The following is a 257,869-nucleotide window of genomic DNA, read 5'->3' as shown; positions in this document are numbered from 1 at the left end:
CATTTTTCCTGATTGCCATTATAATGTGTACCATGGAGGGTTAAAATATGAGATAAATGAAAAAATATGGGATTAAAAAAAAAAGCAACAAAATTTTGAATTCTAACTTTCCATTGCAAGAAGTATCCAAATAAGTCCAGTGCAATAATGTTTCAGTGAAACATCTCGTTTTAATGTGTTTATTCATATATCTTTTACTGTGTGTTTATATACTGTTATTGTTTTAGACACCTTTCAAAGCCTAATTGAGCCTTTTGTGAAGAAAGTCTGTCTGAAAAATGCTAATGATCTAAGATTTAATGAGATTATATGTGTTATACTGTATATGAGGGGTTTAACTTTTTCTTCTTTGCTATCCGTCGCCATAGTTATGACATGGAATATGGACGTTGTGATACATTCTGGATTCCTAGATAAGACATATACATTAAGTAGGTATTTTCCATCATTGATGTTGCGACCTGGAAATATTATAGAAAATTTTATGGTTTATTTTGTATTAACAGACATTTTGGTTTAATTTGTAGATATTTTATGTTCTAGTGTTTCTCTATTAACGTAAATTAAAAAGTAACCCAAGTTAAAAATGAATCTGTTTTACGGCAGTTGAAAGTTGTGTGTTGAACGTGGATTGTAACGGAATGAAAAAAAATAAAAAATCCAACTCTGGGACAGATAAAGTTGCCAAACGAAGAAACAGGAGGCATGCGTTTTTGGGGGATGACGAAGCTATGAAGCCGCCATTTGGAAGGGTTAGATTTCAAGAGGGCAGATCTTTAGTGGTGAGTCTGTCAGTCAACATGATCGAAAACAAATGTTGTGCCTTTTTAATTGGACTGCATTGAACAAATTTCTATCCAGAAATTCCTCAGTTCAAAAACGTGTCCTATGATGTTCTTCTTTGATATGTGCATATCTCCATTTGGCAGCCTCTGTTTAGAAAAACCTCCCTGAAAGCCCTGCATGCGATCTCTGGCGCAGCCTCCAGGGGGTCCTGAACCCATGGCTGAGTTGCTGGTTGATGATGTAGGTTTGTGTGCAATGGGTTTTGCAGTTCCTTTGGTGTGCAGAAGGGGAACAAAAGTACCACAGTGCCGGTTTAAAGCAGCTGTGTGACACCAAGAGGATGTAGATGCCAGAAGAAGAAAAAAAACCTCGACATGACTATGCACTCAACTTCAGTGAAAAATGCATCTGCTGTGCTTGGATGATGAAGTTGAGGCAGTTTTGTTGTTGTTCGTTTACTTATTGGAAATGATAAACATTTAGGCTTCGCGTTCAGCAGTTTGCCTCGGCAATCTCCTCAAGGTTTGGCAACATAATCAGAATAACGCTTGACAGATATATTGCTTATTTTTTTTATTCATTACAAGGGTTTGTTTTTGAGAAAGGAGTGTCAATGTTGTCTTTGTTGGTGTTTTGTTTTTTAAAAAAAAAATCAATTCATTTGCAGCATTTTTCTTCTGTCCAGATTCTTTTTTGCCTCAGCTATTGGAAAATTAGATTTGATCTTATTGTAGATACCTGAAGAAAAACAGTTTCTGTCTGTCGGGCTTTTTGATCGTAAAGACACACTCTTAAAGTCCACAGTTCATTAGGTGACCCACTGAAGAATACTTTGCCAGTAGGGACAAGGGACATTATTTTGATATATTTGTCTGAAGAAGTTAAAACTCAGTCTCTGAATAAAGGTGATGGATATTAGAAGTCAAAATGCCGTGTCATGTGAAATTGCTGTATGGCTGGTTTGACTGTACTGAGGTAAATAGACTGATGCTTCCTGAAGGTAAATCAGTCACCGTGGTCTATTCCGAACTTTATGAGCTGTGGGCACTTGTGCAGATTGTCTTGATGAGTTGAGTGATTAATGCTTGTGCTGCTGTCATCCGAGAGAGACAACGTTCAGGCGTAGGAAAGCACCGCAGCACACTCGTCTCTCTCATTTTCGGGATAGTGAGGGTAAGGGGTTAACACTCTCATCTCGGAGTGAGAATACACTCAGCTTCGCTCTCTTAGCTTTGACCACGCTCATGTTGGAGCATCTCCAGCCTTGGGTTTGGAAAAAGCAATATTGGAGAATGATAAACGGGTTCAAAAATAGTAGATTAAGGTATATTGGTTGTGTGAACGGGCTGGACAAAACTTCCTCTGCATCTTTCAAATATTGATTTGCTTAACCTGTTTTTATAGCAACTCAGCGGTCGATGATCGCTGTAGTTACCAGTCAAATGAGCTCTGCAGCTCGACATTGTAGACGGGACCCTTTGTTAACCGAGCAGGGTATGTCAGGAATTAAAATGACACGGTGCCGCTTACTGGTCGTAAATCATTTAGTTTAGGAAGGCAACATTTGGCATTCTTCGGGGCCCAACTAATTTTAATAAAGCAGGAAATGGGCATAAACGTGAGGCACATCTGTCAACTGCTGGGGCAATTAACAGGTTCTTGAGTTGTGATGCCGTTTCTCTGGCAGGGTTCCTCGCTCATCTCTGGGCTGAAATTTTCTGCTCCATTTTGAGCGAGGTTCTCTAATTAAGTCATTAAAAAGCAGAGCATTTGCACAATATGCTCTGCTGCCTTCATTACAAAACACAATCACTCGTGATTTATTCACTGACTATGAGGGAGCGTCGGATTTCATTTGTTGGCTGTAGATGTGTTTGTGCGAACATTAAGTGAGCTCACTCTTTTAAAAAAATCTCTCTTGTTTTTCCTCTCAAAAAGCACAGAGACAGACATTCATGCTTCCACAGCTTTGAATTACTAAGAGACTGGAGCATAATAGAGCTCTAAGTGTTGCATCTAAGAAGCTGGACACACTTTAGTAGCAGCATTACAGAGCAAATACACTGTAATTGCAATATTTTTGGACGGAGGCAATATAAGTTGACAAGAAAATATAGACTATGGATATAAGATATGAGTGTGAATTATTCAGAACGTGTTTACTAAAGCGAGATATAGCTACACAATAGTTGTGCTGCCCCGAAGACAGTAGACTACAATGCATGTGTTGAACTACAACACTGTATAGTCGTGTAGCATTTTAAAAACGGCAATGGTTTCCTTCCCCTTGGCTTTTCGACCATGACCATGTGTAGTTCCTGTGATGGGCAGGATTTATGAACTGTGCCTCCTTCTACTTCATGCATCAGCAGATAGAATCCCTGCTTGCTCATGATGTGGTTGGAAGCCCAAAGGACATGACTTGCTCACCCCTGCTCGGTGTGCAGTCGTACCACCACCACAACCACGCGTCTGCCTTCTGATTTCAGCAAAGCAAGGAAATGGGCCTGTAGTAATGACTGGTGCACTGACTGGCCTCGCAGGAACCTACAGTGTGAAGGGAGGCTGGAGCGTATCATCTCATGATGAGGTCATGGGGATTTGGCCTGGGGAATAGCAGGGGGATCTCACGGTTCAGGGAATTTCACTTGTATGTACAGGTTCAGGTTGTAGTGTGAGTCTAGAACAATACAAGAAAATTTACTCCGATAAGAAAAGCTTTGGCTGTTCTTTTTTTTTTTTTTTAAGAGGTGAGTTTTGCAGGTACACACCAGCTACATAGAAATATCATTTAAGACTGGTGCTTGCTTTTGTTCTTTGAAGTTGCTGTTTTCCCCGCTCACTTGTTCCAGCTGTCTAGACGAGGAGGAGAACTAAGCCTCACACTCAGTATTCCAACAGGCCAGCCTGGGTGCTTGCAAGACCCAACCTCCCGTCCTCTTAATCTCTTTGTCTCACTTTATTCATAGCAACACACCTTGTGAACATGAGCAGCCAAGCATCAGAGCGGCACTTCACAGACCCTCCTCCTTCCTGTTCTCTCAAGGTAAGAGGAGGCAACTCACTACATGCTCAGACATCTCTCCTGCAGCATTTGTCAGTCGTTGTTGTTTGTCATGTAAAACTGGATCATTGAAGGCTGATGTTCTGGAAACACATTTGATTTCCTTAATACTGTGTGTATAGAGAAGGGCACTTGTAAGTTCTGAAGCTTTAGATTTATTTACCTGTTAAATCTGACAGTGATGTGCCGCGATTATAATAATTCAAGTTTGCCATGAACAGACGCTGAATTCATTCATATTGATAAAGCACAATAATTCTCTTTTTGTTATTAAATTCCTTTGATGCTCACAAAAGTCTGCAGTTTACACAACAGAAGCTGACGGGAGGACAAAATGAGCCACTGCTATTTGTTGGGCATTTTATAGTGTGTTTCTCTATACAAAAAATATTGTTCAATAGGTATTCATGTTGACATTTATACATTTGACTGTATGATAGCCCAACTGAAATACAAAGAAAGGGTCCGATACTCAATATCTTTTGCTTGATTATAACTTGTACTGGCCCTTTCTCAGATAAGTTTACAAAATGTTTGTTTGTGTTTATACACTTGCTTAAACACAAATGTGTCCTGCGAAGTCTAATCCAGTAAGTATTAATAAAAAAAAAAAAAAAAACTAAAGGAAAATCTTGCACAAAGAACTGTGGACAATTTACACAGTATTTTTGTGTTTGAGCAAAACATATGAATAAAAAGCAGAACATATGCATGTTATGACCCACACATATATGTACTCTACAACTTTAAGGTAACTAACAACCAACCAACCATCCATCATGTTGTGACCATGCACAATATCACACACCAGCATTTTTTTCCTTTACTTTCTGTGCACGTCATAAAACAGCAAAACAGGATTATCTTTCTCTTTTATGTCATTGTAATGATACCTGTCACTTGGTGGCATTTCTTCTACTCTTGAATAGATAGCAGAAACAATATGGTTTGCCTCAATTTATTCTTGTCATTTTTGATTGAGAGCCATTTCTATCCAAGCATGAGGCAACCATTCACATATAAAGATCAAAGTAATGCAAAAAAAAGATCGGTGATTTATGGGGACATAAAAAGAATCAAAATGTGGTGATATTAGCCTGCACTCTTGGTTTTTAATGGACCTACCTCAAAGCCAGATCAGGACCCGAACAGCATTCAGAGAGGTTTTGGTTGTGCACCTGGACAAGTAGGCTCAACCTTGGCAAATCATTTATAAACCAATTTAAACATTATGGCAGCTTCAATTTGAAGCTTTCATTCTCATTAAAGCTGGTTGTTTCTTCTCATATGTGACAGACGGGAGCACCTGCTGGGTGTTTTGGGTTTGCATGAGTGTGTTCATGTGTGTATGTGTAAAGCTGTATATGCGGTCGATAGGGTAAGTGTGTTGTGCTAATGGATGTGTGTTTACATGTGTGTCAGGTAAGTCGTTCTGCCATAGAGCAGAAAGCAGCCAGGGAATGTGGGGCGATGTTTGTGTGTAGGTTGATGGGGTTAGATGTATTATTTGCTTGCACAGCACAGTTTGTGTGTTGACGTGGGCGTGTGTATGTTGAAGTGTTTAGCTGCTGTCAGATGGGCTTCCTCTTTAATCTGTGCAGACAGCTTTGTAATTGGAGCATGGCTTGGAGACGGGAGGACCTGGAGCTGATAGCACACCCTCATTCTGAAAGATGAAGAAATAATGGAGGTGGAGGATGGGTGCTTGCATTGGGGTGGTATGTGTTTTTGTGGTGGTGGTGGGGGGGCATAGGGACCTGGGTTTTAGGGGCTCATAGTCTGTCTCTGAGGCAAGCGCTCCATTGTTTGTGTCGATTCGGTCCATCCGTACGTGTTCGCTCAATCAATCTGGTCAAACCCAATTGAGCGCCCGTCTGAATAGATTCCAAAGGCATTCATGAACGCTGGCCTCGATTTTCATTTCAATGTATTTCAGCTGCATTTCAAACAGTTTCACTTCCAATTTTCCTCCACCACGGGCACCTCCATAATCTGGTCCTTTCCTCCGGTCCCAGCCTCCTCCTCCCAGAAGTACAACAACCCGCAGGAGATGAACTCACTAGACAGGTGCCATACTGCTTAGAATGACAATTTGCCTTTTGGAAATCAGCCTCTGGCTCCATTGTGTTCCCTGAAATTGAGTTAGGCCATCAGCACTCAACAGCTATGCCCTGTTCGTTCCTCCTCTCTCCCTCCCTCCCTCCCCCCTTCTCTCTCTCTGTCAGGCCCTTTAATGTTAAAGGTAGTGGAAGAGAGTGCTTGCACTGAAAATATGCTCACAATGAAGAGTGTATTTTAGAATGGGTAACCATGACATACTATGCAACCTTTGGAAGATTTCTGTCATCGAAGTTGTAATAAAAAGATCTGTTCTTGGAACATGATCTGGGCGAAAGGATTCATTTTTATCTGTGAAAATTTGTATCAGTGCAATCCTATTGCCTGCTTTCAGATGAGACCTGATAGGGATGGAAGAGAAGTAGCCATACCTTTTACAATAAAATTAACTGACAATACTATTCAAAGCACTTGAGACCCAATGCTGTTGTGCTGCTAGAGGAATATCTTGAGCTTTCCTGAAGAAACTACCTCTCGCTGCTATAATGTCCAGTAGAGCTCACTGGCAGCAGCTCTTGAGGCATTATTAATGATCAGGTCATGCAGGATGTAGAGAGCTACTTGCCGGCCAATGGAGACAAGGTCCTTGGTCAAGCCTAATTAACGACCGCATTTAAAGCAAATGAGTGATCCATCAAGAGAAACCGTTGAATGATCCATCCATCTCAGGTCTTCCTGCAGGACATTATGTCCAGTACTTTAAATTACACCGTATTGCACAGGTAGCACTGCTAACCTAGTTACTGTTGCACTGGAGCACGAGTAGTGCATTGACAGCAAAGTAAAATTAGAAAATGTGAGTCCTGCTGCCGTCAGTAATTGTAGGACAGCTTGCAACTGTAGGAGCTTGTATTGTTTGTTGGCCACTCTGAGCCATCATATAATTTCCAGTGTCTTCTAAAGCAATGGTTCTTTGCCTTACAGTGAAAGAAAAAGATACAACTTGAAGTTAATGTGACCAATATCAAAAGCTTTATATCTGTGTTTGTAAACTGGGGTCACTTTGTTTAGTTGAATTTAGCTGCAGTCAGTCATTACCGAGAAGAACAGAGATTTTATTGTGCTGTTAAATGTTTGATCACACTAATGCACACCTCATTTACAGAACATGCAGATACAAAAGGGCAAACAATGACTGGGAATATTCTTAATGGAATAGAGGCTGGGCTGTCAGCTCAGAGTCACTTAACTACATGTCCACAGATTTACATGTCATTGTTCCTCACTGATTTAATCCTAGCGTGTTATGCAGGTGGCATTAACTCACACCAGTATGGTAAGGTGTTTTATTTATTTATTTATTTTTATTAACTTGGCACTTTACGTTGAAAATCTACCTACTTCCACTAAAATGCATTCAGAAAAAAAAGCACTTGTATTCTTTGTTTACTTGAGATTAAATATTTATTCTTACATTAAGCCTGTTTTTTTTTTGTTTTTTTCCCGATATGCATGCTTTGATTTATACTGATTGGAATTCAATTTCCTTTCACTGCATTCATCAGCCACAGTCATTCCTGTTGGGATTGCACATTTGTGAAAGTCAGTTGAAGTCGTCTTTGAAGTGGTGATATTGTGCAAAACAAAACAAAAACTTTTTTAATGTTTATTAATACAAAAGTTTATTGAGAAATTGTGTTATTCAATCTTCATTTTGATAGATTCACTACGTGCATTTATTTTGATTGAGCTATCTAATTGTACATGTCACAGTAAAAACAACGACACAAAAAGACTTCGCTTACCCTTCATTGTCAAAGATACAAAACTGCAACTCTCGCTTTAGTGGCTACAGGTCTGAACAAAACTCACAATGAACTGCTGTCTTCACAAAATTACATTAGCAAATTATTATTTTTAAGAACTGATGCTTAAATCATATCTACCACAAATATTCAGACCTATAGATATGTTATCATGACACTACCAGCTGTGCAACAGCACATTTTTTTACCATCCCCCTCCATGATTCAGGATTGGCCTTTATCCACAGACTGTTTGCTCTCATGTGTCTCGCTGCAGCCATTATTTGCAGTAAAGATGTACCATAAGGAAATTTGCATCGCACCTTTTGTAGTGTTCTAGTGAATGGTGTAGTAGTAGATAATTGGGGAGCATGAATAATGCAAATTGTATGTAAATTGCTTCCAGAGCAGCCTTCTTGAAGGACAAGGGATTTTATGTTGGAGAGTTGTAAAGAAAGATTGAGGGGGAAAATCCAAAAAAAAAAAAAAGACTACAGATATCGGTATAGAAGAACAGTAGGATTTAAATCAACTTTCTGTAAGTGTGACCCAAATGAAAGCATAGCATTACCAGTGGTCTTCAGTCTTGCGCGGCTCCTGATTTGGTGTGATTCCGTTCATCTCGCTAAATGGTAATTGATATATTACGTATTTTTCTTTTTTCAAATCAACTGCCATCTTGAGTACAAGTGGAAATGAGCTATGAATTAATTACCTGTCTTATTCCAGCATTTTTTCTACGTGCAAGCATGGTTTCTTTGCCTTGTGCTGCATTTGCTTGATAGCCTATTTCACTCAGCAGGTGCACTGCTTCGGTTATTTATATCTTTTTTATTATTTTTTTTCTTGGAAAAAAACCAAACTGCATTGTTAGTTTGGACCATTACGTTCCATACCTGTGTAATCGCGATGTGCTTGGCTGTGCTGCTTCCTGTATCGGACTTGACGGTGGGAAAAGATAACTAGAATCGAGGGTACAATCTGTTCTTTCATGTCTTTACAGTAACAGCTGGATTATGTGAATGTTCTCCTTCAGCACTGCTTCACAATATAGAATCTCTGTTGATGTAAGCGCTACCTCCGCCACTCTGCTGCTGTCAAACACGTTATCATCCCAGACGGCATTATCCCATACGAGCCCCCTCGGCTGCATTTTCAAAACTGGATAATTGTATTTTTCTGGCTTGTTTACATTTCAGATTTTTCTTGCAGTATGCAGGTGGTGGAATGTAAACGCAATTACCAGAGAAATGAATGGGAATGCTCTTGACCAAAGTAATACATCAACGTCAACCAGGACTGAGGTCTGCTGGTAAAATACGACTTTCCCTCTATGTGTAGAAATAAGTTCCCAACACTGTGAAATGAAAATAAACTACTATATTTGCCAGCCACGGCCCATTTGCCAGATGGTGGATAGTGGGTAAATTGATAAAAAAAAAAAAAAAAAAAAAGGAGACATAACTCAATGTACCTCACTCCTGTAGGAAGTAGAGTAAAGAATATGCTTGATCCACAAAAAGGCAAAAACCTTACAGATGGATGTGGAACTTCAGGACTCAATGTTCTCCTCCCTCGAATAAGATTATATAGACAAATTACATTTGCAGTTTCATCTCTGGCCCCCCAGAAGAGGCTTGTGAATGTGTTTTTGCATCGAGACCTGCTCAGAAATGCTCAATTGGCCTTGCTGCAACACAGAATGAGGTTTTAAACTGTTGTAGTGGTGCAGAAAAACACTGAAGTGCACATGTACATTGCCCGGAATGAGCACAGGCAGGCTTATTGCCACTTTCTCGCTTTATTTTCCTTACTCTGCTGTGAAAAATGCTGTAAAAGACTAATAGCCAAGCTGCAGACATTTTAATATGTTGATGGTCAATGAACTTTGTCAAATAACTGAAGCTCAGCAGTAAGTAATGTTCTCTTTCTTGCTCTTTTGGCTCATGTCCTTTATGCCTCCATACTGTCTTGTCCACAGTCCATTTCCTTCCATACGACCTGTAAAAACCTTACAAGGGGCAGTAACCTCAATGGCGCTCATTTAAAGAAATTATGCTTAAGAGCAACACTATACATTTTACTGTGTACTCCTGCCTGTCTTCTTGAACCTGCCTTTATGCAATTATCTCTGTAATAAATATATATGTATTTATTGTTACTGTGGGGCCTTAATTCTGTTGAAACACTCTCGTCATGAGTACTCGCCACCTTTTGTGAAGACAAAAGTCAAGACTCCTCAGGAAAAAGTCACTGCATTGCAAAACTGATGGCGGCATCAATCTGATTACAAACATACCTATTAGGACTCATGTCCCTATGGGGACAAAATTAAAAGGCCCAGTAGAGGAAATTAACTCTTCAGAAGAAGACGCCTTGTAAGATCAGCCTAAGATTGGGTTTTATTAAGATCTGCGTAGCTGGGAGGACCCAAATTCATGACCACTTCAATAAAAGTAAAGTTTATCCTCTTCAAAAAAGGAACACAGGTTAATGCAAAGAAAAAGGCAGGATGCTGAGTCAAGATGAGAAGAGATATGCAGAACCCCACAGACCAGCAAAGACACAGGGACAGACTGAGGGCTTAGATGCACTGAGAGGTAAGGCTGGTGAGGTACACCAGACAGTAATCAAGGGTCATCGGGGGAGAAGAGAGAGTGCAGAGGATGACACAAAGATGGAATTAAAAAGGACACTGAACTCGGGCAGGGAGTGGACAACCGACATCAAGAAGCCCGAGGGAATCCAAAGGATAAAGACAGGACAAGGCAAAAAAAAAACAACAACCCTAAAACCAATAAAGTGATAACAAGCTTATAGTAAATCTCCTGTATTGTCTGAACCACAGTGAGTCACAGATGTTTGAGGCAAATGCCCTGACCTTCAAAAGGCTTGCAGTCCACACTGTTCAACACAATTAAACACTTCCAAGTATCCAGAGACTGTATGCTGTTGAGAGTGGGTGTGCCCACAGGCGTTCATTTTTATTTTAACATTTTGGCAATCGGAGACGGGGTCCACAGTGTTTCTTGCAGGGGTCCAGATAAAAAAAAAAAAGTTGAAAACCACTATGTTAGACAGTATGCACACTGACAGAGTTGAAAAGAAAGGTTCCTAATTTGCTCCTACTCATCATATTCAGCAGGGAGAGAGAGAGAGAGAGAGAGAGAGAGAGAGAGAGAGAGAGAGAGAGAGAGAGAGAGAGAGAGAGAGATTTGTGAGGCTAATGCCAGAAATGTTTGTTCATTTTGTCAAATAATTTGGTATTGTGTTATTTGATTATTACAATTGTTGGCTGTTTATTTCCTGCTGATTTATTCAAGAATTACTAAACAGAAAATGTTTTCAGGCCAGGTCCAGAAGGAATAATCAGCTTATAAAGCTAAAGCAATCTTTCACACCAACATAGTTTGTCAGCTCAGCCACATTTTTGCTATTGATTCCTCAAGCAGTTATGATGTATGCAGGGCGATTTCTTAGCAGCAGGGGTTAAGGAGAGCACATGAAAGCAAAATGTAGGTTTTCCTTTGTTGCTCATTCCTCTGTCTGTTGCACACTCTCCTTGCATCTGACACATTGTCTTCCTCACAGTATTCATGCACATCCTCTGAGTTGTGAAATAGAAAGGAATTAACAGATTTGCTTACGAATATGTCTTGAACCAGTCAGACTATACAAAACTCCTCATCTGTAATTTCATTTCTTTTTAAGTAAAGATGGAACTTATCATGGGTGTGCTTTGTTTCACTGGAGGTAAATTTGATGTGATCAGAGGATTTAGCTTAATAAAGAGCTACCAATTTTAGACTTACTAATACTAGGATTATAGTATTGTGAAGCTTCACACTATATTTGTTAGAGATGCAACAGTCGACACTGCTGGTGTTCGTTGTTTCTACAAACAGAAGCTTAATCCACGACAATTTATTCCCGAAAATGGTATGTAAATCATTTGAATGATGCTGTAATCACATGAACTTGAAACACAAGGGAACTTGAATGTAAGCTCCCTTGAGGCTGATGGAGCGGTCTGTAAGAAAATGACTAATACAGCCTTTAACCCAAACTTCTGCTCAGCTAATAAATGATAACAGAAGTAACCCATCTCACTTTTTGGAATAATTGTGCTGTTGGAAATGCAGACGCATAGAAGGCAAAACTGGGGAAAATGATGGCCGTCAAATGCAATTCAACTTTGTCATCACATGATATGATCATGATATGCAGACTGTATATCATGATATACACTGTATAATACACTGCCGTCCTCCCTCTGCCTTTCTCTTACTTTTGCAAGGGGGCATGGCACTACTTCAGACGTCTGTTAGAAATCTGATGCATTAAAGCACCCAGCTTGCCAGAGTTTGATCACGGATGTATATATGCGGTTTGATGTGCTTAGTGTACGTGCTTCACTGTGTCTTCTCCAGCTTGATGCATGCTAAGTTGCCGAGATCAGTGGTTGCGCCGCAAAACAAACATTCGCCGTGACACAGCCTCTGATACTCCGAGTCAGCCCGCTGACTTGTTCAGAAATGCATGTGTGTTCTGACAGGAGACAAATGTGTGTGGACAGCAGGAAAAACACACTTCAGGACCTCTGCATCGTGATGCCTGACATGATTTTACTCGTACAGCGTTGGAAATGTTTGTACAGTGTGTGCATGTGTCTTCCAGGAAAGAATAATGAACGACAGATATGGTTTGAGACTGATAAACAAGGAGTGGAGACGAGAGATTCAGGTTTGAGACATCCTTAATTGTCTTCCTCTGCCAACATCAAATAAGAGCACTGCATGGTGTATGAGATGGCCTCTTAAAAGAGACTTCATCCATAATTTCTAAAAGCAACTCAATGATGTGCTCTGTACCATTGCATAAGTAGAAAAAAAAAATGTATATGCAGTCTGCCAAGCAGAGAAAACATGATAATGGGGCAGAGAAAGTTAACGGTGACTCCACCACTCATGGTTGATGCAGCTGAGCGGATCATCACTGAGACCCAAACCAATAATGGCTCGAAGCAATCAATCATCTTCTCTGATCTTTTGTTCTCTGAACTAGTGCAGTGTTTTCTGTAACATTTCCAATTACTCAAACAGATATTGTATGCTTTCCTTCTTCCCCTCATGTGATGGAAATGCTTTGTTCAAAGAAATCTTTTGTTTAATCACCCCCTGTGGTGAAGCCAATTAAGAATTTAAACTCAATTAAATCTTGAGTGTGATTTTTTTTTTTATTTTTTTTTTTAAAACTGGAAGTCAGTTAATGATGTGGCCCAGACAGCAGGCCCCATGGTGAGTACTGTCATTCATATGGAGGATTGTTTACGCGTGTAATTACTCTCTATGGCTTTTCCCACCATGTATAAGATACAGTGAGAGAAAAGCTTAAAACATTTTGCAGGGTGGGTGAACTTGTTACATTTTTAGACTGTTTGCACCATCATTAAATGTATTCTGGACAGAGCATTGCCTACAAAGTCTTTTATGTAGATGTTATTTTATAGCCTATATGAGCCTACATGTTTATCATGGTAACTTTGATGTATAGAAGCATCCACATGTCAACCTGCAGTATCTTTGCCTGACTGGTCTGCCAGGAGCACTGTGACCCAGCTGCTGTTTAATGGCAGTTTGAAGTGATATCCTTTGCCACCAATCAGCTGTTTCACCAGCTCTGTCAATAATGAATGAGACAAAGCAATACTACCACATGGCTGCTGCTACAGATGAGTTTTCCTTGCCAATGAAAAGAGAAACTGTTACTCTGGTTGTGCAAGCCTAATGGACTTCTGGCAACTTGTCTGTTGAGTCGCTGCCAGCACGAGTCTAAGCATGATAATGTCAGCAAACACAAATGCTCGAATGAGCATATATATATATATATATATATATATATCTGTCTAAACTCGCAAAGCTCATCAAATCAAAGCTGTGGAGAAAGAAAAAAGCAAGAATGGATTCAGATAGGGTTGCAACACCTGGGAAGAGGTAAATCACAGAACAAATCACATGATAAAGTCCATGAATGAAAGTCCCGGGTAGCCAGCTGAAAAATAAAATACCTATCACCACAACAGCAACAATTCCGCTGAAGGCTGAGCTGATTTGCGCATCCATCTTAAAGGTGTTGAAAACAGACGGAATCATAAACAACATGGTAGTTTTAAGATCCGGGGAATCATGCCGTTAATGCACTAAATAGATTGTGTGTGTTATTGTCTGTGTCAGATGCGAATATCATTGTGCCCTGTTGGTAGATCAGCTTCCACATATTTGTGCATGTAATATCGAGTTTATTTCTTTATTCATTCATAATAATAATAATAATAATAATAATGCATGACTTTTATATAGTGCTTTTTTTCTAAGCGCTTTACATTGTATTCATTCACTCCATACTCGACGGTGGTAAACTACGTATGTAGCCACAGCTGCCCAGGGGTAGACTGACGGAAGCGGGGCCGCCAATCTGCACCATCGGCCCCTCCGACCAGCACCAACCACTCACTCTCACACTGCATTCATTCGGTCTCTGCCAATACAAGTGAATATGTGTTGCTACGCAATAAATATTCATTACGTCATGTGTATCATTGATGTTAACGTTTCCTTCAATCAAGTACCGTTGTTGTCCATGTGTCTTTAGCGTTCTTCTTGGGAGCAAGCGTTTGCCTCATAGGTGTTTTAGGACACCAATAACAGCTGAGTCGAACAGCTGCAAAGTGTTCCCATCCCAGGGTTGTTGAGTTGAATATTACTGCATGTAGACGGTCTCTCTCCGAGGCAGATTCTTTCATTGAAATAAATCATTTCAATATAATTATTCAACATGATTTGGTTCGAGTCTAATTTCGTTAAAAAAAACACCACAAAACTATGGCATGGTTTTACTTGATACTAAATGCTGTTCTGGCTGTTCAACAGATGAATTATTGTGAGCTTCACAGTGTCTGCAAAAAGATTTGTTTCACATGCCAAATTATATGTGTTTGGTTGTTTCAGTAACATTTGAAAGAGGATTGAAATATTTAATCTCGGTTCAACGTGGAATCGTGAGAAAGTCATTGTTGAGGCGGGATAAATTTGTTTAAATACGTTTATAAGCTTGATAAAAAAACAACATGCGTTTATACCCCTAAGACATATAAAAATAAAGGAATAAAGAACAACACATGGCAAGGTTTTGCTGGTGAAAATACTTTTATTCCAGTGTTGATGGCATTGGTATTTTATTAAATTGTTCAAACAGGCAATGAAGCTCCAACAGTTTGTGATTGCCAATAACAATTTCATTCCTGGCCTTGGAAGCAAGCATGTTCATTTTATATGTCTGTGGAAGAATTTAAGAGTGTTCTGGGAATATCATTAGAAAGGAAGCACAAACAATCAACAGGTCTGACGTCCTTGTTGGGATGTGAGTTTTGTTCAGTAAAACATAATGGTTCTCGGTGCGAAAGCCTGCAATGAATGAATGAATCAATTTTTTTTATTATGAACATGTAGAAACAGAAGAAAGAAAGATTTTTCAAATCATCTCTGGATAATAAACTGACATCAACTTCACAATTGGAAACAGGCACTTCATGAAACATCTCAAGCTAAAAATACAGCTAATATGTTCAGAAATACACTGAAACTCAGTGAGCTAAAGTAAATGATTGCTAACATGTCAATAAGTCGTACTCTGTGCCACGGGGAGCAAAAGAGGCCTTTACCCTCCCAATTGTTTTATTTTAGCCTCTCTGCTTGAGTGTCGTATTCACTTAAACCTTCCATAAACAGTTTCTGGTCATTCTGTCGGTTTATCATAAACCAACATATTGACCAACTCTTGCTAACAGACAAGTAACTTTATTTCGCTGTTGTCTTAGAACCATGAAAAGTAATGTTTATTTTGTGAATATGACCATAGAAGCTAAAATAAACGGTCATACACGCATTGAAAGAGTTTATACGGCTGTCTGCTTTTTCTATATAGTTTTTGCATCTTCATATTTGTAAATTATATTCTTGGTAACAATTTCACTATATTATACGATTCAATTAATTAAATACTACTACTGGTAGTACACTGTGTTTTCTCCATCAAAAGCTGAATGAGCCAGTTTACAGAGGGTTTGTGATCTAAAGATGATTTTCATCATGGACAAACTGTGAACTTATTCATAAACAATTACTTAATTAATAAATTAAGTAATTGTTAATTTTTTACATTGTGGGTTTTCTAGAGGAAACATGAGAGCTACCTGCTTGCATTTTCAGAGTAGCCTCCCCCAACTCACTAAATGTTTAGAACACACTTGTGTGATGTGTGAACGCATGCATGCAGTGTGTCAATGTGCTAAAGGGCTCCAAGGGTTACTTGGCATTGTGTGAGTGTGAAGACATGTGTCAGTAAAAATTTGAATAGCAGATAAATTCCTAATGTTAATATTACAACAAGAGGAAAAAACAACAAAAAAGTGTGTCAACCTCCCTCCGATATCTCTTGTAAACATTCAGTAAAACACCATTTTTAATACATTTTCTTTTTCCATCAACTCTGCAATCACTGGGTGTTTTGCCTACAGCTCTGTTTTCATTTTTCAGAATAAAAAAGTCAGTGTGATGCATAAGATAACATTGTCATCGCTCCCAGAGCCAGTATATTTGACAGTTTATTAGGAAAAACACCCAAAGTGCTTAGATATGGAGGATATGCTAATGCTCAATCCAAATATGCTGGTGACTTGCCAGTGCCTGCCACTTCAGGTTTTCGTGAAGCAACTGAGCCTGTGAGCCCGTGAGTAAATATTTTTTGATGTGGGAGTCAGCCATGTTGTCCCAGGTTTGTGAAGCTCCAAAAGGATAAACCTTTCGGTCGGAACATAATACTGTAAAAACACTTAGGCTCATTTTAACTCGACCTGACAAACACCTCATGCCTGACCGCTCTCCTGGTGATTACACAATGCTAAAATGAGGTGAAACACAGTGTGAGGGCGAGGCTCTGCATGCAAGATTCACGCTCTGTTGATTTGTCAGAAAGTGGAGTTTGTCTGGAGTTTAAAAAGTCAGGGAGACACACACTCAAATACACACAACACTGGGATATTCAGAGAAAAGTCTTGGTCCCAATGGAGTCCACTGTGGATTCCCTTCTGCCACTATGTCCCACTCCTTCTTTGCCGTTTTATCTCCCTTCCTCTACTTCCCAAACTCAGTCCCTTGCCACCTAGCCTCTACCTCATTTCCTATCTTCTTTTTTCCTCCTTCTGTTTATTTTAGTCCACTATTCTCAGCTAGAAAACTCTTTTTTCTTCTTTTCTCTTTCTTTGCCCTTCCACTATGTTGTCTTTGTGTCTTTTGTACTTTCTTTCCTGTCATGCATCCCAGAATGATGCTGATTATCAGATGGCCAAATTTTTCATTAATTTACCATCTATAGTTGGATAACTATATTTTCTAAGTGGGTCAGTGATTTTTATTTTTATTTTTATCATTATTGGGATGAAACACCTTGATATAGCAAGTTTTTGTTCTTTTCTTTGTAAAGCACTGTGAATTCACTTGTGTTTGAATGGTGCTCTATAAATAAATTTGCCTTGCCTTGCCTTCTTCTGAAACAGCCCCATCCTTATATCATTTCTACACCTAATTGCACATATTTGATGCTAATTGGTGGATGGATGGATGGATTGATGGATGGGTGGATGGGTGGATGGGTGGATGGTGCGTCTGTGGAGTTAAAAACATGTCCCTGTCCGTTTTCTCTTTAATAATCAGAGGAGTGATTTAGATGTCAATTTCCCCTATTGCCTGTATCCAATCATTCGCGTTCCAAAGTGACTTTGGGCAAGAAACAGAACCCTAAGTGTCCCAGAAGAGGGAGAGTAGCTTGCGTGGCAGCTCTGTCACAAACTAACACTGCATGACTGGTAACCTATTTGAAGTTAAGAGATAAAACTAATTGGCATCCTCTACTGTTGGGGCTTTGTCATCCTGTCTCAAATTATTTGAGTAATTAATTCGGTTACCTCTGTCTTATTTGTAAATACAGAGTCCCCTTCTTTGGAGAGTCACATGGATCTTTATAAGGAACTCTGGAGAAGTGCTCTTACAAACTATAATAAGCAACAAACACAATTTCAGCTCATCACAGCAGTGGAGGAAAATCCTTGTGTGCACCAAGAAGAGCGTGCAGGCACTGTAAGTTAATCCCTAAGTGTATAAAATATAACCCCAATTCCAAAAATGTTGGAGTAATCTGAATGTGATTAAAAGAGGGCCATGTGTGTGAAAAACTCATTATTTACAATAGAGCTGAAATAACTAATTAGATTTTGAAAGACCTGTTAATATTTCATGAAAAATATTAGCTCATTTTTAACAAACCCCTTGAATGTAAAACCCAGAAACCCCATGGGCACACTTAAACACAGAGTAAATGCTGAATGGACTTCACTTTCATAGTCTCAAAGTGCTTTACCCTTTCTGTCACCCGTTCACACACAATCACACATCAAAGGTGCCAGCTTTCATACTCTACCTCCATTGGAAGATATTTGGAGATCAATGTGTTGCCTGGGGCTGCACAGTGGTGCAGCGGTTAGTGCTCTCTCCTCATAGTGAGAAAGTCATGGCTTCAAATGCTGGCTGGGCCTTTCTCTGGGAAGTTTGCATGTTCTCCTTGTGCATGCATGGATTTCCTCCAGGTACTTTGGTTTCATCCCACAGTTGAAAAACTCGCATGTGAGGTTAATTGGTGACACTAACTTGTCCTAAATTATGGAGGTGTGTGTGTGGTTGTCTTAGTTTCTGTGTTAACTGGGATCGGCTTCAATATTCTGAATAGAAGGTGAATACATAGGTATCTTGTCCAAAGACAATTTGACATGTGAAAAAGGTGACGTAGGGGATTGAACCACCAACCTTTGCATTGGAAAATGACCTGACATTCTACCAACTGAATCTCAATTAGCCAATGTCTGCTATTTAAACAGAGCCCGTCCCTGAAAAATGAAAACTGCATCACTTTAAAACTGGTAAATATACCTGTGTTGTGCATCATGCTGCTTTGTGTTTGGCATTAAATTGCCTCTGATATTTTTGTTACCTGAGGCTCAGGTGCAGAAAAAGGCCAGGAGACACAACAAAGGAGTTTATTTTAAAACAAAACTAAGCCGGAACTCGATTCCATCCTCCAGGTTTTTTCTACGAGTCATGTTGTGCAGGAGGTGGTGAGACTCACAGAGTCAAGCAGAGCTGAGCTGGGACGGGAGGTCCACGGAGCAAAGCGGATGCGGAGCAGAACTACTGTAGTCGGGCCAGGAGGTCCGTGGAGTGGAGTGGGTGCCGGTGAGTGAGTTGCCAAGGCGATGACGGGAAACGAGGAGCGGTGTTACCAGCTGGCTGGCAGTGAAGGCAGAGGCTGAGCAGGTGAAGACAGCGCTGAAGCTGAGTGTGCTCCTTCCTTGTTGAGGTTTGACAATCCTGCTCGAGTAAAGTCAGGAGCCCAGTTAAATAGTGAAGCTCCTTCATTAGGGAAACCATCTCACCCAGTGTCACAGCTGATCGGAATCCTGGAGATTAAAGTCAGCCAGTTCCACGCTCCTGTCAACCACTGCCTGGCGCACTGACCTAACGAATATAGCAGGAGAGGAGCAGCGCAACAACGAAGCCATGGCACCCTTTGAGGACACTGAAGCACAGGGTGTCATAGTAGTGACAGGAGGGCAGTGAGTGGGGCCGCCATCTTGCTGTAGTCCCGTATGAAACGATAGTAAATCTTCACAAACCCGAGAAACCGCTGGAGTTGTTTCTGGTTCTCAAGCTGCGGTCAGTCCTGTTCAGCAGAGAGCTTGTCAGGATCCCTCCTCATCTCACCCTGAGAAATAATGTAGCCCAGAAACAACAAGATGGACTTGTGGAACTCACATTTCTCAGTCACATGCAGGATGTGTTCTTCAAGATTGAGGGAGTAGATCAGGATGTCATCGCGGTAGATGAAGACAAACCGGTTGACCATGTCTCTCAGAACATCATTCATCAACCCTTGGAACACTGCAGGGGCATTTTTGAGTCAGAAGAGCACAACTAAGTTATCAAAGTGTCCCAGGAGGGTATTGAAGGCTGTTGTCCACTCGTCTGGCTTGCAAATCCGCACCAGGTGGTACGTGTTCTGGAGATCCAGTTTGTTGAAGACAGTGGCCCCGTGGAGCGGCGTGAAGGGGGAACTGAGCAGAGACAGAGGGTTCCAATTCTTTTCAGTAATGTCTTTGAGACCTTGATAGTCTATACAAGGGCAGAGGGAGCCATGCTTCTTACCCATGAAAAAGAAGGCGGCCCCAACTGGAGACGAGGATGGATGGATGATTCCCGCAGCCAGGGATTCCCGAATGGAGGTCTCCCGCTCTGGACGCGACAGGTTATTCAACCGGCTGTGAGGTAGCGTGGCTCCAGGAAGTAGGTCAATAGAACAATGTTGATGCAGAGCTAATGAGAGCGCCTTGTCCTTGCTAAAAACCAGAGCCAAATCATGGTAGACTGCCAGGACTGCAAAGAAGTCAAAACGTTCATGTCGGATAGGTCTCAAGGGAACCACTGGTGTCAAAGTGGAGCACAGGTAGTGACTCAGGCAGTGGGAACTCCAAGCGCTGATTACCTCTGTAACCCAGTGAACCCAGGGTTTATTACACCGCAGCCAAGGATATTCCAACACCAATGGGGAAGCCAAATCTACAATGATGTGGAAGATGATGGATTCCTGTTGACTGATCAAAGTTACAGGGGTGGTCTTGTTGCTGACCTGGATGAGGTGGAGGCCGTTGAGGGACCTGACCTCCAACAGGGTGGACAACGGAACTAATGGCACCTCCAACTGATCGGCGAGGTGGCAGTCCATGAAATTCTCCCCCGCTCTGGATTCCACCATTGCAGAAATGGTTAAGGTCTGGGTCTGGAAACAGAGAGTCCGGTCAACCACCGCCTATCACGCCCACCTATGGAATACGGCAGGAGCGAAGAAGAGCAACAATGAAGCAACGATGAGAACGCCGAGGCAAAGGGTGTGACACTTAGTGGTTTTCTTTCAAGCCATGATGGCAGAGAAATACACACATGTACACCAACAGTGAAAACAGTCATAGTTGGGTTGACCCTGGACTGCTTTTGTCCACTCCTGGATATTTATGTATGACTTCAGCTTGGCTTTAACAGTGTAGATGCTTTGTACATTAGTATAATACTTGTGTTTTTGATCTTTGAATGGAAATGGTCATTGCCCGAAGCTATTTAATGGTAGGGTGTCTAATAAATCAAGGAAAATACATTACTGCTATTAACATGGCATTTATTAAGCAAGATGCCCAATCATTGCAAATTTCAAGCTTCTTTCAAAAAACAAATCTCATGCAATCAGCCGTCACAGTTAAATCCACCACAAAAGCATCTTCACATGTGAGATACAACTATATAAGGTCAGGGAGCTTCAAATGTTTCATGCTGGAAAGCATGAAAGAGTGGAAAGTTCACAAATTGCTTGTGAGAAAATGTCATTTTGCAATATCCGGGGATGCTCATGTGTGCAAACAGTTTGTATGTTTGTATGTGTGTGTAGGTGAATACGACATTTCAATTAGAAACTACTCCAGATTTAAGTTTTCCGTGGAAATGCTTCACACCTTCTTTCCTGCCTAATGGAGCAGCCTTGTGCCACAGTGGTGTAAATCCCTCCCTGAGAAGGAAGAGTCTGCACAGCTCTGTCTGTGAGCCTCTCCCCTTGTGAGCGCCTGTGAGTCCTGATATTTATTCTCCACTAAGATCATTAGAGAAGAACCGGAGGCTACCATATGGACACAACTGCTGCTCAGCTCAGTCCATTATTTAAAGAAACATCCTGGTGGAGAAGACCAATAGTGTTTTGTCATTTTCTGGCACAAGCACATATGTAGAATCCATGGCAGTAACTTAATGGTCCCCATATAATATCTAGGCAGTTGTGGTAAACAATAAAACTCAAATACTTTATTTTCCTCTGCAGCAGATTTGTAGTTTAATGGTGGAAACAATATGAATTCATCTCAATGCGGGGGAAGTCAGAAGGCAGTGCAGTCATGTTAATTAAAACAGTCATGAATAGACAGATGTAACTGTCTGCAAATTTGCCCTGAAACTACTCTGACATGAAATCACTCAGTTTGTATTATAGTCATTAACTCATACATGCGCATGGCAAGCTGATGGTTTAGTTTAATTTTTTTGGCTTTAATTTTGCTTAAACAGCTCCTTTTAGCAGCTGTTTTTACAACTCAGATTTAAACATTCATGCAGACGTATGATGTCTTGACGTTTCAACATTAGAGTAACAGCATGATGATCAGTGTTTCTTTAAGAAAGCTACCACCATCATGAAGCGCTAAACAGCAGCTTGGCTGCTCTTTTGTTTCCGTTTGACTCCAGAAGACCAGCGAAAGATCAACATGAAAAAGAAGCAAATTCATATTGCCCCAGGCATGCTTTTTCATGCTAAAATATGCATGGGAAGCTGTGATTATTATGCCTGCCTCTTTCTATGGAAACTAATGGAGCAAGATTATTTGGCTTTACATGAAGTGCAACAGAGGATGGAAAATATCAGAGCAGTTCTGTGTCTGTGATTGTAGAAGAAAGGCTCTTCATCAGCTTCAGCACACAGATAAGAAGGGTGCCATTTGCTGGGAGGGATATACATAGTTTGCATATCCCTAATTCTGCTTGAATATTTTTTCTATGGAGGATAATTCTTTATCTTCCCTGCATAGTGATCAATGCTGCTATGATCATAACATATCAAATAAAGATGTTTCAAAATCAAAGTTGTCACCTCTCATATTCAGAGTCAAACTATTCTGATCACATGATTCACATTGGTGGCTGTCAATGGAAATATTTGTTGATGGGTGCTGGTTTCTTGGCTTTTGCTTACATTCTGTTGTGTATTAATTGAATTTATGCATGTATGATATCCTAAAGTTGTAGCGGAGTGAAAGCTTTGGGATTCAATAATGTTCTTTCATTGAGTTGAAAACCTCTCTGGTTTTATTAAAAAATTCACCCTCAATATATGTGCAGTCCTTTGTCTTAAAACTGAGATGATTGCATTTGTAGCATCATTTTGTTTTAATTGAATTATCTATCCATCACACAATTGAACACATTTTAAGTCAAATAATGTGTCCTGTCAGCGAGTGTATGTAAAAAAAGAGATGAGAGACATTTTAGAAGTGGGAAGTCACCACAGGGTTTACTGGAGAAGAGAGAAATGTGACGCAAGAGAAGTGGAAAAACAGGGCAGGAGTGAAACCATTTGCACAAACTAATTATAAATTCTGAAGTGAATAGATGAATAGAAGCTACATCTTCTATTCCCAAATCCACTGGGGGGTCCTGCAGCTGGACACCAGGACTTTGGGGACTGAAATACTGTATAGCCGCTCTTTTCCTGGCCACCGATTGCACAAATTGCTCCCCGTGCTGGTTTATCTGCACATGCTGTCTTTTCAGATAAATCCCAGCCAAGGAGGCCGAGACTGCGTGCTGTGTTTGGAGGCTTGATTATGCCGAGTGGCAGACTGAGAGAGGCGCTTGGAGACGCTTCAGCGGGCTGATCGCTGCTGGGACACTACAGGTTGTGTGTTTGCTGTCCAATAGCCGAGTTTCAGAACTGGTTCATTGTCGACTGGCGACTCTTTAAACGCTCCCGTGGGTTGACTGAGCTCTCTGTGGGGAGCCAAAGAAGATAAGGATGGAAATGGGTGAAAGCAGCACCGGTGGAAACAGAAGATGGAAGAGGAATGTGAAAAGTACATAGAGGACAGATTTTAGGAAGGGATGGAAATATTTACACACTACGATGAATGAAGTATTTTAGTGTAATTCACAGTATAAAACTAGAGGCAGACCCTTTTCTTGATTGATTTGACTTCCTGTGTTTGTGTGCAGCCTTGTTCTTTTTAATGACTAATATAAGCCATTGCTGGATGTTGATTTCCATAAATCAGCTTCTTATCAGATTGTTGCAGTCGTCTTTTTCTGGCCTTCCATCTCATCGGAGTCACTTGGGTGTTGGTTGAAGACTCTTCTGAAGCCCCCAAACAGTAGCAGGCATCGTCTATGTGGTTCTCTGCACTGGAGCTCTCAGTATGTAGAGGGTGCACACTACAGTGATTGCAAATAATGATGAGCTGGTAAAGAGAAGTCGAGGGAGAGATGAGGTGGTGATTGCTGCTACTCTGTGCGAGTCGATAATGGAGAATATATGTCATCTGCCATTACGTGTCTTACAGTGTACCCATAACCCATATGCTAATTAATGCTGATTTATGCCTCATTATGTTGATTTATAACAGGGCTACTGGAGTGCTGTTGACTGACTGCAGGAGAAAAGAGTTGGCTTCATTAAAAGACATAGTGGTAGCATCACTCCCTTCTGTGGTTTCTGCAATAGCTCGTGGAGGGTTTGTTTCACCGTGAAAAATAAAAAGGGGGAAAGGACTTTTTTGTATGATGAAGATAAATCTCTATCATAAAAATCTGATACTGCAACATTAAAGGACTGAAGCCATAGTTTTGAGAGATTCAGCCCATTAACTGCAAATCATGTATATTTTACATTACTGATGGCTATTTTCCAAACCATAACTTTGATTTCCTACTTTTCAGCCATTGGTTCCCATCATTTCAACATAACATATAAATCAGAGATAGGTAATCCATCACAATGAATATGCAGTCACCCACTTTTAGTCACAGCCTGATTTAAAGTAATATGTTTAATTCATTTCATGGACTTTAAAATATGACAGTGGTAATATATGTGTTGCTCCTCTCATATTCAGGATTCCAACGTCACTTTAAAAAAAAAAAAAAAAGTGTTCATCAGCTGAGATTTCAAGTATACCTCAGTATAGTGGCCCTCAATATAGTAAGTTGGTTTGAGGGTGGTTTGGTGGTTTTGCATTCCAAAAATCATTTTATTTTCTGTTGGCAACACTTCCTAATGCCCCGAATACTCTGGTTTGTACGTCGTTTCTGTTTCAACACACCTGATTATCGCCAAGCTGTGCAGAAAGTCTGATAATAAGCCACTCATCACTGTCAGGTGTACTGAAACAGGGCAGCGTCTCAAGCATGAAGGGCAGTGGCAGTGCAAAACCACGATTGCATAATGACGAGTGTGATTCAGTTTTAGTGATGGCGGCTAAGCAAGCCGAATAGCAGCGACAACCTCCCTGGGGAAAAGCCACATGGAAAATGTTTGAAATGACCCTGTTGAGGTATTTTCAAGGACGCTGGAGCTCAACAACTGTTGAGCTTTTCAAATGCCAACGACACAATGCTGCGATTACCGATTACTGATCTAACAAGCTGCATTATTTCAGCAGTCTCATGCATGCATTACATGTGAAGCTGCGATGGATTTATGGATTTCATAAAGTTGGGCTTGACAGTAAGTTTGACTGCACACGGTTGCGCTCCACTGAATTAGAGGAGGCAATAACAGTCTTTATTTGGAAATTACAAAAAAACACAATCCTCTACAGCATCTACATACACAACTAGGGTCTTCAGGAAATACACAACTCAGGTTCTTGTAGCAGGATGTGATGGAGAATTTGGGGGATCAGCAATCCCCGATGTTTTGGTGAAACTGGAACTTTAAATCTCACTTTAAAAAGCTGTAAAAGTTATGGCAACTGAGAATTTTTTCACACTGTCAGACCATAATCTTTGTGTTGTCTGTGTCGTACTACAGTGGCAACCCTGCCACGACATCCTCACTGTGCACAGCGTAGATTTTAAACTACGGTCAAATCTACAACCACAGTTGTCTCTCTTTCATCTGGGATGGCAAATAAAAAATATTGTATACGGCATCTTCCTGAGGCAAGACACAAGAAATGGTAAGGAAACTAAGAACAGAAAACGCAAAAGCCATTGCGACAAGCTAAGAAGTGGCGTAAACTTAGGTGATAATTAGTTGTCTCTTCATCAGATGGAGCAAAACCTTTCAAATCACATTTAACCACCTGCTTCAGTGTTAATATATACACTTTACTTGGAAGAGCTTTTAGGATGGAAGAGACACTCTAAACAAAATTTATAAAGAGGGGTGGGTAGACTAATAGGAAACATTCCATTTGCAATTGTTGGGATATGATGTCAAAAAGGGTCATTTTAACTCTCATTTTAAGGGTTTACTTCATAATGCTTTATTTTGCCTTATAGTCAAACACTCCAAAAGTTTAAAATGTTGAATTCCTCAGGAAGTCTTTCTTCAACAATGAAATTCAATTCAGCCATGAAAATAGACTTACTGGGTGTGGTTTTATCGTTCATAAAAATGATTTTCACTTTTACTATGTTAGAGTTAACAGCACTATTTCACTTACAAACATGCATTTGAGGTGTTCTGTCCAGTCTGTTGGTACATTTCATCCCTATGACAGGAAGACAAATATTATGCCTCCTGCCATGAAATAATTAAACAGAAGAGGGGCTGCGTCCACCAGGGAGGATTTATGGAGATCCTCCTTTTCCCACCTCGCAAATTGTTATTCTGTAATCACACCACTGAATGTTAATGCTTAAATACATATATAGATTATGGATAAACATTTCAAGGCTGTACATTATGAAAAGGTTCATATTCGAGAGGTTGTTTGAGTTACATTATAGGTTTTTTTTTTGAGGGTACAATCTTTGAGGCTTGCTATTGCAACAACAACACATCATTAGTAGGGTAAAACTAACCTGTCTCACGGCGGTCTAACCCCAGCTCACGTTCCCTATTATTGGGTGAATAATCCAACGCTTGGTGAAGTCTACTTCACAATAATAGGAAGAGCCAACCTTCAAGGATCAAAAACAAACGTCATTATAAACGAAAATACATTTATTTTTGAGGGTACACCTCCCTTGGTGTGTGAACATGTGTGTGCGAATGGGTGAATGTGACGAATGATGGAAAGTGCTTTGGGGCTGTTCAAGCAGTTGAAAAGTGCTACCTAAGTGAAATCCATTCACCATTTAATACTGGCTGATATTGTGCTCCCGCTACGATCTCAGTTAGCGGTGCTGAATGTGCTGTTGTCGCTGTTTTGGTTTGTAATACAAGCAGGCCCGAGAACACGGGTCTTTGATCATGATAGCTCTTACAGCCGTTTCACATTGTGTCCTGTGCTCTATTTTCTGGGTGTGTTGGATGCGAAAATGGCCATTTTGGTCAGAGTGGACAGTACAATAGTATTTCTGAATACGGTGGAGAAAAGCTTACTTTTAGTTCTTTGAGTGGATATTATCAGGGTTGTTTTTGTCCAAACAACAAAACCATCACTGCATTAAATAAACTTGTGAAACATTGTCTGATAGTCAACTTTCTTTTCCAGTGACATTTGGAGTATCATCAATTATTTATGGACTCAGTGTGCTTTGCTTTGATCACACTTTGTATCTGTCAGTGGGAGAAATGTCTTCAGTTTTGGAGAGGGGCTGCAGGCAGCCGAACGGCGTTGGGATGTTGTACGCTGTTAGTGCCATGAGAACAGATCTGGCAGGTTAATGCTTAGGCTATTATTGCCATTGCCAAAAATCAAAAATCATTGCTTTAACATCCGTGGCATTTGATCTGCTATTTCAAGGTGAATCTTGAATAGGAACCTTTAGCCTTCATCTTGAAACTGGTTTGGTCAAGACACTTGACTTGAGATCCACTTTTTGCCTTTTCAGATTCTCTCACCATCTTTCTGCTTCACACAGCGCTCTGAGTTGTCACTGATCTCCATGACAACAGAAGAATGGGGGTGTCGTTGGATTCTAAACTAACAGCCATCGGGTTCAGCCTGGTTGAAAGTTGAAATGGGACATCTTTCAATGTGCTGTGTTGTGTAGGCTGGTTTATTCTTCCCATGATGTCCTTGCCGCTACATTTTAGTGAAGGTCAGATTATTTCTTTGAACATCCTTGATTGTAAAAGAAAGAAAAAGGAAAATAAAAAGAAAAGATGTTCTTAAAAAGCGATATCACATCAGTTTTCCAAGGTTATTTTTTAAATCACTCGTGACGATTTATCAGTAGGCTGGATATTCTAATCTAATATAGACTTTGCTGATTTTAAGGTTTTTTTCTCCTTGTTGAATTCTTATCTAGTGTTGTATTGAAAGATATTTTGAAGTATTTTTTTTGTATATGTGAATCTAGACTAGTTTGACTGGTTGAGTGATTGTAATATGGTTAATGGGAGCATCAGCGCTTTTGAAATGTGCACATAATCACCAGTTCAAGAAAAAGCTCTAAAAGCAGTTTTTATGCATTAAAACAATGTTTTTTGCATATCAGCTACCAACTTGGTAAGACATTATTATGTTTTAGTTAAACTGCTACAAATAACAAAAAAACAACCACACATTTCTTCTTTGTGCTATTCACATACCCAGACAGCGACATCATTAACCATCAAACCAAACCGTTGTGTGCTCCGTGCCTCTCCTGCAGGTCAGTCACAGAGTCTCTGATTGGATATTTGTTTATTATAGACTGCGCAAAGTCCCAGCTAACAGCCCCTTGTCTCCTCCCATCTCAGCTTCATTCATTATAGATCACCTGCCCCCACCTGCGCAGCTTCATTACTCCCTCATTTACAGCTCCTCTGGTCTGCTGACTCGTCTTTTATTTTTGCCTATGGCTAACAGCCCTCCTGGTGTTGCTGTCTCAAACCCCTCCAGCGTCTCCCCGGTCTTTGTCTGCAACCCCCTTCAACCTATCCTTCACTCTCTACTATCCTGCAATTCCATTTTCACCTTTAGGTGATTTAACCCTTTGCACAGGCAGTCATTTTCACTTACTGCAAATGGCTGAGTAGAGTCCGCTGACTGCCTTTTAGTGCTAGTGTCATTCATTTGTGGGTCAGTAAGCCATGGGAACTATATTGTGGTTACCCTGACATCCATCCATCTTTTACACCTGCTTCTTTCAGGTTAGTGTTGTGGGAAGCTGGAGCCTAGCCCGGTTGGCGTTGGGTGAAAAGCTGACCAATGCAGAGAGAAAAACTGGTACTCACACACACTTGTTCACATGGTGGACCAAGTTATTGTCAAAAGATTACAATAGAAGTATAAAACTGACAACTATTCCCAGATTAAAGATATAACAGTGTGGAAAACAGATTACCAGAATTTGTTTGTAGGGTTTTTAATTTTTTTATTTTTATGGATATCTGTGTGTATGTTGATTGTTTGCTAGTTACTAAGGTGTTAATCCCCCTCTGTTCCTTTAAAAATTGTAAATGTGTTGTGAAATACAGTATATTATTATTGTTTTTGTTTGTTTTTAATTTGTCATAGGAAAATGATGAGTAACATGCTTAAAGGATGGGAAAAGTAAAAAATAAAAAAGAGAGACACAATTCACAAACAAGCAATTCTTGAGATTGTTGGAAGAAGTGGAAAAAAAAGAAGAAAATCCCTTCAAGAATAACCATGCTTGATACTTAATCTGGAAATATTCTCATAGTGAGATAAGGATATACCCTGTGACTACCATTCGCCCTGATGTGGCACATAAATATCCTGTTTGCAAAGTTTAAACTTTATTGCATAAGTAAGCATGCACTGATCACACCGATTACTGTGACCTGTACGTCTCCTTTTTACTTCCTATACACAACTTGCACTGTGTTAGTAAAAACTTTTTTTTCCTTTACTTTCTTTTCTTTATTTTTTTTTATATCAGTAGATTACCAGTATTATCAACTGCAGTATTGTGACCTTCTGTTTGTTGGGCTGCACAGGCGAGCCATGTCACGAGTTCATCCCTTTTCCTTCTTTCAGCCTGTTTCGATAGATGGTGATCACTGCAGACCCAGAACCAGTCAGATCATCTTTTGCCATTTTTCCCTGCAACAATTGGTGGAGAAATAGTTTTCTCACCACATCTTCTAGCAGACGCCATCATAAAGAGGCATTCAATGTTATTCTCCTAACCTGTCAGTGGCCCTACCTCTAATCTGTGCATCTATTAGCACAAGTTCTCAGAAAACTTTTGTCTGCCTTGCAAATGCTTAATGAGGTTCACCTTAGGAGTGTCACACAATAATATAAATAATAAATTCAGTAGCCCTCAAAAGTGGTATGAGTTTCATCTCAGCTGGCATTTGCTAAGGTCACTTTATTCACTAAAATCCTATCTATTTTCGTTCCTTCTTTCTTCCTTTATGCTTTAGTTGGTTTAATTACTTTTCGCATCGACCTTGTTTGGCACTCAACAGATAAGACTTGCTGGGGAAAAAAATCAAGTGCAAACACACCTAAATCACCATCGTAAACAAGTGCTTTTTCTATGCGAGGTTGGCGGCATGTGGACATGTTTTGCAGAAGAGAAGAGTGTTTGAGAACTCTTTAAATGCCTGAGTTTGTTGATGAAAAGTGAACGGAAGAATGAGGAATGCACTCAGCGTCAAGTCTTTTCATGCTGCCTCTAAGATGTACTCACAGTTATATTCACACACAATAAAACCGCTTCAGCCCGCATCACTTTTCATTTGGTCTTTTACTCAGACTGGATGTATATCTATTTCAGTTTTCTCTAAATTAAAGCAGCTGGCGGAAGTCTGAATCCTGCCTTCTAAAGATTAGCGTCAGTTACTGTTGGTGATTGTTATGTAAGTTTTAATAAATGTTTTTTTCTCCATGACAATTAAGGTTACGAGCATTCCTCAAGCTAATTGGGAGCACAATAATTTCTAGCGTGGCTGCACAAAATGCTATTCTTGTGTTCGGTGTTTTGCTGTACAAACCTAAACCGATTGGGGATTAGTGTAATTGTGATTTGTAACCGCACAAGTAGCAAGACTCTAAGTATGCCATTGTCGGTGCAGAACGTTTGTCCAGACTTGAATTATCTCAACAACTATTGAATTAACTGCTGAGATACGTTTTGTGCAGTCGACTATGAGCCCTCAGACGATGCATCCCACCGAATGTAATAATCTCATAATCTTCCTTCTGAAAATACCGGATGGTTTTTACCTGTTCATACAACCTAATAACATCAATAATGTTGTCCACACACTCACAGTTTGAAAGTTATATCTCCTGGTTACTGTCAGAATGCTCATTACTTTAGTAACTAATGTGAGGCAATGACACCTTTGCTTGAATCCTTCGTGTTGAAAAGTTACAATTTGCTTCTGTGAGTTTTGCATGTTCTACCTGGGCCTGAAGAAAGTTCACTGGTAGATGGCATACTCCCACAATTCAAAGAAATCTTGCATGTGTGACTCTCTCTCTCTCTCTCTCTCTCTCTCTCTCTCTCTGATGAACTAGAAAACTCGAAGGCACCAACTGTCAGCAGAGATGGGCTTCGGCTCCACACACAGGACCCTAAATTGGGTAAACTTCAACGAATGGATATATTTTATAAAAACTGACCGCGCTGTTTCAGTTCATCATGTCACATTATAAATATTGTGGCTGAACACTGTGTGAACCTGAGTATGAGACTCTCATAACACGACGGAATATGTAGTTTCTTTGCAGCTAGGTAAGGGGAAAACATACATACTGTACGTAGTATTATGTAATAGGCCTGTGGCAGCTTAAAATTCTCTGGTGAGAAAACTGTCACATTCACTGCAACCCTACTGATTGCCATCTTGTCAAGGTAAATCAAAGGCAACGTCAAAGTAAAAAAAGATGAATTCACAAATACAGCATTATTCCCAAATGTTTCCATACCAGGGTGGATAAATTTGTTTTGAGCTTAGCTCCCTCTTTCATATGTATTTGAGCTATTCCCAAATACAATAATGTATTTCCCTTTACAGAAATCATATTATGATCTTGTATCTAAACTATTCAGAATCAGAATCAGAAGCACTTGTCACCGGGGCTGTTTATCAGGTCTTTAGTGTTTGAAAAACATTTGATTTTCTTGGAGCACTTGCTTGATAAAATTCTGCTGCAGAGCAACTTTTATCATATCAGCATTACAATTCATCTGTCAAAGGTCATTTGACAAGCAGACAGTTTTAATGTCAGGTGTGTCGAACATGATTATTGAAATATTGTAAATGCTGAAGATCAACAGCATCCAATAGTGGCTGACATTTATGCAAATGATCTAAATCGTGTGGTGATGATATGCACTATACGTTGCGGTAACACCAAAGCCTTCGTGATTTTACATTGAGAAACATATTTCTGAAACTGCTTCACAATTTTCAAACGTAGCTTGTTGCTTGATTGATGAAACTATACCCTAATACCCTCATGCCCTCTTGGATGCCGTCGTCTTACCAATGACATGTTACCAAATAACATGACTGGTCACAAAAGTTTCCTAATAAGCTTTTCTATCCTATTGTTTCCACTCAATGAACAACTTAAAATATATTCATCATGACATTATGAATCTATTTTTTTTTCTTTTTTTAAATTTGTATTTGTTTGCTTCCCTCTAAATTGAAATTGGGTCACCTTTGGTGTCGCCAGAATGACTTTGTTCATATGCTAATGTTAGCATTTTGCTGAAGGCTTAATTTCCGCTTTATAGCCACTCAGAGGTAATATGATGTTGACTGAAAGCAAGAAAATGGGCAGCGCATGAACAGTGTATTAAGTCTTTGAATCATTGCCACACAGTCACTGATGCAAATGAAGTGACTGTTTCAGAAACTATAACTCTGCCGGTCATGCTGCTCTCTAGGTCAGAGTTCAAAGACACTTTTGTGTCTCATTTTGACTTCGGAGAAAACAGACCGTATGAGAGGGGGGAACCAAAGTGAGGACAAGGCTCGAACAGCACATTTACCCTGGGAGTCTGTATGTCTGCTGACCTCTTCCTTTATTTTCTCTCTCTCACTGACAGAAAACAAGCAGACGGTCTAAAAAGAAAGAGATTGTCTTGTGTTGATTAAAAAGTAGCGGCATGGTGTAGCTTTGCTGCGGACTGCATTGACGACTTCCCTCGAGATGCTCTTCCACATACATACAGTATATCCCGAGCTCCGTTTTCAAGCGATGGCACACGGCTTTCTTGTTGTCATTAAAGCTGATTTGGGCTCCGTGATTGTTACAACTTTCATGTGCACACAAAAGCACAGACCCATGGAGGAGACGATGGGAGAAAACTTCATTCCCCAATCCTCTCAGGGACAAACACATTTCTCTGCTCCGCGTAATTATTCCATCGGGATTGAGGGGTGGCTGGACAGTGTTTTAGGGAGCCAGTTCTCCATGGATTAATTTCTCTCATGCTTTGCCTAATTAAAGTATTAAAAAATGTAATAAACTCCTGCCATGGGATGCTTCAAAGCCAGGCATTGCTCATAGCTCCAGTCACCACATCAAATATGCATTTAATCTAAGCGTAATGCAGTAGCTACAAAAGATAAACACATTTACCCACAGCTATTAAGCTCAAGGATCGATATAAGCTGTTTCTTTGTTTACTCTCTTGTTTGTAGTTTGATTGCCTCCAGGTCATTCCTGGAAGTAGGGAAGCAGAAAAAGCAGAGAGGTAAAGATTAAGAGAGAGAAACAGAACAGGAAAGCACTGTCTTGGCGGTCTTCATCATCATCATCAAGCACAAAAGGTCTTGCATGTGAAGTTATCTGATGAGCACAAGCTCAGGGTTTGTGGCCCTGGAGTCCTTTTGGTGTTGTGCGCACTGGAGAGTCTGATGGGCTGCAGCTACTCTATAAAGCTCAGGATGGTCTCGAGCACTCGGCCGTCATTTGTGTAAGTGCAGCTCTTGTGCGCCGCTTTGAACAGGAAAACAACGTTGGCTGTCCCCAAAGTGTGGCAATTAAGCCGGCAGTGAATTGGCTGTAAACATCAAATGATTTGTTCTAAGTGATGAGCTGTGTCTTTAAGTCTTTTCCCGACAGCGATCATTAAAGTTGTATCACGTTTTTTCATTAAAGCCAGAATCAACTGATGCCGTTTCTCAATACCGTTTTGCTGGGTGAGTCTGCTGTATAGCTGTACTATGTACAGTTTGGCAGGAATACTTTCAGCATGTCTGTGTGTTAGCTGAAAGCAAATAAATCAGCTTGAAACAGGGACTGTAATTGATTGCAAAACTAACTGTATGGAAATCCCACTTTGCTGTACAAAACAAGTCTTCAAAACTGTTGCCTCCCTTTAAATATGACTGTAAAATGTGCACCTTTATTTAATTAACTTTGTTTGTAGTTTTCTAGTTTGGTTGTGTTACTTCTCTTTCTTTGTTAAGTTTGCATTTACTTGGTTGATGTGAAGCTCTTTGAAACTTTATTTTAAATTAAGCATGTCAGCATTATTATGGGAAATATACTATATGTTAATTATTTAGTAGTCACAGTTTGTTACACTTATATTATTTTTTAAGATTATGTCACAGACATTCATACACGTTGTTAGTATCTACATTTGTTCAAACTTTTCCTTCAGAGTCAAGTAACTAAATAACTTTTTCATCCTTTCAAACATCACCAGGATTGTCACTTCCGTTGCTCCATCAAACCTCTGGATAAACAGCAGACCAAACAAAATGCAGCAGCATCAGAGGTGTAATTATTGCCAGATGATAAAATAGAACATTTTCAAAACTCCCTTATTTGTTAATATACTTTATGATGCTGCTGAATTTCTATCGCTCAAGGGGCTAAATAGACATTAAGAGGACAGCACTTATGCTTATAGAACAAATGTTGTTTTGACCGGGACTAATATCTGTGCTGTGGCAGGCTTTAGTGTTGCAGTACTCTGCTAGAGTAAAGCCAGCCAAAAGACCTGGGGGCATCCAAACCTGCTGACAGCTTCACGCAAGTTCAAGCTACACTTTGTCAGCATAGTATTTACATAATGGCATACATCAGACAAGGTCAGCATAGAATACGTTCTAAAAAAAACAACACTGCAGGATGATTTTCTTTATCACATTTCACTCTCTCATTTTATGTTTGTGAAAGTACGTACGCTTTCAAAGTGTCTTTGGTGAAAGCTTCGGTTTCCCGATGAAGCCCACAGCAGCACGTTGGAGGTTTGAACCAAATTTGGATCTGAAATTAATACTGAAAGAAAGATTAGAAATGCTACCTAAACTATTGTCATCTGTGGACATACTCACTGCACTTAAACAATGTAGTTCTAGTTGATTCTCAAGCATGGTACTGGAATCAAATATTCCAACAATATTTGAACATGTTTCTGGAGATTATTTGGGAAACTAATGTTAACTACACATACCTGTGTGTGTTTATTTATCTATTACGTTTACTTCATCACTGGTTTTAAAGAAGAGTGACAGCATTGTTTTTTTTACTTAAAACTATAATTGATTTGTGAGGTGAAAAATGTACACTGTAAAACAGGGGAAAGTTTTTATGTGGCTTGTTTATACAGTCATGAAGTTACACTACTGCAATGATACATTTTTTATTCGTAAGTCCTCAAGAGGACTACCACTTATATTTACAGTATCTGCAATGCACAATAAATAAAACAACAAACTAATTATGAGTCAGACTGTACTGCAGAGACAACAGATACAAAGGGTAGGGAATGTTTGCTTTTGCTCATGAGAACATCTTTAGGTGTCCTCAGTGGCTTGTGAAAAATGACACAGGTACAAATTGCAAAATATGTCTTGGTTTGGCAACTTCTTACAGTTTTCACACATTGAGACGTCTCCTTTGAAACAACAATGACAGATGAAATTGCATCACTCTTCTGCTTCAAATTAGACATATAAACATAACTGCTGTTCTTTAGTTTGCAGTTCATGCATCCAGTGCAGCTAAAGCATTGACAATGAAAATAACAAAACTTTAATAGCATAAAAAAAAAAATTAAACATTGTGACTCATTGTTTGACCACACACACACACACACACACACACACACACACACACACACACACACACACACACACACACACACACACACACACACACACACACACACCAATTACAGTACATTGTAAAAGTGGTACAGTAGTACCAAGTTCTATATCAACCCTCGGTAAAATCCAGCCTGGAGCAAACTTCTTTGCAAGGTGTGAAAAATGACAAATAAGATATCAACAGAAAAACTTTTAATGAAACTAACTAAATTCTTTAAAAAGTTCATATAAGAGTTTTTTTTTTTTAAAGGTTGGCTAATTAAATAAGGACTTTGTCTGGCTTCTATGCACTAAACCAAATGGAAAATGTTGAGTTATTATACTATCATTATACTGGCTATGCACACTTGAATATAACTTGGCTGAGGGGTTTGACATCCCTAGCATATAGGATTCCCCACAGTTTGGCAAAAACCTGCATGCCTTTAATTCCTGTGAGGAATGTGAGCAATTTAGAGAATTATTTCATTTTTAAATTATATACAATTTTGGTCATTTTTCAGACTTTTCAACAGATTTTGTATAAATTACACCTGAATTCACTTTTCTTGACAGTACAATTAGAAATGCATCTTTATATATCCTTCTTTACCCTCCAAAGCCTGAAATTTTCTGAAGTATATCACATACGCCACAAGGTTTATTCTGGTTCAGCACCCTGGACAGCTCCACAAAGCTGAGGGGATGTGCTGCATTTCTTTTTTGCTCTGCCATCAATGACCTTATTCAGGCTCCCAAGTGCACTGCTGGCATATGGTGAAAATGCGTTCTGCTTATAGACTAGATGTATTTGTGTAAAATCAACAACAAAAGATAATAATGCAAGTAATGCAAGCACAGCTCGAACTACAATGAAAATTATACTACTCTGCTGAACAAAGACTTAATCTTCCAGCACACTGAATGGCGTCTCGTGGGGGGTCGTTATTCTCTATGTGTAACAAAGCTTTGACCCCTTCAAGCTACCACTGGATTCTATATTTACGTATTCTTGCAGGAACTTTCAAAATGACTGTCTAACTACGCTTCTTTACAAGTAGATACTAGCTCCTGAACTTCCTTTTCATATAATACTTTTAGGATGAGTGGGCTTGGTTCTATGTTCAGGTCAAAATCGCAGGTAAAAAAAATAAAAAGGTTTTCTGCTTAAACCTGCCAACTAAATCCTTGTCAATTTGCGGGTTAATCTAATTTGATAGCCCATAAGCTCGCCCATTGCAAGTAAATCTCAGGTTGGGGTTGCTGCTTCGTTGCCAAACAAGGCAATTCGGTCCCTGAGGTCATTAATTACAGAGCTCAGACAAAGGCAGAAAAGGACTGAGGGGCCTCTGGCTGGTATGGAGGTGCCAAATCACGTCTTTAACCAAACCCTCTACCTCCCTGCCTGTCATAAATTACTTCAAGGGCCCAATAGCTGTGCGATTGTTGTGTTCAGCATCAGATCTCATTTATCTCACTGAGCAAACAATAACACATCAACGGGTCATCAGTCAGCAAGTCCCTATAAATTATATTGGGAGGGTTTGAATCGGCTTTATACAGTGGTTGATGCGGGAGCTTCTCATCTTTATGACAACCTCAGCGCTGGAGCGCACCCCATGATTCCCACCCCCCCTAAACACACACACACACACACACACACACACACACACACACACACACACACACACACACACACACACACACACACACACACACACACACACACACACACACCGTGCTCCCCCCTCCCTCCCCTGCTATTTGAACAGAGAGCCTACGGAGGACTCTTTTGTTCAGTAGCGCTCAGCTGCTGGAGAGGTGAGCACCACTCTGCTGGCGCTCCTCCACTCATCGCTGCCGCTGCCTGGATCGGATCGTCTCCGACGCACGCACAGACCGGCATCAAGCTGTTAAAGACGGCACACTCCTCCCGTTTTTTTTTTTTTTTTTTTTAAGCCACACTTCCTCCCCAATCTGCTTCTGACACCCCTAAACTTGCCCCGGTTTCAGGGCTTTTTTTTTCTTCTTCTTTTTTTTCTTCTCCTTCACGCGGCGGTGGATGGTTGAGCTTCCCTGCGCGCGGCGCTTCCACCTGCACCGTGTTAGAGCGACGCTCCGCTGAAGCTGCTGCATCGCTCTACATTCCTGTGGACTCGACCTGACTTTATCCCAAAGGTGAGACCGATTTGTTTGGCAGCTTTTTTTATTTTTTTTTTTAATGTGACCCCCACACGCGCTATTATCGACGGAGGTTGTTTTTTTTTTTTTTATATAGATTTTGTTCACTCCGACTTGAGATGAGCTTCTCAATGCAATTTCAAGAGCGAGATCTGTGGTTTTGAATTTCGGGTGCACTGCAAAGTAAAAGTGTATACTGAGGTTGACCAGGTCAGTGTCAATATGTTTCTGCTGTATTGGAAATGTATACACATTTTATAAAAGTACTCATCTTACCTCACAAGATCAGCTAACTCCACGGTGTCCTTCTTTAGTGTATTTTCTCTGTGTTTGCATGATCTCATGATATTCCAATTGTAGAGCATCTGTTAACAAGTAATACATTCAGCAAAACATCATTCCTTCTTTTCTCCTCTTCTTCTCGAGCTGCTTATGTCAAACCCCTTTCAAAAGATATCCACCAGTGCTGGGTTACACCCGGATTTAAATCTCTGACCATGAGCCCACCTCGTGTGGCGTAAACCCTCTTTTCTTTCTGTTGTAGGACTTCAGGTGAGATAAATGGGGACAGGTGGAGTTTCTGGACTGGGTGAAAGTCGATAAGCGGCTCAAGCAAGGCTGTCAGGGCTGTCAGTGAAGGAAGCAAAGGGAGGGAAAGCAGAGACATTATCTTGGATGGCACTTACAGTCCACCAAATTGGTCTCTCCGTTATTCCTGCTGTAGGAAATGTTTCTTTCTCTCTGTAAGACCTCTCAGCTACAAGCTGATCAAAGTGAAGGAGGTCTGCGCTCTGCCTCAGCTCAGTCATGTACAACTGGCCTTGTTGTTGTATGTTTGGGTATTGTTGTATTGTTGGGAACAAAAGAGAAATCAATGTCGGGCTTTGCTTTTTTTCTGCTTGTCTTAATTTTACAAGTGTGTGTTGTGTGTCAAATAGAGCTTGGCATTGAGTGCAGGAGAGAACTTGCTCATGAGCCCCAGGGAAATTAAGGAGAGATTCAACCAAGCAGTTTCTGAAATGGTTACCAGTTTTTCTCTCTTTCTCTTACTCTCTTTCTCTTACTCTCGTTCCGTCCCTCACCTCTGCTCACCTTGTATCTTGATGTTTACACAGACCGTAACTATGGCAGCCTACCTGTGGTGGCTTTTCTTTTGCAGATTCCAATCTGCAATTCTTTTCCATATTTCAGCCTCCCTGTCCTCTCATCATGCCACACAGATGTGATTCTGTGTTCAGGTTTTGCTTTTCCAGGCTGTGACTGCCTCCTGATAAGTTGTTTGGGTCTCTGTGTCCTGGCAGGTATGAGTTCATCTCATAACCGTCTGTATATGTTGCGCTGTCAGTGCGTATTTTGGAGATGACTCCTGCTGACAGTCTCCGAGCGGTTTGAGTAAAAAGCAGATGGGTGTCAGCAGCTCCTGTTGCACTGATGTGAGCCATCTTCACATTTAACTGCTCTTGAAGTCCCTCTGCACCCTTTAGCCTCTCCCTGCCTCCTGTGCTCTCATGCATATTACAGAGCGTCTCTTTGTTTATCTTTCTGTCGCTTGCTCTCCCTCGTCATGTTGCTCTGTGTGGACTCTCGCTCATTAGTCTCGCATTGGATGACGGGCTCTGCTGCTAACACCATTGTTCTCAGAAGAGGTGTTCTTTTCTGTGGCTTTGCCAGTTCACTGCTCCCATTTTCACATTTTCTGTGTGATGAGGCATTACAACCGCCGAACAATATTCCTTCAGAGGGCGATTCAACATTTCTCAGTGGCTCCACTCCAACTGTGGTCAAGGCCAAAAGCAGCTCACATATGTTGTCATCACACCTCAGAGCACTGAAGGAATGAATTAAAAGCAGAGAAAGAAAGAAGGCGATGGTAGACTGGGAGAATTTTACAGCATTATCTGCTCTTTGCACGAGGTAACGTTGTCACATATTTAGATAATCTGTCTTTTCTGGCTGGCTGAACTCAGCTTAGCGCAGACACTTGTAGTGGAAGACATGAATGGGCGAGAATTCAATTTTGCACTTGAGTAGTGTCCAAGCAAATGAATGGGAGACAGACTTTTTTTCAGAGAGATTTCGCAAATGTAAGACGTTAATATTCTTACGATGAACCTTCTGGTTTTTTTTTTAAACAGACAAAGCCAACCTGGCACGGGATGAAAGAGAGGAGAGCAGCCAAGCAGATGCACAGTACGAGCAGATAGGATCTGGAGCCTTGCATTTGACTGGTGGGGGCCTCCAGTGAGAAATCTTAGAGTTGGAAGAGTGTGGCACTATGAGTCAGCTGGGATCTGACTGTTGCTAATGGCTGACTTTAATCCCTGTAATGCAATAGTGGAAAAAGGTATTAATTATTAATGGTTTTTCCTCTGTGTGTTTTTGTTAAAATTTCCAAGCTGTGGGCTCAATACATACTTTCCGAATTTATGTAGCTGTGGATTCTGGCAATGGTGGATTGGGTAGGAGGAACCCTGGAAGGATACTACAGACAGAGAATAATTTAAAGATTAATTCAAACCTGATCTAATTAAGAAATTAATTCACTCACATCATCCTACACAGGTGTACATTGCTGCTTGTGTCAATAATCATAACTATATGCACTTTTCTATTATGAATTCCAAGTGTATATACTGTATATATATTTAGCAGCTGAGGCCCAGGCTCAGATGTTCATACATCATATTTTAGGGTTGGATTCACTTGGCACTTTCATACCTGCAGTCATGGGGTCATTTCATCAACCTAATGAAGGCTCTACCTTTTGCAAGCTGGAGGATGTCAATCTGTTTGATTGGCAGCTCAGTGACCTTTCGCTTCTCTGCCCCTGATACCCCCGAGCAGATGGAGCCCGGCCTAAGTGGGCCGCTGCTAGCTTTGCCTTGCCTAATAATATAATAGTCTGGCACCAGCCTTGTTGAACTAGCCACTGCACGTAGAGCCAAGCAAATGAGCAGCGCAGCTGGGCCATCATGGCCAGTGGCAGAGCAGACAAAGCCCAGGAGGCACAGAGGCAGAAAAAAAAAGGTAGTTTACCACAATCCCTCCAGACGCAGCTTGTGAATATTCATCACCCCCCACACACCCACCCCCTTCCCCAAACACAGTTCTACACCCCTCTCCCACAAAATGTATTATTCAAAGGAAGCATTTTCCCTATTAAATACTATAAATAAATAATGACATCTGGTAACAGTTTTTGTCTGGTGAATTAATGACAGGAGCAGAGTCGAGTATCTTCCCGTGATTGGAGGAAGGGGGGTTGGGGGTGGGGGGTGGTTGGGGCGGGGGGTAGATTTTCGGTTCAGCCACCTTCTCTTGGATTTTTCTTTGTCTTGCTGATTGGGTAGGATAGCTCCTTTGTTAAAGTCACTTGGCACGTCAGTATATCTGAATTGGATCGTGTCTCTATCAGTCGCCTTTATAAACACCCTGGAGGAGAAGCAAATACTACATGGTTGTTTATTTTACCATTATGTGTACTTTTTCTTGTCTGAGCTAATCCTGAGAAAATAAAAAGCTCCCTGCAGGCTCCTTATGTGGATTCAGCACTGGACATCTCCTAAAGCATTTTCCTGTTTGGTCGACCAGCATGTTTTCCCTCTCCTGGTTAGAAAATCATCAGTCTTCACACACACACACACACACACACACACACACACACACACACACACACACACACACACACACACACACACACACACACACACACACACACACACACACACACACACACACACACACACACACACACACACACACACACACACACACACACACACACACACACATAGAGGGTAACTGAGACATGGCTCACTAAGGGATATCAACTATGTACTGCTGGCATCATTGTCGTAAAGTCAGACTGTGATGAGATGATAAACATGGAGAGGGCTACAGATGGCCAATGTTTACCACTCTTGTGTGCTGCAGCATTCGATTTTAATTTCGAGGGCAGTGGATTTCAAAGTGTGGGGCGGGAATCCCTCGAGGAAGAGGTTGAAGAAAAAGTAGGGAAGATATATCTTTCCAATGATTTGTTTTATTTTTATTAATGGAATCATAGTGAAAAACTAAAAGTGGAGGGTAAAACCTTTAATTATTCACACACACACAATTTGAATTGAATTCATCTCAAGGCTTATAGAAACTAACTACCGTGATGAAATAAGATTTTGGCCAAAGTCACGAGTGTCACAGCTGCACCAGTTGCATAAATACCAGAGTTTTCAAATATAAAACGTCTCACCTGCACAAAAAGAGATTTCTATTCCTTGCCAGTGGACCCTGAAAATTCACTAATTATATATTATTAGGTGAAAACATTTAGAAAGTTCTGCATTCATTCACAAATTTTTACACTTCATGATGTTAGGCAAAGTATGTTCAGTGTGAGAATTAGGTGGACTGGGGGGAAATGTGATTGAAATCGCATGAGCTCCATGGGCTCGTTATACCACACTTTGAAAACAGCGGTTATAAGAGTATAGAGGAATCTTCTGAATCTGATAGTTTATATCTTGAGAGGAAGAACGTGGCAAAGCAAGAGAAGAAAAGGAATGGGTAATGGACTTCATTTATACAGTCCATTTAAACTGCTTCAGCAGTTTCAAAGCGCTGCACGCACGCACAGACGCACACACACAGGGGCAGGGTCCCCCAGTAAAAATAGGAAATAACAGAAGTTGCCATCAGATTTGCCATCAGATCAATCCATGGACTTTTCTAACTTGTTTCCTTTGCTGGGGTATACTGCGCTCTTTGCGTGTCCTAAAAGGTAGTTAAAAAGTAAAATTTTTGTCAGTTTTTCTAGTTGTACCTGTAACCTATGATGCACATTTGTTTGGAGAAGCTTTCTCAAACATCTGAAACATGTTGTGAAGCAGTTTGAAAAGAGCTGTCTGCTGCAGTCGAGAAAACAATGATACAGTCTTTCTCTGGCAGAGGAGAAAGGACAGATATACTCCACTGCAGGGTTCACAGTGATGACACCATGCAACACCCTCCACTGCAGATCTTCAACCTTCTTGGTCAAAGGTGGTTTATAAAGTGCTCTCCATACAGGTTTAACATTTTCTGGAATACCCAAAAAAGATTTCCAAGGACCGTCTGCACGGCCATGTAGTTTTTCTTTGTTTACAATCTTCACCAGCCACCTGTACATAACTTAATTCACATACCTTGCATCATATTCAGTGTATTATACAGGGTTTGTTAAACTCTAACAAAACACCAGTGCATTCTTTAAAATCAGTGTCCAGCACAGTACTCTTGGATTAAAAACAGTTCAGTTAAGGTCAGTTTAGTCCTCAAGGTCTTCAGCAGCTGGTCCACGGTCCTGATGGATCTGATCATCAGACGAGAAGCCAGATTTGGCTCAGATCAAAACCACAAAGGTCCAAGACCTGACCCACCGTGGCCACCCTGCAGAGACAAAATGGTCCAAGACCAAGGCTGCAACTGCAGGCTCCACATCAAAGCATTCCCCAAACTTCACAGGCTCCTTCAAGAGTCAAAACAGTGATTCAGAGTCAGTGTGTCTACGTCTGGTGAACTTCTCCCACACTATAAACAGTCCACAGTAGAACCTCAGGAGCTGCTGTAACCTGCAGCTGCTCACACTGGTCAGTGTGGGCTCGGCCAGACCCAAGACATGTGTGGCAATAACCACTTAACTTTATTATTGTCCAAATAAATAAACAAGTACACTCTCAATGTTACTGTACGAGGCCTGCATCTTACTAATGAAACTAGAGCTGAAATTAAAGCAGCCAAAGTTTGCCACAAGTAAAGGAGAACTGGAGAGCTCCAAAACATCTTGAATTGGTGTAATATTATCAGATATCAGCAGGTTATAGTCAATCCAGAGCAGAGTTACGAGTCTCCAGTTCTTAAACTGCGGCGGATCCATTTCTCTTGGGCAGCAGAGCGATCACTGCTCTTCGGCAGCTCAGAGGTAACTGTCCTTTGTTGAGACTGCCACTTACAACTAGGAGCAGATCATTGCTGGTTATGCCCCAGAAGATTTTGTCAAACTCACCAACAAGACCGTCAATACCTGGAGCCTTACCACTGTTGAGACTCTGCAGTGCAGTGTGAAGCTCCGCTGTGATTGGAGCCTCCAGCTCCATATGACTGTCAGCAGGAACATCGGGCAGACCCTCGTACAATTATACAGCCCTCTCCGGGCTATGCTGGTGCTCAAAGCGAAGAGCTGCTGGGAAAAGGTGACAGCATAGCTCTGGATGTCTGCAGACTCCCGCAGCAGCTGCGATGTGTGTGAGATCTCAGGGAGTGAAACAATTGCCTCTGTCCGTTCCTGCACTCGAGACCATAGATGAAGTGAGAGGGAGCGTCCATTTTTGCTTCATTCTGAAAACAGGACCGAACGAGAACACCTTGAGCAGTGAAACCCAACAGATCAGGAAGTCCTGCAGAGTCCTGCAGCTCCACTATTTCCCTCGCCAGCGCGTTCATAGGTCTGCACTTGTCTCTTGTTACATTGAGAGTGTATTGGAGGCACAGGTATTTCATTTTTGCCTTCTCTATGTCCCACCACTGATGTAAAGAACTGCAGTCAGATTTAGTCTCTGAGTAGCTCATCCACAACATTAAAATCATTCATAGAAACACTGTCAAAAAGTAGAGATGTATCAAAATACCAGAAAGGGCATTTACATTTCTTTAACAAAAACACAACCAGATGCCGACTGGATGTATGGAGCAGCTTTGCATCACATTCGTCTGATGTTTCAGACAGTTCAAACAATCCAATCTGGCTAAGGATGAAAAGTTATTATTGGTGTGCACCCAGGTATGCTGACACTGAGTAGGATGAAACTGTCCCACACATACTCTGTGAGTATAACCAGTTTCTGATTCAAGGCTGGATGTGGTTCATGGTGGATCTGCAGTGAAGTTAAAATCCCCTCCTAAAAACAGGTAACTATCATGACTACAGTTTTTTTGCAACACAGTTTGAAATATTTAAATTAATTAATTAAAAAAAATAAATCTCTGGACCTCTTGTTGGAGCATAAATATTAATAAAAGTCCTCTTTTCATTTTTAGTCTGGGTCTGGATTTCTAGCAGTTGACCCTGAACTATTTCCTCAGTTAAAGAGCCAACATCCAAGCATCACCCGGTGTGACCGAACCCTCCACCTGCCTCCATGTTCACCAGGCTAACCAGGGTTAACCAGGCTAGCCCGGCTTACCGGCTGCTGCTGCCTCACGGACTAAACTCAATCCTTCACAAAAACACAATCAAACAAACGGAAAACACACTAAACAGCTCTCACACAGGGGACACAGCAAGAAAACTAAACATAAAAGAGGTAGATGTCTCTCAGTCACCAAACTTCTCTCCTCCAGCCACCTCTGCTTGCTCACAACAACAACAACAACAACAACAAAAACAACAACAGGAGATGTTATAGGGATTGATTTCTACCTGACTTCTTTCACCTTTGTCTGCTTGTCTCCCTGGATTCCACACAGTGGGGCTATTTATGAAGCAGAGGCACCAGTGGGATACTTATAATTCTCTCCTAAGTGAACAGAGATTTAGGTCTGGGGCTGCCGAAGCCAGTCGGAAGGTTTTAGGAGAGAGAATGTGAAGGGAGGATAATGAATTTAATTCTGAAGCTTTGCACACTGGGTTTGGCTGCCTCAAGCACACTTATTTTACATGGTGGCTTTGCTTGGGTGTGTGCTTTTGTGTTGGGCCTGAAAATGTGTCATTTTATTCTGTTTGTTGATATTGGTTAATAATTGCATTCAAACAAACCAAGACGCAATGTGACTTCCTATCCTTTGTATTATTCAGACAAATGCTGAATGGCGATTCTTGAAAGACCATTATGCGTGGAAGGCTCCAGCACATCATTTCTGTAAAATATTGCTGCTTCAAAAGGTTTGTTGTTGGCATAGTTTTGCCATTATAAGGAGAAAAAAAAATCTGTTCTGCTTTTTGTTCCATATCACAACCAGAAAAAAACAGGTTTCTCTAATCCCTCCGTCTGTGTCTTTGTAGGCGCAATGCTGTGTAGCATATTTTTCTTAAAGGTTTATTTATTGTTGTGGTAATATTCCCTTTCAATGTTGTCACATCACAGCACGCACGCACGCACGCACGCACGCACGCACGCACGCACGCACGAACGCACGCACATACAAAGTAGAACAGAATTATAATTCAGGCTCTTTTTCTTAATAATGTCCTTAACAGGTTGCTGCCTCATTTTATGGGTAGATAGCATCCCCCTTTTTAAACAAAGATTGTAAAGCTCATTTAGTCTGGTATTTTTTGTCATCATAGAAAACGATCCAACGATTTACCAGCTGTTTTCATACTGTGTGTGTCTTTGTGATGAATTGATGAAATACTTGTATTTTTCTGCGTTTTGGGACTCAGTTATGAGAATTCTTCCTTAATGTAACAGTAATGTCTTTAGAGCAGTGTTTTTTGAGGTGTGGAGCGGGCAATGCCACGAAGGTGTCTGAGAACTTATCACAAAAAGACAATGGGAGTAATGGGGCTGCTTTTTTTTACATGCTTGGATATTGATAAAAATGTGGAAGACAAAACAAATGACTATTTTATACAAGCACATATTAGTATTGAAATTATTGAGTTTATTAGAAGCAAATTAAAATGATAAAATCCGCTTTAGAGCAGAACCATGAGCATAACAGTTACAACAGTTGCAGACCACATATAAGGACCCCCCCCCCCCCCCCCTTTTTATTTCAGCCAGTGGTTCTTAACAGTTGTTAATAATAATGCAATGTGAAAAACGTCCAGTCCAGTATTCCACAACAATTCCTACTTGAATGTTTTATCAAAGCATGTGTAGTATGACAGTGCGGTTCAAGCTCAGTGAGACAGGCTCATCCCATCAACTAACATTCCACTGATTAGTTGTGGAGATGTATCAATGTGAATCAAACTGTGGATCAACAAACACTGTCATGGCTCCCTGGTAGTCAGCTAAACCCAACAAATATTTGTACGCACTCATTGTTCTGTGTGCTGTTCTGGTTAAAAGAGTCATCAATGGAGATTCACAGAGGTCAGTGACAGAAATACGGTCAGCATCGCCAGCAGCTGGCCCACCGGGGGCTCTTTTACCAGGCGGATTGAGGTAGTACTGTGTCTGAGCCCAGCCTTAAGGTGACACTTGGATTTGTAGTTCATGTCAGTTTATCCGCAGATATGAGCAAATCTGCTCTTTCGGGCAGTTGGCTCTGTGCCAATGTGTGGTTGTACGTGATCACTTCTGTGTGTATGTGAGTGAAGGAGGTCATCATGATTGACGGAAGTGCCAAGTAGAATGAGCCAGAAAGGTTAGAAATAGGGGAAAAAATACCAAAGTGAGAATCACCTTCATGTGAATTGTGCACAAGCTCTTGACATTCCCTGCGAGACATCTATCTTTCCAGCTAATTTACTCCCTAATAATTTTTCCAGGTTGTCTTTTTACTTTAAACAGCGGTGAATTTATTACACCTCAGCTGATCTTTGATTCCTGGACGATATTTCACTTGATCTCCTGTGTGTGTCTCCTCAGGGTTCTGAATGAGAGAAAAAAAAAAAAAAACTAGAGACACCATTAAATTGATTTTAAAATGGAATTTATAAGGCTCCTAGTAGGTCAGATGTCCCTGCCAGTGGAGGTGGTTGTCGCTCTGCAGCTGGTAATAAGATTGCCAGTGCTCCACCAAAGTAGTTTTTACGTTGAGCTATGAAACATGCTGCTTCATAGCACCACATGAAAGCATGGGAGCTTTGAGCTCCCATGCTTTAGACTCTGTGGTAGAATAGCTTTGCAGGTCTGCATTTGTGTGTGCGTCTGTGCGGTTGTGCATGGGTGCGTTGTTAGAGAGCAGTTGGGGAGTGGAGTGAGGGTGTTGGGGTCGGGGGCCGGTGCCATGCTCGGGCCCAAAACTTTTTGTCAAGGACTGTCCCTAAAAATGAGCTTGCTGGCAATCAGGAACAATTTTTAGGGATAGAGGACATTTATTTTTCAAATCTTTCATGTATTGTTCACAAGAAACAGCATTCTTAAAGTATAATTTCCATTAAAATTACTCAAACATTTTCTCACCACCAAGCAAATAAAGAAATAAAAAGCACAATTGTTTGCTTTCCAAATGAAGAAAATCATGCAGTTTGGCCGGTCAGCCAGTCGCCGCCCCATACTGAATGTGGAGGTCGGGTTTTCAGCTGCAGGTCTTTATTTGCAGCTTTGCAATAAATTGCAGCAGACAAAATTCCCCTCAGTGGGTAAAGCATTGTTTCAGTTTTGCTCTGGCAAATTCAAAATGAACTGCTTTGGTGGATAGCTGCTCTGTTTTGTAATTAACTGTCACACTACAAAATTAATAGACAAGAAAATATGGCATGGAAAATGCAGAAAATGAAGAGACTTTGTCACAGTAGCTTGATCATTAGTCAGGCAAGAGTGATATTAATCAACTGTCTGTGTGTGTGTGTGTGTGTGTGTGTGTGTGTGTGTGTGTGTGTGTGTGTGTGTGCGTGCGTGCGTGCGTGCGTGCGTGCGTGCGTGTGAATCTACAAGAAAACATCTGGTTTCAACCCGATGGGAGCTTTCTGTGTCCCTGTCTCTTCCTTTTAACAACAAGCCACAATCAGATGTGTCCCCTTGTGTCCTTTACTTGTCCCTGTTCTCTTGGATTCCCTCCCTCAGTTGTAATTAAGAAGGTTTGCTGTCTGTCTCTCTGTCTGTCCTAATAATTACCATTGGTGCAGAGGTGCTGGAGCTCTCTGGTTTGCTCCAGTACTGCTTTGATGAATTCAGCAACTGCTCCCAGAGCTGCGACTGGAGCATCTCTTGTGTCTGTGAATGCCTATGACTTGGTTAGTGTGTGTGATAGAGAGGTTGGAGTGAGAGCACTGCTGCTGTATCCCCAAGTGTCCAGCTCTGTGCAAAGATTGATTGGAGGCGGCTGCCTGTTACAGACCCCTCCCTGCACTGGACCGCTGCCCGAGCTGTCTGACCACAGTCTGTCACATTGTGAGGGTTACCACAGCTGCACTGAAGGCTGTGGGCAATTATGCATGTACATTCATTAAAAAATCATCATTGTTTTACTCAAATCTTTTCTTATCTGTGTTGACTTGCTCCAGCCGTTGCATTAGAGTCCCATCGGCTTAGCGAAAAGAGCAGCTGAAAAAACAGAGCTGTTTTTTTTTTTGTTTTTTTTGAAAGCATGATTGTTAGAAAATGCTTAATTTCACTGATGTCCTAATGTATGCTGGGACCTGTGCTTTTATACTGTATGACCACCCACTCACTTGCTGATTTTTCCTTTCTCGTGGTCACATATGCAAACCACTCTTCCAAGTTGCCAACAGAGAAAAACACAAGGATTTTCTTAAGCTCAGAGGACTGCATTCACCTCCAGCGTATGAGGCCTGGCTCTAATTGGGCCTTTTCTTGGCATGACCTTCATTGTCTTGACAGAGGGGATCAGAGCGAGACGTTCAAAAGCTGAGGTTATCTCCTCCTCTCCTCTCCATGTCAAACCACCAGGCTCAACGTTAGAGAGGAGGCATGTTCGTGCAGCCATTAGCTGGCTCCCAAAGCCTTTCCAAAAGGGTCAAAGCTGTCTGAGGCTGTGGAGTGGGATGTTTCAGCACTCACTTCAGTGGACAATCGGTGTGCGCCTGTGTGAGTGTGCGCGTGTGCGCGTGCGTGCGGTCTGTGTGTGTTCTGTTCTGTGTTTGTCTCAGCTGTGTCAGGACCGGATGAGAACCCGAGAATTGCGAGTCTGTTGGAATAGCGAGTCGGCTCCACAGTGCGTGATGTGATTTACCACTGAGCCATTAGCAGTCAAGCTGTGTGTGTGCTTCAGGTGTTCTCAGAGGGAATGGGAAAAGAAGTACTCCCTGCTGCACTGCACACTGATTTCAGAAGGTCCCTTGTGATTTATTAGGAAAACATTTTGTTTGGACCACCCACCATCACTTCACTGCCGTGGAACCTATATATACAGACTCTGTGCATAATCACACACTAAGACTGGAATTTAAAGCAGCGAAGCTCTGACTGGATTTTAAATAGTTAAATAAACAGTAAATTTTATTAAGTGTGTGCAACTGTATGCATGTGAGTATTCTGCTTTGCCTTGACAGAGATGAATTTGCTCAGAATTTTGTGAGGATTGACCAGGATGAACAAGACTAAAATGAACAGATTTCAGGGACATCTAAGGTTGAGCAGGTTACAGATAAAGCTAGAGAGGCCAGGTTGAGATGGTTCAGACATGTGCTGAAGAGAGATAGGACCTTATCTAAGGTTTGCACATATAAAAATGGATGTAAACTTGATATTGCACACACTCGTGTGGGAGCTGATTTAAGAATGGGATGCAATGACAGAGGCATAGAATAACACACAATAGTGATGTGGTTTAATGAATACTGTGCATGCCTCACCAAATTGGGCAAAGTACTGGTGACTGTTGATAATAAATGAATGTACAATGCCCAATGTGCTGTCTGAAAGTGTTAACATTGTTGAAAATTGAGTCTGTTTAAAAAGAAGTGCAAATCGGCTCATCCCTCGGTGGAGAGACCGCTGTTAATATGCTAAGATGCATTTCCGCAACTGACTCAACATGACTTTTGTTTGTGGAGTTTATACTAAGATATTTTCTGTGCTGCGTTGTATTGCCCATATAGATAGTTTTAGGCAGACAAACCTTTCGTACTATGGGAGACACCACAGAGACCCAGTTGTAGAGGTGAACGTTCTCCGTTGTTATTATGATGTGAGCATGGCAGTAAAAAGCTTGGAATGCGTGTGTCCGTCTTGTAAATACATTGAGTGTGCTAAAACTCTATAAATGTGACGTTGTGGCCTACAAATGACCATATTATGTTTTCCCATATGTTTGATGGCTCCTCCGCCAACTTGTTCAAATCCATGGTATCACATTTCATTGTTTGCATGTTGGGGATCAGCACTCCATCCAGTTACTCTATGGCGCAAACAAAAGCAAACAAAGTTTCCAGCAGATCATTCTCATGTAAACAGGGTCTCAAGCAGGCAAATCCCTTATTTTGATATTCCTGCTTGTATATGATGTCACTAATGGTGTTAGTCATACTTAATCATAGGCACACGGGCAAATAAAAGTGCATTCTGTTTGGGTGAGTATACAATTCAGGTCACTTTATGCTGGCTCTATGTAAACAAGAGTCATATATTGGACAGACAGTGTTGATGAAGGGCAAGATGAAAAAGAAAACCTCTGAGAAAATTTCGAGGTTTCGTGAAGGCGGACGTAGAGGTTATTGTACCGATAGAGGAAGTAGGAAATAGGGTTAGATGAAAGCAGCCGAGTTTCTCGAGGGAAACAACCTTAAGGTGGGAATGAAGCTGGGAAGTTACTAGTTTGCAATTTGCAAGCAGCATGCCCATCTGCATGAGGCAAATTTTATTCTCACTACTTTTGTGCAGTTGTTACTCTCATTTCAGCTGTTAAAATATCTCACAATAGTTACTACTATGATGTTTTTAAAATTGCTATCAGCGAGTCTATTTCAGTAAAGTGGCATGAGGGAATGCCACTATGTCACAAAAATGAGCAAAGATAGATTACTGTTCAGTTATTATCTGTGGACAATGCCTGTACAATTCCCATGTTTCTAAAAAAAACGATGGCCTTGTTGAATGATGTCACAACTGCTTTGGGGATGGTTTAAAAATCTCTCACTTTCCTAGTGAGAGCTTTTCCACCTCACAGTCTCTTATGAATGCAGCAGAAGTGCGACAAAACATTAACTTGACACTCTTCTTCACTCTTCTTTCTTCTCCTCCTTTGCGTCTCTGTGAATTGTGGCAATAATTCCATTTTGGCACATTTAAGAGGCCAACACCCGTAATCACACGTCTTGATTGGGGGTGTTTATTCTTCATCAGGCTTCACCAGCAGGCCACCATCCTCTGCAGCCTATCACTGGATACTACAGCAATCACAATGATTGTCATTTCTCATGTATCACGACAAGCAGCCCTAATTGGCTGCTGTATGTCAGTTATCTACAATGCTGCCGCTGTTGAAGAAGCTGCTCAGGATTAATAGCACTTTTTCTTAATGCAGACAGAAATTACTGCCGTAAATGAATTCTCAAGATTGTGATTTGGCTGGAAGTGCTTTTGATGAATGCTGCTTTATATTTCGGCCTTGCTCAAGCTTCCTGTGCATGTTACGTGTCCCCTGACCTGGCTTGTTTTATGTCCTGGCTGAGCTGTGTTTATACTGCCCACCTGCGTGCCATCCAGCTGCAGCGTGTCCAAGCAGCTATCGCCTCTCCCCAAAGCCGCGAGCACAGGCAGCTCATCTTGTCACAGCCGCTGAGCCGACTGCCAGCTCTGCCGGCCTCCTGTGGCATCTGCTCTTTACGTTGGCCACCAGATAAATGAGGTGTTTGCTTTTCTTTGGCAGAGCGGTACTTTTTGGAAGGTCAGCGAGGGTGGCTTCACTTGGGAGAGTGAGCTCTGTTGATGCGTTCTCTCGACTCGGCTCTTTAAAGGACAGCTTGTTTTGAACGCGTTAGCCCATTAACCACAAATCACATATGCTTTAGGTTAATGCCAACCATTTTCTAGAGCTGGCTGTAAGTATTCAGATAAATGTCCTTCCTTTCCCTTTTTCCACACCATGTTTTTCAGTACAGTACATGATGGAAAAACCAGCTTATAAAGACAAGACAGCATCCATGGTGAATTTGACAAAACTTATAGCCGACATGAATTTGCTGTATAGTTTTAAGTTCATCATACAATTTGAAACTATTGTAAAATTAGAGAATGGATAAATAACTGCAAATGTTTTCAGATTGTTTTTCCTTTGTTTTCTTTCTCATTTTCTATACTTTTAAGCCATCTGTTCTTACATTTTGATGCAAGGGCTTCCCTTAAGCTTTCATTCAGACAGGATTTATTTCTAAAAGGGAGAGAGGGTAATTTTAATATCGCCTGCCTTTAATGCCTTTAATGCCTTCAATATTGCCGGGTCAGTGAATACCTTCAGGAGTTCTACATCCCATAAGCTCATTAATTGTGTTGTTTGTAATACTAAGTACAGGTTTAACAATTTTATTGACAAAGTCTGTCACAAACCTCATTGTAAAGTTTAAAATGCTGTCTGGAGTGATGCATTAAACACACTGAGAACCACGCATTCCTTATCTCCTCTCATGAGAGTTTACACTAAGTGTTAAGTGTTTTTGAGTTTCTGGTTAGATTTCAAACGGACTAATAAGGAAAACAAGGAGCTCACAGAAAGAAATCTAGTTCATTACTGAAAATGTGAGGTTGACTAAAGGTTGAGCAGATCGTGCGTTAATGATTAGCTGGTGGTTGTCAAACTCTGAATCCCCCAGGGAGAAAGAGTCAGGTTTACACTTGATTCTTGTCATATGAAAGTTTGCATCTGCACAAGGAAGCGTATTCCTTACTTATGCACTCAATAATGAAGGAATTAAAGAACTGACGTACATACAAATACGGACCTCTCAAACTTAATTCCATCAGGGTGTTATTTTATTACCAGATGTAACATTAGAATGAATCCTCAAATTATTGTTGGAAGAATATATTTAATCATTCGACTGTCCTTAACTCGAGAAGACTTTTTAAAACATGACGTTTGGCAGTTCCCAGCGGTATGAACACATCATCATTATAACTGCAAACATTAAAATTGCAATATACTGTATAAGTAGGTTTGCGTTGCCATTTCCTGATGCATACGATGCTCTACATGTGTGGCCATTCCTATACCATATTTAATTAAATTCTGGAATGAATGTTCCATCCTAAGATCGAGTCAAGTCAAAAGCAATTAGCAACAAAAAAACTGAAATTAGGTTAAACACAGTTTACTTTTATTTTAATGATGTTTCGGAAAATGTGGGATATCAAAGTGTAGAAATGATGTTAGGTTTCAAAGCCAATGAAATGCAAATCTGATGTGAATCTTCAACATATGGTCCAACTAATGATGGTCTGAAACAGTCTGACGTTTATCAGTTAGTATTATATTACAACTGGAATTGAAATAGTGAGCAAGGTTTTTATATCTTGAATTTATAAAGTCACGCTGTAGAATTATTGTACTTATTTTTTGCAGATGGAGTACAGTGTTACTGGTCCAAATACCTATGAGCTTGAGACAAATACAACTTCACATCAATCCACAATTTTGACATCGTAAATGAAAATAACATTTCTTCCCTTTTGTTGTTGTTTTAACTCATTATGTCAGCGCAACCTGGAATGTTGTGACATGCACTCGAGGTATCTGGCTGCATTAAACAACAACAATGGTAGGAGAAATCTTTATAGGTGCTGGGTTGACTTTGATAAAGCATGACTACATTTTCTTTTTTTTTTTGAAAGAATGCATACATGATATTGTTGTGAAGCTCATTTGAGGTATCATCCCAGGGAAACAGATGTTTCATATTGTTTCAACTCTGTGTGCTACATCAACCAGCTCGTATAGCTCGTCTATCTTTCCATATTTTCCCTCACCCCTTGGAAGCCTTCAATTAAATCTTCTGGCTGATGTGAACAACGCTCACACCCTACCCCCACCACTCACCCCAACCCCACCTCCCACTCTGCTCTGTGTGGAAGTGCCTTTTGAATTAGTGCCAGGTGTTTGTTTTTCCTCTCTCTGTAAACATTGCTTGATGAGTTAAATTAGCTTGGTTGTTGCTTCTTTCTTCAGAGAGGAAGCACACTGCAGGAACAATAGTGCATCTGAAGGAGGTGAGATGAAATCCAAAGAAAGCAGCAACACACTGCTTGAAGCTTCAGATTCGGTCTTGGACTTTCTGGCCTTTCGTTCAGCTTTGATCATCTTCTTATTAGTTTTGATTCAGGGCTCTTTGTAGCTTTCTGAGGTTTTTTTTTCTTTTTTTTCTGGGTTATTCTGTCAGGATGTAGCCTTGCTTTAGAGTCAGCTTTCGATGTGACTCATTATGTTGTAGAGCCTATGCTTTCATGTTCATTGTCATACATTATACAATATACATATAAATAATAAACAATGGAAGGAGTTCATTATGTGAACATGGGAATCCACTGTTCCTCTTTCTTTAAGTAGCTTTCATATTTCAGTGGAGTCATTAAACGTTGTAAAATAACACTATCAAATATTTGTAGGCAATAGCAATTCTTTTGGCAATATTTGAAAGATAATTAGTACAATGGAGTAATATTTTGGACAAGGAATGTCTTAATATTCCTTGACCTGTTCAGCCTCACTTGTCATATCCAACCCTATCCCAACGACCACCACTTGTATTATCGTCGCTGGATACTCTGCACCACACCAAGCTTTCATAACCCTTTTTCCACTTTAAGTACTTCAGACAAGTAGTATTTTCGTTGCCCCTCAGCATGACACATCCCTCCCTCTTGACTTGTGCTGTTTTCGGGTGACAGCAGGACTTCTTCCTGAACCCGTCAGACTGGATCGAGAGAAAAAAATAAAGTGTTTTGGAAGCAAGACTCCTTTAAATATCTAGACAATCATTTTCATATGAATATTTTAGTTAAAAGATATAGCCTGACAAGTTTCATTTCACCGAGTTAGTGAGAAATCTTATTGAAGGAGAAGGGCTCCTAAAGAGTCCGCTAAGGCCAATAGTCCATTTCTCGATGATATTAAAATCTGCAATCATATCCAAAAGCATGGTGGCGCAGTGGTTCGCGATCTCGCAGCACAGCACACCCTTTATGTGTGGAGTTTGTATGTTCTCCTCGTGTGTGCGTGGGTTTCCTCCGGGTGTTACGGTTTCCTCTCAGAGTTCCAGAAAAAGATGCACCGAGGGTCCCTGAAGAAGGCCCTCTGGCCCCATCAGCTCCTCCCAAGCACTGCTCTGTGTGGCTGAAAGAAAATAATTAAATAAAATACTCTCTTTGAGTCAATCATCAAATTACACTCTTCGTAAGATCTTCATAAGTTCAGAAAGAAATACTTAGTAAGTGCTTCTGAATATAAGAAAAAAATAACATGATTCCACTTAGCAAAGTATAAAGCTGTAGCTGATACCCTATAGCTTTGCACAACAACTATGTGCAAGGTAACTATTATTGAGCTTCGGTATTAGATTGGGCTGGTTTACCTTTGTGTGTCATCTCCTTTTCCCTTTTTTCCCTTTTCCCTAATTGTCTCACAGCCACACTTTAGCAATTCAAGGTCAGAAAAAATAAGTCAATGATGGCTTGTGGAATTACAGCCAAACAAAGGCTCATATTGTAATCTCAGCATAATGCACATTTATACAGCTTTAATTCCACTGTTACAACACAGTGTTGCTGTGATTTAATGCTATTTTCTACAGAAATGCTTATTATACTTGCATGAAAACAGGGTTTCCCATTTGGACATGACTCTTGTTGTACTGATGGGATTAGTGTGGTGGGAATGAACATAATACTGGCTTTATCAACAGGTAAACAACAGGGAAGCAGGTGAAATTAACATAAAAAAAAAAGCTCTCTACATGCATACGCCTGTACCAAATGAAAATAGATCTCTCCTCAAATTAGTTAAATAAGGGTCTCAAGAAATTGACCATATTTGAAGGAGTCATATGAGAGAAGTGTCTGTTGGGACTTCTTAACCAATTCTGCAAAAAAGGTAAAAAGAAAAGTCTTATTCCCAAAAATGTCAAACTATTCTTCTATGTGTCATTCTCAAAAACGTTTTATTCCCTGTTAGAGTCTACCTTTATAAAAACTGTATGATCTTTATTCTGGTATTTTTTACATTTTGCAATGTTGCTACAATCAAGGGTATGAGTCCAAAGAGAGACAGGAAGTGGGCTGCACTGATAAGCAAAGATACACAAATATTACCTTGATATTTAACCAATGACTGCCAGCACAGGTTGTTTTTCTCTGAGTTAATTACCATTCATGCCTGTAATTTGCCTCAGTTGTTGTACTGGGACCGATTATTTGATGCATGACTCCACCTCAGATTTGCTGATCCTTCTGGTAAAAGTCCCACTACAGAGGTAATGCAGGAGGGCGGCTGAGAGCCTGTGGCTGTGTGTGGACGTGATGAGATGTGTAATTATCCAAAGCAGCCTGACAAGCCGCTGCAGGTGCATTCGAGATGAGGAGAAATGAGCCAGGAGAGAGGTCAGAGGACAGGAGCGGAGACTGCTGTCCATACAATTCAAAACCGGTCCAGTTTTGTGCCATCATGCATCATTGTTTTCTGTTCAGTGCTAAATTTAGATTTGTAGATTTTACCCATTTGTGGAATTCAAGTTGTCTGCCACACGGACTGCAGCAGTATTGATAAGAAACAACAAGCACATAATACGTCTACAGCCCCTTTTTGTGCGCCGCCAGGCGTCCAGCTGGAGGAGGCGGAAGGTTAACATCACCGATCAGGGTAATTAATTGGTCCAAATTGGTCATTAAGTCTTGATTTGGTACCAAAAGCTGACACCTGCAGGGTCACAAAGCGATTGAGAGGGGTAAGAGTGAGACACGGATAGTACAACGACTGGGGGAAAGTACCGACTGTGTTGTTTTAAAAAGTACACAAACTAACCGTGAATCAAATTCAATTATGTTCATGGAATAAGTTGTGTTTCTGCAAATAAACAATATTGATTTACTCTGAGGCTCATTCTGTGTGGTGTGAGGTTTTGCCAGTTTGTGCGTGCGTGCGCGTGTGCATGTGGCATATGGGCCACCAAGGTACATTCTGAGAGGCCCCTGGAGTGAGACCTTCACTAGGTCGACTTCTGCTACGACACTCATCAGTGATCCCACTGAGATGGAGGACCTGGGCAGGAAATTGGAAGTTGAGTGAGGAAAAATAGATATTGGAGAAAGTGAGGGAGTGGAAGAGCGAGAAAGAGAGAAATGTGGGCGCGAGAAAATGATTGAGGTGAAAAAAAGAACTGCAAAAAGCATAGAACCAGAAACAAGACTTAATCAGGAGAGTCTGTCAATCCACACATAAACTTCCAGAACTGTGCCGGTGATGATAATTTTAAGAATTTGAATAAGCACATGGAAAAAGTGTCTCTTATTTCTTGATTTGAATGTTGATTTCTCTCCTACAGTTTGAGGAAAGACATTTGTTAAGCCTTTGGTATCCGTATATCAGTAATTTTTTTATTTTTATTTTTATTTATTTATTTTTGCCCTTGTCCTGTTCGGCAGCTTGGGCCAACAATATGATGTGATTGAGAGCCTTCGGAGTCAGAACAGTTTTTGGTCTTGCAACAGGGAGAGACCTGGAGTCTCCTCCTGTTGCCTTCTCCGTCAGAAGTTGGCATGGCTGCCGTACACGACCGGGGGGGAACGCACAAAGAGAGAGAGAAGAGAGAGAAGAAAGTCGAGGGGGGAGGGGGGAGGGGGGAAGGGGATAACATACAATGTCCTTGTTGTGCTACATATATTATTTGCAATAATCACACTCATCCAAATACTTTCCAACTGTTATTAGATTGAACCAGCCTGAGCAGCTCTATCTAGACAGTAAGATGATTTTCTAGATTAACCAGCCTGAGCAGCTCTATCTAAACAGTAAGATGATTTCCTAGATTAAACCAGCCTGAGCAGCTCTATCTAGACAGTAACGTGAAGCAGGAACATGAAATAACAAAGAGGCAACAACAAAAGAGGAACATGATTTTTAAAGTTTGAGCAAATGATGACAGACAACAAGCAACTTCAGAAGCACCTTTCGTGAGGAGTGAAAGTGTGTGTGTGTGTGTGTGTGTGCGTGTATGTGTGTGTGAGTGCGTGTGGCTTGTCCACTGGGTGTGGCCGGAACTGTTGTGGGGGGACCCGTGGTGACACCCCGGGGTCCGAGGCCACCGCGCCCGGACCCCGCCACCCCGGCAGACAGAAGCCCCCCAGGCCCGGGGAGACCCCAGCGAACCACCCCAGAGAGCCCCGCCCCCGCCCAAAAAGCACCCGACGGAGAATGCAGAGAGGAATCCCCCCCAGGCAAGAGGGGCCCACAAGAGAAGGACAAAGGACACAGGGCCCCAGGCCCCGACCCAAGCCGCCAAACCGAGAAAAGGCCGGAGCAGGGCCCCCGGGCCGAGCGGGCCGAGAGCCCCCCCAACCCCGGCGGCGAGTCCCACCGCACCCCCGGGAACAGGCCCACCCACCGCCCCCCCCAACCCGGCAAGGCAGAGACGGCCCCAGCCGCCGCGCCCCGGACCAGCCCCGCCCCCAGACCCAGGAAAGCGACGCAGGCCCCGGTCGGAGAACAGTCAACTCTACACCCCCAGGAGCCTCATATTCCACCCGCCCCATAACCCCTCCCCCCGGGTCTTGATTGGGAAACCCAACCCATGACCCACCCCGCACACACACACACACACACACACACACGGAACGGGGGGGGGGAGTGATGACTCTCGCACCCTCAGGCCGCCGGCCGGGCCCCCTCCCGGCCACCGCGGTATCCCAACCTCCACCAATCCAACAGCAAGTGGAGAAGGAGCACCGCACCCCAGCCCCCCCACAAGCGCCACGCCCGAGGGAGCGCGCCCCCCGCACTCCAGCCGCACTCACCCCGGGCCGGGGCGGGACCCCAGCGGGAGGTGCTGGGGGGAGCCACGTCTCCCGCCCTTCCCCTGCCCTATGTGTGTGTTGGATGTATGTAAGGGTGTGTTTTTGTGTCTTGAAAAGGTGGATGCGATGTGTGTGTCTATGGTGCGGTTTAAAATTGGGGGGTAGCGGGGCCCAGGCGTTCTACCGCTGACAAGCGGCAGAACCCCGAAAGCGGCTTACCCCCTCAAGACCCTGCATGACTAAGTGTGGTTAAAATTGTGGGTGGTGCAAAGTCGGGGGAGGACCCAGACCGCAATTAAGTAGCCTGGACCCCCCACCTAGGCACCGCCCCACTGTTCCCTATTGTGGGGTAATATAAGGTGAGGTAAGGCAGGGAGGGTTCTGAGGGAGGGGGTCCCCCCGTCGCTAGGACCTTGGCCCAGCTGGACCCCCCGCGCTGCCCCACCCCACCCCCCGAGCGGCCGGCCTAGGACCCGGGGGGCCACACCCCCCCAAACAAGGCGCCGCAAGGGGACCCGGGCAGGGAGCCCCCACCCCACCCAACGGCCAGACAGCAGAGTCCGAGACCCGCAGGGCCCAGTGCGAGCCCAGCCGGAGGCCAGTGGCCAGGGCACCCCCCCTCATTCGCCCACTCCACACAGCCCCACACCCCAACCCACACACCCCAACCCACACACCCACACACACGCACACGCACACGCACACGCACACGCACACGCACACCCCTATCAGGCCCTGGAGGTCACTCTCAGTTAACCGTCCATCCAGAACCCGGAGCCCCCCCCGTCCCCCGCTCCCCCCAATCCGGGAATGAGGCAGACCCGGAGCGCGGCAGCAGGGGCCAACCCGCCCCACCGGGGGAGGGGGCCAGAGGGAGGACCCACCCCCAGCGCCGCAGCGGGCACCCCCACCGGGAAGGGGGAGGCCCCGCACCCCCAGGGCCCGGACAACCCGCCCTCAACCCCCCCCCAGTCGACAGCCCAGCCGGGGCCCGACGCCCAGCCCCCCCATCCCACCCCAGCGGGCCCGACCCCGGCCCAGAGCAGAGCCCCCCCCACACCCCCGCCCAGGACTCCCCAGGCCAGGCTGTAGCCCCCCAGCATAGACGCCAGGACACCCCCGAGCCCACAGAGCCACCAACCACCAAAGCCGCGACGCCCCAGCCACGGACGGTCCCCAGAGCCCTGGGGTGGAGCCACTACCCCCCCCCACAGGGCTACATGGTGTATTTAATTATTGGGGACCATGTGGACTCAAATTGTGTCAAATGATTTTTCCTACAAGCAGACATTCTCTCCAATGTGATGTGGTCTAGAAGTAAGTTTTTAAATAACTTTATATTCAAATTACTTTTGGATTTCCAGTTCATGAGGATCGCCTTTTTTGCGACGCTTAGGGAAACCAGGAGCATGCAGGACTCATTTTTTTCTCTTTTAATTTCTGTGAGATCTCCTAACAAGCAAAGTGAAGGTGAGACTGGAATAGGGTAGCCCAGGCATAGCGATAAGTCTTCACAAATCTTTTGCCAGAAGGTTTGGACTGGCGTACACAGCCAAAGTGCGTGTAGATAGGTATCTGGGAGATCACCTGTGCAGTTTGAACATATGTTAGTGGGAGTGAGCCCCATCTTGAACATCCTTTGTCCCGTGTAATGAACTCTGTGAAGGATCTTGTATTGTATGAGCTGTATATTGGGGTTTTTGCTCATTTTGAATGTATTTGTACAGATTTCTGACCAAAACGTTGGGTCTCTGTTGATGTTGAGATCTTCTTCCCATTTGAACGTGGGAAGGGATATTGAGATATTTGAACCTGACAGGATTGAGATAATTTTAGAAAGAGGTTTAGGTGCTGAGATCTTCAGGAGGTTTGTCACTGTCTGAGGTAAGTTCAAGTTAATCTGTTCTAGTTTGAACTTAGTTTGTATTATTGACTTAAGCTGAAGATATTCCAGATAGTTGTTTTGACTGATACCATATGTTTCTATTAGCTCATTAAATGGAATAAAAGAGTTATTGGAGATAAGTTGTTCTAAGTGTCTTATTCCTTTATTTTGCCATCTTGGGAAGTTTATTGGTTTTTTTCTTTGCAGGATGTCGGGATTGTTCCAGATGGGTGTGAGTTTGCAGGGAATGAGTGTAGATCCATTTATTTTAAGAAATTCCCACCAAGCTGTCAGCGACATGTTTATATTGATGCTTTTGAAGCAGCTGTGCTTTTTGATGACAGGACTGAAGAAGGGAAGATCTCTGACTTGGAGATCTTCACAGAATGTTTTTTCAACGTCTAGCCAGCCTTCATCTAGGGGTTTCTGATTGATCCATTTTACAACATAAAGTAGTTTATTGGCCAGATAATAATTATAAAAATTTGGGAGTTCTAAACCACCTTGGTCCTTGGTGTTCTGGAGTGTTTTTAAACTTATACGTGATGGTTTATTATTCCATAAGAATTTTGAGACATGAGAATCAAGAGTGTTAAACCAGGTTTTTGGTGGTTTTGCTGGGATCATTGAGAAGATGTAGTTAATTTTAGGCAAGATCATCATTTTGATTGTTGCTACTCTCCCCATAAGTGAAATTGGGAGTGTCCTCCATCGGGTGAGGTCCTCCTCTATTGATTTAATAAGGGGGGTGTAGTTTAAGTGTACCAAGTCTGAGAGTTTGGCTGAGACGTTAATGCCGAGATATTTGATGTTCCCTGGTTTTAGTGGGGTGTTCGGTGTCTGCTGAAATGTAGAGTTGATAGGCAAGACTACTGATTTGTTCCAATTTATAGAATATTCTGAGATTGAGGAGAAACTGTCTATCAACCCTATTGTTTCTGGAAGAGAGGTCTGTGCGTTTTGCAGGAAAATTAGCACATCATCCGCATAGAGACATATTTTATGTGTTATATTTGCTGTTCGTATTCCTTTTATGTTATTATTCTGTCTGATGGCTGCTGCTAGTGGTTCGATGAAAATTGCAAAGAGAGATGGTGAGAGTGGACACCCCTGTCGGTCAGTAATATCAGTAATTTTGAACATTGTCATGCAAGTTGTTGTTTTCAGTTTGTATTATATGTGAAAAATATCATTGATCACTTGTTGCTATATTATTGGCTGGAGTAATTATGAGCAGTGATTTGGAGAAACAAGAGACCAAGGATACCGTGGGGGAAAGTCCAGATCAGGAGCCATCTATTACAATGGCATGGAAGTTGTTTAGATTTCTACCTTATCCAGGCAGTAAGAAAATACATTATTCACAAAAGGTCAAACAGCAATTTTTGTATACTGCAGAAAAAAAGAATAGGTGGAAAAATCTCTTACTTTAATAAAGGAGTGAGATGAATTGCTCGTTTAAATAACCCAATAAGTCGGGCATCACCCAGAGAAATAGGTTCTCCATCTAGGGCTGCTGTATACAAGTGGGTTTTTGTGTAACAGATGGTCCAAGCAAGGTTGGCCCGATAAAGAGGGGGAAAAAAAGTTGCGTTAACTTTACTTCCTGGGCTCCTAAATCATTCCCATACATCCACATTTTTTCTGTTCTCCCTTTAGCCAGCTCAGCCTCTCTTTCTTGGTCTTTTTCTTCCTCTGCGCTCACAGTGCTCCTTGAGCTCCTTCACCTGCTCTCATTGTCTTCAAATGAGCCTCCTGTGATGCCTTGTACAGCTCTTGTTTCCTCTTGTGTTTCAGCGCTGAGTAATTACTGCACAGGCTGGAGGGGGTGATGTTGGCACTCCAGCAGTCTTCCTCTCTGAAATTCAAATGAGTCTTTGCATCCTCGTTTGTCATCAGTTCAGCTCTGCGAGTGTGTGAGTGCATGTGTGTGTATACGTATGCGCATGGGGTGTCTAATCTGTTATTTAGAGTATCACACAGGAAAGGCATTAACATCAGCTGGGTGAAAAATTAGAAATGGGCTGATTAGAACTCTGCGAAGAGAAATTAAAGGGCACTTCCCTGCCATCCTCTTTGTTGAGGCACTGAGATTTACCTGCAGTGTGATTGAAGGTGGCGGCTCTGAGCTGCCACCGTCATTAATAATCAACAGCCTTCAGGAAGATTCATGCTGCCATGTGGTGGTTGGTTCCAAACACTTAGCCATTACACATGACACTGAGGGCTTGATATATGACGGACTAATAGCTCTGCACTCCAGCATCCAAGCTGTGGAACAACAATAAGGGCCATTAAGCTTTTATCGGAAAGATTGGATGGACAAGTTATATTCTAACGAAAGTGACAGCTTATCACAAAGCTGATTAAAAATGTGAGACTATAATGAGCAATCAGTACGGTAAGGCTTTGTTTCTGTTTGTTTGCTTCACATTGTTATAAATTACAACCCAAGCAGCTGTGCACTTCTTCCCTGGGACCTGTGTGTGTGTGTGTGTGTGTGTGTGTGTGTGTGTGTGTGTGTGTGTGTGTGTGTGTGTGTGTGTGTGTGTGTGTGTGTGTGTGTGTGTGTGTGTGTGTGTGTGTGTGCATGCATTGGTGCTTGCGAATAGTACCAGGAAAACACATGGACGCCATTGATTTATCAACAAGAATCATTATTTCTTCCAACACCTCTCTGACTTTGCAGTTCTCATTCAGTCAGCTCACTTTAAAACTTTTAAAGTCCCACTTCTCTTCTCCGCCCTCTCATATACAGCGGGAATATAATAAATGTGATCAAATTTACTGGCTGCTAATACTGTTCTCCACTGTAAAGCAGGTTAATTTACTTCCAATAAAGAAGCAGTAGAAACTAAATCACTTTATTACTTTAGATTCAGGCTGGCACATCTTTAATTTTTTTTTTCTGCCTTTTTTATTCAAGGTGGATTCAGCAGAGATGAATAAGCACTTTATCGCTGGCTCTAATTTTCCGTGGTCAAGTGTTAGGCTGCAGGTACTAATCAGTTTCATTACATTAACTCAGGTGATAGGGCCACTTGGGAGATTGGAAAACGAATTGTTGGAGCACAGCATGCTACTTTGGTCTGAACTCTTCAGGTGTTTCAGAAGAAATAAAAAAGATGCACGGTGTCATTTTTATTTTAACAATGAAATGTTTTAGTAACACAAGGAACCTTCATAAACATTTACAAGGTTAAGAGGCAGTAAAATGGGACAACAAATACATAGTGAATCAGAATAAAACAAAAGTTTTTTAAGAAAGGTGACCAAAAACAGAACCTTTTATGTGGAGGGAACTAAAAAGTCCTGGTTAAACTATAAATACACCTCGTGAGTCAAAGAGACCAAGGTCTTCTTTATCAACTTAAACACAGTTCGGGGTGCTAATGTCTTCCCCAACTAACACTGGGCAAAAGGCATCAAGAGCACACCCAGGAAAGTCACCAGTTTTTAACACACATCACTCACACGCAGGCACACACACAGACACACACCAGCACACACACACACACAAATAAGTGGGGATTGAAAGTCACCAGTCACCTTAACAAGCACGTTACTGAGAGTACCTGGCGAGAACCCAGAACATGAGAACAGAAATAATCAAAGCCTTAACAAAGCGAAACTTAGTCTTTCACTAAAGGAAGCCAAAACCCACGAGACCTCACCAGCTATGACACAATGAAGGTGAAAAGGACACATTGTAAGCAACTTCTTATTGTGTACATGAAATATATATGCCATTTGATATCGGAGGACATTTACGCTTTTCATGAGAGCAGGTTGAAAAAGGAGCATCCGGGATTCGAGGCCTGTCAATTACTGATAGGAACATGATAGAAGTAAACTGATCAAAGACCTGCCTGATGTAGTCTGGCCTCTTTGTTCCTGTCCCAAGGGATGCGGGAAGGGAAAGGGAAGGGAGGGGGTTGGCGGGGATCAGTGCTGTGCTGCCTCTGGTTCACACTGGGAAAGCTTCTCTGCTGAACAGAAAGCAAACAGAAATTGAATGCACATGAGAAAAAAAACTTGTGCGCACATAATCAGACGCGCCGACTCGCTCGTCCGGACACAGTGAACATTCGTCACGGCGGAGCTGTGCACACAGATTCAGGCAGTGTAAAACTGGTATCATGCCTCTTTTTCTGCATCACAGTCTCAGAGGACCCGTTTACACCTGGCATTAACATGCGTTTCAGGTGATCAGGTTCCATGTGGCGAACCCTGATCCAGACCGTTTACACAGGTCAATGTCATGCATTTTGGTCTAACCATTTGATTTCGGATTGTATTACTACCTCTATGTAAACTACGCTAAAATGCTGAAGGGCACGGCATGTAGTTATTACCTCAGTCTGTCCTCAGACAAAGGCTGGGATGGCATCCTCTGCCAAAGCCGTTATAAGGCGCCGTGCATTTGCAGACCTACAGGCACGGACGTTGATGTCGTTTTTAAAGTTCTTTGGAAAGTTGGAAAGACTGTAAACCCAGACCAGCACGATCTCTTAAAGGAAAAACACGGTGCAGACTGAGAACTTTTCCATAATATATATGATGTATTTTCCTGTGAAGCCACCGTCCCGGAGCGCATTTGCAACGCTTGACTGTTCACACTACAAACACTAAGTGGTCAGATATGTCCTGGACCATCTCGGGAAGTGGTTTCAGTAAAAGCACTTTTGTATGTTTACACTTGTCTTTATGACGCGCCACATAAGATCTGATCACCCGAAACGCATACCAGGTGTAAATGGGTCAAATATAGGCAAGTACTGTAGTAGAAGTTGTAAAAACATGGCTCATGTGCTGGCCTTGGCGAGGTTGGCAGGTGTAATGCTGGAGTAATTCTCCAAAGAAGAAAGTTTCCAGCTCAAAAGATGTTAAAAAGAGGAGGAAGCCTCCACTGATCCCCAAAGGTAATGAAGAACTAAAGTGCTGACAGGGTGTAATTTAAAGCCTGTAAAGTTTATTAGCAGGGGGTAAAGAGCATGGCATATTTAATATTGATCCCTCTCGCAGCAGGCGGACTGCCTCATAATATCAGTGCAAAAACAGCCCAAAACTAACAATCAAGTGCACCTTAAATAAAAGTACACCCCTCCGTGAAATGTCAGTTCGGGTTGGCTGCATCATCTTGATTTATGGAGCGTGGGGCGCAGCGTTAGAGGCGCCCTGCACGCTCAGTGGCTCGCCCTCTCACATCCACACACATGCTCTCAAATGAGTTGACAGTCCTGGACACTGTGGGCTGATGGTAGCCCCAGCAGTTAGCCCCGTGTTTACTGACAGACAGGACCAAGGCCAAAGCGGGCAGCAGATAAATAAGTAAGTAAACCTTGGCCCGAGGCAGGTCTCATCAATTTTGATTTTCCCAAATGAGTGTGTCTGAGAATCGATATACCTTGGGGAACCTGGTCCATCTCCATTTCAGACCTGGGACTCGGTTGCACTGAGGCCACGCTGTGGTGCTTAGCAATAAACCTACAAATAACCAGTCTGCACCATGAAACCCTTGCCAGCCTCTCCTGCTCTCAATCACTCTTTCCCTTCCTCAGTCTCTCCTGTTATCTTCTTTTTTTTTACCGAAGTCTTAAAACTCTCCGTGCCACTCTTCTCTACATCTCACCGGGCTGCAGAGTCTTGCTCATTCTGTGCCCTGTTGTTTCACTCCTTTGAAAAAAACTACAAAGGACAAAGGAACTAGACACATATAACAACTTACTAATTTTAAAATTACAACGTACGGTATGTTCTCTTCCTCCTGGGCATTTTTTTTTTTTTACTTTCCTTGGCGAACTAAGCATTTTATTCTTTCTGTTTCATTCTGTTTCTTCATTCTCTGTCTTTTCTCAGAGCCCCCCTATTCCTGATGTCATCATGGCTGTTTCTAATCTCTACTCACATTTAGCTGACTTGTACTTTACATTTTGCCCCAGTCTCTCATCATTTGTTAGAATCTTCACGTTTTCACTCAGCTCCTTCGGCACACCTTGTCGAAGTTGATCTATTTTCAACGCCTAATCAGTAACCTCACTGTCACTTTTCAAAGGAAATTAGTTGTCTGTCAAACTCAGAACTTCTTACATCAGTCTCCTTATTTTGACATGCGCTCCCTATAAAGACTGAGAAAACCTCTACTCTACTTTTCTACAACTAGAAGAATTCAAGTACATTTTAATGTTCATGGTCATACAGGTTTATTCATAATAAATGAAAAACACATTTGGTTGTTGGAGTTATGAGAGCAGAAATGTAGAAATGTGACATACGTCTTAATTTTGCTGCAGGCTTAATTTGGTAGGTAATCAATTGAATTTAGGAACATGAAGTTGTACAAAGCTGTATTTTATAAAGAACCAAGGAAAGTTTCAACTGGAACAACGGCTGGTGTGCCATTATAACAAATGACTCTGTTCACTCAGCAGTTACAGAAAGTCCTCATTAAATTTTCAGAAGTGGTGGGTGTATTCCTAAACACACTTTCACAGCTCGCTATCGTCACTTTATTGTCTCTTTTTGAACATAGTTTTTAATTGTTTCCACTCCGTTGCCTGTTTAACAGTTTGGATCGAACACAGACGCTACTTTTATTATTCTTTTTGTGTTACATTCACTGTTTTCAGAGACTCCTCTCTGTTTTGCTGTTTGAACCCTCACTTCCATGACGTTAACCGATCTGGTTCCAGCTGGTACAATCAGTTTCCCTTTCCTTGAGGTTGAATTTTGCTGACTTTGATTAAACCCTGACTCGTCAGCTTGCGCATCGGATCACATCTGAGAAAAATGCATTTTGTTGGAGGAAGTGGTGGTTATTTGACCCCTCTGTGGTCTATATTTATTTTTGTTCTCTGGGACGATGTGTCTCTAAGTTGATCTTAGAGAAAGATTTCCATCTTTTGAATTTTGAATGAATGAGGCTGCATCTTGTTATCCGCTATTCCCCCTTTTTTGTTACACATCCATGGCAGAGTCGGGAGCTGTCAGCCAGGCAGAAGCTGTCAGCCTGAAGGTCACAGTCAGGTCTGTTGAGTCCTCGCTGGCTCAGAGGCTTCCTCTCAGGTGGCTGTAGTAGTGGATGAGAGTTACTACACACAGACACACAAACGTCATCCCGCCCCTGCAAACATGACAAAAGCGTCCCATCTGTCTGTCTGCTTCTTGGTGACTTGACGGTTTGTTGTGTGTGCTTGTGTGTCCTCCGAGGTGTCTCAGACGGATGTCTGTGTCTGGCAGCCTTGAATGCCGTGATTGCGATGAGATGCAGACTGATTTAACTGCCCGTCAAATACCCCTGCCACTGGGGTTTCTGTGCGTGTGCGTGTGCGTGTGCATGTGCGTGTGCGTGTGCGTGTGCGTGTGTGCGTGTGTTTTGAGGGCATATAGGCTGCAGTTGCATATGTTTCCAAGTTTGTGGACTAATTTTGATGGGACTTAATGAGCAAAATTAAAGTAGTGTGAGTGGTAGAGGGTTTGAAAAGCTGAGCTTTTGCAGATAAGAAAACACACACGCACACATATACACATGCACACTCACACACACCCAGGCGTAGACACACGGGGTATTTCTTTCTGCATTTCTCTCTAATTTTCTTCACACTATCCAACTATCACATTTTTCGACCCTCCGTTCTCTCCCTTGCTCCTCATCTCCCAGGCAGCTCCTCAACTTCCTTGGGAAAATACAAAAGAAGATTAGATGAGTTCCCCAAACGACAGGCAGCTCTCATTCCTGTGTTAATTAGTCTGGTCTCTGAGTGTGGCTGAATGGCACGACAGGGGAGGTGGAGGAGTGGAGAGAGCCGAAGGAACATATTGGAGAGGAGTGGAGAGGAAGTTTCTCTACTATCATACTTTCAGCAGCACATTCCTTTATCATAATGTTCAAAAATTGCACATTGTTTGGAAGCAGTTTTTCTTTTCATAGGAGTTCACATTTCTGCGTCCGTCTGTCCTCATCAGCAAAATAGAAAGTACAAGAAAAACATCTACTTTCTAACCAAGGTCGATTCACCTCAGGCATCAACAGCTGCCTGCCTTTACGCATGCTGTTATTTTAGGTTCAAGAGTGTCTGTTAGGTGTATTGACTGTTTATAGGTCCTGCATGATATTCAGCACAAAAGACTGAGAAGTATAAGAAAAGAGGATTCCAGTTTGCATTTATAGGTTTTCTGTGATAAGAATTTTCAATACAGTCAAAAAAAAGTATCAATTAAACAAACTATGAATATCATATCAGATTATCTCATGACATAAATGTCTGACAACAAGATATTTTTCTACTGTAACATAAATATATATTTTTCTTATGAAATGATAAAGTTTATATTCAGTGCTTTAATGTTATTTCCACACATCTCGTTTGATGTTTAACACAAATACTACTCCAGAAATAACAATACTCCATATGTTTTAATACCATTTTCTTTTTAAATGAAAATGTGATCATGATACAGATAAGGATACACTACTGCTGAAAACAATTGTGCATTGTCATTTATCCCATAGGCAAGAAACACCAATGGGTGTCAAAAAGCCTGCATGGCGGTTAATTCTCCGTCCATGGGCCAGAAGCCCAACTTTTTCCCAAAACAAGTCAATATCGCCTCTGATTTGACATTTCATAATCTAAATCTGTGATGAGAATCAGTTTAGAAATATTCTCAAGAAAAGCTTACAAAACAATGGTTCTTTCTATTGAATGAATCAATGAATGTCCATTCACTACCGCAATCAGTTGAGAATTGAAAAGACGGAGAACCAGGCTATAATTTAGACATATTATGGGGACCCAATCACCCTAGAATAGTTTTTTTTAATCATTGTTTAGAATTATCTTCCACTCACACATCTCTTTCATGTCATTCAGATCACCTTTTGCTCACCGAGCGCTTTTTCTTTCAGCTTAACAGGCCTTTTGCTGTGCGGTTTAAAGGCAGAAAGCTTGAGCCAGCTCATAATTGTACACGTATGGCATAATTTAACTGATCCATAGACTGCAGTTGTATTTATTCTGATGGTGATCTGCTGCAGGGATAATAGCACGGCTTACTGACCACCTCACAGGCCTTTGGCCCATCAGGATTTAGTGCCTCTGCACCGCTGACTTTGATTAACTGAGGCGTCTTTACAACCTGCAGTCACCTGCCAGGATTTACCGTTTCCCAATTGTCCCTGGATCCTGCAGACAAAAACCAAGAGCAAGGGGAATGTATAGAAAAAAAAATACATTGACATACATGCTGGAGAGCTGCAACAGAGTGAAGAAACAATGTAGAAAGGAGAGAATAAGAGAGTGGAAGAGGTGCAGAAAGGAAACACTTGGCCACTTTCCCAGTGAAATATGTCCTGCTCCCAGACCTGCTGTAATAAACTGATAACATCATTTCACCACAACTGTGTACAGCTGTATACAAAATGTGTTTGTGTTTGCTGCTGGGTGTAAGTCTGTGTTGGAAGGATGCGACGGTAGCTGGTGATTTGAAACCCGGACATGTCGATTCAACATAAGGAATCCAACCGCTTTAGAGTTGCTTTAAGTGGAAAGAGTTGATTTAGTGCCTTTATGCTCAGTTGTGGATTGTGCAGACTATTTGTGCTTACTGTTTGTGAAGGATATAGATTGCAAAACCACCAATGCAGAGACAGTACTGAGTGAATTTCAAATCAGCATGCTCTCATAAGCTCCTCAAGTTGTGCGGTCATCCTCAGGACCTCAGTTTGTTTATGTGCATGACTATCAGAGTGAGAAAAACACTACAGACTACAGAAATGCTTGTGGTTTCTCACAGTTTCAACATGTTGAAGAGACTGACACCATTCTGACACCATATTACTGTGCAAATGTTTGCAATACAAGATTTTGCACTAATAAGTTCTTATTTTCTGCCCAAATGTTACTTTACTGTGTCTGTGATTTTGTTGTGATTTGCCACACAATACATGGACTACACAGTCTGGACTAACCTCTACTTACGTCTGGTTTGCATCATGACATTGATTTATCGAAACAATTGTTATGCTTGGTCAGGTTTAGTTTGTTCCAACAGTTAACGAGCTGAACTGTCAAAGATAAGCGAACTTGCACACAAAACACACTAACACTGGTACATTGTTCACCAGTGTTTTAATAAGTCACTGCATTCAAAAGTTGTCCTTTTATTTTGAAGTTGCTCGACACTACTTGACACAACTCATTAAATTTGCAGATACAAACATAATTTCAAACATTATAGATTATTATGTTGCACTTTTTTATTGTGAGAAACTGTAGGTCTGAGTGAAAATTCCACACATGAAAAACAGTCTCCAGAAGAAATTCTGACAATACGTGAGAATCACAGGATAAAGGTCTTACCATAATGGATCGCCCGTATAAAATATGATGCAGTATTCTGACACATTTATTAGTTCTAAACAAAAAACGAGACATTCCCTGGCTCCACCTTCTCGGTTTTTATTTTGCTTCATATCCATATAAGATATGTGTGTTCTAAGACAGTCCTTTGTCTGTGTGAGTCTCTGAGGTTTCCCAAATCTGCCTTTCTCCACACTCGTGTACAAGATGTTGAAACTATTTCTTTCCTGTATGCCTGCCTCAAGGCACATTTATATTCTAGGCGAAGACAAGCAGGCGGCCAAGGGGACCTTGATGTGCCCAGAACAAGTTTAACATTTGCCACCATATAAAGTGGCTTTGCAGCCCAGCAAATGAGAAGCCTTAGACATTTGAAAATTGCCTTGCCACCCTTCCTGCACGTAAAAAGCTTTGTGTCACCTCATTTTTCAAAAAAAATCTCACTTTGCCACCCCCCCTCCCCTCCTTCATTTTACCCCCTTCTCGTTTCCCTTACACACTACCTTCATTTGCCTCTCCTCTCCTCTCCTCTTCTCTCCTCTCCACTCTTCTTGTTCACCACTGACCTTTTATTCACATGTAGGATGAGCTCGCCTTTTTTCTGGCTGCAGAGAGCGAGGTAATATGTTTTAGAGAAAGTAATGGGAGATATTCTGCTTCAAGCTGACTCCTTAACAGGAGCTCCGGCTGTGTTGGCTTGTGTGTGGGTGCTATGTATGAATAAGGCAGACCTGGGTGGCTTTCAGCTGTAAGTAATAGCTTTCTATATAGTTCTGGGCAGCCCTGAAGCTTATTCCCACTCGGCACCGTCAGGGTGCTCAGCAATGTCACCCCTGCTTTGTATGGTGGGGTCTGGTCAGCAGTGTTTTACCACAGAGCCTTTCTCTCTCCGCTTTGCCTCGTGGAGCATCGTGTTTATTGAAAACGGAAGAATCATAGCAGACAAGCATCTAAATGCAAACTCCCGGTCCAACAAAAGCACTTAATAAAAGCAGATAATGTGCTGTGTGTGGGCTTGTGGATGTGTGTGCATGCAGGTTGAGCGGGGAAACACTTCACTGTAATTGACAGTACTTTTCAGCGCCGTGGCGATAATGCTGGAACGAGCACAGCCTCATCCTTGCTTTTATTCCCTCTTCCTTCCCCTCCTTTCATCCCTCTGTCCCTCTTGGCCCAACTCCTGATTAACGGCACCTTTTCTCATGCGAGTGAGAGGGGCTCCTCATTCATGTACAACAGAGCTTATTAATACTCATCTGTGTTTGTGAAGCACCTTTCAAAACAGCAAATACAATGTACTATACTGGGGGAAGAAAACATTGTACTTGCAGCTTAACAAAGAAAAGGGAATAGGAAAGAATTAAAAGGTCAATGACAAATTGAAGACAAAATAATACTTAATACAGAAGAAATGATGAAACATAAAGAGCATTCAAGTGTGTCCTGAGTTGAGATGTATGCACAGATGTATGCACTAATGAGTTTATGTCTCGTGCTGGTCTGCTCATGTGCATCTCAGTGTGTGTGCTCAACATTCAAGTAAGCATCTGGTCACGTCATTCACACTTCATTCACACTCTGAGCGTGCAGGTGTATGTGTGCTCCCATAGGTGATTTGTACATTGCATATTCAATGTGAATAATATCACTGGCTTCATTATGATGCAGCGCGGCTCTTTTACCTCATAACCCATGTCTTGTCTGGACTCTGGCCAATAAGGAAAACATTATTGCCTCAGTGTGTGCGTGTGTCTTTGTGCGTGTGTGAGCCCACACAGTGAGCTTTGAATCTGATGGTAGCTTCTATCATTTCCTATTTTTACTGGAGGACCCGTCCATATTCCCTTATGTTGGTCCACCAGATTCCATTCTCTTCCAAGAATACACATCCAGAAATGCATCGCTGTTAAGATTCCACCCTCCACCATCCATTCATCTCCTAAAGCTTGGCAATTGAGTGGAGCTGAAATAGGCTTTGGGTCATCTGTGTGCCTTTTTTTCTTCTTGTATGTCCTTTCACAATTTCTTTCTTTCTTTCTTTCTTTCTCCTACTTCCACTCACTTTTTTTTCTTTCAATGTGTCTGTACTTGTCCTCTATCTTCCAACTCCAGCCCTGCGTCCTTCATTTATTCAACATGTATGTTAAATGGAGTGGTTAGCAGTGAGTCATCTTGAATTGTCACCAGCACAACTTGTTCTGTCGCAGCGCACAGAACGTTCCTTTCTTCTTCTTCTTTTCCTGGACAACCACGGTGTCCCGCTGTTCAACCTCATACAGGTTTTATAAGCTGGAATATAGCCACCCACTCAGCCATTGTTTTCATTTAGGTGGTTCTTAGTCTGTAGCTACCAAGCAACAAAAGAAAGCGCCCGAGGATGATGCATGCTATGAGGCAGGTGCAAAACATAGAACCGATGCTTTTTGTGCAGAAAATGTGAAGCACTAAAGGCATTTATGTATGACACAGTGTGACACGCTGCTTGCTAAAACCTTGGTAATATCCTCCTGGAAGGAAAACAGCTCTTTGTCACTCGAAGGGTAGACTAATTTTTCACTCCAAGGGACTTATACACTGGACAAACTCCCCCCCGATGCAACCAGCACTATTGTGCCTGTGAAAGTGTGTGCATGTGTGCTGCAGAACAACAAAGGCAGTGTGCAGTGATGGAGTGACAGACAGGCAGCCTGAGTGATTAATGAGGGTTCTTAATAATGCACTGTGGTGAGGACGGAGTGACGGGACAATCTGAGGAAGGGAAAGAAATGAAACGAGGACAAACTCAGAGGCACAAAAGAGATTTTCTTTGAGCCATGGGTACAGATGGTGGCACCCACAGATTGGCAGCTAATTTTATCTCAATACAGATCGACAGAATAAGGTGTAAGGTGAGATTAAGATAGAACGGCAGATGGTTTGGTGAGTCATCCTACATGAAAGGCTAAGATTGCCCTTATAACGTTCCTCAGCTGGAGTTGAAAACAAAATGTGACAGCTTGCCTCTGTATTTTTCTTTCCAAGAGCGCCTGTCTTTTTGTCTGCCTGTCTATCTGTGACTATCGAGCTGCCTGTCACATCTACAGTATCTGTGACAGGCCACAGAGGGAACAGGGCAACTCCTCTGACATATTGAGATCTGCCTGGATATTTCCAACTGATAATACAGACACACAGCAGGAGGGCTCATTCTGGCTTCCACTCACATTATTCTGGTACATTTTGCTTTTAAAGTCCATGTTTAAAAAATGTTCCATGATTGATTATTGCACCCCGATTTCTGCTCATCTTCTACCCTCATTTGGGGTTTATGTATGCCCCTAATTGGAGAGTGTCAAGTCTTGCAACCCAAAAAAGCTTTGTGATGGTACAAATACTTTAAAGAATTTCTGAAAAAGCTGAACAACCGGCATACTCGACTGGAATGTTTCCAGCAGAGGAAGAATTTAAAAAAAAAAAGAAGAAAACTCCAATTGGCCAAAATATGATGAACACTTGTCTGATATTTTCATCCGCAATTTTTTCCCCATATATCAACAAAGGAATTGTAATGCACTATGTATTTTGACACCTTTCTATCATAACTAGCAATTAGTTGAACAACAAAAGCTTTTCTGTTAGATTGAACTCAAAGGGCTGACCTTCACTATCCACATAAATTAATGAAGATTGTCCGTACGTGACTCCATGCGGGGTCAACGTCCCCCCTTTCTTTGCTGTTTGAAATAAATCAACCTTAAAGACAGAATATTTGTTGATTGATGTTTCACAACGGTTTTGTGGTTAGTGATCCTGTCTTGTTACAGGTGAAAGGAGTTTAGTGAATGCTCATTTGAAATTGTTGGGATTTATTTAGCTTATTTTTGTATGTAAAAGTGCAATCATGTGGCTTTGTTTGAATTATCACCTTATAAATAAATTATCAGTGATAGTCACTTCACCAGTATGTTGTTCTAATGGTATTGTCATCCTGCTGGTGTAAGAAAGCACCTTGGAATTTTTGACATTTATTCTGGAGCACATCGATGTTACACTGGGAACAATTCCCTCTAATTTGGTGTTTTGGCATGGAATGATAGACACTGAACATGTCATGTTGGAAAAGCTGTGTTTTTTTAATTAAAGAAGGTTTTTCTCTTTGTTTTGTTGGTTGGCTGGTCGGTTGATTAATTCAATCAATAGGCTCCTTCAGAAAACTCTCAGATGTATATTTATTCAAAATCAGTTTCGAAATATAGTTTGATTTGTAATATTCATTATGCTGTGGCATATTTTTGCTACCAAATCCACACAGTTCACTGAATATAATTAAGACTGAATTCATACTCTACATTTTCGCTCTGTCAGAGTATAATAGCAGGACTGACCCATGCAAATGAATGTTTTAATAATACCCAGCATGTTTGATACTTCTGTAGTGAGCACGCACGACACTTACACACAGATGATTTGTTCAGAAATTTCATAACTGCATCAGTTCAATTGAAACGAAATGCTGCCTCATAATAGGTTTATACAGAGGTCATCATTACAGAGGTCAAACATCCGAAAACAAACAATCCTGCTGCTCCTGTGAGTGTTAACATACACACCTTACAAATTACACATGATGGGATAAAGAGTAAAAGAAGGTTAGACTTGTATCAGACAGTGAACCTCTGCGCCACTGTACCGGTGTAAGAGCGCTTGAAAGATAGATTGAGAGAATAAAAGGGAGAACTACAATAGCATAGTCATGGTAAACATAACTCTGACCCTGAGAAGGTACTGTCGCTGGTATCGATAAAAGCCGTGACTCAGATTGTAAACTCAGTGAAAGTGGAATAAAATGCTGTTTCAACTGTACAAGTAAACTTAATCTCAGTATTTGAAATACATTAAAATTGCTTGAAGCTTTCAAAACTGTGGACTAAACTGACAATACAAGCATAGTATGGAGCTTGTTTAGAAAAGTATTCAACATGCAAACATACACAGTGTTGTTCATAAATGCATTCACAGGGATCCTGATATTCACAATTAATCTGGCTTATTTGGTGTTTTTGTCTTTTCTCTGGCCACTCCAACTTCTAGAATTTCAACCTTTTCAATTATTAAAATGAATTGCTTTAACTAAATTGAACTGTGTTTATTTTCCTTGATCATACTATGCCAAGCACTCCATCAAAATGTCTTCATCTAAAAGCTTTTATTGGAACATGTGCTTTCAAAACTAGTACTTGAACGCAATGCCAGCAAGTTGAACAATGGTTTCAGGCCAATATCCCATCAGGTCTTAACTGTTTCATTTAGGAATTCAGAGATGACTGCACATTTTAGTATTGATCATAAAATGGATTGTGTTGTTATTTAACAAAAGTCCTAATTAACACCTAAGGTACCCTGAGCCTTCAAAATGAGTCTGATGCATAATGCATTATATCACATGAACCGTAAAACAGGTTTTACTCACTGGCACTGTTACTCTGCTCATGGTTGTGGCCTTAATCATTTTTATCTGTCACAAAACCTCTGCTTCCACAGTGAGCACCTTTAAACAGCTTCCATTCAGCTGTAGACCAGCACAAGCATGTGGTATGAGGTCAGTGTTGGCTGCACCTTTGAGATCGAGCAAGAGAGGCTGGCACTGTTGTTACTGACACCAGCTATCTGTGTCCAGCATCTCCTCTCCCTCTAAATCCTCATCCTTTCTCCTCCTCTTTTACTCCACCTCTCCCCCCAGCTTCTCGCCTGCCCTTGGGGCCTGTCTCCCAGGAGACACTATATCCATTATTTACACTCGGGGTCCACGGCGGAGGCCTGCTTACTTCATTAGGACTCAGTCCCCCTGGCTTTTGTGGGGCAAATATATTACGCATAGGTCACATGCCCCCAGATTAATGCTGGGACTTTCATGTGCGCGCACGTAGATGCAAGCAAATTACTTCGGGCTCATTTCAATTTTCATCATATGTTTGCTTGCTGGCTGCTCTGTGAAGATAAAACTTTGAGGTTGTGGTGACATTTCTGCTAACTCCCTGATGTACACTGAAATAGTCCCTTCAGATTATAGTTTTCATACCAGTCCCTTGCAGAATCAAAGATAGAAAAATATGTCAGTGTGAATCTTGAGTAAAAACATTCCGGTGCAGCCTCCGGTTCAGTCATATTCTGAGGCATTGGCTCTCAAAAAAATTTTTTGGAGCCCAAATTGCCTCTAAGAAAGGGTGTGATCCTCCTCTCTGATCCCTGATTTGTCAAAACATTGCAGTGACCCCAAACGATGATGGACATGCCCAGACGTTCAAAAACAGGAACGTTCAAAATAAAAACACTTATCAGTTTCCCATGTCTGCTGTCGCTAGAAAGCATCTTTTTATCCTTTATTTGACGTGAATAAATGTCAAAGAAAGATCCTGACAGCGACCTGTGATCTGTGGTGCCCCAAGGGGTCCCAAGCCCAAGGTTGGGAAGCGCTGTTCTACAGTTCAGTCAAGCATCCTATGAGAGAGGCAATCCACCACAGTCTTCCTTCAATTCCTTTAATGACCCTGTAAAGAAGTAAACTTATGGAGACTGTAGCTGAATCAATTATTTTTGCATTTAATTAAGGTCCACAGTTGTCTGTGAAGTGTAGAAATAATCACACATTTTTACAATGTACTTTAAAATGATTAAACACAATCCTCACATCAAGTCAGGTTTATTTATTAAGTTGCACCAAAAAGCACTTAATCATGGTTACACTTTGAACGGGTTTCAGAGGACTTCATCCCACCCACATTATGAAACAACAAATTAAAGTGAAGAATGAACTACCACACTTTTTTTTTTCCTGAAGCCCTCACTGAGCAACAGGGAGAAAAAAAAAAAAACATGAAAAGGAATTACTACCAGTGACTCATCCAAGCGTGCAGTGTGTATTAGAACTTCTCAAGGGCAATGTGTTGATTTCTGTTCCTTTGTGTGTTCACACGCCCTTCCTCTCTCTCCATCTCTGTCTCCAGGTGCAGCAGGATGCGGGGCGTACTCCCTGCGTGTGGACTGCCGCCCCTGCTGGCCCTCCTTCTGCTTCAGACTGTGGGCTGCGGTGAGTCCTCATTAAACTATGGGCTGTCCCTAACACCTGGCCTGCAGAGCCGACAGTACAGAATGTACAGATTATTACATGCATGGACAACAACTTTCTTAAAGTTATTATTTCTGCTGTAACCTGTGATGCACAAGGTTCTGACAGGATATATTCCGATATTTGTACTTAATTACATTTACTAGTTATTCATATTAGATAAGTAGTTGAGTTACACTATTATTAAGTATTTACTTGAAAAGTAAACATGTTTGATTTGTCTGTAAATAATGTGCACAGGCTGTGTCGTTGTAGTTGCTCTATGATAAACTGGCGGTCAGCCTTGTGTGGGTCAGTCTAACGATTGATTCATTTTACTATGTTAAGCTGTGGCAGCGTAATGTATAATCTCACAGTTCTTCAAATAATTGAGATAAACTAACAAATTGCAGACAGCATTAAGCAGGTTGTATACAGGTAAGTTCATGTCTGTTTAAGACTGCTATCACAGGTAATGTGTAATGTAGGCGAACATTAATGTTTGTTTTTTACAGTGGGACAGCTTTGTTGTCAGGACGACTTGTTAGTTCAAGATCTATTTTGCTCTAATTCTCCAGTCAACAGAGGTTTTATGAAACTATTACCACTGAGACAACAGCTGCTGTTAATGCAAACAATTGGTTAGTTTGACAAAGAGACAGACAGCAGCTCAAAAGTCTTTATTTTGATTAATGTACTGTAAAATGTAATATGTTCATTGAAACTCCAGTAATACTAATTTTCATAATCAGTTACAAGTGTGTTCACTCACTAACAGAATTGTATTTGAAATCTGCATATCCCCAAAATACAGATTTCTCAATACACAGAAAAAGACTGGGAACACAAAGAACTTATTTCTGTATTTTCTTTTTAAATATTACTCCAAACACCTCATGTGATAAAGTCAACAATAACGGTGAATAAGAAATTTTCCATGGAATTCAATCGAAGTGGGAAAGCTGTCTCACTGCAAGCCTTTGAGAACTAAATTGTATGGGTATAACATACCACATTTTGGAGGGAGTTGTCCTTACATCATACGATCTGCATGGAGAACAAAAAAGATATTCAGCACAAATGAGACGGTAATTCTTGCATTTGAGCAGAGCTGTCACGTGAATGCTGAGAAACTAACAATTAACCAAATTCAATCGTGTTATTATGATAATTTTGAGAAGTAAATCAGCAAATTAGAGTTCTTTATATCTTTGAGTAAATACTAATTCAATGCCAATACATTTTCACATTCAAGAATCAACTGAACTATAATAATGTTTCTAGTTAGTTAGTTAGTTGGTTAGTTAGTTCGTTAGTTTTGCTTTGTTTTGTGTGTTTTTGAATCATCCTGTCATTAGTTTATCGTTTGTCTAGCTCACGAACACAAAGCTTGTTTGAATGCGATAATGGGTTCATTTGTCTCACTGGCACTGTGAACGAAAAGGCCGATTTCTTGAAATAACAAGATAATTCATCACACTTAGTAATGAAGGTTAAGTATTTTAGCAGGACCACTGAAGTGCATCCCCCTGTGATGTTTCCCCCATGCTAGGTTCTACAAAACAAGCAGTCAGATCAGATTGTCATGTCTAACAGAAAGTGTGTTCTGGCCAAATTAGACGTCGAATCAAGTAGTCCCTCAGACATTCAGATTTCTATCTATCTATCTATCTATCTATCTATCTATCTATCTATCTATCTATCTATCTATCTATCTATCTATCTATCTATCTATCTATCTATCTATCTATCTATCTATCTATCTATCTATCTATCTATCTATCTATCTATCTATCTATCTATCCGTCCGTCCGTCCGTCCGTCCGTCCGTCCGTCCGTCCATTTATTTATTTATTTAAACCTGTTGCTGCACTTCTTAGTATCAATGAGTGCTGGCATTGCTGTGAGAGTTACAGGTGGAAATGACCTTTTGTTTTTCTCCCGATAACAGGTTGATTACTTTCTTATCTTGTGATGAAGAGGCTTGCTTTCCAGAGATAATCACAATAACATCAGTTAAAGCCCAAACAGTCTCGGCTTCTGTACAAAGGTAGAGTTTAAGACAGGTATGCTTCATGGGTTTCATCATAATTAGCTGAACCGAAAGCTGCAGGTCTCTAATAGGCGCATGGATGTTTGAGTCATCATTTCTTATCTGAGTGAAACAATCTTCAAATAATTGGTTTGTTTGAGTTTGTATTGCCAATCACATACCGTGTCAGGTGGATCTTTACTGAATAGAAGTCGGAAAATCAGCATTCTGAATGAAAGCAGTTTGGACCTTGGTGCCAGCAACGGTGACAGAACATTTTAAATGAGTGAGAAGACTGACGAGAGTTAAGCGTCTATAATTGTGAGGTGAAGATACAAAACGTTCAGTTAATTAAAGATGGTCAGATTTGTTAGGAAACTGGTTAAATCTATTCAGTTGTGCATGAAAAACTCATATAGTTTATCTTTATATGAACCCAAGTCTTTCATGAAATTTTCAACTTATCATCATCATCGCTGTTCCGAAAATAACATTTATTGCTTATAACCCTATGAAGTCCAGAGCTGCAAGACATTGGATAATAGTTTTTCTCACTCTTTTTGAGTTGTTTACGTCGTGCAGTGCAGATTTTTATTCCATGACGATGCTAAATGTCTTAATTGGTTAACAGAGTTAACCTCCTTAAATCAGAATCTACAACCCCTCCTCCAGAGAATAGGACTGTCTGAGATTTAAGGAATTTGTTTACTAAAATTGCCCCCGAACGATAAAGACTATCAGGGCATTAAAAAGTTTAACTACTGAAATTAATAATCACCACAGTACTTTAAACTTTCTGCAAATGATCCTGCAATGTTGACATCATTTGTCCAACTCTCCATTTTCCCTCATTTCCCCCTGCAACAGTGTTTATGTCATAAACATGCGGCATACCTTTACTGTTGAGCTGCTCGCAAACTTGATCCTCTCATTTAATCTGCTTTTAATTATCCTACCAGTTCTTCCAAGAAGGTGCCAAAAAGGACGATAAAGATAAATAAGCAAAACAAATATGAAAACTCTAAAGCTCATATTCATCCTGTCAGTCATTTCTAAGAAATTGAGGTAATTTTGACATTTTGTTAAATCCACCGAGATATTTATTTCTGCTATATGTATTTGCAGAGCTCATTAAAAAAGGGGCTTTGATCCATCTGAAAGGCTGCAGTTTACGATCTTAATCCGTTCATTATGTGTCAGCAAGTCATCCAAACTTTAGAAGAGAGACTTGGCATTTTGCATTCTGTCTAGCAGACTTTTTAAACGCTTGATTTCCAGTGAGAGTAAGACAGACTGAGTGTCATGTAGTGTGGTACACAAAAACAATTGGTGTCTTCAGTAACGTGCCGTGAGCACCGGGACATTGCATGAGAAGACCACCAACTAACTCCCACAATGCATTGCAGCGCTCAGCTCCGTGACGCTACAATATGTTTTGGCTCGCAAGGAAATATCGGTGTTTGGGCAATGAAAAACACAAAATGCTGACCCTTTCAAACCTATAGGTACTGTAAGCTATCAGGCTCAGTCCCTGATAATTAAAACAAATAATCAACATGATTTTCATTCATTTCAATTCAGCCTTCAGAAGGCACTGTCTACCCTGATTGCGCGTCACTGGGTGTCATACAGTTTCATCCACAAAGACTTTTGTGAAAGTCTGAGTCATTTGTCGTTCTCTACGTCAGATCCAGTTGCTCAACTGCCTCCCTTTCTGTCTGTTTGATCATTTATCTTTGAGTTTCAGGGAGCTCTGCCTGAAAAGAGCGTGTGATACTTACATCCATGTTGCTCAGTCTTTCTTTGTCCTCCCTGTACACTTGTGCAGTGAATATGTGTGTATGTACATGTGCTCAGGACAGACTGCACACCCCCTCACTGCTCTCAGTGGCCTCCCTGACCGTCTGCTCCTCCCTGTGTTGCTTTGTTTCTGCCTTCTGTGGAAGTAAAATAAATCTGTGAAGCAGGCATTGGGTCATGGTGTGACTCAGGGCTCAGATTCACAGTCAGAGAGACGATAAAAATGTAGCCAACTCTTCTGTCTTCCTCTGTGTGTGTAAGTTTGCATGAAAAGCCTCAGGTTACATCTGCCGGGTAGTTGCAGCCAACACTGAGCATCTCCGAGGAGCCTGATAACTCTCTCCTGTGTGACTTTCAGAGCTTGTATGCCGTACAAGTTCTGCTTTGGAGAAGATCAGATTTGTGGGGCATTGATAAGTCTTGTTTCTGCTTTCCGTACTTTTCAAACTTCTTGCATACTGCACTATTTTTTTCCATCAAGTCACTAGGAATACTTATTGGTTGGTACAGGTACTAGCCGACTGGGAGTGCAGTGTGTGTGTGTGTGTGTGTGTGTGTGTGTGTGTGTGTGTGTGTGTGTGTGTGTGTGTGTGTGTGTGTGTGTGCGTGTGCTAATAATAGCTTGATATTTCCTGCACTTCTGTCCAACTATTTCTGTGCACATGTTTATGAATTTGGAAAATTATGGCTTCATGCCACAGTGTATCATTATGCTACAGAGTGTGCAGGAATTAGTCACAGCGGCAGCCTCAGGGGAGATCTTGTGGAGTTCAACATGGCCTTGCTAAATGAATGGAGCAATCTCCAGTGAAAGGGTTAATTCTTGAAATCGAGGTAAAAGGAGGAAAAGAAGGGGTGCTGTCTTGATCAGAGAGGCCCTGAGAGGTGATGATAGTTTGCTGAGATTATACCTTGGAAGAGGAGTTTTAACTCTCATTTGAGAACAGTTTGATCCTGGGCTTTCTGTGTAGTTTGCTTTTTTTCATGTCTGTATATAAGAGCCCTGGCATTCCTCGCTGGTCCATTGATATATGTCGTAAAACACTGCAATTTCAGTTATCTTATATAGTTATTACTTACTGCACTGCACCGATTGGATTTCATAAACTTAGATACAACAGTAAATTTTACTGCACAAGGTCATTCTCCAGTGACAACTGCTACAACATACTCCAGAATGATGGAATACCAACGTTACTCTTTATGTCAACTAAAAATGCCACTGGTGTTTTCAGGAAAAAATACAGTTTTTGATGCAGCTCTGGTTTCTCATCATATTGGTTGTTTGTTGTTGACACAAGAGTAGGGAAACAAAACATTATTAATAGGGAAAGAAAAGGTACATGTAGATGCAGATAGTGTCACTCAAGAGGGCAATCCAGGCGCTGACAACAAATTTCTTTCACTGGCCAAGCAGGGGGCCAAAAGTAAAAAAGTCTCTTCTGGAGCCAAGGAGGGGGCTGTTTGTGACAAATCTCCCTTGAGGGAAACAAAGCCTTTACTTGGGATCAAGCAGACGGCAAAGCCCGGAGTTAGCCAAGACGACAGCCATATTTACTTGGGGTGATCATCCATTGCAAAAATCCCTGCGGCGATGGCTTAGTTCTCCTGGCCACTGTGGTGTGGTCTGCTTTGGGTTGATTGGGCATTAGCAAGTGGAAACAAGTTGGCTGAGAGCAAGATGATTGAAATCTTTCAAGTTGGGAATTAGTAAGCTTACAACCGTCATGGTCAGTTTGGTTTGATGTTGTATTTGGAAGAAGCACCAACGTTGCACATGGGTATCAGTAGGGAAGGTCAAATTAAAAACCAAAAAGGCTTCTCACCGAATCAGCAAAATATCGCCAAAAATCCTGTGGCGAACAAGTAATAGTGTCATAGACTACAAACTCAAGATCAACAGAGCGAACTGACACCTGACAAGGTTGGGGATAGTACATACTGTATACTAATTGAAGGGGAGACTATGAGTCGCACCTGACAGCAATCAATTGTGAGAACACAAACCACCACCAACATGCCAAATGCATCTCAAAAATCTGTAAAATAAGTACTCCCACTGGTATCAATAAAGCAACATTCACCTTAATATACATTTTTTACGTTTTATTGGAAAAAGTTCGAGGTTTCTGTTACCTCATGAGGGGGGAAAAATGTACCTTGAATAGAACTTTGGAGGAGTGTCGTCATCCATCCAAACAATCGCAAGATGCATTTTTCAAGTTAATGTTGCATAGAGCTGAAGCATATCCAGCCAACACAGGGTGAAAGGCAGAGTATTCCCTGGACAGTTCTCCAGTCTATCACAAACCAGAAACAAATAGACGGCCAAATATTAGCAACCGCAGCAAATTTTAAGCAATCGCTTTGCTGTGTAATTATGTAACGTCTGCTGGAAACGTCAGCAGTAACTACTGCCCCACTGTGTTGTCTTTCTATATGACTATTTTTCCACCCGGAAGGTGGATGAATCGAATTTCAGTGGACATATGTTTCTCTTTGTGATGACAGAAAAGTGGTTTGAAAGTCTGCATTATAAACATTTTTGAAACAGTTATTTGTAGTCAGAACAAGAATGATTTTTCAAGCCATACGGTTTGTAGACAGTTTTTAGTTTCATAACTAACTCAGTGTTTTTTCAGTGTCTTGCTCAAAGACATCTTAACACATTTAAACGAGACAGGAAGATTTGTTCAGTCCGCATTTAGTCAGGGAATTTATTGGCAGACATTATTTTAAAGCCAGTAGCCCATAAGCACAAAGTATATCAAACAAAGCAAAGGTCAATTGATTTACATTATCTTAGACTTTGTTTAAATGTCAGAAGGTATTTCATTGATTTAACGTAACGCGGTCTGATTTTCACTGACACTACTGATGCATTTAGTTTGAGGAGCAGACAACTCAGAGTGCTCCACACTGGGAAAGACTCTAAAATGTGTGATGGCGCTAGTATGTTTTAATATCCAAAACAGCTAAATCTGTTTCCGAGGAGGATCTTTATTTTGTTTTATTTTTTTAAAGAGAATACACTTCAAAATCATGATTCAGCAGCTGTCTGCTGGTCATTTTTGATTGGTAATAACTGAATGATGCACTTCTCTATAACCATGAGTCCACATATAATTTTAATTTGTTGAAGAAAGGTGTTTTATTTTTTTATATTATTTTCTATGAGTGCCTCTCTAATAGTTTCATTAAGTTTTGATTTAAAAAAAAAATAACAATGCTTTTTAAGGATTTATTCAGTAAGGGGCCAAATTTTATTTAAGAATGGATAAAGAATGGGTAGGAAAACATAAGCGGTGGCATGAAGAAAAAACGTCAAAAGCAACAATTGAGAGAGACAAACATTCAAACACAATAATCAAAAAAAGCATCATGTTGCTGAGAGGAAGACTCCGAGAGGAAAAGGAAACAGGTGGGAGTTGGAAGGATGTTTTGGCGAGAAGATGTCATGCGAAAGAATATCAGCATAGAGACATTATTTCCAAACTCTGTGTGACGTCCTCCTGGCAGACCTGCTGTGCTTAGACAGGCAACATGAATAGGAGCGCATGCACACACACACACACACACACACACACACACACACACACACACACACACACACACACACACACACACACACACACACACACACACACACACAAGTTTGAGGGTCTGTGACTGGCTTTGTGTCAATGCACTATATGTCAGCGTAGGGGAAAGGCAGGGTATAGACACACACCACTGATCAAAGAGGAACACAAGGAAGAAATCCGTCCTCCCCCAACCCCACAAATGTGTACTCCCTCATTGAATTTACATTATACACTATATAGCTTTAGATCTCCCCCTTTGAAGAGGCCACCCCTAAAGCATATAGTTTAATGTGTGTGTTTTTTGCTGTGATCAGAAGCTCTTTTCCCTTCTTTCTGCTATTGTGGTGCCTCTGTTGCCATGGATATCATTTTTGGGGTTGGCCAGAGCAGCATTAGACCTTTATTCTCTGTCTTCTTAAATGGTAACATGTCAACGGTAAAGAGATTCCTCCCTTACATGCTATTCTATTCTATGTCCCTTGTTTTCAGCATCACTATTTGTCCATCATTCAAAGTCTGGTTGAAAGGCTGCATTTCTACACATCCAGCAAGAGAAAAAAACAAAGCTTAGCCTCATTTCCACGGCAGAGAATGTTCCGGTATGGTAGGGTACAGTACGGTTCAGGTTTTTGGTTGTTCCCACCGCTAAAATTGTGGATGGTACCGAAAGAACCGTACCAAAGGGTGACGATTTGTCGTCACCCTTCCGATGGGGTACTGAGCACTTCAGAACAGTTCCTTATTTTGAGAAGCAAAACGCAGCCATCTGCTGATTGGTCAGTGATTTATGTCACTCTCGGCAAGCAGCAATATTTGAATAGCTCATTGGGTGTATAAACCCTCCCACTGTTGTTTACATACTCCGCTCTGTGCTCACCGGCTGTTTTGTAAACTGGGTTTATTGAAATGTCGGCACTACACAGCACCCCAGTGTGCTGACAAAGTGCAGACACTCCTCTCCGTAACAGGAGAATGAGCTGTTCAGAATGAGAACGTTTTCCAAGCTGTGCAGAGAATGGAGGCTCACGTTCCAGCTCGCTAATGACTGTATCTGTCATATTTTAATCATGTTTAGCATGTGGCCTCTCTACTCTGTAAGCCCCGAAGAACATTAGCCTGGAGCACGGTTACGTGATGCACCTGAACGCATCAATCAGGGCTACAGCTCCTGCCAATAAAACCTGCGGTTAAAACCGGACCAACATCACGGTTCGGACGCAATCTTTCTCTTTTATTACTGAAACAGCTCAGCAAAAAAATTTTCTGAAAACATTTGAAGTGAGAAATAAGCTGTGGTGAGGGGGAGTGGCCTGTGAGTTCGACAGCTACTTCTTGGAGTATGAATTTTCCTGCCGTCAAGTATTTTTTTCAGCAGCTGGCTGACGTCACAGCCGGACTTTTCTTCTTGTTCTTATGAGAGAATGCAGGATCCTTTACTCGGATGCCTGAGCTACAACGCAACAAATGTGTTCGTTATGGCTGGTCCCACAATGTTTGTGTAGCATGACGATGCGACTGTTCACAATCCTGCCTACATTTAAAATATACTCTATGCGGTGGGACCACGCAATGGAGTTGGGTATGCCTTGCAGTACGGTGCTGTGTCGTATCGTACCGGCACATTCTGTGCCGTGCAAACGACTCTATGGTCGATGTTTTTGTTCCGGAATGATAGTACGCTCTCACTACATATACCATGTATTAGCCATGCTAATTTTATGACATGCCTTTTTTATTTGTATTCGATCCAAACATTATTTTTTTTTTTTTATACCCCTTATCCAATTTAAGATTCTAAGGGGCCAGAGAAGATTCAAGTCAACTCTCATTAAACCAGGGTAAATACTGGACAGGCTACCAGTCCGACATGCAGGACAAACACACACAGTCAGAAACCCACATTCATATCAACGAGAAACCTCGAGTAACTAATTATCCTCCTTTTTGGACTGGAAATTGGAAACTGGATTACTGCTGTACTACGTTAATGGCAGTTTAATTTTGATGAAGGTGTCAACAAATAACAAAACTACAAAGACGACAAGCAAATGTCAGATGAGCGAATTTAGTTTTTGTGTTAGAATTGTATTACATTTTTTGCAGTTTTGTTGATGTTTTCAAGATTCTGTCTACGTCCGATGGGCAACTGGGATAAAGGTGATGTCTTTCTTTTGCAGTCAGTCACCTTAATGTCTCTGTGGTGGTCTGATTATGTTAGGTGGTACAGGAGGGAACCGCATTACCTGCTGCAGGTCCCTCCTGTTCCCAATGTAGAAATGTGCAACAGCATGTCAAGGAACCGCTCTATGACTAACCAATAGAAATTCATCAGCAGGGGACAGGAGAAGTGAGCTTGCTTCACCCTAAAAATTGGACCTTCTGCTTTTAGTCCAGATGAGATAAAAAAATAAAATAAAATAAATAAATGTATGTGAAGTATGCCTCTACCTCCTGGGAGAGGGACGCTTTTCCTAAAAAATTCCCAATTTATACAAAATAAACTATAAATACAGCCCTTGGTGTTACCTTTTCCAACATATTGCTCCAAATAACCATGGTGTGCTTTGGCTAAGTATGCAGTTCATCTGAAAATGTCAAAGGAAGTGCTTCATGTGAAAGCAATACAGTTTCCCAAAGTTATTTCAATTATTAGGTTTGACTACCCAAATGCATAAAAGGAGACTTTTCCAGAAACTGTTTAAAGTCTTTGCTTGTGATCTGTCCCGATGTGTTCAACCAACAACAATCACACGCACTGTCAGAGCCTCAGCCTGCTGCGGTCCAGTTGTTTGTGTTGTATCAGCTGTCATTCCTTAACACAGTGATCAACTAATAGCAGCAAGCCTCTGTCAGACAGCTCATCTGTCATGATTTATGACCTACGTGCTCGTCTGCACAAACACACTCTTACACAAACGCATAATCAGCTGACACGCAAGCAGCAGGAGTGAAGTGGCAACGACCGGAGAGGATGCACATGATCGGCGCTGGTCGATCTTGACTGGCAGCCTGATGGATTTGATGTAGGCAAATTGAACAGAAAGCAACCTTTGTCTTTAGAAACCAGTCCTCTCATGAACAAATAAAGAGAGACAAAATACGAAAGAGAGGGAGAAAACAAGGAAGGATGTTTGCAATTGTGTTCCTATTACAGTGAAAATGCCATTACCGCCCACCCTGTGTCTGTGTGGAGCTCTGTGCCAGCCACATAAAGGCTCTCCGACTGTGTTTAATAATTTGCAAGCACCTCTAAAGGGAAGACAGATGGGCCAACGGTGATGATCATGTAGATGCCACTGCGAAACCACAGCTCGAAAATATGAAAATCTGAACTCTCTCTACTAGCTGCGGGAAGTGGGGATTCCAGGGGGAGTGAAGGATGTGTCCTCCTGCCCTGTGCCCTTTTTCAGCACTCAGGATGAAGAAAGACACAAGACGAGGTCAATCAAAGATCACCTGTTAACATTTAACGAAGTCCACCGCACCTCATTGGCCTTCACAATTCCATGCCGTTGAGTGTTTTCCTTAAGCGCTTTTTGGCTTTGTCTGTGCTTTCATTGCAGGATCTCATCTCCTCTTTATCACCTCACAGCCAGGTGAGCTGTGTTTACAGAAAAAAACATGTGACAAAGAGAAATATGAAACAAGCTCGATAACCAAACAAAAGAAAGCCTCCTGGGGTGGGGCGGGGGTGTGGGAGAAGTTGTAGCCTGTGACTTCAAATCTAAATGCAGATTTGAGGTGGTGCTGTTGGGGCTGTTGCTAGTTTGCATCTATTACAATGGAGGGAGAAAGCAATGTTATTCCATTATCATTTTTTGATCTATTTGATAATCATTTTCACATGTTCCTATACTGGTTGTAATTTAGGCTTTTCCACAAGAGAATTTAAAATAGATTTTATTTGATATATTTGGGCAAATCATAGCCCCAGCTGGAAGACAAAGATAAACATTTGTCCCAATAAAGTGGACAGACAGAGCGAGAGGAGGGGAGGAAGAATGTGAATGAGATTGTGATTGGAAAGCTTGGTTGGCTTCATTTAAAGCGCTGTCTTGCTATTGGCAGTATAAGTAGCGTAAATGTTACCCAAATGGTGCTTATCCAGGTGGAACCTGGCAAGAAACTGGCAAGCAGATTAAACATTATTGATGCCTCTTTGCTGAAGAATAAATTTGCCTGCTTTTGTTCCTAGGAAGCTCTCGGCAAGGTAGCTCAGAAATTGCAGTTTGATTGTCTCATGGGACGGTGTTTTACTCTACTTGTCTGTGTGTGTGTGTGCGTGCGTGCGTGCGTGCGTGCGTGCGTGCGTGCGTGCGTGCGTGCGTGCGTGCGTGCGTGCGTGCGTGTGGTGAAGACGGAGGTGCACTGCTGAATGTGTGGTAAACAAAGATGAGTGCCACACTCAAGGGGGATAAAGCAAAGCAAGTGACTGCAGGTATTGGAATCTAATAGCCTCTTGTGAAAGTTGTGCTTTTTGATTCTGTGTGTGTGCGTGTGTGTGTGTGTGTGTGTGTGTGTGTGTGTGTGTGTGTGTGTGTGTGTGTGTGTGTGTGTGTGCACAGATCTGTCACTGTGTCTGCCCAAACACACCTCCTTCTGAATCACAACAGCACATCTCTACTTTTTCCATCCCATCCTCTTGATTCCTTTTCCACATCACATCACTCCAATTTCCAAAGTTAAACATCCCTCCTGCTTGTTTCCTCTTTCAGTTTTTCCTCATGCATTTTACTTTGTTCAACTCTTTCCGGGCTCACCAACCTACTCCATTTGTGCTGTTTCATCTTTTACATATCAAGAATTGTCTCCTCTATCAGCAGGAGAGAAAAGCACATTGCTGCTGCCTAAAGATAAAAAAAAGTATTGCAAATATCACACCACCTGCCATCTCATGACAGAACTCATTGTTGTACTTGTGTCATTGACTGTGAACGACACTGAGAGAGGAAGGTTTGTGGTCAGCAATATTTTTGGACTCTATTTTTGGAAATTGTTGTTTTGAACCACAGTTCAAACTCTTTTGTGATCGTGGAGAATGTGTGTCATTTACATATGCTGTGGAAGAAATCCCTCCATTTTCAATACACTCCTTCATCCAGAATCCAGAATGGGGTTGTAAAAAGTTTTAGGTTGTGGAAAGAAGCTGGAGTGTCGGGAGGAAACACTGAAAATCCCAGTCAGACATCAGTGTCAAATGATGGACAATCTCACAGTGAGGTGAAAGTACTAACCACTGCACCATATCACTGGATTTTTATTTATCTTTTTTGACACTACCATATCTGACAAAATTCTTGAAAACATATCTTGAAAACACGCAGGTTAGGGACCGACTAAGAGCCCACTCTAAATAGGGGTGGCTTCAATATCGAAGAGGTTCACCCACTCTAAATTTGGAAACGTATACCTATCGCCTGACAGAGGAAACCCAAGAGTCCATTCTTCAGAGACACACTACACCTTTTGTTTTCATCTTGGCTCACAAGAATTCATTCTGCCGCGGGATAATGAGCCAAAACCTCAAAGCTTAGAGGAAATACTCAACGACCAAAGAGTGCAGGCACGCATGGACTTTCAACCACCGCCAGCCTTCCTAAACCCCCATGAACATATGAGGACACCTTGAACGCATCCGTCACATCACAGGAAGTTTGTTGGCATCTATTTGGCTCATGGTGGAAAAACATGGTTCCAGGGATTTTATGCAAATAGCCACGCAGCTCAAATTACTGCTGTCATGGAAGTATAAGGGAAAGCTAAATAAATGTTACTTAGCTCGCCAGCTCTTGATTAAGTTAATAATTAATGAAAAAAAAAAGTTGTAGTATTTCCAATGCCTATGTAACACACACACACACACACACACACACACACACACACACACACACACACACACACACACACACACTCACACACACACACACACACACACACACACACACACACACACACACACACACACACACACACACACACACACACACACACACACACACACACACACACACACACACACACACACACACACACACACACACACAATAATAATAAAGCCCATTTCAGAGCATGAATCTGACCTGATGGGGACATGTGGAGCTGCATAGATCAGTCGACGAGGGGTTTTGACAAGTTGCGCTTGTCTGAGACAGCATCACTGGGAGAAGCAAAGGAGTTGCGTGTTTATGCATCTGGGGGAGGGTAAAAATGGGACCGTAGAAAAGAAGCTCGGCTATGAGGGAAGAGGCACTCAGCCTCTTAGCCTGAACAACTGCAGTAGCGTTAACAGTTACAGGAATGAGCAATGACAGTCATTCAAGCACCTTTGTTGTGCATTCAAAGCTGCATTAACCATCCAACAAGAAAAGAAAAAAGATTTTTGTGTGGCGGTGTGTCAGTGGAGGACGCTTTATGAAACGGCAATGAGAAAGGACATGTTTGCACTGGTAAAGACACACACACACACACACACACACACACACACACACTGAAAAAATGCCAATCACAGATGTGACAACTGACTTGAATCTTTGAGCTCCACTGAATGAAAATGCAAAAATCAAATCCTGCAAACATAAACAAAAACCAAGTATATCTTATTAGATCAGGACATGATAAAGGGAAAATAAGATTTTCGGGTGAAAAATAGGAAGGTGCGGCACGGAAGTGAGTTGAAAAGCTTATCTGAAGACTGGCAGGTGGTTGTAATGCGGGGGAAGAGAAGGAAAAAAGAGAATGGCAGGAGACGGAGGAAAAAAATGACAGAGTACAGAGACGGACGGAGAGGGTGAGCGACTCACGCAGTGACTGCGCCTGTGATCGCTGGAAAAACATTGTTCCACCAATCTGCCATTTAATTACAGACAGGACATGCCACCCCTGTAGTGTGTAGCGCTTTAACATGCATTCAATCAAATTGGAGATGAGCAGAACAAACAGAGTGTGTGGTGAAAAACAACGCTAATGAATGAAATCAATAGGGTCATTGTCGCCAGTGTTTTTCTGCCACAGCGTTTGTTCCACCCACCTACACAGTGCTTCTCCAGTTTCTTTCATTTTTGCTTTCCAGTTGTCTTTATTCTCTTGCTCTGAAGAGAAATGATGGGGACTTTGCCTCACCTTGTTCACGCATCTCTTGCAAAAACCTTCGTTTGTGCTTCATTAAACTGTTAGATTTCACAAAACTTGAAATGTTGACCTCGTAGAGACACAAGAGCAAAACTCTGGGATTTCAAAGTCGAATCAGTTGGTCGCATTTGTCCTCTTTTCCAGCAATTTGTTCAATAGCTGTTGAGATATTTTAACTTGGACCATGGCGGCGGACTAAAGACAGACCGTCATGCCTCCGGCGGCGTGGCTAAACCCAGACTGGCTGATTGAAAATGCACGCACCGATGCTGAGCTTTGGGGCAAATTAGATTAGACATGGTGACATGTTGCTGCCGGTGTTCTTAGAAGTGAGAAGAAAGGGATGAGTGAGTGATAAGGCGGAGAGAAAAAAGTGGGTTCAGGGTTTACGGGTGAACCTCATTTCCTCACTAGTGCACAGTGGATAAGCAGGAGCAGATCGAGCTCAGAGATGATCGGCTGCATTTCTGTTTTGTAAGGTGCTTTGCTATGCAGTGTAAATGAGCCACCTCTGTCTTCTCAGCCAAGGTGACAGAGATTTAGGGTGAAACGATAATGATTTGACTCAGGCAGTATAAAATTTGTTTTCTGCTTGATGGGAGCAGGGATAACAGTGAAATATGCCATAGACGAGAATGTTGCAGGATTTTGCAATACAAAAAGACTGTTGCCATTTGTTTTTCAAATAATAATAATCATGCCTTTTAATCATCCCCTTTCTGTCTGTCATATATTGTTTTGACAAAAGTCATATTTGTATCGCTGTGACAGTGCGACTGTGCCTTTTATCTGCACAGAGGTGCCATGGTATTGATCCTATAATGCACATCCAGGTTTGATGTATGGCTTATGAAAGGACTTTTGATATCCTCGCTCTGCAGTCGGGCCCTGCCTCCCACTGTTCAGGTCATACAATAATGGTTTTTTTGGATCGATGACCAATAATTAGAGAGACAAAATGAGCTTCTGTTTTTTTTTTTTTTTTTTAAATCTCCTTTTCTACTCCACAAGTAGGATGATATGATTTGGAGCCACACAACCTGGAAGGAAAGGACATGTTTTCTTCCACAAGGACCAATTAAATAAAACCTTTTTGCTGTATTGAGAAATAACACTCGGTTGATTCATTTGAAAGACAGCAATAACTGATCCCCCCTCTCTCCTCAGGGTTAACCAATGCTGACACAGTGGTGAACATGCGGAAGGTGACCCATCAGACCATCACTGAGGAGCTCTCGAAAACCGTTTTGCTCCCTTGCCTGTTCACCCTCCGTCCGGGCACCGGTTTATCCCATGAACCTCCGAGGATCAAGTGGACCAAGGTCTGGGGTCAGAGGGGCTCTGATGGCCTGCAGAAGGAGCAGTCGGTCCTTGTGGCCAAAGACAATGTGGTCAAGGTACAGTAAACTAAAAATGGCGATTGTCACTGAGTGGTGTGTTTCAGATTGTTTAAGAAATGTGAGTCAGTCTGTGATGTTTTGTCGTGACTTTCACCTTACTCCCTTCACCTCTGCTTTGTCAGGTGAAGAAGGCCTTCCAGGGCCGTGTAATGCTGCCTGGGTACAATAAGAACCGCTATAATGCCACTCTCGCTCTGACCGGTCTGCGCTCCAGCGACTCTGGCCTGTACCGCTGCGAGGTCGTAGTTGGCATCAATGACGAGCAGGACACAGTTCCTCTGGAGGTGACAGGTGAGTGAAATGCAGACTTTTCTTTTAAGTTAATGGTTATGATTGATTTTAACTGAAACATTTCTTAATGATGACATGTCATTGTATGGTGTTACCATAAAAGATATTTGAAAGTTAAACCAGATCAATGAGACGCCACTGACACATTTTGGAGGGTTTTAGTTGGTAATGGTGTGCATGCAAAGCACATTCACCAGCTTTCATCTGTGTTGAGTCTCAGCTCATTTACTTTACTTTCCATTTCAAATATGTAATCGACTATAATTTAACAATGAATTGAATTTTTTTTTTTATGTGATGCAGAGTAAGGTTGGATAAAACAAGGTTCAGTAGTACTGTGTTCTTACGTTATGATCTGTGTTTTGCTAAGCAGTAGACTTTTTTTCGATTTCTGTGAGCAGATGTTTTTCTTCTGCGTGTTAATCAATAAATGACTTACAGTGACTTGATCAATGAGATCAACTTGCTGTGCAAATATACATATGTGACAGCAGCGGTTGGTTCATTGATTATTTATCAATTATGTCTAAAAGATTGATACAGCATCAGCGACGGTTGAAAAAAAAACATGAAACAATGTAGACAACAGGTTCACACGGGAGCGGTCACACAGAGTCGATCTTATGAAGCTACAATCCAGTAAAGTCTTACTCATCAGGCGGAGATGTGCATCTGAAATTGTAACTTTAAACTGTTTACACTAAAATGTCAAAATGTTCCCTATCAACTGTATATTTGTAGATTCTCTACTATTGATTTCAAGATCCCACACTGACACTATATACTGCACAGAAGTGCAATCAAAATGCATAACTAAAACACCTAAACTAAAACACACCAGTTTAATATTTCCTGGAGAAACACAGTTCCATGGCTTGTGAAAATCACAAGTTTCAGTTAAAAGTTGAATTTACATTGCAGACAGGCTATTTAAGGTGACGACTTGAGGAGACCATTGAGTAAAAGTATTTAGCTTTAGATTTCAGTCTCATGCCTGTAGGCTGCAGCATGTAAAACACGAACACCAAACTCTTTCACCAGTGAAGAATACTGCTTTAAGTCTTCCTACTCTACAAAGAGAAATGGCACAAGAGGGGACTGCATAAAAAAGTGATTCGTTTTGTGATTCACGCCTTGAAAGATTGACTGATGTAAATGCCTTATTGTCTTATGTCATAGCCGAGGTATTATGAATTTTAACCTTCACAAATGATAGTGTGGACAAAGCACTGCTGCACTCATTGCGTGTGCCGCTCTCCCATTGCTCTCAAGGTCTGTCACTATGAACAATAATGACCCTGCTTTCCGTGTCAGGCTCATACAGTCATTATAGTCAGGGTTGTTTACTGTCTGTGTATAATGTACAATGATGGGGGAAAGGTGAGGAAACTCAAACACATTAAGCATCATTGACCTGGGCCATGCCGGTGCCGAAAGCTTTAATGAAACCAATAAGGTAGCAACCCAGCTGTACACAGTATTGTCAAATAGTGTTACTCTGAGAACTTCATGCAGCTCCCAGTGGCTTAACTAAATGGGCAAACCTTTTGCTACACCATCTGTATCTAGGACACCAGTATTTGTGAAATGGCCAGACTACCTGGATAAAGCTGCCTGTAACAGAACCATAATCACTGGGTCAGAGTATTTTAGCTGCAAAGCCATCATCAGACTCTTTCCAGGTCACTCACTATTTTTAATAATAAGCTATTATCATAATGACCAAAGGGAATAGCACAATGCATTAGCAACTGTACATTATGTAGCCGCTTGCCACCTTTCCAGGAGAGATTTCACATAACAAAGAGCAGCTGTCAAAGCGCACTAGCTTTATCATTTTAGCAAGAAGAGAATTGTATGTAGAGAAGCTGAAATAGCCTCGCTTACATGCCTGAATATGGCTCACATGTGAATATTGGCAGGCAAGCCATGGCAATGGGGTGCACATAACCGTGCATGGAACTATATATCATGTGTAATTTGAGTGCTTCGCCAGGATTACTCGCTCTTTCCAATGAATGGTGCACCTCGTCGTTCTTCTCAAAAGCACTTTACATTTAGTAAGTACGACCCCTGTCTCAATGCTTGGGAAACCTTGTGTCCTCCCCCTCTTGGCCAATCGATTAACGCACCATGAAAACCGCTCCGTCAAAGAGAAACCAATTACGTAGCCGGCGAGGACTTGCCATCTCCAGGGCTTAGGCTTAATTGGCAGTCACGCTACATGGCAGACCAGAGTCGTCCTCATACTAATTCTACTGAGTGCTCAATGTGTTAATTAGCACATATTGATACTGCTTAGCTGTATCAATATCATATTAATACAAACTGCTCTTCTGGTGGAGGCATTTGTGTGTTTCTAAGCCTTGATGAAATGTCCCTCTTCTCCTGCCACCTCATGCTTGACACTGCTTCTTGTCATCCTTGCTCCCCTTTTTGTCGCCCATCTTCTTCCCTCCTCTTGGCACATATTGACATATTGTTTGTTACCACTTAGAACACAACGCTATTGATTGCATTTGTCAGCCATTGTCTGTGGTGAAATACGGCAGAACACCATTAACTGTTGTGAGTCCAGTGACAAGAACAACACTGGGAATCATGAAGAAAGGTGAATAATGCAGCCTCTGGAAAAAGACAGTTTTCCAGCATGTTTCAACACCATAGTAAAGTGAAGCTGGATCGCTAACAGACACTGATGCAAATTCATAGCTATGTAAACAACTTCCCGTACCACCCCAGTGAAGGTCCAGAACTTTAGAGCAAATATGTATTTATTAACTTACCTATCTCGAAATGTATCTGGAGAGCAATATCTAACACACAGCTCCAAAGGTTTGCCCCCCAGCAGAGAAACATCTTCTTCTCTCCCAAGCAGATCTATTCGGGGCCAAACCAGAAAATAAACCAGCTTCTTTGTCCAGTTAAAACTGTATTTTAAAAGGTCTTTAAAGGCACTATATTGAGTGATCTAATTTTATATTGTGGCCTCTTTAGGCTAACTTTGAAGACCATTGAAATATATGAAATGAATCATGATCTGTAGATGTGGATAAAGATACAATTACATTCAACCAAAGTCATGGTTGGAATTGTTGCTTGTAGGGATGTGATCACATCATGTACATTTGTTAGATTTTGTACTCTGTTTGAAAAGCAGTAAATTCTATTGTCATTCCTACACATCATGTGAGATGATTATTATCACGACCAATCATTTTTGTTGTTAGACCAATCAGCCTTGACATCATGAACATTGAAAGGTGAAGTGAATAACAGTGATTATCTCTTCATAATATTTTTGATGCTAATGGAACCTGATAGTTGGTGTCAAATATTAGGCATCAAGTGAATATTTTGTCTTCAAAGTATCAGAAGCAGGACTTGTGTAAGAATTTAGATTTGTCTCCTGTTGTCTCATCCATAGATAAACTTCTGGACCTCAAACTGCTGCAATAAAAAAAGGTCAATCAGATAGAAAAGTATCAGAATATGCCGTACAATTCAGTTTTTTGTTTATGGGACTGTAACAGAGGTACCCACACAACATTAAGGGGAGTTCTGAAGAAAAGCTGTCGCCGGGCGAAAGTTTCATTTTTATAGTCCAGCATAACCAGCGTAACCACAATGTAATCGGTAGCTTAAGTATTTAAATTGAAAAACAAACTGCCCATTAACAATAAAGCTGATATTTGCATTTTCTCCTTTGACTGCATGTGTTATATGGATGCTAGAAGCTGAATTAAGTTGATTTAAACCAGGGGTGAGAAAGTGATGATGCTACTGACCAACCACACTCTTACTTAGGGTGATTAGCTGTGCTTTAAACATGAATGATCTTTTTCATCAAGTTACAACATCTAATATCAATTAGTTACAGTTACAACAAAAGTATCATCATGTCTTGTTTAGTGATGTTTCTTATTTTAACAAGACTGCAATCACAGCAGTGAAAACTCTGGTGATAATAATCATTGTATTGATTAATAAAGTCACATCATTAGACAGTGTCGTGACTTCATACTGACAGACCAAGTGTTTTGATACAGTATTGTACCAGGTAAATATACCACAACTCAAAATCAGTACCACTTCTCACCAGTGCTACATCTTACATGGTTGCATATGATGTCTTCCTTGTCTTTTCCCCTGAGCCCATGTGGAAATGTGTGAATAAAAATAGAAATGAGGCATTGGCCATTCAATCCTCCTGTGGAATGGGATTGGGTTTCCCACTCTGAGGGAGAACCCATTTATCTCTCCAGTGCATGTAATAGCCGGAGAACTTTGTTTGGACAAAATCCCATGGTCTCAAAGAAGAAAAGATCTTACCAGCATAATTAAGAGAAGGAGAGAAAATAAACAAAAACATAGGATTTCTGCTCCACATTCATTGAGAAAAAAAAAGAATCAGACCATGTTGACAGGACAGCGTGATGGACTGCTGTGACGGAGGAAACTGTGTGGGTGTGCGTGTGCGTGTGCATGTGTGCGACTGAGTGAGCTACACACAAGCTTGCTTCCAAGTCTTGAGTGCTAAAGCACCAATTGCCTCACTGGCCTCCTTCTCAGAGGTATCTCTGTCAATCTGCCAGACAAAGCCAGTGAAGATAAAGGACCCGTATTAGTAGCCAGACGCCCACTGGCTTTCATGTCGCCGGATGTTCCTTAGGGGGCACAGCACTGTCTGAATGGCAGGCAGAGGTGGGAGGTGACAGCACATTGGACGGACACCTCTGAAGTGGCTCCATTCCCATTTAAGTGGAATATATGCTCCTTTCAAAGCTCAGGGAATAGGGTCCCATCTGGTGTCAGTTTCTACCTCCCTATTTTAAACCCTCACTTTTTCCTCCTACAGCCTACTTCTACCCACCTCTCACCTGCGTTTCCTGTCACTGCGGCTCACTGCGCGCATCTGCTTGAATGCGCTGTCTCTGTATTTCTTTGTCTGCCTTCTTTGTCATTCCATCATGAGAGCACGGGCAGCCAGAGTGCAGCGGCGTGACATTGTGTGTATGTACCTGCTGTTAAAGCGCGAAAATAAACATCGCCGCTGTTTGTCGTACACAGTATCCAAGGGCAACATCTCCCATGTCTCATGATAAGCTCACATTACAAGCTGATGCAAATGAGCCCCCCCCCAAACACACACACACACACACACACACACACACACACACACACACACACACACACACACACACACACACACACACACACAGGCTGCTGAAAAGTGGCTGCTGTAGTGTCCGGGTCCTGCACAGATGGAACAATGTCGGTACATGATGAGGGTGTCTGGCGGGTTTTGTGTTCATACATCTGCAAGCATGTATACGTTCATGTTTTAGCAGTTTAAAGTTGTAGTTCATAAACGCTTTTGCAATTTAGAGGTAGCAGGTCACAAAGTGATGTGATTCATTCTGTTTCCTGTCCCTCTGCTCCAGGCGTGGTGTTTCACTACCGGGCCCCACACGACCGCTACGCCCTCTCCTTCGCTGATGCAAAACGGGTTTGCGTGGAGAATTCTGCAGCCATTGCTAATCCTGGTCAGCTACAGGCTACCTTCGCTGACGGTTTTGATAACTGTGACGCTGGCTGGTTATCCGACCAGACTGTACGGTAAGACTTTTCATCGGGCTTGTATTCAAAAGCTCATGTTTGTGATTTGTTGAAAAAATTCAAGGATCACCGATCATAGATCATCGATGGAAAGACTTCCCTGCTATTTTGAGTGTAAATTAAAACCGTAGTGAAAATATTTGACATTTATGCTTTGATTTGTCAAAAGGCCAGCGGCATAAACAAAACCTACAATTACCTGACACATACAACTTAATGTTAGATGAAAAAAGATTCAGTTTTCTTCAACTCAAAGAGGCACATTTTCATCATCCAGGTCATTTATAATCTCTTTCAGACAATCATTGTAGAACGATAACTTTCATAATTTAAAAAAACCATGAAGATGATTTTTTTTTCTATTCACTCACCATAAAAGTGTCTAACTTTCTTGACTTGGAGTGAAGAGGAAATGTGGTAAAATACATTGTGTGAAGGTCTAGTTCACAAAATTGGGTAAGTATAAGGTGACATGTGATCTATATTAAGAAAAACCTGTCAACCATGTCATTTTCAAAGTAAAAGGAACATGAATGCTAGAATGATGTGATAAGTGAGGTTCATCCCCAGGAAATGTTGTGCTGTTACAACTGGAGTCTGAATCAACCGTTGTGGCAAATATGACAAGATGCCCTCAAGACTTTACTGAGATAAAACATTCACAAATGAGGTTGTAAAATGTTAGATCATGGTGACCTTGACATTTGAACTTGTCCCACCAAACTCAAATGTGAGTAAAATTAATCTTTTTTCAAGGCTTGTTGTATTTGTTGTATTTCAAAAGATATGTTGAATACACAAAACAAGTAAAGCAAAACAAGAATTGAACGTGCCCAGTATAGAAGCATAACGGCAAAAATAAAATAAAAAGGTGAACAATGTATGAAGTATTACGACGTGATTGTTAACTTGATCTTTTTGGGAGCTTTTAGTAACATAAAACTGTGCAACATAATTGGAACTAATTGCTTGTTTGCACACTGCGAAAGCAGTTAACTACATCTGCCCCCTGTGAGCTGTCTATCAGACGGCTGCACGAACTTCAGCTTGCCACTTTCCATTAAGTCCCTCTTAACATTACAAGTCAGCGCTCGTCCCTCAACAGTGTTTTCCATATCTACATTTTAATTTCAAATTGCTGCCGCTTCAGCCAGTCAGCAGACTCGCTGTTGTCCTTCCGACAGTCTTTCACAACCTTCCTGCAGCAAGGTTTCCTTTTCCCACCTTTATTCTTCTTTCCATAATGCGCGCCTGTTGTTTTCACCGGGGAGCCATCTAATTGGTAAAGAAACAGGATGCTCTCACTGCACATCAGCCGGTGGGAAAGTGCCCAATTAATACCGGGGAAGAAAAAAAAATTCAGACATCAGCCGTCGTTTTATCAACCACCAAGCAGAAAGCATCTGAGGCCTGAGACTCTCCAAGACTTGGTTCTGTTGTTATACACTCTGATGAAAAACTGTGCTGTAGGTTTACGGTAGCATGCAGGTGCCCTTTGTGTGTGTGTGTGTGTGTGTGTGTGTGTGTGTGTGTGTGTGTGTGTGTGTGTGTGTGTGTGTGTGTGTGTGTGTGTGTGTGTGTGTGTGTGTGTGTGTGTGTGTGTGTGTGTGTGTGTGTGTGTGTGTGTTTGGAAGTACCTCCTGAGTCCCTGTATGCCCAGCATAATCTTTTAATCAGCCTTTTTGCCTGTGCCCCAGTGCTACTAGAATCAATGTTCTTGTGGAATAATTGCTCAGTTGGAGCCTAAATATAGATTGCTGTTTTCTCAGGCCCACCGGCACACCGAGCCACTGAAAGGATTCCTGATTCTTTTAACCTCACCTTGACACTCTGCCTCTTCTCCTTTCTTTTGCGTCTTTCATAAATGTGAGCGTTACCAGCGTCTTCAAATTGCCGCGGCATTAAACACATTTTGAACCGATTCAAAGTAAAACAGCCGGGTAATTATGCTGTGAAACTTACACTGAGGGACGAATAATTAAAAGAAGAGAGATGCTGTATCTATTGAATTGCTTTCCCCATTTCCCTGCGGCTTTGGGGAAATGTTGCCACATTCCTCACTCTGACAGTCCAGCTGCTTTTAGGGGAGTCTCCATGTGTTTATTTTTTTCTAATGCTCTGGTAAATATACACTTCCTTTATGCAATATTAAGCTTGACTCAGTGACCCAAAAAAAAAGCCCCCTATATTATTAGGATAAATGTTTTTGTTTTATTTTACAAAATGTTGATTGAATTTCAACATATCGTGAATAAAATAATCATGACTATGTTCATGGAGAGCACCTGCTCATGGTACCGATCAATTTGTCTCCATCCACCATTTGCTGCTTTACATGTGGTAGACAATTCCCCTCACTGTCCACTTTTAAAACTAATCTTAAGACCCATTTTTATTACTCGGCTTTTACCCATGTTTGAGACTCAAATCATTCTTCTTGTTTGTTTTACTGTATTTTACTGTTTTACTAGCGTAATTTTTAAAAACGGAAACGGGACACACACACAAATCAAACACGAAAACTTCACGCTGAAAAGCTGCTACGCCCTGAATCAAACCAAGGATAAGGAAAGGAGAGCAACCACTACACAAAAGTGTTTCCCTTTGATTAAGGTTACTCTTTATATTTTAGGTTAATATATATTGGAAGATATTTTTCAACCTATCACATTTGTTTTGGGCAATGACACAAATGTAGCTCGGGAGTGCTAAATCCGTCTCTGGCTTCTTTTCTTATCTCTCGGCCAAGTTATATTAATCTCCTTCACTGTCTTCATCTGCACCTCTCAATTTTCTCCACAGGTATCCCATCCAGTCGCCTCGGCCCGGTTGCTATGGCGATCGTGAGGACTCACCTGGAGTTCGGAACTATGGCAGTAGATCCCCCGATGAGCTGTTTGATGTCTACTGCTTTGCTAAGCATCTTGAAGGTAGGAGTCCAGAGTGTCAACCATCAATTAGGGTTTTTTTTTTTTTTTTATGTGTGGCTCCACTGAGTTGAAGACGTTACCAAGACTGATCATTCTGCTAGCGCAGAGCCAAAGGAGAGTTTGAGTTCTAAGTGAGCAGGAGAGTCTGTTCTGAGCCTTGCGCTCACATTTATAACTTCCCTCGGGATGAGCTCAGTGGGTAGTGTTGACATTTTCATTTGTAGTGCCACAAGTCGAGATGGCAAAGACTCCCAACAAGTGAATAAAATGTTTTTGTGTCCAAAATATCTCATGTTTACTATGATAGTACTCCTTAATAAATGCCGAGTGTACACAAAAGCAAGTACACTCTGAAATAAACACTTGCTGTATTTCTGCCCTATATAAATGTGGTTGTAACAGTTGTATTCAGTAACATCCATGTATTCATATTTATAGTCTGCTTTGACATGAGCGCTAAATATTTGCATGATTCTAAGCTTTATATGTATAGTGGTAAGCTGCTTTATTCACATTGTTAACTGCAATATTGCAGTTTCTTATACAATGCCACTAATGTGACTTTGACTTGTTTTTATCTCTGGCTTTCGCGTATCAGGTTTATAATTTTTCTAGAGCTTCCTCCTAAAACAAAGTAGCTAGACTCATCGCAAGACAGATGGAAACACAGTTGGTATTTTAACTATCAAAATCAAGGGCTGTTGGCGACAAAGTGAAAACCTGCTTTTGTTTACTTACTGCATAAGACCTGAAGACCACATTGTCAAAAAAAATAAATTACAACAATAAATCTCCCACCTCTCTAATAATGAACTGCAGTTATATTGTTTAAAATGTGTAGCAACCATAACAAAAAAGTTATTAATAAGTAAAATACAAAAGTCTAATTCAAATATGGCCCTTTGGGGTTTGACTTTACATAATCTTTATTGCAAACACATTAAAAACATATAATCCAAATAACACAAGAACATACAAGTACAAAGAGAAAGTAGAAAAATAAAAATAATGAAAGAAACAACATACTAAACTATGCATATTAACATTTATACAGATTATTGCACCAATGCCGTCTCAGTTTATAGGTAAACGTGTAGCAGCTTTTCAGTTGGCTGACTTTGGCTTCTACAATATGGTTCTCAGACTTCTCCAGTCGATACATAAAGCTGGACAGCTTTATTTTGGTAGTTTACCTTTTTTTTTTTAACTTGCATCAGCTATGTCAGTGTTGTTAAATGATGAATACCTGAAAGTGTTGGCAATTCAAAAAAAGAAAAACTTAACTCTACTTAAAGTTCCAGTAATTACTCATAAGATATTTAATATCAGCAATATACATGACCTTTTAACATAGTTACATATTAATAGAGATATAATTAAATCATCGGATGACTGAAAACCCTTTTCACTTCTTGGATTTCCTTTATAAATGATCGCTAGATGTCTGAAAACGGTGAAAGCTGTAGATCAGGTTTCGAATCAAGTCCACAGCCACTCATGCATGATCAACTCTGTTCTCTGCTGTATACGCTGCATTCTGTTGATAAGGCAGTTAAGCTCTGATCACTCCAATGTGATCTCTCATATGATGCCATGGCTGTCAATGTGGTTCTTAAAGCCTTTAAGAAACGTTGTCTTCACCAGCATGCGCCTGCAGACTCTGTGGAGGGTGGTCATCATTTTGTCTTTCTTTCTCACCCATTGTTTGTGCTTAGTGTTACTCCAGCCTCGCTTACTAAAATCAACCATTATAATTGACATGAGCACATCATATGTAACTAAAATGCTGGGCAGAGATCAATCCATCCATCCAATATAATAATATTTATTCATTGGGGTCCTTCAATGCTCTCAAAGTCACTTTACATTGAAAAAGCTCACAGATATATAAAAAATTTTTAAATATAGAGAGAAAATAGGTCAAACCTTGGACAGGTTGCAAGTCCATCTCGGGGCAAACACAGATGGATTGACAACCACAGTCACTCCTACAGACAATTTAACCTCAAATGCTGTTTTGGACTGTAATTGCATCCCGATGGCAACACAGGGAGACCATAGAAACTCCACACAGAGAGCTCACCGAATGGACTCAAACTAGGGATATCCTGGCTGTGAGGCAAGATTACTAATCACTACTCTGCCCTGAATGAAGCTATTGCCTGATAATCATAATCATCCATCCACCTAACCATCGCCTCTCGTCCCGCAGGGACCAAGAGCCAATCCAAGCTGATGTCAAGTAAATGTGGGCTGACAGAGAAACACACATGCACAAATAATCACTCTTAATTGGAATTTATAGTGACTAATTAGACTAATGTGCACGTTGTTTGGACTGGGTGAGGCAGCTAGTGTACCCAGAGAAAACCCAGAAAGGAGACAATACAGGGATGCCGCAAGCCTGCAATTGATTTGATGTCTTTTTGTCTCTGAGGTTCGGTTAGAGTTGGCAAAACTTAATTTGAAAAATAAGTAAAGGTTTTTTTTTTTATTATTATTATTTCTTTTAGAACCAGAAACTAAACCATTATCAGCTTAACTTTATCACTCCTAAGGTCATCAGCCTCTGCAGATTTGTGGATAACTGTTAATATATGTGACTTACATCATTTCATTGTAACCTTTAAAAATGCTCATTGAGGTGGAACCAGTTTGAAGAACGTAAGGAGTTAAAATTACACATATTTGTGTTCAAACATACAAAGTAATACTAAAACGACTTACTACGACGATACTTAAAAAAAATATCGATTTCATTACTAGAATAAAAAACATAATTAACCCCTTATTTCACTGTTTGTTCCCAATTGTGTGGAGCCAGACTAACATTTCAGTTTAACCGTTTCAAAAACTGCAGCAAACGTCACTTTAGTTAATTGTTTTTCCCATCTTTACCTATACTTCAGCGCTGGTTTGATTTCACAAAAACCATTTACTCATCACCTAAATATTCAATAAAACAGGAACACCATTCCTTACTCTTGGCATGCCGTAAATCTCTGGGACCCTCACATCAAACCCACTCCTCTGTTCTCTGCTTCCCGTCTGCACTGTCCATCCTTTCTGCTCATATATTTTTCATCACACCCTGAACTGCCAGTAGATCATCTGATCATCTAATTTTATTTGTGCGGCACAGACACAGCGGTGAGCAGTGTGCTCTGTCTTGTTTGCCAAAGTCCTATTTTTGCATCCCTATTTTATCATCATCAACAGCACCTCTCTTCAGCCTCATCTTTTTTTTTTCTTCCATCCCTGTCGTCTGCTCTGAATTTTCTCTTAGATCCCTTTTTGCTACCGCTTTGAAATACAAAGATTTGCCTTTATATAGTCTGTACTTTGAATTACTGATAAGTGCTGTCTTATGCATAACAAGTAAAGCTTTTCTTTCTTCCTTTCACTTGAAATCTCCACCTTATGTTTCATTTCCAAAGTTGGCAAAGCAGCAAAAGAAAATGGCTAGAACTCACTTACTTTAAAGTGTCTATAAAAGAAATGGTGACAGTCATGCGGCTGGTGCATGTATGCACGCACGCACACACACACACACACACACACACACACACACACACACACACACACACACACACACACACACACACACACACACACACACACACACACACACACACACACACACACACACACACACACACACACACACACACACACACACACACACACACACACGAAACACACACGAAATTATATAATATCTAAAAATGTGTGGATATACAACTTGAAAACAACCCTTTCTTACACACCTACACTCAAATAATGTACCTGAACAAAGATCCTGTTTTGAGAGCTGAATTCCTTCTACTTATTCTGCATTGTAGCACACTGTGAACTCACTTTTTTTCTAAATGGCTCTATAGAAATAAACTTCCCTTGCCTAAGTGATAAAACTCCTTATGTCTCTTCTTTCTCCGACCTCCAGGAGAAGTTTTCCACTCCACAGTTCCAGAGAAGCTGAGCCTTGCCACCGCCTCAACCCACTGTCACTCCATAGGTGCCCAGCTCGCCACTGTTGGGCAGCTGTATCTGGCTTGGCAGGCAGGCCTCGACCAGTGCGATCCTGGTTGGTTGGCTGATGGCAGCGTTCGCTATCCCATCAATGTACCACGAAAGAACTGCGGTGGGGATGAGCCCGGCGTCCGGACTGTCTACAACAATCCCAACCGCACCGGATTCCCGGACACCACGGCCCTGTTCGATGCTTTCTGCTTCCGAGGTACCGAGTGCTGAGTGACGACGAAGTTGATGTGTCGTGGTAATTGCCACGGCAGCGACAGCTGGGTCCAGGGACTTGCTTACATTCAGATTTTTAATTAGCATGAAATGTTTGTTTCACACATGAAGGGATTGCGAAGAGATTGTCTGACATTTACTTCCACCCCTGGTGAATTTCAGGGCTTGTAATATTTCATGTAGTGACGCCTGACAGAAGAGAGATTTGGTCGGAAAAAAACAATAGAGAATGAATATGTGAAGACCAACTGGGGGTTTGCAGTAACTCTCTGACCTCCTTTCTCCTTAGAGTCAGCTTCATCCCCACACTGAATTGATTTAACATCACACTCGGCTCACCTATCCTGTGTGTGATTCAGATCATATTTTTGTTTTTGCGTTTCACAGCAGCAAACTGCAGATTAGTATTCAGAAATCACATTGACACAGATTGGAAAAAAAAAAAGAAGTTCATCTTTCACAATGTCAGTGCATGAAAATAGCACTGAAGCAAAACATCTGCATAACCCAATCATTTCAAGTAAACAAGAACAGCATGAGAGCAGAGGAGCCGAGGATCTGTCAAAACAAACAGCTGATAGATGAACCTCTTCATTGCACTTGTAATGTTGTATGCACATTTACATTAATATTTAATGTAACTTTCTTGCCGACAGCTGGAAGTAACTATAAATTATATTTTGGTTTGTTTTATAACAAATCTGTTTCATGTTAACATCATTGTTGATATAATATTATCGCATGACTGAAACGTATGTTCATAAACTTAAAATGATTGGATTTCATAGTAGAATTATCAGATCGACTTGATGAACTTGTCAGTCTATGACAGTGCATATCTGAATTTAATCTTATGTTGAAAGCAATAACAGGCTCACTGCAAGACAAGAGGCAAACTTAGACATGGTTTGGTTCTGTGTCGTATAGCAGCAGAGAAATCAGCTCAACTGCAATGTGTGCTTTGTTTCAGGAAATCAGCCAACAGGGATCCAGGCTGCAGAGGCACAGGCGTTATACCAGACCGCTAACCCAGCAGCAGAAGCCATGTCCTTGGTAACTGAGGCTCAGAAAAATGGCAGTTTCTCGAAGACTTCTTCCTGGACTGGTCTGGTTGACTTGGACAAAGTGAGCTCCATTGCTGATATCAACAACTCTTCTGAGATCTCTGAGGAGCACGTAGTCATCCACTTAAGGCCTGAGGGGGCATGGGACGAGACAGAGGTCGAACCTAGAACCAGCCAACCCAGCCAGGACGAATCTGACAGTCCAAGGAGCATGAGCATGTTGGGCCTTTCTGACCTCGAAGGCCTGGAGAACCATGGAGGTTCTGCCCACGAGGAAGAAGACAGTAGCTACTATGGCTCTGACGCCCCAACATCGTCCTTCACGGTACCTTCCACTCCACAACCACAAACGAGCAATAGCATTCTGGCTGACTTTGTCAGTACTCTCATGAAGCCCTTTAAGTATTGGACTGGTGGAGAAGAGGGTGACCAGATGGAGAAAGTGCCCGACGAAAAAGCAGGAGAGAACCAGACTCATGGCGAGGCCATCAGCAGAGAGACAAGTGCACTGAAGCCTGGCGAAAACAAGAATGGCATGGACAATGCTATCATGGAGCACAGAAGTGGTGTTCATTCCTTCAGAAGTCCCAGCAGTGGACTGCAGAGTGAAGAGAAGGGTCTGTCTGAACAGGAAAAAGAGGTGATGCCATTGATTCGGTTGGTGCCTGCAATCCAAAATCCAGGGCGAGGTGACACGAGCATTCAGCCTGGGGAGCAAGCCACGAGCACTTCAGCTGACAGCACCCAGTCCACTGATAACGGTATGAGCTTGGCTTTGACTGCTTGCATTTATGATTGAACTTTAACCTTTACCACAAATTACTGCCTGTGATATTGCAATACAAATCTGAATCGTTTGAAATAGAAATTCATTTGAAATGGAGGCGTGATCCATTTAAATGTCGATAGTAAACATAGGATTTGTTAGTGTCATGAGTTTTAAGCTGCCTCTGCCTCTCTATCCCACTTTGTCTTTTCCCCCGAGCATGCTGTAATGTATTCCTCCGCAGGGCAATTTGAAGTATTGCTGTAAATTTAATTAAACCGTAATTGCAAACAAACAAACGGGGCATAGCACATACAGTGATGCAGGCTGTTGGAGTGGAGACTGCTCTGCCTCCACTCTTATATTTATTGACAGAGTGCTTTGTTTACTGTACAGGCTGTCAAAAAGAGTAACAGCTAAGCTTGAATTTTTCTAATCTATTTCGGGGCGGTGAGAGATTTGTTATTGTATGCACTGTTTTTTTTTGGGGGGGGGGGGGGGTTATGGTTTCAAACAAACCAGGCTTGCATTCTAAATCAAGGCTTATTTGTAGGAGTCAAAGATGCATTATGTAAGTACAAGTATGGTTCGTAATGAACAATGAATTAAATAAATGACAAAAGCAAAACTTGACATGAATGGAATTTTAGAAAGACTGTACGTGTACATCTATGTGTGTGTGTGTGTGTGTGTGTGTGTGTGTGTGTGTGTGTGTGTGTGTGTGTGTGTGTGTGTGTGTGTGTGTGTGTGTGTGTGTGTGTGTGGGTGTGTGTGGGTGTGTGTGTGTGTGTGTGTGTGTGTTAAGAACTGACAGGTAATATCCTCAGAAGGGATGAATTCACCTGAGGAATAATGCAAAACAACAAATCTGAGGACACAAAAGGTCAACAAGTCTCTGTTTCCATCTCACATGCTTTTAAAGCAACCTGGCAACAATGTCAGTCCAAGTTGTAACTGCAGAGGAAATTTTAGTCTACTGATCAGAGGATCACGTGGTATATGACAGCAAAAATACTAGACTAAGAACTAGTGAAGCAAAGCAAATCTGTAGAGAAATATGTGCAAATGTAGACTGAATGGAAGAGGAATCATACCACAGGTAGGAATTAAGTTTTTCTAGTAATGGTCGCCACAAAAGACACAACCGTGGCATCGGCTGAAAGGGGGAGAATACAAAGTGAGACATACAATCTCAGCCAGAAAGCCCAGATGAATGATCTAATAAAGGTGTTGGGATTTTATCACCTGGCAGCGGTTGGCTTTATTAATATAAATACGCAGTGCTGTGCTACCTGAAGTCCCACAGCAACCCCATCGCAAAGTATTAATGAAAATCCATGCTTTAGCCTGCATGCATTATTCACAGCCTTATCCAATTAACGTGGAGGTTGGGCTGCACCGCCATTCACGCTAACCTTCATCTAAGTCTCTGCCAATTAGGCGTCGAGTCTGTGAAGGTAGGCGGTAATGATCACTAGAGTGAGGGTGAGCAACACACGGGGGGCATGGGAAGAGTGAAGAAGATGGAAGAAAGGGGGAGATGGAGAAAGGAGGAAGATGTGAAGTCTATCTTTTTCTTTTTTCTTTCATGTTGGCTTGATGGAAAGCTGCCCAACTGATGTCTCTGCTTAAACTGGCATCAATGAGCTCTGTTATTGCACACCGCAGGGTATCCCTTGGATCTTACCAGTCCATCAATCGCCCAACGATTGATGGTGCAGTGTCTCTTTGATTGAGGGTGATGCACGACTTTGTGTTGCTCGCTTATCCAAGAAAGATTAGTATTTGAATATTGAATCAAATTAATATGAAAATCTGGGCAAAGGTCTGTGGATGCAGGGAAATTTCAGTTATTTAACTTGCTCATCAAAATAATTGGAAATGTTTTTGAATCAAGCATTTGCCCAAGCTCCTATTGGAGACCACTGCCTGCAACATGTTGGAAATTTGAATAACTAAGTCTTGGCTGTCTGTAGAAGAAATTGATGTCTGCTCCAGCCCATTGTGATCAACCCTGAATTTACATGATGCAATACAGTGGCATCTGTGGACTGGCACTCAGCATAGATGCTGCTGACATGATTCACATGGCCATGCAATAACTCGTCGTCAGTCCTGTTTTATTAAATGCCATATCTGTAAATGGAATGAGTGTCTTCCTCTTTCTCTCTTTGTCAGCCTCCAACTCACAATTTAATATCATGTCTGTCTGACCCGACCGGATCCTCACTGCCCGTTTACTCTGTTAAAGTCGAGTCAACGCAGAAGAACTGCTCACAGTGGAGGCACACAATTACCATGTGAATGGGGTTTATTATAAGTTTGTTTTGCAGCGTCTCCACTATGACGTGTTTTTTAAATTTCTTATTCTCACTGAGCCCTCCACCAGCAGATTTACAGCAGCAGCTATGAACTTTAACCATGCTGTAAATAGCACCATGAAATCACCCAAACCTATGCCTAATTGTCTCATTTTATTTATTACATGGGTCATTACATAGATGATCAAACCAGATTAATGTGTTTAATTATTCTCACTTCCATCAGTGTGTGTAGTAAAAGTATGTAATTAGCTATTTGGATTATTAATAGGATAATTATGCCAAGCTTCATGGTTCTTATGGAAATGAACCTCAAACACACGCACACATTTAGGCACGAGGTAAAAGCAAATCGTCTGAATGATTTACATACCCCTGAATATTTGCTTATGAACATATTTGTGGACAATATGTTCTCCCTCTTGTGGTGCTGTTCCATTGCACTTTCTGGGCATGGTAACTGAACAGAAGACAGCCAAATAGAGCTGACCGATATTAAAGAGAGCAACACCAGCGAGTCCTCTCAGTAACACTGCTGTTCTACCGCCCTAAAAAAACACACAGGCACACGCCAGTAGTGAGTCACACATTCAGACAAAATGAATTATTGATGGTGTAGACCGACTCTGGTTTAAGCTGTAAGCTGATAAGGTACAGTGGACCACTTTCTAAATAAAGTGATCTAGACTGAGTATGTTGTGGAGACACCCACAGTCATTTTCTTATCGCGAGTGCTCCTGCTTCTTTACACATGGCTTCCCTCACCACAGGCAGGCTTATTCCAACAGGAAGTTGTTTTGGGGAAGCGAATCCACAGGGAACACGAAAACAGGGAAGAAGATTCAAAAATTGCATCTGAATTTGTCCTGCCATCATTGTAGTGTGCATTTATTTTTTCTTCAGCAGGGGACCCCCCCCCCCCCCCCCCCCCCAAAAAAAACCCCCTCATTTCATTTTCTTCAATTTTAGTTACCACACTGATGAAGAAAGAAATTCAAAACATCCAGCTTACAGTAAATAACAATTAAGGGTTGCTTAGGAAAACATCATTAAATAAATCCTTGGTGCATTGTAATGTCTTCATACAATATTTGCACACAAAACTCAAGTCTTTGCTCAAGTTACTAAATACAGTGAAGGTCTACAGGTCTGTCGTTGTACACATGAACACAATATACTGTCCTTGTTTGAAAACTTTCTACATAAACATCACTGACTGGAATGTTTTAAGACAGTTGGAGGTTACATCTTATTTAACTTAAATCTTGTGAATTTGCTTTTGGCTAAAATATATCAATTCCACAATACATTAAATAGATTTTGAATAGGTCCGTGGATTTATCTCCGAGGTGTAATGTTTTCTGACTCAGGAGTCAATGGGTTAGCCAGAGGTGTTAATACTAAGAACAGAGCTTGCATTGACTTCCTGTCTCATTTCTTTTCTGGAAGAAAGGGCTGAGGGTAATTTACAACACTCTGAGGCAGGAGGTCAAGCTTCCTGCTGTAGTCCTTCCTGAGCTCATGATTAACCAACTACATACAATGTATGATGTGGTATTTTTCATAGCAATGTTAGTTAGCAAGTAAAGTTAATATACATATGTGGTGTGACATTAATTGAATAAGTTTGGAACTGTGATATTTATGGTATTGTTACAGTTACAAAGTCATTCTTGCTAATCGAGGACCACCTAAAACAGTATATATTGAGAGTGTCATTTGTTTACATTTCCGGGGAGGTGTTTGTCACGTCTATGTAAAGCATCCTACCATAAATCCACAGAGAAAAGCAAAACTTTGGGCGTGGTAATAGAGCCATTCTCTTAAGTTTTCACAATCACACAAATTATGTGAATTTTCACAAATACAAAAAAAGAAATAAGAAAATATAAATCAATCAATATCAATCAAACCATTGAGTGTTTGGTCATGATTATAACACTGCACAAAAGCTTTAATTTGTTGTTTTGTTGTTTCCCCAAAATTGTTTGCAGTGTTGATAGAGAGAACACAGACATGGAGCCTCATAGTCCATACAATTAGCACACATTCACTCAAAATTCTTTTAAAATTTTATTTTATTTTAGCGAATTATAGATCCAGAAAATGTAATTCTCCAGACAATGAAGTTGTTATAATCAGACAGTACTATGTTTTTGTGTCCTGCAGAGTTCCCGTCCCATCAATTCCCATCTGCACCAGAACCTGTTGAGAGAGCACCACCCAGTGAACATCTCAACATATCCAGCCCTGAGGGTCCCAGACAAGGCTCTGCTCTTTCTACCGCCCCCAACACCCACTTCTCCTGGGCCATCAAGTCCATGCGTGGCCCCAAACTCAGCACCTCTGGAAATCTGCCTTATGTGAGTCATGCCACCTGGGAACCAATGGAGGCGAAAGCAGGGCCCCTTGAGGTGATGACTCTGCCCACCTCGTTGAGAGAAGATATTCCAGAAAACTATTCGGGTGAAGGCAAGGACCAAGACATAGAAGGTGCTAATCCTCCATCTTCTAGAGGTGCAGCAAGTGAGGAGAAAGAGACAGAGGGAAGTGCAGAGGGAAACAACTTCCCCACTGAATTTGGATTGAAAGCCACTAAGGAGGCCAGTACTGGTGTGAAACCGAGTCATGAAACTGAATCTTTACTCAGACAGAGTGATTTTGTGACTGTGGCTGAGCGCACTACTCTCTCCCAGTGGCAGCTGGTCGAACAGCCCACCACACCACCTCAGGGCTCCCAGGAGCCAAAGACAGCAGAGGAGGCAAGGGGAGAGATCCTCTATGTCCTCCAGCCCGCCAACAGTCTGTCTTCTCCCTCCTCACGCAAAGGCAAAGGTGGGACAAATTCAGCGTTCCCAGTGTTTCCTGGAAAGCACAGCAAAGAAATGAGCGAGAGTGACATTATGAATTCTACACCGAAAGCTTTGATGGATGTACTGACCACCGCTGAGGTCATCACAATGGCCAAAGCCACATATAGAACCGACTCTGCCACGACAGCAACTACAACAGATGGTACATCTGACAGCTTTTTAACAGAGGAACCTTCTATTTCCATTTCCTGGGTTCACGAAGACATCCAGAAAACTACAAGCTCACCTGACCTAACAGATCCTGTGGCACCAGATGCAGGGTCTCAAACAGTTATTGGGGTCACTCATCTGACCACTGTTTCATCACACCCCAAGGTTGGTGCTACAGAAATGGAATCCCGATCTGCAGTTTCGGAGTCTTTTGTTGTGGGAGATCTTTGGACACCTTTCAAGGGCTTCAAGACGGATGAACACAAGAGCTCGGGAACGACAGAAAACAAAGAAGGAAGCAACCCGTTTGGTTTACTCGTTCCCAACTGGTCTCTGGGCTTCATCCCATCAGGTAAGTTAGCGACAATTCATTCATTCAAACCTCTGTAATATGTATAGTTTTTGTTTTGTTTTGTTTTTTTGTGGGGGAGCTATGGGTAAAGTAATCACTTTGCTCAAACGAGGTTCCTGTCGTCAGTGTACACAAAAATCTTACGTGACGGAGATGCCATGCAGAAGAGCACATACAGATATAATATAAAACAGCTGCTAAAATACATCAAGAAAGTCTCAGCATTTAAGTATATCTGGGTATGTGATCGGTTCTTCATGTGTTCAGCAACAAAGCAATAACACTGCACCTATGTGGAAGACACATTTTTATTGTTATTATTATTGTTGTTGTTGTTGTTGTTGTTGTTGTTGTTGTTGTTATTTATTGATTTTTACTTAAACAAAGATGAAAAATGCTCTTCTCTTAATTTTGAGCCTTTGGCTTCTTCAAATCACCCAAAGGAGTTATTCAGTGAAACAATAAAAACACAGAATAGTACAAATGCACAAACTACAAACATTCAAATTATTGACTTTTACTTAATTTTACCACAGAATAATTACCTTACTATTTGTAAGTAGTTTAAAATAAGGTTGTCTGTGTGGTCATCAAGTCATGCATGTGGATTAGCAAAATCTAGGAATAAATTCAGTAATGGCAATGTGTTCTAATGACCTTTATTTGAGTCGGTAGTGTGTGAACCATGTCAAATCTAAAACATATGCTCCTCTATTCCCTTACTGTGTCACTTTCTGTTTCATTCTACATCACCTTGCTGCCTCCTTATCCGACATACATCATGCATTCTTAATCCAGCCTTGCAATTTCCTTTTGCATCTCTTTCCTCTTCATCCCTCCAACCGCTGCTGGTGGAATGGGGCTCCAGACAGTCAGGCAGCAGTGGGGTGAGACCAGCTTGGTCTTAGAGAAGTAATTAGCCGGTCAGAGTGATTGCAATTTGATGAACTGGGGGAAAGGCAGAGATGCCGTTTTTCAACAAATCAATGTCGACACAAACTACAAGATGGGACTCGTAATTGACTGTGGACTGCTTTCCTTCTCATTTTCTAGTTTGTCCATGCTCACCAAGCTCTTTTACCAGTGTTCAACTCAACTTTCACCTTGCACTCCGTCGCCCAAACATGTTTTTTAGCATTAAAAGCTGTGTCTGAGCTGTTTTTCTCAGCATGCTTGCATGAATTCTTTTTATTTATTTTTTTATTTTTTATTTTTTAAAGCTAATGGACTCGTTACTATGACAGAAAAAGGTTTTTTTTTTTTAAATACATCAGACATTATAGTCTTGAGGCAACTCATTTCTTCCTCATCTAGATTTGTGCTATTAAATTGAAGTTGGTTTGGTAAATATTTTATGCATGTCTCAAAGGACTGTGGTGTTTATCATGAGTTTCTGCTCAACTAATGCCACATTGATGTCTCTAGCTCTGTGCTTCTGGTATTTCCAGGAACTTTCATTAGTGCCATTTTTGTTCACTTTTGATCTTTTACAATGGTGTTTCTATCATATTGTGAGCTCTGTCATGAACGTGCACATGAGTTTTACTTTTGAAGTGATCGTTTTCACGTCACTCGGATCAACACCTGATTTTCACTTGATGCATTTGCGTTTGTTAAAATAGTCCATATGCTACTTAGCTCTGTTTGAGATGATCAGTCTTTATTCAAGTTTGTTAGGATTAATTGCAAGGTTACCTCTGATGTAGATAAGATTATCAGAAGTGATGCAGAAGTCACTATTGAAGGAGTGATGACCAAGAGAAGAAAGAAAGCATACTTCATTAATTGAAATTTCTATTGTTTGCTACACATTCTAGTGCCATTGGGCTGCCACAGTATGGCACCTGGGGTACTGATCAGAGGTCTTGCTCATGGAGTTATAGTGGTGTCAGCAGTGGGATTCAAACATGCAAACCTCCAGTCTCAGGTTCACTTTTCTAACCTTGAGGACACAACTGCCCTGAATCTGTGACAAAACAGCTGAGATAAAGTGTCATCGTGTAGTGCTCATTGCAAGGTGAGAACATGTTTATTTAGTGGCTGTAAATGCATATTTTGTACTGTGGACACATGCAACCAGCACGCCGAATCGTCAGTGATTCTAAGTGCATTATTAGGTTTGTAATTATAAACAGCAACTAGGCTTCTACCAAAAGTAGTTGACATAGTAGTAGCAGTAGTAGTAGTAGGAGTGGTAGTAGTAATAGTAGTAGTATTAGTAGGAGTAGTAGTAGTAATTGTAGTAGTGGTAGAATATTCTTATACTGATGCGTAAAGACCACAGTGGCTATAAATTAAGTTGCATCATTTGTTAAGTTAAAGTCAAAAGCCTCTTGTGTTTGTCCCGTCATATATTGTTTTTTGACACATACATACATTGTTGTCAATGTTCTCTTGGGAAGATTCATTCAAATCAGATTCAAGCCAACTTCAGTCCAGTAATGTCCCCGATAGTTTTGAGTGAAGGACTCGCCTTTCCCTCTGTAATAACAGCAGGTAAAGATGAGGTAAATTCTTGGATGAATTTGTGGTTTCAATTGCCAGCCACCCAATAATAGGGGCTTGATGCTAGTTTGGCTGGTTTGCTTACAGTGGAGTGCTGCATTCAGCATATTTAATTTTTCTGAATGCTCTCTGTGGAGCATGGCCACGAGGACTCATTACAATTGGTGAACGTGTAAATACTGCAGATTCATTCCATTCAAAGAGGAAAAGTTTTGGTTCATGTATCTGGACAACTGACTCGTCCTCCTGCGGTTGGATTTTAGTCACAGCTTGATGCTGCTGTTTATAAAGTGAATTAACATATAATCATCCGTACCAGGGGTATTTTTACCTTTGTCAGGGTGATATTTGAGTGGGTCTGAGTGGCCTTGCTCCTGTTGAGTGATTAGAAGCATGAGACATCCTCTCTCGGTGTGACCTTTTGGAGTTGTCAGTTTTTAGTACAGAGGAAATTACAGCAGTGGTTGTCTGACCATTACTGCGGGTAGGTAGAGATGGAGAGGAGGGAAAGGGCAGGATGACAGAAGCTCCTGGAAGGAAGAATGGGGGGTGTTGTGAGAGAGGTGAGTGTGTCCTCCACAATGCTGTGGGTAAGAGTACATAAACCGCTTTAATCAATGATCAGAGACTATACTAAGACAGTGCTGTGGGCCTCGAGAGAGTACAGTTCTCCAGCAAAGCACTTTTTCTCGTATCCCATTTTTTATGTATAAATTTCTTTATTTTCACATTTCTATACTTTTTTTCCAATTAAATTTGTGGGGCTATTGGACTTCACTGAGCCTATTTTTTCCTAATTGACAACATATAGGTGGGATAAGCTGCTGATGTTGTACCACATCCAGCTGTTCCATTTTTTTCCCTCACTTCGGCCTACAGCCAAATATCCAAAGATTAGCCGACGTACACAGATACACACACACAAAAAGTAACTATATGTGTGAAGCAGCAGCTTCAACCCCCCGTATCCCCCACCAGTCCCACACAACCACACACACATACACTGAGTACAATTTAATCCTTCTCTGTTAAAGCCTGGCAAAACATACACATCCTTTGTTTAATAACTCATATCTTCATTTCCATATTGTAAAATCCCAAAGACAGTATTTGAACAAGTTTGTAAAGCTACGAGCAAGAAGAAGTTTCGAACTTTTAAAATTGATTTCTTTTTCAGTGCGTCTCAACAAGCATGCACATTTCCCGAAAGCCTCAGAGCGATGGTATCTCCCTTTTTGGGGTGATGAAGCAAGGCAGGTGCATACAGTATTATTGGCTGTCTGTCCAGGATTTGAATTACCAATGCCAATGTGATCCTCTGGCAAACAGGCCCAGCATGCCTCTGAGTTATAGCTGTCTTGACTAGAGCCTTGTCCGAAGCTCAAGATGGATCAGACCTCTGGCAACATCAATAACACGACAGCAAGCCCATAACCAAATGAGAGTGTTAAATTTGGAGGAGAAGAGCCAGTATGCTGAAATGTGCGCACGCGCGTGTGTGTGTGTGTGTGTGTGTGTGTGTGTGTGTGTGTGTGTGTGTGTGTGTGTGTGTGTGTGTGTGTGTGTGTGTGTGTGTGTGTGTGTGTGTGTGTGTGTGTGTGTGTGTGTGTGTGTGTGTGTGTGTGTGTGTGTGTGTGTGTGTACATGGGGGAAGACAGAGATAAATGGAGACAGGGACAGGCTGGGGTGCCATATTATCAGTGTTGGTTTGTGGATGGATGTTCTGTTTGTCTGCTGGCGATCAGAGTCCTTGGACAGGCCGTCGAGAACAGCGAGAGGGCATAATCTCAACGCTGCATATAGAAGTCTATTGATTTTCCTGCCTCATGCTCCATATGTCTCCAGTCTTTTTCTCTCACCATTCTCACTTTCTCTTCTCTGTCTTCGCTGTTCTTGCTATTTTCCCCCATTCTCTCTCACACTCCCCATCTCCCTGACTTTATGTGTTTTATTACTCCTCTGGTCATTGTTATGACTCCCCCTGGCATAATGTTTTGATAGCCTCTTGAACTCAAATGTGATACAACACAAGGCAGTCAATTGCAGTCTAACCATATCGGTCCCCTGCACGATCCTCGGTCTCTGCAGGGTCCTCATCAGTACCTCTTTTTTACAAAATTCACCACTCTGAAAATTCACACTTTGCCTAATCTGTCATCCTCCTATTTGCCTCTTGTCTCACAGTTTCTCTTATTCTTTCTTTTCATGGTGTAATTCCACCATTTTTCCATATCAAACACCCCTGCTGAATCTAATCCAGTGCTATTGGCTTCTGCTTATTAAATGAATGGGATTTGTTGAAGAACAGCCTTGAGGGACATCATGTTCCATCATAGTGTGGGATGAAACGGCGTTACGCAGCTCTCTGTGCTGACTGAGCACAGGCTCTTTGTATGGGGATAACCAGGGGAATGAGCTCAACCAAAGTGTTTAAAATGAGTTTAAACAGACTTCTCATGAATCTCACTGAGCCATTTGTGTGCATTTGTGGTGACTTGTAATCATAATGCATGCCAGTTTAAAAAGCACTGAATAGTACATTAGCAGTGTATTGTTTTTGTACTTGTCTTTTTTTTTTTCTGAGGATAAAATAAAGTCACCCTTCACAGCCAGACAAAGATCAGTACCAAAAAAAAAAATTGAACACAGTACTACAAAAACAGGACAAACTTCTTAATTCATCTTTCACATAGAAAAAATTCCACAAACAATAAATTGTGGCATCTTTTGAAACAAGTAGTATTGATATGTCTGACATGACAAGAGATGCTTTTACAGTTATGATTGTAGTCACACATTCCACAATTTGTCATACATGATGCCAACAGACTTGGCGCTCCCTCTGCATCTGAGTATTTGGATAATAAGACTAATAATAGGACTTTTTATTTGTAGATAGAAAACGAAAATCAGATTGTTGGCTCTTTCAGGGTTTCTCCTGCACAGAGCAGAAGTCAGCATTGCACAGCCAAGGTGCAAGTATTATTCAAAGAGAGGTGTTGACAAGCTTTAAACTGAAACTCTTGTAGGTTTCCAAAGCTAAGCAATAACTTTTGTTAGTGGCTGACAAGCAGCAAGGCTAGAAGCTAAGCTAACTGAGCTTTAAGGAGATCCCAAACAGCCGTTACTTTGCCGTTCTGTTATTACTTTTGACGTATGTCCAAATAAAGCAGATGTTGGTAGCTTGTTGTTATCTTGAGTGATTTATATCAAATCCGTAACATGTGATTGGATTGCAGAAAGAGTTGGCTTGTCTTAACAAATACCAAGCTGTTAGGCGACGTCGAGCTGGAGGACTGTTCACTCCCACCTACATAGACAAATTAATTACATCTTGAGCACATACTGTGTATGTGTAAACAAGGTTTGTTCCAGCTGAAATCCACACAGTCACCTCTTTCTTATATAATAAATATGGCTCTGTTAGCTGCTGACACAATTTAATGACCACTGTACTACTAACACATTAACACTAAACACTGAAACAGAGTGCAAAGAGAGATTTGTCATATTAAGACAATCAATACACTTCACATAAAGGCCGGATTTCAACATCAGAGACTTCTTCTTATTTAATCTGTGATAAAAAGTCAAATATATAGACACACATTTGTCCCATAATATTGTAATAATAGGGAGATTGGAGATGGGAAATTGATTTGAATATCAGTCACAGAAGAAAAAATCATAAAAACCATCAAAGCATAAGCAGCCAGAAGAAAGTCAGGATGTACATTTCACGTCATATCTGATGCATGTTGAAGTTATTCTCTCCGCAGATTTCAACATTCATATAGAGTTGGCTTCCACATATGTGAAGAAGCAGCTCATGATGTTCAAGTCTCAGCGGTTTGAGTCAAGTGCCGTGCCTGGAGAGGTCTTTTAATATTACAGCAAGTAATAAAACGGGCAAATATTTGCTGTTTTGCAAAGTGGTTTTGGTTTTAAACTGTTATAGTAAAACATGCAGCGACTAAATAATTCAGTGAGAAATTTCTCAGCAGGCAAAATATCAGTTATCAGTATTGAGTAACATTTGGGGTGATGGAAAGTGTTGATTTATACATGCAACAGCCAATGAAACAAATAGTGATGTTTGTAAAGCTAACACACCATCAAGATTTTGGGTTTAATATTCCGCAATGAAACTAAAAAAGCCCAGAGAAGCTGTCTTGAACAGGCATTTTTTATGGCATCATAAAAATGCTTTATTATCTTTGCTGCCACAACAAAACCTGGTGATTATTCAGCCTCTAGGAGCCTCATCACCAGTAGCTATATTTTATCTTTTAGATTGTATGACCCAGAGCTCCCATTATGGCAGATGAATGGCTGAATCTCCTGACTGTTCCTGCGAGCAGACACACAGCAGAATTGATAAACACATTTTCTTGTTGTTTTATGAATATTTACTCTTTTCACAGCTCTCTAAAGATCATCTGTGAGGCAGACCAAAGTGTTATGTTAACTTCAGTAGGAACGAACGCTAGGCTTGAGTTTCCTGTTCCCCCGGGGCCAACATATGCTTTTTAATCATGTATTTGTTTTGTTATGACACAGTTTCATGCTCACATATGCATAAAGCGCTGTTGTGAGAAAATTGGGGGTCTTTTTCTCTCATTCAGCCTTCCATAATTTAGATTTTTTGGGACTGGAGGTTTACGAGAATCAGTGCTATTCCCACACCAGCCAAATATGGGGAACATTTGCTCTTTGTGGCTATTTGGAAACCGCACAATCAAGCCATCCGTTTCAATGAGGGATGGAACTAGTAAAAGTCAAACATTTAGCCGCACAGCAGCTGAAACCATCAACTGCTTGTTGGAGCATTCAGGCATCTTCGTCTCCTGTTTTATTGTAGTCATTTTCATTTAGCCGTCTCCACACCAGATAAGAGAAGACCTCTGCTGAGCCATGTGTCCTCCCATTAAAAACACAGACAGTGATTCACACAGAAAGGTTGTTTTGCTTTTTTTATTTCCTCCCCAATGAATCACTATCAGCAAGTGTTTATTGTCAGGTACAGCCTTACTGCCCCTGAGGGTGCATAGAGTTTCATAAAACAAAGAACAACATCACTTCTGTAGGCCACCAATTGGGATAGGTAGGGAGGGACGGATGGAGGCAGAGAGCCTGACAGGGTGCTGTCAGAAAGAATATAATCCCCTGTGTGGAGTCATTGTATGGTTGTGCAGAGCGGAAAAGGCTAACCTGGCTGGTATGTGTGGTACCGGTTACAAAAGGAGCATTCAGGAACCATTAGATGAAACGACAGGAATCAGTTACCATTTGCTGAAAGGATATTTCAGTTTTCTATCTGTATCTAACAGACTTGTCCCCTTTGGAGGTCAGAGGAAAGAAACAAACTAGTGGCAGTGACCTTTTTTGACTGCACTTTCTCACTGTTTTTATTACCTTGGAATGAAAAGGTTTTGGATCCTTTTTTTTTTTTTTATGATGTGAAACTGGTCGCCGGACACAGAGAAAATAAGGTGTCCATTATTCCTGCAGCACATCCAAATTTGAATGACTGCATCCTTGAGACGTTGCTTTCACATTTTCATTCTCCATTTGCAGTTGGATACATGCATATCCTTCAGCAATTCAGCCAGTCACACATGCAGGCACATGCTGTCAAAAATGGAGCCGAGTGTCATCAAGGTTAGTGGTGAAATGTATGATTTTAAATTGAGGTATTTTTTAGTTACAGAGGAGTGGCAGCAGAGAGGATGAGTGCATCCAGCTGGGATTTTCAAGCTGCCAGATTGCCAGACTTACTTCACTCCCTCTCACTCTCCCCAGCACCGAAGTCAGAGCGCAGCGGTAGCAGAGGGTGCTGGGCTCCCAGCGTCAGTCATAACACATCATGCAGTAGCCAGCCCACAGCGGGTGGAAGAGATTAGGGGGGGGGGGTCTCCTCATGTAGAGCACGTCAGACCCTCCCACAGCTCTGTCCCAGCAGGATAGGATTCATAGATGGGATAAAATGACATGTCTTCAAGGCACGAAGGTTTCTTAATGAGTGCACTTGGTGAATACGAAGATGGGAATTGTACAAATTGGTGAACCTAAAGCAGCAGGGGTGTGTTTGCAGATTGTATTTGTGGATTTGAGCAATTTCTGGAAGCAAGCTCTTTTTAGAGTTTCTGTTGACAGGAGCACATGAGGTCGTGTAAAGTAATCCTTTTTGTGAGATTTAAACATGCAAACAGCTTGCTGTTCTGCAGCCTGAACGACAGCTCACTTCATAGTAACCGCAGAGGAAAACAAGTGAAGGTGCGTGCGTGCATTTGTTCTTGTTTTACTTATGTTGTGAAAACTACAGCTGCATTGTCAAAGTGCAAGTTTTGCTCAGGACAAAAAAATAAATAAATCATTCCTCTAATATCAGCGATTCAACCTAGGGTGAAGTAAGTTTGTTTAAATAAAAAACTACAGTCTAGTTTGGAAAAAAGTGCATTGGCTCTTGTTGCTTTGTTGTTTCCAGCTTTTTGAAAACAAGAGTAATCCCAAATGTGTTTAAGTCTAACGCATTGATAAAATGACATTAGAAACATCATATTTCTGCTGATTTATATGACTGCATGCAAATTATAAGGGAGTTGACTAGTTATTTCCTATTTTCAAATGAATCCAATGTGGAAGTAGGACGTTCCGAGCTGGTAACAGCAAATCAACATGAAGGAGTTCAACCACCAAGTGGCTCGGTCAAAGACACAACCCCTGATAACCTTGTCACCAGAGTGGAGACCATCATCCACTGGCACTACAGCAATATTAAGCCAATTTATTACATCACAGTGATAAAATGTTTCAAGGTCGTCACAGTGTGCATGAAAAGAACTGTAAAACATGTTCAAAACCAACTCAAACTCATCAATTTTTGCCATTTGCGATATCCAACTCAAGCCCTATAAATAGGTGAACCCAACTAAATTCCCCCTGCACTAGGACTTGATGACAGCGTGAAGGGAAAGCTCTCTTTTAACAAGAAGAGACCCCATACAGACCCAGACTGCACCTGCAGAGAGGTACAGTGAGTGAGTGGGCAGAGCGGAAAGAATCAGAGACTCGTTACTGCCAAGAATATAAAGGATATGAATTCGTTGAGAGCGAACAAACACAAAAGAACAGAGGAAATTAAGAAATCACTTCAAAGTGTTTTTGAACATTTGAAAGAACAAAAAAACTAAAAGATGTGTTTTATTTGCTTACAAACAACATGAAAAGTACAGTTTGAGTTTACCTGTCGATTTGAACCTGCAGTCGAAGCAGTTTTGATGTTGTCAGAAGGTCTGTTCCAAGCTGAGAACCGTATCGGCTAAAACCTTCTGCAGCGGTTTGTTTTGTTTGACAGTAGGTATTTACCAACAGATTTCTCTTGAGTGATCTGAGAGGACTTAGCAGGTATTTACCGCTGAAACCACTAAGAAGTAGTTTGGTCCTGCCCCTTTTAATGATTCATGGGCAGGCAGCAGGGCTTTGAAGTCAATTTCGCGTCTAAATAGAAGCTAAAGGAAGGACTTAAGTAGCTCATTATTATTATTGTCATTGTTTTTGGTGTTTGGAAAAATGGCCGGTTTATGTTGTAGAAGTTAAAGTTGTTTGAAAGGTTTTTTTTAATAAATACTTTGATCTGAGTTGTAAACCTAAGTCTCCTACAAACATTTAAATCCCATTTCTGCATTCTTATATTTGAAGGTCATTCTGAAAAAGAATTCTGATTATGACTAGGATGGGTGAATGCAGGGAAGTAATTTCCCCAAGGGGATAAATAAAGGGTCTTTCTTTCTTTCTTTCTTTCTTTCTTTCTTTCTTTGCAGGTTCTCTCTGTGTGTTGTCTTTAGATATACCAGGTTTTCCTCTTGTCTAGCCACAGTGGAATAAAACAAACTATTGTCTGGTTTAGGGCTCTTCTACAACAGAGTACTAGGTCATCTTTTCAAGGTCAGTGAAGTTGTGTTCAAACTGATTGTCGTTTTGATAATCATGCAAGCAGTCTGGTAGAAGTTGAATATAAATTAAAGTGCTGGAGGATTAATCATCGTCTCCTCAGCTAGTAATGTCCTTTGTCGCATCCCTTTTGAGTTGATGTGGCAATTACAGTGAGGCGCACCTCACTATTTTCATCAGGAGAAGAGTGCTAATAAGCGTCTTCATGCAGGAATAAAGGATATAGGTTTGCTCGGTGTGGGCTTCAGACTGTGGACACAAGAATACACAGCAATTCAAATGTGTTGGCTCAGGGCAATGTATTTTTTTATGCATTCGATTTGGAGCATTGACAGATACACTGAAAGTTTTGTGATTGTCAGTCATTTATAAGTACTGCCGGGTTCGTGGATATGTGATTCTGTGATTAAATCATCATTTTACATTTTCATCGCTTCCAACTAATGTGATGATTGGTATTATTTGTCCGATGTATTATCAAAGTAACCAGAGTGAGTCTGTGTGAATGCTGGCACTTTAGCAAACTGTGTTAATACTTATCACACATAAGCACATGTGCCTTATGTTACACAAGTCAGCCCTGCTTCCTGCAAAATGCCTTTAAGGATTTAGTTACATGAAGAGAAAGACATTTGTTGTGTCGACAAGCAATGGTGGACGCATAACTGCAGCTAACACTATGGTCTGTTCTACAGTAACCACATTACAGTTTCTTATTAGATCAGAAGCTATGGTATTTCTTTGTATTGATCTTTTCCATAAAATGGTGTGATGTTGCAGCTTCTCATGTGTCAGAATAAGGCGATATTGTAAAAACGACAAAATGTACATCACACCGAAATATGTCATAAAAAAACACAAATATGAAGATGAGAAATATGATATGTAAATGTCTTAAATAAAAAAGTACAATAAGTACAATTGTTGAACTATATTTTAAATATGAACCGCAATGATGCATGATTGAAATTGTACAATAGTATTCCTGCAATATTAAGTCACATTGCACACTTGAAAAGATAAATTATAGATCATTTTTAGGGACACGAAGCTATTGACAGAGGTGAAATAAGTCCAAGGACCAGTCTTTGGATATCGCAGCTTCTTTCTGTAGAAGTTTGATGGCCCCAGGCAAGATTGACTTCCTGTGACACTATGCAGTGCATCTTGGTGGAACGAGACTTGAACTGAACGTACTCCTGTGCTGCCCTGGCACATCGTGGGGTACATTGGACAAAAAGACATGTGACTTGGACTGCATCATTCTCTCTGATGCCGCGACCAGCTGATACAGCTCCAAACACTGTCATTTCTCAGCTTATCGGTGTCTCCTACATTCAGCATGCTTCCACAAAAAAAACAACAGCAACACACAGCAATGCAGTGATTTTCTGTAGTTTTCAAGAATTCAATAATAAGTTAATAACTTCTTCTCATGATTGACATTGACTTGGTTTTCTCGGCTGGATTGAACTTGATTCAGCGCCCGCTGCATTGGATGTGGGAGTAAAAAACAGTCCTTGTAAATTAAAACCAGTCAGACACAGTCTGAATACAAAACTGCTACAGAGGAATTTTGTCTATTTTGTGAGTATGGATGGATGGGATGCATGTTGAGTTTTGCCTAATCTCAGCCTAATTTTGTTACACTCCTTGACCCACGTTTTCTTTTGAAATGTACTTAGCATTGAGGTGGTGTGGGTGGAGATGGATTCTGCACAAGTGAACTCAGAGAGGAGGATGGGGGCCATCCTGAGCAGTGTCTCTCCCACCCCCTTCATGATATCCCGGTCAACAGCAAGTGCACCTAGTCAAGCCCTTCCTTGTTCCCTATGTATAAACTGTTTGCCTGGACATATTTACTTATTTAATATTGTACTATTACTCTTTTTATATTTTTTATGTTCTTATCTATTGATATTATATTACATTCAGTGTGGAGCAATGCTGTAAAAAAGAATTTTTTTTGTAAACAATAATGCATTGTTTATTCTGTTCTATACTAAACAAATTGCATTTGTAACTTCTTGTTATTGGCCCCCCAACAAAGTAAATCAGTTTCTCACATTGAGTCAAATCATGAGGAAGGACAAGGCACAGAAAAAAAAAAAAAAAAAAGAAGTAAAAGCTAAAAATAGTGTTAGAAGAAATATGCAAATATAAGCCAACAGCAATTCTTGTGATGGAACAGTCGAGGCTGTGACTCCTAAACTGGGATAATTGCCTCAAACAGATTCCTTGAACAATGTCCTAACAGGATTACATTAGTGCTGAAATACTTGCGGGTTTCCAAATTGTCTAGAGCATTTTCCTTCTGGATAAATCAACCAACATTCACCAGGTACAAATGCCAACATTTGGCTCATATTGAAGTCTTTGCCACTTATGTCCAGTCCGAGGAAACAAAAGCACCGGAGGGATGCTGGGATTTCAAGGTCAGACAACATACCAATCCACACAACAACACAACATACCAACTCAGCCTCTGTGTTTGATGTCACACTTTATCTACCATGTGAAATCAGCTTAACTTAATATACTTAAAATCCTTCAAAATCTAAAACTGCACATTTATCTATGCGCAATGCACACATAATTTATCAGCCTACGGCCGTGTACACAGGCACATTCACTGAGTTGTAGCATAATTTGATGTGTAACAATATGAGTTCTTGAAGTCACAGCATGAATAATTCATAGTGTGTGCCTCCCTGACAGTTAGTGTGTCAGCCTTTTCCCAGGGTGCATCTGTAATATTGAAGGATAATTAAAAAGGGTGGGTTGAGGTGTGGTTGATTCAAAATTCTTTTTTCATAAAGTCCCTCCCCCCAAAAAAAGAAGAACAAAAAAAAAGAGCAAATGCATAGTGAAGAGAGGTGTGTGAAAAAAACCAAAGTGGATTGAATGTGTTTGCGATGATAAGCCAGGATGAATTATTTTCCAAACTACTCTGACAGCCCAAGATAATGTAATTTATTTAGGACGAACGGAGACTCTACAAGTGGCGCTCTTGTAACAATGGACCCTCAATTTGGTCGTCAGTCACGCGGTGCAAGCCTGCAAAATTGGGTTATATTGAATTGCTGGCATGTTGCTCCACCCTGGTCCTCCGCTGGCTGATGTAGTGTGACGTTCGGTCCACAAGGTGCACATCGGCTGCTTTCTGCTGTCTCAGGCTGCTGGGGCTGTAGCTAATCCGTAGTGTCATGCTTTTTCATTGCTTGTGTGCAGACATGCTTCTCTGTGGGTATGTGTTTGTTTGCGTGTCCGGGAAAAAAAGAAAACATCCAATGCTGTTAAGAGGAGGTGAAGTTAAAATTGAAGTTATAATTTATACTTGGGAGCAGCAGGCATTGCAATTGAATTGAAAACTTTGTTGTAAATTTATTTTGTGCTTTTTCTCATTATTCCTTCTTGGACCGATTAGTTTGGACACACATGTATGCAGTCTTGTCTCCTGCATGTCTCATCTAAGTTTGCTATTTTGTCACTTGTACTGTTCACCTACATTATGAACTGATGAGTGAACCTGACTCCTGCACTGTTTAAATAAGTAATAGCAGTTTAATATACCTGCATGGTGGTCTCAGTCATCTGGGTAATCCAGCTATGTGAGTTTCCGCATTCACAGTAATATTTAATGGATTACTGACAGGGATTACGTGTGAAGTGGTGAAAAGTTCAGTGTTTGACATTCGGACTACCGTCGACACCCAGGGTTGTTTCTCACCCCTTTCACCCCCGAACATGCACTCTCTCAACAAGACAAACGCAGGTGTGTCTCTGTTGTTAGAGAAGGAGCACCGCATGTGGTCAGACAGACAGAAATAGCCAGTCCCTCCCCTGCAGCGCTCATCAATCCTAGTTCTTCAGAGGCCACTCGGCTCAGGAACAGTACAATAATCACATCAGCACATCTGCTCCTTGGGTATCCTTCTGTGTAACATAGCAACACATCCTGAAAAGGTGCAAAGAGTGTCAGCTTTTGAAGAGGTCAAGCTGGGTTTGAGTTCATAGAAACATCACAATCGTTTGTCAGAGACCTTCTGTTTTGGTGTGGTTTCTTATCAGGTGCTCTGACCACATGAGGAGCATAATAGTCATACTGCTTGTAACTATGGGGTCTTTGTATCACCACTGATGAAATACACAAAGGGTACTTTTTTCAGAATTGGATTTTGAGCTCTTATGTACAAAAGCTGACAACTGAATGCATAGCTATAAGACCCATGTTCGCAAATTAATCAATCATGATATTAAATACTAAATATATTGTTGCTGAGGTGGCATGGCCAAAAATAGTTATGTAATACTCAATTTGCAGAATGACCCCTTTCCCCCTGGCTATCACCTTCATGTCTTCTGAATTAATCAGGATTTCACTCCAAAAAATGACATTGTTCAGTCAGACTCAGGCTTGAGCAACATTTTATTAGACTCAGCTCTTTTTTCCGTTGAAGATCTATTTGTTTCAGTGGAGGACTCTGTTAAAGCTCAAAGAGGACGGCTGAAAAAAAATATTGCAGCTGCTCATTTTCTCCTGCCATGTGGTCACCCCTCAGATTTATATGGTGCACCTTTAAACTGACTAAAAGGAGAGCAGGAAGCTTGATTCAGGGAGGTGAGGTGTGCTGACCCTCCCCGTTTTGTGCATGACCTTGTAGACTGCGGGGCTGAAATTTTTATGTAATACTCCACCCTTCAAACTCCTGCACACATTAAATTGTCTGACCACTGGGCACTGACATCATCAGCAGACAAGAGCTTCTCGACCAACGAGTAAACTTAACCTCTGTCCAGTTCCATCTCTTCCTCTGTCCTTTCTCACCTTCTTACCCTCCCTTTTCCGCCCTCACGTAACTCACCTCTGTAAATCAATCACTTTGAAGTAATCTGAGACTGCACTGGGGTCTGCATCTCTGTGCTGGAGAGAAGGGTTATCTATATTTCAGCAGAAATAGGTTTCATATTTCCCTGGTGTGTATTCAGCTTGTCAGGGCAGTAATTGTAGCTCATCTGCAGTGAGTGACTTGCCTGTCTGGGCGACACTGATATGTGGGTAATATCCTGACCCTGTGCGTCTGCCACCCTCTGTCCATTTTGTCAAGGGAGAGGAGGAAATTTGAAGTCATGCAGGTCATGAAGATTATCCAGTGCAGCTAATTACCAGCTCAGCTCAGCCCAGTTAAAGATAAAGTTCAGTTTCGCTGTAAATGTTCTTAGTAGATCAATTAGAGGCCAATTTCAGTTTCCAAACTACTTAGTCATTAGTTTGATAGTTTTGGGCATTCTTATGTTTATTGGTAACACTGCATTCATTACTGTGATTAAAGTTAAGGGAGGTTCAAGAGATGAGTTGAAAATCTGCATAATTTAGGTTTTAGCTGGAGCAATGGAGCCTAGTTGAGTTTCTCACTTCAGTCATCTTCTTAGTGTCAAACAAACAAACAAACAAACAAAAAACAAACAAAAAACAAACAAGAAAACAACTCAGGACTCTTTTTTAAAAAAGAAACTTAAAGGCACTACAATAGTTTCACCCACAGTCTGTTTGGATTATCCAAAGCTTTACCCACAACTGACTGGCTCACTGGCCGTGTTCAACGCATTTTGAGACGTCACTGAAGGTAAAGCACTGATGAGAGAACATTTAAGCAGATATACCAAGAGTGTGACTAATAAATCATGCAAAAAATATATATATATATATATTTTGCAAGTGCGAGATTTGTAGTGGCAACAAACTTGCAGGAAAATATTTGAATACATTTGTGCCAACTCATTTCTACTCTGTGGATTCAATATTATCGAACGTGATCCTTTTCTCCTCCTTCGCATCTGTCAGAAAAGAATTGCACATTTTTGGTACAGTTTATATTTTGAGCTAGGGATAGAAAACAACAGCTTGTGTGTAGCACATACATCCTAAAGCTCCATCATGACGGGGTGTAGGAATTTCAGTGTTGCGACACACAAACGATGACAAGGGAGATCATGAGATCAGGAACTCTTCTGCATCTGGAGGAGCCGGTTCAGGTCATTCAGGTCATTGGATGAGGATGCCCGTGTCAGGACCATTCCCCGAGGTCAGCCAAAGCGATGCTGGCGATCTCTTGGTTGCCCTGATAACAGCTCTGGTCTAACTCATGATAAGCAGTTAGAGTTGCACACTTGAGCTCCCTGGGCTTCTCTTCTCTCCATATAGCCACCACAGCCCTGTACGGCCGAAGTGGGTAATGAGAAAGACGATGCAATAGATAGGGGGAATGCTCCACTAGGATAGCTGTTGCTGAAATGTATTTATGCATGAAAGCTTGTCCACACTGAGTACCCCCAAATATAGAGAATACCCCTGAGAGGAATTGACAGTCTCCTGGGAATTTTAACGCCATGCACATCACATCGTGATGCGCCAGCTGGTGTGCAATGCATGACTGTATCTCAATCTTCTAAAAGAATAACTCCAAAAAAGTCTAACATTCAAATCGTGATCATGTTCCGTATAAAAGTAATAAAGCAACATTTCATGAGGATAAAAGGAACAAAAATAAACCCTCCTGTGGCTTCACTACATAAAACAGTAAAACCCACAACCAGCTATTGCAATGGATGGTTGATATGGTTAGATAGTTTTTTCTATTAATGGCCACCCAATGTTTTTATTATTATTATTTTTTAAACCACTGTTTGATCTAGAACATGCATATAGTGACTTCAACATAGATTGAAGGAGTGTCGAACAATGCCATCTGCACACTTTTGAATTACGTGTACTCTGGTGTAGTTTGATCACAGTCTGATGAAAGATAAGCAAAAGAAAAAACAAAGTCTTCAGAATTGTTATATATTTGCAGTTTCTCATAAATAATGTGGATTTTGAAGGAATTCCTTAAGTGAGATGTGCATTTTATAAGCTGTCGTTTAGTTCTTAGTCAATTAAAATCACATCACTATGATCCACATATTGTTTGTCAAGTTTCTGTGGTTCTAGATAATCAGCATGTAGCTTGACAAGTTCCGTGCTAAAGCAACAAATGCAATCAAATTGAATTCATCACTGCTCCGTCATTTATTACTATGAACTGCTAATGATGCTGTTTATCAAAATGTGTGCATTTTATGGTTGATGTGCACATATTGACAGAGCCACTGTGACTAATACCATAATGTATAAAAAAAAAAACACATGTTCACGCATCATCACGTAAGTGACGCAATGAATTTTTCTCACCACCAACGCATCGAGCCGTCACCATCGCGACAAAAAACATCTGTATTTAAGCTCATACTTGGCAGTTTAGTGCTGCCATTCATACAACTCGAACTGTTCTATGTGGTTCAGTACCTTTTAGTGATGTACTCCAGCATTAAATTTTAACGGGGCAGCTCTTGCTGGGCTCCGGTGATGGCTTATCGCGCTCATAGAGGGGGAACACTTGAACAGGCTGAGGCATGATCTCTGTCTCAGCAAAGCTATTACAAGGTTCAGTGAGTCTAAGCACTGCCACACGGCGGGTGATAAGCAGGTGTATATACAGTAAATGTAAGTGCGTATGTGTGCAATTTTGCTGCGCGTGGGGGTGTGCCACCCGTTTATTCATGCAGAGTTCAGTGTTTCTGTCAGCACAACCTTTTCTGCAGGCATTCATCGGGGTGAGTTTGCTAACCACTCAGCTTCAGACTTCATGGGAAGCAAGACATTTCCCCTAACACAACCCCTCCTTTAATGGTCCAGTCTAAATCCTGGGTGCATGTGGGAGCTGACATGGAGGAGTAGCTTCCCAAATATGCCACAACGCTGAGATAATCTCACTCCTGAGGGGCTTAAAAAAGCATAAGATGACCCCACGGAGCAGTGAAATGTCACACAGCAGAATGTACAACTTCTTATAAAACTCTGCACAGGATGGAGGATATGTTGCAATATGTACTAAGACTCTGGGAAGAAGATTACACATTATACCTTGAATGACATATGAATTTGTACCTCACTGCAGACCTAAACCCTGAAAGCTGAAATCCTGCAGGGCTTAAACTGTCTCTTTTTGGTTATAACTTCTCAGGTGTACCATACAAATCTGTGAGGACTTTTTTTTTTCTTCTTCTTCTTGCTCCTTGGTGGGTTTTTTTTTTCTTCTTATCTAAGCCTTCTCTTTCTCTCTACTATGTGAAAGACAGAAAGAGAAAGATGCACAGTTGGGATGGAGGAAGAGACCTATTTTGAGACCCGTGTGTAATTAATCATGAGCAAGCAGCCAGCATTAAGAGAGGAAGAAATGTATGATAGCACCCTCCGTGACTTTCTGTCCCTCCTCAGCTGATATTTCTCTTTTACTTGCTCTCATTCGGTCCATCTTTCTCTCTTATACTTGAGCTGCTTTATGCAAAAGTTGAATTTGTATCCTCCCCTCTCCTCTTTTTGTGAGACCAGAACTCTCTTTCCTTTCCATCGTTCACTCTTTCTCATGCTTTTTAAAATCAGTTTTCCCCATCATTACTCATTTGTACCTCATGTGCATGCACAGATATCCACAATTATACCAGAATTAGGAGCAAGGCACAGTGCCAGTCACGTTGGACATTGTGAGCACTCTCCATGCATGTCTATCCTCTCATGCGGAACATTTATTTGGAATGAGATTTTGCTGTCGTCACTCAATCCATACCTATGATCAACACCACAGAGTCCGGAGGCTAGTGTTTGCGGACAGATGGTGAAGAACATGGTCTCATTTGTGTGTAATAAGTCGTTACTAATTGTCTGCAGATTGGATCAATGTCCTTTTCCGCGACTGCTCAGCTTTTTGTTTATCATTGATGGTCGAGCTGTGGAAAAGCCCCTTCTATCTTTTTGATGAGGTGGTTTTGGTGGAGCGAGTCAACCTTCATCAGGATATTTTCTTTTGCAGACGAAATTTGGAGCAGTTGGAACACTCTGATTTTATGTCATTTTATTTCATGTTACCTGTGTGGGCTGGTCGACATGAATAAAGACGCACGCCCAAGCATTGCTTTAGTTTTTCCTATCAGCTGTTGACTTAAATCCTGAAGAGCTTATGGATTACCTTTGAAGATGTGTCACTACCGATTCTCACCATAGCAAAGAGGCACCATGAGCAGCCTTAAAACATAAGACAGAGCTACTTGCCCTCTGTGGTGTGATTGACTGGGGTAATGGTCATGAGAAGATCACCTTTCGGCTCCTGAAGCCATCCTCGCTGAGACTAGTCAATGACCCGCTACCCAGCTGTCAGATATGCTGCATGCGTCACTGCCTTTTCCACTGCAGAAGATACATGCCTGCCTGGGTTATGATTCATGCGGGAGAGATATTTAATACCAAAACTGCATGCAGAGATACTCCGATGTCACATTTATCTTTGTGTGACTGAGGCAGATTACCACATTGTAGGACCATAGGTCCCATCAAAAATAAAACAACTTCATTGCAGAAAGGTTTAAAAAATAAATGTGATTGAATGTATAGCTAAAAATGTTTTCAGGGATATTTTTTCTCAGGCAGTTTGATCTTTACTCTAGTGTTTGGGATGTGGCAAGGCTGCTTTTTGGAAGGGATTGGTTTAGACTATCAATTTCAGTGACACTATATGGTGATAAAAAAAAATTTCCTTAAAGATAATGCTTCATTTTTTTTTTTTTTAAACTTGTCCATTCGTGCCTTTTAACATTGAGCAACAACATTGTAAACGCAATGAATGAAGTAGTTCAACATGTTTCCTGATTTTTTTGCTTAAAGAGAGAAGAACATATTTCTTGAGAAGCAAAGCATGAGAACAGTTTCTATGAGAAACCATCAGAGAAGCACATTCTTATCTTAACCACTAAAGTCTATACATACCCTACAAACTTTTTCTCTCTCTCTCTCTCTCTCTCTCTCTCTCTCTCTCTCAGAGCTGCAAGAACAAAATTTTATTATTTTCTCTCAGTCCCAGTTTTGGGAGTTCTTGCAACTTGTTTTTGACACATCATCTGTTTGTCTTGTGTGGTACCCAACAACTATTGTGTGATTGATCAGACATTTGAAGCCGGCATGGTCAATGCAGAAAAGTGAACATACCACCGGCATAGACTTGTTTTCTCCATCCCCTCCCCTCCAGTTTTGCGCTTGCGTTTCTTGTGAATTATGAAATGCCCTGCCCAGAACAAGCTGCCATCTTAAGAGAACAAACACATTTCTCTGTGTTTGTTGACTGTGTGTTAACCTTTAAACCCATTTGGCTCAGCAAAATCCATTTACATTCCATAGGTAATGTTTCATCACTTTACATGTGACATATGTGTGCACCTGCTAATCCTAAGGTTGTCAGTTCAATCCCCATTTCATCTATCTGTGTGTGTAAAAGCTTTTAGGCAAAGCAATAAACACCAAGTTGCTCCCATTGGAGAAGGAGCAACATGCACAGTGGATGTGTTGCCAATTGTCAACAAACCTGGCTTCAAACCTGGACTTTTCTTCTGCACGTTTCATATTTTGCATCATGTCAATTTTGGGCGATTTTCCCAACCAATATTTCTCATAGTCCCACACCATTTTGAACACATCTTTGAAAGTTGTACACAGAGAATTAAAAAGCCTCTCCACTCATATTTTTGCCAGAAGGCCTTCAAAAGGAAACAACTTCAGTATAAAAAGAATAGAGAGCCTCATCAGTGATGGGCCAGTATTTAATTTATTCAGTGAAATGACCAGTTGGCACTTGATTATAATGACAACCTTCAGACCTTCAAAAACGGGCAAACTTTTAACCACCAACTGTTTAGTGAATCCTCCTAAAATAAGACAAAGAGCTCTCACAAGTTGACTGCTCATGTTAGGAAATAGAGGTTTACATTTTTCATGATGACCGGGAAACTTACTTCTGTACCCCAGAGGGGCAAGAAAACATAACTAGACCGTAACAGCAAACAATAAATAATAAACACAGTGTATTTTGGTTTCGAGACAGTCCCAATGCACCTCAGCTTTTATAGAAAACTGGAGCGAGATCAAGTTATGGATGGATAGAGGAATGGATAGATAGATGGACAGACAGATTGATGATATTAAAATAAATACAGTTTTAATTAATGATGAACAAACATGACCATTGTTGGCACACGACATTGGGTTATTTTTCCTCTGTGTCCTTAATGACTGTTTTAGTATCATTATAGCAATCGCCTTGTGGAATATTGTCCTGTAATGTTATTAATAGAGACACTCTTTACATTCTGATGTAATTGTGTACACCACAAAACTAATTATTGTAGTACTCAGACAAGAACCGTATAGTTTTATGTACGTTGCTGATGAAAGAGTCGCTCACAATCACGTCAATCCGAGACAAGATAAGGTTCCTTTCATTATGTTCACTTATGTCTGTCAAGTCAAATCAACCACTTTAAAATGTCAGCGTCTTCAAAGCAACTGAAGTGTGAATGTGGATGATTGGATGTGGCTGGCTCTCTGGCGAAACAATGTGTGTATGTTTTACACTTTTTTTTCCTTCTTTTTGTTTTTACAAATATAGTGTGAAACATTGACTGTTGGGGCTCTCACTATCAAAGTAAAATTATCAAGTGTGTCACATGCACTCTGGTATTATATACATGCTTTTGTATTTTTTGTAAGTTTAACTTCACATTGACCTCAATCCAGTCATGATCGATATCTGCTTTATTTAACTTGCAAGGTGCACTGTCAGGACCTCTTCCAAGAAACATTTAGTGAAACTCAAGTTTACCTTCAACAGGGCTGATGGGCAATTTAGAGTTACTAAATAATTGTTTATAAAGATAATATGCTGGAGTAAACAGAAAAATCCCATGCATGCACAGAGAGCACATGCAAACTCCCCAAATCCAACCTGGGTGTTACTTCGAGGCATGTACTGCCCCGTATCTTTTCCACATGTGTTAAAGACAACTCAGCAGCTGCAGAGTTTATCAGCCGCATCCGCACATCATTAACCTTAAAATGTGTGTGTTTTCAAAACACGTTCACTGTTGTTGTTTTTTTTCTTCCTGGCTGCTATATTAAGAAATGAGCCCGTCTCTAATGATTCCTCTCATTCAGTGAATCACTTTTATGCATTTTCAAAGGCAACTTTCCCATCATCACCCCTGCCCGGCGTATTAACAGCGTCCTCGCTGCAGCAGTGGGCGCAGTTTCACAGGAAATTGAACACACACCCACGTTATTTTAAACTAGCATGCAATGAGTCAGGGTCAGACGAACAGCCAGAATACACACACATACACACACACACACACACACACACACAGACACATGCTTCTAGGCATACGCATAAACATAAAGGCTCTGACTCAACACACACACACACACACACACACACACACACACACACGCGCGCGCACACAAATGCTTCCAGGCATACGCATAAACATAAAGGCTCTGACTCACACACACACACACACACACACACACACACACACACACACACACACACACACACACACACGTGTGACAGTATTTCCACGCTTCAGGGGGAGCTGCACTCTGTGTGCTGCACAGCATCTCTCTGCTCATACATCATTAAGTGAGTCTGCGTGTTATTATGGAAAAGATGCAGTGTGTTAGATGGCCTGACAGATTCTGTCAGGGCCTGCAATTCTATCATGATTGGATAATAAAAAGACACTTAATCTAGCCAGTTCCCCAGACCTTAATCTAGCCAGTCCATTTTTTGCACACAGGATAAGAAAAGCCTGACAGTCACTCTGTGCTCTAACCGTCCTTGTCAAATCTTCTCCCTCCCAGCCTCGTCCAATCTTAAAATATAAGAGCAATAATTACGATTTAATCTCCTCAGTCTCCCACATTTATTCGCCAAAACATCTCCCACGAAGAGGCGCAGAGTTATTGCCCTGCAGCGCATACTGTGTTTATTGCCATCTCCATGAGGCAGTAATGTGACACAGAAAAAAAAGGTTCTTGGTGCAGGTGCATGATTGGCTAATTGATGAGGACCTTGGCTCATCAGTAGGACCCTCGACTCGGCATATTGTCCTTCGCCTGGCATGCCCCTGTTTACCATCAATCATGATAAATAGGGACAAGACAGATGCAACAACAGCCGATCCGTCACCTTGTAGAAAGTCATAGAGACAAGGATAGATCTACACACTCTTCCACCCTCTCTGACAGGGAAGCGGCTTGAGGATGATCTCTGTGAGGGATAATAACAGGGACAGAATGCTGGCTCATCACCTGTCATAGTTCGTCAACTCTCAAAGCACTGGTTTGATGTTATGTTTCTAGAAGGTAAATGATAAATTCAGTTAACTGCCTCTCCCTCTCTGTCACCCACTGTCCTTTTACAGTGGAAAATAATCCATGCCAGACCAACCCTTGTCTTCATGGTGGGAGCTGCCTGCAGGAAGGTGATGGCTACAGTTGCTACTGTCCTCAGGGCTTCTCTGGAGAGAGCTGCGAGATCGGTGAGTCACTGCCACGTCATGTCTGTGTGAGGAGGTCTGCAGAGGTCAGCTGCTGCAGACATTGCTGTGTCACTCTGCATGAGAGAAAGACAGAGACAGGCATATGCCAAACTGACATATAGCAGATTGTATTCTGATGTGCAGCTTAAAAATGGAAGTTTCCCTCTCTGGACTTTGTTCCCTTATGTTTTTGATGGACTCTGGAGCCAATCTCAGTGCACTGCCTGCTTTTGCTGTCAGGTCCAGTAGTTTTGGATGAAACTTCCTGTTTAAAAGTCAACAGGGAATATCCGTATGCTGCAAGTCAGCCCTTTGTGCCAGAGGCTGTTGAAGGTGCACTACAAATGCTCAACTATGTGTGCAATTACTTCTTTGCGCGTGTGTGTGTGCATGTGTGTGTGTGTATGTCCGCCCTTCTGCCCTGGGAGCAGCATGCGGCTCACCTTTCAACTCAGCTGTGTGATGGGAGAATGTGGTTGTCAGAAAATGGCGGCACAGTGATTTAGGTGTACGAGGCAACGTGTGTGTGACAGATACACACAGGGACACACGGGCCACAGAGGAGTCGGGAACTCAGTGAGGGGTAGAGTGGCTGATTAAAGTGCAACGGCAGAAGCGCATGCTGGAAAATAAAAGAAAGAAGAAGCAGATGTTGGTGGGAATAAAAGTAACTTCTGTTAAAGAAGAGTGAAGGATTTCAACAACAAAGGTTGGAATGAGCTTGAATACAATAACAGTGATACGAAAGTTCTGCCTGAACCTGAAAATGATTGAACAAATACTTTTGGACTGAATCACAATAAATATTTGATTACGCATGAGCTGCAATGTCGGACAATGACTGAAATGAGGGAATAGTTCAGCTGTAAATATCCTCTGGTCACCTTTTATTTATTCAGAATCTAACTACATGTAGTTGAGGGACGCTGTCCACTCACTGTTAATCAAACTGCTTCTACTCAGCACCAGTTGAATGTAGACGTCTGATTTAAATCCTTTGGTCAACATCATCTTACAATGTTGACTTAAAAAAATGTAGTCTTCTTTTAGCCTTATTTGTTGAAGTTTATTATACACAGCCAATCAACCTGTGGTCAGTCAGGATTCTACCATTAAATGTACATTTCCCTCAACCTGTATTAGTTTTTTCTTGACCTTTGTGTTCTTTTCATGCTCACAAATGCAAATGGACTGAATTGTGGCTTAAAAGGTCATTATTAATGGAAAAGGGTCACAGATCAGGTGTCAAAGGTCTAAGTGGGCGTATTGTCCTCGGTCCTGATATGCAGCATTTAGGCTTACTTAAAATGGAGATCAATTACCAATCTTCTGTTGGATCAATGATTATGACAAATACATCAATTACATGTATTACTTACATTGCACTGTTAGCCACCCATGCACAGAGAACAATATGCTATGAACACTAACAATGCAAGTACACGGACATTGAGATGGGCAGATGAGGGAGTTGGACTGTTATTATGGTGACCGTCAACTATAAAACTACCAAGTTACCAGAAGAATAAGGACTGGGAGTTATGCCACTCTGGAGGCTGCCATTTTTGTTGATTGTCCATCTACTCACACATTTGCAGGCTATTTAGCACCGTCATGGTGCGGATGCCCAGCAGCAGCAGCTGTCTACAAGGGCCTGTCCCAAATGTCCCAAATGTCCCAAATGTTGTTTTCCCCAGTTTACACAGAGACGGAGTCAGGGCATGTTCAAAAAGTTCCACCTTAGGAGTCGTTTTCAAGGAGTTGTGTTTTCAGTGGCTTCGAGTATTGTTGTCGTGTAAACGGCATCCTGAACGCATTAAATGAAAGTTTTGCATATTCATTTGAAATCGTCGCTGTGTAAACGGTCCTTTAGTAGTGTTTAATTGCCGTCCTAAGTGTTACTAAAGTGCTGTCATGTTGATTAGATGTTAAATAGCTGCATATCAGATGTTTTTAGTGTTAATTAGAGCGAAAGGCGAAGAGGTTAATTGTTTGGAACAACAAATGCTTGACCGCAATTTTAGCAGGATCGCACTTTGCTACCATTAACCGTCTTCCACATCTGTCGCTTGTATTTTCTTCATCATTTATAGCCAGCTTATAAAAGACTTTCTGTTTTCTTCCCATTCAAAATTGTTTCAGAAACAGCTACGTGACCTATTAAAGCCTCAGAGAGATATGGGTAGGGAGCAATTTGACCGGAGGGGATAGACTCACCTCGGCTTTACACAACCCCTTCTGGTTAATTATTTTTACCGCAAGAGGGGTGGCCAGGAGGCTTCAATGGATGCTGGCCTGTTAATCTTGATATTGCTCCAGATAAAGACAAGATTTTGAGATTACTTCTATAATAATAATAATAATAAAAATAATAATAATAATAATAATAATAATAATAATAATAATAATAATAATAATAATAATAATAATAATAATAATTAGAGTATTTCTTAATGACTAAAGACGGTTTGAGTTTTCTTCTTCTTTTTTAATCTTAAGTCTGTGATTCTCACACTGTACCAAACATATACCACCAGTCGTACACGAGAAAACTGCAGTGGTATGTGGGGCCAAGTCATAGATACATTTTTTCAATAGAATTGATTTGAAAATATATAAAATGATCAAATAGTACAAAACTTAAAAAAATATAAAACATATGAAATGTGCCTTTAAAATAAGTATATAAGTCCATAGTTGATAGAGTAACCCTCCTCTACTGTATGTTCAGGTCAGACATAATGGTGGAGAGATTGATATTTTCTGAGGTGGTACACAATGAAAAGTTTGAGAACCACTGTAAAGAACATGTGAACAATGGAACAGTGATATCTAATGTTCATATATTTACATACTTCCAGTAAAAACACTTGAAACTAAACACATTCCAAACTTGATTGACTATTTAGATCCTTTGAGTATGCCTTGTGCAATCCAGTGGTTTCAGATGAAAAATGCCTCTGGTGCTGCTGTTGGTGTAGACGAGCCACTAGAATAGAAACTGAATTAGTGAATATTTGCTGGATGTGTCATCCAATATTTGGCACTGTTTCAAAGGAAGAAAGTATGAGGAAGTTTGAAAACACACCAATAACATATTATTTGACAATTATTTGACACAGATCGAGAGATGAAGAAGTAGCCCATAGCCCATTGACACAAGATGAAAAATAAAAACTGAGGAAAGGTATTTTTCATTTCACTGAGTCTTTAAAAAGACTATCTCCCCTTATCTGCATTCCTCAAGCCACCTAAACGCATCCACAGCTGTCAGTGAGGACACCTGTGCAGTAATGTGCCGCACTAACACTAAAACTTTAAACTATAGGCGGTAGTATCCCATTGATCATCGGGACCGGTGGGTAAATTCTGGATCCTGCAGCGGAGGAAGTGATTAATGAGGCACTCCACAGCCTGTCAGTTTGACGGCCATGTGTTGAGATATAATAATGAATTATAAGTCTCCTACCCTGTTCGTGGACTGAACATTTGTTTTTAGATATGGAGGAATAAGTATAGCCCAAAACAAAGAAGAAAAAGAATCATTCTCATGGGATTTTTACTTTACTGATTATGGCCAGATTAAAAAAAAGCCTAATATTCCTTTCTTAATGTCCTATTCCATCTTGCAGTCTGGACAAATAAAAGCAACCATGCACATCCATAAATTTAACAGATAATAGTGTGATTGTGTGATTTGTCTCCTACACAGATGCATGTGGCTCAATTTGAAACTTAATCATGCATTTAGTACATAGATATATGTTAAGATATCACTTAAATTTACAACACAGCTTCAGGTAACTTCACTTCGACTGGCTGATGAAGTAAAATCACATTTGCAGCCTTGTAACAGCCACTGTTCTGCAAGAAAATAGACTTAGTACCAGCCCACACAGAGAAACTGTTATGTTATCATTATTCTATTGCACAACCTTGTAACAAAAAAGCAAAAGAAAACATAAAACGCACGCCAGATTTTTTTTTTACAGGCTTTTAGCATTTTATTTCTAATGTTTCCCTATAAAGTTATAAAATACCCCTCTAAAATTGCTAATTTGAATAGAGATGCACCTTGAAAGTTAAACTCAGGAGATATAAAGTGCATGCAATATTTACGAATACCACATATCTGCCAAATCAGCAACATAAAAGGTATTGAAATAAGCTAAATATGTTTAGCAGAAACGACTGACATGTTTCTCCAGGTTCCCTTGAAGAAACATGAACTTCAATCTAACACACAGGCATCTTCAGGGAACTCTCAACATGACACAATAGGAAATGCACAAGTAGAAATGAAAATGGTGCCTATAACAAAGGTTAAACTGAAGCAGCTTAACTGACCTAAAGGACGGCGGTTAGCACTGTTGGCTCACGCCAACAAAATCCCCTGTTTGAATTAAATTGGCTTTTTCCCCACCTGCTTGCATGAGTTTTATCAGATTCGGACATGCTTGTTGGGTAAATGTGTGACTCTAAATGATGTGCTCGAGTGATAATGTTTCTCTTCGTGTTGAGGCAACCTGTCAGGGGTGGACAGGTTGCCTGGAAATCGGCTCCAGCCCCTATAACTCCAGTCGAGATAATGTTGGTACAGTAGATGGATGGAGGCTTCAGTTTGAAGGTCTTGGCAATGCACACAAACTGGCTCACTGTTGCAAAGTCATGGCTGACAGAGAGCGCATCATCATTTATGTCATTAAAGCTGACTTACCTCTGGGTAAATATTTTGAGGATACCATCAAAGGCATGAACTTCATTAGAAACATTGTTCACCTGGTAATATTAAGAGGAAAGTGAACAGTGACATGTCTTCAATATATACAAAAGCATGAGCACAGTTCTGTTTAGCTTTCTGTAGCTGGTGTGATAAATTGACAATTAAACATAAGCAGAGAAGTGTAACAGGCAGCATCCCTCATTATGTTTCTAGTTGTGAAATGTCAGTTAAGACATGGTTTGGGTGTATTAATGATCTCTTTTTTTTCCCACTTCATCATTAACTGCAAGGCACAAACTCCATGAAGTGGATGTGAGTGCTATAAATGTTTTCAATTAACAGCACAGTCCCTATAATAAGCCACAGCCATATGTAGTGGCTGGGACAGCTGTTCTGGAGCTGTTGGTGGGGCTTTTTCCATGTGATACGATACTTCTCTTCCTGTGTCATTGAAAGGTGTGATAAGCATATCATCAGGTTTAAAATAAGTCTCTTTATATTCATCACTGACTAACTATAGGTGTGAAAATAAGGCCTGTACACATGCACCAGCTCCACAATAATTAATATTAATGAAACAGAATCACGGCACTAATGTAGATTCATCTAACACATGCTTACATGTGCATATTTGCATCCTGGGTGGTGGTTTTTGACCTACTGAACTGACATTCGTGTAGTTCTGTGCAATCTTTCTTGAATTTGTGTGTGATATGTCAAGTCAAAATATCCACAATGGAAAAAGATTATACAGACATTCATCACAGAAAAGAAAAACAGTGCCAGCTTCGACTTTCAAACAAAATAACCTCAGAGATTGACAGTTCATTCATGACCCCAAAATCATGGTTGACAAAACAATATCAAATCAGCATTGTTTGTTTTGCACATTCAGGTTGTATCATACATTCCTCATCAGCAGATTAAGTTCCTTCAGTCGCTCCTGAGTACATTGAGTCAGCACTGATGAGACATCAGAGGGGCTCAAACTCTAGGGAAATTTGAACCTTGTCTCTTTTAGTGACACTGAAAAATAGAGAACAATTTTCTGATGAAGATACAACTGAGTTCAGACAGCTCCGGGACAGACTTGTAGAGTTTTGAAGATAGTACACAACATTTTTAGTTATTTAGACTGAAGACATCAGCAGATTGATAAGGTCTGATGGGTTCAATTAGAGTAGTGTCTCTATTTTTCCATTTAAATTGAGTCTATGCCTTTGTGTATTCTAAAAATGAAATTTAATCATTTTTGTCTGCAGCAGCTATTTCTGTTCAGTTCAAATGTGGTTTGTTGTTGGGGAAACGCATTAACCTATCTCTGTCTATCTGTGAACAGAGGTCAACAAATCACAGCATGTCTAAATGGAGCAGGAGTTAGGGAAATTATTTCTGGCTGACTGCTGTTTGCTCTTTAGAAAGACCTCAATCGGACAATCAAGTAGTCTGTCAGGAGAAAGATGGAGAGTGGGCAGGTAAATAATTTCAGGCTGTGATTCATTTATATTCATGGAGATTAGCAACAACAACACTGTTAAATTCATTCAAATGAGAATATTTCTCTGAAGTCAGAATTCAAATTAATTGCTGGGAGATGACCTGTCGTATTTTTTATTTTAAACTCAAAACATGCTGTGGGGGTCAAGACTGTAAATGATCCTGTTGAAAGGAGGAAATTACTCTGGTCACACGATTCTCTCTTCCTGTCTTTTGACCCCTGTTCGGCTTCCCCTATATCCATCTTTTTCATTGCCTTTTACAGACTCCCTCCCCATTTTCTCGGTCATTTGCATGATGAATAAGATGAGATAAAAACACCTGTGCTGCTTCAGAGAGTTCAATGTTCTGGTCAAAGTGCCACAGTCATATTTGACGTTTTCACTCCTAATTTCCTACACGTTCAACCAGACCCGTTCATTTCTTATTTCCCTCTCCAGCAACAGCTCAAGAAAATCAGAACCACACTGAAGTGTGAAGCATGTATACACACTTACACTATCCAACTAGAACGGGCACTCGGTAGAGCGCATACCTTCGCCAACGCCACATTTCTTTGCGGAACCGAGTTAGCATTGCTAGCATGTTAGCCGTGAGCTCATATCGATGCAAACTAGCCTGTCAGCTAGCAACATCTCTGGATACTGGATCATTTCTGGATACTTGGCGAACCTTGATATTAGCTGCGAGCTCCAGAGCGGAGTTAGCGGTGTGCTAACAGGCGGCTAATGGCTCACAACAGAGGAAATATCTTACCTCTCCAGGAGCTGCTTTGTTTGAAAATCTATTCAATTGGACCTTGGACGATGAGAAATCCTCCCTGAAAATTTCATGCAATTTGGGTCAATTGTTTTTGCGAAACATTGGTAAAATATATACATACAAACCAATAAATAGATAAATAAATAAACGCATCCAAAAACATAGTAGGGTAGTAGTAAAGTAGAGTCAAATTCACATGTGGTTGGTTGATTTGATAAAAGTAAAGTAAATCAGCAGCATGCTGCTTTATATCTGGAAACATTTCATGCCATCCAGTTTTCTTTTTTGTTGGTTTTTTTTGTACAGTCAGCATACTTTTTTTGCCCTTCTCCTCATGTACTGGCCTCACTTCCAATCATGGTGATTGGATCTGTGTTATCTCTTCCACTTCCAGTCTCTCTCGCTCTCTCTCTCTCTCTCTCTCTCTCTCTCTCTCTCTCTCTCTCTCTCCCTCTCTCTCTCTCTCTCACACACACACACACACACTCTTTATCACTCTGTACCTTTTCTATGAAATGTCATTTTTTTCTCTTCCTTCATTTAGTTCTCTGACCGCATCATCATATCGAAGACCCCCATTGCCCTCTTTCATCACCCGTCCTCTCATTTTCTATCCTGAATACCTCCTCTCCGTCTCCTTCTCCTTTCTATATAATTTACTCTGTCTTCTTTGTCCTCGCTTTATAATTTTTTTCTCTCCTCCTCCTTTTGAGTTCATTGTTTCTGGACCTCTCTCACGTCACCTCTCTGAGCACATTGATCACTGACAAGACCCGCAGTACAGTGTAGTATTGAAATAGCTCTGCAATGCAGAGATTGTGGCGCAAACAGGCCTGAGGAACACCCCCCCCCCCCCCCCCCCCCCCCCAATAACAAATTTAATTTCCTGCTGCACTTTCTCACTCTGCCACAACCCCTAACCTCCTGTCTTTCTGTCTCTTTCTCTCTCCCTGCTCAGTATTTTCCTGTCAAAGGCCAATACAATTATTCATACAGAAATGTCTCTGTACCCATGCATAAAATGAAACTTATTCAAGCTCACACGCTCACTCACCTGCATACTTGAATTGCCAAGTATGCTCACAAAAACCGTATGTGAAATAGAGATTTTTAAAACATTTTTTCACCACCACCACCCCCCCCCCCTCTCTCTCTCTCTCTCTCTCTCTCTCTCTCTCTCTCTCTCTCTCTCTCTCTCTCTCCGACCTCTTTCAAACACCTGTTTGTAACCTGTCTTATATAAAACCAACATGTTCCCAAGATTAGATGAACTGCTGACGTATTTCTCATGTTTGAAGAGGCCGTGAAAATCGCCCCTGCTGGGTGTCTGTGCTAACTAATTCATCCTCTGGGACCAACTCCATCAAATCGGCTCATGTGATTGAAGCTGAAAGATTCATGAGGTTGGGTTATTATTATCAGTGGTCCATGCACACCACACCTGAGTGCCCACAGATCTAAGAAATGGGGGGGAGAGAAGAGAAGAGAAAGTAAACCTGGTTGTGGCTGCTTTTTAACAGGATGTTGACATGTTTCTCAGCTGATCCTCACAAAGCCCATGATATTGCATAAACTCAGGATGAAATTGCAAGATATGGAATACAACAGAGCAAAGAGGAATAATAATAATAACTGGGAATGTAAGAAAAGTATCAAATTGAGAAAGAAACATAAAAGTGCAGATCGATAGATTTGCAGAAGTTGCGAGGGTACCTAGAGTAAGACAGATGGAAACGAGCCGGTGCTGCCATGCTGCTCCCCTCAGGACGTCCCATTCATTCCTTCATTAATGATGAGATGGATTTATGTGTTTGGCTCAAAATCTTCCAACTTTTAGAGGTTAGGTCTATGTGTTTTCACCGCTATTTCTTGGCATCTCGTCGTCTAACTTTTCCATTCTGTTACATCCAACTTTCCTGCATTTGAAGATAAGCATTTGGAGAGCAATTCAGAAAACAAACATATTTCACAAAATGAGTGATCTCATTGTGATTTTATACAAATTGCACACCAAAAAAATGAAATTACCATCGCAGATCATTGAAGACCTTCTGTGGTTCTACACTAAAGCAGTTTTATGGTGAATTAGGTTTATTCAGAGTAGCTTTAGCAAAGTGACAATGGTATAACAACAAATGACTCAGCACAATGACTCGGATGAGCGCTGCACATGGCTGAATATGACAGTGAGGGTGCAAATGGCAGAGCACGTGTCCTCTGTGTGATTGATGGCCAGCACTTTGTCTCAGTTTGTCGGCAGCTGAGCAGCTCTTAGAGGGTTATGATTGGCTGGCTCCGGCTGTACCCCCATGCCTCATTAATTCCTCCACACCACTGGATTCCTCAATCAGCATTATGATTGGCTGCACCCCCACCCCTACCACTGTGAATACTTGTACCCTGACACCACCAAGAGTGCCAAAAAAAAAAACCCTCTAGTGCTGATTGGGGCTGCAGAGGCTGCAAGCTGACTCAGAAAGGAAATAATAGCATCAAATACATGGACATAGAAAGTCACTGGTGTAGTTGTATACCTATGTAATTTACCTTTTTTTCACACAAGCTAAGAGATGAGTAGATTGCATCATTTCACACTCAATCCTCTTCAATCCCCTCAGGACAACGAGGAACAAAGGATGTTGTGGCTGCGGAGTTGCGTGAAAAACAGCTCCAGGACTCATGGTGTTGTTTGCACATGCGTCTCATTGATATAAACACACCTGCCGATTAATAAGCTCCAAACTGACTGGCAGAATTCAGCTCTCAATTTTTATTAAATCTTCATACTCTCTCCTGCTCAGATATACACACAGATCTAACACATATTGGGTTGTCTTGTCTTTGCTGTTCTCTTTTTGTAATTTAATCACCAACTGGTGTGTCGATAGCAGTGAATACGCATGCATGCACAGGGTTGATTAACTCAGTGCGTAAGTGCTTACGTTTCTGTTTATGTGTGTCTGTTGTGCTGAATGGATGAGGGCAATGGCTGTATACACTCAGTGACAGCTGTAAGAGGAAGTGAATATCATGTAAAAGCTGGTCACATACAGAATGGGACAAATTGATTTTCCATGAAAACCAGCGTTTGATTTTTAAACAGGTCACAACCTGGCTCAAATGGTTGCAACAAAGAAAAAGAAAGAGAAAACCATTTCGTATTAAACATTCAAATAAGATTTTCAACAAATTAAACTAAATAAAAATTAATTTAGCAGCAAATTGATTGTATGCATGCAACACAATTCCTCACCTCATCACACTTGTACTGTAACACTGAAAGTAATGTTGTATTTAGTTCATCCAATATTATGAATCTCAAGCTCTGCCAGCAGCCTGTAAAGAATAGTGATGCTAGTGAGTATACTGTTCCACTACTATTTTTTGAAATAAACACAGCTTAAGTCCAGCTTACCAAACTCTTCAAAAAAAGTCATGACGATATATTTAAAGTGGCTGACAAACTGACTGTAAACTATGACCTAAACCTTAGAAACCAACTGCTCCTGCTGCTGTAAACTCCTCATTTCATCTTTTTGAATTCAGGACTGAGATCTCCGTTGACATATGAATATACAAAGACATGCCGTACTGTACAAACTGTGATGACCTAACTCGACAGAGGAAATAATTTTTTTATTTTTTTATTTTTTTAAATCCTTATCTCCATGGCAGCTGCCCAGAGATGCGGAAGAAAATATCCAAAGACAAAAATAAGGCGGAGGCAGATGGACCAGGGAGGCATGGAAGAGAAAAAGACAGAACAGAGATGATTGAAAGGATAAAATCTTTGTCTAGGTCTGTGTGTGATTGACTGTCAGATCTAAACTCGCTGCAAAATAGTAAAAGATTCTTCCTTAAGGTTTGCCAGTGGGCGCTTACTTGATTCACAAGTCATTTCTTTACCGAAATAGATTCAAGGACTGAACATCAGAGCTCGATCCACTCAGAAACATATCCTTATATAATTTCACTGTCAGCGATTAATTGATTCAGACAAGGACCAAGGAAAAAATAAGATAATTTCACTCTACTATTTCCACTTTAAGTATGTCAGAAATAACGACAGGAGGCAGAGAATAGCCTGTCATTCATCCCTCTGGGGAACTGCTCTACTTTAAGTTATTGTATTTTTTAAGTGTGCAAGCCCACACAAGGACTAAGACAGAAGGAAGCACAGGACGGCTGGAAAAAAAAACTAAACCGGATAAATGCAAGGATCCTTCTTTTTCTTCAGCCAAGAAAAACATGAAGAAAACAGAAAAGGAAAAGGAGGGAGGCAGATAGAGGGGATAAAAAAACTGAAGAAGTGAGGAGAAGGAGAAAAGTGTTCACATAAGCTGTCCGTTTTAAGGTGGAGACGCACAGCTCCTTTTAAGCTGAGGTGAGGTGTGTTAATGATCACACCATGGGTGTCACAGAGAGATAAAGTTGTCAGAGAACAGACTTAACACCACCCGGCCCAGAGGGACCCTGTCACAGCTAACACCAGGGGCCCTAAAGGGACACCTGTAAACCCTTCTAACTCAAAGGAAATTAGCCCGGTAAAGACCCACGGGGTGAAAGAGGATAAACTTGCCATTTCGAGATCTCCAGAGGGAGTGAGAGAAAATAGAAGGTGAAGAGACTCGGAAGTGACTAATGAAAAAGTGTGGCACTGGATAGCAATGACGAAAGGGAAGCAGAGAGAGAGAGAGAGAGAGAGAGAGAGAGAGAGAGAGAGAGAGAGAGAGAGAGAGAGAGAGAGAGAGAGAGAGAGAGAGAGAACGAAAAAATAAAGAAATGAAAAGAAGACTGGTCTGTGAGTCTGTGAGTCTGTTGTGAATTTCCTGTCTTACTCAAAGTCCTGCACATCCGTTTGCACTCTGTGGGGAAACAGAAATAGTGTGTGGCTGTATGATACTAGTGGCACTGTGGTAGCTTGCTTGGCTTCTCCTGTTTCCAGGCTTCTTTTTCCTGGAAACACCCCCATCGTCCTCACAAAATATAAACAGACGAGGGAGCCAGTGGATGTGCACGCACACACACACACACACACACACACATAAAATGGCATCGGCGTGCATAGTCAAGCTGTCAGAAGAGAAGGCTCGCAGAGCGATGTGAGATGTTGTGACACTTTTCCTCATTACTTTTTTCCCAGGCTGTTATGGATGTTGCAACGGTGCTGTCAACCAAAGCAAAGACCTGTCTGAAGCTCACTGTGGGCACATGCATCCGCACACACACAAGCCACTGACACATCCACGATCCCACATCTACAGTGGAATCTGAGAATTAGGATGAATCTTCTGCTGTTTTTGTATTCCATGTTGCAGTATGACTTTTTTTTTGGGGGGGGGGGGTCTACAAAGCAGGCTTTATACTCACTTTGTTCGCTTCCTCTTGACGCACAAGAAGATCTTGTAAATGCTGACGATTTGGGTTGTTGCCTCCACGCAGCTCCCAGTACCTCTCTGCGGCTGTGAGAGGTAATTGCGTCTGGGGTAGTGCTGCGTAACATAACCTTGTTCAGCCTAACATCTTGGGGATGAAACATTTTCAAAATTTTTACCAGATATGCTGGGATAAAGTGATGTTCTCCTAACTGATGGTCCTCTGATAGGTTGCTTGGTGTTGCTCTGAGCACTGAGTGCAGCGCGGGGCCTTGGGCTGCAGTAGAAATGCTGTGTTGTGTCTGTTTCCTCTTCTCTCTGCCGATCCCGATCAATCTGTAATCCGCCTGCACCCAAACACAGCTGAAGGGTCAGGATTCAGCGTGCCCCTCACTCCAACACACAGATGAGTGCGAGCACACAATTCGCTGATTCACAGACGTGTGTGTGTTTGTGTGTGTGTACACATAGATGTCATTACAATTCAACATAAATCTATGTATGTACAATCTATCAGCTACTCCCCAAAAAATGTGATCTGAATATTACAATGATTAGCACAAGTTTTGCCTACCCCCACAAACCTCGATTTACATGCAAAAACACATGCAACCTGAGTTTTTTTTTATACATGATCACATGCAATGTCTTTCAATCGTATCATATGTATTAGTTTGGCAAACACAAAACTTGAAACTTAAACAATTCACAATTTAAATGTTTGGGTGTCAGTTGTGGGAAGCAGCAGTTATAAAAAGAAAAAGGATAAAAAAAAAAAAATCCCAATGACTTTCAGTTTTTAAAAGCTTCTTACAAAGTATTCACATAAAATCTATGACATAATTTGGTTTTTTTTAAAAACCCACTTTAAACAGAAAAAAACAAACAAACATCTGACCTAATCAGATCCAAACTTCTCAAACATTTGGGGTAATTATTCAGTCAAACAGGCAAAAGAACATTTTGTCAGCATTACAAGGGTGAGTCTATTATCTTTTTGTCTGTTGGTTTTTTATTCATTTCAAAGGAGGATCCAGACCACCCAGGTCATGATTTCAGTCTATATTCACATAGAGGGGCTGCAACACAGGTTACTTCAGTGACAGATTTGAATAGTTGGTTTGTTAATCTCAAGATGATTAACCCATAAGTAATTCTGGAGATAACTATAACATTTCTTGATGTTATGGCTCCCCGCCACAGTCACAGTATCACATTTTAGTCACTTCTTCACCTTCACATGAGGGAACAGCATCACTGGGTATGATGGTTTGGCTGAAATCGCTCCAAACATGACAAAGTTGAACAGAAAGGTAGAAAAAAACAGAACAGAGTGAGAAGAAATACACGCAAAGTTAATAACCTGGTAATAACCTATGAATACAGTATATGCTGAATGAAGAGAGGAGAGATGCCTGGTGCATTTAATGAGGGTTATCCCACCAGGCTACCGTAAATTTATAGCTAAGAAAGTGGTTGAGGATGATCAGATTGAGCCTTATCAAAGTGCCCGTTTTAAGATGTTTGCCTTCGGAACGGAAAGTAGGAGCTGGTTCCCCTCTAACAAAGTGACTTACAAGAAAGAGAAAAGCAGTCTTACTTGAAAGAGTTCGAAGTGGGAGGCAAGAGAACAAATTGCTCTCCAGAGCTGCAGTTTGGCTCTCAAACCTACACCGACACACATACTGTACATCGGCATTAGGATTGCAGCTGGGGATATGCAGCCTGTGAAAACATACAAATATCTGTGACACACACCATTATACCATCTTTTTTTTTTATGCTTCACACACACAGAGAAGCATGAACAATCTTCACACATTGTAACCTGTGTACATTTAGAAAAACATACAAAAGTGTTGTTCATGCCGTAGTAATGGGCTGTAATGCCGCCGCGCTCACGCTGCGCTCGGCAGCCTTATGGCTATTGACACAACACAACATGGTCCATTGAGTGGGCATGCTGTTTGGACGAGCAGCAGTTCAATAGAAAGGTATCCATCTTTGTAGAAGGGCATGGAAATGTCAATGCCCCTCAGCAAGCTAAAGGAAGTCAATCAGCTTGGGTCTTGCACTATGAAAGATGACAAACGCAAGGAGCCTTTCAGCAAGAAAAAAAAAAAAAATCCTTTGTGTGGCAAACATTTCCATTTCAAAGCTCACAGATGTCAGGTCAGTTTATTTTTACATACTGTCATCTGTGACTGGGAGGCAATTAGATGGATGTAAATATAGCGACTTGATCTGTCACTGGTATTGATTGATAACGACGCGCACTGACAACCGATATATATTTACAATGTGTGTGGTTTTGAGATGGTGGGATTTGTTGAGTATCCGTGTGCAGTTGCCAGGATGTAGCTCCTCCTCTGTGGTTTTAATATTAGCCCTTCTTGGCTCTCTTACCTCCCTGTCAGCTGTGAAGTCTTAAGGTGGCATTTACTGGTTCAAAGGTTTTCTGTGTAATTGATCAGACCGCTGTTTGATCTGTGCGGCTGGCATTTACTCCACACAGAAAAATGTGCTTCCCCCAGCTCCGGTAGGACAAGCAGGCTTTCTGATGTTCATACCTGCCACTGCCAGGAGTTTGTTGTAGATCAATTTATATAGCACATAATGAGACTTCTTTCATTCACCTTCGACCCCTGGCTACATACACTATCTTAATGAACAGACACAGATATGACGCATATTAACACACCACACTGGTAAATGTAAAGTTGCGCACAATATTGTGTTTTATTCTTATCCTAGATTCACTCAATCTTTGATTTTCATTCCTCATTAATGCCTTCCTCTCTCTTATTTTAATGGAACATCCTTTTCATGGTTGATCACGTCTGCCTGTGACACTTTGCAGGAAGAGGGTTGTCACTCCATCAGTATTGCAAATGGTAAACAGCTCTAAAGAAAATAAATCCACATCTTACAACACTCTCAATCAGCCATCATGTAGACAAGGAAATCTTGACCCTCTCGATGGAGGTTTGTTGTAGATTTAGACATTGAGAGCCCCTTTACTCCCCCCCAACAGCTCCCATGCTACACAGACAACGCCTATACAGAAGAGCAGTGGCCATTTTCCAGTGAAAATCCTAAGACTTGCTCTGAGGAATCCTCAGCAGATTTCAGCAGAACATCACTGGTGTGTCTGGCTGTGTTCCCACTCTAAGAGAAATATTAGGGACCCTCAAATAAAATCATAAAACTTTGACTGGTATCCACCTGTCCTGAACGAATGGTTTAAATGCTGAAGGAAAATCTCTTTATGCTACTGTGTGTACATGTGGCAAATGAAGGAATTTATGTTTTCTGTATTATTTCTGTAAGCCTCTTCAACAAATATATAGAATTAATTAATGCAAATATAACTTATAAGAAATGTTCAAGTTGCTACTTTCAGACTTAATGTAATTAAAGTCAAATTGCCATGGTCACACTTCTTACTTTTACCCATAAGAATTTGCACAGAAGCAGAAGCTTGAAATCTAATGAACCATGCTTGCATTTTGTCAATTGTGACTATTTTGAGCGTTTAGTAAATCTACAGAGCTCTGACAACTCACTTTTACTCAAAGTCCTGATTTACGACTCAAGACGAATATAGATAGATAGATAGATAGATAGATAGATAGATAGATAGATAGATAGATAGATAGATAGATAGATAGATAGATAGATAGATAGATAGATAGATAGATAGATAGATAGATAGATAGATATTAAACCTACGAAATCTTCTGAAAAATCAGCCAATCGTAGTGTAGATTTTGCTCATTGTGAACCCACAACATGTTCGCTGCCGCCTCATTAAAAGTGGAATTTAAGAAAGATTGTATAATGTGTAGTTATAACGATAGTACTTTCTTAGAGTTTTAAGAGTTTGCCTGTTTAAAAAATGATTTATTGTAAAACAATTGATAGGACACTCCCTATTCTATAACAGTGGGCTATGTTTTATGGCATAGTTACTAGACCCAAAAAATAATATGCCATGTTTTAATGCTAGCCAGTCCGTGGCTGAAATATAGATTTCTCTCTCCAAGCTTTTATTACCCACAGAGTAGACTCACTCTCTGCTGGACGTTTCCTGGTTAAACCCACAACGATTCATAGCCATGAAACTGCTGATTGCGGCTGAAGTCTCATTTATACAGTGGAGAAAGAGCCATTTACTTTTTATTTGGCCTCAGCATTCACAAACCCAGCAGCCGGGGCAAGAATTGAAAGCATAAATCTCACTGTTGGAAAGTAGAAAAAGAGCCTCCAGAGGTGGCAAAAAATACCCCCCCAAAAAACAGACGGATGAGCATGTCAGGGAGGATGGGCGGGTGACTGAGTTGGTCTTGAGCTGGATGGAGCTCTGGTCAAGTAAACAGGTAATAGGAATTTAATCTAATCTAGTGAACTGACAAATAATCCCAAAAGGAAAATGGGAAAGGCTGCCCCAAGGCCGTCTCCCACCTGATTCCTGTTAACTCCCTGTCTGTTGCCGTCTCCGTGTCTATTTATCTGTCCCTTTTCAATTATTCATACTGTAGTTTCGACACTTGCCTGCAGTAAGCCTCCAGATATTGTCAGGTCCTCTTCTGTGTCTGTGTAAAGTCTGCGTCTTATCTGCTTTGTCTCTTCCTGTTTTATTTTGATACTCACCTGTCTTGTCTCCATCGCTGCACGCTTGTTTTTCCTGTCTGTTTTCCCCCTGTGTGTATGATTTTCCCTAATGTGCCCCACCCTAGTGGATATAAAACATCTTCCTTCATGTGTCTGTTTCCAGATTGACTTTGTTCATCTGTGTCAAGACATTCCACAATTCTCCTCATGATATCTTTGCGTTTTCAAGAGTTTGGGACTTTTGCTTCCCTTTTTGAACTTGCCTTTGGATTACCCCTTCTGGACACCTTCACTGAGTATAAGAAAAATGTTCATTTTCCCAAAAAACTTTTTGACCTTTACTCTTCATGTTAGTGTCTGCGTTTGGGTTCTGCCAGTGACTCGTGACTGCTCCCTCACCTTCCTCCCCCATATTCCTCACTTTTCATCCATTCCCCTGCTCTCCTCTGGTACAGATGCTAAACTATGTATATAAACCTTCTATAACAACCGCCATAGTACCACATACACCTTTTACTGCTTCCCTCCATTCATCAGGTCGTCTCGAAGAAAAGCTGGTAGGGTTGCTAGCATATTAGCTGCACCCAGAACTTACCACCGCGGCTGGCACCTGTTTATCCCTCCTTCCATTCCTCTGCCTGCAGATAAGTCGAGCACCGCTCCCATCAACTCTCCAGACACAGGACCAGAGCCCAGGCCTGATTTGGTTTTACTGGGGAGTGAGCCAGCGAGGGTATAGACGCACATACAAATGCTCAAATTCTATGCCTCACACACATGCACACTGCCACCTGTTTCAGTTGGATGGTCCTCTCATTAAATCAGCTGGGCAGAGTGTTCTTTGAGTGGACGGGCCTGCTGCACTCTGGTCCTCATCACGCTGTTCGAGGAGACAGAGGCAGACGCGTTTGAAGAATAATGTTTTTTCATGGCCATATGGTGTAGAGTGGTAATTACATTGTTTTATGAGAACAGTTAGATATTAAACTACCCCCCCCCCCCCAAAAGCCCTCAAAAAATGGGTCTGTTGCATTGCACTTCTAAACAGGTTTGCATCCCCATTTCTGCCAGTGAACATCAAAACTAAACCACTATCAGTGTGCTTACATCAATGGCTGCACTTTTGAATGCAGAATTAACAGTCAGTATTGTGAAGGTTTATATGAATGAGCAACAATTAAAGTAAAATAAAAATGCATGGGGAACCACTGCTGTGGTCTATGTAACTCCTCCTGCTGAAATATTTGCCTGCAAGAACAATTTTAATACAATTTTAATATGAAATGTCAAATGTGCCTTAATATAAAACCCTGCAACCAATGGACATGTCATGGTTATGGTTTTGTACTTTTTCCCAATTCATTCTACTTTGGCGTAACCAAGACCAGAGACTTGCCGAGATCGGACAATCCAAAAGCTAAAAAGTTCAAACTTATTTATTTGAATCAGGGGTCATACCTGAGGCAAAAGACAAAATTAAAAACTAAAAGGCCAAGTAAAAATCACAAAACCTACAATATGAGTGAGTGAGTGAGTGAGTGAGTGAGTGAGTGAGTGAGTGAGTGAGTGAGTGAGTGAGTGAGTGAGTGAGTGAGTGGACGCACTTTGTGCATTGTTCCTATTGGTCAATGAGCTATAAACCCGTCCCATGTAGTCCTGGACCACCGTGAACAGAATCCAAATCTAAGTCCGGGACTATCCCGAACAAAGGACTGGATCGTTCTGGACCTGGTCTGGGTCCAATGAATCCTATCCACTGACATCACATCTGTGACAGTTTTCTTGTCCAAGACAAAGAAATCCGTCCTGATCTGCTCTGTTTGCGGCATATTTAAGAGGCTGAATGAGAGAACAGGAAGTGAAGGCTGGGACCATGTGCACAGTGTCTGGGTACAAAATAAAATAGCAAGTGAGATCAAAGCAGGTAGTTGACACAGAACCCTTGGAACAACAAACATTTTCTACGATACATTCTCATACATTTTTTTGAGAAATGTTCACACACACATTACACACACACATTAATGGGACATTTTGGTACTGGGGAAAACATGCTCTGAAACTGCAAGCGTGAGTGAAGGCCAGTCTGAAATCACTGCGTCGAGTGCAGAGGTGCTAATTCACTGCTTCATCTTGAGAAGGTCACACTTGCATAAAGAAAATTTAATTAAAAAAAAATTGGAATCTGTTTTTCAAGATCATTAATTTGGTCATGGGAAAATGAAATAGGCTTCTGGTCGTGGATGATCAGATCGGTGTACATCTTGTCTTATTGATCATTAGGTTTTACAAATTTATGTAAATTTGACTGAAGGAAGAAGTTGAGACCTGTTGGTTGAAGATTTTAGTCGCTCTGTTGTCCACACTAATTGCTGGTGTTTAAAGTTTATTGATGTCGGTGCTGCTGAAGTACAAGAGATAGACTGACACATTGCTTTAACCCCTTTAAAACACGATTTGTCGAGAGCTGATGCCGATTCATTTGTTTGTTTTTTTCTCTCTCACAACTGTATCTACGACAAACTCATCGATTGATTCACAGTGAGTGTAGAAGGGAAGCCATATGTCTAATGTCCCAATGCCACAAGCAGCCTTCATCACTTATTTCACTTGACTGGAGCTCCTCAGTGATTCATTTTTGATCACGCCATCCTGATTAGTAGGAAAACTTTAAATTGTGTGTTTTGTTTTACTGAATCTTGCAATTCAAATGTTCAATTATCCGTAAGCTTTGTTCAACTTTAGACACTTTTCTCTGACTTGAAGTTTGGGTGGACAAAAACACGTTTGTTTGTTTGTTTTTTAATTATCATTTATACACAACGTAATTTCAACACTGTTTACTTAGCCGTGATCTCCCTTCACAGCAAAGTGGTTTGCAGTCAGGCGCTGCAGCACAATCATCCTGTGAGCCGTCACAACTGGCCAACAACCCTGCACGGTGATGTTTTTACTCAGAGGCGGTGGGAACCGGCCAAATCCCGCTTGCGGCATGAAAGTTTACTGACTTTGAATTGTGTTGAGGGAGTGCATAGTGTTTGTGTGCACTGCATTTCTTAGTGTTTGTGGTCTGTGCCCACTTCTTCAAACAGAGGTAATACTGGTCTATATTGTGGCAGTGGTGGCCCTGATGTTAGAGAAACGGACTTCGATTCTGAAGTGTGCAGTTTGGAATCCCTCTGCCGACAGGTTTCCACTGCGGGTCTCTGAGCAAAGCACTCGATCCCTGGTGCAGTGCAGAGCATCACCGCAGCCCACAGCTCCTAGTAAAATACATTATGACTAGAGAGGGTTAAATGCTGAGAAGTCATTTTCCCAAAAGGGACCAATAAACTGTACTGTATTTGTCATTATAATGATGTACGACATTGCACGTATTATAATACACATCAGTACTTGCTTTTACAGGGCTTGAAAGATTGAAAAAAAAACTGATCCAGGGCTCAGACATTTTTTTTTTTTTTATTAAAAACTTGGGTGGTTTTGATTGCAATCATTCATGACTTAGTTTAGAAGTAGTTTAGTATTGTGCAAGGTTTAATGCTGGCCTTCACTGATATAGATATAGATTGTTGGGACTTTTTTATAAGTATGCTGTGGTCAAATAACATGTACATGTCAATCCTATTGGTTAGAATTACATAGAAATGCCAGAGTGATGAAAAAAGAAACCTCACACAAGCACAGGGAGAACATGTAAACTATACGGGGGGGGGGGGGGGGGGGGGGGGGGGGGTATTGAACGTTTGCTTTTTTTTCCTTGTCTTTACAATTTGCAGCCACTTGTTCTGATGGTCTGACCCAAACTCACAGCTCACAGTGTGGGAAGTGTTTGCTCCCTCGCTATCTCTGCTTTGCAGTTTTATTCTTTTATTGTATTTTACTTTTCCTCCCGATGAGTCAACACAAACACACAAAGACAGTTTTACACGGATATCCAGCGTTACACTAAACCAAGCATCTCATTCCCACTCCTCCGTCAGGGTCTCTACCTCCTGCATCAAATTCAGCTTTTGATATCAGCCAGCACAAAGCAGGGCACTACAGCGATGAAGCTGTCATGCTGTTTATACAAACAGACTCTTCCGCCACGAACGCTGTCTGCCTGCAAAGCCCCTATAATCCAATACTGAAAGTTGCCAACTCCCAGACCTGTATCATTTCTCATCTGTATTTCTCCACCCACTCTTGTTTCAAAACCTCCTGTTTGTAACTCTTCCCTCCCTTGACTTTTTCTTGCAAGCAGATCCTCATCCCCGCATCCTCCCTGACACATTTCAGACTTACTCCTACCTCCATCTTCTCCCTTCACCTCCCTTTCACCTCGCGTGACCTCTTGTCAGAGCACCAGGGACTCTCGCATTGTTGCGATGGCAGAAGATTGTGGAACACCAGCTGCAGTTTTAATGATTTTTTTCCCCCAGGCCCTGATCATCCAGAAAAATACAGTTACCATTTTTTTTTTTTTTTCAACAGAATGAGAACTCTCACCCCTCAAACGCCTCTGCAAAATATGTATGCGGATTTGCATTTGTTCACAAGCATTTAAGATTGCTTTTGATACTATCCCAGAGAATTGGATCGGTGTATATGTTTTTGTTTTGTGGCTGCTAGCAAGACAACTGGTGCCTTTGTGTGGGAGCACGTGTTGTTGAGGATGGAAGCTCATCCTTAAGTGAATATTGTTTGCCTCTAATCTTCATGTCTCTCTCACTCGCTCTATCTCTTTTTCTTCCTATCTCACACCACACATTTCCTGCGGCTAAAGTTTGACAGCAGAACTGCAGCACGTCCTGCAAACACATTGCAATTAGCATCATTCGCTTCAGTGCATCCCAAACCACTCACTGATGAAGTTCAATCAATTCGCGTTAATTATAACTTTCTCAGGAACACCTCTAATCTCTTCACAAGTTTGATCTCTCAGGGGCTTTTTGTATAACAAGCTGTGGCAGGTACTTTTAAGAAGTAGCCTTTCGGAAAGTGGTGTTTGTGTATGGCTGAAGGCAACTGTGTGTGTGTGTTTCTATCTATCCAGACTCACCCCCTCCATCTCTTCTCTCTCACCAGACATTGACGACTGCCAGTCCAATCCATGCCAGAATGGAGGAACCTGCATTGATGAGATCAATTCCTTTGTGTGCCTTTGTCTGCCCAGCTATGGTGGAGCTACTTGCGAAAAAGGTACCAGTGTGGAAGGTTGTGCTGCTGAATTCGATTCACTCGAGTAAAAGGGGTGTATGTTGGGTGTTCCCAGAGAATGGGGGACCAAGAGGAGGTTAAGGAGGCGGCTGACTAAATGTGAGAAAATAACTGAAGCCAGAAACTAAAGGAGTAAGGATGGAGAAGGTGGGGGTGAGATAACAAAAATATGAGATGAAGAAGGTAAAGAAGTGAAGTGACAGGTGGAGAGGTGGAGAGAAAATGAAGAGCATGGAAGAGGCAGCGGACAAGTACGAGGATCTGGCGCCGGAGAATAAGTATATGCCCGAAGAACAGGGTGTGGAGAATGGTGGATAAAAACATCCACATTTCGAAAGACAGAGTTAATGAGGATGTGTAGATGGAGACAGAGGGGCACAGAAAACCAGGGGGTGAGGATGTGGATGTAGACAAAGAGCTGGAAAAGGAGGAGGAGGGGAGAGAGGGAAGCCCTCTGGAATAATATATCGACTTTAGACAGAACACCTGCGTCCAGCTGGTTTTGTCTCTCATTATGGGAATTCCCATGTGGAAAGGGGGCTGTGAAGGAGGGTGTTCACGAACTGTGCATGTTACATACAAACATGGTCAATGTGTCACAACAAAACAATACTGAGGCTTGCTCACAGCTGCTGGTACACTTCGAATGCATTGTTACCCCCAATTCATATCCAGAGTTGCCTAGATTTCATCATAGAATAGAATAGAATAGAATAGAATAGAATAGAACTAATCAATTAATCCTAATAGGAAATTCTTGGATGAATTGTCTTGTCTAAAAATCTGCATGAAATAATCAAAGATTCATTAAGAAAAACAAAAGAGGATAATACGCAACATTCAAAATGAAGAGTATTGGTTTCATATAGTGGCATATCAAACACTCATTCCCTATGCCTCTGTCATGTCACTTGATTTAGAGATTATTTTTACTGAATGCCTATGTTGTCTGGTGTAAAGGTGGTGAAGAGCATTTTTCATGTGTTTTCTATGTTTCATTGTAATGAGGGATGAATTTCACACAGCAGCTTGGTTTGAAGGAAGAGCCAGTGGACTGAAGCTTGTTTTATTTACTTTCACATCAATCACATAATGCTAGACTGGAACTTACCTCAGGGCATTTTGATTTGTTGCTGTCTCCCGGTTTTTAACGTGCATGTGTTTGTCTCACTCTCGGATGTATGTTGTTTTGGTTAAAAGCATCTGCTGGATGTACATGTAGATGATGTCTTACATCTAAAACAGAGATCACTACATTCAGTCAAATATATCATCCTATTAAAGCATTGGTTTTCATCACTTGGGGCCATAACCAGTATGCCAGAGGGTTCAATTTGGGCTGCAGCATAATATTGTTAAGTGTAAAATTTACTCAGAAAGACTTTGATTGAAACATTTCCATTGTGAGTCAGAAAGACGAGATGGAGGAGGCGAGATACTTCCAGCAGTTTTCACCAAACAATGCATCACCCGTCACGCCCCTTAACACCGCCCCTTTACTCCCCTTTACGTCACACAACACCGCCCCCTTGATTCCATTCTGATGTGAAACAATCACCACAGGCCCACACCACATCATCAAAGTGACTACTGTGTTTCCAATGTCTTTACTGAGGATCATCCTGTTTTAATTTGAGTAGCCAACATCAGATTACTTAGAGAAGAGTTGAGACATCGAGCAGCCACATTGTCAGGGGTTGTATTAACATGCACGTTGAAGACCGAAAAAATATCACAAATAGAGGACATGATTCATGACTTGCATATATTTGGCATAATATTGAAAATGACATTTTGTTTTGTTAAATGTAACTGATTTAATGATAATTACAGAACTAAAGCAAAGAAAAAATGTTCAAGGTTACCATGTTGTGGGTTTACTGGTGTCTGGTGGTGAGGTTGAAGATTGCATGAAGCTAAAGAATCTCTTTCATCCTCTGCTACGAGATATCTAATGGAAATCTCTCTAGAACTGGACTTCTGGGCTGTTGTTGACAGGAGAGGAATCAAAGTGATTTTTTTTCTTTCTTTTCTTTTTACTTCAGGTCATTACGTATTCATGAAAACATTATGGCTATCAAATTCACAGAGACTGTCATAAACCCTCTAATGTGATCTTCAAAGAAAATAAAGCCCTGTTACACTGAATGGTTAAAATATACACAAAGAGACAATCAGTTTGCATAAGCTTTCTATAATAACCCAGATGCTTTCTTAAAAAAACAAGAAAAATCATTTATAGGATGTGATAAAAAAATGAGGCCAAATAAATTGTCTTTGGCTAATGGCAGAGGAAAATCCAATATTAGACAAGGCAGAGCAACTTTGATTTGTATAGCACATTTTCCTCCAACAACGTCACTCAAAGTCCTTTATGTCAATAAACATGAAAATGATCACAAATGCAGGATATGGAGAACGAGAATAATGGCAATGACAATGAGAGGATATAACACAAAAGTCACATTAATACAGGCTAAAATGTATAGCAAGAAAGCAAATTGGAGATACACTGCAGCTTACAATGTAAATTATTTTGATCACCTTCAGATGACAGACTTCACAGTTTGATGCATGTCAGTAATTCAGTAATATTTATATATGCTCCATGGTAAACTGCCAAAGAAATAAAGATGTGATGCACTGATAACGGGCCTATCTCTAAGTCTCGGTATTGTTTAAAGTCCACAGTCTCCGAAAAGTCTTGTGAAGACAGTAAGATTTGAATAAAAGTGTGAGTTTAGTTTCTAACTTGCAATGGTTGAATAATGCAAACCGCTGCACACCTTTTAAAAGAAGAGAGCACAAAGAATACCACCATTAATATTTTAAAGACTGCAGAGATTTTAGAAGGTAGTACAAGTTTCAGAGGTGGAAGAGGGTTACACATCTGGACTGATGCTAAATTAAATATAACCCAGCAAAGTTCTGCTGGTCCAACTTGACTCCTGACCCCTGAGCTCTCAAGGGTTATGGCTTTAAATGTCTGTCTTTTTTTCTTTCTTTCTTTTTTTTAAATAAATGGATCTGGCTGCCAGTGTCTCCCTCTGGTTTTTCCAGCTCGGTCTGGTCCGATCTGGGACTCTGAGGGCAGAGCGATCGATACAGAGCGGAGAGGCTGGGGTGGATGACACATACTGAGCAGGAAGTATTAAATGCTGCAGAAACTATAGCAGAACTTTTGACAGAAAAAAAAATCTCATGTTGCCAAGAGTAAAAAAAATTATTTTCAAATCAGCTCTAACCTTGAGGTTGTTTACTGGACTTCAGAAGTTTGACACATAAAATGGCACAAAATCACTTTACCAACAGCCACAATTCTTCTCCAATTAGCTTTTTTGAACAGCTTCATTGTTTCATGTTCAGTTTCATGTTCAGCCTAAAATCTATTCTAAACATCAAATGTGGACCTAAGATTTTTAAACCGCATTAAACTTAGTGATACAGTTTTTTTCATCTGACTGAGATAAAAGATCATTGTATTCAAATCCCCTTCCTGACATGTTAATGATCGTGGTCGCTTTTGGTGAATTTGCGATGATATTTAACAGTTTAAGAAGAAAAGTCAAGTTTTTACAAACACTTTTTGTACACAAGGTCATTTGCCACAGTAATGAATTGCATTATTATGTAAGATCATGTGATCTCAGAGCTTGACCCATATTTGGTCTAAAAGTTGGGTCAGGCTGGCCTTTGCTGGCTCAGTTTTGACGACTCTCCTCTGTGTCTGAATGGTTAAAAGTCCAGTGACTCCATTGAGGTTCAGTATTAAATTGCTCGGGTGCCCCTTTAATCATACCGTCCTCCAGATTCTCATTACCTCTTAGCTGCCCAGCTTTATCTTCCACTAGAGCAAATGTTACTTTTGTAACTGCCGTTTACCGTTTCCCTGTGGTCATGATTATTGCCTTAATATTTATGGCCCTCCTCTGGTGCAGATCATGAGTATAACTAACAAAAGAGAAGAGCTGAACATATGTGAGTGATAGTTTAAAGCTATCATAAAAATGCACAGCTTTTTAAAATCAGGGCTCGTTATTTAAAAATGACACGTAGAAACACTTAACACAGCTTTTAGAGTGTCATAAATCAGGACTAAACTAGTCTTTGATATTATATGTTTGCCGTATAAAGAAAGTATAAAGTTGGGTTATTTTTCCTCTCTCCTTTTCCATTTTTTCTACCCAAAACAAACACACACACATATATCACCCGAGCGAGACTCCCATTTGACATGCGCTGCAGCCGTATGTACATTTCCTCTCCCGCTGCGCCGCCGCCTTCAAGGCTGATTGGGAGCAGCAGGGCCGATTGTGTAAATCTAAAGTCTGTGTTTTCCTTTCGCTTTTATCTTTTGCCACTGTGCGCTGGCAGCAACGTAGGAATCGGCTGTGAAAAGTACAATTCGCAACAGGCATCGCTCTGCCATTTCAGTGTGATCTCACTTTGATATCTTGAGGGAGGTCTGATCTGCGACAGGAGCGACAGTAATGAACTCATTTGTTCCACCGAGGCTTCCATCCATTTAAATGTCATCCAATTGGTCCCTGTCTCACTGCAAGGATTCAGTTTTTCTTCTTTTTTGCACGGTGTATTGTGTATTGAGTTTGAGTGTGTGTGTGTGTGTGTGTGTGTGTGTGTGTGTGTGTGTGTGTGTGTGTGTGTGTGTGTGTGTGTGTGTGTGTGTGTGTTTGGGGCGAGGGGGGGGGGGGGGGGGGGGGGTGTTCAGGTCTATGAGTTGTGAGCTTGCAGGGTAGATCCAGTTCACTGCAGGCTCCCTTCGGCCAGTTACCATGGTGATCCCATCAGAGAGTCAATAATAGTGAGTTGACAGTGCTGAAGTCCTCCACCGAATGTACTGGGAGTGAAAGAAAATGGTTTGGTACTAACAATTTTATTTACAGTTCACGTCTCAGTATTCTTCTTTTCTTTCCCTTTTTTCCATTCTCTCTGTGGAGCTAAAGAGTCTGGAGATTTTCTCATAAAGGACTTGCAGTACTTGTTATCTGATTGTTTAACAATTAATACTTGTGCGGCGTTTATGTCATGAAAGGATCTTTGCTGAGAAGAATAGGCCGTTGTAATCAGAGTGACAAAGACACCAAAGACAGTTATTTCACTCTTGCCTCTCCACTGAAAACCAGTGTCAATGAATGTGTGTGTGTGTGTGTGTGTGTGTGTGTGTGTGTGTGTGGGGGGGGTAATCAGAGGACGCAGAAAGCAAATCTTCCTCAGCCTGACAGAAGTGAAACATGACGGAAAAAGCATTCCGCACTCATCAGCTCCTTTCCTGCAGTCTTCTTTTTATCCGTCGTTCACTCTGCGATTCTTCCCACTCCGTCCTTCGAGGGAGAAAGAAGACATAATGTGTGTAGCTGAGAGCGCGGATTTGGTGCTTTGCCATTCCACTACTTTCAAGACCTCTGTTTCATGTTGCCATCTCTTTTTATCCTCTTCTCTCCCCCCCCCCCCCCCCCCCCCTCTACCTTTCTGCTGTCATTCCCTGCACTTCTTGCATGTTCTTTGTACGTCTCATCTCTTGTGCTCCATGGGAGGCTTTGCTACTCTTTGCAAGTGTGTGTGCGTGTGTGTGTGGCTGCACGATTCCTCGTGTGTGTTTGTGTGTACAGGCATGAAAGCCTGCGTGTAAATGAAAAGTGCCCACACAGAGGATTAGCATATTCCTGCCCTAAAAGGCATCAGAACACAATAAGTAATATGAGTGCATGTATGCGTGCTTATTTATGTGAGATTACAGGATGATCTTCTGCGTGCTGTGAAGTTGCAGACAGCTAAAAGATCTTCACTCATCTGCTATCAAACACACACACACACACACACACACACACACACACACACACACACACACGTTTCTACTTTTGAAGCATCTTATTGACGTAATACATTCTTCATTGTAGTTTAAACTTTCTCAAACAGGTGAGTCTTAACATATACAGACATATACTGACATGTTTCCCTTTCTTCTATTTTCTGGTTGTGGCACATTGTTTGAGAAACACTGACAAACAAGCATCTCACCGCACCGAGCATCGAAAATGTATTTTCTTTCTGTTTATAAACATCAGCTGAGTTGACAGCGAGACGTTGTGACTCACAGCAGTGAAATTATTGTGTTGTGAAGTAACGTGTAGATTCAGTGAAATCGCAATCTGTTTGACTGGAAGTCCTTTCTCTGCTAATTGTTTCCTACCAGAACACATTATTCTATAAATTGAAAAAACATCTGCTTTTCTCGTGCCGAGTCATGAATATACTGTATATATTTCAATGCAGCCCTGTTAGAACCCGAAATGTAACAACGACATGAATTGTTATAAGATACGATGTAATAAAACAGGAAATGTAATAACTGGTTGATAATATGACAAAAGTGCTGAGCCCGAATTGTAATTTTAAAAAAATTATAATTTGTAATATAACCCAAAATGTAACCAGTGGTCAGTAATGTAAGAAGACCCTGAGTACAAAACATAAAAACCTTTAAGATTACATTATGGGGCAGGCAAAATATAATTTTATTACATCATAAAGGGAGTCAATGATTTATGGTTTGAACTTAAATTCGAACAGCTTTAATGTTTTATTATACGTATCTCTATATTCAGGTTTTTTTTTTTAAATTGCTGTTACTCATGTCATTTATAGTCTTTTGTTCTCTATAATCTTTAATCTATTTCTCCAATCATCAGTACAAAATAATGTGTAAGCAAACATATTAAGATCACGTTTAAATTATTGTTAAATCGTTTTACAATATTGACCAGTTATTGCATTTTGGGTTTTATTCACTTTTTTTTAAAAGACATTTCTGACTTAGCACTTTTGTTACATTAGTGACAAATGATCATATTTCAGTTTTTATTATATTATATTCGATAACATTTTGGGTCGTTGTTATATATCGGGCTCTAACAAGCCTTAATCTTAACATGATTCTTAATGTAGCCTTAAAATTCAAGCAACCTGTTAGACATTGCAGGGTCTAACTGTTTTTGTCTACTCAAAGTATTCTGACTCCCACAAGTTGCTCTCAGGTTTTATCCTCCAAAGTGATACTCAGAAGTATATCCAACACTAAGTTGTCTTTTGACAGGAAAACAAAAACTACACAGCATCACGGGAAAGCAAAGTAGAGCACAAAACCTCCTCCTCCAAAGAAGGATGCCGGGTGAATCTGGGGCAAACAGATACGGAGACTTTTGCATACGCAAAGTGCCAGCAGCAACGCCAGTGCAACTAACTGGAGGCAGAATGCAGACGACGTAGTGTCACCTACACAGTGAGACTAATGAGGAGCAGAGCAGCCAGAGTTGACTAACAGCGGCGGGAAGTGCTTCAGACGCACTCCTTAGTCACTCTGGAACTATACACCGTTTTATCACTTTCACACTATAACTCATTTCCTGTCATGGCTGACCTTTTCATCTGCATTAACATGTGCACGCCCCGTTTCTTACGCTGAAAGGTAATTTACTTGAAATAATAAAGTTATGCTGTGTGCACTAAACTGCTCGCCCAGAAAAAAAAAAAAAAAAAAAAAAAAAACTGGAGCAAAATGGTCTCCTGTTGATTTAAAACGAATTCCTAAATTTACATATTTAAGAGTCTGAATAAGAGGAACCCTCTTACAATGATTACATTAGTATCGTCCATTTATGGAACTGTGACTGCTGTCAGTCAAACCCAGGCGCAAATCCAACAAACCCGCGACAACAAGGTCCTGGTTCGTTTCCAAACAAACTCTAGTGCAGTTCAACTAAAGGTTGATGGAAGTGTGAACAAAACATCGACCTAAGATGTCTAAACAGATCAAACACAAGTCGTGACTGACTTCAGAAGAGCCGTGTGCAGGAAGCAGATCATAATTGATGTGCTCAACTTCCTGCTGCTGTTTTGACTCCTTTATTATATCTTTCAAAGCAGCAGCAAAATATCACCGCAATAATCCAGTTAGCCAAGTATAGAGCATTTCTGTCAAAGTTATGTCACAGAATAAATCTTTTGGTCCTCTATTAAAAATGCCAGTGTGACTGTAAACTTTACTGTATTAAATTACAAAATATTCACCTTTTCTTCAACGGTAGTGTGGTTCTGGGAATCGTGCCTTATAGTTGATGCAGGTCAGTCATAATCACAAGTGCAAGTGCAAATTATGAACAGAAAACAATTCTCACGGAAGTCACTCTGCAAATCTATATAATTACAGCTACACAATTCAACTACTTTGTGTCTCATATATACCAAATTTACCCAAAACAGACACAAACTGCAACAATCATGATCACTCCTTTAACATATTGAAATACCAGTAGATTTATATGTGCCACAATGAAAGATTTAAAAAAAAAAAAGAAAGATTTCAGATTTTAAATGTGATTTAAAAGACATTATGATACAGAGGGAAACGTGACAAATTGACTCCTGCTTTTATAAAGCTTGTTATAATGTGATGGTCATTCACTTTCTTTGCCTAGGTGATTTTACATAACCGCTTTTCAATTTTAATTTGTCCTTGTTAAATTTTGTAATTACTTTGACTTGACATTTAGTTCCAAAAGTAGTAGTTCTGCCACTGAACATTTAATATTCTTCATCTTCATAAATGTCATGGAAGAAGTCATGCTGGTCTTACTGGTCTGTTTCTTCTGTCTTCTGTCTGATAACCTTTCCGCCTGAGTTTAGTCGTACACACTCAATAAATAGTCACTCATTTCTTCACTCCCTTGGACAACTAATTGTCCTAATAAATGATAGAATTGTATTCTTCACTTGGTGCATTACGCTATCATTAATGGCATTAAATGAATTGAATAATGACTGTTTGTGCATATTTTGTTTTCATTGTGGAGTCGCAAGTTGTCAACCCTGATTTGACCTCTTGTTTCATCCACCTCTCTTTTGAAATGTGTTCTTATATCTTTATCTTTCTTTTCTTGTGTAACAGTGTGGGGTGGAGCCGGACCTTTTCACTGCAATGTGTCATTCACCAAGTCATTAGTTTTAGTATTAGTTCAATTCAACTCCATGACTCAGATCAGAGGGGAAAAGAGCAATCAGTGTGAGGTGAGCGTTGGTCAGGTGTGCCTTTCAATTAGATCATCCGTTGCTCATGCTCACAAAGTACACTTTTTAGTTCTCATGGCATTTGAGTTTTTGATAACTTTCTGGATGTAAGTTCATTTTACCATTTAAAGTACGATTTATAATGTACATTGAAGGACTTTGATACATCGCCCCATGTGGTTTTTATTATTTTTGAATTGTCTCTGCTGCGGTCTTTCCTTACCCTTGAGTAGAAAACTCCCTGCAATGTTACTGACATCAAAGTCGACTTAGAGAGGTGGAGACTTGGAGAGGATTGCTGAGTGGAAAAAGTTGTCAGAAACCTGTTGTGGGCACCGAAGGGAATCATTTGGAGCTGAACTGAAAGTGAATAAAAATCTGGGGGTGAGGACTTAGAATGAAGGAAGCTTACTAAACCCCTGGAGCCTCTTCCTCATCTCTGCTGGAGGCCAACAGTGTGCGGCTACATTACTGCTCCCAGAAATAAACCACAATCTCCAAGAAAACTCTCAGCAACTGAAATAGAATATGTTGAGTATGCTGTGAAAAGTGGGTGTAATGTATATCAACGAAATCCTCTTTGTACAAATAGTGCAGAAAACAACATTTCAAAATGGATAGGAGGCTTTTTTTTTTTTTTTTAACTACTTCTTGTTGGCAAGGCCCTGGGGTAGATGAAATTCACCCATAAAGTTTAACATCCCCATTTAAGGCCCTGTTTACATGACAACGATTCAAGTGAATACACATGGTTTTTATGTTTTTGTCTCAGAAAAGCTTTGTTTTTAGATGGCAGCATTGTGAATAAGATGTCCGTTTACACGGAAATGGCAGAAACGCTGATCACATGAAAACAAGGTTTTTCGAGCGGCTGCGCTCCGGCCGACGCCTTCGCCTTGAGGCGAAAACAGAGGGACTCGTGAGGAGCGTCTTCCCTCGAGCTGTCAGGACTGGGAACAAACAGAGACAATAGACACATGGTTGTTGGTACTGCAGTATTGCACATCCTACAGACTGCTTATTCTCTGTGTGGACGCACATCCTCACTTTCGCACACCCGCTGCCGATGCATTCCATTGTAGTGTGGATTTTTGCCTGGTTGTGGTTCTTTTGTGTTTTACATCCTTTGCCAATGTGGTTTTTCGCATTTCACTGTGACAAATGCAAAAATGTATCTAATCTAATCTAATGTAATCTAATCTAATTTAGTCTAGTCTAGTCTAATCTAATCTATAAAGAAAACAACCTCATGTAGTGTTCATGTGGTGAATTGTGTACTAGTTCCATCCCCAGTGTCATCTATGGACGTGGACTTTTGGTCATTACCCAAAAGTGAGATCATGGATACAAGTAGCTGAAATTAGATTTCTCTGCAGGGGGTTGGACAATCTCCATGACAGGGTGAGGAGCTTGTTCATCTAGGGGACACTCAAAGTAGAGCAACTGCTCCTCCGCATTAAGATGAGGCAATCAAGATTGTTTGGGCATCTGATCAGGATGCTCCCTAGTTGCCTCCTATTGGAAAGGTACCAGATATTGACAACTGAAAGGATACCCAGAACTTGGACCCGGACCGGCTGGAGAGATTATATCTCTCTGTTGGTCTGGGAGCAGCTTGGACATCCCCACCTGGAACAAAAAGGAAGAAGCTGGAGGAAGTTGAAAGTGGCATGAAAATGTGGGCTTCTTTGCTCTTCATGCTGCTATAATGAGCCGATGTGAATTAAGCAGGAAAGAAGGCGGAGGAGGGTATGCATTAGGCGGAAAAAAACAAATATGCAGTGCAGTAGGCATAAGGTTGTTTTTTTTATGCTACAGTGTATTGATCCAGAATTGAAGCTGTCTTTATGTTCTTTATAAATTGATACGTTACCAACTGACACCGATGTGGAATGTGGTGTCAGAACCAAACAAATACCAGGGAAACAAGTGTTGGCAACGGAGTAATGGTAATAATCTGTTTGTTTGGTTACCTCCACTCATCAGACAGGTATTTCTGTCTTTGAGAATGATAGAAATCCATCCTGTATACATATTTACCCATCTTGGTTCCCAGGGGTCTGGAGCAAATCCCAAGTGACTGTTGATGGAGGCAGGGCGCTCTCTGAACTAGATTGCCAGTCCATCTCAGTGTCAACACAGAGACAGACACTCATGCATGATCACATTCACACCAAGGGGCAATTTTAGAGTCGCCATTTACACTGATACATATTGTTTTGGACTGTGGGAGGAGACTGGAGTATCTTAAGAAAACCCATTCATGCACAGCCAAACATACAAACTCCACACAAAACAGCTACAAAGCCAGACTTGAACCAGAGATCAGATATGGTATTATTTACAACTGTAGCCATCACCACTTGTCCATGTGTCAAAGTGTCCTTGGGTCCGACACTGAACCCTGAATTGCTCCCAGTGGTGTGCATCCACTTTGTACTTGACAATTGATGTGTGACTGTGTGAATGTGACTGATCACAAACTGTGCTGAGACTGCTGAAGCAGTAAAAATGTGCCATTTAAGTGAAGTCAATTTACCTGACTGAGCAAAAAGCAAGTTTAATTGATCTCATTATGAAAGTACTATGCTGTGTCCAGTATGTAACATCTGTTATCAGTGTAGTGGGTGACTTCAGATGCAGAATCCATATTTCTGTATGTTCACTTCCCAAGTTTTTCAGCTGAGTGATTACTTGCCCAGCCTTAAGGCATTCTATCTGACTCTCATTGTGGGTGTATGTGGTCCTTGTGTTCCCTACTTTTTATTAACTGAACCCTCACCCTGAAATGTATATTTTTCTTATTTCCCCAGGTGTGTATAGCTTGTGTGTGACTATTTGTTATTTTCCAGTTTGTCTTGGTCCCCAGTGCATTCTTGATGTCTCTTGTGTGAGTTTTCTGCTCTGGGTCTGGGCGTTCTCCTTCTGCGAGGAGGTCTCTTTTGCTCAACGCATTGCTGGTCTTGATTTGTTGGGTTTTGTAGATTGCTTTTTTTTTAGGCACCATTGCTCTGATTAAAGACACCCTCTTTACCTGAAAGTCTCTGTAGTGTAATGCGTTTAGGCTCGTTTCCACTGAAACAGTGAACCACTCTTATGATACACCTGAAAGTTTCCTCTCATTTGGGTTTGGGCCAAGCTTTGAGCATCACAGTCCCCTGCGCCCTTATCGTGTCATTGTGTTTTGGCAAGAGGTGACCGTTCTTGAAATCCCATTGTTCATTTACATATGTCATGCCAAGTTTATGCCGTCATACTGCACACTGAGCAACTTGACTATGCCTGTGTTTCTCAAGCTCTGGTTTGCTTTTTGGTTTTTGCTTCCCCAAGGCATTGTTCTCTCTGGGTGGTGTTGTGACTCAGCATTAGATCTCAGAGTTGAGATGGAAGGCATCCGACTTGACAAAGCTTGTTGTAATGCTTCTCTGGTCTGTCTCTGACTATGTCGACTCAACTGACAACCTCAGCAAAAAAAAATGCAGCTCAAAATTAGATTTGGTCTTTATAGCCTATTAAATCTAATGAAGATGCATGTGCTCTAAAAACATGTTGAAAGGGACATGTGCCAAGGCTGAGAAGAGAGGGAGCCCAAGGCCATCTGCTGGAGTCACTCACAGACCGAAACTCAGGTTCAGGCGCAGTTAACAGAAGAATACGCACAAAGAAATCTATTTCCCTCATTCTCTAGTTGGGAAGAGGCATTTTGAATAAAGAAACAGCAAATCACTTTCTTTCACCCAAATTGCTTTTGTGTTCAAAACGTGTAAATTCTTTTCGTCAAACAGTAAAGCCATGGAAGTAAAGAGTGCCTAATTGGACAATGTTCCTGCAGCAACTTCCTCTCCCTCATTTCAGCAGAAGAAAGTTCATTCAGATGAGAACAAAACCCCATGAAGAAAGGATGAGGAAAACAGGTAGAAGCCGAGAAAAGTGTTATAAAAGATCAAAGGTGAAAAAAGATGGAAGAGGAGGGAGGAGTTTCTATTTCTCCACCTTGTGATAAAGAGTTATTGTGATGGAGATGTGTAAAACAGGACTTGAGAAAGGTTTTCTGTTCTTCTGCTCTGCCGATTACCGAGGAGATTGGTCTCACACGGCAAAGGTTTGAAGGCCAACCCATACTGTTGCACTTTCTTGTCCTTTATTTGTTGTCTTCTTACAATTCATTGCTGGCACAAAAAACTTTTCCAACAACGGTTTCAGAAACTTGCTTTGTTTGTAGAAGAAGACAACCGCTTCCTGCACACGAGTCTTTTCCAGTGACAGAGCAACAACAAAAACATCTGCTTCATTGGCTAATAGTCTGAATTAGAATATTTGTGGATTTAGGGGTAACCAAATTTAAGAACATGTATTTTGATTCAACCAGATGTTTGATCCTTCTCCCATTTTTATCTTTTCTTTAGTCTGCAAAGGTTTTTTCCAGCTTGCATGCAAACGTCAGAAAGCTTCATGCTACGTCTCTGCGTTGTATCTAAAAACAACAAAGCTGCAGCTTTTTTAGGCCTGATTTTGCTAAGCTTTGTGTTTTCTCAGATGTTGTTGTCATGAAATGGGGTAAAATAATAATTCAGAGTTTGATTCCTCTTGATGATCCCCATAAGCCGAGACATTCTGAGCAAATATTTTGCGTCGAGATGCCTCCTTTCTACACGCAACAGACATGAATCAACATTAGACGTGGAGCAGAATTTCATTGAAGTTGTCTTTCAGGCCACCTGAGTAATATGTGTCAAAAATGTATCCTACTTTAGGTTTAGCAATCTTCCTTGGCTCGTCGCAAGAAAAAATAAAAAAATCCTAAAAGACTATTTATCTGTCTGTGCAGCTGAGTGGTCTAATTTTACCAGTTAACATGGATGTAACTGTGGATGTAACATGTACTGTGTTGTTTACATTTGGGGAGCCATTTGCATGAAGTATGAAGGGTTTGTGGGTTTTGTGACCCAACAAGTTAAACTCAGAGTTAAAGACCTGGTTGTTGTCTTTGAATACATGTAAACAAAACAAGAGTTTCTGTGCTCAGCCACCTTGCTTTCTCTTCATCACCCAACTATTGCTTCATCAGAGCATCAGTGAGTGCTTGAACATTGCTTTTGAGGATATTACCATGTGCAAAAAATACAGACTATCTTTTGATTACCAGCAAAGACAATGAGGTCACCAAAGTTTTGTTTAGAGAAGTGAGACTGCCTGCAACAAGCGCATTTATTTAGACTGCGGAGAAAACACACACACACAGGAAGAACATGCAAACTTCACAAAGACAGGACTGCTGGCCAATGAGAGAGATAAAGGGAAAAAGTAAGAGGTTGAGCTCTGCCCTAACATTGGTCTAATGTTTTTATTAGTGCAAACATTGAAATCAGATGATAACTATGGAAACATTAGAAAATACTATTTTCCAAGATTTGGAGAGAATTTTCAATTTAACACACACCCACCCACACACACACACACACACACACACATACACACACACACACACACACACACACCATGCCAAAATTACCAAAGCAGACACCCTTGCCAAAAGGTCTGACAAGGTCCAAAACAATGCACTTCAGCAAACATGTGTCAGCATGATAGATGACACAGCTGGCAGCAGCTGAGTGTGAGGGCAGTTTTTACTACAGCATGGATATGTCAGCGTCAGCCTTAGTTCTTTCCCTCGCTGGTCTCAGTCAGTTAATTCGTTGTCGTTGGTTCATAGAAGACATTACACTGTTCACCTGCCACGCTCCCATTTCAGCCTTTTTTGCCATTCAGTGTTTTGAAATTATTCCTCTTGTTAGTGAAGTGTGATACGGGGCTTTAAGAGGTGAGGTTAAGGGAGGTGAGATGGAATCTGCTCAGGGTCTCCACTATGAGTCCTTTACTGAGTGAATATGGATCGCTTTATCTGTAGTGGCCAAGTCGGACGGGAGCATACGATATAAAAAGAGAATGTGTAACACAAAAGATTTAATTCAATACCAATTGACTTTGTGGTCAGAGAAAGGTACTACAAATCAGGTTGTTTGAATTTATGTCTAAGAAATAGACTATTCCCCATATTCCTATTATCCAACATTCAGTTTTCAAAGCTAATAAATTTCCACAAATTTGTGTGATGTGTCATCCTTAACATCTCAGCCTTTAATCTTAGTGTACCTGCTTAAAGCATTTATCTATAGTTCACATTACTATGACAAGTGGAAGAAGCACCCTGCCAACATGTGTGTAACAGGCCATGCAGATAGCTCAGTGGTTTTCTTCTGTGCTGAAAAAAAATAATATTCACAAAAAATAAAAAAAAGAATGCAAATATAGTACTGTAGTTTTGTGGCAGCTTGCCAATGAACTGTGCCTACCGAACCCCCCCCCCCCCCCCCCCCCCTCCCCTTCTTGTATTGTTTACAATGTGTTGATAAAAGTTTCATCTTAATAAGTGCTCTCTATTCACTGTTTAAAAGTACAATAATGTCCCATCACTGAGGCCGCACCGTATTTAAATGAAGTTAACACTGGCTGAAACTCAAGAACCATGAAGAGTAACACCAAAGAAATTTACCACCAGCCGCCACTGAAATATTTATATTTTAACACAAGAATCAACTCTGGAACAGCTTATATTTGGCATCAGGAGTACAGAATTGTTTTGTCTCAGTCAGCACATAAATACCACCCTGCAGTCTCTGAGTCTGGAGGTCAATATGCTCACTATTCACTGCACCTCGGGCCCCCGTTACACTAATCACAGCGCCTTCAATCACATCGTCTCTGGATGCAGGTGAAACCAAGGTCTCCTTCTCAGAGTGCTACAGCTTCAGTCGCTTTAACCTCCCGTTTGCTGATGTGGATGATCGATCTTACAAGTACTGGACCGACGTAGTGAGCTGCTCCCTCTGGACCTGATGAAGGCATGTGTTTCTCATTGCCAGCCAACTCACTGACAAAGATGCAAACGGTGGCTACACAGATAAAAAGTTATTGTCTGAGCTGTCGACTCCTCATGCTGATTGCACACAGCGCTCACTCGTGTGTGTCACCTGTGTGAAATCTGATGTAGTTGCTATGAAGTCCGGTGATGGCCTGATTTTTCACTTCATCATCCTCCATCAAAATCAATCTGTAAAGACATGTCCACCGGATAATTATGTTTGAATGAGTGCAGTGGCAGAATGGCATCAGTCATTCATGTTTCGCTCTTTTGTACTATTACATCCATTACTGCTAATTGTGAAAATCGCACTATTAGAACGTTCCATTAATCAGCTCTGCACCCGTAATAACAAGTATCAATTCCCCTGTTGTTTGTTCGTACTTGTGACATTCCCACCTCTCTCTCTCTCTCTCTCTCTCTCTCTCTCTCTCTCTCTCTCTCTCTCTCTCTCTCTCTCTCTCTCTCTCTCTCTCTCTCTCTCCGTGTCATATGTCCTCTTGCAAATGGCACACTGAGCTTTCAGCCTTCAAACAGTCATTCGGGGAGGTAAAATGGCAGCACGCACACACACATACGCACCAAAAGCACACACAAATGCAAACACATGTCTTTTTCATCACTCAGAAGATCTACAAGAGCCCAGCTGCAGAAATATCACTTGGTGATGTGGATGAATGACCCAATCAGTCAGCTGGAAGTGTGTGCCCTTTTATTTCCTAACGGCCATTAACTAAAGTCAGTGGGAGTTTTAAGCACTGAGGTTTACCCCCAACTACGTCTTTTACGCGCTCTCTCTCTCTCTCTCTCTCTCTCTCTCTCTCTCTCTCTCTCTCTCTCTCTCTCTCTCTCTCTCTCTCTCTCTCTCTCTCTCTCTCTGCCTGACAGAGGGAGAACAAGAAAAAGAAGACAAGTTGAATAATGTCTAAATGTTTGAAGAGGTTGATGTGATGTCGGGCTTTGAGCTTCACTGTCAGCGAGTGGGAGAAGAAATCAGCAGAGACTAGGTTGAAGATCTGAGGGGAAGAAAACATGCCTGTTTATTTTTGATCTCTCTTTTTTCTTTCTCTCTCCTCAGTTCTGTCCTGGTCTCTTTAACTTTATTTCTTGGGCTCTCCTTGCTGTCCTCCCACTCTGTAGCTCACTTAGTTCACTTTTTTCTTCTCCGTGAGACACCACACGTGTGTGTGAGGCCTGTGTATAATAAACCACGTCTGTATTTGTGTGTAGTTGATGGCTACTGTTTTGAATCCATTGGTTAAGGCTTTAATGGGGCCAGCGCTGGCCTTCTACACACAGTCTCTGGGCTTACTGCCAGTCTGCACTCCATGAAAGAGGGCGTGTGGCTCAATGAGAGGAGTGAATGTTTAATTTATAGTGTGTGTTTGTGTGTAGTTGCATGTGTGTATCTGTGTGTGTCCCTTTCACTCTTTCTGTGACACCTATCCTGACTGCCCTGTCCCTGCCACGGTAGATAACAACCCTTTCTCTACCCCTGTGAGCCAAACTGGACTCTCTGCTGATGCGAATACAATGTACCAGCAGTCATTTGTGCAAACACATCGAGCAGGGAGCTGTCGGGTCCAATGTTTAAGTGAAAGAGTAAGTTAACAGTGAGAAGAGAAAAAATGACAAAGACTGATTCTGGACCAGACATATCATGAAGTGGGTTATTGTCCCTGTTGGGGGTCATTTGTCCAAACAATTTCCGTGTTAGATTAATGTTTTTATTTACTTTGTTACTCCATGTGGAAAGCACGCATTCCATTTGTATTATTCAGCACCATGAGAGCTGCATTTTCCTGTGACCAATACCTCAAAGCAGGATGCAAATTTAAAGTGAATCATTTTATAGTCTTGTCATTTTCGCAAGATATTAGGATAACAAAAAGTAATTATGAATAGAGTGTAAACCTTACATTTATTTGATCAAATGACACACATTTTAGAACAAAACGTATTTGTAAATGTAAAAATAAATAAATAAATAAATAAATAAATGATTAAGAAAATAAAAATAAATTTTACATATATATATATTTAAAATGTACACTTTGACACAGTGAAATCTGTGTCAAAGTGCAACATCCACTGACGTGTTTTTGCACCAAAAACCAAACAGGGAAATGTCATGGTATCATCAACACGACTCAGCTGTCTGACAGTTTGCTCTTCATTGTCACCTTTCATTCTCCATAGGATGTATCACCCTCTATAGGTATGTACCTCTCTGCCAGTGGTGCCCTGTTTCCCACCTGAGCTGTTGAGGAAATGATGTGACAGGAGGTCGAGATTAGTCTGAGAAATGTGACACCCCAACATTTGGCACACACTCTCCAGTAACCCTTTTTGAAAGTGGGGAGGTCCTAAAGGCCTCCTTCTTTAGCTTGACAGCCTCCCAGACCTCTGGTGTCTGCCAGCATGTCCTAATGTTGCCACCATGACAGGAACCAATGAGCTTCTGGCCACAGCTGCACATAGCGACAAAGTGCTGTTGCATTTGTATGATTGATGAACATTGAGCTTCACTGGGTTGTGCTGTAGCAAAGCATAAGTTTAAATTATTAGCTGGACCGCCCTGTGTTGTTCGCCCATGGATACTACATCAACAGAATGGCCTTTTTCAAATTAATGACGGGCCAGCCATTGTTCATGCTTGTCTGCTGTTTATCACTTCTTTGTTTTTTGTTGCTGTTTTGCATTTACTAGAACCAATGTATGAAAGCAAACTTCCAAAATAGTCAATATTGTGTTAGATGTATATATTGGCTCTTTCACACCATACAGTATTTATTTTCAGGATTTTAAGTTTCTTTTTTCACCGCTATGCAGAGTGAGGGGAAATCTCTTCTTATATGTGAATCACGTGTGCACAAAAAGTCCAAACGTGACGTTAAATCCAGGCTCTCCTCACTTTGAAATAACAGGGCAGAGCAGAGAGCCACTGAGCTGCCCAGAGGAGGCTGAAACTGTTAAAATGGCTAATTGGGTTTTCTGTCATTAGCACATTTCGAGGTCATCAGCTGAAATCCCCAGACCACCACAAGAAATCTGAGCAGGCAGAGTAATGAAGCAATAGCTTGCGTTTACATCGTTCACACCATCAGTGTGAGAGCAACTTACTGCAGCGCTTGTGGACATCACTTCACCAAATAAAGAGAGCAGCGATATAGCCATCCCTGAATAACTGACACAAAGTTCAGTCGGGTAAAACTAACATTGAAGCCCCATGTTTTAAAAACAAATTAATTATCTTAGGCAGATTCTACATCAGAGATTGTATTATTTAGTTGTTGTTGTTGTTGTTGGGTTTTGCTTTAAATAGTCTCTTGGGGTGCAAATTGCTGGCAGGGGACGGTGGGTGGGGGTTTACTTATCCTCTCTTCTGCTTTATTTTCTACTGGGGGTGGGGGGTTGAAATGCATTGCCCCTGCATAGTGATTATAGCTACCACACGCTAAAGAACTGATAGTGAAACTCAGCTAAGCTAACTAAACTAATCATACTTTATTGATCCCCTTTGGGAAATTCATCTTTTGTTTTCCACATTAACCCATCCTATTTATGATGAGGAGGTGCAGCCACATTGTGGTGCTGCAGGGAGGTAATTGGGGGGGTCAAGGGTCTTGCTCAGGGAACCACAGTGGAAACACGTCAACTGTGGGATTCAAACCTGCTTCTCTAACCTTTAGGCCACTAAAGCTGATTAACAATAAAACTCGGCTGCAGCACATAAATATTAACTAAACTTCAATAAATGTTAAGTGGCTGTACTAATGCTGATAATCCAATAATATATATCTATATTTATGATCATGAAATCGATTCATGTCATACGCAACATTACTCATGTATTTCAGAAAAAAAAAAAATATATGAGTTGGTTTTTGTCTTGACACATAGATTTGTCTTCCCTCAGTCGATCGTCCTTGAATCCATCACAGAAGTTAATCTGCTGTGAGTTATCTGTTTGTCATTCTGCTCTGTTAATAAGCTTTAAACCCATGTTTGATGAGCTAGAATGAGATTTAAATATTATTTCAAATTTTTGGCAAGTGTGCAAAAGTGCCAGAACTCAGTTCCTGCCCAGAAGCTGCATAAATACATTATAACATGCAGACATATTTGTTGATTAATCAGATGTATATTTGACATTTCAGTTGGACTGATATAACTCATAACAGTGATAATAGACTGCTTTTATGGGAGTTTGTTTCCTGCAGACATGTTTATACGAGGCCGAGTAAATGCACGTCAAACAGGCCGGTGCGTGCATGATGAATTCCAAGCGGTGCCGAGACACACTCCAACATTAACAAGTGATAAAAGTGAACAGACATTTGTAGTCATAAATTTTCCAGACACATGCAAAACACTCTTTATTTCTTTCCCTCCTCCTGCTTGTCTGGGTCCAACATGCATTCATCAGCGTGTGAAGTTTGGCATGACAGAGTGATATGTTTATTGTATGAGACATGACAAAAAAATCATCCACTGAGCGCAAATGTACTGTATCGTGCTATTGCCTACTGGATGCTGGAAACGCTATTGGGTTTTGCAGGCAAAACACTTTTCCTTCACTGCTCATCATCACAGCTCTTGATCAGTAAGTGAGTTTGTCACTTTTGCACAGAGTGGAGCCGTTCAATGACTACGTGAGCAGACACTGAACTGACACAATGAAGTTTGAGACATTAGAGGGAAAACTCAGATCTGAACTTAATAAATAGGCGAGTGTTGCCAAACCTCAAAATATGGTTTCCCTTGAGGAGAAAATGTCCATATGACCCACTAAATCACATTCAGTGAAATTATGTCATCGCTTATTCACAGGAGTGCACCTTAAATGGCCTTGAACAACAGGCCACTGAAAGGTAGCTTAGCTGTATGAAAAGCACAGACTCTAAAGGTCCGTATTTCATAACGCTGAATGAAAAAGCTTTCATAGTGGACTTGTTTCCTCCCCTTTGCTGTCCTCTCTTCTCCCCCTCCTTTCCATGACCAAGACTGCAACTCTCTGCATACTAAGCAGGGCCCCATACGGCCCAATTTGCACTGCCCAATTTACTGGTGTCGCTTCAGATTTGTTGGGGGAGAAGCTGAGGCCATTTCCCTGATCTCCACACTTTGGGAAGGGAGGGGGGGAAGGGTGCAAGAGAGGGTGAAGATGAGGGGAAACTGGGGGTGTCTTAGCTGACAGGTCAAGCCTGAACCGCATCAATTGCACATACATTTACACGCATGCACACCCTCGCCTATGCCCAAATAGAAATTCCAAAGAATGGAGCGCGAAGCTACACACCCATCACATTTGCGTGGCACAACGCAGAGTCACACGGCTATCCCCCAGAGAGATGAGGAGGGAATAGATGAGAAAGATGAAGGGAGAGAAGGAGGGAGGGAGGGTAAGAGGGACTGGTGGAAGGATAGTCACTGTGCTGACAGGACTGTGACAGGGCTTAATTACCAAGCGAGCACTGCACACTAGAAGCAATTTCTAAGGATTGTTGTCATTTGAATAGATTAAAACGCCCTTTCACTAAGCCGTCTCACCGCCGGCTTGCCTCTGCTGTGGATTAAAAGTCCAAGTCAAATCAAAGACGGAAAGAAAGAAGACGCAGAGGCAGAGATGAAGGGATGGAGCCAGTGTGCAGTGCCACAGAGGGCAGCAAACAAAAAGGATGAATCGGAGGGACGCAGGGGGAAGGTATTATGTAGATGTTGTTTGCTAAGACAGGAGGAACTTGCTTTGTGTGGATATAAAAAGAAGTACTAAAAGAATAATTGTCTCTCTCTTTTTAATCCGAAACCCCTTTCCTCGGCAGCACAGTGTGGGCACTCAACAATTAAAAAACCCACACTTGTCTCCCCACATTCATTTTAAGTTGACTAATAGCCGCCTTTTTCAATTATCTTCCCCTCTCTCTTTCCCAATCCTCAACGTCCACCTGCAGACACGGAAGGCTGCGAGCACACGTGGAGGAAGTTTCACGGCCACTGCTACAGATACTTCAGCCGCAGACACACCTGGGAGGACGCCGAGAAAGACTGCAGGGAGCACAGCGGCCACCTGGCCAGCATCCACAGTGCAGCTGAGCAAAACTTCATCAGAGGTGAGGAGGAAAGAGAGCGCGGCGAAAGACTTGCATGCACTAAAGTGAAGTCTATTCAGAGGTGGCAACTCCTGTGGCGTGCCCGCTTCAGCACACCTGAATGTACTGAGTGGCTCGTTATCAAGTTTTCTGCCGAGCTTCATGGTGACGTATTCATGAAGGTCAGGCCACGTTTACACATACCTGGGTTTTTACAAAAACGGATATTTCAAACTCTACGTTAACAAAAAAAAAAAAGAAATCTTCCCTCCTGGAGTGCCTACCTCGCGTCCCAATGCTACACAGAGCAATTTGATTGTTAACTAACTGAAACTAGGATTTAGGTTGCTGACCTACTATTATTATCAAGACATAAAATAACCCAAACCCAATTCAGAAAACAAAATAGACACATGAAAATTGCTTTTTGTGTGTGTGTTCCTGTTTTTTTTGGGGGGGGGGGTTATATGCATGCACAAATATTAAAACGTATTCAATATTTCGTTGAGAAAAACACTGTAACCTCATACCTGCAGGCAACACTATTGTAGAGCTGCAAACATGAGTTATTAAAACTGGAAGAAGAAAAAATGTCTGTGCTACAAAAACAACATAAATCACAGTGACTGCTATGTCGCACTGCATGCAGCCATTCTGAAATCTGAACTACACCAAGTTATCCCAAATTCAGTTTTTGTATTCCAACCTGTCGTTGGGGAGGCCAGCATGATCCAGAGACGCTTATGACTTATCAAATGTTGGCCCTCAATCTGTGGAGCGCTGTTGAAGATACAGCGTGAGAAAAACTCTAAACTGTGTCAAACCAAACCTGTTGCTACTTCCAGTAGCGATGAAATACCTTGTGACACTCGCAATCACCAGATATATGTAAACAAGACATGTCTCGATTTAAATAATGGCAGTGATTTAGTGGTAGTAATCCCTGTACTGACTGCCTCCACCTCCTACACATAGCCTTTAATGGCTGGTGATTGATATCCAGCCCTCTATTTTATTATCGCCTCACTCAATGATGGCACCTTTTGCCTCATGTGTATTCTATAATTCAGTGATATATGTCGGCGTGGTTCAGCAGTGAACGGCCCTTGAAGAGGTTTATTGCGCTCCCCGCTGAAAAACACCCCCAGGAGTCGAGTCTGCTCAGCTAAATAAATGGATATCCCCATTTGCAGCAATGAAGTGGTGCTCCTGTTTCCTGATGTAAGTGTCTGTGGCGGCACCTTTAATACACGATCATATTCTTGTTTCCAATGTGATTTGTCTTGAAACTGGTGAGCAGTGTTTGGAGTAACTCCATTTGTGTCCAGTCAAGGAAATGCCAAGTGGCAGCAGGCAAGCACTGAAAAAGGTGGCCGCATTAAGATCGATGTTGCATCCAATTTAAAAACTATTTAAGTTAAAAAGACGTTTTCTGCAAAAGTAATGAAACTGTCACAAAGCTTTGAAATGACTTGACTGCAGTGGTGAGACTTTGTTATTTTATGAAAATTATTAGCATTTTTCTATTTCCTTTTCTGAAGTGGGTACGTGCCAGGGAAGTGAATTACCAACACGGATATATATTTATACTCAGATATCTTGCACTGATATGAATGATCCTTTTATTTTTCCTGATTTCTGTACTGCGTAGTAAAGCTAAACCATCTGGTCTGTTATGTTGTTGTTTTTTTTCTTTCTTTCTTTTTTTCTGAATAATTTGCAAATTTGAATATTTGGAAGAGAAACTAAGAGAGACACATTATGCTTTAAGGCTTCTTGGGTCGTATGTGTTCATCAAGGATTCAAACATTCGGCTACAGAAATTGCTTTTTAGCAAAACAAAGATGATAACCATTCAGCATTTCTTTGGTGCCTCATAAACCTTCATCTCCTCAGTCTTAGCTTTTTGCCCTTTGGCTGCGCTCCACAGCCATTTGTATTGTAAGAAGGCCAGATCACCAGCAGCAAGCTCCTGTAATCCCGAATCCACCTTCTGTCTCGGGCAGATGCCAGGACAGTGCCATCCATCTCGCTCTCATCTTTCTTCTACATGCTCACGGTTCGCAAAAAGTGTGTTTAATTGCCTCGAAAATAGACGTCTCCACCCCTGCAATAAGAGGATCACAGCCATTAGGAAGATTAATGGGCCTGGTAATGATGTTAATCACACACACCACGATTGAAATTCCATTACATACGCCATGTGCAGGCACATGCACGCGCCTCATCGAAGACACACAAAGACACCCCCTCATACACAAATGAGATTAACCCAGAACACTACCAGGGAGATTCCTTTCACAGAAACAAAAATCTCATCTCCAGCGCATTACGGACAGAATCGGCACATCTCCATTCCTGCCCATGTTTCAACTGAGTCCGGCTCACTGCATGTCTGTCAGGCTTCATCTGTGAATCCTGCTGCAAGATTGAATAAGCGCCACAGAGCAGTATGTAATATTAAAGAAGCCTAATTTATTTATTATGTCGTCAGGCTTTCGTCTGTATAACTGTGTTGACACTGACTATGTGTACTTCTTACTCAGGCCTGAGCCATGACAACACCTGGGTTGGACTGAACGATCGTACAGTTGAAGACGATTTTCAGTGGACAGACAAGATGGATCTGGTGAGGAATTAAATGTCATGTCTTGATCCCCATCGGCTTTAACATTCCTCTATGACTGATCTTGCATTCCTACCATTGACTTGGATTTTTATGATTTTTGATTAGTATGATTTTTACAGCTGTTAAATTGTTCAAACAAACTGTGTAATGTATGAACACCATACCCATTATCACATAATAATGACAACTTTCAATATCTTGAAATCATTTATAATTAATGTGTGTTTAGAACTGATTATGTTACAAATATGTGACCTGCTGGAAGAATTTGTCTGTGATTTGTCTGTGATAGTCACTCTGCAGAGGTCTTGGAGACTTCAGTGATCAGTAGATGGGTGCAAATCAGCAACTGGCAGAGACGCGTTAGGAACATAACAGTTAAACCTTAGTCCTTTATTTTAATTAACTTTTTTTCTTTCTTTTTTTTTTTTTACTGTTTTGAAACATATTCATCATTCTGGCTCATATCTATGCAGCCTCTCTTTTCATTCTGTCTATAAGATGCAGCTATGAGTTTCATCACATGATTGAGAAACCTCACATTCAGTCCTGTGCTGATCAGGACAATAGGTATTATTGCACTCCCATTGTTTTATATAGCTTGTGCTGTAGGACTTGGAACAGCATATAAAGTGATTGGGCACTACCTTGGGGTCACAGTCCTGCATGGTTTTGACATGCCAATGCTTCAGCCATGGATTGGAATGCCTGGCTTTTTGTCAGGTTGTTTGCAGGACTTCAAGTTGAAACAGTCATTAAAATCCAGTATGTTTGAGCAGGAAGACCATAAAACATATTCCGGTGTGTGTCCCACCAGGACAAAGAGCACCCAGCACTGATATAAAGTGATCTACAATGAGTGGAGCATACATTTTTCTTTTTTTGTGAACACACGCAATTAACTCTCTTTGTCACATTTGAATTTAACATCAAATATTGTAACACAATGAGAATAAAATGAGTAGAAATGCAGAAAGTCATTCAAAGAAACATCCAACAGGAGGCTTTTGTCATTATTTCTCCATAAAAGTTGTTATCGTCACTACATCACTTTATTTCTTTGTGTGTGATGCTGCAGCAATATGAGAACTGGCGTGAAAACCAGCCAGACAACTTCTTTGCTGGAGGAGAAGACTGTGTGGTGATGATCGCGCATGAGAACGGCAAGTGGAACGATGTGCCCTGCAACTACAACCTGCCCTACGTCTGCAAGAAGGGAACAGGTGAGAACGAGAGTTTGGAGAGCAGAGGAGAAGAAAGTCCTTTTAGAAACTGTTGCACTTTCAACGGGTGATTAGGAAGACTGACAGGCGGGTAGGAGTGCATGAAGAATGTGAGAAAAAGATGAACAAATGAGCGGGGCTGAAGGACGCAAGAGGAAAGGGCAGAGGAGTCACGGCCGTGGTGGCTCGTCCTTTCTCAGCTCTCCAGTATTGTCTCTCAATTAGAATCACAGGACTAAAAGGTGTTGCGGTTCATTTCTGTCAAAGTGCGCTAGGTGGAGGACGTCCTGCCTTCAGGTGAAGCTCAACATCCGGTTGTCAAACTTTACATTACGTTTGTCTCCATAAGGTTGAGCAGATTAATGCTGAACCTCTTCAATCGGTCTGCATATGTCAGATTGTTACTGCTCACTTTCTTCAATCCCTCATCACCTTCCAGCTCCATTTAAAACAAGTTTTCTCACCCTTACTGCTCATATCACAGTTTGCCAAGCTTTCTGTTTCAGAGAGACAAAGCATGTCCAGAGGCAGGATATTCTTTATATTCTTTCTGCTTAATGTCCAGAAAACTTAAGTTTGGGTGAAAGTGAAGAAGGCCTATTAGAGTTCAATGTTTGGAGAACATTCACATCCAGGTGTGGATGTGAATGCAATGGGGCAGCATGGCTCGGTTGGTAGGGCAGTCGTGGAAAGACACTAGACAACTGGAAAGATCTGCATTAATTAAACTAACCTCTTTAAACAAAGTAAAAAATAAATAAAAAAAAGAAGCATACTTCCTACTTTTTAATTGTGAATGCAGAGCTTTACACGATTTCATACAAAATCCTCAATTTGGAGGTTCAATTGTAGTTTTCAAGGGTTCTCACTTAATAATTCAAAAAATTTTAAACTATATTTTTCTTGGTTAATTAAAACTAAAGAAAGTGACACGTTTACTCAACATTTTAATTCAATGGAATTTAAATAACAGAGCTCTAAGCTCTAAGTGTACTCAGGAGTATAAAAAGTGAAGCATCGTGTATATTTGATTAGATAATAATAGCATACTATTTGCTTTGGACTTTTTACATTTTGAAATAGATTTTTTTTCCTCTACTATGGGCAGTATTATTACACCAGAGGATTTCGCCAGTTATATATTTACTCATTCACTACAAAATGTTCATGTGTCATTTACTCTAGGTAATAATTGTCTTTCTCTATAATATTCTCTAATAATACATATATAATACCTTCTCTAATGTGGGTGTGCTGTGAGTAGAGGAGCCAAAGGAGTTCTGGAAATAGAGTCCATTTATCTACCAATCAAGGTCAAGGTTTATAGAAATTAGCTGGTGGTTTGCTCAGCAGGTAGAGCGGGGCAGCATTTGGCTTCATCGTTCAGTTCTTGTTTCATTTTTGTCATATTTTTGTATTTAAGGGTCACTGTGCCTGTGGGCCAGACATTCAACTCCAAGTTGGCCCCATGTATGTGTATTTCATGTGCTTTGAGAGAATGGTAAATTAACGTTACAAGCGTATAATTTACAGGGTAGCCCAACATGTTTTTGTGTGCAGGTATAAGTTTCACATGTATGTATTCCTCTAAAGCTTTCTGGTGATTATTTTTAATAATGTGTTCCTAGACTAGAGGCGAATGTTTAAGGCAGATTGGAGTAGTGTCAAATGATAATGTAAACTCTACATTCATTGAGCCGTTTTCTCACAAATAAGAGTCCTGAAATTCAAACTGACAAATATTTTGTAATTTCTCGAAAATCATTTGACTTTTTTCAAGTTTACTGAAAACAACTTTCGGGGCTTTGTGCAACAGTCATGTCACCAGATTGACATCTGCTCTGTTCTTGTATGAAAGGAAATCTATTTCCCTCTCAAGCAAGGTGTTGCACCATCTCTGATGCACACTGTCACCAGTCGCCGGCATGCAGCCCACCTCTGACCTTAATCAGTCACTTATAATCACCGGCATCTTTTCATCTTCTCCCCACTCCCCTGTCAGTCTCCCTTCCTCTCAAAGTAACCCCATGTACTGTCTCGTTTTATCAGAGGAGTTTGTCAGCTCCATGCTGAGAATCCCCCACCTGATTCCTAATTGCCACAGCTCATGTGATCTGTTTGTCTGTTCATCAAATGAACCTATCAGACACCTTGAACAGCCAGCCGGGGGCCAGTCACTGTGCTGTGTCGTGCGGACGCCGGTGATTTTTTTATTTCTTCCTTTCACTAACAAAGCGGTGAGACAGCCAGCTGATGAGATCCATTACACATATTATTTGTTCAGACATGGCTCCAATCATCAATCACGTGCAAACTGTCCTTCACACCTGCTGATTTCACTCTGTCTTGGAATCATTTGCATATTTTATTTTATTTTTTTCTAAATTGAAAATCTTTATCCTCAACTCTCTAGCTGCTCCATTTTAGCATAAAGGTGTGAAAACTGTGGATTGGAGGAAACAGCTTTTGCCTGTTAATGTGAACTGATGCAGCTGTAGGATTAATTCAACTTGTTTCTCTCGCTCAGTGGCAACATTTGACTGTAGGCTCGGCATCATATGTGGAAGATTTAGAGAGGAAAAAAAAACAAGTAGCAGAGATCAAGTTTCACATTTACATTTGAAGTACGCAGACAAGAATGTCATCTGCTTTCGAGCTCTTCAAGCATAGATGAGAGGGAATTTACCTAAATCAGGACGTTTAAGTGGTAGAAAATTATTCCACTATTTTGACGGGTTATTATGTACAGCGGCAGGAAATCAAATTTTTCATGACACACTTAGCAGACAGCCAGAATGCTTTGGGAAATGATTTGCAGTTGTCTCTGCCCTTCATCCTTTCATGTGTTCATTTGTGTGCAGTGTAATGACTGCACGTCACACATGAATCTGACATTTAGGAAATGTATTTCGAAACGCTCTGTATGGATTACCATTTGGCGTGCGCGCGTGTGTGTTAGTGTGTGTGTGTGTGTGTGTGCCTGTGTGTGTGTGTGTGAAGTCAACTCACCCCTCAGATGTCGACATTTTTCTATACATATGTGTAAAGGAGACATTTATTATATGTCACGCTGAGCAAGTTACTGAGCAATGAGTGACGACGTCACAAGTTAAATTTTCAAATCATAATGTTAACTGTGAAGTGTTATGGAAGCTGGAATAGAGGCAGGGTTCAGATTCCATGCAAGCACAAAAAATAGAGATGAACTCACATTAACATTTATAGATATTTTAAAATGACCAAATAACCTCAAATGCATGTGACTGTGGGAAGAAACAGGGGGACCAAAAGTTGCTCTTCAGGTTTCTCCGAAATGCTCAAGATATTAACAGTTTGTGGAAGAAATAAAGTAGTGCACCAATACCAATTTATTTTTTGACATTTTTTGAATATCATTCTGCTCTCATGCAGACATGTTGAAAGATAACGTCAACATTGTTATACCCTTGCCCAAGCAACATCCAAACTGAAACTAACACAACTGCACATTTACACTTACCAGCCTTTGGCGCGCCACACTATCCAGCGGACAGTGTGCGCAGGGACACTGCAGTGGACCGTGACCTGCCAACAGACCTCCAAGGAGTTGCTCTTTTCTCTGAACAACACTGTTCAGCAGCTCGAATGCTGCAGGAAATGTTAGTGAAAGTTCAACATTCTGGAAATAAAGCAAGTTATTCCTTTTTGGGGCGGATTAAATGACTCCTATGCACTGTTGGGGAATATTTATAACATTAACAGTAATTTAGCATCACTGATTACTTCCTACAAATGTGATCAAAATGTTTGTTGCACACAACAAGCATGAATTAAAACAAATAATTGATATTTAGCTACTCAACTTTTAAATTAGTGTTTAAATATTGCATCATAGAACTATTGGTTCAGTGTCATTGTAAGTGACATTGTTGAGCTGTTAGGTTGGACGACGGATTTACTGCAAGTTACCAGCTCTTGAAAAAACTCCTTGTAAAAGTAGGAGTAAAGAAAAAACTCTGCTGGAGCAAACTATGAAGAAGCTACCAGCAGCTGATACGAATGATAAAAGCAAGCTAATGTTTATTTGATGCTGCCAATGCAGCACAAGTGCTGTGGGTTTAACAATGTTTATTTTTACAGTCAGACACTTTTCATGTTACGTCACTTCCAGGATTCATAAATGTGATGGATGTTCAGCAAACAGGAGTTTAGTGATGGAAAGACAGATGTTTTTCAGCAATTTCAGCCAAGTGCCACTCATAGTGTGCTGGCCAAATAGAGATTTAGAGTATACATATACATATAAATATTAGGGATGACCCGATCACACTTTTTTACCCCCGATACCGATCCGATTTTTCAGAATTGAGTATCGGCCGATACCGATACTTTCTCGATCCGATACTTACATTGCTATTGCAAATATACTCAATAATTGGACTGGTTTTGTTGTCAACCTTAAAATACCTCCAGACTGCTGACATGTTATCCGCTCAATGGCTTTAGGCTACTAACGTCAGTTTACGGCAGGTCGCAAACGGGGCTCACTGTACGGCAGCTGACGTGAAAAAGTTCTTTTTTTTTTTCTTTCTTTTTTTTAGATCGGCGGGGTGATCGGCTGGATTTTCCGATCCCGATCACTCACAAATCACCAATATCGGCCCCGATCCGATATCTGGGACATCCCTAATAAATATACATATACATATACATATACATATACAAACAAGTATACATTTTAAATAGTAGTATGTTACTTAACCACTGCGTTGACACTATTCCAATTCGTTGATTAAATATGGAAGGTTATTTTTCTTTATATCGAGCTTATTAGTATTAAATACTAACATCGTGTTGCAAATGTTGCTTCTCACAGCCAGAAACGTATTAAAAAATTTAAAAAAAATCAAGCTGTGAATGCTAGCGTGTAAATCTGAGGGCTCCACTTCAAGAAATGAGATTCCTCTACAATGATTATACCTCATCCTCATTTTTAATACCTAGATTGGAAAAACATGATACACTGCTAGTAGCTGTCGATTCAACTGGATAAAAGTTTACACTTGTGCTCTGATATTCAGGGTGTATATTGCATAATTTTCTTCTAATTTAGAAAATCTCAAACTTTTCTCTCACATAGTAGATTTTAAATTGTATTCTTTATTGTTGTGCACATTCGTCTGCACAGTTCTATGTTTGTGGCAAAGTTTCATCTCCCCGCATTTACAAATCGTGCTTGCAAACAAGGGATTTCTTTAAGTATAAATTGGCAGTGAACTTGATTTCCTCAAAAGCATTTCTCGCATTTTCTAAAAAACGTTCCCAGACTCCAAAGCACAACAATTAACAACATTTTTTTTCTTTTTGTTATTGAATTTGTACAAAGGCTTAAATGTAAGAAGAAGAAGATGAAGAAAAAAAACCGATTTGTGATGTTAAACTTCTTGGTGAACAACAGCCCCGGAGCAGTTCTCCTCTGCTTCCAGTCTTCATGCTTTGGTAAACTACCCTCCCTCTGGCTCCAGCTCAGTACGATTACACAGACAATGTCTTCTTCTTCTAACTCTTGGCAAGACTGCAGCAACAAGTAATTCTCAAAATGATCATGAAAACACATTTCATTGACAGAGCACTTCTCCAGTGCGCCAGTTCACGGGCGCTAATGTGCATTTTGGCTGCTTGCAAGAGGCATCAGTCACGCTGCTGTCGACGCCTGAGCTTCAACTGCATCTTTTTACTGATTGATAAGCTTTTTTGTTTACTTTACTTCAAATAAAGTGGGAGCAAATTGTACAGATGAAATTTTTTATGTCGTTTTTTTTTCTTTCTGAAATGCTTTTATTTTTAGTAAAGAACAACAAAAAATTTACAGATTCGTCAACCAGATTTTATTTGTGAAGCGCCATAAAAGCAAGTAATACAAAAATGACTGACAAGATAATAAAACAAAGCAGGTAGAAGAGGAAAAAAAAGGGAAATACATAACAGGGATGAAAGAAAAAGATAAGGTTTCACAATCAAAAAATAAAAGGTCAAATAGATGCTAAAGCCTGATAACATAGACCGTATAGTTGTGAGCGTAAAATACGATAATTACATGTGCCTTTGTGCCTGCTCCCTCCAGCTGCGGCGCGCGCGTTAAGAATGGAAAAAAACTTGAAATAATGTAATTGACTGTTGTTTCTGCATTTTTGCGCCCACTGCAAAATCATATTTTATCAAGTAGTGAGGTATTCAATGCTCTTCTATTAGGCGGTGCCCTTCTATTGGGTAGTTGGCTTTCTATACGGTAGTTTAAGTATAACTACAAGTCATCACCATAAGTCAAGTCAAAACAGCTTGATAACTTACTTACCGCTTGGCTGTTTGCAGTGTAAGTCATGAATCCTACTTCCTCTGTTAGCTGTGAGGATTTAAGCCTAATTAAAAAAAAAAAAAAAAAGCAACACTTTCCCCCAAGTGACTGCTCTGGTGTTATTTGTTTTTCTTGTTAATTTTCCATGTTTGATAATTCTTTGGCTTGATACCTACAAGTCTTCATTCACAAGTTTTGCTGTTTGCGGCTCGAATGTGTGAAGTTCACTGCTAATCAGTGTTTTGCTTTTCTTTGATTCTGAAAAGAGACTGCTGGTGAATTAGTTTAAATCACCATGCAGGGGATTTAAATCATCCCACTCTGTGGTAAAAAAAGAAATTGTACAGTGGGGGGGGGGGGGGGGGGGCAAGAGTAGAAGGTCGGCTTGTCCCTGGATTTCCCCGCCAACAAATCACAACTGAGTGATAATGACAGCAAGCGCCAACATTTGGTAACTACTCCAGCATTGTGTAAGTTACCAAAAGCTCGTGGATGAATTCAGTCGCTAGTTGTTGTATTTTTTTATTCCCTCAAATGAGCTGATTTAACTTTAACCATCTACTCCATAAACAGAATAACGGATTAATTGGAAATGACACTCCTGTGTTGTGTCTCTGCTGTCTCCCTGATTAGGTCTTTGTTTGTAGTCTGCACTCATTAAGTCCAGCTGACCGTGATTAAGACAAAGATGCACGACAATGTAGGTGTATATAGTGAGTTTTAAAAGAATACGATTCGGAACTACTGATGACAAGAAATAACAAAACACCTGAAATAAACTAAACGGCACAGAGAGCATCAGACTATTTAGAATAATGTTTTTCAAGGTACCTTACGCTCCACAGGTGCTGTGTTCCATTCAATCTGACAGCTCAGGATTCTCAGGCAATAGTACCCTCAGGTCTCGTCTTGGGGGCCTTTCTGTGATGAGTCTGTACGTTTCCGTCCCCAGTTTGAAGTCATGGTTGAAATATTGACCTGTCCAGGGTGTGACATGCCTGAACCCTATACTCAGTTATGATCAAATAAATCCCCCCGGTCATCCCAAGTCGAATAAAGCATTGAAGAAGATGGATGGACGTCACGGTCAGACATCTTTCATGTCGCTATCAGGAGCACTGAGTCACGCTGTGATTCCAAACATCCTCCATTTGAAGGCGATAGTAGCAGAGTTCCTCTTTACTGAATACTAATGCTAATTATAACAGTCGGAGAGAGACAGCAGCTCTGCGGCTCTACAACTGTTTTCCCAGATGACAAAAAGTAACATCTAACAGGCTCAGTGACATTGCAGTAATGGAAACAACATTGCAAGTTAGTTAATTGGTTCACTTACTCAGGTCACAGCCCAAAGTAGTTACGTGGCAGCTCATGACGGCATTGCGTTAATTTTTAAGACCGTATTCACAATACTGAATTATTAAGAGAGACATTTTAGTAATAAGTTCATACAGTGAGGAGAAGCAGAGACACGTTGTTTATCTTTAATACAATTGTGTGTTTAAATATGCTGATCTATAATAGTTAGTTTAGATCATGTTGTGTGTCCTCACAATAAAGTGTACCGTAAAATAAAGCCGTTGTCTCTAGTTGTTCTCCTCAATTGTAGCAGGAAAAAAAAGTCTTGCTCACCAGTGTTGGAGTTTGTTATTAAATAAACAATATTGAGTTCGTATCTACAGTTTTCTTGTGAGACCACAAGCGTTTTGCAGAGAAATAGCACACAAGCATACAAACGTGCATACACAAAAAAAAAATAACACCCATGTCCATGATTAATTCTAACATAGTAGCGAGTAAGTGTTTGGAGTCAACTTCCATTAAGAAGTGACTTTCTCCAAGCTGCAGTTACTGGATACACACGCCTGTGTGATTTAGCAAGCTTAACTCTGGATTTCATATCAGTAAAATTTCAGTCTGCGCCAAGAATTAAAAAAAATAAATAAACACACAACAGAGTGCAGAATGAGTGTATTCATTACGTAGTTTCTTTACAGCGTTCTCGTGATGTGGTCCACCATGAATCCACGCTTTGTATTTTAACAATTCAAGTCTCAGCTTAAATAATTGAGAATTGCCTTTGGTGTATTTTGTAAAGTACATTTTATGGGCTTTTTCCACAAAATCAAATTCCCCTTTTTCTCTCAGACCTCCTCTGGGCTTTTTTTTTCCACAAAGACCTTTCCTGGCTTAAAAAGTCTCCCATAAAATCATGACTATTTGCTTTCTCTGAGTGTTGTGACATTTTCTTTTATTCCCCTGTTGGTACATTCGGACTCAGTCCGCCCCTCTGTGTGAAGTCGTTCGGTCGCATGGCTAGGTGAGGGCTAATGGAAAACTACCTTTTAGCCCCCCATTTGTGTCGAGTCAGTGATCATCTCAAGTGAGCAGCGAAGTACTTATTGCCACTTCCTTCCACAACACATTAAACTGTAAATGTAGCATTAAACCTTTCATCAGAGTAAAAGACATTGCTTTCCTCGATTAAGAATTTATGAGGTATTAGGACAAGGACAAGGGAATAAAGGAAGATTGTAAACATTTTCTGATTGCTGATTAAGTGCGCTTGTGACCTGGCTGCTTTTAGCTCTGAAGTGTAGAAATGACATTCAAGGATACAATCAGTATTGGAGGAGCTCGAGCGACTCGCACCACTGACACACACACACACACACCAATAGTGAATATTAGCTTCGATCATTCCTCTGGACCAAACAGACATGAAAGGAAGTGTGATCATTTTTTCATTGATGCCGTCATTTATTTTAAACAGTTTTTACTAAAAGTCGGAAACTGAAGTCCATACTGGAGAAGTGCTGTGAAACACATATAGAACATACGCAAGGGGAAGTGGTCACTCTCAATTGTTGCCTTATTGACCAGGGGTGGGATTAAAATACTTTTTTAGGTCGTTTTCTGCATATGCGCACGCACTTCTATAAGTATTTTGTCCTCTTTTGACCATGTTGAGAGGATTTATTTTCACTTAGCTGTAGAACTGTGAGTGAGAGCATTGGCCTCTTTTTCAAGGATAAATTTCAACTTTCAGTATCTGGCAGTTCTTAGATATTGCTCTGTGTTATATTATAGGTTTGTTTGTTTTATTTGCTTTGTTCCAAATGAATCAGCATTTTATTTTTTCTTTGCTTTCAGGTAGTTTTTGAATATGAGCAGTGTGGCCGAGAGGTAGAGGCAGCGCACCTGATTCACATCAGGTGCTTAATCACCTCTTTGCCCATAAAGGAGGAGTCGCCCGGACACGAGAGTGACGGGCAGAGTAGAGACACAGACCCACTGGAGCAGTGCCTGAAAGAGGCTGTGTGAATGAGTTGTGGTTTAATTATTAAAAGAATGGCGAACAGAAAGCCTGTCTCCGTGTGAGAACCCGACGGTGGCAAGCTCAACTGCCACGGTCTTAAAATCTGGACGCCAAGTCCTGTCAGAGGCGACACAATTGGAATATCAAGGACAAACATAAACACCGGTGTAATTATTTATAACTGATAAATTGCTACACAGTCAATCAACCAATTAATATGCAAAAGGAGTTTTGTGTGTTAAAAATTTATCTGGGATTATTGCAATGTTTTTGTTTTGTTTTTAATCAACCCAGAACTCACTTAACACTTAAATAAAGCTGGAGAAAAAAAAAATTGACACAAGCTTTTTTGAACAAGCTTCAATGAAACAAACATAAACGTGTACAGTGGTTCAACTATTTTCACAAATACTGTCCGAACATTTGTATTACATGAAAGTTTTCATTTGTCCAGTGTGAACGCACCCTCAGTTTGGAAAGGGTGTCGAGTTGTGTCTCATTTCAGAATAAGATACAAATGAAACAGAAGTTATAGCTTACATTTGGTATTTACTTGTCATTTGCAAGATTGTTTAATTACGTTTAAAAAAAAAAAAAGTTATACAGATTAACGTTCACAAACTATAAAATCAAACCAACTGCAGGGTATTTTCAGGTACTTTCAGGTACTCCCCCCCCCCCCCCCCCCCCCCCCATCCCTCCACTAACCAAAACACACACAAACACTGACTTTTTCCAGGAACCCATAGACTCACTACTGCAAGACATATTTGCACTATTGAGTGATTACCATTACCTCTTGCTGCTGCTGTTTCATAACTGTATTGATCTGTACATACTCTGTCCCTTCATTTTTGTATCTTTTAGTTTTTCAGATGAGTTTTTATCTTTGGTCTTTGAGTTAATCGTAGGTTTGGGGACCAGCAAAGTAAGCTCATCATTGTATCATTAATTAAATCATTGGTAGTAGCTGTATGCCAACCTTTTGGCATTAATACTAAATGATACAAAAACAAATTAAAGAAGATCTCAAACACATGAAACAGCTTTACGCTGTCATGAATAAAAAGTTTGAACAGCTGCGCTCAAACTTCAGGCTTCCAGCGTGAGCCCGTTCATGTATATTTTTAACTCCTTATTTTAGTCTGATCCATCAATGCGTCAGCGTGTAAGTCAAGCAGAAAAGTCCAGGACTGAATTTCTTCCCTCAGTTCAGTCCTGCAGAAGAAATTGGCACCCATGACAGGAGAATTAAACATTGGTGAAGTTGTTTGAGTGCTTCCCTGAGGCTTGTCCATCCTGTCAGTCTCTGACCGGACTGTCAGTCCTCCCTCCATCTCAGCTTGTGTAAACATTTTTTTTTTTCCTTCATATTCTGCCTTTCCTCTTTATGTGTCTGAAACAGTGTTTCTTTGACAGGCGCCCACTCGCTCGCAGACTTGGACAGATACGCTGTCCTGCAGACATTCGGTCCACATTTTTGAAGTCGGTACTGTTAGTGGGTTGTATTTAAAGATGTTTTAGCCAAGTTGCAGTTACGCAATGTGTATGTGTGTCACCTAAAAGGGGATTCACACTGAATTTAAAAGCCATTCGGGACCCTGAAGGCTTTGAAGCATGTTGATTCTGCAAATTTAAATAAAAATGTGTGGATCATCTTTGTGAAAAGATATATATTCACACAGCAGGAAATGTAAATAAACACAACAACCTGATTAAATTTCTGTATTTATCTGCCTCCCCCAGTGCTTTGCGGAGCCCCTCCCTCAGTGGATAATGCCTTCCTAATTGGCCGTAAGCGTTCCCACTATGACATCCACTCAGTGGTGCGCTACCAGTGCGCAGACGGCTTCCTGCAGCGCCACGTGCCCACCGCCAAGTGCCGCGCCAACGGCAAATGGGACCGACCTAAAATCATCTGCATAAAATGTGAGTTTTACCCGGGAGGAATTTCACACAGCCAGGTGGCAGAGAGCGAGACTTCCAGTCGAATTTCCATTTGTTAAGTCACTTTAACACATCCAAACTCTCTTATTTTTAGCACGCACACTGCCATAGGTTCAGAAACACTACGCCTCCTACATTATCTGCCCCGGAGGGCTGCCGTCACCATGTGCATTCAGCCTTTTTCTGTCCCTGCTCTCATTATTAATAATTGCAAGCAAAAAGATTACTGTGGCTGCAGACCGACTAAAATCCCCTGGGCTTGCTTAAAAGTGGTGGGGTATCCTTTGAAGTGTTTTTGGCTCCAGGTGCTTTGGGGTTGTTGGGGGTTGGTTTTTTTTGACTTTTCAAAAACAGGTTGACAACATCCACAACACAATGGTACCAAAAAGTGTGTTTTCTATAAGGTCTATAATGACTTTTTTTTAATAGCCCTTTTGCATATGCTAAACACCTGCATGAAACTTTGTCTAACCAGCTTCAGCAGATTCTTCAGATGGAAGAAAATGATTACTTTGCCGTGTCATTGCACTGTACAGCATTTAATCTCGGCGTCTTTTATTGCACCGCTTTAAAACCCCGTATCTTAAATTTATGAATACACTCCACTTCTCCCCGATGTGATGTTGAAGCTCTCGGTCTGACTTTGACTAAATATATGAAATAGATGCCATGATTTTTCACCACGATTTCTCGCTTCTTCAGAGGGTAGAAAAGGTTGATAGATAAATATAAATATTCAACAAACTGAGCCTTGTATGTCACGTCTCTGCACTCAGTGTGACAGTAATGATGAAATACTGAAATGACGCTGCTTCTGTTCATGGTGATAAAGATTCCTTTGCTTAAGACTCTTTATCTTTGGACAGAGTTGTCTTTATGGCCCAGAGTTATAATATTGTTATCATTCGTTGCAGACAACATTTGTTTCTTGGCAGACCCAGAACGGGACGGAGCAATCTAATTTGGCAACACACCCCAGGAACAAGCTTATACCGAGGCTGCGAGTGGGCGGCCTGCGCACTACTGTGCCCTTGCTAAACGCATTCGGTCTACTGAGTGTGAGATAAAAACATATTCCCTCGGCGTGGTGGGAAAAGTTAAATCGTTCGCAGAGGGAACATGCGGGCTTGACCTTCCCGTGTTTTGATCTCCCTCATCTCTTACCTTACTTCACCTGCCCCCCCCCCCCCCCCCCCCCCCACCACCACCACCACCACCGGATGTATCTCTGAGACAGCTTCTGATGCTCGCTGCTGATTTATCTCCATCTGACATCAGTTTTCCACTCCTGCCTTTTATCATGTTTCATCTCTTACATCCTTCTTTAAGAAATAGTCAGCCCTTTCTTGTATTTTATTATCTCTCCCTCTCTTTTTTTCCTGCTCTCACAGCCCGGAGAGCCCATCGTTACCGGCGCCACCACCACAAGGGCAGGAGGGAGCGCAGGAAGCACAAGAGGCACGGCCACAGGGAGGGTGGCCACCACGCCGGAGAGCAGGGCCAGGGCCACAACCATGCCCACTTCTGAACCAAAACAACAACATGATAATAATAACCATGACCCTTTCCCTTTCCTCTCCTGCTGTCAACTGCAAATTGCCTGTCTCCCTGTCGTCCCCCATTTCCCCCCAAATCACCATTAGAGCCCAGAAGTCTCTGGCCGAACCTCTCTGCACTTCACTGTCCTGCCCCAAGCTCCACCCCCTGGCTACCTGAGTCAGCCTGCATCATACTCAACTCTGAGGCCCGGCAACATTCTGCCGGGCGTCACCGGGACAAAAACGAATCCCTTTGTACTCTTTTTACTTTCCTGTCATCCTGGTCCTTACTCGTCTATCCCCGTCATCACCCTCCTGCTCGTCCCGATTGCTCTCCATTCCAGCTCAACGGTGACCTGAAACCCTGGGCTACCCCGACCTGTTTTTGAAGAACAAATACCTTGGCGATCCACACCTAACATTTCTTAGATGAGAAGGCGGTTTAGTATGAACTGTATATAGGGATGACATCACAGGAAAATATCAAAATCAGACCAGTCGAAGAAGACGTGGTGTTGTTGATTTGAGCCTTTTGTCATTTTTTTACAAACCCTCAGTGTTTTTTTTTTTGACTCTGCTGCTTTTGGTTTGCTCTTTGTAAGACATTGTACTTGACTTAAAGCGACGGATTTAATTGATTTTTCTTTGAATCAGAGGCCGTTGTAATTCAATTTTTTGATGGTTAGCTTTGTATCCTTGTCGGTGTAAGACAGTTACTTTAGATCAGATGCTAAACCCCACCCCCCCCAGAGGAAAATGGAGAGCACGTCCCATCTTGATGCAGTTTCATCCCATCACATCACACTTCACTGGCTTTTCAGATGTGTCGAACTCTTTCAAACAGCTCCTGCTGTGTCAGACATCCACACCTGTCACCGTCAGGGGTTAATCTCAACTTCTGATGTCAGTTTGTCTCAACTCAGCTCAGCAGCTCCATGATTGTTTTGTCTTTCGTCATAACGTCCGTCACTCTGAGGGTATGTGCTGTGAATTAACGAAGGCAAAAGCAGCAGGTTGAAGCTCCTCTCACGCTCCTGTTCACCCTTCATTAGGGGGTTTCTACCTTGTTTTTAATATTATTTCTCATGTCAGATCGCATCGCTACAGTGGAGGAGAGCTTAGTGGATCCATCAGTATAATGACACTCTCATCCCTTGAAAAGGAGCAGAGGGGATTTATTTTTATATGGTCAGACAAATATTCTTTAGTGAAGGTCAGGGTGAAAACTGTGATTTTCACACCAGAGCTTGTGACTCACAACCTCTCACCAGTTCATTTTCACTATGACGTCAAGCTTTCTTTGACTGTATGTCTTTCCTATGCTTAACCAGGAGGCCTGCTGCATCAAGGACACTCAGGCTGCACCAACAAATTACCCATTCTAGCAGTCATTGATACATGATGTCATGCTTTCACTGCAACACTGACATATTTCACACTTCATCCCCTGGATGCGGCTGCATTTTTTTGGGTCCACTTTATTTGTTATTTGTTTTCCAAAAAGATGCATCATGGTGCATTTTAAATGCAGGGGAATCTAGTGACCTTTAATAATATCAATAACATGATCGGACTAATGATCTCAAATTAGCTCTGAACTAATTGGGAAATGATTTTAATCAACACAATTAAAACTGATATATTAGGCGTTTTCACTTATTTAGCTGCGAATAACAAAAAGCAAAGAAAATGTGATTTTAGAGAGTTTAGGTTCTTTATTTTATATTTTCTTATTCTGATCATACTTTATTCATGCCCTTGGGGAAATACATTTTTCTCCACATTGACCAATCCTCACATTACACATTACGGCACTCCAGGCAGCTGATAAGGGTCAAGGGTCTTGCTCAGGGACCCACAGTAGTGACACCTCAGCTATGGGATTCAAATCTGTGAACTCCTGACGTCCGCTTCTCTATCCTCTATAGGCCACTACTGCCCATAGACCAATGGATGTGGCAGCCATTTAAGGCACTCTATCCATCCTATGGGTGCAGTTTAGGGTTTGGTGTCTTGCTCAATGAGACTTAAACATGTGGACAGAGAGTGATGGGGAATAGAACCTGCAACCTTCCAACTGAGACACGACCAAGCCACAGCCGCCTTCTTTCTTTCTTTTTTTCTTTCTTCTAAAACGGCCAGCAATAATAGCACATTTATCCATCCGAAAACATTTGGAGCTATGTGTCGTCTCTGGGTTGTTTTTTGTGGACGGCGCAGATGTTTTGTTAACCCCTCTTATGACTAGACTGACAGGATGTGTTTGATTTGATGGCAGTAAAATCACCAAAAATATGCGGAGTGGGTGCTCCTTCAACTTTTTCTAGAACACTTCATCGCTGAATGCGTGACAGGTGTTTATTATTATTACCGTGTGTTTTTAACAATGCTGAAAAGCTCATGTTGCAAATGTGTGACACTATGTGAATAGTGTCTGTGATTGAACAGTAGTGTTAAGAAAGTCCTTGCAGGCTCAAAATTCTACTTCTCTGATTTGTTGTCATTTTTGGATTTCCTAGAAATCACGAGCAGTGTAGGAGTTATAGATGTGATAGTATAGAAATGAGCATGCCAATAGGAATATGGAGGTTTCGCTGACATTTGAGGTAAAAAGTGGCTAAAATTAGCTTTTTCGTTGAGAAGACCAACTTAAAATGGACAATAATGTATATAGGTATTATAAGTTGGTCATCATAGTTTTATCCATTGTCACTTTATTCATTTTAATTGTCTCTATTGAGGTTAAATGGCTGAGACTTGCACGTTTATATAGCCCTATATGTGGAGGTTGGGGCAGACAAGAGGTCACATTACGTGACAAGTAGAGTAATGCCGACGGCTTTGAAACCATGAAACCACAAATCAAGTTTAGAGATGAATATGGGGCAGAGCAGTTCCTTACCGATCTCGGAGTGAGTGTGTGCATGCGTGCGAGGACGCTGATGGTGGCTGAGGTCCCTGCGGATCATGCTAGAAAGATGCCGCAGAGATTAAGGTTTGCCATTTCTGGGGCAGCCAGAGTTTTGAGCTGTTCACACCTGAGCTCGCTGCTGCCACGTGTCCTGTTTTGAAGAAGGGATTGAGAAAGATAGAGCAAGCGCTTTGCTCTTCCTCTTTCCCTTTACTGCTGGGTTAAATTGATGTTTTTTAAAGCCAGCAGCTGAGGTTGTAGCTTCTGGGATTAAGTCCAAAACACTGAGTTCAGCACTTTTATCCTTTATGGGTTTTTTTTCATCGTTTTATGCTTCTTTTTTTTTTCTTTTTTTTTCGTCTGCACCTCTCCGCTTTAGTACCTTTCATCTGCTTTCGTCACTTGACGTCCTTTTCCTCTTACAAGAGCAAGGAAGCGGATAACGGCAACACCTTAATTCAGTTTAAGCAGCTCTTTATTGAGGAGGAGTGCACTCAGGGTTTTTCAGCAGCCCCCTCTTGTATCTTGTAAAGACGCACACAAAGACAGGATCAAGTTCTATCAAGTCACCCGAGGTTAAAAAAAGATCCACCTCATGCACATTAATGCCACACCTTTGTTTGTCTCTTCTCACCTTGGCAAAGACAACACCCCCTTGTACAGGGAAGAATAGTGAACCTACACCTCTCTATCAGTTTAATTAATCTACCGCATGACTAATTAACAAGCGGCATTATCAGTGGGACACAGCTGCCATGACGCGGGAAGGGTAATGTTGACAGACAGCCGGTGGGAGGTATTGAGTGACGGACAGGAGGTCCTGAGAAGTGTTGTAGCCATCAAACCCTCGGCACTACGATGTCAGGACAACACAAGCTTGTTTTGGTTTTTTTGGGGGGTTTTTTCTGTCTTTACTAGAAAAGGGATCAACCTCAGACAGCTGGAGGAAAGGCCAGACAGAGGTCCCCTTTCGCAGTATTTCAAATCGAAACTGATCTACAAACAGTGTAATTAAAGCCACATAAAAGTTCAGCTGTGACGTGACAGGACTGCAGAAAGAATGATGATTAACTAAATTGCAAAACACTTTTCTTTTTTTTTCTTTTTTTTTTTAAAATCTGACTGCTGGTGAAGCTATGTAACAATGAATCTGCCTTTTCCACGAGTTAGAAAACAATTGAATTTTCCTCTTTATTTATCATGTTATTTTTTTTAGGCCCTCCACAAAAAACACGCTCGAGTGGCTCTTCTGTCCTTAATGAGCAGACATCGATTAGATGGTGTCGAGAAGCCAAAAGTAAAACCGACTGCGCATAAATTGATCAGTTTTTTTGGTGGGTTTTTTGCAGCGGTCACCCTCTGGGTCATGCATGTTCATGTGTGTTTTGTCCCTGTGTGAAAACCATTTGCTTTTAGCTCATCCACTGGGACTCCGCTGGTCCCGGGAAGGTCTCAGCTTTCCTCACTGAGCAACAACAAGAAATCTCTCTCCAAAAGACTTTTCCAAACGTACATTCTCTTCATATTTCTGCCTCCATAAATTTTCAAACACTGCCTCTTTCGCTCGCGACTTCTCACTTCCACCATTTTAATCTCCTCTGCTCACCCTCCCCGCTCTCGTTTCCTCACCCTCTTTTCTTTGGGTTTGCCATTCGGAGTCCCGAGGGCAGGCAAACAGACAGCGACAAAGCCCTCTAATTGTGAGTCTTAATTATGAAGATGAGCAAGTTAACAGAGGTTTTATTTTTTCCAGCTGTCTCTCGGCTCGGCACCGAGCTCTACGCCTGAGGGGAGAGCAGCGGGTGAGCCATTGAACGTCTTCACAGCCAGCAGGCCTCTTCTCAGGCTGAGCCACCTATCGTAATTGTTACTCAGCCATTACCCTCAGTCGCAGCTCGCAGCTGAAGACTTTTGAGTTCAGCCGAGATGAGATAACGGCACAATCCAAAGGACTGCGAACGCGTCTCTGTGTGCTTAACCTGTGACTAAGTGTTTTCTGTTTGAACCAAGTGGAAAAAAAGGTGTCATTTTTCTGTTTTCTATTTTTCCAGCAGGCTTTGTGAGGGATTGAGCTTTGTAGAATTTGTAAATTACCAGGTACAATTTGAATTTCACACAATAAATGCACTTGGAATTACAAATGGTGAAGTAGCCAAAGGAAAGTTTAAAAAAAAAAAGTGTGGATGTGAGTCCAAGCAAGATGTTATCTCGCTGTTATCAATTAAGGGCAACCAGCAAGAGTTTCTGATGATGCCTTGAGCTGAATAAATAAATTTGTTACTAGGAACCGTAGCTTCAAGTCCGTCCTCAGTCAGGTCCGTTTTGATCGTCTGATATTTAGTTCACACCTAAAGCTTAAGCAGGTTCTGTATTTTCCCGTGTCAGTATCTTTTACAATTCTATGGTGACTTATTGCAACACCACGAAACCCAAAACAATATCACAAGGCTATTTAGCTCCCTAACTTAGCGTTTTGATCCCCGCTGCACCATATAATGATTTACTAGATGGTGTTGATCATTTTAATTCATTCAGCAAATTTAAACATCAAAATGTGCATGTTTTTACACTTCTAAAACCCAGCCTGTTTGAGCACTTTTCCTTTTAAGTGTTATGCAACTTCACATTAGATGATGCCATCCATGACTGATGACATCCATCCTGAATTGCTGAAATCCATGTGGGAAAACGAAAAAAAATCTAATCCAGCCCTGAGGGCAGTCGAACACAGAAGTCACACTTTGGTCTCCAAGGGATAAACAGAGTTCCTAATCAGCTCCTAATCACTTAAGTGCAGAGTGTCATGAGCGTTAGAGCCCCTTGCTCACACACTTAAAAATATCTGAAACTCGAAGGGCCCGTCAAGCCTGGATAATACTGTCAGTATGCTATGATAGGGCCGTTGAATGATACAGATGGACAGTTGCTGAATTTAGAAGTATTTCGCCCAAGGTCTGCTCCGAACTGATCACCTGAGGATGTACTAACTGATGTCTGAGAAGTGGACAGCAAAGTTGAAAGATGCATTTGTTTTCCTTGTTGTAATCTGAACAAATGCACTATTGCTGGTTCCGCCTATGAGAGTGTCATTGTTCACGTGTGGCTCTTTCTGCAGAAAACTGTACTCCAGACCTGAAGCATGATAACGCAGCACTCATCAGTGAGTTTGATAGAGGTGGCTGAGTCTGTTGTCCTTCCTCACTCGCACACAGACAGACTATTGATTTGATGATTAGGCTGTCTGTTTTGGTTCTTATTTAGTCTGTCAATGGCATTGACCCCACAATCGCATCGAGCGACGACTGAACGTTTTCTAAATGACGGGAAAACAGTCTGTCAAAGCTCAGGCCTCTTCTGTGTGTCCATGTGAACAAAAGGGTGGGCCGCTAAAGACTCCTCCATTGTCTCAGGCATTTGCATCCTAAACTCACCTCATTTTCAACTCTCATCTCCATCTCCTCGGGCTTTTTATAGCGTGTTCCTTTCCTCCATGGTCTTCACTCCTCCGCCTCTAACATATGTGCACCACCATCACTGTGTCTGAGTGAGACTGAGACTCTGACACTAAGTTGAGACAATTAATTATTGTCAGGAAACAGCTGTATTCTGTTGGGATGGATGGATTAATGGAGACATGTCACTGTGGGAGAAAGAGAAAAGCAAGAGACACGTGCAGAACATGAACCATTTTCAAGTTTTATCGATGGGTATTTTATTAAAAAAAAAAAATTGTTTTGGGTTTTTATTTTTGCTATCCATTAAAACTCTGGGTGTGCTTGTTGCTTAGCTTTTTTGGGGCCACATTCACACAGCAGATAGACACACACACACACTGCTTTTTTTAAGCTGCTGCATCACAGGAAATAAAATATAACATGTTGGTCAACGCGCGCTCTGCAGGAGATCCAGAAGCAATAAGCTGCTTTGACCATACAAACGAGCGTCACTTCTTTCGGCTACGTCTCCCGCACGCCACTTCAGTTTGTGGCTCAGCCGTGCGTTCCTGTCAACTGCGAACAAAAACACAAGAACTGCAGCCGAGCCCATCATTGGCTGTGTGGATGTGGTCCACAAGTATTTATCCATATTTATTGATGTATGTTCTTATGAATTCTTGTCCTGTCATTGTATCATATTCTTTACAAGACAAATGATGATTAAAGGAAACCCTTGTTTGGATCTGTTATCTGTGTGGTTTCACTGATTATTTGTTGGTAAATTATTCAGCTAGTTTTAGATGAGAACAGCTCGGGCCAGTGAATTGGTCCTGGGTGCATAAGGAGCAGCAAAAAGTGATAACGAAAATAACAGAACAACCAAAATCAATTTATTACTGGCTTTCTTTTTTTATAGAACAATGGACAGACGACAAGACAACAGTAGTTCATATTCATTCATACATTTGATGCAAATTAGTTGGTCTGTACACTTTCTTTTTTTTTTCTTTTTTTTTTTTTTTTTACCAGAAATGAAAATGTTGTACTGATGCTGTTACCTTCATGTCAGTCTCTTAAAAAAGTCTACAAGTTTTTATAGCCAGTGTACAGAGCAGAGATGCAACATCAGTACCCAGGTAGCTTATCTTGGCATAAATACAGCTGATATTTCAACAGCTTGTGTTTAGTGAGCGGTTGAGGAGGTTTTCATCTGATTACTGTGTTGACGCTAATACGAGCTCATTATCTGCTGACTGTAGCTTCATTAGACGGGAGAAAAGCCTCCGTCTTTCTGTTGCAACTTTTTGAAAATCTGTGTTTTCTTCAATTATCAGACTATTCCAATAATAAAATGTCATTGCTTTGTCTCATGGTGTTTGACTTCTCTTATTCTGAGTGCAGCAATGCCAAGAGTCACACGCATATTGAGAGGCGGGGCTGTCATTTGACTGTGCAGCTTCTGTAGAGCCGATTAGAAATGACACTTCAGCAGGTATGAAGAAAAACATCTCAACATTCAAACAGCAAATCTTTCTTCTCCACCCATACCAAACTATCTGACGACTACTCTACTGTGATTTTACTTTTTTCCATAAACTGTGTCCTAACCTTCTGATTAGCGCACAAAAATGAAACATCACTGAAACTATGAAATCACTTTTTAAAAGCCGATTGTTTTGTTGCTGAGGTGAAATGCAGCATTTTATCATTTGCAATACGTTTTTATGTAAAAGGCCCCGATAAGGAGATGAAAAACCATATGTAGAGTGAGGAACACGCGGCCACAAGCTTTCCTCAACTCATGCAAGTGATGATTGAAGCGGCGAAGCGATGTGTCCGTCCTCTAACTCACTTACAGAAAACACCATTCCTCTGAGACTACTGCTGTCATGTGAGAAATGATTGACAAAAATACTTTGCTTCAACAAAATCACTGCACATTTTTATCGAGATTTGTATATAAATATTCCCAATATCCATATTTAGCTGCACTTTTGAAAAACAAGACAATACTTTTCTATGCTTGATCTACTGTATATACGAAGCAAATATGTGCCTAAATATGTGGAGAACACATTTAATGTATTTGCAGATGTTTGAGATCTTAGAGCAAATAGGTAAACTTGTCAGTGTAGATGGGTCCACGTATATGAAAGAAGAGTATTCATAAACGTGCAACAACTGCATACAGTTCTCGGTTCGTCCAACACTGTGATCAAAGGTCACAGCCCGAGGCAAGTGAAAGTCCAACCTCCAGAAAATATTAGGAGGGGACAAATGCTGCAACCTCGCCAAAGGACCAATATCCCTAAAAAATAATGGAATAAAACGTTGATTTCATTTGTTTGTCATTATTGAAAATTATTGAGTGTGTATTTTATGGTTTCGGCAGTTTGAATGTACTCTTTCTGGCTGCCCATATTTATTTATTGTGGCGGGGGAGGGTTTCAGTACATGGAAGATTAAAACTTTGGCCTGAATTCCCCCCCCCCCCCCCCCCCCCCCCCCCCCCACCACCCCACCCCACCACACCCAGAAAACTAAACAACCTGCACCTTTCTGACCTTCATGCGCTTCGTAGATCCATTTGTAAATCTCTTTGGAGGAGGCAAAATATCTTATCCCCTGCCAAGAAATGAGTAAAACTAATACAATTTTGCTTCCTCTTTTGCTCTATTCTGACTCCAAGCGCTGGCTAAAGCAAAAGAGTGTGATGCCAAGGGCAAATCCCTCAGCAGCACAAGTGAAAACGCGTAGGAGGAAGAGAGGGAGAGGAGAGAGAGGACAGACGAGTGAAAGGGATCAGTGGTAAGAGAAAAAGAGGTGTGTGTGTGTGTGTGTGTGTGTGTGTGTGTGTGTGTGTGTGTGTGTGTGTGTGTGTGTGTGTGTGTGTGTGTGTGTGTGTGTGTGTGTGTGTGTGTGTGTGTGTGTGTGTTGGGAAGGGGTTGTTGGCTGAAAATGGGTTGTGAATGCATTTACTGTTGTGTGTTCGAACCTCGAAGACCTTCATTTCACCTCGACTTCCGTTGACGAGTCCGCTCTCATCAATGGATGGTTTTCATGGCCTCACAGCACAGTTTTCTGTAAAAAATATAACCCCCTCTCTCGCTCTCTCTCGCTCTCTCTCGCTCTCTCTGCCACATTCTCTTGTTCCTCTCAGCCCCTTTGATATGTGACTCACTCATTTCATTATTATTCCAAAACACCGGAAGAAGCCGTACTGCCGGGTTCTGTTTTCTGTCGACAATCAATCACACTGAATATAGCATCTCCTCACATCTTTTTCTTCTGTTCTGTTCTGGCTGACTGATGTTCTTCGCTCAGCTCGGCGAGTTCCAAGGACAGTGCTCATTAAGGCAGCTTACCGAAGAGTTCTTAAATTTACTGCTGAAGATGACCTCCAGCTCTCCTCTGTCCCCGTGCAGCAGCCAGAGATTGGTTATGGCCACTCGAAGCAGCACTCCAAACAATCACTGACTTACATCCTAAGCCCGGAAACGTGCATCCACGCACTTTAAGTGGAGCCGGCAAAAACATATCAGAGCATCTTTCTTGCAGAACTTTCTCATACGAGTATGAAAAGACTTAAAGAATGTGCTATTTATACCCATGTTTTTTGTGCAGTTTCTTGAAATGCAACTTGGACCGAGACGAGCAGATAAATTAGAGGCATGAAATCTCTGCTCGTCATAACCTTGTTCTCCAGTCGATATCGGGCTCATCTGCCAGGCATGGCGAATCAATGGGGATCTCTGGCATTATCCTGCATCATTGCTTGATAACACTGCCAAAGTTCAAGAAGATTATGTAAAGCAACAAAGGCTTTAGCATCATCTCAGACGTGACAGTCTCTTACTCAGCCTCCACCCTTCTACCTCGAGACTCAGTCTGTTTTTATCTCACACATAAACACAAAAGGCTGGAGGCGAAAACTTGCAGACAGGCGCATGCACGCCGAGCTGCTTATCCAAATCAAAAAAAAAAAGAAAAAGAAGATGAATGCGAATCTTAACCCCGTTTATCCTCCTCATCTTTATTGCAGCCAGGTTGTTCAATAGCATCACCCATGAATCTACATTTGCACCCACCTTAATGACAGCGAGCTGCAGATGGTGGCATGTCAGCTCACTAACAGCTTCTTTACTGTTGTGTGTGTGCGTGTGTGTGTGTGTGTGTGTGTGTGTGTGTGTGTGTGGTGGGGGGGGGGGGGGGGGGGTTATGAGTCAAGAAGCTCAGGAGCAAAGCCAGCAAAAGCAGGAGCCTGAGCCAGGTCTTTCAAACACTGTCGGCCGTGCATTCTGCTCTGCCAGCTGTGTGTACACTGTGCTGAGTTTTGTTATATGAGCCCATCTGATGATCTGCAAATCAGACTTTATTCGGCTACTTTTAGCACTCGTCTTTACAATTGCCGACATTACCTACACAAAGCATTTTAATCCACAGCTATCACTCAGATGGCATATTCAGGCTAAACAAGTCAAATAATATTGGCTCTTTTTCGGTTTGGCGTTTATGCCGTCGTTGCGGTCTCACTCTCCATCACATAAAATCTCATAAAATACATTCACACTTGTGGTTGTAATGTGACAACATGTGGAAATGTTCAAGGGGTATGGTCTGAATACTTTTGCAAGCCACTGTAAAATTGAATGAAGTAACATTCCTGCAATGACTTTCTAGAGCATATATTACTAAAGTTGATTCTCAAGTACAGTTACATTATTGCTGTAATTATTTAAAATTGATTTAGCGTATAAGGTCTGAGTCTGTGGGCGTGGAATGGCTGTAGCGGTCTATCAATGGCATGGGAAAATGAGCGCAAGAAAATTCAATAGATTATTGAGGAGAGTAAAACTATAGAACATAAAAGTAAAGGTACAAATTTGTTCTAACGCCATATTGACATATGAGTCTTAGTACTAAACACAAAATGAAAAAAAGAGAAGAGAAAACTTTCAGCTGAAGGAGTGTTTGAAACATGGAGTCATCTTCTGCATGCCAGCCTTGAGTTAGAGAAGCTGAAACTTGTCCCAGTGGACATTATGTAAAGGGCAGAGTAAACCCAGGACAAGACAGCAGTTCATCAAAGGGCAAACACAGAGAGACATGATTAACTTAATGCTGCAGATTAACCGAACACCATGTCTTTCTATTGTTATATGTGATACTGGAGTATCGGGGGGGGGGGGGGGGGCAAGGATGCAAAAATAGCACATGCAAACTACACAAATATAATTTGGCCCAAAATCAAAGTTGCTTTAAATCTGTTAAAGTGATATTGCAGTTTTAAAGATCAAGAACAGTTTCAAATATGGATCTATCGTATAAATATTGGTCAGCCTGCATTCTTTTTGCACTAAGGGTTTATAAATGTAGACATAAGACTGTTTGCTTGTAGTTTTTAATTTTCCCCGATTCAGGAAACACAACACTCGTCACTGGACCATGGAGGTGCATCTTACCTGCAGTTCATCTCTGTTCTGCAGCCACCCGCTTAAAACTGTGCGCTGGTCTCAGTATTGGCTGCACTGGTGAATTGAAAGTTAGTTCCTGCTTATCCTTTATGCTCTTGCCCAATACCAATATCCACAATCTTATAGTCAACACATCTGACGTCTGCTCTGGGTGAATTCCAGCAGTTTAACTGTCAAATAATGAAAAACACAGTCAATACGTTTTGAGCGCTCCATGCACACGTTTAAGTTCAGATTTCAGACATTTCTGAATAAATGAATCTTTCATTAATTGATCTTACATTCCACAGTGCAATGCTGCTCACTGCATAGATATCAGCCCATTCCTTATTTACTTCATTTCCTGAATTTCAGTCCTTTACAGGGTGAGATTTGTGATGAGATGAGAGCACAGGGGAGAAAACAGAATGCTAATAGAGAGATTTTTATTCTGTTAAAAAAATGTAATGATGTTCCGTACAAAATCACAATGTAAGATCTTAGTAAATGTTACAGATGCACTAGTTGCAGAGATTTCTTTTTTTTTTGGGGGGGGGGGGGGTCTCAACATATTTCCTTTTGATGTTTCCTTCTGAACTCCAGACGAGCCTTGCAGACAGACCTCTTTTCTGTTTCTGTCTTCTTCTCTCTGATTAAGACCAAATGTGTGGCACCATCTTCCAGTCGTATTCCTGCAGAGATATTGCCTTCCGTGTTTCTTGTCACTTCAAAACAACTGATTCCCACTCACCTGACTTGTTATTGAGCAAATTATAGGGTTACACCGACTGCTCAGCTTTCACAGAATGTGCACATATGAGGGGAAGATAATGAGTTGCTTCTGCTGTGGACGACTTCACGCTGCAAACTGTACTCCGAACTTCAAGGTGATGTTGAAATGGCACCCCTAATGATCTTATAAAATATGAAATCAGAACCACTGTGTGGCTGCCGAGGTGTTAGCATATTCACCCGGCAGGCAAAGCAAAGAAATGTCTCAACAGTGTTTTTTAAGGTCAAAAGTTTGAGATTTTTATACCAGCTTCCTCTGGGAAGTCATTTCAAGTTCCACCAAAGATGAAAGTGCAAACAGTCCATGAAGTGAATGGTAAGCGTTGTTTGAGACCGAGGTGAGATAAGGTTTAGTAGTTTCTGAAGCTCTGGATCCATTCACTATCTTTTCCCACGAGCAGAACCACAATAGCTCGCTGACCAGCCGATTTCTGAATCCGGGTGCTGGGCCCGAGACCCCAGTCTCCCTGAGTTTCCCACTACTCTGCATTCCTGACATTTGTTCTGTCTCTTTTCCATTTTCCTCTTATCTCTCTGCCTTCAATTCATTCCCTCAAGCCTCTTTCTCTCACCTATCTCTCGTTCACACTTCTTTTTCCCTCTGTTGCTTTTAACTCTGTCCTCCCTCTGACTTTGTGATTCTGCTGAGGCTGTCTCCTTTCCTTCATCTCCTCCTAACAGGCACTTAGACACACATCATGCAACCATCCATTCATGCATGTGCGCGTGCGCTCGCACACACACACACACACACACACGCGCGCGCATTCCCATTCAAACTGTTTCATTAACCTCCTGCTATTCTCTTTCGACCCAATCCAGGATAGTTGAGAGAGCCCAGCGAGTATAAGCAGTGTGACTCCCACTCAGGATGTGTGAGCATGACAGCTCGCTGCCAGGAAGGACAGCCAATGGGAAGTTGTGTTTGTGGTGAAATTAAACAACACTTTCTTTGGATGCATCCACAGATGACAGTGCAAACTCCGCTATTCATTAGCCACTGTGCACTTCATTAGATTCTTACCACTTTCAATTAACTCGACACTGCCGCCTGTTTAATATGCCCTCACTGTGGGCGGGGGGGGAGTAGGGGGGGGCTTGCACAATTTGGCCAATTACCCATCTCCACAAACCAAATGCTTTCGATGCGTATTATGTATCACCGGCAGCGTGTTCCATCCAAATTACACACAGAATGCATAAGGCATTAAGGAAGCTCGTTTAGGCAGGGTAATTTCTGAAGCCATTTCCTAAAGGCGAAGCTGTAAGGATCTGGGTCTGTTTGTGTGTTCAATCATAACAATGTTGAGATTTGATGCAAGATAAAAACTTAATTCCTGGTGGGACAATCTCCAGGCGTTGCATCACTCTCATCGTGGCCTGTACACGGTCAACAAATAAATCATATCCTCAGATATTTGTAAACATGAATATCAGACAGATATTCTGCCTCCTGAGGAAGACATTGTTGAAGCATTGATAGACTTTCATAAGGTTGGTGCACTGTCTCACAGACTTCCCATTCTCGTCTTGATTTGCTGTGTCTTGTCTGTCTTCATTAGAAAAAAGAAAATAATAATTTTTGTTGTGTTTCATCTGTCAATCATGTCTACTAAAGGTATTGCGATTGTTCATGCACGCCCAACTATTTTATCCTCTGTCCTTTTCAATATTTTAACATATTTTTATCACCAATGGCGTAATTCAAAAAAATTAAAAAAAACAATGGTTCCTCTGAAACTGAATTTTGAGAAGAAGTGAAACCGAAGCTGGGAGGAGATCTTCAGTCCAATAATTGTATTCATGCCACCAATGACAGGATATGACATGTCTAGTTCTCATGAGGGGATTCAGGGTATCAAGGAAAATAGAGCTTTGCACCCATATAGTAATCATTATGCTGGACACTTGCACTAAATCTATCCAAGCATAAGGTTTGTAAGCATGCCACACATTTGTAATATGAGCTTCTCAGTACCATCGAAAACATGAAAATACTTCTATTCATTCAAATCAATCCAACCATTGAAGCCATAAGAAAGTTTAAGTTGTTTTTGAACACAATTCGGCAACATGAGCACTTTGATATAACAGTTTGTCTTTAAAAACCAAAATCACCTCTGAAATTTAGGTATTTAAAAAACACTATTGAAGCTATGATTTTTTTTTTTCAGTATACTGTAAATGCCATAAATTTCGATTTGTTTTCAAAGAGAAACAGTTGACATGTATGTCTAGTGGGGTTACTTTAGAGCCTAAATAAATAAATAAATAACATTTTTAAAGGTTGCTTATGAAAGTTACTCATGCAATACTTTGGCTCCCCTAGTGAGGCATGTCTTTATAACGTATACACAGCTGTATGTTTGTAGTCTTGATGGTAAAATAATAAATGGATTTCACTTGTATAGCACTTTACACCTTTCATCACATTCACCCATTGACACACACATTCATACGCCAATAAAGGCAGCTGAAATACAAAGGTACTCAGTCCATTCATAGGCAGCATGATATGGATCAGTTAGTGTGAGGAATACTCTCAATAGTCTGAATTTTAGCGGAAGAAGCCACAACAAATCAGGTGAGACAAACTACTCAGACGGCTTATATTAAGATAAGCTTTTATTTACTTAGGGCCCAAATGCCTCATAGGCATCATGGACTTATGGACATGTACTTACAGTCAGACAATTTCCTCCTGATGCCAAGCTGTGCTACACTGTGGGTGTTAGTGGGTTGTTCTTTTTTCTTTTTTTTTCTCTTTAAGAAACAGAGTTACAATGAAACACATTAAACATTTATTTTTAAAATCAAGCTTTGTTAATTCCTTGGGGAAATTATTATTTTTTTTCTGTATTGACAACATTGAATACCATTTCTATGGGTGGACACATTATGGTGTTGTGGAGAGCTGATGGGGGTCGGGGGCCACCGCTGCTCAAACAAGAAAGCTTTTCAGGAAAGCTTATGCATCACATGTGCTGTGGATCAAGGCTAATGTTGATGTTGCATGCAGAGATAATGTGGTGCAGTGGTTCTGCAGTTCTGAGTTTTGGGGCTTTTCTATGTGGAGTTTGCATGTTCTTCCTGAGTTTTCTCCTGGTTCTCCTGCTTCCCTCCACAGTCCAAAAACTGTATTACCACATATATTAAAGTTTGTTTGTTTGCTTGTTTGTTAGTTTTTTAAGTTGAGAAAATTTGGACACGGATGTGAGTCTTGTATAACAAAACATGTGTACCATCACATGGATTACTGAGACTCGTCACAGGCTGGAGGTCGTGTGTTTTCTGTAGGGTTGTCATGCATTTCTCGTTGTGGCTATAAAGTAGGCCACTAGATGGGGCTGACAAAGAAGGAGGGGAGGGCCGGTGGAACAGATTATTGGCATGATTACTGATTCAGGCGGATTCAATCAGCCTATAAAACTCTTTATGCATTTAGTTTAATTGTATAGTGGTTTAAACCCATCAGATGTGTTTTCACAAGGTGAGGGCCCATGTTGAGACTCTGGGCTTTGAGTCAGACTGACACCGCCTGAATAAAGAAGATAAAGCAAATCTGTGATTAGTCCTGCTTTCACAGTTTGTTTGGTTCAGGAGAGACTGTTGCGTGACAAACACATGCTCATTTGTGATGAGTGCCTCCTCCAAACGACATTCCATGCCACTCTATCTCATCTATATCATGGCTTCAAGGGCAGTGTCTTTTCTTTTTCTTTTTTTTAAGTTACCAGTATTCATTACCATCATTGAGTGAAAATATTTTAGCTTTATTTATCAGAATCAGAATCGCTTTATTAATCCCTGACTGAAAGTCTTTTAATTTCAATTTAAATGGTTTAGTTGAAAGACGTGGGACGAGTCCTGCCATAAAAATACCAATACTTGCATTCATAGATGCAAGTTACAACTCATAAGAGAATAAATGATGTATTTACAACTTGGGCCATTCATTGAGGAAGTTTCAGAGGTACACGTGTACATGTGTGCTTTCTCTTGGTAATATGGCTTCCTTCCACTGACCAGAAACTTACCGTATGTATGAGCTACTTGATGGGTTTAAAAACAGCTGTAAGTCTGAATGGCGTTTTCTCTCTGTGTTTGCCCGTCCAACGTGAAACATCATTCGTCCTGAAGAGCCCCACATGTTCGGAAAAAGACATGACATCACAGAGATAACATCACTTCTTCAGTGGTGTTCTTCCTTTTTTTCTCATTCTACAATAAGGTAGACTCAGAAAGGAGAACATCATTTTATCAGTGGGTCTTTTATAGCAGTAGTTGCCACCACTGTATAAAATAAACAGTATATGTGGTTATGTCAAGTTTTGTCCACTGTTTATTAGTGACTTTGCTGTGTTCTTGGTCTTGGTGTCGAAATGTGACTCAAATTGATAAAATGCAATATGAAAGCCATCAGTTTTCGGTCTGATTTGGGACCACATGTGACAGTGGCCTCAATTTAGTTGGAGAAAAAAAAAAAAAGAGCCTGATTTACACTGCTCAGATATAAGTCACATACAAAGTTTAACCCTTTTTTTTTGCTTGTTGTGTGAACGAACGTCGCCTAGGTGGAATGAAGCCGTTACACAAGATGGATGGATAGTCCTAACATGAACATATCCATTTAGGTGCACATGATGCCTAATTAGGTTGTGCTGGGGAGAGACGCGTCTATTACTGCAGACATTTTGACGTGTCACGTCAGGGAGAGCACATGTTGAATTATTAATCGATCAGTTCCACTATATGGACCGTTAAGTCATGACAGTCATCTGTCAGGCACAAATGTTGTCTAGAATAGAATAGAATAGAATAGAATAGAATAGAATAGACCTTCATTATGTATGAAATCACTGCTTTTAATACTGTTCTCCTCTATATTTACACTCCTACATTTTATTATTGTTTCTTATCTACAACTGTCATTGCAGATACAACATGGCTGCGCTGGCAATGATGCAGGATCACCACAAAGGCCTCTTTTGAACTGGATATACAGACATGTTGGGCATGACAGCACACCAAGAATAACTATAGCTTTGCTGCAGGGCCATGTTATGTAGTGTGTCGCTCACTGGACTAGTGTTGATAACTGTTGGCTCCAGTGTGGAGAACTGACAAGTGTCAAAATGATTTGTGAAAAGACCCATAGGAATCGGACAGGTGCAATTTGCCTGAGGTGAGGGAACATCACCAGGAGAATCAGGGAGACGTCAAATAGTCTAATCAGGCTTAAATGTGAGGCGGACAGACAGCAAGCACGGGGCATTGGAAGGGATTTTTAACTCTGTATTTCTTACTGATAATTAGAGTGTTATTTTCTTGTGTGTCTTTTTTTTTTTTTTTTGTCATCTGACTGCTTTTATCTATGCCCTGTTCAGAGACCCTGAACTCTGTCATAGGCTGATAAATGAGAGCTATTGCTTTGTATTAATTGTATGGCACTTCTCATTGTCACAGGGTCACCTAATTTAATTTCATGCCAGTGCGAGGAGAGATAATATGGCCTGATGAAACGAGTTGGAAGAGTTCAATTGCTTTTTTTTTTTTTTTTTGTGGCACCACCATAACTCTGTTCTTTCCATCTTTATATCAAATGCTTTGGAACACTGCTAGGTAAAGATGATTACTGTTTGGAGAAATGAGACGTCACAAAGTACTTGTGACTGTACTTATTATTATTATTATTATAATTATTATTATTATTTTCATGCATCTGTTTTTAGAGGGTTTTTTGGGGCGGACTTCTGTACCTTCTCCTCCTATTCTCATATTCTCTCAAAGTGTTGAGGACATCTGATGATAGGTGTTCATGAAAGCCTTTTACTTAAGTATCAGACATTATATTTGTATACTTCAAATCGTATTACTTGTTCCACTTACAGGTTTAGATTGTACTCTCAAATTTAATCAAGATGCTAAAAGAGCAACAAAACCAGAAGCTAAAAATGAAGGGACAGGAAGAAAAGAGCAACAAACTACACAACAGGAGACAAGTAACAACACATCATCAAAGTCACAGGAGCGGACTTTGCACGTTCCTCAATGCTGCTCAAGTGTGTAGTTGACAAATGTTCAACCAGAGCTGAGAGGATTTCAGACTCCGAGGGACAAGACGACACACAAACGGTCTTTTCACCTCTGGAATATTGGTGTGCTCAAACCTGTGAACGGTTAGATTGGAAAAGTATTGAGGCAGCAAGTAATGATGCTTCACAAGTAAATGGGAACATAAGTGATGCTACATGCTACACGTGATTAAAGTGTGACATGAAACTCGTTAACGGCGAGCTGGAAGGTGTGTGTGGCAGCACACAACAAGTTCGGTCTCTCGGTCTCTGCCCTGTGCGTAATGTAGGCGGAGGTGGTTCACAGTAACACATAGCCTTTGCATGTTGTTTTGCATATAGAATATAAATTAGGCTTGATAGCATTTAATAAGTACTCTGCATTGGCAAATAATGGGCTCATATTTGTACCCGTCCTTCAAAAACATAGCAAACTTGAGCATCCCTATTAACCATGCTTGAGTTTACTTCTGGTTTGTCCATGGAGATACTAGAGAGGGGGTGAGCAATGGACATTTTCTCAAGCAGCAGGATATTTTCTGATCAGCAAACTGCATGGATTTCCTCTTAAGCAGCTAATAAAATACTGTCTTTGTATTATTCTGGAGCCAGCAGTCAAGCCAAATACCATATTTTGTAATCCACGAAGGAGTGATTTTTCTACAATATATAATAGTCTCCCTGTTCTTTTCATTGTTCAATTAAGATAAATATTCCATATAAAGCTAAATAAATTTTAGTAAGTCTAAATGAATAAAGATCATTCTGAAATGCTGCGTAAAGGAGTTATGAACATGGACAGCAGTTAAGTATTTTACTGTTCTGTTATTTAAAATTTATACTCAGACGATCTTAAAAAACAAATTTGTACTTTCTACTCGATGAGATGTATTTAATAGTTGTACATAATCAAACGATGGACACTATTTGAGTACCAACTTTAAAATGATACAATACAATTTGAAGGAAGCAATAAAAATATTATTCATTTAATACAGTACTGAACATGACATTATGTACATGCACTTACATGATTGGTCATATCTTCATTGACATATAACATGGAGATCTTTAATAAATAAAATCTATCACTACTTTGGAAAATATATGATATGAGTTATACTACTCTTGAAACTATATGTTCTTTTTTGCAGTTCATACAGCCACCACGTCGTTTTTTTTATGCATAACCAGCTGTAACAAGTCGACATGATGATGTCTTCAGGTACAATGGCTCCAAATGCAGAAGACGTATGTCCTTCTGTCCCCTGAGAACAAGGACTCTGGTTTTTCCCTACAGTCCAAAAACATGGATTTGAGATGAATTTGTGACTCTTAACTTGCCCACAGGTGCGAACGTGAGTGTGTGAGATGTCTCTCTGTGTTTTCTCTGTGATGGATTGACCACCTCCGCAGGATGAACCCGGGCTTCGCCCATAGAGACGAGCTCCGGCATCCCACATGCCTATAATGGAAACGGTGTAAAGATTGATTGGTGGATGAACTTATGAGAAGGAGTTGACCGTGATAACGAAAACTTGTGCGAAACACGTGCAAAGCACGTCACTGTTAAAATGTGAGACAAGAAAACATGAAATTCTAGAACATCTTTATGTCTCAAATGTGATGTAACGGTAACATACTGAAAAAAGCAAGTTACGATAAAATACAAAATGGAACACCAGGGCAGCACAACTCCTCTCAGCTGTAAAATAGTTTTATGAATAATAGTATAATAATACTTCTCAATACTTACTTCACGGCTACAACAATAGATTTAATGTTATGGATATATGTACTGTATGTTGTTTCAGAAGAAGTACTTTCTTACTTTGATCCAAGAAAATAAGTTAAATTCTTACACTAAATCTTCTACTTAAGTAGAGAATGACTGTACATTTGGCATTTTGTTCCATCAGCCCTGTTTTTACTTGATAAGAACAACCTTTGATAAGAACAACATGCTGTTTTGTTCGAGCTGAGTTGGTAAGTTGCCGCTCACAATACGTTCATTATTCTCTAAAACAAAGACATTCTGTGTACAGTCCTAATTCCTACATAAGATGAACACTCTTTAAATGATGTGAAAAGTGAATTTGAAAAAAGGTTTTTTATCAAAATCCCAAGCAGAATGCAGAATATGTAATCCCCCAATTAAATCATGAATGTTATCATGCATCAAGTGGGACTTTGCTTTTTATTTAGTGGCTGTGACTCCAGTTTAGCACCATGACAAAGATTAATGGGGCTGGTGAAATTGCTCATCAACGTCACTTTTTCTTTTCTTCTTTAAAAATGAAATAAACAACACAACACTGCGAATATGCATCAAACAGCCTTCTTTTATTTCTTTTTACAGCTCAGGTTTTTGTTTCTTCTTCTTTTTTTCGCTCACAGCATTTATTTAATGGTGTTGGACTTGCCATGAACTTCTTTTAATTGTGCACTGCCAGTTGCTATGACGATGACATGGTTTGTTCTGCGCTGATGGCTCAACGCCAACATGCTCCCACTCAGAGCCGCATTCACCGCTCAGCACTTTCTCCCACCAACAAACAAGCCAACGAGATTCATTTTGAATTCCAAAGGAGAATAATGACTTAGCAGTTGTGACACCTGCTCACATTAAACCAACTACTACCAATAAAATGACATTGCATACAGAGCTTTACAACTCCATGTTTTGATTTAATTTAATAAAAAAAAAAAAAGGAAATGCCGCAACTGATTGAACTTTAGATTGGAGTGTCATTTTATGAGCGCGTGCACACGTGCACACACACACACACACACACACACACACACACACACACATACACACACACACACAAATCTTGCCAGGAAATTAGGTTGATTTAAGGTACATTGAAAGTGACCTTAAAATGACAGACTAGTGAGGATATACACTATATTCGCTTGCTTGCCTTCACATACGTGAACTCGAGAGACGTCCCATTCTTAAAACATAGGAATTAAAATGAAATAAAAATAGAAATCCAAAAGTCTCATGCTCAGTGTGTGAGAGTTGGCAGCCCTTAATGATATGACGCAGTCAACATGAAACATAAGCCCTTAATCATTTTTTTCAGGTGTTCAGGTAACAGAGACTCCGATCCATCCACGGTGTATACAGCTTTATCCAGTTTGTGGCTATATTGGACTGGAGTTGATTCCAGCTGGTTGATTGCAGTATATTGGATTGGTAGCAGGTACAGAGACTTACTATAGCTTTTACTGTCAAAGTTTCTAACTTGTATTTGACAGCAATTGTTATAAATTGGCTATAAGTCTGCCATTGACGATGACATTTTCTTTTGAACATCCAAAATCCAACTGAAATTGAGCACATGGTATGAGGAAAGCAGAGCAGGTGTGAGTGTAAGTTTCACTCTAACTGTGTGAGAGGCATCAATTTTCGATTTACAAATGACATTAAATTGATTTTTTTTTTTTGTTGGTCTTCTTATGAAGTAGATGTTAATTGTTATGAAGCAGAGATGAAGTAAAGAACAATTAAGCAGAAGGTGCATCTATTCCCAAAGAAACTCTGAATATGAGTAACAATTAAGAGCAGAAGAATGTGTAACTAGGAAGACGTGAAGCTCTGATATTCGACGGGGAAAGTGCTTTCTTCTCCAAAAAGTGTTTCATTACCACATAGAAACAAAAAAAAATAGTTTGACAATTTAAAAAGGATAAAGATAATAGTCATCTGGAAATGTATCATGAGAAAACGTATTTGCAACACATTCATGCGTGATGTGGCAGAGATTAGTCAAACAGATTTTGTTTTTTACATAGTCAACCACTCCAGACAGATCATGGCTATCAAATCAAGACATGATGCTGGTGTCAAATTACAACCTTATTGATTAGTAAAAGCATCAGTGACGTTACCTGGAACAATCTCATCCCTCAAGAACAAAGGGGTTCTTCAAAAAGACAAAGACAGAAGGAACTTGTTTCAGAAGGATATTAAGTTGATGCAAAAAAAGTGTGACAGTACAACTCATAAAATAGGCATAATAGTTTCCCCTCCATTAAGAGACGATAAAATGGCACCAAAACATGCATGATTCCAATCAACATTCTGAAGACGTTTATTTATCTTATTTAAAAAAAATTGTAGATTCATTCATTCAGTGGTTTCAAACATATTCTGTATAAATGTCACTTTAATGACAATGACGGCGCAAGAAGTGGTCCTGATAGCTGAAAAGTGCAGTGATTGACTTAAACAGCCAATATTGTAGCTTTGTTTTTGTGCTTGTTCAGCCCCAGCAACTACTCTGAGCCAAACACGGCATGCCTGCTCAGGTTTAAGCTAAGACGCTACCACAAAATAAAGCTCTATCTATTTAAAGTGCCATTATTTCAGTGCTAGTGCAATATTTACTACTTGGCCTGTTCGGCTCTGATGATGAGATTGCCAGTTATTCGATAACGAAGAAAATGACTCACATTGTGCCAGAGGGTTGCTAAGTATGGCACCCGGATACTGACAATTATACTTGGTGCAATCAAAACTTAAAGGACATGTTGGATTCTTTCCATACAGCCAGGCAGATCATCACATCTCACTCGGTAATGACTGTTTTCACCCTGGCAGGGAATCCTGGCTCGGGGCTCAGGAGTCACAGCAGGGGCCAAATATGATTCACACACACATGTAAACAAGAATATTCATGGCAGACTTTCTGATCTGATATGTGCCTGAGTGACGATCAGGCTGCTGTTTAACCATACACTTTTCCAGCGACAGATGTGCTAACATACTCACTCCTTAAGATGATTGACTGACTGGAGACGAAAGGAAAAATCAGCTTAATAAAGATGTCGCCCTTAATTTTACACAGCCTGGCTTCTTCTCTCGGGCAAATCTGCAAATGAGTACATCTTGTCTGAGTGTTTTACTTTAAAAGCGATGAATGGAGTCTGGCTGCTAGGCGACAGTTGCAGTCAAATCTAAAATTGCATCCGCCTCCTGCTCTCAGTAATTCCAGTTTAAATCACCCTGGTGGCATTCATGAGGGTGCTGCTGCTGCTGCTGCTGCTGCTCTTCCTGCTTTTCAAACTATCTGCAGGGCCTTTTGCCATCATAGTACCAGCTGCTCTTTCATCCTTGTTCTTGCGGAAGCAGTAGACCCCATAAAGGCGAAATTTTTTATCAGGAAAGCCCAGGTGTCGAACTCCTGGCTGGGACCCTCCACATCGAGAGCGGGGGTTGACTATTGGGTAGCGGATGCTGCCGTCCTCCAGCCAGCCGGCCTCACAGCGGTCCAGCAGCTGAAACTTCCATGCTGCGTACAGCTGACCCACTTTGGCCACCACTGAGCCGTCTCGAATGCAGGCCTTCATTGCCTCTGCGTAGTTCACCTTCTTGAAGCGTTTCAGAAAGTATACTTTGCCTGCGGGGAAATACAGAGAGGAGAGGGCAGAGACGTTAGGTGTAAGAATGTGAAAAGGTGAAAGAAAAATACAGTGGCTGAATTGCTCAAGAGGGCAAAAGGGAATGAGAGATGAAGCCCCAGAGACCAGGTCTACCCCAAGGGTAGACTCTGTTTTCTGGCTTCTGTGTCTGATTGTCTTTAAAATAGCTAAACAGCGGCTCAACATCGAAAGGCAATACTGTGTCAGCTGGCATAACCATCACTCAAAATATTTATATATATATATATATATATATATATATATATATATATATATATATATATATATATATATATATAAAATTGTAACACATCAACTTTTGCCTTTATTTACTTCCAGAGAGATTTTTCGACAGGCGACGGTGAAAAGAATGCCATCCTGATTGGCGAAAGTGTTTGAATGAAGCTCGCTTCTCTTAAACATAGAACAATGTGACTACAAGTAAAGACCTGCTGGTTCTTCTCAACAACTGATTATGAAAATCATGTCAGCAACCTCAGCTTTGCTCCTGCCTCAACTATTGATTTTTTTTTTGCTTGTTTATGTGACTGGTGGCTATTAGAGAGGCAGAATATTGTCTCATATTTCCCCGGGGATCTTTCAGTAAATACCTTCCAGCTGGACGGAGACACAGTACCGGTCATGACCACTGCTGGAACCTCCTGGCCACAACAGACTGTCCACAATAATTAACACACAAGGGAAGCCGTGAGCAGCCCTTTAACATTTCTATCATACTACCTTTTTCTCGCTGTTGAAAGGCACTGGTTTTTCTCCAAGTTCAGTGTATCCTAAAGCAGCTTGTGATTTAAATGAGGGACTGCTTTTATCTAAGGAACAGAAGTTTATTTAATGCATGACATAATTCCAACTCAATTTTTTTAATTTCCGAAGAAGCAGACATGCTTAAAGCTGTGTTTTTGTCGAACTTTGAAAGAACAGCATTAAAACTAACTATGACGTTACAAATCCAAATCATTGCGTTATAGAAGTGCTTACATTATAATAGAATGCCTAATTTAAATAATTTGAAAATGAAACATAAATACAGCAAATTGTAAGACTCACAATACGGTGAGATCATGTATTTCGGTGGTTCCCTATCCCTTTGTTGGGGTGGCAGAGATCACAGGAGGGCAAGCTGAGGTGCTCTACGATCAACTGTGGACTGGCTTCAGCAGAGCGACCGAGATCTTGCTCATGATAGGTGTTGAGTGTCTTTCAACAAGTTTGTTCACATTACCAACTTGTAAGTTTGAGAACTGCATCATAGCCAGAAGCCAATTGTGCCATTTCTTTGCAGGGATGTCCACGAGGCCTTCATGCCACTCAAGTTTGAGCCTATTTAACTCTTGTCAAATCTTCTTTGCAGGAAGGATGATGGTTGCCAGCAATCTTAGAGGCTCACAACCTCTTTTGTTTACTGAAGTGACTTGACCTTCCTTTTTTTTTTAGGAATGCTTATTTCATAGCATGGACAATACCAAAATTCAGAGAGGGGGTCCACAGCCGTTCTTAGAGTTAATCTGGAGGTCTCCAACAAAAAAGATTGCAATTTATTGGCCACAGTACTCCGCTGTTTATCTTCGACTCCAACAGTTTGGCTATATGTCACCGATTGGCTGCCGTGATATTGATCCATCCATCAATTTTCTACCACCTTATCCAATGCATGCATGTTTTTAGACTGTATTACGAAACCAGACTACATGAAGAAAACCCACTTTTTCATTCATTCATTCATTCATTCATTCATTCATTCATTCATTCATTCAATGATATAAGTCATATTTTGTTATTTTCTCCAAATAGCAATGAGTTCCCATGATGATCATTTGATAAGAAACTTCGATTGTATCTTTCTACAATGAGTGTGTGATAAAATCAAGCCTTGTATTATATCCTTTTCTGGTCGAGCTTGTAATGTCACATTTCTAGTGCCTTAGGACTGCCCGTGACTTCCGTGATGTAAAAACTAAACCAGCCTCCAACTTTCCCAAGTTTGTTTGGGCTTTTGAACCTGAAGGTGGCGTGTACAGACTCTCCGAGGGAATGTGATGTAAATCAAAGAGCAGAGAGATGAAAGGCAATGTTGAGCGCCCAGAGGACACTGTGGCCCGAGCAGGGCTGAATCAACATTGCCTGATTTAAATCCAATGGCCTTAGGCCTGTGAGATCACAGGCAGAGATCAGAGACACAGACTTCATTTCCCCTTGGTCCAACACTCATGATACATCCTCTTTCTATACAGTAACACAACCATTCAGCCCTGCCAGTGTTTTGTTCTCTAATCATGAACCACAGATGCTGAATACTAGCGTGGATGATTGTAATCATGTTGATGGACTACAAAGCGCTCCTGATCATCTGATACACACATGCAGGTGCACATATCTAAACCTGCCAGCTTCAATATTGCTTGATTTCTCACCGTTGAGCTTGGAAGTGAAGCAGAAGGCATCATAGTGTTCATCCTCCTTGTGCCGGTAGCCATAGTTACGCACACCAGCAGGATTGTCCTTACGGCCACACTGGTCTCTGGGATGAGAGATAGGGTACTGGACTGAGCCGTCCTCTAGCCATCCTGCATTACACCAGTCTAGCCCCTCCAGCCAGGCCTGGGGAAGAAGATAATGCAGGTTAGTGGGCCATAGTGAAGGAATAAAGACGTTATTTAGAAGAGAAATAAGTCCGTTTGTCTTCTCTGACATAACTTCAAAAATCTTGACGTTAATGTGTTACATCTCATGCAATAGAAGGAAATATATATGTTTAATTTCATAACTCATTTAAGAATGTAAAAGAAAGCATAACCTTTAAATTGAAATTGAAGACCTCTTGTTTCTGATTCGTTCAGTAACATACATAACCTAACATTGTCACCTAAAACCCGTGCAGAGATATCAGTGATGCAGGAGTGAATTATAGCTCCCTTATTGCAAGCACAGTAGCATTAGCATCAAAGCCATATTGTGATGGGAAATGTGTAAAAACATTAATGCTGAAGGCGTTCCCTGAGAGAGACAGGCTATTGCTGATATTAACACTATTAGAAACACTGCGGCAGAGGGGACACCAGATCCGAACTAAAATTAATTTTACATCTATGCTACAAATAATCTAGATCAGATTATTTGATCATCTTCACTTCCAAAGAGTTGAATTATGACCGTGTACATTCACCACTAGACTATGTGAGGATGATAGATTTTATGAAAATAACCAATTGCATGGTTCTGACGCAAGTCTAATAAATCAACATGTATCCATTTGATATTTTATCACCTTAAAATGCAGTAATTACAAATGATTTCTCCCTCAGTTGTGATGATAATGACCTACCTTCTCCAATAAGCTGTGTCATCAGTATTTTATCCATTTTAGGAATCTGACTCAGAGACCATAGACAATGGGGAAGTGGTCTTTAACCCATCAATGTCCCCTGTCTGTGGCACATAGACCCAAGATAATAATACCAGACTCTCTATTTAATATAACAGAGTACACATTTCTAAACAAAATCTGAATGTAAATTCACCTTGTGCAGTTGAGAATGGGAGGCCAGGATGGCATCCTGGTGTTTGCAGGCATCTTCCCCTTGGTGGTAGTTGAGTTTATAGCGGCCCTCCCGGGGGTAGTAAGGAAAGACCACACCTGCAGGAGACCAAAACACATTTTTGAGTTGGAGATTTTAAATCTTACCTCCCCCAATCTTTAAGTGCAGCATATTATCTTTGCTTTGTCAAAGTTCCCGCCCAAGTCTGTCTCAGATTTCCCCACCTTCCAAATCAAGGTTCACAAATCCTGTATCGTCCTCCATGTCATTGGTCACTTCACACTCATATCGTCCGTAGTCCTCCAATGTGACATTTTGGATGATTACTGAGGCATCCCCTGGTCCTGCCTGCTCCAAAAATACACGTCCTCGGTATGATCCAAACACACGTTGCTGCCTGGAGGGGTTTGATAAACAAGTTTATCCTTCATCAGTTAGTCTTCATTCAGAATGTTTCAAATTTAAAGGGCAATTCTACACAGCACCCTGTATGTAAGTGTGAAGGACAAATCAAATTCACACACCACACACACACACACACACACACACACACACACACACACACACACACACACACACACACACACACACACACACAGACTGATTGATTGATTAAAGGACGAAAAAGCAGATTTTACCTCCCAAGAGCCACAAAGACATCCTCAAACTGCAGAGCATCTGTGACTTTGGTCCATTTAATACGAATGCGAGCAGGATCGGTGTTCTCTGGTTCATGATGGAATCTGCAGGGCAGAGTGATGGCGCCACCACGGTGTGTCACCACTTTACCAGGAGCTGTCTGTACGATCACTGCTCCAGTGTCATCCTCTGAGGGAATAAAGAGAAGAGACTGTGGCTTTTCAACTTTCTGCTGTTATTCAGTACTTGATAGAGCGGACTCTCTCAATCGGGAGTTTGCAAGTTCGATCCCCCATCTCCACGTGTCAAAGTGTCCTTGCGCAAGACACTAGACACTGAACCCGAACTGCTTCATTAGATATTAATCCGTTTGTGTGTTTAAAGTAAAATCCATTTACCTTTTCCATTTTATCACGAGCAAAGAATTTTCTACGACTAAATCATGCAGTTAAGTGGTTGCACTTGGCAGTATTTGTATCACAAACTTTAATATTTCTTTCTCTTTGTAAACATGTAGACATTGAGAGCTCTGTGAAATTGAATTCCAACAAATCAACTAATGTTGAGTTGTTTACTTCTATTCAACATGTCATGTGGCACCCTTTTTTTTTCCCCCATCAGCACATCAAGTGTTTTAATATACTCACCTCTCCTCAGACATCATTGTTGAATTAACTGATGAAAAACGCCAACCTCTGCAGAGATGAATTCTCGAAAATGCCCAAAAGAAGGATGTGAAAACATCTTCACCCAAATGTATAACATCAAGGCCCACTTCCCTTTTTTGGGCTGAATTTTGCTCACTCACTGTTTCCATTGTATGCCTCAAAAACCACCGAGTGTGTTGTAAACATATAAAACATTTAATAAGCAGCCACAAGAGGTTTTCTGCAATGTTGTGACCAGATAGAGGCACCTGCAATTATCCATGCCAGGCAGCAATTAGCCCTGTCACTGCTTGCTGCTCTCTGCAAAGTTGTTTATCACTATCAGCCATAAAAGCATCAAGTGGGGTTTATTCCAAACTTCAAACACATTATTTTCCAACACAGAGCATGGCACTGTACTATAATGGTATTCAGACAAAAAACATCATTGAATTTTTTTTTTTCATTAAGGTGAGAAACATGCCTGACAACAACACCTAATTTAACAAATAGTAGTTGCAAAAGGCAAATTCATATGCAAAGCTGGACCAGGAACTCGGTAGAGCACAGATTTATGATCCAGATGAGCAATGCTTTGAAGCTGTTTAACAACTCAGTAACCTACCCGGGCTTTTACAATATGTCTGCGTAGATCCACATAAATTTCTGCAGATTTTGCTGCACGTGACGGAGAAAACTCATGTAGAACTGCAAACTTTACCACAGAGCAGGCATTATAAACAATATTAAAAAATATCAATATTACAAGGATATCGGTCAAAGTCCTCCCCGTGATGAGCGTATTGAGCTTAAGTGTGGAGGACCTGGGATCACATCCAGTATAAAAACCTCTATTCTGCAGTGTGATAAGGCCATACTTTGCAGATGATGTTGACCAACAGGTCTCATTCAGTGAATTCCATAATCCCAGTTGATATGATTACCTCAGTTCTCACATGAGTTGTCATTGTTGATAAATGTTGATTTTCAACAGGGTTCAGAAAATGTGGTCAAGATAGTTTGATCTAACAAGATGACTTCACGACTCAAATCTCAAAAATGTTTTTTAAAAAGATCACAAATTGCTTAAAATATAGCTCTGAAGTTGTCTTCACTTTTTGTCGAATTCTATAGTGAAGCCCATGAAAATGGAATATTTGTTATGGTGATAATGCTTATTACATACCAATAAGGGTACCCTGAAGATGCTATTAAGATTATTCACCCTTGTTGCAAACTGCCTTTTATTCGGGAAAACATAAATAAATATTTGCATATTACAGCTCAGATCAATGAAATTCAAGACCTTTAATATGTGAACACGTGGAATTGTTAAGATGCGAGAGAGTAAAAACAATCCTTACCGAGGACGTGCACCACTTTTCTATTCCCTTTCTCCGAGTTGGCAGCCAGCAAAGACATTGAGAGGGCAGAGGTCAGGATGAACACCACAAAGGTGTTGTGAGGCCAAAGCTGTTTAAAGAACTGCAAGAAAAGAAAAAATCACAAGGGGAAGCATATTCGGGTTCACTTGTTGGAGAGGCATTAACACATTCTAAAGTAATGTTCCAGAGGCAGAAAGACCTGGACCTGGCTTGGTTTCTATCACAAGAACTACCTTTTGGAAATTAAAGAAAAAAAAAAAAAGTGTTTTGAAAGACTAACCGTTCATAAAAGAAACTCAAAGGACTGTGGGCAACGTCATGCTAAAACTCCTGTAGAGAACTCATATCTTCGGGTATAGGAAACCTGGATAGGAGTCTCACTTAATAGGTTATTGTGGTTTACTCAAGGAAATGTTTGGGAATCATGCTTCAAAACAACTGAGCAGCCCAGTCTGCTACACTTTGACGTTTATGCAAACAAAACAGGGATAGCCCTCACAAGACAGTCCAGACTTCAAGCTGGTTTGGTACTTTCTTTGGTTGTTGTGTCTGTCAAGAAGAATTAGATATGTTTTTGGGGAAACAGAATTGTTGGGACCAATTTGTCAGCAAAATCTTATTTGACGTCGTGAACAGCAACAATATCATCACACTTCCAAAAGAGACCATGGTGTTTCATTTTCATTTTAGATGTAATATGAAATGTGTAAATAACATGTCTTCTGGCCAGCAGAAAGAAAAGTTTACTTTAATTGAGTGTTCCAGCTACTTTTCCTGGCAAAATGTTTGTATGTCTGAATGTGTAATGAATGCACAGAGCCCTGTAGGAGTGTTTTGACCCGGCATGTGACACCACTTGTATTACATGCAGAGTAAATTCATGATTGGGTAAAGAAGAAAGGTCTGTCCAAATCATAACTGAGCTTCGTAGTTTGTTTGTTTTTTCCACTTAAATGCAAATATAATCACATCTTCATCCTAACAAAAGGACAGAGTCATCTGGGTATACTGCTTCTGGATTCCCTGTTAGAGGGTTGCACTGTCACCTGTGAATAATCACTTCCCATGAAACAGAGCTGCGGTACATAAAGCCTGAACATGAATCTAGGCCTCATTGAAGCAGAGTCACTAAAGCAGCTATTTTACATGCACATTGCACACTATAAACAGCCCTGCTGCATCATTTGTCTCAAGGTTAGACCAATAATCATCCCTGCAGTTCCCATGCAGCACAGAGAGCTGCAAAGCTGAGACACGCAAAGCAAGAAGTGATTCAAACTTACCATGGCAATCACAGCAGGACTAGTGCCTGGTTGAAGCAGATGTGCCGCTGTGAAGCGTTTGACTTCTCAGCCCAGGCTCGATGCTGTTCTGCGGCAGCAGCACTCACCTCTCTCTCCCCCTCTCTCTCTGTCTCCAGACCCATCGCCGTTCTCTCGCACTGCAGGGGAACCACTGGTGTTTGTGGGACCCGCAGTCCTCCGATGACGCAGCACATATTAGATTGTGCAGTGTGTGGAAAAGTTAATGTCTTTCTCTGCATCAATGAAACCCATTAGAGTATCACTTACGACACATACATACTGATGCGTAGTTTGTTCTACGCAAATCTATGGAACTTGTTTAACATCAGTCTAAAAACGAAGCTGTTATTAAAAAGCTGGCAGAGCAATTAACTTTATTACATAATACTAGAGGGGGATGAGTACATTTTGAATGGAATACGATGCATCTGTTTTGAAGCAGTCATTATTATCTGCATGTTATGTTTGTTCTGTTTGGACATAAATAATAATCAGACATGGAGGAGAATATTTAGGGGGTCCTTTGCCTTCTTGGGTTTGTAAGTAAAGACTAAACCCGGGCAGAGATTGTTTGACAATCCCTATTTAGAGATAGTCTCTAATAACAGGACAGTCACAATATATCATATTTTCAATGTTTCTAGGAATGGCCACAAAACTCCTGTGTGGACAAAAAGATTGTTGTGCAGTCCATTGGTTGAATATTTAGTGGAGAGTTATGGTCTCTCCAACGCTTTTCAATTATTTTTGCTTTTTACCTACTCAGAAGTGGAGCAGAAACTCTTTACAACAGCAAACAGTGATGATCCAAAAGTCACTCTTCAGCACCATAGTGGCATGTGGTGCACATGCGAGTGTTTTTTGTGAGCCTGACAGTAGAGAGAGAGAGAGAGAGAGACCCTCCAGATTATTGCAGTCAACATTGAGAAGGCAGGACACTCAGCAAGACCGACCTGCACTTTGTGTGGCATTTAAACGAAAAATGAAACCACTCTGTTGGATACGGGATTCCATGCCGTGCAGCCGAGATCCAGGTTGATTATCAGTGTCCTGCAGAGCACTGAACATGACCTGTCAGCTGCTGTGCTGCTCCCTGAGTTTCTTCCATCTTGTGTGGTATCGCTGCAGGAGCAGTGACCAGTGTGGAAGACATGTGCCGAGACACTCCCTGCAGTATTTCCTATGAGGCAAAAAAACAAACAAAAAAAAAACCGGACAAACAAGGAAGTGATGCTTTGTGGGACTGAGAAATCCAGGATCGGCACGGCAGTATTAGAACTGACAGCTTGCTCTCGGAGCTGAGCCAGCAGCTGGCTCCTTCCAATTAATTGGCAATTTCGTGTGCTATTTAACATTATCTTCAATGTGTGTTGGTTACACTCTGTAACAAAATAATCCCTGCCTTGCATCTGCAGGATTTAGACAAGGCTTCTACATGAGTTTCTGACGTTTTTGGCCCTCAGAGGTGGAAAAAAAAGAGATCATCCCACAAATCTATTGCAAGTTGAGAAATTGACTTGAGGCAACTGTTTTTCCAAAACCTGAGGATTTCTGTGAGATTACCGGTTACCTGGGAGGGAGGTAATTTTCTCTAATAAAATGCAAAGACAATGAACAAAGGATAACCATGAGCCCCAAATGCCTCCGCAGTGATTCAGCAAGGAGGATTTAAACGTAAAACCACAAAGTGAGTGATTTTATTAGAGGGAGTTACCTTTTTAGTGCAACTGGGCAAGAGGGGGGGTGGGGGGGGGGGGGGGGGGGGGGGGGGGGGGTCACAGCAAGTTGGTCCAAGATCAATGAGGTCAGGATTTTATTCTCATTGTGTAGGCTGTAGAGCTGGGCCACTCCAAACACAAAATTCTCCCTGGGCAATGAACAGTGAATGTCCACTGTTAATTAATCAAAGGCAGAAAAAGAATTTTGCTGTACATTCAATGTAAATATAAGAAATAAGGAACTCTTTGTATTACGCTATACGGAATTCTGGCACGTTTGATTTGAGTGACTTCGGCCTGGGTTTCTTAAATTTTTTGGCAAGAGGACGTGCTCCTCAACGTTCCTTCATGCCTCAATTCATCTTCACATCCGCTCATCATCTGTCTGCATCAAGTTAAGCACTGCCCGTCCCCTCATTGTGTTCAGTTTTATCAGTGTGACCCTTCACCCTCTTGCCATCGTAGGTCAAAAAAATAATACAATAACCATCACCCCTGCAAACACTTTCCTGCATCCATTCTCCAAAGCTCTCTGGAGACTGTGCTGTATAGTATTGCAAAGTTTGGCCCAGTATTGATCTAAGCACTCTTCATCCTTTTATGTGTCAATCTTCAAGTGAGAAATATGAATTTGTTATTTTCCAATCCCCATTGGCAAGAAGAATAAGCCCATCACCATCTCTGGCTCAAGGATTGTGTGTATAGGATGTACAGCCTTCACCCTACCTGTGGCTGCTATATGGCCCTGGAATGTTTCAAGGTATTTATCCTTTCCGGAGAGGTTTTTACAAGCACTGAATTGGAATTCATTATGTCGCTGTTGGTCTTTGTTGCCTTCTCTTCATCCATCCCCTCAAGGCTTCCACTCTGAACGTGTGAAATCTGGAGATGTAAATGCTGTTTGATAAGGACGATTGTGTACAAGGTCCCACCCATCAATTGCTGAAAAACTAGTTCTCAAACTTCATTTAACTGTTAAAGATGGGAGGCTCTTTCTGTGTCTTATTTGATGGGTTATGGCCTCTTTCTGTTTTTTCTTTGGTTTTGTATTTGTAATATTGTCTAATACTTCCTGAGAATATGATCCAGCACCATCAATGACCCTCCAATTCTTCTCATCTGTGTCAGACTCAATCCTGGTTTGCTCAGTTTTCATCTGCCTCGTATTCCTTGTTTCAGGAGGCCACTTTAGCTCCCAGGTCCAACAAGACTTTAGCCTATGCTGGACATGTCTGGTCCCATCTTTACCATAGGATCATACATAAGAGAGGGTTAAGAGCCACCTCTTCTATCTCAGCAGGCTCAGATGACTTAATATCAGCAGTGAGCAGTACTGCTTGTACATGTTCCATCACACTGTGGTCGCGCTCTATTATACGCTGCAGTCTGTTAGGGTGGCAGGAACAACAAGCGCCTGGAGAAGCTCGTCAAAAAGGTTGGTTCACTGGTTGGAAACAGGCTGGACAGGGGTCAGGTTAAAAGCTATTACGGACAATGCTTACCATTCCTCTGCACAGTACTCTGGTTGGACAAAGGAGCAGCTGCAGTGAGAAGCTCATCACAATGAGCTGTAGGTCTGAGAGGTTCCAGAGATCCTTTGTCCCCCTGCCATCACACAATATGATAACCGGTAACCTTATTTTGTGTACTATCTAGCTACCTGTGTGCAGTTAACCAACAAGCAATTTAAAACCAAAGATTAAACAATGTTAACTTTCAGGACTATTTCCTTCTGCCCTCTATAATAGTATTCATATATCATTATTTCTATTAATAGCCATTTCATGTTCCATATGGCCTACATTGACTGATTAAAGTTGAATTTATGAGTTCATGGTATTTGCTTCCACCACCTCAGTGGAAATTCTTTCATCCCTGTCTGGTTTGGTTGTATTTTTCACAGCAGCAGCTCCCAGCTCTCCTGGGCCGTCCGCGCAAGGCTGAGCAGACATCCACAGCCCCGTTCCTCTGTGATTCCTATCATGGGATTACAGAGCTGTTTGGAGCGGCCACATTTGATTTAAAGCTCCTGTCACACATACAGGATACATCGGCAGGATGCACACTGCAGTGTGAAAAAGCTGCTATGGGAAGGTGAATTACATGAATATGTCTGTCTCCCTATCTGTTGGACAAGCAAAGACGAGAGATAATTACTTATGTCTGGGTGACTATTATTGATGAAGTAATGTACAGGGAAATGTATATGGCTGTTTTCAAAGCTCTTATCTAACCATGTAAATAAGCACCTTTAATCCCTGTTGGGTATACACTCTGTCCTTTTTGAATGACTAAACTGCAAGAAAGCTATCTTACTATTCCAAATGTTTTCTAGATAGATTGCCACTTGTAATGTAGTTGACAAACACTGAGACACCTGCGGCTCTGATAGCAGAGCTTCTATGGCATTGATGTTTTATATTTTGTCTTGGTTTTTTTTTCATTATTTCTTTATCTCTTTTCATTTCTGATTCCCTGTTTCAATGTGACGTTCAGATTTATGTTCTTTATCTGTTCTTGTCACACCCGTCTGTTGTTTTTCTCTCATTCCTTGGTGCATATATGTGGTCCCATGCTCGTCCCTCATGTTGATGAGTTCGGGCTCAGATTTATTCCATTTTTCCATTTTTTTTTTCCTGTGCTCCAAGCTTTAGCACGTCTTGGTTAATTTATGGGTTTATCATCACCAGTAAAATGGTCAGTTTTCTTGCCTGTTCAGCCCCTGTTTGAGTCCAACTTTGTTTTTTGCCTCTTTCCCATCTGGATTTTCAAGTCTTCCTTTGGGTTAGTTTGGACTTTGGTTTTGTTTCCTCTTTTTGAGAGGTGTTTTCTTTTTAGATTATTATCTGCAATAAAGATTATTTTCGTTCTGGATTCTGTCTCTGCACCTTGGGTCCTTTTTCGACAATCCAACCAAAAGCAGGTTCTCTTCCAATTCCACGGTTGGCAGCTGAACCTCCCTTCTCACACTAACCATGGGTTGAAGTTCCATTTTAGGCAAGACACTGAACCCCAATGGTGTCCGTGCACCTCACACGGTGGCCACGGACCTTGAAATGTGAATGATAAAATATGTTTTGAGCATATGGGTGAATGCCACGAATCATGTGAAGTGTACATCAAGACTGCTGCAAGCAGTAAAATGTGCTATATACCGTTTAGTGCATTTTATTTACAGTGAGAGGTCATCATTTCTTTGTCTAATTTTTTTGTATTTTATATAAAAATCTACATCCTGTTCTTACAGTGGACTTAACAGAGGCCTTTTCCTAGGTAAATGAGAGCCATACCTTTCTCATTGAGCATGGGGGTCACTGAAATCTAGAAGTTGTTCACTTGATATCTTTGTAAACTGTAATGAAAACAGTAGTAATCAATTGTCTATCACCCAAACCAAGCGAGAACGAAGCATCATCAATCATGAGAAAAAACTGAATATCACAAAATATAGGCAAAGTAAGGCATAAATGCTGACAGATTTTGAACCCGAAATCAGGCAGAATGGAGAATGGCAAACGCATGTCTGGTTTTTACCCGTTAAACTGAGGAGAAACTGTCTTTGTAAGAATGAGCTGGTGGCAAGGAGCAGCCATGTATGTTCACTGGAATGACTGAGTGACAAGAGCTGCAGTGGAAGTATACATTACTCGCTGCAGCACATCCTCGCCACTCAGCCTCTGAGTAATGATCTGTGGGGGCTTCTGCCACACTGGGTGAAGAAAATGTGCATATTGTGGAGTTCCCCTCAAAACTCTCCTCAAAACTCCACAATGTCACTCTTTCACATGTGTTTGTTGACAGACAGTTTCCAGATACTGCAGCTACGCAGCTGACAGGAAGATGTGAATGGAACGAGTATGAACCGACCCTGCTATGTGCATTAAAGGTTCCCAACAAGAAGGTCCATTTTTGGCCATTTAGACTGAAGTCCAGACTGGACTTTTAGTGGTACTCCAGAGGAAATAAATGTGGTTCATCTAATGTTACCTGCACTAGGAAGGGATTTTAACACAATGGAGAACATGTTTGTGGGTATATGTCACAAGACTTCACAGACCTTTTTTTTTAATGACTGGTTGCTCATATTTTCCTAACAACTCACCATGAAAGCAGAGCGTTTTTTTGTTTCTCTAATAAATGATAAAACACTTATTAAAACCAGTGCTATTGTCAAATACTTGTTGAAATTTTACCAAAGGGGTGCTACTAAAAGTTTGAAAGTTTGTTCTGCCTGTGTGAGCATTGAGTGGCCGCAGAAGACATGATTTTTTTTCAAGTAGCTTTGGAGAGATGTTCTTCTTTGTACATACATTTCGAACTTTGAATTTTGAACATAAATTAGAATAAACCTATTAAAATAAGCTACAGCCCGTACCACCAGTGGTATGTCAGCTCCCTCTAGTGGTGGGTGGGGACAAATCCGAACAATATCTTTTGATTAAAAAATTATTTGAAAATATATAAAATTAGCAAAAAAGTACAAAACGGAGAATGACAAACTATATAACATGCAATTTATATTTAAACAATAAGTCCATAGCTAAGTCTCCGCTGCTGTGTGTTTAGGTCAGACAGAATGGTGGCGAACTCAAGTTTCTCAGGTGGTACACAATGAAAAGCTTGAGAACCTGTTTCATACAGTATTTTGTATGTGATTTAAAAATGTATACTTTAATTCTAAAAGTATAATAAAACTATTGGGGGAAAAAGTACAGATTAGTTAATTATGCCAGTTTGACTCTCAATGCATGTCGAGTTGCAGTTCAACCTAACTTCAAAATGGATGTGTTTATTCAGGCTTCTGGCAATGAAGCTTTACTCAATATAAGAGCGAATAAAGATTTATGCAACCTGTGATAAAGAAAAAAAAAATCATCAGAGGTGTAGACACATAGACATATGGGAGGAAATATCTCTTTATTCACCCACAGAAACTCTCACCATTTTGATTGAACCAGTGTGATCTTTCACCCACACAAACTTCTGGAATATATTTCAGAGACATGGAGCAGATACAGTAAACACCGACAACACATCATGCATCTTCTTCCATAATTTGACTGATGCACAAGTAATATTTGGATGTGCCCTTTACAAACAGGACTACCAGTAAGGCGCCTACTAACACATATAACACATATCTGCAAATAATTATCTATTAACTTTCCTTTTTATCTACAAAAAAGGTATTTAAGATAAAGAATCTATTGATTAATATTAGTAATTGTAATATGTTGATCTTAAATAAGGTTCATTCTTATTTTATAGGCATGTCTATGGTCTTTTATTCAAAATATTTTCTGAAGCTTATGATAAACAACATTAAAGAGTGTCTCATGCTCGTGTGTCATCATTAGACTGAGCTACAACTTCAAGAGGGTGCAGAGTTTTCTTCAACTCAAATTCGTCCCCTCGACTTAAAGTGCCTCCAAATGTCATCTGGAACGGTAAGTTAATTCTCGGAGAAGCACGGTGAATATTTAACTCTCCACCTCCACTGGCACCTTTAATCCCATCCAAGAGGGGCTTAAGATGGAGCTGTGCTGGGAATTTCATGACATGCACCAAACTCCATGAAGACCACTTTGGCGGCAGCGCAAGAGAGACGATAATCATCCTGTTTGAACATACCCACTCGGTCCTGAGAGGACGCTGAATCAGCCAGGCAGATGAAATCCCCTGTGTGGTCCATAATATGTCTGGCTTTTCCATGAAACTTAATCAGTAAACAAACTGACTGAAGAAGCTGCATATTGTCAAAGTCAATATTTCATAACTATATCAGAGGAAAACGCAACCCACTCTTCCACTCAGCCAGCAGCCAATAAAGGCTGGAACAATAAAGGAGCTTGGCTGATGTAAAAGGAGTGCAGGATGCAGCAGTATTGTTGGCATATTGGCCAATCTTTTTTTTTTTTATGAAATGTAAACTGTCATGTTTACTGTTTAATTAACTAGACAGCTACGTATTTTATAGACAGGACATGATGCCATTAATCTGTAGCTTTGGGCAGAGTTATACTGCTTTGTTTTGAAACTATCCAGTAATTCCTTCTTGTTTCTGCCTCGAACACACACACACACACACACACACACACACACACACACACACACACACACACACACACAGTCACTTTACAATTTGTAAATTTGTGGTGCCACTGACCGGGTTGCACTAAAGTAGTTTTAGTGCAGAAAGTTTTATGTCCAATCTCTAATTTCATTTCATGCTCGATGTATTTGTTTACTTCACCAAAGAAAAAGGTGCTACTCTACTTTCACAGTTTCAACAAGGTCAGTCTAATGATATCGAGCTGATGGATTTTTCTGATATCATCACGGATGTGAGTCCTCAGTCACTGTCACAGGACAAAGTCCAAACTGAGTCACGCTCATTTTGCTTTTGTTTGAACGCAAGGGCGCAGCAAAGTCACATAAAGGGTGACAAGAACCCTGTTCACAGTGTCTTGACTAATGACTTAATATAAAATACCTATGATGATGGTTTGACTGTCAGTTTGAAGTGGTTTGAATATGTCCAATATAATAAATTAATTGCTTGCAAAAAGGAAAAAAGCTGAATCCTCTGGTTTGCTGTTCATAAAGCAAAGTGCTGTATAATGGCTCCAGGATGTGGGATTTAGGATAAATGGAGCATCATCACATGAATATCTTTTTTGTCAAGACCTAAAACTATCTGAGAATCAGATTAAATACCCATATCCCCTGCTAACCAGTCAAAACATCCATGCACACTTAGACATATCCTGTCTATACATTAAGTCTGCTTGCATTCATACATAGTCCGTATGCTTGGCTTGCTCCTTGGCTCAACGTGCCACGAGTGACAAAAATCCTGTCACCCTGCCACAAGTGTCGTCTGACAGATTGTCGTTGAATTGTTGGTGGCGCTTCACCAATTCAGCCTTTGCACTGATCCAGTGGTAAAATTGTGGATTGTGGATCCTTTTTACGCCTGGGTGATGTTCTTGGCACTGAAAGGTAAGAAGTAGACCAGGACACTTTGCTTGCACTGCAGGTTTGTTTTATATACGACAGAAGTTCGCTTATTTATGTTTTGTTGTGTTGTTTTTTTTGTTTTGTTTCCATTCATTTTTTTCAGGAATTTACATTTCAACAAACCTATATTTTGATTATCTGCACCTGATAAAGACATTTTTGCATTCATATTTTTCTTATTACACTGTAAAATCTAAATTGTGACCTCAGTGTGAAACAAGGAAAAGTTGAGCATCATTGTCTTGATAAACCATAGTTGCTCTACAAACTATGTTTACCTGAAACCCTTTATTCATTTATTTATTTTGAACTGGTTTATATGTCTCATTATGTGAAGATGTTTTTACTACATTTACATTAGATTTGACGCTTAAAAAATCAAAAAATCTACATTGTCATATAAATAATGATGTCATCATTCATGTTTTTCTTTTTAAGATAGTATAATTCTAAACCATTTCACAGCAGAAAAAAAAGGTTACGGCCACATATTTCCTACTGCCGTGCTCCTCTCGAAGCTATCGGGCATAAAAAGACTCATTCTAATCTTGTTTTCATGATTCCGCTCATATGTTCAAAGATGCAATAACACATTTGTATGACACACAGATTTAAGAAACCAAACAAGTGATTCCTCCAAAGAAGTTGAGCAAAGCAATGTTGTATTTTGGCATTTTGAAATAAAACAGCTCCTCATGAATCATCATATAATCAATTATCTCCAACAGCCAGAGAAGATTAAGAAACATCATTTGTCTTTATAAAGGGTGTCTTTCTCTTCACTGTTTGGCAATCCTGTCTGCCCAGGGAAGTAGGAGATTTTCAAGAAGAAATAGGGGTTGCCGCGAACCCGCATGGCCACCAGGATGGGAGTGGCTGCATAGAGCAAGTTTGCTGCCAACACCGACCAGAAAACATCATTCGGGATTCGAAACGGAGCCGTGGTGCGGGAGTGGAGAGACCCACCAATATGGGCCCACTGGCACTGCAGAGAGACAAAGAGCAAAAATTATTTCAGACTTCATTGCTGTGAATAAATGCTGCATATTGTAGATCATCTGCACTTCCACTAATGGCAGGTCATTTTACACCCCAGTGTTTCCATCCACAAACTTTCCAGAAGAATAACTTTTAAGGTTACTCTGAGCGTTTTGTTTTTTTTTCATAGTTATTAGGCTGCTAAGATATAAAGAAAGAAAAAACGGTCTTAACCGGGATTGATAAATTACTTCACAGGAGATGTACACACTTAAAGAGGTGGCTATTTGGAAGACGGAGAGAGGGTGTGGTCTGCAACCTCTCATATGCTGTACAACTAGACTTTAATCAAGGAGTTCCTCTCCTTGCCCTTCCAATCTCTCTGCCAGATCAATAGAGAAAGCACCACCAGCTTGTTTAGCACAGAGAATATGCTTCAAAGGATAAATGTGGTGCAGGTCATTATTAACCGGATGAAAGCTCACTGCAAGGAGTTAATTACAGTGACACAAGCCGGAGCTCTTTTTACTTAAAACGCTGATGAAAACTTTAATCAATCAGAGGCAGCAATTATTGCAGTACCTCAATGCAAAGCTTCAGAGCGACTCATGCCACAGCTGTAGTCCGAACTATATATTCAGAGCCATTTTCACTCTATTGACTGTTTGTCTTTGAGGTGTTACCTGGATCATGGCTCCTGCAAAGAACACCGTCCAATCTGACATCCATGTGCACCCAGGCCTGAGCAGACCATAAACAAACGCACCCAGCAAGGGAAGTCCATAAAATAAAAAGTGCAGCATCTGAAAATAAATGAAGACATACTATTAGTTCAGATTAATATTACTAATATTGAGTCATATTAAACAGAAACTTTTGTTATTTTTCCATGTTTTTCTCTTTCCCCACATAAAATAAAAAAAATAAAAAAGGCTTTCTATTTTGGGCTTTGGGCCCTAACCCATTCTGTGTGGAGTTTGCATGTTCCCCCTGTGCATGCAAGAGTTTTCTTTAAGTGATCTGGCTTCATCCCACAGTCCGAGACATGTGTATTGTGCGGATGGATGTCTGTCTCTTCTTCTGGACAATTCTCTTATAATAGCACTTTTTTTAAAAGGCAGCTACCCCTGCTTCCTCCCATATTTCAAAGACACGCACGGTAGGTGGATGATTACAAATTCAGTGAGCACTGATGCATGGGTGATCTTTTTGTGTTAGTTCTGTGACTGATGGATGACATCTCCACTTGGCCTCTTGCTTAATGTCAGCGAGCGTACGTTACAGCCCCCCGTGACCAAACTCCATGCGGGTGTAACCGACGGCTCTAAGGATGCATACATAGATGGACGGTTCCCCCTATTCACATCAAATAGGTTAGTTGTGGGTCGATAATTCAGATTAAATTCCAGTCTGTGTTTTTTGGATCTATGGTAGTCATGAAGTGCCAAAGAGAGCCGACAGACCTCTCCATCACTGTCAGTCGATGTTGTTGTTGAGCCCTGAACAACACTCTGGAAGACAATTAATACAGTACATGCTCTCTCTCCTCTGGCACACTCTGCTTCACCTACTCAAGCTGAATACTGAAGAGGGCTGCTTTAATCCTCAAATTACAAACACACAGACGCCTTTTTAACATGCTTCATTAAAGGAGCACCGCTGGAATGGGAAAAGTACCTGAAAATGACCTTATGGATTTAAAGACATTTAGCCGATGTAAACGCTGTAATTTTGCTATTTCATTAGTTTTATAATTGAACAATTTGACTTTGTCTATTTGATTGATGTGAGAGTAAGAAGTTTTTCCCCTTTTGGGAAATATCACAAAATCTAATGTAAAATGAGGAATGGCAAATGGAAACACCTTTTGCACCTCAGTATTTTGCCGCTTTCCAGCTCTGCAGTTCCTAAAACACAAACGTGCACTCTCAGCACAAATTGCTACTTTCACACAAGGGTCATTACTAAGACTGTCTTGACCTTCAACTTAAAATATTTGGAGCATGAAAGCCACATTCGCACTTTATAAAAGCCTCAAATTATACAAGTGAGCGGTTTCCTTTTATTCTCAGTCTGAGGGCCACATGAATCCTAATGAGTTGTGGTCAGGGCTTGAAAGTCAATCATATATGTCCTTCAAGTCTTTACTTGAAATGTTGTTTTAGTGCTGCCAAGACAATCGGTCACATATCAATCCTTTTCAACACATTAAAATGCAAAAATGCATATTGCACATGTTTGCACACACACACACACACACACACACACACACCGCTATGCAAACATGGGCAACTAAGCCATACTTGTACATGCTGCACACAGTCTCCTCTCGCCCAGTGGGAAGCCGATGGGGGGCTTTGGGCGACGGATTAGCTTATCAAGTTCTCAGCATGTGGTTTGTCTGTCTGATCAATGACTCACAATTGTGGCTGGACCACAGCCCTGACAAGGTCTTTGGATAACCTATTGACAAAATCGTGTACACTGAACAAAAAAGGACAAACCCCACTGCAGTGCGGGGTCAGAGGAAGAGCATAAAAAGAACCCACTGCCATTCACACTAATAATCTGTTATCAATTTTAAACAACTGAAAGCGAGAGAGAGAGACTAAGATGCTCTGGCCTCCCGGCCCTCTCATTGTAGCTGTAATGATGAAAATAGCTCTGAAATTGGCCGTAAGCTCAAAGCGTGGAGGAGATAAGGGCAAGCTTCCAGCATATTCAAAGTGATATCCATGAAAGCCAAAGTCCATCGTGTGGCTTGTTATTTAAAATAGGATGGAGAGGAGCTTTCAGGTGCTTCAACAGCATCAGCTGCAAAGGCTGAGTATTAGGAATGAAAGAGGGGATAAGGGGGGAAAACACACTCACCATGACTCTGGGGAAGCCCACGGGATCCTTCAGGTAGGGTTCATAGTGTTTCACATATATGGCGCAAGCTTCTAGTGGAGAGTCCAGAGCCACCTACAGAGAGTGTGCAAACATAACAAGCATGACTAGCAAAATAGTGAAAATCCACATAACAACGCATCAAAATACCTCTGCAAATTAACATGGAACTGAACATCTCTCTGCTCTTGACCTGGCGGTAAAACAAACAACCAGATGCACCTGTTTTTATATATTATGAATAGTGATTACAACAAAACCCTGACATTTTTTACAGATTTAACTTGTTTGGGAAATATGTTTATTGTTCTTTGTTGCTGAGCATTGCATTAGAAAACACACTGTCTCTGCATTAGTAATAAAGCTGATTTAAGTCAATTTGCTTTCTTGCCTTTTAAAGTAAAGACATAATCATATTGAGCTTGCAGCAATATGATATTCCTTATCTATTAACGATTTTCCATTATCTCAATTTGACATCTATGTATAGTAATCACATTAGCATTCATATAGATATTCTGTGGCCTAATGAGAGATAAAGAAAAACACATCTACCATTCCCACATGGCTTGATTAGCTATTGCTGCACCAATCAAAGTAACATAACACATGATTTTTTTTTACAAAGACTACAATGCATAACCATGACTGTATGGCTTTTGGAACTACCATTATAGGCCTAATGGAACTTAGTGTTTTTCATACTGTGAATATGATGTACTTACCAACCCTCTGAGGACGGTGAAGGCCATGGCAGCCAACAGGAGCAGCACCAAGACCAAATCTGTGGGGCGCCAGATCAGCTTCATACTCTGAGCGTGCTGTGCCTGTGGAGAGGAATTACCATAATATACACATATTCATACTACATAGTCCTCCCACAAGTATGAGGTTTCATTACACACTCAGGCTCACAGAGCGGCACAAGTGAATATGTAAGTACAGCTCCGATTCTCTCAGTCCTTTATAACTGCATAAAACTATCTTTAAGGCAATTTGGTTAAACTGGAAACACAATTATAAAATTTGTAATGTTGCCTGACAACTTCAAATAATATACTCAGATCCATTTTTCTCTGTGACCTTCAGTTCCTGAGGGACGTCACTGTCTCATTAGGAGCTGAACAATCTGCTATGTTCACACACTAGTTTCAAACTTTTTCTGCTGATAAAACTTATTTTGCTGACAAAGGGGAAATTGCATCCAAAACTATGGAACTTTACACGTTCAGGTGAGAAAACCCAAACAGTGAACACGAGAGTGATTCTCTGCAGCATGTGTAACCCGTTTTGTTTCGAAGTCACGATGTAACCCATTTTTATCAAATTACTGATAAATGACGACCAGTTACAGCTTGAAAAAGTACGAGAGTATTTTTGCCAGCGGCTAAAAATAAAACTGAGAAGCTATATAATAATTTTAACTATTTTAATTACCTTCCCTCAGTTAGCATGTCTAAATAATGTAGTTTTGGTTGTTGCTGTGTCATAATAGCTGAGCTGTCAGATTTGCGTGGGTCAGTCTAATATAGCGTGTGACACTTAGGTTCAGCTGAAGTAACATCGGTGAGTTGGAAGTCAAATGTCGGAGGATACAGTCTGCAGTCACAAGAAGCAGCAACAAAACATGTGAGATAAACTACCAACTAGCAGAGACACAAATAGGACTTATAAAAGGTGTGGTAATGTTTATTTAAGACCACTAATTCATTACCGACGGTTGAGAAAAGGGTTTGTGCCAAGGAGCCAGTGCAACAACAAAGTTACACCATCAGCTCCATCGCTGGCTTCATCTCCGACATAAGTAATGAGTATCAAGCTCACCAAAATGTCACTGATTGTAACTGTATTATCAACTTCACAAAATGAGTTACGCATCACTGGGAAATTAGTGGCTTTACATTCACAGTCCTGCAAACACCGCAACCAAATCTAACACTACAACCATTACACAGCCATGTTCTTGTGACTGATTTTGATTATGTGACTATTAGTTATTTGTGTCAACAAAAAAACCCCAAAAAAAACAACCCAAAAAAAACTGAGCAAGTGCTGCCATCCATAAAAGTTTCCATTTTTATATCAAGGTCCTCTGATTCATGCGCTGCACTCACATTGTATCCACCGATGAGTGGTCTGTCCTTGGGCCGAGTGAATAGTGAGATGGCTCCCCATACCGGCATGAGAAGAAAGAGAAAATTGAGCCAGAAGGCAGGACGTATCTCCGATCCATATTTACCTGCAGCAACGAAAGACACTTTCAACAGCATGTATTCCACCATACAAAGACGCTCCGTAAACATGGAACTCAGTTGTTAGACTTCCTACTGATACTACTGTGTAACAGGTGAAACACACACACACACACACACACACACACACACACACACACACACACACACACACACACACACACACACACACACACACACACACACACACACACACACACACACACACACACACACACAAACAGGAGAGAGATACCATATTGCCTGGAGATGAGTTTGATCTTGTGACACTTATGTATGCAGTTTGAAATGCCGAGAAAACAGATGCTTTAAGTTGGTTCCCTGCTTTGTTCCCTGGGTTGTGAAAAGCAGACGAGGCGTGCCTGCGTTTTGTTGGCAGGCCGAACTGTGACACTGATGGTACACGGCGGGGCAGATGTTCACTTGATTAAAGCCTGTCATCATGGGACCGATAGAAAGGGGATTGAAGATGAGTCTCACCTGCCACTATTCCACAAATAAACACACTCATGTTGGCGCACAAAGAGCCGGCCCAGACCAAGCCCAGCGAGCGGTAGGCTTTCCTTAGGAGAGAAATCAAGAAAAGATCATATGATACACGGACTGTAAAGATATTATATAGACGAGAAAGTCGTGTTGGTTGATGAATTAAATACTCTTCCAAAAAAAATGTCCATATACATCATAAAAAAAACCTCTACAGTATCTCTGAAAGACTGCTATTGTTTAAAAGAGGGTGTGATTTCCAGAGATAGCTCTGGTCCCAACTCTTGAACTCATTCTAGAGGAGGCTCGCTTTCAAACACACAACTTCATTTGAGCCATTGTGTGGAATTAATGTGACTATTACAGAGATCTCAGAGGTGTAACTTTACATTTCTTTAGCTATTATTCCTTCAAGAAACATTCAAAAACAAATTTATGAGGCTTGTGAAGCGGTTTGCCCACAGGTCACAGTTTTTCATGCTGCTACATTCGGACTGAGTACATCCAGCTTTCACATTGTCCTTCACTGCTGATCAGTGGGCTTGGAAGTGAGGTAATGAGAGAAACGAGCATAATGTGACTTGAACTGACTTCACTCCCACCAACCTGTCTGTGATTTTGCTGATCATCATCAGATACATGACAAAGTGTGCTATTCCATCCCAGTAACACATCATGATGGCATATGCTGTTCCCAAGTAGGGCTCCCCCTACAAACACAGACAATATGTGAGTATATATTATACATAACAGGCAATCGCTTCATCTGGTTCCTTCTGATTTTCTGTTTTTGTTTGTCCGCTGAGTTTATCCACAGCAACATTTTACAAAATGTTGGATGATATTCAACATTTCACAGTGTAAGCCTACAAATGTATTCTTATCAGAAGTTCAGATGCAAGAATAAAAGAACCTACTGTCTTCTGGTAGAAATCCATAAAGCCAGAAATAAGGCCATCGTACTCCAAGGCACTTGTCAGGTCAATGACACAAGTGAAGCAAAATTCTGCAAAAACTGTAAGAAAGAAAGAAAGAAAGAAAGAAAGAAAGAAAGAAAGTAAATCAGTCCTGTCAAAAGTTGTTGTCATTTACATCAGAAGACAAAAAAAACTATAATATGTCACAGTTTTGTCATGTGTACACATGCTTCATTCAGAAAACACAAAATGTTTGAAAGTGTATCCGTCTTATGGTAATAATCTGCCTTTGAAAGCTGAACATAGGCGACAAGAAGGACATTCAACTGGTCAAATTGAACGGACTATTTATGTGTCTGATACAATTTCATCAATTCAATCAATTTCAATATAGACAGATATATGCTGGGGAGACATATACAGCACGTCGAGCCGCACAAACACGTCTTTGACAACCGTACTCTAAACCCAGCAGGAAGTCCGCCATGTTGCATTATGCCTGAGATGTGTGAAAACACACTCCTAGAGGCCTGAAATCTGGCCAGTATACACAACAGGCCTTCCTGATGAAGACGTATGAAAATGTAACTATATTCTCAAAGGGCGTGGCCATGGCGCTCCATTGAATATCTGATGGTTCGCCATGAAACTGGAAGTGTTGTGTAACTCTGCTCCACATCTGCCTGAAACTTCAGGTGAGTCGTCACAGTGCTGCCCTGAAAACATCTATATGTCCATTCACATTAACGGGTGATTTTCACAATGAGCCAGTGATTGACATTTAATTGTGGGAATGCTGATACTGAGATTTATTAACATTTTTTGACTCGCTTTGGGTCCTGCAGTCTAACCAATTTGAACCATTCAATCATAACATTCTTGGTTTGTTGTAACCTTTTAAAATCTTTTACATTTTTCAGATATTTGAACTTTTCTTTGATTTCTTTCTCATCTAAACGTATGGGGATTTCTTTTTTTTTTAATGCTTCAGCCTATACCTCTTTAAAACCTTCACCAATTTAAGCATTTAAACTTTTAAAACATTGACTTTTTAAAGTTTTTTAAAACGGTTTTAAACTTCTTCATATCTTTAAAACTTTTTAAAAAAATATAGATATATCATTTTTAAAGTAATTTTTAACATTGAAGTGGATGGGGAAACCCTTCAACTTACCTTTAAACTCCAGGTTCGCTGTACTTTCAGCTAGAGACTTCATTTAACTTTTAAAACGTTGCTACATCCGTCCACTATTCAGGTGACATCTCAGTTAAGTAGCAAGGAACCATTCAACAATGTTTGCAGCTTTTATTGTTGTTGTTGTTGTTGTTGTTGTTGTTGTTGGTATGGAGATATATTTGATGTTGCCAGATAAATATTGAGGACAGCGACCTGTAAAGTTGTGTTAGTACACTTATGTACAATTAAGTGATGTGTTCTGTTACTTTGTTGCATTTCTCCAATTGTCTGTTAATATGGCTTGGATACTGGTCACATGATCTGATATTTAAACAATGTTGCAAAATTAAATGTAACAATGCCTTGGGCCTACGTGTGTCAGTGGATCACAATGTGCATTGTTTAGCATTTACAAAATACAATATATCGATTTCTTCAGTATCTCGTTGTAATTATTTTATTTGTTACCCTGATCACTCATATTGTCCACCGCCTTATTTGTCCTCGATTTTATGAACTGGCCCCAAATCCAAATCAATTGAAAAGCCCTGCGCTACAGCATGAAAGCAAAACGAAAAGCCCTTCAACCTATTAGCCTTTTCCCCAACCTTTTTATTCACTATTTTAAGTTGAAAATATTTTCCCCTTAGCTGGCAAGTCATTGATTTATGGGATAGCGTGGGGAGAAAATTAAGTCTCAAGCAGAGCGATAGACTGGAGGCATACTTAAATCAAGTCCATGGTGAATAGCCCTCTCCTGTCCTCAGGTTAAGAGCCCAGCAGAGCAGAAAGGATGAGTCCACAAGGCAGAATTTAGATGAGGAGCTACACAAACACATAACACCTGATCAAAATGGCTACGGCGCTGTTACATACGCTCTTAACTATGGTCCACTGCCTGCAAGCTCTTTGGGGGGTAAAAATGCAAAGGCAGAAAAGTGAGACCTCCATCTTAATAATATCAGAAGCAATGTGTCTCATTTTTATTTGAATACAGGCTGTGCGACCACATAACAGATGTGTACACGCAGCTTGACTTCCAGAGATCCACATTTCTCTAGGTAACTTGATAGCAAGAGAAATTGACTGTATTTTTCATAGTTATTACGTGCTGTGTGATTGTGGATGCCACTGACCGCCCAACATAACACAGAAATGGCCTGTCCACTTGACCCCACAAGCATTGCTACGCAGTAACAACCAACTTCAGTTACGATAAGTCGGAATTTTAAGCTCTATAAACTGAATGCACAACTGTATAACAAGTGTATAACTTTGAAAAGTACATAATACAACATATAATCAACATCATTCTGTGATTCTGATATTTTTCTTAGGCCTGCCGAGAAGGCCTTGCAGGCCCTGACGGCCCGCCACTGACAAATACACAAACATCACACATGCAGACGGGGCTCTGGCGGAGACTTTGGAGTCCTGAATGACTGTTAAATTACACTCTGCGTTTGTGCACTCGTATGGAAGCACTATACTGCTGCCGTAAACTGCTTGTCCATGGCAATTCATTGATTCAAGCCCTCATGTCGCGTCAACACTTTCCTCTTGAAATCAGTCTTAAAAGGGAATGGCTGTTTGAGATTGTGAGATGATTTACAGCCTCGTCAATGTAGGATGTTATTACAAAGAAGATCCTTGTCTTGTGACACAGGTGTCCCCGTGAAGATATCAAGGCTCAAACAGATGGAGCGCACCCTCGCTATGTGTCCTTCACACCGTTTTTCACACAGCGATTCACATTTTGCATGCACGTACACACACACACACACACACACACGCGTAGGGTTTGTCTGTCTTGTGCATCTCTGTAATCCTCAGAACCACCACTTTTATCTCTCGACATCTAACAGGTGAGATAGTGTGGGGATTACTGCTCTGTATCATTGAGAGCAGCCTGCTGCAACCTTGTCCCTCATTGTTGTGGTTCTCCTACACAACGCTTGCATCGCCTTGAGCGCTGTCGATATATCACCTCGTTCCTGTCCCACTGGCATCGCCCCTGGCATCAGCTACAGGCATCTGTTTGCAGGGGAAACCCTTGGCCAGAAACGGAGCAAAGTTTGACCGACGGCTACAAACCCAGGCCTAAGTTACACATTCTAGAAAAGCGTAATTATGATTATATGAAAGAGGCACAAGCTGCAGCAGGCCATATTTCCTGTGTAAAAACAGGAGTCTTTAACTTAGTCGGTCTAAATTAGTTGTCAAAACTAAAAAAAAAAAAAGGAGGAAGAAAAACACTATATTGGAGCAATGACTTTGATACAAAGTTTTGCATTTGCATTTTTTAATGGGTTTGCCAATTAGAGTCAGCCTCAAACGAGTAACTAAAGGTTAAGTAAGTGCAAATACCTTAAAGGTCCTCGGGCTGCTGAAGTCTGGGTCAGTCATGCCTTAGAAAAGTCTAGTTAAGCTTTGCTCTGAGCCTGATCAGTCTAAGCAGCTTTAGGCATATCAGTGGAAATCACATTGAATAAAATGTTTTCCCTCTGACGCTGCAGTGTAAGGTCTGGAAATCCTTTTGTCGGGAGTTAAATTCCGCTCGAGAACAAAACATAGTGGGCATTAACCTCTTATAGTCTTTGTATTTGGAAATGTATTGCAAGTGAATTGGGAAATACACATAGTTGCGTTGATTACCAAAGAACAAGAGGTCTTTAGGAGGGTTGCCACGAGTGATGAGGAAGTAGAACAAAAACACCACCACCAGCACGGCAACGCCAATTTCCAGAATCACGTAAGGCCTGCGAGGAGAGAGAAATATAGTTGTTAAAATTTTTTGATATTTAAAAAAAAAAACTGCCTTCAATCTGCACTCTTGCTCTGCAGTCTCTCGCAGATTTTCCGCTTCGTTCCCTTTACTAATTACTCCCTCCCATGGAAGCTGTGCCATTCATGTTCACGCTCCTAAATGACTAAATGATGATGAATGGGAGGACAGACAGAATGAGAATCACACTACACCCATGCCTGGCACCCGGAGAAATAATACAGAGGTGTGAAGAAAATAATCTGTTGAATGGATGTGTTACATCCTGAAGGAGCGATGGGTATTCTGGTGCGGTCGACTGTGTGCCTGAAGACCTCTGGATTAAGGCTGTAATGTCACACTGAATTTGATCTCCTAACTTCAACAAAATATAAGTTTGGCTGCATGTTTTTTCCCCCAAAACCTCTCAGTATTATTTAGACGAAAGAACTGTTTACTCATGACATTTGGAACAATAAATCAGGGAGTTTGCGGTCAGTAAAACTGCCACAGAGCTGAATTTATGACTCAAAATGAAATGATTTTGTTGTTGAGGTGTTGGATCAAATACAGTGCTTTCTTAACAAAATACAACAGTTCATTTAGTTTTTTTGTAATGTAAGATACAGTTTCTGAATGATGAAAACATCCTGTATTGTTTAAATCCAGAGTATGCCACCATAATGTTTACATTTCCAACTTAAGAAGAGTGATAATACACCTTTTGTAGTATAGTATGTGTAAAGATATAACAGGACAAAGGCACAGATTTGTAACGCTTTAATCAATCAAAAGCAGAAGAGTGGGAGGCAGCGAGCTCAGGCCGTGTTAGTTCAGCATTGCCCTCCATGTTTACTGGTCAAAGGTACCGATGCCTCACACTGGGAAAGATTAATGTGTCCAAGGTATCTCCTCGTAAACAACATTACATCCTCGGAAAACTCACAATGCGCTCGCACAGAAGGAAAACAAATGCTGTGAGAGCAAAGGCAAGCTCCCTTGCTACCTCTCCAATTCAACAGCACGGGAAGATTTATGCACACAATACTGTTTGTTTGCAGAGTGGAAAAGCACAAGGCATATTGTATGTCAAGAGCAATTCATCAAACTCTACTGTGCAGTCTGTATTGATTGTCAATGTCCACACACTAAGAAAAAAAATAAAGAGAGAGAGAGAAATATTCACAGAGGAGGCATATAAAAGTCTGCTGGAAATGAGAAATAACTCATGTGAGGGTCAATGGGAACAGGTCTTTTGTTTTAGTTTAGTTTAGTTTAGTTTAGTTTAGTTTAGTTTAGTTTTGTTTTTAGCATAATGTGAGCAGCGGTTTACATGCAGACTGGCACCTGTTTATAACACCTGCAAGTCAGTATACTCAGACAAAGAAAAAACATTTTATAATTATAGCCAACATAAAAATCAAATTATAAAAATATAAATCCTGCTCAAATTGATGATGACTGTTTTTCCTCTTTTCCCTCCAAAAAAAGGGAATAAGTGGAGGAAAGAAATTGATTTAATCATTCTTGTAACATCAGCTCGGTTCAACACGGTGCAGGTTTTATAAGGTACAGCACTCTTCGTTTTAAGCTTAGAGAGTCCTCTAGTGGTAATGAACATACGCTGTTTGCTATCTTTAGACAAGTGGCACGAGATTTCAAACAATTGATTGTATTTCTATGTTTAGGAACACTGTCAAGATAATTATATATATTCTGAGTTTACAACATAATTGTTTCAAATCTATAACGATGAGTTCACATCCATAGGTGGCAGTTTTTTCAAAAGCAGACATTCAATGGATTGAAAGGGTGACTTTTTTTTTTTTTAGACTAAACGTCCTGACGCAATAAGAAATCATACTTACTCTTGAAACTCTGGGATGGTGTTCATGGCATAAAGCACACCAAGTGCAGAAAATGAAAATAGAAAGACAATCGTCTCCATTTCTTCAAAAACTGCTGTCGTCCCCTCTCTGCAGAATCCACAGGTTTTCTGAAAATATGATCAGAAACCAGTTGTGTTAGAGAGAAGGGGGAAGAAAGTCCAAGGAGACTCAAACCATACGCACAATTGACACAAACATAAAAGGTAAGCAATAGAATGATCATTAAACTATATGCCAATAGGAATAAACTCGAAAAAGAGTCCGAGCAGGCTCCTACCGTCTGGCTACCCTTTCTGAGGATTAATCAAATTACAGCAGACGCGGCCTTTACTGGGAGAATAATGAAGTGGTAACAAAGGAGCTTTTGGAGAAAAAAAGTTACGCAATTAGGGTTTGTCAGAGATTTATATAAGTCGCATTAGAGAATAGGCCTAAATTCCATTTCGTTTCGCACCGCACTTTCAAGATATACTGATTGTGTGGCGCAATTAATGCTGTATTTTATGAAATAAGTGCATTGTGTGTTGGGACAGGGGGTAAACAAAGGGCAACATTTGTCAGTGCGGTATATGATCTATTCGTCATACACACAGACTTTGCTTTCCTTTGCAGCCCTTTGTGATTCCATTTATGAAAATATCTCCATGTAACAAAATATATTTGTAAGTCTGTTAACGCTAAATAGTATTTCTATTTAGGAGGGGTTACCTCCAGACCCTGAAACTTACCTCAACATTTGATAATTTTGTAACATCAAATAACTGCATATTATACAAGCTTGATTCAAACTTTTTAGATATATAAAACATGGGGAACAATGTTTTATCCATTGAGGCACACTAAATCTCAATTAACCGCAGCAAAAATGATAAAATTACAGAATTCCTGAACTTCTCTTAAGGCTTTGTTGCGCACTATAAATGTGTGACCTACAGAGAGGATGGGATTTATTTCAGACCTGCTTTCTCCACTAATGATCAGATTTGCGCAAGTCAGGAAAATCCTCATTGTGCCCTGTTTGCACATGAGCTCCGCTTTGGGAACTCATGGCCTTGGATTTAAGGAAACTAGATTTAGTCACAAATGACCTGACATTTGCAGGGAAATTCCAGTAGGGTTCGCTAGACACCCAAAAATAATGAAACAGCGTCAACATGGAGTCATAGCATACAGTTGTATGTGACAAAAAGATACTTTTATCAAAAATGTACATTATTGGCATCACTGTGCACGGTTATTAATACTTCACACAATTCTGATGATTCGCGTGTTAACGAGGTGTGTGTGAATGTGCTGACACGAATGTATTGCTGAGCACTATTGCCTCGTTGCAAAAAGTGTAGCAATCAAATCCCGTCTATATTTTTAATCTAATGTTCAATTTGCAAATTCTATGCGTGCCTGTGTGGGTTTCTCTTCGTACTCTAGCTTCCCCCCACAGTTTAACCGATGGAAGCATATTAGTTGAACTGGCAGTTCTCAATTGGCCTTGAGGCGATTGTGGGTCTCGGGCTTAACATCTTGTCCATGGTTCACCACTCCTTGGATGAATGAATGAATGAATGAATGAATGAATGAATGAATGAACTGGAAAATCATATTTATCATGAGCTATTGTGCATGAAAGGTATGAGTAAAATGTGCCAAGAAGCATTCATCCAGCTCTTTAATACTGTATTATCAACTGCCACCTTCAGATATGAGACAATACCACTATATTATACAGTCGGGACAAAGCATCATTCTACCAGTATCTTTCACAAATACACACACAGGCGCATGCACGCACACGTACACACACGTCTTACCGCCTTCCTTTGTTGGGAAAAGGAGGGGGACTGTAATACCAGGAAAGCAGTGGCAGCGTGTGCTTGCTGGAAACAACTGGAGCCCTTCCAGCTCTGTCGCTCAATATTGTCGAATGAATAGACTGATACCAAAATGAGACAGTGACCTGCATCAAGAGAGAAAGCATTATGTTCTCTAAATAACATCTAAAATGAAATATGCTTTAATGTAATGATTGCTTGCGGCTAAGTAATCCAATAAATTTTCCTACAATGAAAAAAGAACAACTAAAACAATAAATAACTGTGTCACATAACCAAACCTACACAAAGTCTGAGTGTAGAAGACTCTCCAAATGTTTCCTTTAATTCAAAGAAGTATGAAAAGTATGGAATACAGAATATATGCTTTTTTTCAAACGCTGAACGAGTTCAAATTAATAAGTAAGAATTTCATCTTTGTGAGATTCTTTTGGGTCATTATGTAGGAAAATACAGTCAGATGTCAAAACATAGTTTCCTCCATTCCTAGCTCATATTTTCTTTTTAGATATTGTTGCATTCCAATTCGTAACAAATGGCTTTGAGGCCTTTGCAATTCTGCTATTTTTCAGGCTAATGTCAGCAAAAGCCCGTTTTTTTTATTCATTTTTTTCAGAGCGCACAGTTTCTGCAGCCTTCAGCATGCATGTTTCCACCAACTCACACTTATAAAATGCGATAATGCTCCTTCTCTACTAGTGATGTAGCTATAGTCTACACTGCTGCGTCTTTGGTCTCCCGGCTCCTAAAACGAGAGCTTCTTTGATTGAAAACCTGGTTGTTTTCTTGTTGATTATTACACTTTGTTATGTCATCGTGCGGGCTATAATGAACTGAAAGTTGTTCTCAGTTTGGCAAAGGCCATATATTTGACTTAAAACATTATCAATAATGCTATCTTGGTGAAAGGACTTTGGTAAATTGTCTTATACAAGGCAGCCAACCAAGAAAGCTGTCTCAACACGCTCTCAATGATCTTTCACATTGATCTATTCACACAAACATAGACCAATGGTTACACTTTCCATGCAAGGTGCTCACAAACCTTCGGAAGAAATGTGGAGTTTAGTGAGTCACTCAACACATGGAATGTATGGCAAGATTTGGTCAATGGAACCTCCAAGTTTCAATTACAAGACAGGCTCCTTTAATGCCTGTACCACTGCTGCTCCTGTGTCATAAAGTTACTTCTTGTAGTTATTAATCAAACAGAATAGCACGAGATTAGATATAAATTATTAAGTATTAATAATGTTTTTATTCCAACCAATACAATTCTCATTGTGTTCAGTACACACAGCATTTTGGTTGTTTTTTTTTTTTTCATGTATCTGCCTAATATCTCTACATGCTTTATATATGTCACTTCACAGGACACCGGAGCCTATCCCAGCTGACATTTGACAAAAAGTTTCCAGTCCAAACAAAGAGACTGCCATGGACAGATATTGACGCAGAGACAGATGAGATTTTGTCAGTTTCTTGTTGATCAGGCCGATCGGGGCTCTGTCCTCTGACCAGTCAAACAACAGGCAGAGGGAATCCACGATTCGAGAACTATACAAATACCGAACGAGAGCTTTATGGAAGGATAGAATACAACTGGGGACAAATATGACAGACAAACTGACTGAGAACAATGCATATATAAAAGCTGGGAGATGCGAGTACAACTGCATGGACTCAAGTATGATCAGGTAGACAGAGCACATGGGAGCAAGGCATGATGTAAGCCAGGGACAGTAAAATCAAGGGGAAAAAAATGTAATATGTAAAAGAGACAGTACCAAAACAAACATTCACAGCTTTTATGAGTTAAAGTCAATATTTAATTAATGTCACACATTGTTAAACTGTTTAAGG

The 257,869-nt window shown here is 40.9% G+C and overlaps 3 protein-coding genes across 3 annotated transcripts; 1 reads left to right on the top strand and 2 right to left on the bottom strand.

Moving 5' to 3' along the window:
* Positions 1 to 37,554: 37,554 nt before the first annotated feature.
* On the top strand, positions 37,555 to 200,448 carry ncanb (neurocan b; the record flags this gene model as incomplete). Its single annotated transcript, XM_080473083.1, has 16 exons — positions 37,555 to 37,776; positions 78,614 to 78,696; positions 94,426 to 94,655; positions 94,781 to 94,949; positions 100,394 to 100,568; positions 103,371 to 103,498; positions 107,442 to 107,735; positions 108,723 to 109,577; positions 114,073 to 115,278; positions 139,081 to 139,197; positions 161,239 to 161,352; positions 183,331 to 183,489; positions 186,015 to 186,097; positions 187,176 to 187,320; positions 198,720 to 198,902; positions 200,312 to 200,448. Exons 2-16 carry the CDS (start codon positions 78,624 to 78,626, stop codon positions 200,446 to 200,448), a joined length of 4,068 nt encoding a protein of 1,355 aa, XP_080329209.1. The 5' UTR covers positions 37,555 to 37,776; positions 78,614 to 78,623.
* Positions 200,449 to 224,129: 23,681 nt separating this feature from the next.
* On the bottom strand, positions 224,130 to 232,206 carry hapln4 (hyaluronan and proteoglycan link protein 4; the record flags this gene model as incomplete). Its single annotated transcript, XM_080473082.1, has 7 exons — positions 232,067 to 232,206; positions 230,763 to 230,883; positions 228,751 to 228,940; positions 228,337 to 228,509; positions 228,095 to 228,210; positions 226,988 to 227,174; positions 224,130 to 224,533 (listed from the first exon to the last, which is right to left on the bottom strand). The coding sequence occupies exons 1-7, from the start codon at positions 232,067 to 232,069 to the stop codon at positions 224,130 to 224,132; spliced, it is 1,194 nt and encodes a 397-aa protein (XP_080329208.1). The 5' UTR covers positions 232,070 to 232,206.
* Positions 232,207 to 240,835: 8,629 nt separating this feature from the next.
* Positions 240,836 to 254,619, bottom strand: tm6sf2b (transmembrane 6 superfamily member 2b). Its single transcript, XM_080472611.1, has 11 exons — positions 254,455 to 254,619; positions 254,157 to 254,284; positions 252,180 to 252,283; positions 248,348 to 248,445; positions 248,037 to 248,140; positions 247,425 to 247,507; positions 246,807 to 246,931; positions 245,418 to 245,519; positions 244,675 to 244,767; positions 242,487 to 242,606; positions 240,836 to 241,810 (listed from the first exon to the last, which is right to left on the bottom strand). Exons 2-11 carry the CDS (start codon positions 254,234 to 254,236, stop codon positions 241,574 to 241,576), a joined length of 1,146 nt encoding a protein of 381 aa, XP_080328737.1. The 5' UTR covers positions 254,237 to 254,284; positions 254,455 to 254,619; the 3' UTR covers positions 240,836 to 241,573.
* Positions 254,620 to 257,869: the final 3,250 nt, after the last annotated feature.

The sequence above is a fragment of the Lipophrys pholis genome (genome assembly GCF_963383615.2).
Source record: "Lipophrys pholis genome assembly, chromosome: 10".
Taxonomy (NCBI): Eukaryota; Metazoa; Chordata; class Actinopteri; order Blenniiformes; family Blenniidae; genus Lipophrys; species Lipophrys pholis.
Note: the sequence above shows the minus strand (reverse complement) of the source record. Positions and strands in the feature narration are given on the sequence as shown.

Coding starts and splice junctions, on each gene's coding strand:
- tm6sf2b (XM_080472611.1), bottom strand. CDS start 254,236: ATGGAGACGATTGTCTTTCTATTTTCATTTTCTGCACTTGGTGTGCTT. Junction 245,520..246,806: donor CACTCATCGGTGGATACAAT/GTGAGTGCAGCG, acceptor TCCTCTCCACAG/GCACAGCACGCTCAGAGTAT. Junction 244,768..245,417: donor TCACCGTCCTCAGAGGGTTG/GTAAGTACATCA, acceptor CACTCTCTGTAG/GTGGCTCTGGACTCTCCACT.